Source organism: Pseudophryne corroboree, chromosome 6 (genome assembly GCF_028390025.1).
Source record: "Pseudophryne corroboree isolate aPseCor3 chromosome 6, aPseCor3.hap2, whole genome shotgun sequence".
Taxonomy (NCBI): domain Eukaryota; kingdom Metazoa; phylum Chordata; class Amphibia; order Anura; family Myobatrachidae; genus Pseudophryne; species Pseudophryne corroboree.
The window spans coordinates 405,781,430-406,069,787 of NC_086449.1; the positions used below are offsets into that span (position 1 = coordinate 405,781,430).

The window sequence follows — 288,358 nt, forward strand, 5'->3', positions numbered from 1 at the left end:
CCTCCAGACCTGATATCAGTGCCCTTAGAGACTCCATTTTGAACTTGAACTCCCTCAGAAAGGGATTTAGTGATTTTAAGTTCAGAATGGGCCTGACCGAACCATCCGGTTTCGGTACCACGAAAAGGTTCGAATAATAACCTTTGTTTTGCATATGAGGTGGTACTGGCACAATGACCTGTGCCTCCACCAACTTCTGGATGGCTTCTTACAGGACAGTACTGTCTGCCAGCAGAGCTGGCAAGCCTGATCTGAAAAATCGGTGAGGAGATTTTGAAATTCCAGCCTGTACCCCCTGGGACACAATATCTTTGCCCAGGGGTCCAGGCCGGAAGACACCCAGACATGACTGAAATGTCCGAGTCTCGCTCCCACCGGCCCCACCTCCGGGAGCGTGCAGTCCACAGTCATGCGGAGGACTTTGGTGTACCTGAAGCAGGTTTCTGTTCCTGGGAACCTGAAGCCGCAGGTTTCTTGAACTTGGGCCAACCTCCCAGAAAGAAGGTGTTGGACGGCTTGGCCTTTCTGGGCTTGTTAGACGGAAAGGGCTGTGATGTAACTGAAGAAAAGGGTTTCTTTGGAGCAGGTGTAGCTGAGGGAAGAAAGGGTGACTTACCAGCCGTAGCCGTGGAGATCCATGCATCTAACGCTTTCCCAAAAAGAGCCTGACCTGTGTAGGGTAGGGTCTGCACACTTCTCCTGGATTCCGCGTCGGAAGACCACTGGCGCAACCACAGTCCTTGACTAGCCGATACCAACATGGAGGAAATCCCCGCATCCATGGAACCCAGGTCTTTCATGGATTCTACCAGAAATCCTGCCGAATCCCGAATGTTACGTAAAAACAATTCAACATCACATTTCTCCATAGTATCCAAGTCCTCAAGTAACGTGACTGACCACTTTATTATAGCTTTGGCAATCCAAGCACTGGCAATAGTGGGGCGTAGGACTGCCCCAGAAGCCGTTTACATGGATTTGAGCGTATTATCAATTTTATGATCAGCCGGCTCTTTCAAGGCGGTAGATCCTGGAACAGGTAAAACCACCTTTTTTAAGAGTCTGGATACTGACGCATCAACAATAGGTGGGTGTTCCCATTTTTTCCTATCCTCTACCGGGAAAGGAAACACTTTATGTATCTGGAATTTTTAAATGTGGGGTTTTCCCAAGCCTTTTCAAATATAGCATTTAATTCCTTTGATGCAGGGAAGGTTAGCGAGGCATTCTTAGTGAAGGTAAGCCTCCTCAACCTGCTCGGGTGTTGTATCAGCAATATTCAACACCTCCCTAATAGCCTCTATCATCAACTGCACTCCTTTTGCAAGAGATGCAGCCCCCCGCAACACATCCCCGTCACAGTCTGCAGTATCAGAATCGGTATCATCCTGCATGATCTGAGAAAGAGCACGTTTATGCGAATATACAGCGGGGAGCCCTGATGTACCAGAACTGGGCCAGACTGCCATAGAGTTCTGTAAAGCCTGCGTTGCAGATTCATTTTGTGCAACCCTATTTGAAATCTAAGAAATCATAGATTTGATAGAGGATAACCACTCGGCTCCCTTGCTGGAATCTGTGCTAAACCAGTGCAATCCTGATTACATGGAATGGAATCATCCTGAGAGGACCTATCCTCTGCAGCATATGACACAGAGTCCCTGGACATTGCTTAATGGAGACCACAGACACTCCACACACACACAGGGGAGGGCAGAGTTTCACCCCCAAGAATGCGAGAGAGACACAGATATTGGAGATAACCCACACACAGCGCTTTTAATATAAAGGGAGACCCCCTATCAGCGCTGACTGTGCACCTTAATAGGTTACACAGTCGTTTTGCAGCCCCTCCCCCTTCTACAACCCCCTGGTACCGTGATTGATAGCTGAAGTTGCTGTGGAGGGACTTGCTCTTCACTGACAGCGTTGTGCAGGCAGGAAAATGGCGTTGAATGCTACTGGGCCCGCTCCGAGAAGCTTCGCCCCCAAAATGGCGCTGTCTTCCCACTCTTCATAGGATTATACTGGCCTGAGGATTTGTGTTGGCTGAGATGCAGGGACCCCGACAGGCTGTTTGACCAGTGTAGGGTGTAGGCGCTGGTTCAGGGCGCCCCACTATGTACTGCTGAGCCTTCGGAGCGCAGTTAATACTGCGCTCCTACCCGTATGATGCCATCTTCACACCGGCCCCCGCTTGCTAAAGGGGTTGGTGACTCACTCGCCACAAATCTACAGCTCTGTAAAGGGGTGGCGGCATGCTGCCGGGGTGAGCGATCCCCTGTGGCGGGAAACGATCTATCCCCTCAGGAGCTCAGTGTCCTGTCAGCAGAGATAGTGGCTCAGATCCCGCAGGGCGGACACTACTCCCCCTCTTTGTCCCACGAAGCAGGGAGGCTGTTGCCAGCAGTCTCCCTGTAAAATAATAAACTCTAAGATAAACTTTACTAGAGAAACTCTGTAGAGCTCCCCTAGTTGTGACCGGCTCCTCCGGGCACATTTTCTAAACGGAGTCTGGTAGGAGGGGCATAGAGGGAGGAGCCAGCCCACACTCTCAAACTCTTGAAGTGCCAATGGCTCCTGGTGGACCCATCTATACCCCATGGTACTAATGTGGACCCCAGCATCCTCTAGAACGTAAGAGAAATCGGATCAATATCAATATCTCACCGTCTGTATGCACCTTTACACACACACGCCAAACTCATATATACACACACATACATGTCACACACCAGCCCTCACCACAACAGGCCGCCTTAATATATATGCGTCAGATCGTAATCCTTATTGATAATGGGAACTGTGATCTATAGTGCTAAATTGCATTCTGCAAGAGATTTCTGTTAAAACTCCTGCATTATGCGATTAGCACATAGCCACAAACCATGACATTATGCAGAAACTTCAGTGTCTATATAATTTTATGCAAAAAAAAGCTGGACACATAGGCCCCTTAATTTGAAGAGCAGGATTTATTTATATTTTTAAAGATTTACATTAACAAGTATTTTCGCAAGTGTTTTTATTGACCATTGAATCGTACACTTTCCCACAGATCTCTTTGCACGGACACAACACTCTTAAAGTACGTGCGCAGAAGAGACTTTATGAACTTTATGAATTTTGTGTATGTCCATCCTATTTCTGTTGGGCAAAACTTGGTCAGCTCTGGCTTTCCCAACACGGCCATTCAGGGAGGGAACTGGACGGTGGCAAAACACTTGTAAGGGACCAAACACATCAGAGGACCCCATAAACTAATTGGCCTCCTTGATTCACAGATTCTCCTCATGGTGCGGGTAGTACTGTTCACAGTGAGCTGTGTGCACCCATTACCTGGGTCTCTGAAAATGAGAGACAACAATAACTGCAGTCAGGTGACCCCAATAAACTGATTTGTCATCTGTGCTATGTAGGAGGGCCATTCTCATAGTACAGTCCTGCTGTTAAGAGAGAGCTGTGCCTGAACACTATGCAGAGAACAGAAACTGCAAAATGGGTACACAGATGCTGCACTGGTCAGGAAAACATTTGTTTTAGTGGCTGAGCAGTGCCGTAACTAGGCATTTTAGCGCTGTGTGCAACAAACGACAGTGGCGCCCCCCCATGTAAGATAGGGGCAGTGCGCGCTGTAGGCGCATGAAAAAATGTATAGGGGCGTGGCTTCACGGGGAAGGGGCGTGGCCACAAAATAATAGCAATTCATACTACGGTGCACAGTAGTCTACATTATTCAAATTACGCTGCACAGTAGCGCCACTACACCAGGTAGAGCCCCTATTATACATTACAGCAGACAGCGTCCCCCTTTTTACACATTACAGCAGCCAGTCCCCCTTTTTACACATTGCGGCAGCCAGGCCCCCTTTTTAAACATTGCGGCAGCCAGTCCCCCTTTTTACACATTGCGGCAGCCAGTCCCCCTTTTTACACATTGCGGCAGCCAGTCCCCCTTTTTACACATTGCGGCAGTCAGCCCCCTTTTGACACATTGCGGCAGCCAGGCCCCCTTTTTACACATTGCGGCAGCCAGGACCCATTTTTACACATTGCAGCAGCCAGGGCCCCTTTTTTACACATTGCGGCAGCCAGTCCCCCTTTTTACACATTGCGGCAGCCAGGACCCCTTTTTACACATTGCGGCAGCCAGGACCCCTTTTTACACATTGCGGCAGCCAGGACCCCTTTTTACACATTGCGGCAGCCAGGCCCCCTTTTTACACATTGCGGCAGCCGTATTGGCTGCCCGGCGCTGCTGTGGATGCTGGGATGGAGGAACCGCATCCCAGCATCCACAGCAGCCAATACAGAAGGAGAGGGGGATGCTGCAGCGGCGCTTACTACCAATGACATAGCGCTGCTGCGGCTCCCTGCTCCCCCCTCCTTCTCCGCTGCCCGGCGCCGGTCCTCTTCTCCCTCCACAGCGCGGCGCACACAGCAGAGGCGGCATGTAATGAGTCAATTTGACTCATTACATGCCGCTGGCCGTGCGCCCTCAGGGCAACTGCGCTGTGTGCCAAGCCCACTTGGCACACACGTAGTTACGGCCCTGTGGCTGAGGTCCAAGCCAAAATTCATCAATGTCCAGACAGGACAGATGTACTCTGGAGTGCTCTCCACTGTACTTCATTCTGCTGCTGTACTTCATTCTGCTGAGCCATTCCTTCCTACCTGGCTCGTAAGAACCCAGTGCCACAATAGCTGAGATAATGCTGTATCTGATTGGACACTGTATAGTGGAGATTGCGGTTTATATACAGTACAACAGAAAAGGCTGGGAATTGTCCTACTGCAATGTACAGGGATAAATATCAGTATCACAATTTCTAGAAGCAGAACTGGTAACTGGAGTAGATAACCAGGGAATTGATTTTAGTATGTGCCCACTATAACACCCAGGAAGCAGAGTGAAAATTCTGAACAAACATGAACAGGCTCAGAGCCCGGTGACCTAGCAGCAACAGCGGTGGAGGGTGTGGTTCATAGGGTCGACCACTAATGGTCGACAGTGGCTAGGTCAACACCTGAAATAGGTCAACATGGAAAAGGTCGACATGAAGGTTTTTTTGGTGTAGTTTTCTTTGTAAAGTGACCGGGAACTCCAATTAATGCACGGTGTCCCTTTGCATGGCTCGCTTCGCTCACCATGCTTTGGGTATATTCCCAATCGTAGTCCACATGGATCTAAAAGTTAAAAAAAAAAATGAAAAAAAACCCCCAAAAAACAAATGTGAAAACTCATGTCGACCTTTTCATGTGTCGCCCCTTTAACACGTCGACCAATAATTGTCGACCTACTGACTGTTGACCTAAGTATGGTCGATCTAAAGACTGGATACCAGTGGTGGAGTGCGCAGTCGGGAGGGCCACACATACTGACCGTTGTATGGTGGATTAACTGAATAAGGCAGGTGAAACTCCCTATTTCTCCATGCCCACTTTGTCAAAACTCAGTATGGGGGGCGCGTAGCATAGACATGCTCTGGGTGGGAGGAGGCTATGGTCATGGTGTGTGAACACTGGAGAACAGTTAAATGGTGGCCCCTTACTCTTTTCTTGGCCTCCAAAAATTGCCATTTTATTCACAGGGCATAAAGAACAGTCTTTATTAAAATCTAAATTTTTTTGCTTTGGGAGGAATTTGCGCTTTTCCTGCAGTGGATTTTATAGTTATTTACAACTCAGACATGCCTTGTGTGCAGTTTGAGAAAGTCCCCCTGCAGTGAAGACTCTGCTTCATATAAGTGAAACTCAGAATATTGTGCAAAAGTTCATTTATTTCAGTAATTCAACTTAAAAAGGTGAAATGAATATGTTATATAGACTCATTACATGCAAAGTGAGATATTTCAAGCCTTTATTTGCTATCAATTTGAGGATTGTGTCTTACAGCTAAAGATAACCACAAATCCAAAACCTCAGAAAATTAGAATATTACATAAAATCAATAAAAAAAGGATTTTAAATACAGAAATGTCGGTCCTCTGAAAAGTATAATCATGCATATGTACTCAGTACTTGGTTTGGGCCCTTTTCGCATGAATTACTACCTCAATGCGGTGTGGCATGGATTCTATCAGCCTGTGGCACTGCTGAGGTGTTATGGAAAACCAGGATGCTTCAATAGCGTCCTTCAGCTCTTCTGCATTGCTCAGTCTTATCTTTTTATAGGCAATGCCCCATAGATTTTCTATGGGGTTCAGGTCAGGCGAGTTTGCTGGCCAATCCAGCACAGTAATCCCACTGTCATTGAACCAGGTTTTGGTACTATTGGCAGTGTGGACAGGTGCCAAGTCCTGCTGGAAAATGAAGTCAGCATCTCCATAAAGCTTGTCTGCTGAAGGAAGCATGAAGTGCTCTAAAGTGTCCTGGTATACGGCTACATTTACTCTGGACTTAATAAAGCACAGTGGACCAACACTAGCAGATGACATGGCTTCCCAAATCAACACTGACTGTGGAAACTTCACACTGGACTTCAAGCATCTTGTATTGTGTGCCTCTCCATTCTTCCTCCATACTCTGGGACCTTGGTGTCCAAATGAGATGTAATATTTGCTCCTATCAGAAAAGAGGACTTTAGACCACTGAGCAACAGATCAGTTCCTTTTTTCCTTGTCAGGAAAAGGCCATTCAAAAGTGTGGGGGAGCTTCAGAAGGAGATGACTGAGGCTGGAGTTAGTGCATCAAGAGCCACCACACACAGACGGATCCTGGACATGGGCTTCAAATGTCGTATTCCTCGTCAAGCCACTCCTGAACAAACAACGTCGGAAGCGTTTTATCTGGGCTAAAGAAAAAAAGAGAATCTATGGGGCATTGCCAAGAGAAAGATGAGAGACGTGAGACAGAACAATGCAGAAGAACTGATGATCACTATTGAAGCATTGTGGTCTTTCATAACACCTCAGTAGTGCCACAGGCTGATAGAATCCATGCCACGCCGCATTGAGGCAGTAATTCATGCAAATGGGGCCCAAACCAAGTACTGGGTACATATGCATGATTATTCTTTTCAGAGGGATTACATTTCTGTATTTAAAATCCTTTTTTTTTCTTCTTTTTAATTGATTTTATGTAATATTCTAATTTTCTGAGATTTTGGATTTGGGGTTATCTTAAAATGTGAGCCACAATCATCAAAATTATAACAAATAAAGGCTTGAAATATCTCACTTTGCATGTAATGAGTCTATATAATATATTAGTTTCACCTTTTAAGTTGAATTACTGAAATAAATGAACGTTTGCACGATATTCAAATTTTCTGAGTTTCACCTGTAGATTGGGTTGCCATTTGATATCCTCCCTTTACCTCATATCCTACTACCTCCCAGAGGTCCTTTTACCTTTATGGACAAAATGGAAGACTGATCTTGATCCTCTCAATGATGGGATGTTACTTCCCATCAACAAATCCATTTTTATGTGAGTATATATATTACACAGATTTTAATCACTTTAAACTGGGCTTACAGATGTAGCCAGCTGCACCTCTGCCGTGATTCGCAGCGACTTGGTGTGCCTGGGTGCAACTAATCGCACCCGTAATTAGACAATGCTATATCTATGGGCCATAGGTGCGCTACCTGTGGCAAACTAAATCGCAGGTGCGAGTAGTCGCAGCCTGGATGATACTGGCTACATCTGTACATGAGACCACCACAAGCCCGATATGTTTTAGTTTATGCTGGGGGCCAGTCCTGGGGTCTATGGATTTCGGATGGGGATCTGGGATTTTATTGTAACTACTACCTCTGTGGTCACTGCTCTCAACCCTAAAACTTGCCTTTTTGTGAACTTGCTGGAGGAAACGGTTAGTATAGTACATTATAAAAAGAAGTTTGGCAAAAGTTATAATTGCTAGAGCGTGGCCATTATCTTAATGCATATTTGATGATTAATTGCACGTTTATCACTCGCTCATACTGATATGAAAATAAAAATTGTATTGTAGGTCTTTGACTGCCATTTACTGTTCTCATGGTTTTCTCTCAAGGTTGTGTACACGTCGTCACGACTTGATGACGGTCCCAACAACAGAGCGGCAGTTCCAGGTAAGCATATACACTTACCAATCTGTCGCTCGATGTGTCCGTCTTGCATCACAGCTGGGCGGGCATTTGAATTTGCCCATACAGCTGTGACGTCTGTTCCTGCAGCAAGGCTGCAGGCGGTCGTGATATACATTTGCTGCACAAAACAAATAAAAAAAAAATTGGATTTTAATTACCTACTGGTAAATCCTTTTCTCGCAGTCCATAAGGGATATTGGGGAGACTTAGTATGATGGGGTATAGACGGAGTCCAAAGGAGCCGTTGCACTTTAAATTTCTTCACTGGGTGTGCTGGCACCTCCCCCTATGCCCCCTCCCACAGGCAGTTATAAGTAAAACAGTGCCCGAAGAAGAAAGGACATATATGAGAGAAGGAACATAACAACATGGAGTGGTGAGATTTATATACTAGCACACCACTAACATACAACAACCAGCAACTGCTGGTAACAACAGCAGTAGCTGAACAGGTAACCACATAAAAGAGAACCTGCAGAAAAGTCAACGTACTGAGGCGGACGCCCAATATCCCTTATGGACTACGAGAAAAGGATTTACCGGTAGGTAATTAAAATCCTATTTTCTCTAGCACCCATAAGGGACATTGGGGAGAATTAGTTCAATGGGGACGCCCCAAAGCTTCCAGAATGGGTGGGAACGTGCAGAGACTGCTGCACCACCTGCTCAAACTGGGAATCTTCTTTGGCCAGGGTATCAAACTTGTAGAACTTCACAAAAGTGCTCTTTCCCAACCAGGTAGCAGCTCGGCATAGTTGCAAGGCAGCCGCCCAGAAAGAGCCCACCGATCTTGTAGAGTCTCTGAAGGCCCACTTCAGAGACTTAGGAACAGGTAAGGCTGCCGACACATAGGCCTGTTGGATAGTAAGCCTAAGCCAACGAGCAATGGATTGCTTTGTAGCAGGACAACCCTATTTCTGCATATCATAGAGCACGAACAAGGAATCAGTCTTTCTGATCCGAGTCGTTTGCCTGACATAGACCTTCAAGGCTCGCACACCATCCAATGTATCCGGAGGAGCAGAAGTGCCAGAACTTGATGGAACCACAATAGGTTGATTCAAGTGGAACGCAGAGATGACTTTCAGCAGGAACTGCTGCCTAGTCCGGGACTTCGCTCTGTCCTCGTAAAAGACCAAGTATGGACTTTTACATAAGGCCCCCAGGTCGGAGCACCATGCGGACCATCTCCAGAAGTGTTCACGCTTTGTCTTCTGGGAGGAACACCTTCTGGGCCACCGTATCCAGTAACATCCCCAGGAACAGGAGACACCGAGTCTAGGTGGGACTTCTGTAGATTGAGAATCCACCCAGAAGTTGGTCGATATGGAGCAATAAAAGCTCCCTGGATCTTGCTTTTATCAGAAGATCATCCAGGTAAGGAACAACATTGCCCCCCCGTGGACCCGGAGTTGGAACATCATCTCCACCATCACATTTGTGAATACCCTCGGAGCCGTGTACAGGCCAAAGGGTAGTGCCAGGAACTGGTAGTGATCTTCCAGGAAGGCAAAACTCAGATAACCCTGATGAGGTGGCCAAATTGGAATATGAAGGTAGTCGTCCTTGATATGCAAGGAAACCAGGAATTCCTGTTCTTCCAGGCCCGCAATCACTGCCCTCAGAGATTCCATTTTGAACTTGAAAACCTTTAGGTAAGGGTTCAAGGACTTTAGATTCAAAATGGGCCTTACTGAGCCGTCCGGCTTCGGTACCACATACAGGTTGGAGTAATAACCCCTGCCTCATTATGGTATTGGTACTGGAACAATGACGTGGGACTTGACGAACTTTCGGATGGCCTGTTGCAACGTAACTTGCGTATCCGCCAAAGTTGGCAAGATTGATTTGAAAAATCGTTTGGGAGGAGCACCGTCGAACTCCAGCTTGTAGCCCTGAGAAATGAGGTCCCTTACCCAGGTATCCTGCAGGAGCTTTCCCAGATGCAGCTGAAGTGACGCAGTCGAGCTTCCACCTCGAGATGGATGGGCACTGTCATGCTGAGGACTTAGTGGAAGCAGAACTGGTGCTCTGTTCCTGAGAACCGGTGGTTGCAGGTCTTTTTGACTTACCTCTGGGGCCTCTATCTAGGCACCCCTGGCCCTAGATCGAAATCTGTTAGACCGAAAGGACTGAACAGACGGCCCCGGGTAGGAACGCCTCGCCGGCGGGGCCCCAGAGGGAAGAAACATGGATTTCCTTGCAGTGACTTTGGAAATCCACGTATCCAACTCAACCCCAAAGAACCATTCCCCAATAAAGGGGAGGGACTCCACACTGCGCTTGTATTTTGCGTCCGCTATCCACTGACGCAACCACAAAGCCCTGCGCACCGACACTGCTATGCAGAAGTCCTACCATTAATATTGCTTCAGGAGAGTCACCGTAGTAACCAGAGGCATATCTCCGGAGAGGCCCTCCTGAATTTGAGAAGCCCACGTGTGAATGGTATGGGTCATCCAGAAACCCGCTGTGACCGGCCTCTGCGATACACCAGCTGCCGTGTAGATAGACTTTAGTGTAGTCTCTATTTTTCTGTCCCCAGGGTCCTTTATGGTAAAGGAGCCCAAAGCAGGCAGCACCGCCTTTGTAGACAGCCGAGAGACTGATACGTCAACCCCCGGGGATTCTTCCCAGAATTTCTTACCTTCAGGAGCAAATGGGAAAGGGTTCAAAAATCTTTTTGACACTTGGTATTTTTTGTCTGGATTTTTCCTGCCTAATTTAAATAGGTCATCTAACTGCAGAATCAGGGAAAGTGACATTAGGCTTGTTTTGTGTAAAAAAAAACGACTGCTGTGACGCAGCGTCCTCTAGAGTCAGCTTTAACACGTCCCGTATAGCCAGAATGTGGGATTCAATAACCTAAGCAAAAGTGGAATCCCCACTAACAGGATAAAAGTCCTCGTCATCCTGCTGTATTTCCTCATCTGAATCAGAGAGTAGAGCAGGTAAACCACGCTTTTGTGGTCTTGAGCAAGAGAGGGGGGCTGTGTAACATCTGCCCTAGCAGCTAAATCCGCTACAGCCTGTTGTAGTAGCGGAGTTTTCTGAACATCAGCAGTGAGTTGTGATGACATATCACACATCATAGTCTTAAGAGCCTCTAACCAGGAGGGCTCTGGATCCTCTCCACCAGCCTCTCCCCCTGAGTTGTGAAGATTGGCTGCATTGTTCACATGAAACAGAGTCATATGATAAGGGAGAGAATCTGGTGTGGCAGACACTGCATAGCTTGTGTTTACCCATGTTTACAGTAATCACAGTTACATACACACAGACCGTAATACTGATCAAGCCTGCCCTTACTGTATGTGAGAGGAGACACACAGAGACACACCAGCACACCCCTGCTGTACAGCTCCAGTGAGGCTGTCGGCTAACTATGGGGGTAATTCCAAGTTGGTCGCAGCAGGAATTTTGTTAGCAGTTAGGCAAAACCATGTGCACTGCAGGGGAGGCAGATATAACATGTGCAGAAAGATTTGGGTGGGTTATTTTGTTTCTGTGCAAGGTAAATACTGGCTGCTTTATTTTTACACTGCAAATTAGATTGCAGATTGAACACACCACACCCAAATCTAACTCTCTCTGCACATGTTAAATCTGCCTCCCCTGCAGTGCACATGGTTTTGCCCAACTGCTAACAAAATTCCTGCTGCGATCAACTTGGAATTACCCCCTATAACACAATTAATTTCTGTCCTGTATAGGACACAGATTGTGTACAATAGCGGCTCTCCTTCTTTGCTACACCCTGTATCAGTTTTCCAGCGTGTCTTGTGAGTCAGGAAGAGCTGCTGCATTAAGCAGAGGAAGGCGCCAAAAAGCCTCTGGTCCCGCTCTGAGAAAGCGCCCCCCCTCCCCCCATCCCCCAATGGCGCTGGAGCTACAGTGATTTTTATACTTGCAAAGTCTCATATTCTGCTTAAAAACATCACACACGTGCTAGTTCAAGCTATTCCAAGCCAGTTTACACGAGGGGCTCTAGTGGGTCCCCCCGAGGAGGATCCCGTATGCTGCGCCCACGTTCAGCAGCACTGTGAACCGGGGGACCCCCCTAGCGGGGCCCCCGGTTTGTAATCACCACAGACGTCACCTTCATGCATATGTTAGGGGTGTGCGGTGTGCTGCGATTGCGACAGCTAAGGCGCAGTGCCCCGCTGAACAAACAACCTCTCAGGACGGTGGACCTGCACTGGGGAAGAGGCACTGATACCTCGCAAGGCCGATGAGGCCGGTGACCCCCCCCCCCCTCCTAACTCACATGGCGCAGGTATGCTGTTGCCCAACAGCATACCGAAAATAATAAAAGTTTAAAAGAAATTCAAGAAAACTCTCTGGAGCTGCAGAGATGTGCATCCTCTCCTGAGGGCACTTTTTTTCTAAACTGCCGTGGAGTCTCGGCCTTGCAACTATGCCAAGCTGCTACCTGGTCGGGGAAGAGCACTTTTGTGAAGTTCTACAAGTTTGATACCCTAGCCAAAGAAGATTCCCAGTTTGGGCAGGTGGTGCTGCAGCAGTCTCCGCACATTCCCAGCCGTTCTGGAAGCTTTGGGGCGTCCCCATCGAACTAAGTCTCCCTAATATCCCTTATGGGTGCTAGAGAAAATAGGATTTTAATTACCTACAGGTAAATCCTTTTCTCGTAGTCCATAAGGGATATTGGGTGCCTGCCTCAGTGCGTTGACTTTCTGCAGGTTCTCTTTTATGTGGTTACCTGTTCAGCTGCTGTTGTTGTTATTGTTACCAGCCGTTGCTGGTTGTTGTATGTTAGTGGTGTGCTAGTATATAAATCTCACCACTCCATGTTGTTATGTTCCTTCTCTCATATATGTCCTCTCTTCTTCGGGCACTGTTTTACCTATAACTGCCTGTGGGAGGGGGCATAGGAGGGAGTAGCCAGCACACCCAGTGAAGAAATTTAAAGTGCAACGGCTCCTTTGGATCCCGTCTATACCCCATCGTACTAAGTCTCCCCAATATCCCTTATGGATGCTAGAGAAATAAAAAAAGTTTTTCAGTTCTATAAGTCCTCATTACACACATGGCACTGGAGACTGCCCACGCTGGTCATAACATCTTGTCCGTTAACAGAGTAAAATGTATTCAAAATAAAATATTTCCTACTTCCTTGTGATCACACACAGTATGCAGCAATCATTCCAAAAACTTAGTCATAGGGTCATATTCAAATAGCTGTGGGGGTATACCCAGCAACTAATTGTCAGTGCTGCTCAATTCAATTAGCTACAGGAACCCCACGCGCTAATTGCCAGAGGAAGGATTTTTCCTTACAGCGCCTGCATTTTAATGTGTGGGGAAACCCATTCATTCTGCATTTTATGCAGAGTCAATGGATTAGCACGTGTTAACCCAGTGGTTACTGCGCGGGTAAAGGCTAATTAATAGCTTTTCTCCATGCAGCGTGATCTATTAATGGTGTGGTAAATACCACGGCTAACTGAATATGCCCCTTAAAAAGTGGAAATAGTGCAAACATTTATCATGCAGAAGTTGTAATATGGTGACAGTTTTGTGGTCCATTCCCTTGGATGACACTTGGGAAATAATTAAAAATGTTATAAAATGCCATTCTTTCTTCACAAGTCCACTCCTGGCCCAGATTTGATGCAAACATTTAGTGCTCTGCAATATAAAACCACGTATGTACAGTATACCTAGGGCATTCATCCATTAACCAAAAAAGTTGCATTGTTAGAACAAAAACATGACAAAAACATTAAAAACCTATACCTGCAATAAAAGTGAACAGCACTGCAGCTTCGCTGCTGGAAAATCCAAATGATTCTTTTTTTTTTTCTACTTACTGTATTTCTCGAGAGATATCAATAGATGCAAGGAAAGAAAACAAGTACAGGTTGTACAAGAGCAATAAAAAAAATTAAATATTTATTTGAATAACAAGTTTGGAGTTTAAGCTGCAATGTTGGCAATGTCAATTTTCTTATTTATTAGATCACAAACTCATGCACCAAAATTAGAAAGAAAGAGCTATCAACTACTTAACAGCTGCTGCATTATAAAGAAAAAATATATATAAAGGCATGTAATCACTATACAAAATATAAAAATGTATGAAACACTATCAACCACAGAACAGAAAGGTTATTGATTATACTTAAAAAGTTTTGTATTTACGTGTGCGAACATTTATATTGTAATTATTGAATTGAAGTGATTTAGGCAATTTTGTACATTTCTTTGCATGTGGTTTGTACTTTGAACACCCCTAACCACCCTGCAATTTTCATGTGCTATTAATAAGAACATTTGTTAATAATATGCTAAATATCAGAATTAGAGAAAAAAAATCTTCTTATACAGAAGTGCTTTAAGCATAGTGCTGCTCCCAAGACCCCTCAATTTAGTAGTAAAGAATTGACATGGTCAAGGAAGGCACTAAACAATGTAAAGAAGTGGAGGGTACAAGGCTATGAGTCCAAGCCTAAATAAGACTAATCTAAAAAAAAAAAAAGAAAGCAGTCATGCACCCTCCAGCCAGGATCTGCAGCCAATTTATTGCCTTGCCATAATACCTTCCAAAGGCATCCAACATTGTTAGACCAATAATGATAAATACACATATATAAATGAAGACACTAACTGCTTGTTTGACACTACTAATGGCAATGTCTGTGCTGAATGAAAGCACCTTTAAAAAAAAAGAGCCTATGCGGCAAGAGATAAGTGTCTATAGATTCAAAATGAATCAACAGTATCAGATAACAATTCTTCAACTTAGAAGCTGCCTCATTAATAGGTGCATCTTCAGTTAATGTAACAGGAAGAAGGGAAAAGAAAGATAAAAAAAAAAAAAAGGCAATGTCTTTTTACTTCTTAAATCGTACCCATTCGTATAACGGACACAAGGCCACGAAATGGGCAGACACAAGGATATATATTTATATATATATATTTATATATATTTTTTCTTTACAATTATTTAAATTGTATGATGGTAAAGTATAAGGTCTATTTAAAAACAAAACAAAAAATAAAATAAAAAGCTAGATAAACCTAGATTAAGATGTGGTACCAGGTGTTGGATTTACATTTTGAGTAGCCACCTGGGGAGCAACTTCTATGATTCGTGGTTTATCTATAATTCTAGCGGTGCGGTTGCCTTTTTCTACAATGCCAATAATCCATGCTTGATGACCTTCTCCATATTTGGGGGACTTAATCTCTGCACAGAATCGTGCAGCCTGTTCCCGTGGCAGACAGATTAAGAGGCCTCCTGTAAAGACAAGACATTGTGAAATTTATAGCAGACTCCTTAACATTAATCAAGTTACACATCCCAAATAAGGAGATTTATGGTAGACTTACCATGGTTAAATCTTTTTCTGGGAGGTACATTGGTTCCACAGGGGTGTAGAGATGGATCTTGATCCAGGAACCAACAGGCTAAAGCTTTAGACTGTCCCAGGATGCATTGGGGCCTCCTCTATAACCCCGCCTCCAGGCACTGTGAGCTCAGTTTCGTTAACCAGTCCAATGCAGGAGCAGGTAAAAGAGAAGGTAGGTGTTAGTCACATAGAACCACATTCTCACAACAGGAGAAGGGACTAACGGCTAATGCCATACAAACCCATAGAAGCTAGGTGCGTCAGGGTGGGCGCCCTGTGGAACCAATGTACCTCGCAGAAAGAGATTTAACCATGGTAAGTCTACCATAAATCTCCTTTTCTGCAGTGGGGTACATTGGTTTCCACAAGGAAACATCAGGGATTTCCTAAGTCCTAAAGCAGTTCCTCTTAGGAGGGGACGCACCGTAGCGGGCATGAGAACCCGGTGTCCAAAGGAAGAATACTGGGAGGCGGAAGTATCAAAGGCATAGAACCTAATGAACATGTTCACTGAGGACCATGGAGCCGCCTTGCACAATTGTTCAGTGGACGCACCTCGGCGGGCCGCCCAAGAAGGTCCAACAGACCGAGTAAAATAGGCTTTGATAGCAGCAGGACTTGGAAGTCCAGCCTGCGCATGGGCTTGTGCAATCACCATTCTAATCCATCTGGCCAAAGTTTGCTTATTCGCAGGCAAGCCACGTTTGTTAAAACCAAAAAGTACAAAAAGGGCATCTGACCTCCTGATAGAGGCAGACCTCTCCACATAAATACGCAGAGCCCTTATCACATACAAAGACCGCACTTTATAGTACAAATCATAAGAGATAAAGGCTGGAACCACAATCTCTTGATTAAGGTAGAAAGATGACACCACCTTAGGAAAATAACCAGGGCGAGTTCTAAGAACCGCTCAGTCACGGTGAAAAATCAGAAAGGGTGGACGACAGGACACAGTGCATAGGTCTGACACCCTCCTAGCAGAGGCAATAGCCAGTAGGAACAGGACCTTGACTGTGAGCCATTTAAGGTCCACTGACTCAAGAGGTTCAAATGGAGACTCTTCCAGGGCATTCAAGACAACAGCCAGATCCCATGGAGCCACAGGAGGGACATAGGGAGGCTGAATCCGTAAAACACGGAGTGAAAGTATAAACATCAGGAATAGATGCAATTTTTCTCTGAAACCACACCGACAAGGCAAAGATATGAACCTTGAGGGAGGCCAGATGAAGGCCTAAGTCCAGGACTTGTTGCAGAAAAGCCAGAAGTCTGGAAGTACTGAATTTGTATGCGTCGTAATTATTAGCAGCACACTAGGTGAAGTAAGAATTCCAGACCTTGTAATAAATCCGCGCAGAAGCCGGTTTGCGGGCCTTCAGCATAGTTTGGATAACCGACTCGGAGAATCCTTTGACCTTCAGAAGTGATGTTTCAAGAGCCACGCCGTCAAAGTCAATCTGGCCAGGTCCGGGTAGACATAAGGGCCATGAACGAGGAGGTCTGGGTATTGAGGAAGTAGAAGAGGATGCTCTATCGAGAGACCCTGCAGGTCTGAGAACCAATGCCGTCTGGGCCACGCTGGAGCGACTAGTAGTAGTATTCCTCCTTCTTGTTTGAACTTCCGGAGCACCCTGGGCAGGAGAGACACTGGAGGTAACACGTAGGGCAGCCAAAAGTTCCATGGAATTGCCAGTGCGTCCAAGAACGCTGCTTGAGGATCCTTTGTCCTTGATCCGAAGACCGGAACTTTGTGATTGTGTCAAGATGCCATCAGGTCTACATCTGGTAGGCCCCACTTGATCACTAGGAGCTGAAAGACTTCTTGATGAAGACTCCACTCTCCGTCGGTTCCACCCAACAAAGTATTTCTGACACTTCCATCATTGCCATGTGGCTTTGAGTGCCGCCTTGATGGTTTATGTATGCCACCGTGGTGGCGTTGTCTGACTGTACTTTAACAGGCCTGTTCTGTAGCAAAGGCAGGGCGAGAGACAAAGCATTGAACACTGTCCGCAATTCCAGACTGTTTATCGGGAGGAGTGATTCCTCCTTGATCCACCGACCCTGGAAAGAGTGTTGGCTCCAACACCGCGCCCCAACCCCTCAGACTGGCATCCGTAGTCAGTTGGACCCAGTCGGGGATCCAGAAGGGACGGCCCCTGCTCAACTACTGGTTCTGTAGCCACCAGGTCAGCGACAGACGAACCTACGGAGTCAAGGAGATCACGTGAGACCTGATCCGATGAGGTATGCCGTCCCACTTGGAAAGGATTAACCTCTGCAGAGGGCGGGAATGAAATGGAGCATACTCTACCATGTCGAAAGCCGACACCATTAGGCCAAGTACTTGCATCGCCGAGCGTATCGACACTCTTGGGCGAGAGAGGAAGTATCTGATCCTGTCCTGAAGCTTCAGGACCTTCTCTGGAGACAGAAACAGCCGTAGACTGAATGTGTCCAGCAGTGCCCCCAGGTGCACCATGCTTTGAGCTGGGACCAGCGAGGACTTCTTCCAGTTAATGAGCCACCCGTGGGCTTGTAGGAAGTTTACCGTCAGTTGCAGATGACTGAGGAGTACATTGTGGGAGTTTGCCAGAATCAGCAAGTCATCCAGATATGGCAGGATCCTGACTCCCTGGCGACGGAGATGAGCTGTCATCTCTGCCATAACCTTGGTGAAGATCTGAAGAGACGTGGCCAGTCCAAATGGCAGAGCCTGGAACGGATAGTGGAGGTTGCCAAGAGCAAACCGCAGATATTGCTGATGCGATATGGCAATAGGTATATGCAGGTAAGCATCATGTATATCCAGGGATACCATATAGTCTCCGGATTCCATGGCCAGTACAATTGAGCGCAGTGTTTCCATACGGAACTTGGACACTCTCACAAACTTGTTCACTGATTTGAGGTTGAGTATGGGCCGAAAAGACCCATTGGGTTTCAGTACTAGAAACAGGGTCGAGTAGTATCTTCTGCCTCTCTGGGACAGAGGTACCGGCACCACCACTCCTGTATCCAGGAGGGAACGCACAACCAAATGAAGAGCTTGCGCTTTTAACAGATCCGAAGGGATAACCATGGTGCAAAACTGGCGAGGGGGACATCTCTTGAAAGAGACTGCGTACCTGTGAGAGACAACTTCTCGCACACCCACGCGTCTGAAGTGGTCTTTAACCAAACCTGGGTGATCGCAGAAGTCAGCCTCCTATCCTGGGGTCCCCCAGGGGAAGGCCCGCCCCGTCATGCAGCAGGCTTGTCATGTTTAGAAGCAGGCTGACGGGCTGCCCAGGATTGTTTAGCCTTAGGCTTTGTGGTTTTGGAACCACGAGATTGTCTCGGGTATGTCTGACCTTTTGCTTTCCCTTGAGGTTGAAAGGAGCGAAAAAGTGGTACATTTTGCCTTCTGTATATTAGGAGTAGTATTAAGGAGAAAGGCGGTCTTAGCAGCTGCCAAGTCAGCCACAATTTTATTGAAGTCTTCCCCAAATAAGATGTCTCCATTAAAAGGTCTTTTTGGAGTTCATGTCCACCTTCCATGACCTCAACCACAGAATACGGCGAGCAAGGATGGACGTAGTCGACGCCTTGGCTGCCAATACACCTGCCTCAGAGGACACCACCTGTATATAATAGGCGGCGGTGGTAATATGAGACAGGAATTGTCGGTCAGTGTCAGAAATATCTGGGGGCAACTCATCCTCTAATGCCTGAACCCATGCTTCTATACCTTTTGCAGGCCAGGAGGCTGCTATAGTGGGTCTATGTACAGCACCTGTAAGGGAGTAAATAGACTTCAGGCATCCCTCCACATGCTTATCTGTCGGTTCCTTCAATGAGGTGACAGCGGTGACAGGCAGAGTGGATGACACCACCAGGGTGACATGGGAATCCACTGGCTGTGAATTTTCACACTTGTTACACAACTCTGCAGGGAGAGGATAGCGAGCTACCATCCGTTTCGACAGTGAGAATTTCTTCCCTGGAGTAATCCAGGGTTCTCGTCGTATGTCCACTAAATGGTCAGAATGCGGTAATAATGTTTTAGTTACCTTCTGACGTTTAAACTTATTAGGTTTCTTAGGCACCGTAGTGGAATCCTCATCATCATCTGACATTTGCAGGATCTGCTTAATAGCAACCACTAGGTCAGGGACATCAACCTGTACTGTGGATTCCTCATCAGAAGCAGCTGTGTTAGTGTCTGACGGATCAGTGTGCTCCCCATCGTCATCAGAAGAATCTTCTAAGAGATTTGTGGATTGTGAAGAGGTAGTACCCAGCTTAGATGACCCCGTGACACAAGAATGACTTGGGCCAGTCTTATGTCTAACCAAGGATTTATTCAATTGCTGCAACTGGGTAGATAAATTACCCACCCAAGGCGGATTTACCATAGGGACAATATGTGACTGTAATGGCACTGGAGGTCTCATAGGGGGAGCAAGGCGTGTCACAAGCGTATTGAGCATAGATCAGAACGCCGCCAAAGGTGGCTCCTGATTGGTTACAGGAGCTTCGTACTGATTGGGAGATGTATGGCAAGTAGTACACAGACCGTCATACAAAACTTCCCCCTCAGGCAAATCCTAGGTGCATGCGCTGCATGATGCAGGAGCGTCCCCGGATTTCCCGCCCTTTTTAGACATTTTCAGAGATGCAACCGCAGAGCGTACTAGTACGATACAGACAGACAGAGTACAATACCTGCGAATAAATCCCCTAGTATGTGACAGCGTACACAGTACACAACACCAGCGAATAAATCCGGTACTATGTGACTGCGTACACAGTAGAGTACACTTAACGGTAAATACTGTGAAGCACTATATATGTGACCCAGACGCACCTTTTCCCTTAGGGTACAGAATACAGTGATAGATAAAGCTGGGACACACTGAAAGTGAAATCCACACAGCAGATACAGGCACACACAGTCACAGTGACAATGTAGATAATTATTTTAGTAAGACAATAAAACTGCACTGGACATATATCAAAAACAGAATCTTTCGATATATTTGAAGGTCTAAACATCATTGCCATTACGATTTGGCTGTTTTCAGGGTGGTAGAACACACAGGTTGTTTTTAATGTTTTAGCTATTACATGTTGTATTGTAGTTTTGCACAAGAGTCATGATTAGTTTATTAGGCGCACTCTAGCTCAGTTGAGCGCTATATTTATTTGTGTGCATGTTCAGCAGATTTTATGGTGTCACTAATGTATGTTGTTGTTTATTCCAGGGCTCCCAGCGCGTTGCCATAGGAACCGGCTGACCTGATTGCGTCACTTCCGGCCGGGCCGTGTTGCCGAAACCGGAAGTGCGGGATGTGAGACGCCGGGGCACTCCGTGGTCCACGCAGCTGAGAGTCATGATTGTGGGGGTAAGTGGGATTCATCATGCTATATATTCACTGTGTATGCACTGTTTTGTTGTCTGAGGAAGGGGATGTGTCCCCGAAACGTCACCTGTTGTTTCCAATAAACACTTCACGGCGTGGAGTTTGTTCAACATTGTTTGCAAGCCTGTGAGTGCCACATGTTTCTTCTTACCGTATGTGGGTGGACTAGCATGTCCACAAGGAAGTGCACCTCAGCCAGTTATCAGGAGGAGTGCCGGGGGAAATTCTGGATGTATATGGTTACACGCTCTGCTGCGGTGGGTAAGGTCGTTGAACCAGCCCAGGGCACCTTCCCATTGGACCACCTCCCTCTGTTTTAACTGTTTTTAAAGCACAGCACTTTGTTTGCACGCACTTGGCACTTTAGTGACATTTATATTCCACGAACTTTGTGTGTCTCTGCACCCTGAGGGCAGCTACATGTTAGAGGATGGCAACCTCTGAGGGTGAAGGTGATTTTACGTAATTTTTATTGGAATGTGACAATTATGAGACGCTTAGTTTCTCGGATGTGGATGCTGAGAAAATTCTGCACAAGGATGTAGCATTGTCTGATGCATATGTTGATTCCAGCGACTATGTTTACCGTGAATTGTTCAAATTAAAAAAGCGTGAGTTGGACTTTTTATACCACAGCCGCACCTTGTCTAATTACCATCGGGCGAAACAAATACCCCGTGGGTTCAGGGTACATAATATACCCACGATAGGCAGGTACAATACCGCCTTTTGCAAGCGCTGGATCTCAATACTCAACAAATGCTCCATGGACCTCATCTTATTAGTCATCGAGGAGTCCACAAGGGAGCTGAAGTTAACATCACAAAAGATCAGCGAGTTTGAAAAGGAACATTCGACGACGATGACATCTGATAAATCCACAGATTGGCTATCCAAACTGCAAAGCCAACTGGAGGAGTATAAAAATAACCTCTTGAAGTATAAAAAAGAGAAACACAGGAAGGTGGTCACAGATTACGCCCAGCAGCGGGTTTATATATGGCTAAGTCAAGCAAGCCAGTCCCGAGGACGCGGCCAGGGTGCGGGAAATGTGAGAAGACCACAACGGGTCCGCTTCTCAAGTACGTCAGCAAGCGATAATGATGAAGCCGGTGGAGCTGGCGTCGAGGCTAGACATACGGTGACCCCTTTTGTGGTAAACACCCGGGCAGGGGCCTCCACCCGGGGAAGAGCAAAACGAGAAGGGGAGGCCAAGCGAGGAGGCAGAACAGTTGGAAGGCCGCCCAAGCACAGAGCCACTTAATTTTCAACTTATCCTCGTATACTCTTCAGGAGTCCGAGCAACGACTCCTCAGCAAGGGACTCTCCTTCATACCTACCAACTTTGCGGATCCATTCAAATGGAAGGTAGAGTCATTTAAACTAGCCCGTTCATTAAAAATCAAAGAGCATTTTTCAAAGCATCCCACGGTGAACATGGAATCTACTTTACCTGGTCGAATTTCCAAGTTGGGTAACCGCTCTAGATTTGACCCACAGTCAAATAACGCCACTCTCAAGACTTTCCATAGATTAATGGACAATGCCATTGTGCATAGAGCTCCAGGGGTTAAACACAATCTGTCCAGTGATGAACGACAAGCGTTAAGGAATTTACAACAGAGGACTGACATTGTCTTGAGAGCCGCGGATAAGGGCGGCTCTATCGTTATCCAGGACACGTCCTCATATGCTGCGGAATGTGACAGGTTACTTGGTGACGGCAAGACATATTGCCGACTTGATAAAGACCCTACTCCGGGGTTTAAACAGGAGCTTGATCTATTGTTGAAAAATGCAGTCAGAGAGGGGTTATTATCTCAGGTAATTAGCGATAAATTGTCCACAAAATGGCCTGTAGTTCCATTATTTACACCCTCCCTAAGATTCACAAGGACGCACAGAGACCTCCGGGGAGACCAATCATTTCTGCCCGGGGGTCTCTGTGCGAGACAATTGCACTATTCTTGGATGCTTATCTGCAGCCATGTATCCAGGATACTTTTTCTTACTTAAAAGACACCAAGATGTTGTTAGATAGATTGGCTAAACTGGGATCAGTCCCTAATGATACGACCATGGTAACAATAGACGTCACCAGCCTCTACACGTGTATCCCTCACGAGGCTGGGTTGGAGGCTGTCAGACGGCTAATCACGGCTAATCGGTTGTACACAGGCCCAGATGTGGATTTGTTTATTGAGCTTTTAACTTTCACATTGACACATAACTTTTTCCTATTTAATGGGAGGTTCTACAAGCAACTGACGGGGTGCTCGATGGGGTCCCCAGTGGCCCCGTCGTTTGCCAACTGTTTTATGTGGGAAGCAGAGAGGGGTTTGTTTTTTGAGGATGCGAATATTTCAAGGCACATTCTGCTGTACTTTCGCTACATTGATGATCTCCTCATTCTCTGGAGTGGCGACATCCAGATTTTGACTGAGATCATCAACAGACATAACAGCTCAGACAGTCCCATTAAACTGACCTGGAACCATAGCATGTCTGAGATTTGCTATTTGGACGTATGCATACAACTGAAAGAGGGACAGCTGGGGACGACTCTATATAAAAAACCCACGGACAGGAACACCCTGCTCCGAGCTGAGAGCTCACATCCTAAAACAATGATTCGTAGCTTGCCCTATTCTCAGCTACTCAGGGTATGTAGGAATAATACTGATTCAGATACACGGACGTTGCAACTAGAAGAGATGATACAGAAATTCTCAGAGAGAGGATATTCTCTATCGGAACTGAAAAAAGCACGAGAAAGAGCTCTGTGCAATTTTCAGAAGCAACCAAAACGCCATTCCAAAGCTTTATCTAAAGAGACCATACCCTGGGTGACTGAATACAACTCTAACAGTCCAACTTTGGTGAAGCAGGTCAAAGGGACGTGGCAGATGGTCACTTCTGATCCTGACTTGAAGTGTTTCCAAAATAGCAAATTGATGCCCAGCTTCTCTAGGGGCAGAAATTTGAAAGACCTGGTTGTTCCTTTTTCATCGTAGGTGAGACATTCCCTCATCCACACACGGGCCAACGGCTAAAAATTAGGTGGCCATTAACCTGCACATCCCGGTTCGTAGTCTATGTGATAGTTTGCCCATGCGGGCTCTATTACGTAGGCAAAACTGAATGCCAATTGAAAGTACGGTTAACTCAACACAGATCAGCCATTCGTGCAGCCCTGATTACGGGGGCCAGCGAGCAGCCGGTGGCAAGACACTTTGCCGCACATAAACACAGCTTGGCCAGTTTGAGATATAGAGCCATTGACCATGTGCCAGCATCTGCACGGGGGGGGCGATAGAGGGAGAAAGTTACTCCAACTTGAATCCAAGTGGATTTTTTGCCTTGATTGCCTGGCCCCTAGGGGGTTAAATGAGTCCCTGGGCCTCATTAACTTTTTATAAATTAGTCTCTGCTATTGTCACCACCGCCCATAAACGCCTTATCATTAGCCAGATGTTCACAAACCACATATGTAATGGTTTGTATTATGCATATTTTGCTCTTTCACCCCTGATAGACATCGTAGGCTAGGGTTCAGTTGTGGGGTCACACCAGGTAAGGGATGGTGCCCTCATCATTCAGTTACCCTCTGGTTGATCCGTCTCTCAGATTTAATGGCCTTCAGAGATAATGATATTTGTATATATAAAACAGAATCTTTCGATATATTTGAAGGTCTAAACATCATTGCTATTACGATTTGGCTGTTTTCAGGGTGGTAGAACACACAGGTTGTTTTTAATGTTTTAGCTATTACATGTTGTATTGTAGTTTTGCACAAGAGTCATGATTAGTTTATTAGGCGCACTCTAGCTCAGTTGAGCGCTATATTTATTTGTGTGCCTGTTCAGCAGATTTTATGGTGTCACTAATGTATGTTGTTGTTTATTCCAGGGCTCCCAGCGCGTTGCCATAGGAACCGGCTGACCTGATTGCGTCACTTCCGGCTGGGCCGTGTTGCCGAAACCGGAAGTGCGGGATGTGAGACGCCGGGGCACTCCGTGGTCCACGCAGCTGAGAGTCATGATTGTGGGGGTAAGTGGGATTCATCATGCTATATATTCACTGTGTATGCACTGTTTTGTTGTCTGAGGAAGGGGATGTGTCCCCGAAACGTCACCTGTTGTTTCCAATAAACACTTCACGGCGTGGAGTTTGTTCAACATTGTTTGCAAGCCTGTGAGTGCCACCTGTTTCTTCTTACCGTATATATATATATATATATATATATATATATATATATATACTGCTCAAAAAAATATAAGATTTACTCACCGGTAATTCTATTTCTCGTAGTCCGTAGTGGATGCTGGGTACTCCGTAAGGACCATGGGGAATAGACGGGCTCCGCAGGAGACTGGGCACTCTAAAAGAAAGATTAGGTACTATCTGGTGTGCACTGGTTCCTCCCTCTATGCCCCTCCTCCAGACCTCAGTTAGGGAAACTGTGCCCGGAAGAGCTGACACTACAAGGAAAGGATTTGGAATCCAGGGTAAGACTCATACCAGCCACACCAATCACACCGTACAACTCGTGATAACTATACCCAGTTAACAGTATGAATAACAACTGAGCCTCACTGAACAGATGGCTCATAACAATAACCCTTTAGTTAAGCAATAACTATATACAAGTATTGCAGACAATCCGCACTTGGGACGGACTCCCAGCATCCACTACGGACTACGAGAAATAGAATTACCGGTGAGTAAATTCTTATTTTCTCTGACGTCCTAGTGGATGCTGGGTACTCCATAAGGACCATGGGGATTATACCAAAGCTCCCAAACGGGCGGGAGAGTGCGGATGACTCTACAGCACCGAATGAGCAAACTCAAGGTCCTCCTCAGCCAGGGTATCAAACTTGTAGAATTTAGCAAACGTGTTTGATCCCGACCAAGTAGCAGCTCGGCAAAGTTGTAAAGCCGAGACCCCTCGGGCAGCCGCCCAAGAAGAGCCCACCTTCCTCGTGGAATGGGCTTTGACTGATTTAGGATGCGGCAGTCCAGCCGCAGAATGTGCAAGTTGAATCGTGCTACAGATCCAGCGAGCAATAGTCTGCTTAGAAGCAGGAGCACCCAGCTTGTTGGGTGCATGCAGGATAAACAGCGAGTCAGTCTTTCTGACTCTAGCCGTCCTGGAAACATAGATTTTCAGGGCCCGGACTACGTCCAGCAACTTGGAAGCCTCCAAGTCCCGAGTAGCCGCAGGCACCACAATAGGTTGGTTCAAATGAAACGTTGATACCACCTTAAGGAGAAATTGGGGACGAGTCCTCAATTCTGCCCTGTCCATATGGAAGATCAGATAGGGGCTTTTACATGACAAAGCCGCCAATTCTGACACACGCCTAGCCGAAGCCAATGCCAAAAGCATGACCACTTTCCACGTGAGATATTTCAACTCCACGGTCTGAAGTGGCTCAAACCAATGTGATTTTAGGAAATCCAACACAACGTTGAGATCCCAAGGTGCCACTGGGGGCACAAAAGGGGCTGAATATGCAGCACTCCCTTAACAAACGTCTGAACTTCAGGCAGTGAAGCCAGTTCTTTTTGAAAGAAAATAGACAGGGCCGAAATCTGGACTTTAATGGATCCCAATTTTAGGCCCATAGTCACTCCTGACTGTAGGAAGTGCAGAAATCGACCCAGCTGAAATTCTTCTGTTGGGGCCTTCATAGCCTCACACCAAGCAACATATTTTTCGCCATATGCGGTGATAATGTTTTGCTGTCACATCCTTCCTAGCTTTTATCAGTGTAGGAATGACTTCAACCGGAATGCCCTTTTCCATCAGGATCCGGCGTTCAACCGCCATGCCGTCAAACGCAGCCGCGGTAAGTCTTGGAACAGACAGGGCCCCTGCTGTAGCAGGTCCTGTCTGAGAGGCAGAGGCCAAGGGTCCTCTGAGATCATTTCTTGTAGTTCCGGGTACCAAGTCCTTCTTGGCCAATCCGGAACGATGAGTATAGTTCTTACTCCTCTCTTTCTTATTATCCTCAGTACCTTTGGTATGAGAGGAAGAGGAGGGAACACAAACAGACTGGTACACCCACGGTGTCACTAGAGCGTCCACAGCTATCGCCTGAGGGTCCCTTGACCTGGTGCAATATCTTTTTAGCTTTTTGTTGAGGCGGGACGCAGTCATGTCCACCTGTGGCCTTTCCCAACGATTTACAATCAGCTGGAAGACTTCTGGATGAAGTCCCCACTCTCCCGGGCGGAGGTCGTGCCTGCTGAGGAAGTCTGCTTCCCAGTAGTCCACTCCCGGAATGAACACTGCTGACAGTGCTTTCACGTGATTTTCCGCCCATCGGAGAATCCTTGTGGCTTCTGCCATCGCCATCATGCTTCTTGTGCCGCCCTGTCGGTTTACATGGGCGACCGCCGTGATGTTGTCTGACTGAATCAGCACCGGCTGGTTTTGAAGCAGGGGTCTTGCCTGACTTAGGGCATTGTAAATGGCCCTTAGTTCTAGAATATTTATGTGTAGGGAAGCTTCCTGACTCGACCATTGTCCTTGGAAGTTTCTTCCCTGAGTGACTGCCCCCCAACCTCGGAGGCTTGCATCCGTGGTCACCAGGACCCAGTCCTGTATGCCGAATCTGCGGCCCTCGAGTAGATGAGCACTCTGCAGCCACCACAGCAGAGACACCCTGGCCCTCGGGGACAGTGTGATCAGCCGATGCATCTGAAGATGCGATCCGGACCACTTGTCTAACAGATCCCACTGAAAGATCCGTGCATGGAATCTGCCGAATGGAATTGTCTCGTAAGAAGCTACCATCTTTCCCAGGACTCGCGTGCAGTGATGCACCGACACCTGTTTTGGTTTTAGGAGGTCTCTGACCAGAGATGACAACTCTTTGGCCTTCTCCTCCGGGAGAAACACCTTCTTCTATTCTGTGTCCAGAATCATACCCAGGAACAGTAGACGCGTCGTAGGAACCAGCTGCGACTTCGGGATATTCAGAATCCAGCCGTGCTGTTGTAGCACTTCCTGAGATAGTGCTACTCCGACCAACAACTGCTCCATGGACCTCGCCTTTATAAGGAGATCGTCCAAGTACGGGATAATTATAACTCCCTTCTTTCGAAGGAGTATCATCATTTCGGCCATTACTTTGGTAAATACCCTCGGTGCCGTGGACAGACCAAACGGCAACGTCTGGAATTGGTAATGGCAGTCCTGTACCACAAAACGGAGGTACACCTGGTGAGGTGGGTAAATGGGGACATGTAGGTAAGCATCCTTGATGTCCAGTGATACCATGTAATCCCCCTCTTCCAGGCTTGCAATAACCGCCCTGAGCGATTCCATTTTGAACTTGAACTTCCTTATATAAGTGTTCAAGGATTTCAAATTTAGAATGGGTCTCACCGAACCGTCTGGTTTCGGTACCACAAACATTGTGGAATAGTAACCCCGTCCCTGTTGAAGGAGGGGAACTTTTATTATCACCTGCTGGAGGTACAGCTTGTGAATTGCCGCCAGTACTACCTCCCTGTCCTGGGGAGTAGCTGGCAAGGCTGATTTGAGGTAACGGCGAGGGGGAGACGTCTCGAATTCCAGCTTGTATCCCTGCGATACCACTTGTAGAACCCAGAGATCCACCTGTGAGCGAACCCACCGGTTGCTGAAGTTCCGGAGACGGGCCCCCACCGCACCTGGCTCCACCAGTGGAGCCCCAGCGTCATGCGGTGGACTTAGTGGAAGCAGGGGAGGATTTTTGTTCTTGGGAACTGGCTGTATGGTGCAGCTTTTTCCCTCTACCCCTGCCTCTGGGCAGAAAGGACGCGCCTTTAACCCGCTTGCCTTTCTGGGGCCGAAAGGACTGTACCTGATAATACGGTGCTTTCTTAGGCTGTGAGGGAACCTGAGGTAAAAATGTCGACTTCCCAGCTGTTGCTGTGGAAACGAGGTCCGAGAGACCATCCCCAAACAATTCCTCACCCTTGTAAGGCAAAACCTCCATGTGCCTTTTAGAATCCGCATCACATGTCCACTGCCGAGTCCATAATACTCTCCTGGCAGAAATGGACATTGCATTAACTCTAGATGCCAGCCGGCAAATATCCCTCTGTGCATCTCTCATATATAAGACGACGTCTTTAATATGCTCTATGGTTAGCAAAATCGTATCCCTGTCGAGGGTATCAATATTTTCTGACAGGGTATCGGACCAAGCTGCTGCAGCACTACACATCCAAGCTGAAGCAATTGCAGGTCTCAGTATAGTACCTGAGTGTGTATATAAAGACTTCAGGATAGCCTCCTGCTTTCTATCCGCAGGCTCCTTTAAGGCGGCCGTATCCTGAGACGGCAGTGCCACCTTTTTTGACAAGCGTGTGAGCGCCTTATCCACCCTCAGGGATGTCTCCCAACGTAACCTGTCCTCTGGCGGGAAAGGGTACGCCATCAGTAACTTTTTAGAAATCACTAGTTTCTTATCGGGGGAAGCCCACGCTTCTTCACACACTTCATTTAACTCATCTGATGGGGGAAAAACCACTGGTTGCTTTTTTCCCCCAAACATAATACCCTTTTTAGTGGTACCTGGGTTAATGTCAGAAATGTGCAACACATTTTTCATTGCCGTAATCATGCAACGGATGGCCCTAGTGGAATGTACATTAGTCTCGTCCTCGTCGACACTGAAGTCAGACTCTGTCGACATCTGTGTCTGCCATCTGAGGTAGCGGGCGTTTTTGAGCCCCTGATGGCCTTTGAGACGCCTGGGCAGGCACTGGCTGAGAAGCCGGCTGTCCCACAGCTGTTATGTCATCGAACCTTTTATGCAAGGAGTTGACACTGTCGTGTAAAACCTTCCACATATCCATCCACTCTGGTGTCGACCCCGCAGGGGGTGACATCACACTTATCGGCACCTGCTCCGCCTCCACATAAGCCTCCTCATCAAACATGTCGACACAGCCGTACCGACACACCGCACACACACAGGGAATTCTCTGACTGAGGACAGGACCCCACAAAGTCCTTTGGGGAGACAGAGAGAGAGTATGCCAGCACACACCACAGCGCTATATAATCAGGGATTTACACTAACACAAAGTGATTTTTCCCTATAGCTGCTTTACATATACAGTTTGCGCCTAAATTTAGTGCCCCCCCTCTCGTTTTTACCCTTTGAGCCTGGAAACTGCAGGGGAGAGCCTGGGGAGCGGTCTTCCAGCGGAGCTATGAAGAGGAAATGGCGCCAGTGTGCTGAGGGAGATAGCCCCGCCCCCTTCTCGGCGGACTTCTCCCGCTCTTATATTTATATTATGGCGGGGGATTTTTGCACATATATAGTTTTTTAGACTATATTATGTGCTGTTTGCCAATGTAAGGTACTCTAATTGCAGCCCAGGGCGCCCCCCCCCCCCAGCGCCCTGCACCCATCAGTGACCGGAGTATGTGGTGTGCATAGGGAGCAATGGCGCACAGCTGCAGTGCTGTGCGCTACCTTAATGAAGACCGGAGTCTTCAGCCGCCGATTTCCAGGATGTTCTTCTTGCTTCTGGCTCTGCAAGGGGGACGGCGGCGCGGCTCCGGGACCGGACGACCGAGGCTGGGCCTGTGTTCGATCCCTTTGGAGCTAATGGTGTCCAGTAGCCTAGAAGCCCAAGCTAGCTGCAAGCAGGTAGGTTCGCTTCTCTCCCCTAAGTCCCTCGTAGCAGTGAGTCTGTTGCCAGCAGATCTCACTGAAAATAAAAAACCTAACAAATACTTTCTTTACTAGAAGCTCAGGAGAGCCCCTAGTGTGCAACCAGCTCGAGCCGGGCACAGATTCTAACTGAGGTCTGGAGGAGGGGCATAGAGGGAGGAGCCAGTGCACACCAGATAGTACCTAATCTTTCTTTTAGAGTGCCCAGTCTCCTGCGGAGCCCGTCTATTCCCCATGGTCCTTACGGAGTACCCAGCATCCACTAGGACGTCAGAGAAATAAAGGGAACACTTAAACAACACAATGTAACTCCAAGTCAATCACACTTCTGTGAAATCAAACTGTCCACTTAGGAAGCAACACCGATTGACAATCAATTTCACATGCTGTTGTGCAAATGGAATAGACAACAGGTGGGAATTACAGGCAATTAGCAAGACACCCCCAATAAAGGAGTTGTTCTGCAGGTGGTGACCACAGACCACTTCTCAGCTCCTATGCTTTCTGGCTGATGTTTTGGTCACTTTTGAAAGCTGGCGGTGCTTTCACTCTAGTGGTAGCATGAGATGGAGTCTACAACCCACACAAGTGGCTCAGATAGTGCAGCTCATCGAGGATGGCACATCAATGCGAGCTGTGGCAAGAAGGTTTGCTGTGTCTGTCAGCGTAGTGTCCAGAGCATGGGGGCGCTACCAGGAGACAGGCCAGTACATCAGGAGACGTGGAGGAGGCCATAGGAGAGCAACAACCCAGCAGCAAGACCGCTACCTCCGCCTTTGTGCAAGGAGGAACAGGAGGAGCACTGCCAGAGCCCTGCAAAATGACCTCCAGCAAGCCACAAATGCGCATGTGTCTACTCAAACGATCAGAAACAGACTCCATGAGGGTGGTATGAGGGCCCGACGCCCACAGGTGGGGGTTGTGCTTACAGCCCAACACCGTGCAGGACGTTTGGCATTTGCCAGAGAACACCAAGATTGGCAAATTCGCCACTGGCGCCCTGTGCTCTTCACAGATGAAAGCAGGTTCTCACTGAGCACATGTGACAGACGTGACAGTGTCTGGAGACGCCAAGGAGAACGTTCTGCTGCCTGCAACATCCTCCAGCATGACCGGTTTGGCAGTGGGTCAGTAATGGTGTGGGGTGGCATTTCTTTGGGGGGGTCGCACAGCCCTCCATGTGCTCGCTAGAGGTAGCCTGACTGCCATTAGGTACCGAGATGAGATCCTCAGACCCCTTGCGAGACCATATGCAGGTGCGGTTGGCCCTGGGTTCCTCCTAATGCAAGACTATGCTAGACCTCATGTGGCTGGAGAGTGTCAGCAGTTCCTGCAAGACGAAGGCATTGATGCTATGGACTGGCCCGCCCGTTCCCCAGACCTGAATCCAATTGAGCATATCTGGGACATCATGTCTCGCTTCATCCACCAACGCCACGTTGCACTACAGACTGTCCAGGAGTTGGCGGATGCTTTAGCCCAGGTCTGGGAGGAGATCCCTCAGGAGACCATCCGCCACCTCATCAGGAGCATGCCCCGGCGTTGTAGGGAGTTCATACAGGCACGTGGAGGCCACACACACTACTGAGCCTCATTTTGACTTGTTTTAAGGACATTACATCAAAGTTGGATCAGCCTGTAGTGTTTTTCCACTTTAATTTTGAGTGTGACTCCAAATCCAGACCTCCATGGGTTAATACATTTGATTTCCATTGATAATTTTTGTGTGATTTTGTTGTCAGCACATTCAACTATGTAAAGAAGAAAATAAGAATTTACTTACCGATAATTCTATTTCTCGGAGTCCGTAGTGGATGCTGGGGTTCCTGAAAGGACCATGGGGAATAGCGGCTCCGCAGGAGACAGGGCACAAAAAGTAAAGCTTTAGGATCAGGTGGTGTGCACTGGCTCCTCCCCCTATGACCCTCCTCCAAGCCTCAGTTAGGATACTGTGCCCGGACGAGCGTACACAATAAGGAAGGATTTATGAATCCCGGGTAAGACTCATACCAGCCACACCAATCACACTGTACAACCTGTGATCTGAACCCAGTTAACAGTATGATAACAGCGGAGCCTCTGAAAAGATGGCTCACAACAATAATAACCCGATTTTTGTAACTATGTACAAGTAATGCAGATAATCCGCACTTGGGATGGGCGCCCAGCATCCACTACGGACTCCGAGAAATAGAATTATCGGTAAGTAAATTCTTATTTTCTCTATCGTCCTAGTGGATGCTGGGGTTCCTGAAAGGACCATGGGGATTATACCAAAGCTCCCAAACGGGCGGGAGAGTGCGGATGACTCTGCAGCACCGAATGAGAGAACTCCAGGTCCTCCTTAGCCAGGTTATCAAATTTGTAGGATTTTACAAACGTGTTTGCCCCTGACTAAATAGCCGCTCGGCAAAGTTGTAAAGCCGAGACCCCTCGGGCAGCCGCCCAAGATGAGCCCACCTTCCTTGTGGAATGGGCATTTACATATTTTGGCTGTGGCAGGTCTGCCACAGAATGTGCAAGCTGAATTGTATTACACATCCAACTAGCAAAAGTCTGCTTAGAAGCAAGAGCACCCAGTTTGTTGGGTGCATACAGGATAACAGCAAGTCAGTTTTCCTGACTCCAGCCGTCCTGGAACCTATATTTTCAGGGCCCTGACCACATCTAGCAACTTGGCCTCCAAGTCCCTAGTAGGCGCAAGACACCACAATAAGCTGGTTCAGGTGAAACACTGACACCACCTTAGGGAGAGAACTGGGGACGAGTCCGCAGCTCTGCCCTGTCCGAATGGACAAACAGATATGGGCTTTTTTGAGAAAAAAACCACCAATTTGACACTCGCCTGGTCCAGGCCAGGTCCAAGAGCATGTTCACTTTTCATGTGAGATGCTTCAAATCCACAGATTTGACTGGTTTTAAACCAATGTGTTTTGAGGAATCCCAGAACTACGTTGAGATCCCACAGTGCCACTGGAGGCACAAAAGGGGGTTGTATATGCAATACTCCCTTGACAAACTTCTGGACTTCAGGAACTGAAGCCAATTCTTTCTGGAAGAAAAATCGACAGGGCCGAAATTTGAACCTTAATGGACCCCAATTTGAGGCCCATAGACACTCCTGTTTGCAGGAAATGCAGGAATCGACCGAGTTGAAATTTCTTCGTGGGGCCTTCCTGGCCTCACACCACGCAACATATTTTCGCCACATGTGGTGATAATGTTGTGCGGTCACCTCCTTTCTGGCTTTGACCAGGGTAGGAATGACCTCTTCCTGAATGCCTTTTCCCTTAGGATCCGGCGTTCCACCGCCATGCCGTCAAACGCAGCTGCGGTAAGTCTTGGAACAGACATGGTACTTGCTGAAACAAGTCCCTTCTTAGCGGCAGAGGCCATAAGTCCTCTGTGAGCATCTCTTGAAGTTCCGGGTACCAAGTCCTTCTTGGCCAATCCGGAGCCATGAGTATAGTTCTTACTCCTCTACGTCTTATAATTCTCAGTACCTTAGGTATGAAAAGCAGAGGATGGAACACATACACCGACTGGTACACCCACGGTGTTACCAGAACGTCCACAGCTATTGCCTGAGGGTCTCTTAACCTGGCGCAATACCTGTCCCGTTTTTTGTTCAGACGGGACGCCATCATGTCCACCTTTGGTAATTCCCAACGGTTTACAATCATGTGGAAAACTTCCCCATGAAGTTCCCACTCTGCCGGGTGGAGGTCGTGCCTACTGAGGAAGTCTGCTTCCCAGTTTCCATTCCCGGAATGAAACACTGCTGACAGTGCCATCACATGATTTTCCGCCCAGCGAAAAGTCCTTGCAGTTTTTGCCACTGCCCTCCTGCTTCTTGTGCCGCCCTGTCTATTTACGTGGGCGACTGCCGTGATGTTTTATCCCACTGGATCAATACCGGCTGACCTTGAAGCAGAGGTCTTGCTAAGCTTAGAGCATTATAAATTTACCCTTAGCTATATTTATGTGGAGAAAAGTCTCCAGACTTGATCACACTCCCTGGAAATTTTTTCCTTGTGTGACTGCTCCCCCAGCCTCTCGGGCTGGCCTCCGTGGTCACCAACATCCAAAACTGAATGCCGAATCTGCGGCCCTCTAGAAGATGAGCACTCTGTAACCACCACAGGAGAGACACCCTTGTCCTTGGATATAGGGTTATCCGCTGATGCATCTGAAGATGCGATCCGGACCATTTGTCCAGCAGATCCCACTGAAAAGTTCTTGCATGAAATCTGCCGACTGGAATTGCTTCGAAGGAAGTCACCATTTTTTTACCATGGCCCTTGTGCAATGATGCACTGATTTTAGGAGGTTCCTGACTAGCTCGGATAACTCCCTGGCTTTCTCTTCCGGGAGAAACACCTTTTTCTGGACTGTGTCCAGAATCATCCCTAAGCACAGGAGACTTGTTGTCGGGATCAGCTGCGATTTTGGAATATTTAGAATCCACCCCTGCTGTTGTAACAGTATCCGAGATAGTGCTACTCCGACCTCCAACTGTTCCCTGGACTTTGCCCTTATCAGGAGATCGTCCAAGTAAGGGATAATTAAGACGCCTTTTCTTCGAAGAAGAACCATCATTTCGGCCATTACCTTGGTAAAGACCCGGGGTGCCGTGGACAATCCAAACGGCAGCGTCTGAAACGGATAGTGACAGTTCTGTACCACGAACCTGAGGTACCCTTAGTGATAAGGGCAAATTTGGGACATGGAGGTAAGCATCCCTGATGTCTCGGGACACCATATAGTCCCCTTCTTCCCGGTTCGTTATCACTGCTCTGAGTGACTCCATCTTGACTTGAACCTTTGTAAGTGTTCAAATTTTTTTAGATTTAGAATAGGTCTCACCTAGCCTTCTGGCTTCAGTACCACAATATAGTGTGGAATAATACCCCTTTTCTTGTTGTAGGAGGGGTAATTTTATTATCACCTGCTGGGAATACAGCTCGTGAATTGTTTCCCATACTGCCTCCTTGTCGGAGGGAGACCTTGGTAAAGCAGACTTCAGGAGCCTGCGCAGGGGAAACGTCTCGACATTCCAATCTGTACCCCTGGGATACTACTTGTAGGATCCAGGGGTCCTGTACGGTCTCAGCGTCATGCTGAGAGCTTGTCAGAAGCGGTGGAACGCTTCTGTTCCTGGGAATGGGCTGCCTGCTGCAGTCTTCTTCCCTTTCCTCTATCCCTGGGCAGATATGACTCTTATAGGGACGAAAGGACTGAAGCTGAAAAGACGGTGTCTTTTTCTGCAGAGATGTGACTTAGGGTAAAAAACGGTGGATTTTCCAGCAGTTGCCGTGGCCACCAGGTCCGATGGACCGACCCCAAATAACTCCTCTTCCTTTATACGGCAATACACCTTTGTGCCGTTTGGAATCTGCATCACCTGACCACTGTCGTGTCCATAAACATCTTCTGGCAGATATGGACATCGCACTTACTCTTGATGCCAGAGTGCAAATATCCCTCTGTGCATCTCGCATATATAGAAATGCATCCTTTAAATGCTCTATAGTCAATAAAATACTGTCCCTGTCAAGGGTATCAATATTTTTAGTCAGGGAATCCGACCAAGCCACCCCAGCTCTGCACATCCAGGCTGAGGCGATCGCTGGTCGCAGTATAACACCAGTATGTGTGTATATACTTTTTATGATATTTTCCAGCCTCCTGTCAGCTGGCTCCTTGAGGACGGCCCTATCTATAGACGGTACCGCCACTTGTTCTGATAAGCGTGTGAGCGCCTTATCCACCCTAAGGGGTGTTTCCCAACGCGCCCTAACTTCTGGCGGGAAAGGGTATACCGCCCATATTTTCTATCGGGGGGAACCCACGCATCATCACACACTTCATTTAATTTATCTGATTCAGGAAAAACTACGGTAGTTTTTTCACATCCCACATAATACCCTCTTTTGTGGTACTTGTAGTATCAGAAATATGTAACACCTCCTTCATTGCCCTTAACGTGTGGCCCTAATAAGGAATACGTTTGTTTATTCACCGTCGACACTGGATTCAGTGTCCCTGTCTGTGTCTGTGTCGACCGACTAAAGTAAACGGGCGTTTTAAAACCCCTGACGGTGTTTTTGAGACGTCTGGACCGGTACTAATTGTTTGTCGGCCGTCTCATGTCGTCAACCGACCTTGCCGGGTGTTGACATTATCACGTAATTCCCTAAATAAGCCATCCATTCCGGTGTCGACTCCCTAGAGAGTGGCATCACCATTACAGGCAATTGCTCCGCCTCCTCACCAACATCGTCCTCATACATGTCGACACACACGTACCGACACACAGCACACACACAGGGAATGCTCTGATAGAGGACAGGACCTACTAGCCCTTTGGAGAGACAGAGGGAGAGTTTGCCAGCACACACCAAAAACGCTATAATTATATAGGGACAACCTTATATAAGTGTTTTCCCTTATAGCATCTTTTTTATATATTTCTAACGCCAAATTAGTGCCCCCCCTCTCTGTTTTAACCCTGTTTCTGTAGTGCAGTGCAGGGGAGAGCCTGGGAGCCTTCCCTCCAGCCTTTCTGTGAGGGAAAATGGCGCTGTGTGCTGAGGAGATAGGCCCCGCCCCTTTTTCGGCGGCCTCGTCTCCCGCTCTTAACGGATTCTGGCAGGGGTTAAATATCTCCATATAGCCCCCGGAGGCTATATGTGAGGTATTTTTAGCCAAAAATAGGTTTTCATTGCCTCCCAGGGCGCCCCCCTTCCAGCGCCCTGCACCCTCAGTGACTGCCGTGTGAAGTGTGCTGAGAGGAAATGGCGCACAGCTGCAGTGCTGTGCGCTACCTTAAGAAGACTGAGGAGTCTTCATGCCGCCGATTCCGGACCTTCTTCTTGTTTCAGCATCTGCAAGGGGGCCGGCGGCGAGGCTCCGGTGACCATCCAGGCTGTACCTGTGATCGTCCCTCTGGAGCTAATGTCCAGTAGCCAAAGAAGCCAATCCATCCTGCACGCAGGTGAGTTCACTTCTTCTCCCCTAAGTCCCTCGTTGCAGTGATCCTGTTGCCAGCAGGACTCACTGTAAAATAAAAAACCTAAGCTAAACTTTTCTAAGCAGCTCTTTAGGAGAGCCACCTAGATTGCACCCTTCTCGGCCGGGCACAAAAATCTAACTGAGGCTTGGAGGAGGGTCATAGGGGGAGGAGCCAGTGCACACCACCTGATCCTAAAGCTTTACTTTTTGTGCCCTGTCTCCTGCGGAGCCGCTATTCCCCATGGTCCTTTCAGGAACCCCAGCATCCACTAGGACGATAGAGAAAGTATGTAATATTTAATAAGAATATTTCATTCATTCAGATCTAGGATGGGTTATTTTAGTGTTCCCTTTATTTGAGCAGGGTGCATTATCAGAATACTCGTACAATATATTTTGGCATAGATACACTTGTTCTTAACTAACGCTGTCTTAATATTGACATGTAGAATACTTAAGTGTCTGTAAAATCACAGCGCTGATGTACAGGCGAATTTACAGGGGAGACCTTGCCCTGCAGTCCCGGAGACCAGTCGCAGCTATGCTTAGAAGATGGCGTCCAGCGGCTTAGTCAGGGAAAGTGTGAGGCAGCTCCAGGGCGGGAACACCAGCAGTAGATGGCGCCCTGGGCCGGGGGAGGGGCTACAGGTTAAGCGCCGTCTCCCCTATGTTGGTCCACCACACCTGGTACTATGGAGCCTTATTAAAGTGGGCATTAGTACACCCGACCTATACTCCTATGCCCTGGTGGATATAGTGGGGTCCCTGCTCGGTGACCGTGTCCATGCCAGCGTTGCAGTCTGTCTCCATAGACTGCGATCGGAACGAGATTTAATGGCGGGTCCCACCTGGGGGATCTTCTTACCTCCTCCCTTCGTAGCAGCCACGCAAACCAGGAGAGCGATGCGACCGTGTGTCCAATGCCAGAGCGCCCCCGCCGCAAGTACCCGGGAACTGAGCCAGCGGGAGTATGCAACGCCGCTGGGGAGGTGACGGAGCCGCAGCACAGAATGTCACCCTGACATAAAAGTGCCGCGGCCCTTGAAGTCTTCTAATAAAGCTTTTTCAGGGCTGCCCAGTGCAGCCCCCCTGTTAAGTGACCTGCTCTGCAGGGTACCAACTCGAAACGGAGTTCACAGTGCCTGGAGGCAGGGTTATAGAGGAGGCCCCATGCATCCTGGGACAGTCTAAAGCTTTTTAGCCTGTTGGTGCCTGAATCAAGATCCATCTCTACACCCCGATGTTACCCTGTGGAAACCAATGTACCCCGCTGCAGAAACATGGTTTTGATATTTTCCAAACAGTAAATTGTATACTTAAAAAATTAACCATTGGTTCAAACAGTGGAATCAGGTTGTCCTACCTATTATTTAATTGTTATTATAACTACATGCTAAATATTTGGATTACTAGAAATCCTACTTTAGTAAACTCACCTGATGTCTCTGGACAAGATCCATGCATAAGGCCAAACATGTTCCCACAAGCTTTGCTGACTGCAGCCATCTTGGCCAGCACAGGCAGGTTATGGATGACAAAAGAAACCTCATTCCGTTGCTGTTTGGCCAAGTTCTGTGCATGTCCTAAAATTCCGAACCCAGTTATGTCAGTAGCAGCATGTGCATTAAACGTGTGCATGAGACCGGCAGCTAGGAAAAAAAGTGAAAATAAGCTATAATTAAGCCAAAGATCTATATTAAATGTATACTGGTCAATATTACTAATTTGATACACACACACACACACACACACACACACACACACACACACACACACACACACACACACGAATATATCCACATTGTTATGGCATCAATATCTGATCTGTGTGCACTCACTTGCAGCAAGAAAGTGCATGGAAGAAAGGAACATAAGATATCACATGACATGCAGTCTTTGACATAGAAGTGGCAGAAAATTCCGGATGCACCATTATTCTCTCCTTACTCTACCACTGGGAACAGCAGGGGTTGCGGTCACACTCTCAAAATAAATTTCTGAGCAGCAGTTATTACATAACCCTCCACTTAACTAATAATCACGTTATATTTTACAAAGCTACACACATCCTCACATACACATTACAGTCAACATGACGGATTGTAAAAAAAGAAGTCACAAATATGCTGTGTATATATGAATGATGACTATGTATGGCATTATTTAAATGCATCTTAAAGATGCATTATGACTTAAACTGGTGAACTTTTATGTTTGCTACTGTAAACGGCTGAATAGAAATGTGAGGACCAATGCGAAGCCAAAAAGGCAATGGACTGCAGCTTCTCTCTGGTCCTCCATTCACAAGCTCTTAGAAAAACATCATAGATTAACAACAAAGAATGGAAAAAACTGCCAACAATGGCACAAGTCATCATGAATTGTGTCATGTAGCCCACAGATCCCAGTGAAATGTGCAGGATCCAGGAGGTTTGTCTACTCTCCCGTGATGAGGGAGAACATCCCAATATTTGTAACCGTCCTGAAAATTCTGGGACAGTAAGCAAGCAAGCAAGCAAGCAAGCAAGTGCGGAATCTTGATGTACCCACAGGATCTACCCTCATGAACACAAATGTGTCCAAAAAATGTCCATCTTATCCATATGTAGGCAGTGTGTACACTCTTCAAAAGTTCGTATGTACACAGCCATCACTCTCACGCCAGATGTTTTTTTTTATCGATATGTATGAATACAATTATTAGGACATAGCAGCTCAATTTTTTTTTTTTATATAAATAAAACAAACAAAATAATAAAGGTCATGAAAATACAGAACATCAGTAATTACCCCAATCTAGTGCATTGATAAGATTAAGAATCTATTTTATTATACCAAGTAACAAGACTAAAGGTTAACTTTCATACAGATATCAATAGTAGTAGAAAAACAAAGACATGATTTAATGTTAACCCATTAAATAAAAAAAGACAAAGTCAGAGGGGTCTGGATGCTGGCGGTCCCATAACAGACACCCCCACAATTAGAACGCCGACAGGGGACAGGGTAATTTTTTTACCCCTAACCTGCCTGGGGTGGCGGCTAGTGCTAAGATAGTGGGGGTGGCAGCCAGGGCTAAGACTTGGGGGGGGAAGGAGGGGCGCCGGGATGCTGACCGCATCCCAGTCATAGAATATGTGCATTATAATCACACTAAATACCTGGAAGGCGTCATTTTTGTGGGGTTTTAAAAGTACAAACAATGCAGAATCCCGATTATTTGTAATTATTTTACATTTATCATTAACTATTGCCTAAAATCTACACACACACACACACACACACACACACACACACACACACACACACTATAAAGCTCAGATACATACACATACCAGTAGAGAAAGGAATCTTAAATTAGTTTGTCCTACTGAAAAGGTGTCCTATTTTTTATTATTATTATTATTATTTTTATAGTTTCTTATATAGTGCAGCAAATTTCATTGTGCTTTAAGAGAAATAGAAAAATAATTATTTGAATTTCCTAACAGTAATTCTTGTAAAAGAAGTGAAAAAGAATTCAAAGCAAGCAATAGCATGGACAGAAAAAACAAATCTCTACAGAAGAAAAAAATAAGATTTTACTCACCGGTAAATCTATTTCTCGTAGTCCGTAGTGGATGCTGGGACTCCGTAAGGACCATGGGGAATAGCGGCTCCGCAGGAGACTGGGCACAACTAAAGAAAGCTTTAGGACTACCTGGTGTGCACTGGCTCCTCCCACCATGACCCTCCTCCAGACCTCAGTTAGGATACTGTGCCCGGAAGAGCTGACACAATAAGGAAGGATTTTGAATCCCGGGTAAGACTCATACCAGCCACACCAATCACACCGTATAACTCGTGATACTATAACCAGTTAACAGTATGAAATATAACTGAGCCTCTCAACAGATGGCTCAACAATAACCCTTTAGTTAAACAATAACTATATACAAGTATTGCAGACAATCCGCACTTGGGATGGGCGCCCAGCATCCACTACGGACTACGAGAAATAGATTTACCGGTGAGTAAAATCTTATTTTCTCTGACGTCCTAAGTGGATGCTGGGACTCCGTAAGGACCATGGGGATTATACCAAAGCTCCCAAACGGGCGGGAGAGTGCGGATGACTCTGCAGCACCGAATGAGCAAACTCTAGATCCTCCTCAGCCAGGGTATCAAACTTGTAGAATTTTGCAAATGTGTTTGACCCCGACCAAGTAGCTGCTCGGCAAAGTTGTAAAGCCGAGACCCCTCGGGCAGCCGCCCAAGAAGAGCCCACCTTCCTCGTGGAATGGGCTTTCACTGATCTAGGATGCGGCAGTCCAGCCGCAGAATGTAACAACAAGAGAGGCTGCGCTGTGTGTCAGTAGTTAAGTACAAAAAGAGCAAACGTGTACTATAAAGGTATTAAATTTATTAAAAATGACATGTGGTTAATAAAACAAACTTAAAATAAAAGCACACCTGTATCTGTCTCAAAGGTATATGGAGTAGTGATAACTGGTATATGGTATATGGCAATAAAGGTCCAATATAAAGTTCAGAAAAAAGAAACTCAATGCGGTGCAGTCCCAGAGAAATGGTTACCTCGTATATGTCACCCGGCAGATGGTGATGTGTGTGTATAGTACCTCTCCGATTGGGCTGGTATAAATTTCGGCCGAGCGTCCCCGGCCAAAACAATCCTGCTTTGCCCAAATTGTTGCACAGCGGAGGGACGATATCTAGTAGACAGCCTGTCAGTAGTCACTCGTCGCGGTGAGGAGATGGTATAAGCTTGCGGCTGGATGGAAGCAAAGTCCGGTAATGCTCACCAGTTGCAGTGGTGAGATGGACGGCAGCCTGTACGGTGACGAGCCGGTAATAGGCTGAAATTGGAAACCAAGGAGGGTTTGCACGGCAGTGTAACACCTTGGACCAGGTGTGCTAGTTTGGAGGCGGAGTCCTGACGCGTTTCGTCACGATCACGTGACTTTTTCAAAGGTATGATCCTGCCTCCACATTTACCAGTATTTAAAGCCTGAGCTACTGATGACATGCAGATGTCAGTGATTAACAATTAAGGCAACTGCCCTATGAAACACATTACATACACGTTCGCTCTCAAAATAACACAGTTTAAAAAACACATTGTTATAGAAAACAATCGAAGCATATGGCAGAATTGACCCGTGAACAGAAACAATATAAATCCACAGATTAAACCTCTGCATAGGGATTGCAATGTTGTGCAGAAGGTTTTCTAATGGACAATTACTACAATGAGAAGCAGGAGCTAATTAGCCGTCACCTGTGATGACATTTAAACATAGTTTACTTATTTGATGTTGACAATCTACTATAGTTCTGAGCAGAGGACATATATTATCTAATAGAATAGGATAGAATAAAATAAAGCAGACGATGAAACATAGTTTCAAAAATAATAATAATAAATCAAGAGTAAAAATAAATAAAATAAAAAATAAAGAATAAATGAATAAATGATTAAACTGTATCTATCTGACCATCATGGATTCGAACTGGGGTCTGTGGAGGGATGCTATTCAGTGATCTAACTCAGTGTGCCACTGGCCCTGCTGTGTGTGGAAGAGATTCAGACCTGTATTTGTAAGCTGACAGACACTCGGAAGTACATGTAGAACTTGATATTTAATATTATCTCCATAGCTAAAATAAAATAAATATAGGAAAAAAGAAGAAAGAGAGACACAAAAAGTGGTCAAAGTAAAACAAACGTCAGGATGAAGGTCATGAGTAACCTATATTCTTGTTAGCTCATAACGTCATGAGTCCTTATGTCGCTCGTGTATAAACGTGAGGAATAAAATAAATTTATTCTCTATTGACTGCGCACTGGTGACTGCCATGAGTTCGTATCCCACGTCCAACTGAGGCACCAAATAGTGTCTCAACCCGACGTGCCACTGACCTCACTACAACACACCATAGCTGCAAGAAGACTATTCATTATGGGTAATCTTAAAATTTCACAAAAAAACTTAGAGAAAATATCAAAATATAGTACCCATCTATGACCTTCATTAATAGAGATTGTGTAAAGGGTTTAAAGCAGAAAGAAACTGGGTACCCGAAACATCTATAGCATGATTTTTTTGATTAATAAATATTGACTTTTCTCATCCTAGGTCGAATTCAATGCATTCATTAAGGCCCTCCGGCATTAGGGTCCTCAACTTGTGGATCCAGTAGTTCTCCCTCAGGCATAACTTTCTATATCTATCTCCTTCGCGTGCTGTCGGTGGTATTGTCTCAATACCAATTAATTTTATATCTTCTGGATTTTTTTGGTGTTTGTCTGAAAAATGTCTAGAGACGCTATGGAACACAAAACCTTTTTGAATATTGCGTCTGTGTTCAAGAAACCTAGTTCTTAATTTTCGTGTCGTCCTACCCACATAGATAAGACCACAATTGCAGCTCAATAGATATATCACAAAAGAACTGTTACAATTGATATGTGAGCGGATCTCTACCTTAAGGGAGTTAGGAGTATTGAAAACTTTAACATTGTTTAAAATATATGAGCAGGTGATACATTGCTTGGCTCCACATCTGAAACATCCTACAATTTTGGGGAGCCATTGAGCCATATTAGAGGAGTTGATATTCGCCTCTGTTTTTCTTTTGTCTATAAAAAGACTAGGTGCAAGAAGATGTTGTAGATTGTTAGACTTTTTGAAAATAACAGACGGTTTATCTTTCAACTCTGTTTTTAAAATCTGATCTGTCAAAAGTATAGTATAATTATTATTAATGATATTCTTGACCTTGTATGAAGAGCTATTAAATTGTGTTAAAAAGTGTGGTTGATCTGAATCAAACTTGCAGTGATGTGCTTTATGTACCAATAAATCCTTCCTGTCTATAGAGTCTGCCCTATCTCTGGCTGATTTAATCAGGGATTCAGGATATCCTCGGTTCTTAAATGCAGTTGATAACTCATCTGCTTGTGAATGATAATCTGTTAAACTGCTGCAATTACGTTTAATACGTCTTAATTGTCCAAATGGAATATTGTTTAACCATGGTTTGTGGTGGGAACTTTTGTAATGTAAAAAATTCAGAGTGTCAACCTCTTTACGAAAAGTTTTGGTAATAATTCTACCATCCACTATATTGAGTGAGATATCAAGGAAAGAGATGGATGTATTACTAGACTCACCAGTAAAACATAAATTAAAATCATTCGAATTTAATTGTGTGATCAACTCAGAAGAAAGAGAGATATCACCATCAAAAACAAAAAACATGTCATCTATGTAACGGCCATAGTAGACGAGGTCCGCGCCAAAGCTCCGCCCCCACACATGGCAGTCCTCAAAGGCACCCATGTATAAGTTAGCGAAGCTCGGCGCGAACCTCGTCCCCATGGCCGTCCCAAGTGTTTGTAAATAATACTTCCTGTCAAACACAAAAAAATTGTGTGACAAGATGAAAAAAATGGAGTCCACTAGAAATTTTTGTAACTCAGGTTCTACATAATTGCTCTTTGAAAGGTGATCTGCTATAACGGATAAACCCTTCTGATGTGGAATATTGGAGTATAGTGCCTGTACATCACAGGTCACAAAGAAAAAAGAGCTTTGCCATTTGATCTTAGAAATGGCATTGAGAAACATAGTTGTGTCCTTTATATGTGAACGTAATGACGATGCAAGTGGCTGTAAAAAGAAATCAACAAATTGTGACAAATTAGAAGTGAGGGACCCAACACCAGAAATAATGGGACGACCAGGGGGTGCAGTGAGAGATTTGTGGATTTTAGGTAAATGATAATATGTGGGGGTGATGGGATGTGATGGAATGAGGAACCTATATTCCTCTTTAGTGATAATATCTTTATCCAGTGCTTCCTTGACTAAAATGGTCAAAGATCTGTGAAAATTCTGAGAGGGGTTATTGAGTAATTTGGTGTATGTATTACTGTCATTAAGTTGTCTGGAAGCCTCCAATAGATAATCATCTGTGTTTTGTATGACAATGGCCCCTCCCTTGTCAGCCGGCTTGATAACAAGGGAGGGGTCATTGACCAGTTTTTGTAAAGCAAGTCTCTCTTGGACCGTGAGATTTTGTCTAAATTTAAATCTCCTATGTTCCCTCTGACAGAGAGTATTCAGATCATCCAAAGTTTTCTTATAAAAAATTTCTATGGGTGGGCTTCTATAATGCAAAGGAAAAAATTGTGATTTGTTCTTGAATTTAGAGAGACGTTCATTCTTATGGTCTAAACTATAAATGGGAACAGTGGAATCAGAAGGAGGATTTTCCCAGAGGAGGGATTCTAATGTCTCTATACTGGTCCTATCATGATCATCCAGTACAATAGGGAATCCATCTATTTTACGTTGTGCTAATCTTTTGGTAGCAAAATATCTCTTTCGTGTTAATGTGCGAATGTAAGTGTTTAGTTCAATGAACAGGGTGAAAAAAGAGGGGGGTTTGGAAGGCGCAAATTTTAGACCTTTGGCTAAAAGACGTATTTCTGAGTCTCCAATAGTAGCAGAGGATAAATTATAAATGTTGTCAGTGCTTATGTTCTCAAATCTCTCTTTTTTTCTTTGTAACCTACGGCCTCCTCTGCATCCTCTGTGTTTTCTTCTCTGGCCCTCTTTGGTGATTCGTGTCTTAGGACTTCGTATCGATTGGACATGTGGTCTATTGGTCTGTATTTGTGGACCCTCTGATCCTTCTCTAAAAAATTGTTAGCATAAGTGCCTGTAAACCCAGGTTTGGTGGGGGAGTTGTGATATGATGCCCCTTTAGGTCTCACTGCTGCATCGGTAGACGAATGTGCAAGCTGAATCGTACTACAGATCCAGCGAGCAATAGTCTGCTTTGAAGCAGGAGCACCCAGCTTGTTGGGTGCATACAGGATAAATAGCGAGTCAGTTTTCCTGACATTAGCTGTCCTGGAAACATACATTTTCAGGGCCCTGACTACGTCCAACAACTTGGAATCCTCCAAGTCTTTAGTAGCCGCAGGCACTACAATAGGTTGGTTCAAATGAAAAGCTGATACCACCTTAGGGAGAAACTGGGGACGAGTCCTCAATTCTGCCCTATCCATATGGAAAATCAGATAAGGGCTTTTACATGACAAAGCCGCCAATTCTGACACACGCCTGGCTGAAGCCAAGGCCAACAGCATGACCACTTTCCACGTGAGATATTTCAAATCCACGGTTTTAAGTGGCTCAAACCAATGCGACTTTAGGAAATCCAACACCACGTTGGCATCCCAAGGTGCCACTGGAGGCACAAAAGGGGGCTGAATATGCAGCACTCCCTTAACAAATGTCTGAACTTCAGGCAGTGAAGCCAGTTCTTTCTGGAAGAAAATCGACAGAGCCGAAATATGGACCTTAACGGAACCCAATTTTAGGCCCATAGTCACCCCTGACTGTAGGAAGTGTAGAAAACGGCCCAGCTGAAATTCCTCCGTTGGGGCCTTCCTGGCCTCACACCACGCAACATATTTTCGCCATATGCGGTGATAATGGTTTGCGGTCACTTCTTTCCTAGCTTTAATCAGCGTAGGGATGACTTCCTCCGGAATGCCCTTTTCCTTCAGGATCCGGCGTTCAACCGCCATGCCGTCAAACGCAGCCGCGGTAAGTCTTGGAACAGACAGGGCCCCTGCTGCAGCAGGTCCTGTCTGAGCGGCAGAGGCCATGGGTCCTCTGAGATCAGTTCTTGAAGTTCCGGGTACCAAGCTCTTCTTGGCCAATCCGGAACAATGAGTATAGTTCTTACTCCTCTTTTTCTTATTATCCTCAGTACCTTGGGTATGAGAGGAAGAGGAGGGAACACATAAACCGACTGGTACACCCACGGTGTCACTAGTGCGTCCACAGCTATTGCCTGAGGGTCTCTCGACCTGGCGCAATATCTTTCTAGCTTTTTGTTTAGGCGGGACGCCATCATGTCCACCTGTGGCCGTTCCCAACGGTTTACAATCAGCTGGAAGACTTCTGGATGAAGTCCCCACTCTCCCGGGTGGAGGTTGTGCCTGCTGAGGAAGTCTGCTTCCCAGTTGTCCACTCCCGGAATGAACACTGCTGACAGTGCTAACACGTGATTTTCCGCCCATCGGAGAATCCTTGTGGCTTCTGCCATCGCCATCCTGCTTCTTGTGCCGCCCTGTCGGTTTACATGGGCGACTGCCGTGATGTTGTCTGACTGAATCAGTACCGGCTGGTTTTGAAGCAGGGGTCTTGCCTGACTTAGGGCATTGTAAATGGCCCTCAGTTCCAGAATATTTATGTGTAGGGAAGTCTCCTGACTTGACCATAGTCCCTGGAAGTTTCTTCCCTGTGTGACTGCCCCCCAGCCTCGAAGGCTGGCATCCGTGGTCACCAGGACCCAGTCCTGTATGCCGAATCTGCGGCCCTCTTGAAGATGAGCACTCTGCAGCCACCACAGCAGAGACACCCTGGTCCTTGGAGACAGGGTTATCAGCCGATGCAGCTGAAGATGCAATCCGGACCACTTGTGCAACAGGTCCCACTGAAAGGTCCTTGCATGGAACCTGCCGAATGGAATTGCTTCGTAGGAAGCTACTATTTTTCCCAGGACTCGCGTGCAGTGATGCACCGACACCTGTTTTGGTTTCAGGAGGCCTCTGACTAGAGATGACAGCTCCTTGGCTTTCTCCTCCGGGAGAAACACTTTTTTCTGTTCTGTGTCCAGAACCATACTCAGGAACAGTAGACGTGTCGTAGGGACCAGTTGTGACTTTGGAATATTTAGAATCCAACCGTGCTGTTGTAGCACCTCCCGAGATAGTGCTACCCCGACCAACAACTGCTCCCTGGACCTCGCCTTTATCAGGAGATCGTCCAAGTACGGGATAATTAAAACTCCCTTTTTTCGAAGGAGTATCATCATTTCGGCCATTACCTTGGTAAATACCCTCGGTGCCGTGGACAGACCAAACGGCAACGTCTGGAATTGGTAATGACAATCCTGTACCACGAATCTGAGGTACTCCTGGTGGGGATGGTAAATGGGGACATGCAGGTAAGCATCCTTGATGTCCAGTGATACCATGTAATCCCCCTCGTCCAGGCTTGAAATAACCGCCCTGAGCGATTCCATCTTGAACTTGAATTTTTTTATATAAGTGTTCAAGGATTTCAAATTTAAAATGGGTCTCACCGAACCGTCCGGTTTCGGTACCACAAACATTGTGGAATAGTAATCCCGTCCTTGTTGAAGGAGGGGCACCTTGACTATCACCTGCTGGGAATACAGCTTGTGAATTGCCTCTAGCACAGCCTCCCTGTCTGAGGGAGTTGTTGGCAAGGCAGATTTGAGGAAACGGCGAGGGGGAGACCTCTCGAATTCCAGCTTGTACCCCTGAGATACCACTTGAAGAATCCAGGGATCTACCCGTGAGCGAGCCCACTGATTGCTGAAGTTCTTGAGACGGGCCCCCACCGTACCTGGCTCCGCCTGTGGAGCCCTAGCGTCATGCGGTGGACTTAGAGGAAACGGGGGAGGACTTTTGTTCCTGGGAACTGGATGTATGCTGCAGCTTTTTCCCTCTACCTATGGGCAGAAAGGACGCGCCTTTAACCCGCTTGCCTTTTTGGGGCCGAAAGGACTGTACCTGATAATACGGTGCTTTCTTTGGCTGTGAGGGAACATGGGGTAGAAAAGCTGACTTCCCAGCTGTCGCTGTGGAAACGAGGTCCGAGAGACCATCCCCAAACAACTCCTCACCTTTATAAGGCAAAACTTCCATATGCCTTTTAGAATCTGCATCCCCTGTCCACTGCCGAGTCCATAACCCTCTCCTGGCAGAAATGGACATTGCACTTATTTTAGATGCCAGCCGGCAAATATCCCTCTGTGCATCTCTCGTGTATAAGACTGCGTCTTTTATATGCTCTATGGTTAGCAATACAGTGTCTCTGTCAAGGGTATCAATATTTTCCGACAGGGAATCTGACCACGCAGCTGCAGCACTGCACATCCATGCTGAAGCAATAGCCGGTCTTAAAATAATCCCTGAGTGTGTATATACAGACTTCAGGATAGCCACCTGCTTCCTATCAGCAGGCTCCTTCAGGGCGGCCGTATCCGGAGACGGTAGTGCCACCTTCTTTGACAGGCGTGTGAGCGCTTTATCCACCCTAGGGGGTGTTTCCCAACGTGACCTATCCTCTGGCGGGAAAGGGTACGCCATTAGTAACTTTTTAGAAATTACCAGTTTCTTATCGGGGGAAGCCCACGCTTCTTCACACACCTCATTTAATTAATCAGATGGGGGAAAAACCACTGGTAGTTTTTTCTCCCCAAACATAATACCCTTTTTTGTGGTACCTGGGGTAACATCAGAAATGTGCAACACATTTTTCATTGCCTCAATCATGTAACGTGTGGCCCTATTGGAAGTTACATTAGTCTCATCGTCGTCGACACTGGATTCAGTATCCGTGTCGACATCTGTGTCTGCCATCTGAGGTAGCGGGCGTTTTAGAGCCCCTGATGGCTTTTGAGACAGTTGGGCAGGCACGAGCTGAGAAGCCGGCTGTCCCACATCTGCTATGTCGTCAAACCTTTTATGTAAGGAGTGGACACTTTCACGTAATTCCTTCCACAAGTCCATCCACTCAGGTGTCGGCCCCGCAGGGGGTGACATCACATTTATCGGCATCTGCTCCGCCTCCACATAAGCCTCCTCATCAAACATGTCGACACAGCCGTACCGACACACCGCACACACACAGGGAATGCTCTGACTGAGGACAGGACCCCACAAAGCCCTTTGGGGAGACAGAGAGAGAGTATGCCAGCACACACCAGAGCGCTATATAACACAGGGATTAACACTATAACTGAGTGATTTTCCCTTATAGCTGCTTATATGTATACTACTGCGCCTAAATTCAGTGCCCCCCCTCTCTTTTTTACCCTTTGTAGTCTTGAAACTGCAGGGGAGAGCCTGGGAGCGATCCTTCCGGCGGAGCTGTGAGGGAAAAATGGCGCCAGTGTGCTGAGGGAGATAGCTCCGCCCCTTTTTCGGCGGACTTCTCCCGCTTTTTTATGGATATCTGGCAGGGGTATTTTTCACATATATAGCCTCTAAGACTATATTATGTGAGTTTTATGCCAGCAAGGTGTTTAATATTGCTGCTCAGGGCGCCCCCCCCCAGCGCCCTGCACCCATCAGTGACCGGAGTGTGAGGTGTGCATGAGGAGCAATGGCGCACAGCTGCAGTGCTGTGCGCTACCTTGTTGAAGACCGAAGTCTTCTGCCGCCGATTTCCAGGACCATCTTCTTGCTTCTGGCTCTGTAAGGGGGACGGCGGCGCGGCTCCGGGACCGGACGACCGAGGCTGGGCCTGTGTTCGATCCCTCTGGAGCTAATGGTGTCCAGTAGCCTAAGAAGCCCAAGCTAGGTGCAAGCAGGTAGGTTCGCTTCTTCTCCCCTTAGTCCCTCGTAGCAGTGAGTCTGTTGCCAGCAGATCTCACTGAAAATAAAAAACCTAAAAGTATACTTTCTTTTCTAGGAGCTCAGGAGAGCCCCTAGTGTGCATCCAGCTCAGCCGGGCACAAGATTCTAACGGAGGTCTGGAGGAGGATCATGGTGGGAGGAGCCAGTGCACACCAGGTAGTCCTAAAGCTTTCTTTAGTTGTGCCCAGTCTCCTGCGGAGCCGCTATTCCCCATGGTCCTTACGGAGTCCCAGCATCCACTTAGGACGTCAGAGAAAATAAGACAACCCCCAGATCTAAAGCCCAAGAAACATACACGTCTTGAAGGAATGCAAAGAGAGCAGCCAGCACTGGTGGCTGGCAGAGGGTGAAAGTATATATGAGAAGCTCATGTCTAGCACTAAATGTGTGCAGAGAATAGGATACCCCTTTCACATTGACCCGGGTAACCCATTCACACCTGAAACGCTAATAAACCGAGCTGAAATGCAGAGTTGCTCAACCTGGCCCTTTCATATCGCACCTCCACCCAGGTCGACCCGGCAATATACCAGGTTATTTGTGCGATGTGAAAGGGGTATAAGTAAATGAAAATGGTAATTTGCATTAGTAACTTGACATGGAATGATCCTACAAGGTTGCAGCTGGGTTCAAAGTTTACACGCATTTATAATTGTCTTAACAAAGATAATCAGCATACACCTGTCAGCAATGAACTCTAAATAAAGATCAGCTGTTTCTGTAACATTTCCTTGCAGTTTTCTTGGCTGTATTCCACTGAGATTGCCATGGCACGCAAGCAACTTTCAACAAATTTACAGGACTCTGCAGTGTTCAAACCAGGATAGGTATTAATTACAAAACTGAAGACCATCCTAATGGGAATTCTCTGGGTTCTGGTATGATGACTGGGTGAAAATGAAAGATATCTTTTGAGGAAAGCATCTCACTAAGTTGAGGTGAGTCGAAGGTACCCATAGAATCATGATAGATGAAAAGGAGGTTGTTATCCAGTGGCTGTTTCCCTGTTATTTTCTGATTCAGTGGAGAATACAGGAAATTCTTTACAGAGGAATCAAGAAAACTTCCACCAGAGGCTAAACCTAACAGTGCTTGTGGACAACCCTCAAATGTTCTTGTTTATGGAATAGAGCCCTAGTCAGGGTAAGGGCACAATGAATAGATCAAAATCTATGTTCGCATGAAACCTGCTAACTTCACTCAGATAACTGAAAATGAGGAAAAATGTAATCTTCCAATGCAATGAGATGCAAAGCACACATGTAAGTCAACCAAGGAATGGCTTCATAAAAGGAATTATAACCCATTACTCAGTCATATTGAAAACCTGTGGTATGACCTAAACATACCTCCCAACATGACCCTCTCCAGAAGGGACAAAATGATCTGCTTCTAGACCTCTCTCTCAATTTATGATTGCAGCCACCTGTTTTGAACAGGTTAATGGATAAGAAAGGTGTTTCAGCACAGGTGATGGCAAACAAATTAAGAGAGAAGTCCCTCCTGGAGAGGGTCATGTTGGGAGGTATGCATACAGTGGGCTTGTGCATAGGTGAATCCCTTTAGAGTTTGATGGATCTTGAATGCTTCTGCAGAATAGAGTGGGAAATAATAAAGTCCAAGTATACAAAAATTATACACACGTTTTAAAAAATACTTCTACTATTAAAGCAAAAAGGTACAGATGTGTCCTCATACAACTAGCCTTGATACGCCATGTGGAGCAAATGAGCTGCCAGATCCCGTGCAACTGTTAGCGCCGGCCATCTTTTTTTTTTTTTTTTTTGCATGTTTACATCCAAAAATCAGTATAAAACTATGACGCCCTGGGAGACTAGGCAGATTAATTTTGATATGCGACACTTGTATATACCTGTGTGCAACTGAGTCTATATACGAAGCACAATGGAACCGCTGCCTCGTACATACAGATTCAGACGCCGTCTTACACAGATACAGGAGTGTAGCATATCAAATTAATCAGCACCGTCTGCTGGTGCTTCCTTTACATTTTGGTAAAAAGACGCAAAAAGAGACAGCCAGTGCTAGCAGAGTCATAGGGGACCTGAGCCAAGATGTGCCGTTTGGCAGGACTGCAGCAATAATGTATGAGGACACATCTGTACTTCCACGAAGTATAACTTTAGGGGTGTGTATACTTATGCAACCAGAGTATTTGTGTTTTTTCCCACTTCTGTATCCTAAAACGTATCTGTGATTCCCCAGCATTTTGTTTGCTTCAATGTCGCATTAAAAATCAAAAATCTCTGACACAATTTATTTAAAAAATTGGACTGTTAGAGCCTTGAGGACCAAGTTCGGGAATTAGTGATCTATGCAAAGAGCTGAAACATGCAGTCCAGAGAAGGCACCCATCAAACCTGGGACAGCTGGAGCAGTTTGCTAAGGAAGAGTGGGCAAACTACCTGTTGACATTGACAGCTGCAGAAAGTACTTGAATGCAGTAATGCATTGATTGCGTGCAAAATATGGGGTCTTTTACCATGTTTTCATGGAAGGATACCAACAAAATTGTCCACATCTATATCTATCTATCTATCTACACACACACACACACACACACACACACACACACACACACACACACACACACACACACTAGGTGATTCATCGTGCCCTACGGGCGCTCTTCACACCATAGAATGGGGCTACACCCCCTTAACCCCTGCACGCCTTTCTGGTGTTCAATATTTGTATTATATGGAGTATTACCAGCATTCCTAGTTTTGTTAGTGATTAAATATTGCACAACAAAAGGGCGTCCGATGGTGAAGGGGGCGTAGCCCCTTGCGACGGCGTGAACAGCGCCTGCAGGGCACAGTGTACAGAATTTAGGTGTAAGTTCAGCGTGGGAATGGGGGGGGGGCTTGAAAAGAGGGTGGGTGCAGGGAGGTGGAGGTGCCTCTCCGTGCCTCTGATCACCCCTGATTCAGGGACTCGCTGGTAGCGGCTGTGGATGGTGTCCAAGGTGCTGCGTGTGGTGGACAGGTGGGCTGTGGATGTTGGAGGGGGTCCAGAGGTACTGCGGGTGGGGGAGAAGTGGGGGTGCGGATGGTGGAGGGGGTCCAGAGGTGCTGCGGATGGTGGAGGGGGTCCAGAGAGACTGCAGGTGGGGTGTGGGGAGGGGACGGATGGGTGAGGGGGTCTGTAGATGTTTCTGGTGCGTGAGGGACAGGTGTGGGGGACCGTGGATGAAGGAGGGCGTCTGGAGGTGCCGTGCATGGGGGAAGGGCAGGTGAAGGGGGGGCGGGTGCAAGGGGGTGCGGTTGGGTGAGGGGTTCTAGAGGTGCTGCGGGTGGGGAAGGGGTGGTTGTAGGGTGCCGCGGAAGGGGTCTGTAGATGCTGTGGATGGGGGATGAGTGGCTGTGGGAGGAGCGCGGATAGAGGCGGGGGTCCGGAGGTGCTGTGTGTGGGGGAGGGGCGGGTACTGCGGATTGGGGGAGGGGGGTCTGGAAGTGTTGCGGCTGGGGGAGGGGTGGGGGCCGTCGATGAGTTCTGGAGGCGCTGCGGGTGGGGCGGGGGTGTCGCGGGTGGGGGAGGTGCAATGGGGGAGGGGTTCCGGTGGCGCTGTGGGTGGGGAAGGTTCAGATGCTGGGGTGCCGCGAGTGGAATAGGGGGTCAGGAGGTGCTGTGGGTGGGGGAGTGCCAGGTTCGGGGGAGTCGCTGATGGTGGATGGGGACCATAGGCGCTACGGGTGGTGGAGGAGCGGGTGCGGTGGTGCCGCGGGTGGAGTAGAGGGTCTAGATGCACCACGGGTGGGGGGCGCTGCGGGTGAAAGGAGTGCTGCGGATGGTGGAGGGGGTCGGGTGGTGTTGCTACTGGGGGAGGGGCGGGGGAGTGGAGGCCGTGGATGGAGGAGTAGTTCCAGAAGCGTTGCGGGTGGGGTGTCGTGGGTGGGTGAGGTGCTGTGGTGGATAGAGGAGGGGTTCCGGTGGCCCTGCGGATGGGGAAGGTGAGGGGGTGTTGGGAGTGGGATAGGGGGTCAGGAGGAGCCGCGGATGGGGGAGGGGTGGGGTTGACGCGGGTGGGGGAGTGGCAGGTGCGGGGTTGTCGGCAATGGGGGATGGGGTCCATAGGCGCTGCGGGTGGTGGTGAAGCGGGTGCGGTGATGCCGCGGGTTGGGCTGGGGGTCTGGAGGCGCTGCAGGTGGGGGAGGGGTGGGTGCGGGGGTGCCGTGGATGGGGGAGGGGGTCCATAGGTGCGGGGGTGCTGTGGATGGGGGAGGGGGTCCGGGAGAGCTGCGGGTGGGGGAGTGGCAGGTGCGGGGTTGTCAGCAATGGGGGATGGGGTCCATAGGCGCTGCGGGTGGTGGAGGAGCAGGTGCGGTGATGTCGCGGGTTGGGTAGGGGGTCTGGGTGCGGTGGGGGAGGGGAGGGTGACGTTGATGGGGGAGGGGGTCCATAGGTGCTGCGGGTGGTGGAGAGGTGGGTGCAGTGATGCCGGGGGTGGGGTAGGGGGTCTGGAGGCGCCACCGGTGGGGGAGGGGCGGGTGCGGGGGTGCCTTGGATCGGGGAGGGGGTCCATAGGTGCTGCGGGTGGTGGAGGAGCGGGTGCGGGGATGCTGTCGATGGGGGAGGGGGTCCGGGAGAGCTGCAGGTGGGGTAGGGGCGGGTGTGTGACGGGACTGTTTTGGCCAGCAATAAATTTAGCCACGTAGAAGTGAGCTCCATAGTCTGGCCTATCTATACTGCACCTTTACTGTTTTTATTTTTTTGGATGCGTTTGGGGGAGGGGCGGGTGCAGGTAAGGGTGCGGTTGGGTGAGGGGTTCCAGTGGTGTTGCAGGTGGGGGAGGGGTAGTTGCAGGGTGCTGCGGAAGGGGTCTGTAGATGCAGTGGGTGGGGGATGAGTGGCTGCGGGTGGAGGCGGGAGTCCAAAGGTGCTGTGGGTGGGGGAGGGGCAGGGGGAGGAGTGGGTACTGCGGATGGGGGAGGGGTTGGGGAGGTGTTGCGGCTGGTGGTGGGGCGGGGGAGTGGTGGTTGTGGATTGAGTTCCGGAGGTGCTGCGGGTGGGGGAGGGGCGGGGGTGTCACGGGTGGGTGAGGTGGAGGTGCTGTGGTGGATGTGGGAGGGGTCCCGGTGGGGCTGCGGGTGGGGAAGGTGCGGGTGCTGGGGTGCCGCGAGTGGAATAGAGGGTCGGGAGGTGTGGCGGGTGAGGGAGGGGCAGGGTTGATGGGGATGGGAGAGGGTGCCGTGGATGGGGTCCATAGTCGCTGCGGGTAGTGGAGGAGCGGGTGCGGTGATGCCGTGGGTGGGGTAGGGGGTCTGGAGGTGCCACGGCTGGGGGAGGGGTGGGTGGGGGGGTGCTGTGGATGGGGGTCTGGGGGAGCTGGAGGAGGGGCGGGTGTGTGATGGGACTGGTGTGGCCAGCAATAAATTTAGCCACGTGGGAGTGAGCTCCATAGGCTGGCCTGTCTATACTGCACCTGTATATTTTTTATTTTTTTTGGGTGCGTTTGGGGGAGTGGCGGGTGCAGGGGGGGGGGGGGGTGCGGTTGGGTGAGGGGTTCCAGAGGTGCTGCGGGTGGGGGAGGGGTAGTTGATGAGTGCCGCAGAAGGGATCTGTAGATGCAGTGGGTGGGGGAGGGATGAGTGGCTGCAAATGGGGCGCGGATAGAGGTGGGGGTCCGGAGGTGCTGTGGGTGAGGGAGAGGCGGGTACTGCGGATGGGGGAGGGGTTGGGGAGGTGTTGCGGCTGGTGGAGAGGCGGGGAGTGGGGGCTGTGGATGAGCTCCAGAGGCGCTGCGGGTGGGGGAGGGGCGGCGGTGTGGCGGGTCGGTGAGGTGCTGTGGGAGGGGTTCTGGTGGCGCTGCGGGTGGGGAAGGTGTGGGTGCTGGGGTGCAGTGAGTGGAATAGGGGGTCGGGAGCTGCTGCGAGTGGGGGAGGGGTGGGGTTGACGCAGGTGGGGGAGTGGCAGGTGCGGGGGTGTCGCCGATAGGGGACGGGGTCCATGGGTGGTGGAGAGGTGGGTGCGGTGATGCCGCGGGTGGGGTAGGGGTCTTGAGGTGCCACGGCTGGGGGAGGGGCGCTGTGGATGGGGTAGGGGGTCCGGGAGAGCTGCAGGTGGGGGAGGGGCGGGTGTGTGATGGGACTGGTGTGCCCAGCAATACATTTAGCCACGTGGAAGCGAGCTCCATAGGCTAGCCTGTCTATACTGCACCTGTACATTGTTTGTCTGGTTTTGGTTTGACTTTGGCATTGTGGTAACCTCTTAAGAGCAGTTATGTCACCAGCTCCCATCTCAATATAGGACGTGGGAGCCTGTTAGTAACATGTGGCTGGGTGTATAGGGTCTGCGCTGCAGCCCCCTCCTCTCTGTTCTTCTCCCCCCTGATGTGCTGTGCAGGCGCAATGGTGGCAGGTGGGTGTGCGGGCCAGATGTCGCGCATTTATCATGGAGACAAATAGGTAGACAGAGACCCCAGCATCGGCCGCACGGGGACCCCGCCTCCTCACCCTCACCAACCGGCACTGACAGTTGTGCGCCCCACTGGCTCCCTGAGCAGAGCCGCCCGCCTGGGGGAGGGGCAGGTGACGGGGTGCAGCAGCAGCTCTGGCCAGTAAACCGCTATCTGCTGGCTCCTGCTGCTCTCATCATGCCAGTATCCACGTGAGGGAGGGGCCCTGGCGGTAGAGAGTGACACCCCTCACCCCAGTACCCGCCGTGTGCAGGAGCCAGGATTAGCGTGCCGGGATGGGGAATCGCAGGCAGGACGTGTATGGCTATATGTAATAATTATTACCTGCACAGCATCCAGCCTCCTCTCCTTGATCTGTGACTCCGCCCAGATCAGTGACTCCGCCCAGCGTTACAGCCAGGCACAGAGTCACAGATCTGGGCTATTATATAGGAAATCTATATATACACACACATACACACATATATACAAGTCTTTTTTTTGCTATATATATATATATATATATATATATATATATATACACACACACACACACACACACACACACACACACACACACATATATATATATATATATATATATATACATACATACATATAATATTTTTTTGTTTATTTATTTTACACACACACACACACACACACACACAGTATATTATACACATATGCATTTTATTTTGGTGTGTGTCCTTGCCATATATTTTACTACACAGTAGTTGGAGATTGCGAAAACAATAGCAAAAAATAAATAAAAAATAAGTAGTGCCCGCATAGATGTGCCTGTATTGTGAAACAGTATAAAAATATATATACTTTCCAGTACCAGTTCTGTTTAGCCGAGCCATGTTCATCATTGCCTCCTGGTATGCCAACTCCACATCTTCTTGGGTGACCACCAGTTTAATTTTATTCCATTTTTCTGGCTGATGGTGTTAAAATGACAATTAGAAAAAAAAAGTTTTTAGAGAAGCCACAAGATATTGTGCATGTTATTAGATTATGGATATTTTCATTTGGCCATAAGTAAAACAAAATATTTACATTTTACCCAAACAGTATTTATTACAACACAAGGAAATGGCAGTCAAAATTGACTTTCCTGCACAGACTATCTAGTCTCGCGATGCAGACTGCGCATCGGCATCGAATCGGGATCGCAAGGTGACTTTCACCTTGCGATCTGCACTAACTTTTCTTACGATTTTGACTATATAGTCAAAATCGTAAGAAAATATCTCACCGTGTGTACACACCATAAGGGGTATACTCAATTGAAGTCGAAAGCTGCCGTCTGTCGAAAAGACGCAGGTTTTCGACTTTTTTAGGTCGGAAGGGGTTCTGACCTATTCAATCTAACCCCAGATTAGGAATTCGACTTATTGAAAAGCACGTGGATCGTCGGAATAGCTGCCAATCCACGTGCTTGTGTCGAAAATGGGGTTTGGCCCCCTTTTCGACCATCTCAATTCGACTTTAAAAAAAGCTGGAGTGAGATGCGGGAGCAGAGACCGGGAGAGCCGCGGGCAGCCAGATGGGGAGAACAGCGCCGGAGGATGTCACAGCCGCCGCTCACAGTAGCGTCCACCCGGCTCCAGCAAGCTATAGCGCTGCTCTCCTCCGTCTGCCCGCGGCTCTCCCCTGTCTCAGCTCCCGCATCTCAAATCGACTTTTTAAAAGTCGAATTGAGAGGACATTGAATAGAACAGGTCGGATCCACTCCGACAAATGAATGTCGGAATGGATCAGACTTCAATTGAATATACCCCTAAATAACTTTTGATAGGAGATTTGAATGCCTTACATTGGGTTTTAGCTAGTAATGTACCAAATCCACTATGTTAGTATTCTGAGCTGAATGGGAACCCTGGTAAAAATAAGAATTTACTTACCGATAATTCTATTTCTCGGAGTCCGTAGTGGATGCTGGGGTTCCTGAAAGGACCATGGGGAATAGCGGATCCGCAGGAGACAGGGCACAAAAGTAAAGCTTTCCGATCAGGTGGTGTGCACTGGCTCCTCCCCCTATGACCCTCCTCCAAGCCAGTTAGGTACTGTGCCCGGACGAGCGTACACAATAAGGGAGGAATTTTGAATCCCGGGTAAGACTCATACCAGCCACACCAATCACACCGTACAACTTGTGATCTAAACCCAGTTAACAGTATGATAACAGCGGAGCCTCTGAAAAGATGGCTCACAACAATAATAACCCGATTTTTGTAACTATGTACAAGTATTGCAGATAATCCGCACTTGGGATGGGCGCCCAGCATCCACTACGGACTCCGAGAAATAGAATTATCGGTAAGTAAATTCTTATTTTCTCTATCGTCCTAGTGGATGCTGGGGTTCCTGAAAGGACCATGGGGATTATACCAAAGCTCCCAAACGGGCGGGAGAGTGCGGATGACTCTGCAGCACCGAATGAGAGAACTCCAGGTCCTCCTTAGCCAGGGTATCAAATTTGTAGAATTTAGCAAACGTGTTTGCCCCTGACCAAGTAGCTGCTCGGCAAAGTTGTAAAGCCGAGACCCCTCGGGCAGCCGCCCAAGATGAGCCCACCTTCCTTGTGGAATGGGCATTTACAGATTTTGGCTGTGGCAGGCCTGCCACAGAATGTGCAAGCTGAATTGTATTACACATCCAACTAGTAATAGTCTGCTTAGAAGCAAGAGCACCCAGTTTGTTGGGTGCATACAGGATAACAGCAAGTCAGTTTTCCTGACTCCAGCCGTCCTGGAACATATTTTCAGGGCCCTGACAACATCTAGCAACTTGGAGTCCTCCAAGTCCCTAGTAGGTGCAAGGCACCACAATAAGCTGGTTCAGGTGAAACACTGACACCACCTTAGGGAGAGAACTGGGGACGAGTCCGCAGCTCTGCCCTGTCCGAATGGACAAACAGATATGGACTTTTTTGAGAAAAAACCACCAATTTGACACTCGCCTGGTCCAGGCCAGGGCCAAGAGCATGGTCACTTTTCATGTGAGATGCTTCAAATCTACAGATTTGACTGGTTTTAAACCAATGTGATTTGAGGAATCCCAGAACTACGTTGAGATCCCACAGTGCCACTGGAGGCACAAAAGGGGGTTGTATATGCAATACTCCCTTGACAAACTTCTGGACTTCAGGAACTGAAGCCAATTCTTTCTGGAAGAAAATCGACAGGGCCGAAATTTGAACCTTAATGGACCCCAATTTGAGGCCCATAGACACTCCTGTTTGCAGGAAATGCAGGAAACGACCGAGTTGAAATTTCTTTGTGGGGCCTTCCTGGCCTCACACCACGTAACATATTTTCGCCACATGTGGTGATAATGTTGTGCGGTCACCTCCTTACTGGCTTTGACCAGGGTAGGAATGACCTCTTCCGGAATGCCTTTTTCCCTTAGGATCCGGCTTTCCACCGCCATGCCGACAAACGCAGCTGCGGTAAGTCTTGGAACAGACATGGTACTTGCTGAAGCAAGTCCCTTCTTAGCGGCAGAGGCCATAAGACCTCTGTAAGCATCTCTTGAAGTTCCGGGTACCAAGTCCTTCTTGGCCAATCCGGAGCCATGAGTATAGTTCTTACTCCTCTACGTCTTATAATTCTCAGCACCTTAGGTATGAGAAGCAGAGGAGGGAACACATACACCGACTGGTACACCCACGGTGTTACCAGAACGTCCACAGCTATTGCCTGAGGGTCTCTTGACCTGGCGCAATACCTGTCCCGTTTTTTGTTCAGACGGGACGCCATCATGTCTACCTTTGGTATTTCCCAACGGTTTACAATCATGTGGAAAAAACTTCCCGATGAAGTTTCCACTCTCCCGGGTGGAGGTCGTGCCTGCTGAGGAAGTCTGCTTCCCAGTTTCCATTCCCGGGATGAAACACTGCTGACAGTGCTATCACATGATTTTCCGCCCAGCGAAAAGTCCTTGCAGTTTTTGCCATTGCCCTCCTGCTTCTTGTGTCGCCCTGTCTGTTTACGTGGGCGACTGCCGTGATGTTTTTCCCACTGGATCAATACCGGCTGACCTTGAAGCAGAGGTCTTGCTAAGCTTAGAGCATTATAAATTTACCCTTAGCTCCAGTATATTTATGTGGAGAAAAGTCTCCAGACTTGATCACACTCCCTGGAAATTTTTATTCCTTGTGTGACTGCTCCCCAGCCTCTCGGGCTGGGCTCCGTGGTCACCAGCATCCAATCCTGAATGCCGAATCTGCGGCCCTCTAGAAGATGAGCACTCTATAACCACCACAGGAGAGACACCCTTGTCCTTGGACATAGGGTTATCCGCTGATGCATCTGAAGATGCGATCCGGGCCATTTGTCCAGCAGATCCCACTGAAAAGTTCTTGCGTGAAATCTGCCGAATGGAATTGCTTCGTAGGAAGCCACCATTTTTACCAGGACCCTTGTGCAATGATGCACTGTTTTTAGGAGGTTCCTGACTAGCTCGGATAACTCCCTGGCTTTCTCTTCCGGGAGAAACACCTTTTTCTGGACTGTGTCCAGAATCATCCCTAGGCACAGCAGACGTGTCGTCGGATCAGCTGCGATTTTGGAATATTTAGAATCCACCCGTGCTGTTTTAGCAGTATCCGAGATAGTGCTACTCCGACCTCCAACTGTTCCCTGGACTATGCCCTTATCAGGAGATCGTCCAAGTAAGGGATACTTAAGACGCCTTTTCTTCGAAGAAGAATCATCATTTCGGCCATTACCTTGGTAAAGACCCGGGGTGCCGTGGACAATCCAAACGGCAGCGTCTGAAACTGATAGTGACAGTTCTGCACCACGAACCTGAGGTACCCTTAGTGAGAAGGGCAAATTTGGGACATAGAGGTAAGCATCCCTGATGTCCCGGGACACTATATAGTCCTCTTCTTCCTGGTTCGTTATCACTGCTCTGAGTGACTCCATCTTGATTTGAACCTTTGTAAGTGTTCAAAAAAATTTTTTTAGAATAAGTCTCACCTAGCCTTCTGGCTTCAGTACCACAATATAGTGTGGAATAATACCCCTTTTCTTGTAGTGGGAGGGGTAATTTAGTTATCACCTGCTGGGAATACAGCTTGTGAATTTTTTCCCATACTGCCTCCTTGTCGGAGGGAGACCTTGGTAAAGCAGACTTCAGGAGCCTGCGAAGGGGAAACGTCTCGACCTTCCAATCTGTACCCCTGGGATACTACTTGTAGGATCCAGGGGTCCTGTACGGTCTCAGCGCCATGCTGAGAACTTGTCAGAAGCGGTGGAACGCTTCTGTTCCTGGGAATGGGCTGCCTGCTGCAGTCTTCTTCCCTTTCCTCTATCCCTGGGCAGATATGATCTTATAGGGACGAGAGGACTGAGGCTGAAAAGACGGTGTCTTTTTCTGCAGAGATGTGACTTAGGGTAAAAAACGGTGGATTTTCCAGCAGTTGCCGTGGCCACCAGGTCCGATGGACCGACCCCAAATAACTCCTCTTCCTTTATACGGCAATACACCTTTGTGCCGTTTGGAATCTGCATCACCTGACCACTGTCGTGTCCATAACATCTTTTGGCAGTTATGGACATCGCATTTACTCCTGATGCCAGAGTGCAAATATCCCTCTGTGCATCTCGCATATATAGAAATGCATCCTTTAAATGCTCTATAGTCAATAAAATACTGTCCCTGTCAAGGGTATCAATATTTTTAGTCAGGGAATCCGACCAAGCCACCCCAGCTCTGCACATCCAGGCTGAGGCGATCGCTGGTCGCAGTATAACACCAGTATGTGTGTATATACTTTTTATGATATTTTTCCAGCCTCCTGTCAGCTGGTCCTTGAGGACGGCCCTATCTATAGACGGTACCGCCACTTGTTTTGATAAGCGTGTGAGCGCCTTATCCACCTTAAGGGGTGTTTCCCAACGCGCCCTAACTTCTGGCGGGAAAGGGTATACCGCCCATAATTTTCTATCGGGGGGAACCCACGCATCATCACACACTTTATTTAATTTATCTGATTCAGGAAAAACTATGGTAGTTTTTTCACATCCCACATAATACCCTCTTTTGTGGTACTTGTAGTATCAGAAATATGTAACACCTCCTTCATTGCCTTTAACGTGTGGCCCTAATAAGGAATACGTTTGTTTATTCACCGTCGACACTGGATTCAGTGTCCCTGTCTGTGTCTGTGTCGACCGACTAAAGTAAACGGGCGTTTTAAAAACCCCTGACTGTGTTTTTGAGACGTCTGGACCGGTACTAATTGTTTGTCGGCCGTCTCATGTCGTCAACCGACCTTGCAGCGTGTTGACATTATCACGTAATTTCCTAAATAAGCCATCCATTCCGGTGTCGACTCCCTAGAGAGTGACATCACCATTACAGGCAATTGCTCCGCCTCCTCACCAACATCGTCCTCCTACATGTCGACACACACGTACCGACACACAGCACACACACAGGGAATGCTCTGATAGAGGACAGGACCCACTAGCCCTTTGGAGAGACAGAGGGAGAGTTTGCCAGCACACACCAAAAACGCTATAATTATATAGGGACAACCTTATATAAGTGTTTTCCCATATAGCATCTTAATATATATAAGCATATCGCCAAATTAGTGCCCCCCCTCTCTGTTTTAACCCTGTTTCTGTAGTGCAGTGCAGGGGAGAGCCTGGGAGCCTTCCCTCCAGCCTTTCTGTGAGGGAAAATGGCGCTGTGTGCTGAGGAGATAGGCCCCGCCCCTTTTTCGGCGGCCTCGTCTCCCGCTCTTAACGGATTCTGGCAGGGGTTAAATATCTCCATATAGCCTCCGGAGGCTATATGTGAGGTATTTTTAGCCAAAATAGGTATTCATTTGCCTCCCAGGGCGCCCCCCTCCCAGCGCCCTGCACCCTCAGTGACTGCCGTGTGAAGTGTGCTGAGAGGAAAATGGCGCACAGCTGCAGTGCTGTGCGCTACCTTTAGAAGACTGAGGAGTCTTCTGCCGCCGATTCTGGACCTCTTCTTACTTCAGCATCTGCAAGGGGGCCGGCGGCGCGGCTCCGGTGACCATCCAGGCTGTACCTGTGATCGTCCCTCTGGAGCTGATGTCCAGTAGCCAAGAAGCCAATCCATCCTGCACGCAGGTGAGTTCACTTCTTCTCCCCTCTGTCCCTCGCTGCAGTGATCCTGTTGCCAGCAGGACTCACTGTAAAGTAAAAAACCTAAGCTAAACTTTCTCTAAGCAGCTCTTTAGGAGAGCCACCTAGAATTGCACCCTTCTCGGCCGGGCACAAAAATCTAACTGGCTTGGAGGAGGGTCATAGGGGGAGGAGCCAGTGCACACCACCTGATCGGAAAGCTTTACTTTTGTGCCCTGTCTCCTGCGGAGCCGCTATTCCCCATGGTCCTTTCAGGAACCCCAGCATCCACTAGGACGATAGAGAAAACTTGTTTACCTGCTTCTTATTTGAAGATCCTAGAAATTAAACGGCTGATATATTGCCGATACGGCCGATATCTTGATATATTGCAGGTTCCGTCGGCCAGTGTGTACCAGTGATATGTCTGTGAACACCGTCTTTTAAAGACGCATCGCGGCGGCCCTGCAGCACAGCTGATGACCAATATATCTACAGATATATTGGTGCATCAGATTGTGTGTACAGACGGTCAGCCGGCAGTGATTTGACGGCTCAGATTAACAACTCAAATGCTGCATCAATTAAAAAGAGATTAAAAACAGTATAAAAGATAATATATAAAAGAAAGCACGATAGAGCTAAGAATCATATAATAAGTCTGCTATTTAGGACAATATCCACATTTAAGGATCCCGGACTTTGAGGAAGAGTAGGCTTTTTCTCCATTAAGCATAAGTATATATACACACAGTCAGCTGGTATTACCCAATTGGTGGTATCCTTACACAGTCCCACAAGATAAATGCTATTGGCTCGTCTGTGTTAGCTTTACTGTGTATCTATAAATCGCTGAAGGTGCCAGGTGTAGCAGAGGAGTGGTGGAAAATTCCAAGTCCTTGTAGCAGAACGGCTTAACAAGTTTCCCTGAGCTAGGTGGCTCAGCTTCATCAGAAGTGTATGCACAACACACTGCCTGATCCGCCTATAAATATATCTGCAGATATATCTATCAGTGTGTACCCACCTTTGCACAGAGACTCATCCCCTACTTATTAACTAATAACCATCTGATGTACAGGATGAATACGAAGAAGATATGAAATTGAGTAAACAGTGTCTATATGTCATCCTTGGGTTCAGTTATGGGGTGAGGTACAGGGTTTATTTCTGTTTGTATACCTATTTTATGATTGGAAGCCACCAGCACTGGCTTTACCTATTACATTGACCATAAATAATTTGAAGTGATCCTGGACCACCAACCCCGGGCACCCCTGCAAGTGTCCCAAGGCACCTCAGAGTTCCATGGCACCCAGTTTGGGAACCACTGCACTAATCAATTACCAGTCACCTGATGCAACCTACTCAATCAACCGATAGCCACTAACCCTCCCTACCCAAATGACAGCCGCCTTCCCTTCTATGTTTCTATCTGGATCACACAGGAATTTGAGTGCTAAACCATAGGTCCTGATGACCACGCTGTTGTGCGGTGTTCAGCAGATCGGCACCCCCTGCAGCAACGGTGATAAGTAGTGCCCTACAACAAGGTACACCAAGGGGCACCCATACAGACAATGCAAAACCTGGCTGCATATTTATATATGACAAAGGAATACACCAAAGTCCTTTTAAACTTGTGGACCTATAAAGTATTTCTAGTGGCTTCAACGGAGTCCAGGGGTCCCAGACTAACACTGTTGGTATTTTGCTCTACAAAATGCCTCAACAGTTTATCAGTAATAATATGGTTTTCACGTTTGCTTGCACCATTAAAATCGGGAAAATAAAAATAAATAAATGCCAGGTAAATAGCTATGGGCCTAAGCCAAACCTTGACAACACTATACACTACAGTAAACAAAAAAGGGATGTGAGATATATAAAACTAGGAACTACACAAAATTCTGGACCCACTGTCTTGGTATACATGGAATGTAGAGTGGCTAATTAATGCACTTTATGCAGGGACACACTGCATCAATGCTATGTAATTTCATAAAGTTTAAACTAAGCATTATATTTTCTGATCATGAAAAAAAATGTACATTTTTCAGATGCAATTCAACAACTAAATGACTCCTATGTGAGAAAACAACATGTGCATGAATACTATATGCAGCTTTACTTACAATATCTAGCCACTGATGAACTGCTACTGCAACTTGGGTCCCTAAAGGCTTTGTCAGCACAAGGACATCCCCAGGTACAGCATTGTCGGGCCTGTGTGAACACAAAGATTTAGTATAGCACACAAGCATTAATCACATTAATATGAATATATATATATATATATATATATAAAAAAATGTATAATTTTTTTTTTTACATAATACATTTTCTCAGAAGGTTCTGTAACTACTATTGTGGCGGCTGTATAACTTTTGGCATATTTCTTGTGATCCATTCAACCATTTCCTGTTGTATTTATTATTCATTAGTTTAAACTTACGGTATTAATATTCATTGTTCCAATTATACGGTATCCTTATGTAACATTTTTACATTTCTATATATTGTTGTATTTATGCAATTTAATTACTGTTTTGCCCCTTCAATCTTGGCATGATGTTTTGAGTATTTACATACATATTTTCTAAATGTAACAATTCATTAGAATCATTATGTGAAATTTTCAAAATGGCAGAATAGAATTCTATAATTTTTTTGGTTTGACTTCCACGGCATATCTGAGGAAGCATGCTTTGACCTGTAAACACAAATCTTTGATATGCTTTTTTGTGTAGTCATAAATCCCACACATTGAATACCAGATAACGTCTGTGATTCCATTGTGTGTTTATTGCATCAATAAACGAAAATTTGGAAAACTGCCCAATTTTTTAATTTATCGAAAAATTGGCTTGACCAGACAATAAAGCACTACCAGTAGACTACTGAAGACTGCAAGAAAAGTTTTATTGACCAATGATTAAAATTTAAAATCTTTGGTTCATCACAAAGTTTTTCTGCACCATCAAATGAATACCCAATGTTTTGCTATTTAAGAGTTGTCCTTTCAAATTTGGGGCTTTTATAATCTGCCATTTAGTAAATACACCCATGACACCAACTGTCCAACATGGAGGACGACGTGTGATGGTCTCGGGCTCTTTTGCTGGATCAAGAGTCAGCAAATTGCACAGTTACTTGTACCCTGAACCAAAAGAACTGCCACAGCATTTTACTTTGCCATTAAATACCCTCTCATCTACGCCTAGGATTCATCCTAGAGCAAGATAATGACTCAAAACATACCACCAAGCTGTGTCAGATCTACCTTTGGAGGATACAAACAAGACAGTAGGCTTCAAATAATGGCAGCTATATCTGCAAAAAGTGTCTATTTTGAGATATCTAAAATTGTGTTAAACAAAATAGATTATATGATCTATATATCTCCTTCATTTTATGCTTTAATTACAAAGGACATTAAGCCATTAAAAAGCATAAATTTCAATAAACCCTGGAAAAATTAGGGTGTTCTAAAACTTTTGCCCGTGAGTGTATTCTCTCTCTCTCTATTCTACCCCCGCACAGTACTTAAGTTATAAAAAGTGCTCCAGCAAACAAATTACTCTGTGCAGGGGTTGGGTATGGAATTCCCGCCAGAAGGGTGAGCGATAGAAAGCCCCTTGCGAGCTCAGCGAGTGGGAATAGCCCTGGCGCAGCTGTTGGCATTCTCAGCGGTCGGGATCCTGATGTCTGTATTCTGACCGCCAAGATATTACCTATATCACCTGTGCAGTCTTTACTGATCAAGTGGTGCCTCAGTGCACATCTCACTAGAGTCTTTTTTCCCTTCTCAGCCAAAATTACTCTGTCAGGGGTTGACCTTGCTCACAACAATTTGGGAGGAACAAGAGATGATGAATTGACTCTTAGTATGGCGGGTAAAAAAAAAAAAAAAAAAAAGGCTCTTAAAAATAACAGTGATACTCAAATCCTGTATAGCAATGCTCAAGGGCTGCTCTAGAACACTATTTCCCGAAAAAGCAGTGAACTTTGGCTCAGTCAAATATTCTAGGTGGAATCTATCCTTGTATGTCAACTTCGGTCCAAATAATGTCACAACAGATTCCACTAACTGCCAACGTGCACCAAGACCGCCGGGTCTTTCCCAGCCCCTCCCAACAGTCTGTCTACTCGATATGCGATGTGGGAGACCCGAGCACCCAGAAGACAACATACTGTACAAGGATCGCGATCTCTGTAGCAGCTTGCCCTATCTGCCTTTCTAATAATTGAGTCCCCTACCACCACAATCCGACTAGGTACCTTGCTATCCATTTTCCCATCAGTGCCGGAGTGACCGCTCCTCTAGTTGCTAGGGGAAAAAAGTCTCTGCCAGCTCCACCAAATCTGTACTGCCATTCATAGTAGCGGTTTGCAGCTCACCGTGGATTCATTGGTGGACCAGTATGGGTCTAGCGAAAATGAGGAGGAACAGGTAGGTAGCTGGGTTACAGTTAGAAGGGGTAGAGGTGGGAGAAAGAGGCAGACCAGCTCTGAGCTGCCAAATCCCAGCAAATTCGCCCGATTAGACGAAGATACTATGAATGGCAGAACAGATTTAAACCACCACCCTAAAGATCTAGAGTTTAGAATTAAGGAATATTTAGGAGACTGCCATCTGTCCTCCTTCTAAGCATCTCAATTAGGCTAACTTAATGCGGAGATCTCTGCTCAAGAACTCCCCCAGTTAAATTCCTCAAGAACAACGCTGCCCAAGACCATGATGCTTTGAAGACTCCTATTATAAAAAAGCTACTGAAGACTCTCCCAGCCTTAACTCTATAGTTACTATGCCTATTTAATCTAACAGGGCAAGACGTTTGACTGTGAAACCACCAGAGCGAACATAGTGGTCAATGAAAAGGAAGGCAGAGATCCCAATGGGCCGCTAGTTACAGGTCAATTTCACTCCTTAACAAAGGCCTTAAAAAGGGTGTTAAAACTTTAACCAAAAGTGATCACCACTCTTGTCCACCCGGATTAAGTTGGCTTCATACGCGGTCAACAAGCCGTGGATAAAACCAGAAAAGCCATAAATGTCATACATGCCAAAAACAGACAGCCAAACCTACTCTGGTCATGGCAATTGACATGGAAAAGCCCTTTTGCTAGGTCTCATGGCCTGTCATATGCCAGGCTCTGGATAAAGGGGATCGGGTCTGAAGATCGACACTGTCTAGGTCGACAATTTTTAGGTCGCCCACTATAGGTAGACAGTCACTAGGTTGACAGGGTTTCTAAATCGACATGTGCTAGGTCGTCAGATCAAAAGGTCGACGTGAGTTTTAAAAAAAATCCTTTTTTTTAACTTTTTCATACTTAACGATCCACGTGGACTACGATTGGAACGGTAATCTGTGCCGAGCGAAGCGAGGCACCTTGCCCGAAGCATGGCAAGCAAAACGAGGGGACACGGTGCACTAATTGGGCTTCCCAGTCACTGTACGGAGAAAACAACACCAAAAAAACATGAAAAACTCATGTCGACCTTTTAACATGTCGACCTAGAAACCCTGTCGGCCTTCAGACCCTGTCGACCTATAGTGGTCGACCTAAACATTGTCGACCTAGACACTGTCGATTTGACGATCCACACCCGGATAAAGCTGGTATCAAAGACCATTTACTTAACCACTTGCCTGTAATAGTTGCATTGTGTGCAACCATACCAGACTGTGCGTTATCTGATCTGGTCACAAACAATGCTACCAGTCTTCATGCAATTGCAACCACAGAGGGATCTTTGGGTCCATTTGCATCCCTGCACCCTTCCTGAGCGTCTGCCGTGCTGCCGATCACTGTTGATAGGTCAGCACAGCAGGACCCCCCAACCAGCGGCCGCCTGGGAAATTCTAATTAACCCCCAGTGTGTACCTGACGGGGAAATCAAAGTCGCAATGGTTTCTGATGTTGATGATCCGATATTCCAATGTTTGAAAACACGATATTTTGAAAAAAATTATTAATTTTTTTATAATTTCGGGATTTTTTTTTTTTTTTTACTAAGAATAAGTTTGGATAAGTTTAAAAAAAGACATGTTCTTCACCTCATTAAAAGAAAAGCCACAAATTTCTGAGCGGTTTTTCGCAAAAAAATAAAAATTAACAGGTGTTCCTCCTCCCCACTCATCAGGGATTATACTTGTCACCACTTCTCTTTGCACTCACCAGTAAACCTCTTGCCACTAATGGTGTGTACACACGGTGAGATTTTTCTCTTACGATTTTGACTATATAGTCAAAATTGTAAGCAAAGTTAGTGCAGATCGCAAGGTGAAAGTCACCTTGCGATCGCGATGCCGATGCGCAGTCGGCATCGCAAGCCCAGATAGACTGTACAGGCAAGTCAATTTTGACTATCTCGTAGAAAAGATAGTCAAAATTGACACTTAGCCAAAAATCGAACAAAGCCAGTATCACAAGCACAGTCATTATATGCTTGCGATATCGACCTTGTCCCTGTCACACAGTGAGAATCGGGGTTAGCCCGAATCTCACTGTGTGTATGCACCTTAAGCTCTGTAACAGACCAAATGCTTTTACTCTCCATAAATGATGTACTTTTCATAATAACAAAACCATAGATCCCTTCGTGCTCTCTGGACTAAAATATATAGTCACCCATTATTCAAATAAACCCTGAGAAAAACAAAACTCTAGTGCTATATAGCTATCATAAATACCAGGGGTGGGCAATTTGGGGTGATCATTAAGTGGTCCTCAAGATGCTGATGAACTACACATCCCAACAACTCCTGCAACAGTTTTAGCATAGCCAAATAGCAAAACTGTAGCAAGACATGCTGGTATGTATAGTTCTACAGCAGCTGGATGGCCGATAAAGATACCACCGAGTCCGGCTGATTCTTCCTAAATGTAATGATTTTAGGATCAAACTTGCTCTAGGGGTGCATGAAGGGGAAAAAAAAAAAGGGACGTGGTGACTGCAATTTTCAGTCCCCGAATTGAACACCAAAAACCCACAGCTGCTTGAAGAACCCAGCGCTGAGGGGGAGGGGGGGGGGTTAAATTTCCCACCTGCAACTGAATCTGCCCCTAAGATGTGTGTATCTGATGAGGACACTAAACAATACAGTGGACAGCAACACAGACTAATACCCCTTTCACACCGCAGCTTGTACCCGGTAATTTGCCGTTTTTACTGGCTTCCTAAACGGTTCGAGCTGTGATGTGAAATGGTCACCTTCAATTTACCGTTTACAAAATACCGGTATTTTGAAACGGTAAAAAAGCAGGGTCCTACCCGTTTCAGACCCGTTTAATTGTGCAGTGTGAAAGGGTCTGAAACGGTATTTGCAAGCCCCAGAAGGTGATAAGCTGTCTCCATGTGTGATCTCACCAGGCAGAAGCAGAAAATAAACATTTAAAATGACAACCACTGTTTTATATGGGTGAAACGGGTTCAGTGTGAAAGGTACCAAAACGGTAATGAAATGGTAATATACTGGTTACAACATGCGATGTGAAGGGGGTTTAACTGCTCAGACCCGTTGTAATGAACCGTTTCAAAAGCAGGTTTTGCGATGTGAAAGCAGCATAAGATAGTAGTAACACGCTACAGAAGGAAATTGATAAAAAAGGCAAATTAAATAGAATATAGATAACTCTCTGGAATTCTTCATATAGGTAATAACTATACAACTTACACATAAATGAAATGTACCGAGCAAAAGGGGAAGAATTTTAGACAACTAGTTTATAGAAAACAGTGCAGCAGCATCTTCAAAAGGCAAATAAAATCTTAGGATCCATAAAAATCGATACATGCACGTGATCCTAAAAGAGTTGGACAGAGTTTATGAAAGGGTTGTGTGTATGTTATCGGTATGGGATCTTATGCAGAAAAAAATGTTTAAAAAATCTTAAACGCTATAAAGGGCCTTCCTCCCACAGCAACAGTAATTAGCTTTTCCACATTTTAGTTAAGAGAGGAATTCCAGGGGCTGTGTAGAGAAATATTAAGATGTATGTAAAGCACATGGCTCAAATTTACAGGCTATATACATTACACGGGTCTGGGACTGAGGGTCGACAGCACAAAGGTCGACACACCTTAGGTCGACGTCAATTGGTCGACACACCTTAGGTCGACATGGGCAAAAGGTCGACAGGAACAAGGTCGACATGGAAAAAGGTCGACATGAGTTTATGTTTTTTTTGGTGTCGTTTCATTCGTAGAGTGACGGGAACCCCAATTAGTGCACCGCTTCGCTCGCCATGCTTCGGGCATGGTGCCTTCGCTCCGCTACCACTTCGCTCGGCACACTTTACCGTTCCAATCGTAGTCCACGTGGATCGTTAAGTATGAAAAGGTTCAAAAAAAAGGGAAAAAATCCTGAAAAACTCATGTCGACCTTGTTCCTGTCAACCTTTTGTCCATGTCGACCTAAGGTGTGTCGACCAATTGGCGTCGACCTTTGTGCTGTCGACCTGGAGTCCGGATACCCATTACACCTAGATGTATGCACATAAAAATAAGAATTTACTTACCGATAATTCTATTTCTCATAGTCCGTAGTGGATGCTGGGGACTCCGAAAGGACCATGGGGAATAGCGGCTCCGCAGGAGACTGGGCACAAAGTAAAAAGCTTTAGGACTACCTGGTGTGCACTGGCTCCTCCCCCTATGACCCTCCTCCAAGCCTCAGTTAGGATACTGTGCCCGGACGAGCGTACACAATAAGGAAGGATTTTGAATCCCGGGTAAGACTCATACCAGCCACACCAATCACACCGTACAACTTGTGATCTGAACCCAGTTAACAGCATGATAACAGAAGGAGCCTCTGAAAAGATGGCTCACAACAACAATAACCCGATTTTTGTAACAATAACTATGTACAAGTAATGCAGACAATCCGCACTTGGGATGGGCGCCCAGCATCCACTACGGACTATGAGAAATAGAATTATCGGTAAGTAAATTCTTATTTTCTCTAACGTCCTAGTGGATGCTGGGGACTCCGAAAGGACCATGGGGATTATACCAAAGCTCCCAAACGGGCGGGAGAGTGCGGATGACTCTGCAGCACCGAATGAGAGAACTCCAGGTCCTCCTCAGCCAGGGTATCAAATTTGTAGAATTTAGCAAACGTGTTTGCCCCTGACCAAGTAGCTGCTCGGCAAAGTTGTAAAGCCGAGACCCCTCGGGCAGCCGCCCAAGATGAGCCCACTTTCCGTGTGGAATGGGCTTTTACAGATTTTGGCTGTGGCAGGCCTGCCACAGAATGTACAAGCTGAATTGTACTACAAATCCAACGAGCAATCGTCTGCTTTGAAGCAGGAGCACCCAGCTTGTTGGGTGCATACAGGATAAACAGCGAATCAGATTTTCTGACTCCAGCCGTCCTGGAAACATATATTTTCAGGGCCCTGACTACGGCCAGCAACTTGGAATCCTCCAAGTCCCTAGTAGCCGCAGGCACCACAATAGGCTGGTTTAAGTGAAAAGCTGAAACCACCTTAGGGAGAAATTGAGGACGAGTCCTCAATTCTGCCCTGTCCGTATGAAAAATTAGGTAAGGGCTTTTATAGGATAAAGCCGCCAATTCTGAGACACGCCTGGCTGAAGCCAGGGCTAACAGCATTACCACTTTCCATGTGAGATATTTTAAGTCCACAGTGGTGAGTGGTTCAAACCAATGTGATTTTAGGAATCCCAAAACTACATTGAGATCCCAAGGTGCCACTGGAGGCACAAAAGGAGGTTGTATATGCAGTACTCCCTTGACAAACGTCTGAACTTCAGGAACAGAAGCCAGTTCTTTTTGGAAGAATATTGACAGGGCCGAAATTTGAACCTTAATGGACCCCAATTTGAGGCCCATAGACAGTCCTGTTTGCAGGAAATGCAGGAAACGACCCAGTTGAAATTCCTCTGTAGGGGCCTTCCTGGCCTCGCACCACGCAACATATTTACGCCAAATACGGTGATAATGTTGTACGGTTACATCCTTCCTGGCTTTGATCAGGGTAGGGATGACTTCATCCGGAATGCCTTTTTCCTTCAGGATCCGGCGTTCAACCGCCATGCCGTCAAACGCAGCCGCGGTAAGTCTTGGAACAGACATGGTCCCTGCTGGAGCAGGTCCTTTCTTAGAGGTAGAGGCCACGGGTCTTCCGTGAGCATCTCTTGAATTTCCGGGTACCAAGTCCTTCTTGGCCAATCCGGAGCCACGAGTATAGTCTTTACTCCTCTCCTTCTTATGATTCTCAGTACTTTTGGTATGAGAGGAAGAGGAGGGAACACATACACTGACTGGTACACCCACGGTGTTACCAGAGCATCCACAGCTATTGCCTGAGGGTCCCTTGACCTGGCGCAATATCTGTCCAGTTTTTTGTTGAGGCGGGACGCCATCATGTCCACCTTTGGTTTTTCCCAACGGTTCACAATCATGTGGAAGACTTCTGGGTGAAGTCCCCACTCCCCCGGGTGAAGATCGTGTCTGCTGAGGAAGTCTGCTTCCCAGTTGTCCACTCCCGGAATGAACACTGCTGACAGTGCTATCACATGATTCTCCGCCCAGCGAAGAATCCTTGCCACTTCCATCATTGCCCTCCTGCTTCTTGTGCCGCCCTGTCTGTTTACGTGGGCGACTGCCGTGATATTGTCCGACTGGATCAACACCGGCTGACCCTGAAGCAGAGGTCTTGCCTGACTTAGGGCATTGTAAATGGCCCTTAGTTCCAGGATATTTATGTGAAGTGACGTTTCCATGCTTGACCACAAGCCCTGGAAATTTCTTCCCTGTGTGACTGCTCCCCAGCCTCTCAGGCTGGCATCCGTGGTCACCAGGACCCAATCCTGAATGCCGAATCTGCGGCCCTCTAGGAGATGAGCTGTCACAACTGAGGGCCTGAGCTGACGGGAGGCAGCCTCAGTTGTAGGGGCTGAGATGTACCGGAACCTGGGAGGTTGTATCAGACCCCTGGACATGTAAGTAACATGAATAATAACTGCCCGAAGGCGTGACCACGACAACTTAGATAAAAGTCAATGATGTTTATTATGACAACTCCGCATCACAGCAGCAATAAAAGAAAACGTAAAAGTCAGCAAAGAATAAATACAGTTCCTGAGTACTACAGCATGGCAGGAGCCACAGGGCACTGGTAGTGTGAGATAGTTCTTATGATCTTCTAGATGGAAAGTCCTTACCAGGCCCGGCTGTAGCAATGGAGATAACCCAGGATTATACCAGCTGGTGTTCCAGGAAGAGCTGGGTTGCTGAAGGTAAAACAGCTGCTGTGGATACTGGCTGGAACCAGACTGATGTTAGCACGGAGTGGATACTGGCTGGAACCAGTTAAATAATAAATGAACTTTGGGAGCGATGAAATGTGAACTGAAATGTAGAACTTGAGAGCGGAGAAATAATAATTCCGGTGGAGAGTGGTAAAGTGTAGAAAGGACACCGGCCCTTTAAGGGAAGCTGTACTCTGCTGGAAGCTGAGGCTGGAAGCAGGTAGTGTTGTAGCTGGAAACAGATGAATCCACAATGGATTGGAGAGTCAGGCTACACCGCAGGTGGAATGCTGGTGCGGGTCTCTATGGTGGAAGTCTTGAGACAGGAGCTGGAACCTGGAAGACAATCATAGAAGAGAGACAAACAGGAACTAGGTTTGACAACCAAAGCACTGACGTCTTCCTTGCTCAGGTACAGCTTACTTATACCTGCAGCAAGGAAGGGGTTGGCTAGGCAATTATGCAAATCAACAACACAAACAGCAGATTGGTGGAAATGATCAGATGACAGAATCCAAGATGGCTGCGCCCATGCAGACACTTGGAGGGAAGTTTGGTTTGTAATCCATGTGGTCTGGGAAACAGTAATGGCGGCGCCGGCCACCGGAGACAGGAGACGCCAGGCTGATAGATGCACATTTAACCACGCGGGCACAGCGGAGGCCGCGGCTGATGAAAAGACCACTCTGTATGTGGAAACTCAGGAACAGCGGAATCCGGTCCTGGAACGCTGAGCCCGCCTTAGGAGGCATCTGAAGGGTAAGTAATGGCGTCCAGATACCCGGATCGTGACAGCACCCCCCCCTTTAGGAGTGGCCCCAGGACACTTCTTAGGCTTTAAAGGAAACTTTGCGTGGAAATTTCGGACCAAGGCAGGAGCATGGACGTCAGAGGCATTGGTCCAAGAGCGTTCTTCAGGACCATAGCCCTTCCAGTCAATGAGATACTGAAGTTGACCGTAACGGTGACGTGAGTCCAGGATCTTGGCCACTTCATACTCAACGCCTCGTTGAGTTTGGACTTTCGGAGTTGGTGGAAGTGAGGAATGAAACCGATTCAAGATTAGCGGTTTCAACAGGGAAACATGGAATGTCCTGGGTATTTTTAAGAAGGGAGGTAACTGGAGTCTGTAAGCAACAGGATTGATGACTTGATCAATTTTGAAAGGACCGATGTAGCGAGGTGCAAACTTCATACTGGGAACTCTTAACCTCAAATTCTTCGTGGATAACCATACCCGATCACCCACCTTGAGAGCAGGAACTGCTCGACGCTTCTTATCCGCAAACTTCTTGTACCTGAACGATGCCTTGAGCAGAGCTGATCGTACGCTCTTCCAGATATTGGCAAACTGATGCAAGGTGATATCCACTGCGGGAACAGAAGTTGCTGGAAGCGGTTGGAACTCAGGGACTTTAGGGTGGAATCCAAAGTTGGTGAAGAATGGTGTTGAAGAAGATGAAGAATGATACTGGTTGTTATGACAGAACTCGGCCCAGGGAAGTAATTGAACCCAGTCATCTTGAGAGGAGGACACATAGATGCGGAGGAAGGCCTCCAAGTCCTGATTCACCCTCTCAGTTTGACCATTGGTCTGAGGATGGTAAGCCGTGGAAAACTTTAACTTGACTTGGAGGACTTGACATAAACTTCGCCAGAATTTGGCTGTGAATTGAACTCCTCGATCTGAGATAATTTCTTCTGGAAGACCGTGGAGTCGGAAGATCTCTTGTATGAATACTTGAGCCAACTTGGAAGCTGACGGAAGACCGGTGAGAGGAATGAAGTGTGCCATCTTGGTGAACCGGTCAACTACCACCCAGATGGTATTGAACTTGTTGCACATGGGCAAATCTGTAATAAAATCCATCGACAAATGGGTCCATGGTCGACGGGGAACAGATAGTGGAACCAGTTGCCCCGCAGGCGACTGGCGGGATACTTTATGTTGAGCACACTTTGGGCAAGATGCAATAAACTCCAAAACGTCCTTTTTCAGAGTTGGCCACCAATAGGACCTAGAGATAAACTCCAGGGTTTTTTGGATACCTGTATGTCCGGCAAAACGGGAAGCATGGGCCCAATGCATGAGCTTCTTCCTTAGTGTCGGCTTCACAAAACTTTTCCCTGATGGGGGCGTAGAGTCCATCCCTACCGTGGAGAATGCCAACGGATTTATAATAGGATGCTTGTCTGAAGACTCTGACTCATTTTCTTGCTCCCATGAGCGGGAAAGGGCATCGGCCTTGCGATTCTGAGAGCCCGGACAGAACTGGAGTTTAAAGTCGAACCTGGAAAAGAAAAGTGCCCATCTGGCCTGACGAGGGTTGAGACATTGTGCGCCTTTTAGATATAGAAGGTTCTTGTGGTCTGTAAGGATGGTGATTGAATGAGAAGCTCCCTCCAACAGATATCTCCACTCCTCTAGAGCGAGCTTGATGGCTAGCAACTCCTGGTCGCCAATGGCATAGTTGCGCTCCGCTGGGGAGAACTTCCGTGAGAAGAAACTGCAAGGATGTAAATGACCATCTTTAGCCCTCTGAGATAACACCGCTCCTACTCCAACGGAGGAGGCATCCACCTCTAAGATGAAAGGAGAGTCGATGTCAGGCTGTTTCAGGACAGGTGCAGAGATGAACCTCTGTTTTAAAAGATGAAAAGCTTGCATGGCTTCTTCAGACCACTTGGACGGGTTAGCACCCTTCTTGGTGAAAGCAGTAATAGGCGCCACAATGGTGGAAAAGTCTCGTATAAACTTTCGGTAATAATTGGCGAACCCTAAGAACCTCTGGACCCCTTTGAGGGTTAAGGGTACCGGCCAATTCTGGATTGCTTGTAGTTTCTCAGGATCCATCTCTAGTCCGGAACCGGACACAATGTACCCTAGAAACGGAATGGACTTGACTTCAAAGACGCATTTCTCTAATTTGCAGTAGAGATGATTGACACGGAGACGGGACAGAACCTCCTTTACCCAGAAACGATGTTCCTCTAAATCGTTGGCAAAAATGAGGATATCATCTAGATAGACCACGACATGACGGTATAGAATGTCTCTGAAGATCTCATTGACGAAATGCTGGAAGACAGCTGGAGCATTGCTCAATCCGAAGGGCATGACGAGGTACTCATAATGTCCGTCACGGGTGTTAAATGCGGTCTTCCACTCGTCACCCTCACGGATCCGGATGAGATTGTATGCACCTCTCAGGTCCAGCTTTGTAAAGATGGTAGCTCCGCTAACTCTGTCAAAGAGCTCAGTAATCAGGGGTAAAGGATAGCGGTTCTTGATGGTAATGTCGTTCAAACCTCTGTAGTCGATGCACGGCCGCAGACCACCATCTTTCTTCTTTACAAAAAAGAAGCCTGCGCCGGCTGGAGAAGAAGAAGGTCGAATGAACCCCTTTGCTAGGTTCTCTTTAATGTATTCCTCCATAGAATGTGTCTCGGGGAGAGACAACGGATAAGTTCGGCCTCGAGGTGGAACCTTCCCTGGAACGAGATCAATCGGGCAGTCCCATTCTCTATGAGGAGGAAGGATATCAGCAGAAGCTTTACTGAACACATCCGTGAAATCTTGATATGGAGGAGGTGGAACATCAGACGACCTGGGGGAGGAAGAACAGACAGGCAACACTTTAAACAAACATGTCTTAGTACAGGAGGAACCCCATGCCAGGATTTGCGTAGTCGTCCAATCAATTGTAGGATTGTGAAGACGGAGCCATGGAAGGCCCAGGACCACAGGATGTGTGGCTCTTGGAATCACTAAAAATGAAATAAGTTCGGAATGAAGAACTCCCACTCTCAGACGAACTGGTAGAGTCCTTAGAGAAATAACTGTATCAAAAATTTTACTGCCATCCACAGCAGTTAAGGAAAAGGACGAAGGAAGTCTCTCGGTGGGTAGGGACCACCGTTTAACATAGGTTTCAGTAATAAAGTTCCCAGCTGCTCCGGAATCCAGGAGGGCAATGACGTTCTGATAACGTTGAGCAACTTGAAGCGAGACTGGGAGGTTACAATCTTGAGGAGATGGAGAGGAGATCATTACTCCTAGCCGGCCCTCTCCTTGGCGAGCTAGGATTTGGAGTTTCCCGGACGTTTGGGACAGGCATTAATGGTGTGAGACGGAGCTGCACAATACAGACAGAGAAACTCGGAGAGACGTCTTCGGCGCTCAGCAGGAGTTAAACGGGAACGGCCAATTTGCATGGGTTCATCTGTAGTTGGTGACAGTTGGCGAGGAGGAGGAGTAGAAGATTTTGGAGCAGATGATCTTCCACGCTCAGTTGCTCTCTCTCTGAAACGCAAGTCAACTTTCGTACAAAGTGAGATTAGCTCATCTAACTTGGAGGGTAAGTCTCTGGTAGCTAACTCATCTTTAATACGCTCGGATAAACCATGCCAGAATGCAGCATACAGGGCCTCGTCGTTCCATGCCAGTTCGGATGCCAGGATCTGGAACTGTATAAGATATTGTCCTACAGTACGTGATTCCTGGCGTAAACGGAGAATCTCAGACGAAGCTGAAGTTACCCGGCCTGGCTCGTCGAAGATGCGCCTGAATGTTGACACAAATGCAGTGTAAGAAGATAGCAGGGTGTCGGACCTCTCCCATAACGGTGATGCCCAATCAAGGGCTGAGCCACTGAGAAGAGAAATAATGTAGGCAATTTTTGTACGGTCACTGGGAAAATTGCCAGGTTGTAGCTCAAACTGAATCTCACACTGGTTGAGAAATCCCCTGCAGAATCTTGGAGATCCGTCAAATTTTGCTGGCGTTGGAAGATGAAGATGTGGAGCAGAAATGGGTAAGGTGGGTGGGGTTATAGCTGGAGTCACTGTGGTTGACGCACCAGACGCGCCTGATCCACGGAGAGTTGTCTGAATCCCATCCAGCCGAGTAGAGAGATCCTGGAGACAGCGGATGATGTGGCCCTGTGCAGCCTCCTGATGTTCTAGTCGGGCTGCCAGTTCTTGCATCGGCCTGGCCGCTTGATCCTGGTCTCCGGCTGGATTCATTAGGTCAGTGCTTACTGTCACAACTGAGGGCCTGAGCTGACGGGAGGCAGCCTCAGTTGTAGGGGCTGAGATGTACCGGAACCTGGGAGGTTGTATCAGACCCCTGGACATGTAAGTAACATGAATAATAACTGCCCGAAGGCGTGACCACGACAACTTAGATAAAAGTCAATGATGTTTATTATGACAACTCCGCATCACAGCAGCAATAAAAGAAAACGTAAAAGTCAGCAAAGAATAAATACAGTTCCTGAGTACTACAGCATGGCAGGAGCCACAGGGCACTGGTAGTGTGAGATAGTTCTTATGATCTTCTAGATGGAAAGTCCTTACCAGGCCCGGCTGTAGCAATGGAGATAACCCAGGATTATACCAGCTGGTGTTCCAGGAAGAGCTGGGTTGCTGAAGGTAAAACAGCTGCTGTGGATACTGGCTGGAACCAGACTGATGTTAGCACGGAGTGGATACTGGCTGGAACCAGTTAAATAATAAATGAACTTTGGGAGCGATGAAATGTGAACTGAAATGTAGAACTTGAGAGCGGAGAAATAATAATTCCGGTGGAGAGTGGTAAAGTGTAGAAAGGACACCGGCCCTTTAAGGGAAGCTGTACTCTGCTGGAAGCTGAGGCTGGAAGCAGGTAGTGTTGTAGCTGGAAACAGATGAATCCACAATGGATTGGAGAGTCAGGCTACACCGCAGGTGGAATGCTGGTGCGGGTCTCTATGGTGGAAGTCTTGAGACAGGAGCTGGAACCTGGAAGACAATCATAGAAGAGAGACAAACAGGAACTAGGTTTGACAACCAAAGCACTGACGTCTTCCTTGCTCAGGTACAGCTTACTTATACCTGCAGCAAGGAAGGGGTTGGCTAGGCAATTATGCAAATCAACAACACAAACAGCAGATTGGTGGAAATGATCAGATGACAGAATCCAAGATGGCTGCGCCCATGCAGACACTTGGAGGGAAGTTTGGTTTGTAATCCATGTGGTCTGGGAAACAGTAATGGCGGCGCCGGCCACCGGAGACAGGAGACGCCAGGCTGATAGATGCACATTTAACCACGCGGGCACAGCGGAGGCCGCGGCTGATGAAAAGACCACTCTGTATGTGGAAACTCAGGAACAGCGGAATCCGGTCCTGGAACGCTGAGCCCGCCTTAGGAGGCATCTGAAGGGTAAGTAATGGCGTCCAGATACCCGGATCGTGACATGAGCACTCTGTAACCACCACAGGAGAGACACCCTTGTCCTTGGAGACAGGGTTATCCGCTGATGCATTTGAAGATGCGATCCGGACCATTTGTCCAGCAGATCCCACTGAAAAGTTCTTGCGTGGAATCTGCCGAATGGAATCGCTTCGTAAGAAGCCACCATCTTTCCCAGGACCCTTGTGCATTGATGTACTGACACTTGGCCCGGTCTTAGGAGGTTCCTGACTAGGTCGGATAACTCCTTGGCCTTCTCCTCCGGGAGAAACACCTTTTTCTGTACTGTGTCCAGAATCATCCCTAGGAACAGCAGACGTGTCGTCGGAATCAGCTGCGATTTTGGAATATTTAGAATCCATCCGTGCTGTCGTAGTACTACTTGAGATAGTGCTACTCCGACCTCTAACTGTTCTCTGGACCTTGCCCTTATCAGGAGATCGTCCAAGTAAGGGATAATTAAGACGCCTTTTCTTCGAAGAAGAATCATCATTTCGGCCATTACCTTGGTAAAGACCCGGGGTGCCGTGGACAATCCAAACGGCAGCGTCTGAAACTGATAGTGACAGTTCTGTACCACAAACCTGAGGTACCCTTGGTGAGAAGGGCAAATTGGGACATGGAGGTAAGCATCCTTGATGTCCAGAGACACCATATAGTCCCCTTCTTCCAGGTTCGCTATCACTGCTCTGAGTGACTCCATCTTGAACTTGAACCTTTTTATGTAAGTGTTCAAGGATTTCAGATTTAAAATGGGTCTCACCGAGCCGTCCGGCTTCGGTACCACAAACAGCGTGGAATAATACCCCTTTCCCTGTTGTAGGAGGGGTACCTTGATTATCACCTGCTGGGAATACAGCTTGTGAATGGCTTCCAATACCGCCTCCCTGTCGGGGGGAGACGTTGGTAAAGCAGACTTCAGGAACCGGCGAGGGGGAGACGTCTCGAATTCCAATTTGTACCCCTGAGATACTACCTGCAGGATCCAGGGGTCCACTTGCGAGTGAGCCCACTGCGCGCTGAAATTCTTGAGACGGGCCCCCACCGTGCCTGAGTCCGCTTGTAAGGCCCCAGCGTCATGCTGAGGACTTGGCAGAAGCGGGGGAGGGCTTCTGTTCGTGGGAAGAGGCTGTCTGCTGCAGTCTTTTTCCCCTTCCTCTGCCCCGGGGCAGATATGAGTGGCCTTTTGCCCGCTTGCCCTTATGGGGACGAAAGGACTGAGCCTGAAAAGACGGTATCTTTTTCTGCTGCGAGGTGACTTGGGGTAAAAAGGTGGATTTTCCAGCCGTTGCCGTGGCCACCAGGTCCGATAGACCGACCCCAAATAACTCCTCCCCTTTATACGGCAATACTTCCATATGCCGTTTGGAATCCGCATCCCCTGACCACTGTCGCGTCCATAATCCTCTTCTGGCAGAAATGGACATCGCACTTACTCTTGATGCCAGAGTGCAAATATCCCTCTGTGCATCTCGCATATATAGAAATGCATCCTTTAAATGCTCTATAGTCAATAATATATTGTCCCTGTCCAGGGTATCAATATTTTCAGTCAGGGAATCCGACCAAGCCACCCCAGCACTGCACATCCAGGCTGAGGCGATTGCTGGTCGCAGTATAATACCAGTATGTGTGTATATACTTTTTAGGATATTTTCCAGCTTCCTATCAGCTGGTACCTTGAGGGCGGCCGTATCAGGAGACGGTAACGCCACTTGTTTTGATAAGCGTGTGAGCGCCTTATCCACTCTAGGGGGTGTTTCCCAACGCGTCCTAACCTCTGGCGGGAAAGGGTATAATGCCAATAATTTTTTTAGAAATTAGCAGTTTTTTATCGGGGGAAACCCACGCTTCGTCACACACCTCATTTAATTCATCTGATTCAGGAAAAACTACAGGTAGTTTTTTCACACCCCACATAATACCCTTTTTTGTGGTACTTGTAGTATCAGAAATGTTCAAAACCTCCTTCATTGCCGTGATCATATAACGTGTGGCCCTACTGGAAAATACGTTTGTTTCCTCACCGTCGACACTGGAGTCAGTGTCCGTGTCAGTATCGACCTGAGGTAACGGGCGTTTTATAGCCCCTGACGGTGTTTGAGACGCCAGTACAGGTATTAACTGATTTGCCGGCTGTCTCATGTCGTCAACAGTCTTTTGTAAAGTGCCGACACTATCACGTAATTCTTTCCATAAGACCATCCAGTCAGGTGTAGACTCCCTAGGGGGTGACATCACTAACACAGGCAATTGCTCCGCCTCCACACCATTTTCCTCCTCATACATGTCGACACAGCGTACCGACACACAGCACACACACAGGGAATGCTCTGATAGAGGACAGGACCCCACTAGCCCTTTGGGAAGACAGAGGGAGAGTTTGCCAGCACACACCAGAGCGCTATATATATATATACAGGGATAACCTTATATAAGTGTTTTTCCCTAATATAGCTGCTGTATATATTTATATGCCAATTTAGTGCCCCCCCTCTCTTGTTTTACCCTGTTTCTGTAGTGCAGGACTGCAGGGGAGAGTCAGGGAGCCTTCCTCCAACGGAGCTGTGAGGAAAAAATGGCGCCAGTGTGCTGAGGAGATAGGCTCCGACCCTTTTTCGGCGGCCTTTCTCCCGCTTTTTTATGTAAAAATAGGCAGGGGTTAAATACATCCATATAGCCCAGGAGCTATATGTGATGTATTTTTTGCCAAAAAAGGTGTTTTTATTGCGTCTCAGGGCGCCCCCCCCCCAGCGCCCTGCACCCTCAGTGACCGGAGTGTGAAGTGTGCTGAGAGCAATGGCGCACAGCTGCGGTGCTGTGCGCTACCTTAGTGAAGACAGGACGTCTTCTGCCGCCGATTTTCCGGACCTCTTCAGTCTTCTGGCTCTGTAAGGGGGACGGCGGCGCGGCTCCGGGACCCATCCATGGCTGGGCCTGTGATCGTCCCTCTGGAGCTAATGTCCAGTAGCCTAAGAAGCCCAATCCACTCTGCACGCAGGTGAGTTCGCTTCTTCTCCCCTTAGTCCCTCTATGCAGTGAGCCTGTTGCCAGCAGGTCTCACTGAAAATAAAAAAACCTATTTAAACTTTTACTCTAAGCAGCTCAGGAGAGCCACCTAGATTGCACCCTTCTCGTTCGGGCACAAAATCTTAACTGAGGCTTGGAGGAGGGTCATAGGGGGAGGAGCCAGTGCACACCAGGTAGTCCTAAAGCTTTTTACTTTGTGCCCAGTCTCCTGCGGAGCCGCTATTCCCCATGGTCCTTTCGGAGTCCCCAGCATCCACTAGGACGTTAGAGAAATAAAAGTAGCAATAAGAACTGTGTGAATCCTTTGGAATTGTGATGTGATCTTCATCTAAGTCACAAGAATAGACAAAGAATCTGCTTACGCAGTACTTTTCTTGTCTGTACTGAATACATATTTGTAACATTTAAGCATAGGTAATGACCCTGAGGAAGTCTGAAGGATGGTACATAACTCCCTCCTGGACGAAATGCGTTGGGTTTGCCGTATGCTCATGCTGACATTCAGATAAGCTGTTCATTTGTTTTTCTGATGAACGGGCACTCACTTGATTGTTTATACCACTGTTTTAAACTAGATTACACTATGTGTTTTTATTTTTTTTTAGATTGTAATATATATTGGCTTCCCATTAAAACTTGTGGAATAAAAAAATCTCTAAGCTGTCGGTGATCCTGTGTGGACCAGCTAAAGACATGAGATAAGCCTTTTAAAATTTTACTCTATGGTACAGGTTCACTCATAAGCTTTATGTAGCAAAAACGTGGTGTTGTTCCAATTATTATTGCACTAGGAGGAACTCTTTGTTCTTAATATATATATATATATATATATATATATATATATATATATATATATGTATGTATGTATGTATATTGCAGCACTCACATCCAATCAGTCATTACTGGGGTGTCCTGTAGCGGTAATGCCAATGGCGGCTCATATATATAGGTATGCACCTACAATGTAGGAGAAAGGCACTCTCCAGATTATTGCTTTCAAAAATGTCTAATTTTAGTATAATTGCATGCTGGGTAGAAAATAACAGCCAACATTTCAATTCCATTTGGAATACGAAGCATGCCTTGCACATAACTACATTGTATTGTAATGAATTTACCTTGAGAAAGATTCACAAATGGAATCGAAACGTTGCCTGTTAGTCTCTACCCAGCATGCAATTATAATAAAATGAGACTTTTTGAAAGTAACCATCTGGAGAGTGCCAAGATATCACTGGACCGGGGCCCCAAGATTTCTGTAGCCGGCCCTGCCAATAACTCCTTCTTCAGAACTAGAACATGCAGTACCAATATTATATACTGTATAGACCCACTTGTTTGCTTAACATGTTGAATGCTTGAATCTAAAAATGTATGGGCAGATTACTTCTACATTCCCACAACAGTTTAACAAATAAAGGTCTAACACAGATTTATTAGACACGGAAAACTTGAATTCAAACCGCCTCAAATTATCGTTTCATTCACACCTGCCTGGAACACAGAGTATTACATTACTTTAAATAGTTTCCAACAACGTTCTTCAGTCATGTCTGTCTTGTTTTTAGTCATTATATCACAAAAACCTGCTCTGTATAAATTTCTATCAAATGTAGAGAAAGAAGACCTACAATGTATGCAAAGACAATAAACAAAAACAACCCCACCTAGCAATAAAAATACATACGTAGCAAAACTAAATAGAAAAGAGTTTTGGGGAGCCAAAGAAAAGTACATTTAACTAATCTACAGACTCTTTATAACCGTTTTTCTCACTCTTCTCCACAGGACAGTTTAAAATGGTAAATGTACAGGTGTTACGCTGCCCTCTGCTGGATTATTTTGTAATATAAAGGAGACTTTGCATACAGCAATTCTATACATTTTTTGTACATAAAGCTTTCATAATTTATTTGTCACATTAGCTGCATGTATAAAGACATACTGGTCTATACTGAACGTACTGGCGCCTGAACAGATGTGCACTCTTCAACCACCTAATTTACTGTAAGATCTTTGTTTAAAAATCTATTCACTATTATACAGAAGTAGAATGTCACTTTATAGGACTGACAAATATCAACAACAAAAAGGAAAGAAAGGTTGAGCATGGTGTTGGATTATTTTATTATGAAATTGCATTTAACATAGATAATTTAAATTTACTCTTTATAAGAATAGGTTACTGTGCAACCATGTACCTACATATACCTTTTTGGAAAAAAATAAGATTTTACTCACCGGTAAATCTATTTCTCGTAGTCCGTAGTGGATGCTGGGAACTCCGTAAGGACCATGGGGAATAGCGGCTCCGCAGGAGACTGGGCACAACTAAGAAAGATTTAGGACTACCTGGTGTGCACTGGCTCCTCCCTCTATGCCCCTCCTCCAGACCTCAGTTCGGAAACTGTGCCCGGAAGAGCTGACACAATAAGGAAAGGATTTTGGAATCCCGGTTAAGACTCATACCAGCCACACCAATCACACCGTACAACTCGTGATACTATACCCAGTTAACAGTATGAATAACAACTGAGCCTCACGAACAGATGGCTCATAACAATAACCCTTTAGTTAGGCAATAACTATATACAAGTATTGCAGACAATCCGCACTTGGGATGGGCGCCCAGCATCCACTACGGACTACGAGAAAATAAGAATTTACTTACCGATAATTCTATTTCTCGTAGTCCGTAGTGGATGCTGGGGACTCCGTAAGGACCATGGGGAATAGCGGCTCCGCAGGAGACTGGGCACAAAAGTAAAGCTTTAGAACTACCTGGTGTGCACTGGCTCCTCCCCCCATGACCCTCCTCCAAGCCTCAGTTAGGATACTGTGCCCGGACGAGCGTACACAATAAGGAAGGATTTTGAATCCCGGGTAAGACTCATACCAGCCACACCAATCACACCGTATAACTTGTGATCTAAACCCAGTTAACAGCATGATAACAGAGGAGCCTCTAGAAAAGATGGCTCACTACAGCAATAACCCGATTTTTGGTAACAATAACTATGTACCAGTATTGCAGACAATCCGCACTTGGGATGGGCGCCCAGCATCCACTACGGACTACGAGAAATAGAATTATCGGTAAGCTAATTCTTATTTTCTCTGACGTCCTAGTGGATGCTGGGGACTCCGTAAGGACCATGGGGATTATACCAAAGCTCCCAAAGGGGCGGGAGAGTGCGGATGACTCTGCAGCACCAAATGAGAGAACTCCAGGTCCTCCTCAGCCAGGGTATCAAATTTGTAGAATTTTTACAAACGTATTTGCTCCTGACCAAGTAGCTGCTCGGCAAAGTTGTAAAGACGAGACCCCTCGGGCAGCCGCCCAAGATGAGCCCACCTTCCTTGTGGAGTGGGCATTTACAGATTTTTGGCTGTGGCAGGCCTGCCACAGAATGTGCAAGCTGAATTGTACTACAAATCCAACGAGCAATAGTCTGCTTAGAAGCAGGAGCACCCAGCTTGTTGGGTGCATACAGGATAAACAGCGAGTCAGATTTTCTGACTCCAGCCGTCCTGGAAACATATTTTCAGGGCCCTGACAACGTCTAGCAACTTGGAGTCCTCCAAGTCCCTAGTAGCCGCAGGCACCACCATAGGTTGGTTCAGGTGAAACGCTGAAACCACCTTAGGGAGAAACGGAGGACGAGTCCTCAATTCCGCCCTGTCCGAATGGAAAATCAGATAAGGGCTTTTACAGGATAAAGCCGCCAATTCTGACGCGCGCCTGGCCCAGGCCAGGGCCAAGAGCATGACCACTTTCCATGTGAGATATTTTAACTCCACAGATTTAAGTGGTTCAAACCAATGTGACTTTTGGAACCCAAAAAACTACATTGAGATCCCAAGGTGCCACTGGAGGCACAAAAGGAGGCTGTATATGCAGTACCCCTTTTACAAACGTCTGAACTTCAGGGACTGAAGCTAGTTCTTTTTGGAAGAAAATTGACAGGGCCGAAATTTGAACCTTAATGGACCCCAATTTCAGGCCCATAGACACTCCTGTTTGCAGGAAATGTAGTAATCGACCCAGTTGAATTTCCTCCGTCGGGCCTTACTGGCCTCGCACCACGCAACATATTTTCGCCAAATGCGGTGATAATGTTTTGCGGTTACATCCTTCCTGGCTTTGATCAGGATAGGGATGACTTCATCCGGAATGCCTTTTTCCTTCAGGATCCGGCGTTCAACCGCCATGCCGTCAAACGCAGCCGCGGTAAGTCTTGGAACAGACAGGGTCCTTGCTGGAGCAGGTCCCTTCTTAGAGGTAGAGGCCACGGATCCTCCGTGAGCATCTCTTGAAGTTCCGGTTACCAAGTCCTTCTTGGCCAATCCGGAGCCACTAATATAGTGCTTACTCCTCTCCATCTTATAATTCTCAGTACCTTGGGTATGAGAGGCAGAGGAGGGAACACATACACTGACTGGTACACCCATGGTGTTACCAGAGCGTCTACAGCTATTGCCTGAGGGTCCCTTGACCTGGCGCAATACCTGTCGAGTTTTTCCCAACGGTTTATAATAATGTGGAAGACTTCTGGGTGAAGTCCCCACTCTCCCGGGTGGAGGTCGTATCTGCTGAGGAAGTCTGCTTCCCAGTTGTCCACTCCCGGAATGAATACTGCTGACAGTGCTATCACATGATTTTCCGCCCAGCGAAGAATCCTTGCAGCTTCTGCCATTGCCCTCCTGCTTCTTGTGCCACCCTGTCTGTTTACGTGGGTGACTGCCGTGATGTTGTCCGACTGGATCAACCCCGGCTGACCTTGAATCAGAGGTCTTGCTAAGCTTAGAGCATTGTAAATGGCCCTTAGCTTCAGGATATTTATGTGAAGTGATGTCTCCAGGCTTGACCATAAGCCCTGGAAATTCCTTCCCTGTGTGACTGCCCCCCAGCCTCGCAGGCTGGCATCCGTGGTCACCAGGACCCAGTCCTGAATGCCGAATCTGCGGCCCTCTAGAAGATGAGCACTCTGCAACCACCACAGGAGAGACACCCTTGTCCTTGGTGACAGGGTTATCCGCTGATGCATCTGAAGATGCGACCCGGACCATTTGTCCAGCAGGTCCCACTGGAAAGTTCTTGCGTGGAATCTGCCGAATGGGATTGCTTCGTAGGAAGCCACCATTTTTCCCAGAACCCTTTCATTGATGTACTGAGACTTGGCTCGGTTATAGGAGGTTCCCGACTAGCTCGGATAACTCCCTGACTTTCTCCTCCGGGAGAAACACCTTTTTCTGGACTGTGTCCAGGATCATCCCCTAGGAACAGAAGACGAGTCGTCGGAATCAGCTGCGATTTTGGAATATTGAGAATCCAATCGTGCTGCCGCAACACTACCTGAGATAGTGCTACACCGACCTCCAACTGTTCCCTGGATCTTACCCTTATCAGGGACTCGTCCAAGTAAGGGATAACTAAAATTCCCTTCCTTCGAAGGAGTATCATCATTTCGGCCATTACCTTGGTAAAGACCCGGGGTGCCGTGGACCATCCATACGGCAGCGTCTGAACTGATAGTGACAGTTCTGTACCACAAACCTGAGGTACCCTTGGTGAGAAAGGTAAATTGGGACATGAAGGTAAGCATCCTTGATGTCCCGAGACATCATGTAGTCCCCTTCTTCCAGGTTTGCAATCACTGCTCTGAGTGACTCAATCTTGAATTTGAACCTCCGTATGTAAGTGTTCAAGATTTTAGATTTAGAATCGGTCTCACCGAGCCGTCCGGCTTCGGTACCACAACAGTGTGGAATAATACCCCGTTCCCTGTTGCAGGAGGGGTACCTTGATTATCACCTGCTGGGAATACAGCTTGTGAATGGCTTCCAAAACTGCCTCCCTGTCAGAGGGAGACATCGGTAAAGCCGACTTTAGGAAACGGCGAGGGGGAGACGTCTCGAATTCCAATTTGTACCCCTGAGATATCCCTTGAAGGATCCAGGGGTCTACTTGCGAGTGAGCCCACTGCGCGCTGAAATTCATTGAGACGGGCCCCCACCGTGCCTGATTCTGCTTGTAAAGCCCCAGCGTCATACTGAGGGCTTGGCAGAGGCGGGAGAGGGCTTCTGTTCCTGGGAACTGGCTGATTTCTGCAGCCTTTTTCCTCTCCCTCTGTCACGGGGCAGAAATGAGGAACCTTTTGCCCGCTTGCCCACGTAAAGACTGCGCCTGATAATACGGCGTCTTCTTATGTTGAGAGGCGACCTGGGGTACAAACGTGGATTTCCCAGCTGTTGCCGTGGCCACCAGGTCTGAAAGACCGACCCCAAATAACTCCTCCCTTTAATAAGGCAATACTTCCAAATGCCGTTTGGAATCCGCATCACCTGACCACTGTCGTGTCCATAACCCTCTACTGGCAGAAATGAACAACGCACTTAGACTTGATGCCAGTCGGCAAATATTCTGCTGTGCATCACGCATATATAGAAATGCATCTTTTAAATGTTCTATAGGCAATAATATACTGTCCCTATCTAGGGTATCAATATTTTCAGTCAGGGAATCCGACCACACCAACCCAGCACTGCACATCCAGGCTGAGGCGATTGCTGGTCGCAGTATAACACCAGTATGTGTGTAAATACATTTTAGGATACCCTCCTGCTTTCTATCAGCAGGATCCTTAAGGGCGGCCATCTCAGGAGAGGGTAGAGCCCTTGTTCTTACAAGCGTGTGAGCGCTTTATCCACCCTAGGGGATGTTTCCCAACGCACCCTAACCTCTGGCGGGAAAGGATATAATGCCAATAACATTTTAGAAATTATCAGTTGTTATCGGGGGAAACCCACGCATCATCACACACCTCATTTAATTTCTCAGATTCAGGAAAACTACAGGTAGTTTTTCCTCACCGAACATAATACCCCTTTTTGGTGGTACTCGTATTATCAGAAATGTGTAAAACATTTTTCATTGCCTCAATCATGTAACGTGTGGCCCTACTGGAAGTCACATTTGTCTCTTCACCGTCGACACTGGAGTCAGTATCCGTGTCGGCGTCTATATCTGCCATCTGAGGTAACGGGCGCTTTAGAGCCCCTGACGGCCTATGAGACGTCTGGACAGGCACAAGCTGAGTAGCCGGCTGTCTCATGTCAACCACTGTCTTTTATACAGAGCTGACACTGTCACGTAATTCCTTCCAACAGTTCATCCACTCAGGTGTCGACCCCCTAGGGGGTGACATCACTATTACAGGCAATCTGCTCCGTCTCCACATCATTTTTCTCCTCATAAATGTCGACACAAACGTACCGCCACACACAGGGAATGCTCTGATAGAGGACAGGACCCCACTAGCCCTTTGGGGAGACAGAGGGAGAGTTTGCCAGCACACACCAGAGCGCTATATATGTACAGGGATAACCTTATATAAGTGTTTTTCCCCTTATAGCTGCTGTATCTTTAATACTGCGCCTAATTAGTGCCCCCCTCTCTTTTTTAACCCTTTCTGTAGTGTAGTGACTGCAGGGGAGAGCCAGGGAGCTTCCCTCCAACGGAGCTGTGAGGGAAAATGGCGCCAGTGTGCTGAGGAGATAGGCTCCGCCCCCTTCTCGGCGGCCTTATCTCCCGTTTTTCTGTGAATTCTGGCAGGGGTTAAATTCATCCATATAGCCCAGGAGCTATATGTGATGCATTTTTTGCATTCCAAGGTGTTTTTATTGCGTCTCAGGGCGCCCCCCCCCCCCCCAGCGCCCTGCACCCTCAGTGACCGGAGTGTGAAGTGTGCTGAGAGCAATGGCGCACAGCTGCAGTGCTGTGCGCTACCTTGTTGAAGACAGGACGCCTTCTGCCGCCGATTTTCCGGACCTCTTCTGTCTTCTGGCTCTGTAAGGGGGCCGGCGGCGCGGCTCTGGGACCTATCCATGGCTGGGCCTGTGATCGGTCCCTCTGGAGCTAATGTCCAGTAGCCTAAGAAGCCCAATCCACTCTGCATGCAGGTGAGTTCGCTTCTTCTCCCCTTAGTCCCTCGATGCAGTGAGCCTGTTGCCAGCAGGTCTCACTGAACATAAAAAACCTAAAACTAAACTTTTCACTAAGCAGCTCAGGAGAGCCACCTAGTCTGCACCCTTCTCGTTCGGGCACAAAAATCTAACTGAGGCTTGGAGGAGGGTCATGGGGGGAGGAGCCAGTGCACACCAGGTAGTTCTAAAGCTTTACTTTTGTGCCCAGTCTCCTGCGGAGCCGCTATTCCCCATGGTCCTTACGGAGTCCCCAGCATCCACTAGGACGTCAGAGAAATAGATTTACCGGTGAGTAAAATCTTATTTTCTCTGACGTCCTAGTGGATGCTGGGAACTCCGTAAGGACCATGGGGATTATACCAAAGCTCCCAAACGGGCGGGAGAGTGCGGATGACTCTGCAGCACCGAATGAGCAAACTCAAGGTCCTCCTCAGCCAGGGTATCAAACTTGTAGAATTTAGCAAACGTGTTTGAACCCGACCAAGTAGCAGCTCGGCAAAGTTGTAAAGCCGAGACCCCTCGGGCAGCCGCCCAAGAAGAGCCAACTTTCCTCGTGGAATGGGCTTTTACAGATTTAGGATGCGGCAGTCCTTACGGAGTTCCCAGCATCCACTAGGTCTAGGACGTCAGAGAAATAGGATTTTAATTACCTACCGGTAAATCCTTTTCTCGTAGTCCGTAGAGCATAGGTCTGCAAACTCGGTCCTCATTACCCCACACAGTGCATGTTTTGCAGATCTCCTCACAGAGGGGCAGATGTATTAAGCCTGGAGAAGTGATAAACCAGTGATTAGTGCAAGGTGATAACGCGCCAGCCAATCAGCTCCAATATGTAAATTAATAGTTAGGAGCTGATTGGCTGGTGTGTTATCACCTTGCACTTATCACTGGTTTATCACTTCTCCAGGCTTAATACATCTGCCCCAGAATCACAAGTGAAATAATTAACTCCATCTGCGGACCTTTTAAAATGTGTCTGTGAGTAATTAATACACCTGTGCACCTGCTGGGTTACATGCAAAACATGCACTGTGTGGGGTAATGAGGACCGAGTTTGCAGACATATGCCGTAGAGGATACCGAGGTCCATTTAGTACCATGGGGTATAGACAGGTCCACTAGGAGCCATGGGCACTTTAAGAATTTGATATGGGCTGGCTCCCCCCTCTATGCCCCTCCTCCCAGACTCAGTCTAGGAAACTGTGCCCGAGGAGACGGACATACTTTGAGATAAGGATAGTGGTGAGATTCCGAACCAACACACACACACACACACACACACACACACACACACACACACACACACACCAAGAGGAAAGTCAAGCTAACCAAACTTGAAACAGGAACAGCAACGGCTGAACCAACATTACTTAACCAAGTAACAGTGCAGGAAGAACGAATGGGCGGGTGCCCAGTATCCTCTATGGGCTACGAGAAAAGGATTTATTTACCGGTAGGTAATTAAAATCCTATTTTCTCTTATGTCCTAGAGGATACTGGGGTCCATTTAGTACCATGGGTATGTACCAAAGCTCCCAAACCGGGAGGGAGAGTGCTGAGGTTCCTGCAGAACTGAATGACCAAACTGAAGGTCTATAGAGGCCAAAGTATTGTACTTGTAGAACCAAACATGTTCGAACCTGACCAAGTTGCTGCTCGGCAGAGCTGTAAAGCTGACACACCCCGGGCAGCCGCCCAAGAAGAACCCACCGACCTAGTAGAGTAGGCCTGTACAGATATTGCCGTGGAATAAGCATGCTGGATAGTAAGTCTGATCCAGCGTGCAATTATCTGCTTTGAAGCAGGACACCCAATCTTATTGGGATCATAAAGAACAAACAGCGAGTCTGTCTTTCTGTGACGAGCTGTTCTTTTCACATACACCTTCAAAGCCCTCACAACATCCAAACACTTTGAAGTAGCAGAGGTGTCGGTGACAACCGGAACCACTATAGGTTGGTTGATGTGAAATGCGGACACCACTTTAGGAAGAAATTGTTCTGAGTTCAGCTCTGTCCTCATGGAAAATTAAATAGGGACTTTGTGAGACAAAGCCCCCAGCTCCGACACACGTCTGGCTGAAGCCAAGGCCAACAGTGTGACGGTCTTCCACGTAAGATATTTTACGTCCACCTCCTGTAACGGTTCAAACCAGTCCAACTGTAGGAACTGTAGCACCACATTGAGATCCCAAGGTGCCGTGGGAGGCACAAAGGGGGGTTGGATGTGCAGAACACCTTTCAAGAACGTCTGAACCTCAGGGAGAGAAGTCAATTGTTTCTGAAAGAAAATGGACAAGGCGAAATCTGGACTTTTATGGAGCCCAGACGCAGGTCCACATCCATGCCTGCCTGCAGATAAAGCAGGAAACGTCCCAGACGAAACTCTACCACAGAATAATTTCTGCTCTCACACCAAGAGACATATTTCTTCCAAATACGATGGTAATACTTAGACCAGGCATGTCCAAACTGCGGCCCTCCAGCTGTTGAGAAACTACACATCCCAGCATGCCCTGACAGAGCTTTAGCATTCTCTGACAGCAAAACTGTGCAGAGTATGCTGGGATATGTAGTTTCACAACAGCTGGAGGGCCGCAGTTTGGACATGCCTGACTTAGACGTTACCCCCTTCCTGGCCTGCAAAAGGGCGTTGTATATGGCCCTGAGTTCCAGAATGTTGATTGGAAGGATGACTTCCTGACTTGACCATCTTCCCTGAAACTGCAACCTCTGAGGCTTGCGTCTGTGGTTAACAGAATCCAGTTCTGAATTCCAAACATCCATCCTGCGACGAGGTGAGAAGACTGTAGCCACCACAGAAGAGAGATCCTAGCCTTTGGCGACAGACTGATCCTCTGGTGCATGTGAAGATGCGAACCGGACCATTTGTCCAACAGATCGAGCTGGAAGGATCTTGAGTGAAACAATCCATATTGAAGTGCCTCATAAGAGGCCACCATTTTCCCCACAAGGCGAATGCACAGATGCACCGCCACCCGGGTTGGCTTCAGGACATCCCGAACCATCGACTGGATTACCAATGCCTTTTCCAATGGAAGGAACACCTTTTGTGACTCCGTGTCCAGTATCATTCCTAGGAATGGGAGCCTCCGTGTTGGTTCTAGGTGAGATTTCAGAATGTTCAGATTCCACCCGTGATCATGGAGGAGTTTGGTTGAGAGAGCAATGCTGTCCAGCAACCTTTCCCTGGACGGCGCTTTTATCAGGAGATCGTCCAGGTACGGAATTATGTTCACTCCCTGCTTGCGGAGTAGAAACATCATCTCTGCCATCACCTTGGTGAACACCCTCGGTGCCGTGGAGAGACCAAATGGCAGGGCCTGGAACTGGTAGTGACAGTCTTGCAGTGCAAACTGGAGATAAGCCTGATGAGGCGGCCAGATCGAAATATGAAGGTACGCATCCTTGATATCCAGAGACACTAGGAATTCCCCCTCCTTCAGACCTGAGAATCACCGCTCTCAGAGACTCCATCTTGAATTTGAACACTCGTAAGTACGGGTTCAAAGAGTTGAGGTTCAGAATTGCTCTTACTGAACCGTCCGGCTTCAGTACTACGAACAAGTTGGAACAGTACCCTTTGTACTGAGGTGGAACTGAAACAATGCGAAAAAAATGGAATGACACAGCGCCACTTGTGAGGTGGGTTCTCAGTAAAATATATAAAATATATAAAACAAAATTGCTGATAAAACACACGTAACCTCGCTAGAAGGTGTCTGCCAACCCTTAAGAATGCAGTCCTGGTACAGTACTGCTGGGAAATGTATAGAAATGGGGGGAATAAGGGTACCGGCGACTTGTGTTGTTTAAAATGCAATAGTTAAACATAGATTTTATGACCTGAGTCTGTACCAGTTTTTGGATGGCATGCTGTAACCTTATACTTGCCTCTTGTAAAACTGGCAAGCCTGATTTGAAGAATCTGTGAGGTGGGAGCTTTTGGAACTCCAGTCTGTAGCCCTGGGAAATAAGATCTATGACCCATGGATCCTGGCACGAATTTGACCAGAGTTGACTTTAGAATTGTAGTCGGGCTCCCACCTGACAGCCTTCCAGGCATTGCAGTCCACCGTCATGCTGAAGTCTTTGAGGAAGCAGAGCCTGAGCTCTGTTCCTGAGCACCTGCTGTGGCTGGTTTGCATGGTTTACCTCTTGCGCCGCTTGAGGACGTAGAAGCACCTCTGGATTTTCCCTTGAACTTGCCCGTCCGAAAGGACTGTAACTTAGAAGCTGAATAAGTCTTCTTGGTAGGGGGGGCTGCGGAAGGAAGATACATAAACGTAGCCGCAGTAGCTGTGGAGATCCATTTGTCTAATTCATCTCAAAACAAGGCCTCTCTTGAGAATTGTAGGCTTTCCACGCCTTTTCTGGAGTCTGCGTCAGCAGTCCACTGGTGAAGCCACAAGTCCCTGTGTGCCGAAAATACCATAGTGGTGGTGTGTGCGTTAAGCACGCCTATTTCCTTTATGGCTTCAACCAGTCCTGTATATGCTGCAGGAATAAGACAACATCCCCACTAGATAAGGAATCTAACCCCTCAATTAGGTTACTTGACCATTTAGCAATGGCTTTAGTGATCCACGCACATGCAATATTGGGTCTTTGGGCCACCCCAGCAGCTGTGTACAATGATTTCAGTGTAGTCTCAATTTTACGATCAGCCATGTCTTTCAGGGAGGCTGCCCCAGGGACAGGCAATACAATTTTATGTGACAGTCTAGAGACTGATGCGTCCATTATCGGTGGATTTTCCCATTTTTTCCTATCCTCCAGAGGAAAAGGAAAAGATGAGAGCAAACTTTTAGGGATCTGAAACGTCTTATCAGGATTAACCCATGGTTCTTCAAACAGGGTATTCAATTTCTTTAACACAGGAAAAGTAACCGAGGACTTCTTTTTTACATTAAAATAAGAGTCCTCACACTCCTCTGACACCTTATCAGGAATATGCAGAACATCTCTGATAGCCTCTATTCCCTGTGACAGAGTTGCATCCTCCCCCTCCTCCATGTCTGACCTGTCAGCGTCAGAGTCAGACTGCAGGATATGGGCCAGAGATCGCTTTTGTGGACAAATGGGAGGGGATTGAGACGCTGTTTTGGGGACTGAGTCTCTGTTCATAATCTCATCCACAGTCTGTTTAAGAATTGCATCTTTCTTATTGTGGGACAATTTTGTAGAAAAAGTGGAGATCATCCCTCTAAGAGAATTAACCCACTCTGGTTCAGCCCTGCTATTCTGTGAACCCTGAGTACCCAGTAGTAAGCCCCCTGGTGAAGAGGAACACTCTGCTGTACAAGAAACACACTCTTTGCCTGACAATGTAAATGTGACAGCACACCCACACAGGAAAAGGTTAAGCACAAATAACCCACAAACAGCTCTTCAGGGAGACACAGAGTTGTTTGGTGCCAGACCCCACAGCGCCCTTACAGCTAATGCCAAACTTAGCCGGGTCGCAGACTAAGTACCCTGATAGGGGACTTAGTACACTAATAGTCGCTCCCCCCCCCCTGCTATGACCCCCTGGTACCGCTGAGGTAATTTGGAGTCACACCGGAGGAGCTGCTCGTCCCTGTCAGTCAGCATCTGTGTCCACTGCAGAGGGAAAATGGCGCTGGTGAGCTGCTGGATCCTCTCATAGTGAAGCCCCGCCCCTTCAATGGTGCACGGTCTTCTCGCTTTTTTTATACTGGCTGAAGTAATTTTTTTGCTTAAAATGGAGCAGAACCGTTTTAAGGCTGTGTTTACCAGTTTGGGTACTGTGTACAGTGTACTGAGATGCAGTTGTGTACGGTGTCTGAAGCAGTGCGTCTCCATACCCTCGTGTAGCCACAATGGCCAGCGCCCCGATAACCGGGACGCCGGCTCAGAACTCACCACTCTAAATTCTTCTGGCTCTGATAGGGGTGGCGGCGTGCTGCGGGAATGCACGCTCGCCGTGGTGGGGCTTGCGAATAGTTCCCTCAGGAACTCAGTATCCTGTCAGCGGGGAACGGGGCCATTAACCCTTCAAGAGGTTGGGCCGTCCCCCCCTAAGTCCTACGAAGCAGGCAGGCTGGTGCCAACCAGCCCTGCCTGAAAATAACAAACAGAAAATAAATGCAGAAAACTCTTCAGGAGCTTCCTTCAGCGTGACCGGCTCCTCCGGGCACATTTTCTAAACTGAGTCTGGTAGGAGGGGCATAGAGGGAAGAGCCAGCCCACACTATAAAATTCTTAAAGTGCTCATGGCTCCTAGTGGACCCGTCTATACCCCATGGTACTAAATGGACCACAGTATCCTCTAGAATGTAAGAGAAAGAAAGATTTATGGTAAAAAAAATAAAAAATTACCTTCATTAACTCTTTTTCTTCGAGGTCCATGGGATCCACAGGGTGAACCTTGGGTATGATCTGATGGAGACCAGGACTGGCACCGAACAATAAAACTTTGTGATCCTCCCACGATGCACAGGGCTCCTCTCCCTTCATACACAGCCCCCATGCTCAGGCACTTCAGTTTTAGTTTACAAGCCTAAAGCATAAGCTGGAGAAAGGAGAGAAGAAAGTATGGAACACACAGAAATCACACACTCATAGAGAAGAAAAGGGAACTGGTGACCGCAAAGGCAACCCATTGAAGCGTGGTGCATCATGGTGGGCGCCCTATGGATCCCATGGACCTCAGAGAAATACAGTTAACGAAGGTAAGTTTTACCATAACTCTTTCTTTTCTTCTTCGGGTCCATGGTCTCCACAGGGTTAGCCTTGGGATGTCCCTAAGCAGTTGTAATAGGGAGAGAACGCTCCTAAATTGAAAGGAGGACTTGACGGCTAGAAGTTGCATCCAATTAGAATCTAGGTCACCTCTTGCATCGCTGTCACACTGCGAGTGCCACCCTGACGATTTATATAGGCCACTGCAGTGGTGTTGCCCGATTGTTTTTATACTGGTGCACCCCTGGGCCATTTGAAGGGCGCAGTAAACAGCTCGAAGTTCCAGGACATTGATTGGGAGATCCCTTTCAGTCAGATACCAGCTTCCCTGAAAGGAGTGACTGCCCGTAACAGCTCCCGACCCCTGAGTCTGGTGTCTGTGGTGAGGAGTGTCCAGTGCGGAATCCAGAACGGCCGGCCCTTGTCGTAGCCATCATGAAAGAGACGCCCGAAGAGATCGGTGCAGAATCAAGGTCTGGTACTTGATCTGCGTTGGTAACCCCATCCATTCCATGATTATCAGGAATTGAAGAGGCCTGGAATGAAATTGGGCGTATTCTACCATGTCAAACACTGAGACCATGGAGCCTAGGGTCTGCTTTGCTGCATGAACCGAGACCCTTGGACTGTGAAGTAGTTTGTGTATGCGCAACTGCAACATTACAAGCTTGTCCTGAGGAAGGAAGATACATTGTACACTGGCATGCAGCATCCTCTAAGATGGGATGAGCGAGGACTTGGGTCAGTTGATTTTTCGTCTATGATTTTGTAGGAAGGACACAGTCTGTTGTAGGTGACGTTCCAACACCGTTGGAGACTGCGCCAAAAGAAGTCTGAGTAAGGTAGTACCCGAATTCCCTGTATCCGAAGATGGGCCGCCATCACTGCCATGAGCTTAGTGAACCCCCTGGTGGCTGTGGACAGTCGGAAGGGAGGGCCTGGAATTGGAAATGCTGTGCAGGACAGCAAAGCGAAGATGTTGTTGATGACAGGGTGCTATAGGTACATGAAGGTACGCATCCTGTATATCCAGGGAGATCATATAGTCTCCAGGTCGCATAGCAGGACAATGTAACGTAGTGTTTCCATAGGGAACTTGGGGACCTTGATGTTCTTGTTCAGTAACTCCAGGTTCAGAATGGAACGGTATGACCCATTTGGCTTCTGAACTAAAAAGTGTGTAGACTAGAACACCTGACCCTGCTGAAGTCGCGGCACAGGGATGACACCTGACTGCAGTAGGGATCACAAGACTCCCGTCAGTGCTTGGGCTTTGCCGGGGCCTGGCGACGGAGTAGTAGGGAAGAATTGTCCGGGAGGACACTTCATGAAGGAAAGAGCGTACCCGTTCTACCCATGTGTTAGATAGCTCATTAACCCAAGAAGCCGTTGAGGTTACAAAATAGATTTAACTGACCCCAAACACCTCTCATCCAAACTGTCATTAAAGGATACTGAATCAGGAATGGTGGAGGCCTTGGGTGTCTACCTGGGGAGAAATATTCTACCTACTCAGTCACATGCAAAGTAGTACATCTTTATGGTACCTGGTACTACCTATCTAGCCTCTGCCATGCCGTCAAAAGAGTCAAGTGTCAAATGGATGGCAAGAACACAGCCTGTTTTTATGTCCTCTTTAGCAGAGAGACCAAGGGAACTTCTTGTTCACCTAGGTTCTTAAAGATTAAGGTCTGATGGATGAGTAACACCAAATTCTCCACTTCATACCTACTGGGAGAAATATCCTCCCAACTCTCAGGGTCCTCCAAGTCAGATCCCCCAGAACCTCCACCCCCTTCACCAGGGGGACCCAAAATGGACTCGCTCTTGAAAAGCAACCACCTACAGGGGAGGGCACAGCAGAGTGATCCTACCTGCTCCTCTCCAGCAGAATACCATAAAGAAGTCCAAAGTACATTAAAACAAACTGAAGCTGGATTCAAGATAGTAAACTGCTACTAGGGTAAAAAAAAAAAAAAAAAAACACAGAACAGAAAATTATTTTGGCCTCTGTGGGCTATAACGGGAAGAGTTATGCTTTAAACAAGTTTTGTTTTTATTTGTGCCTGATCTTGGTTTGGCACCTTCTACTTGCCACTGTCCCTTGGAATGGATGAAAAAATAAGATTTTAAACCTACCGGTAAATCTTTTTCTCCTAGTCCGTAGAGGATGCTGGGGACTCCGTAAGGACCATGGGTATAGACGGGCTCCGCAGGAGACATGGGCACTCAGACTTTAGATGGGTGTGAACTGGCCCCTCCCTCTATGCCCCTCCTTCAGACCTCAGTTAAAGAATTGTGCCCAGAGGAGACGGACAGTACGAGGAAAGGATTTTTGTTAATCTAAGGGCGAGATACATACCAGCCCACACCATACACACCGTACAACATGGAATATACCAAACCAGTTAACAGTATGAATAAAACAGCATCAGCCAGAGACTGATCACAACTGTAACATAACCCTTATGTAAGCAACAACTATATACAACTATATACAAGCCTTGCAGAAATTGTCCGCACTGGGACGGGCGCCCAGCATCCTCTACGGACTAGGAGAAAAAGATTTACCGGTAGGTTTAAAATCTTATTTTCTCTTACGTCCTAGAGGATGCTGGGGACTCCGTAAGGACCATGGGGATTATACCAAAGCTCCAGACCGGGCGGGAGAGAGCGGATGACTCTGCAGCACCGATTGAGCAAACATGAGGTCCTCATCAGCCAGGGTATCAAACTTGTAGAATTTTGCAAAAGTGTTTGAACCCGACCAAGTAACTGCTCGGCACAGCTGTAATGCCGAGACGCCTCGGGCAGCCGCCCAAGAAGAGCCCACCTTCCTAGTGGAATGGGCCTTTACCGAATTTGGTAACGGCAATCCTGCCATAGAATGAGCCTGCTGAATCGTGTTACAGATCCAGCGAGCAATAGTCTGCTTAGAAGCAGGAGCGCCAACCTTGTTGGCCGCATACAGGACAAACAGTGCCTCTGTTTTCCTAACTCGAGCCGTCCTGGCTACATAAATTTTTAAGACCCTGACTACATCAAGGGACTTGGAATCCTCCACCCGTAGCCACAGGCACCACAATAGGTTGGTTCATATGGAACGACGAAACCACCTTAGGTAGAAATTGAGGACGAGTTCTCAACTCCGCTCGATCCACATGGAAAATCAGATAGGGGCTCTTGTGAGACAAAGCCGCCAATTCGGACACCCGCCTCGCAGATGCCAAGGCCAACAACATGACCACTTTCCAAGTGAGAAATTTTAACTCCACCGTTTGAAGAGGTTCAAACCACTGTGATTTAAGGAACCGTAACACCACGTTAAGGTCCCACGGTGCCACTGGGGGCTGAAAAGGAGGTTGGATGTGTAGCACTCCCTTTACAAAAGTCTGGACTTCTGGGAGAGAAGCCAATTCCTTCTGAAAGAATATAGATAAGGCCGAAATCTGCACCTTAATGGAGCCTAACTTAAGGCCCATATCCACTCCTGTCTGTAGAAAGTGGAGAAAACGCCCCAGCTGAAAATCTTCCGTAGGAGCATGCTTGGCCTCACACCAAGAAATATATTTCCTCCAGATACGGTGATAGTGCTTCGCCGTTACCTCCTTCCTAGTTTTGATTAGCGTAGGGATGACTTCCCCCGGAATACCTTTCCTAGCTAGGATTTGGTGTTCAACCGCCATGCCGTCAAACGTAACCACGGTAAGTCTTGAAACACACAGGGCCCCTGTTGCAACAGGTCCTCCCTGGGAGGAAGAGGCCACGGATCTTCCGCGCTCATTTCCTGAAGATCTGAATACCAGGCCCTTCGAGGCCAATCTGGAACAATGAGTATTGTCTGCACTCTTATTCGTCTTATGATTCTCAATATTTTTGAGATGAGTGGAAGTGGAGGGAACACATAGACCGACTGAAACACCCACGGTGTCACTAGTGCGTCCACCGCCACTGCCTGAGGGTCCGTTGACCTGGAACAATACGTCCAAAGCTTTTTGTTGAGGCGTGACGCCATCATGTCTATTTGAGGAAGTCCCCAACGACTTGTTATCTCTGCAAAGACCTCTTGATGAAGTCCCCACTCTGCTGGATGGAGATCGTGTCTGCTGAGGAAGTCTGCTTCCCAGTTGTCCACTCCCGGAATGAAGACAGCTGACAGAGCGCTTACATGATTTTCCGCCCAGCGAAGAATCCTGGTGGCTTCTGCCATTGCTGCTCTGCTCCTTGTCCCGCCCTGGCGGTTTACATGCGCCACGGCTGTGACGTTGTCTGATTGGATCAGAACGGGTAGGTTGCGAAGAAAAACTCTCGGCCTGTTGCAGGCTGTTGTATATGGCCCTTAATTCCAGCACACTGATGTGTAGACAAGCCTCCTGGCTTGACCATATTCCATGAAAATGTCTTCCTTGTGCGACAGCTCCCCATCCTCGGAGGCTCATGTCCGTGGTCACAAGAACCCAATCTTGAATGCCGAACCTGCGACCCTCTAGAAGGTGAGCACTCTGGAGCCACCACAGGAGAGAGACCCTGGCCTTGAGGGACAGGCTTAACCTCTGATGTATCTGTAGATGGGACCCTGACCACTTGTCCAGAAGGTCCCACTGAAAAAAGTTCTTGCATGGAACCTGCCGAACGGAATGGCCTCATAGGCCGCCATCATTTTTCCCAATACTCGAGCGCATTGATGAACTGACACTCTTTTTGGTTTCAGCAGGTCCTTGACCATGCTCTGGAGTTCCTGGGCTTTTTCCATTGGGAGAAAAACCCTCTTTTTTTCCGTGTCCAGAACCATGCCCAAAAATGACAGCCAAGTTGTCGGAACCAACTGCGACGTCGGTAGATTTAGAATCCAGCCGTGTTGTTGTAGTACTCTCAGGGAGAGAGACACGCTATTTAGTAACTGATCTCTCGATCTTGCCTTTATCAGGAGATCGTCCAAGTATGGGATAATTGTGACCCCCTGCTTGCGCAGGAGCACCATCATTTCCGCCATCACCTTGGTGAAAATTCTCGGGGTCGTGGAAAGCCCAAACGGCAACGTCTGAAACTGGTAATGACAATCCTGTACAGCGAATCTCAGGTACGCCTGATGAGGAGGATATATGGGGACATGAAGGTAAGCATCCTTTATGTCTAGTGACACCATAAAATCCCCCCCTTCGAGGTTGGAGATCACTGCCCGTAGAGATTCCATCTTGAATTTGAACCTTTTCAAATATAGGTTTAGGGATTTTAGATTCAGAATTGGTCTGACCGAGCCATCCGGCTTCGGGACCACAAACAGAGTTGAATAAAACCCTTTCCCCTGTTGCCCTTGGGGAACCTTGATAATCACCTGCTGTTGACACAGTTTTGGTATGGCAGCTGAAACGGTTTCCCTCTCTGGGGGAGAAGCTGGCAAGGCCGATCTGAAAAATCGGTGTGGAGGCACATCTTCGAACTCCAGTTTGTAGCCTTGGGATACAATTTCAATCACCCAAGGATCCAAATCCGACTGAACCCAGACCTGGTTGAAGAGACGAAGACGTGCCCCCACCGGTGCGGACTCCCGCAGCGGAGCCCCAGCGTCATGCGGTGGATTTTGTAGAGGCCAGGGAGGATTTACTACCCGTAGCTGGTGTTCTTTTCCCTCTACCTCTACAGAGGAAGGAAGAGCCCCGACCCTTTCTGAACTTATGCGACCGAAAGGACTGCATCTGGTATTGAGGTATTATCTTTTGCTGTGGGGGAACATAAGGCAAAAAAGAAGACTTACCCGCGGTAGCTGTGGAAACCAGGTCCGCGAGGCCCTCCCCAAATAAAACTTCACCCTTGTTAGGCAAAGCCTCCATATATCTCTTTGAATCAGCATCACCTGTCCATTGACGGGTCCACAGGGACCTTCTAGCAGAAACTGCCATGGCATTGGCTCTTGAACCCAACAGCCCAATATCTCTCGCAGCCTCTCTCATATATAACGCTGCGTCCTTAATGTGACCCAAGGTCAACAAAATACTATCCTTATCCAAGGTGTTAATGTCCGATGACAAGTTATCTACCCACGCTGCAATTGCGCTACCAACCCATGCCGACACTACTGCAGGCCTGAGTAGGGCTCCCGTATGCGCGTAAATTGATTTTAAGGTAGTTTCCTGCCTGCGATCCGCAGGATCCTTTAGGGCTGCCGTGTCCGGGGACGGTAGCACCACCCTTTTGGATAAGCGCGTCAAGGCCTTGTCCACCGTGGGCGAGGATTCCCACCATAACCTGTCCTTTGAGGGGAAAGGATACGCCATAATAATTCTCTTGGGAACCTGCAGTCTCTTGTCTGGAGTTTCCCAAGCCTTTTCAAATAAAGCGTTCAACTCATGAGATGGGGGAAACGTTACCTCAGGTTTCTTTCCCTTAAACATGCAGACCCTCGTGTCAGGGACAGAAGGGTCCTCTGAGATATGTAATACATCTTTTATTGCAATAATCATATTGAATACTCTTGGCCACTCTTGGGTGCAACCTCACATCATCATAGTCGACACTGGAGTCAGAATCCGTGTCGGTATAAGTGTCTGCTACCTGGGAAAAGGGACGTTTATAGGATCCTGAAGGGTCTTGTGACACAGTCAAAGCCATGGATTGACTCCCTGCTTTGTCCTTGGACTCTGCTTTGTCCAATCTCTTATGTAATAAAGTCACATTAGCATTTAACACATTCCACATGTCCAACCAATCAGGTGTCGGCTGTGCCGATGGAGACACCCCCACCATCTGCTCTGCATCCTCCCTAGACGAGCCTTCCGCTTCAGACATGTCGACACACACGTACTGACACCCCCACACACACTGGGATATATGAATATGGGGACAGCCCCCCAATAAGGCCCTTTGGAGAGACAGAGAGAGAGTATGCCAGCACACACCCAGCGCCACTAGACACTGAAAACACAGTCCCAGCCTATACAGCGCTTTTTTATATATATGATTTGCGCCAAATAAATGTGCCCCCTCGTTTTTTGTCCCGTTACTTGGTTCAGCAGGGGAGAGTCCGGGAGCAGCTTCTCTGCAGCATGCTGTGGAGAAAATGGCGCTGGTTAGTGCTGGAGGATCAAGCCCCGCCCCCTCGACGGCGGGCTTCGGTCCCGTTCATTTTTTTTTTTTTAACTGGCGGGGGTTTAATAATATACTGCCTCCGCAGTATCTAACAATGGTGCCAGTGTTATGTGAGGTAATTATTGCTGCCCAGGGCGCCCCTCCTGCGCCCTGCACCCTTGCTGTGCCTGTGTGTGTGTGGGAGCAATGGCGCGCAGCGCAACCGCTGCGCGGTACCTCTCTGAAGAACTGAAGTCTTCTTCCGCCTTTGTTGTCTTCTTACTTCATATACTTACCCGGCTTCTATCTTCCGGCTCTGTGAGGAGGACGGCAGCGCGGCTGCGGGACGAACAGCGAGGACGACACCTGTGTTCCGACCCTCTGGAGCTAATGGTGTCCAGTAGCCTAAGAAGCAGAGCCTATCAGTAAAGTAGGTCTGCTTCTCTCCCCTCAGTCCCACGAAGCAGGGAGCCTGTTGCCAGCAGTGCTCCCTGAAAATAAAAAACCTAACAAAAGTCTTTTCAGAGAAACTCAGTAGAGCTCCCCTGCAGTGCATCCAGTCTCCTCTGGTCACAGGATCTAACTGAGGTCTGGAGGAGGGGCATAGTTGGAGGGGCCAGTTCACACCCATCTAAAGTCTTAGAGTGCCCATGTCTCCTGCGGAGCCCGTCTATACCCATGGTCCTTACGGAGTCCCCAGCATCCTCTAGGACGTAAGAGAAATGTGAAATAAAGCTAATATAATAAAACATAGCCTTAATAAAAATAATAAACCTAGGACAGTTGATAAATGTAGTATGATGCACTCCCCATGGCTCGAGACTCATTTCAGGCTGACAGCGAGTGTCTAGTCCAGTCCCGTAGCAGTAATATGCAGCAGGGTGAGCAGTGGAGAGCAAGCAGAAGATGTCAGAGGTGACCATCATAGTATGTACAGAGCATCCCAGGTAAGTAACCTTATAGGACTCGGATTTGCATCATAAAACGGCACTTTAATATTTGTGTGTGGAGCTATTACATATAAAAGTTACGGTACATAACAAACATCGAGTTTTATTCCTCTGTAGTATTGCAACTCATTCAGTAACTCACATGATAAATTCATTAGGCTGACAGACCGTTGTGGCTACTCCTCCTAGAACTACCCAAGGGTTTAATACGGTCTGGCCTCCTGTAACTGAAGTCCCTGCTTCTTCTGCAGCATCCTTGAAGCCCTGAATGATAAGAGGCATCACCTTGTCTCTTTCCTAGGATGCAAAATTAAAATATATGCAAATAATTAGAACAAATACCACTCTAAGTGACATGACACGCATTGTGATATTCATTGTGTATGCTGGATAAACGCTTTTATTATTGTAAGTTTTAGTTAATGGCAACTGAATAAAGATTGGTGTGATCACAAATTAACACACACACACACAAGCAATACTTGCAGTTTCTGCACAAGAAAGTTGATAGATTACAATAGCTGTATGTATCAACATGTAGCTGATAACTTTGTCCCATCATTTATTATTATTTATGGCTGGTTCTCTCTATTCCCATTTGGGATCAGTGCCAATTCAGGTAAGGTCATGGTAGATTTAATAGTTACTGAAAGAGCTGATGTTATGGATATCTACAAATGTGGATCATACAAAAGTTTCAGAAATACAGTAGGCAAATTAAACATTTCAATAAATGAAGTCCTGCACAGCAGTATGCAAACTCTAGGGGTTTGGGCGCTGCAAGTCTCATTTCAATCAAGTTGCTATGCCTTAATCAGTGTGGTAGCAAACCAAAAAATTTAGTAATCGGGAAAAACCATGTTGCACTGCAGATGGGGCAGATGTAAAATGTGCAGAGAGTAAAGGCCCATACACACTAGACGAGAGAGTCAGAGATATTGGTCAGTAGGGCCAATCTGAGCGAGATCTTGTACAATCTCGTCTACTGTGTACACTCAATGTCGATAAAGATGCATGCTCCCACGTATCGTTAACGACCCCCTCCCTCGTCTGAACATGTACAGACGAGGAAGGTCAACGTTAATGACAGCGGCGTCATTCCCCCCGCCACTCCCTTCCCCGCTGGCATCAGCAAATGTGTATGCACTTGCCGATGCTGGCACCCCGCCGCTGCCAAAATCGGTGTCGGTGGGGGTCGTTTAGTGTGTATGGGCCTTTAGGTGAGGTGTGTTCAAACAAATATCTAAATTGCAGTGTAGAAATTAAGCAGTCAGTATTTACCCTGCACAGAAACAACACACCACACCCAAATTTAACTCTCTCTGACTCACCTGCAGTGCAACATGGTTTTGCCCAATTGCTAACAAACCTCAGTAACTCCCATAGTCCTCTAAAGCAGGCCTGGACAAATTCCTTAATGCTAATAGAGCCAAGAACTGGGAAGCCAAATTTTAGCAAAAGGTATTGATGCTTGGCATATGCTAACAGAGTAAGGGAATTATATATATATTATACACAGCTCAAATGAACTGCAAATTATATAGCCAGGGTATTTAGCTATAGTCCCAACATTAGTTTCATACTATGCCCCACACAGAACCCTAAATAACAATGCCAACCCTCCACAACCACTACAGAAGTGATTACTGGAGCTTTTGGCAATGCCTAGTTTGGTCATACATCTATAGATTAATGAATGTCTGTTAAGGTAAATAAAAATGAATGTGAGCTGTTTCATTTATACAAGTAGCCTATTTATTTCAAAAGCCACTTCATTTCAATTGGGTTCTACAATTAACATAATTCATCCTGTTGGGTGTAAATAGGAAAAATACAGCACAATGTTGATACAACTTGCGCTCAACAATCTCGTGGATATGTACATAATGTGAAGATAATGGACTTCTTTAAAGAGTAAAGACATGCTAAGAATACACAAACAGAATTAAAAACAAAAGAAAACAAACACATCTGGAACATGTGTATGCAAAGTATGAACATGTAATAGAAAAGGTCTTTTATTAACATTTAGGTAGCACTTGCAGTGTAAGTTAAGGTTAGTGTTTAAACAAGCGTGTTTAAGAGGCCTAAGGTAGTCAAGCTGGCTAGCTCTTCTTAGTTACATATCATTGCCAGTGTCACTTTGACTCTTGCCACAAGTTTTCAGTTACCATGGAGAAGAATATTTGTCCAGTCCTACCCTAAAATAGTAGTGCCAGCTTGCAAAGCCATTAATACTTAAATAAAACCATGAAACATGCCATTTTATTGCTTTCGAACAGTGTTGGAAGTACATATTGGGGCCAATGTAGTGTTAGGAGCAAATATAGCTACTGGAATTTGCAGATGGAAAAAACAAATGTGCCACAGGGTGGAAAATTTAAATTGCACAACCAGATTTAGAGCTGACACAGTGTATGTAACGAATAGCGATGGCCAGTAAGTATGTGTAGTACGTAAGAGCATGCAGTATTTGCCCAATGTACTCTTTGTAGATAGTGTGCATTGAAATATAAATACATTAGTTTAAATTTTACGGAAGTGGTAAGAAAGGAAACACTAGGACAAAGCAAGTGTAAAAATGTGCAAGTTTAATAAGCAAGCAAGAAAACGTCAATACATTTAGGGTCATATATAATACCGGACAGATATTATCATAAGAGTATAATTAACACATATACACAGAGACAGAGACAGAGACAGAGAGAGAGAGAGAGAGACAGAGACAGAGAGAGAGAGAGAGAGAGACAGGATCCCATGCCGGGAGTATCCACGGAAGGCACTATATATAATCTATCTAGCGGAGGTCTGTACCTTACTGTAGCTGCCTAGCTTTCAATAGTCTATTATTTTAAGCAAGCAACAGTATCGAATGTCTTGACTGTAACAACTAGAATTGTTTGCTTACTTCCACAGAAACCTATAATGCAGGTAAAAATTGCATTCATCTGAAATGAAAGTTCCACGAGACCATGTTCTGAAAAATCAATTGCTTTTCGCAAAGAATACTTGACACATGATACATTAGAGGTGTGGGCCTCCTCTATTCACAATCGTTAACTTTATGGTATTTATAATTTATTATAAAGATTATTTTTGTTTCGGTGTTAAAATAATAAAACCATATATCAAGTGGATATCTACTGTGAACTGTGTTTAATCAGCTTAGTACTGATTGCATCTGTTTGTCTATGTGACAAATGTAATAAGAGTACCTACCCGATCAGTCAGTTTATTACTGACACCAAGGAGCATCAGCATGTTGTCACATTCTGTTACACCCATTGCATACAGGTCACTTAATACATTTGCACAGGCTATCCTTCCCTAAAAAAGAAAAAAATATTACGCATAGTGGCTCAATTACAATATTCACTTGTGAAGAATGCCGCAGTTAAGAGAATAAAATCTAAAAAGTAATCTTAATAGTTTTAGAAAAGCACTCAAGTAGTTCTTGATTAACAAATCATCATTATATATGGGTTACAAGCTTAAATAATTTAATCAAAACTTAAATACCTATACAAATGTATGAATTTATACATAAACACAAAACACGCATACATACTGTACATACAGATGCGTCCTCAAACATCATTGCTGCAGTAGCGCCAAACAGCACCTCTTAAAGCACTAGGTTCCGTGAGACTCTGCTAGTGCTGGGCGTCTTTTTTGCAGAAAATGCGTCTTAGTCGCAACGCGTTGCAGCTAGGACACACCAGGGGACTGTGCTAATTCATTGATGTGCAACACTTGTAAATTTGACGGCGTCCCTGAATCTGTATACGAAGTGTTACAATGTAGCAGCTACAGCTTTGTTCCTATACAAGTTCCATGGTGTTCCGTGTATAAACTCACATCAAATTAATCAGCACAGTCTGCTGGTGCATCCTAATCACATCGAGTTGCGACAAAGATGCATTTACGGCAAAAATTAAATAAAAGAAATGCCGGACACTAGCAAGAGTTGCACGGGACCTGGCAGCTCACGCTATGACACACATTGAGGCAAGGGTTGGAGGGAGGGGGGTCGTCAATTAACCGCTAACTTAAAATACACCTTACTCTGTACATTTTACTGCACAACTACAGTATAACTTCTCCAGTTCAAAATAAAAAGAACAAAGTGAATCTGGTATCTAGGCATCCTTAATACTTTTTTATATTTGAAAAGTCTTGGGGAAAAAAATTAATAATAACTTGATGGACTTGTCATACCATAAACGTAACCTTTCTAAGCCCACATGATGATGTGCCTACTCATCAACTAATATGGATATTTGATTTTAACTGTTAAAAGAAAAAATCATTATGACATGGAAGTAAAAACCCCACAAAAATGTCTACTAGATCTCCCCATGAACTGGTCAGATTTGCAGGGATAAGCGGATTTTGAATTGCATGAGATCTACAGAAAACTTTATCTCACACCCAAGTAAAATGTCCGCAGCAAGTGCAACTGCATGGGACTGTTGTCATAAGAAAACCCTCATCATAAAAGACCATGCCTTAAGGTACATACACAAGTGCGATATATCCTTGCGATTTTGACTATATAGTCAAAATCGCAAGGATATTGCACGTGTGTACACAGCTTGCGGGACCGATTCGCGGTCCCACGGGTCAGTATCGCAAGGTTAGAAAGTCAAAATTGACTTACCTGCACAGTCTATCTAGTACTAAAGTATAGTCAAAATCGGCCATAGCCAAAATCACACATAGCCAATATCACAAGCACACAATCAATATCGCATAGTCAAAATCGAAGATAGCCAAAATCTCACCGTGTGTATGCACCTTTACACTGAACAGACATATTTATAAACAAAAGGCATATGGACTGATGAAATTATTATTTTATTATAAATTATTTTTATACAGCTGTACCTGTCTTTGCTTCAACTAAATGTCTAAAGGGTAAATTTACTAAAAAGTGGGAGCTTTTTTTTTTTAGAACTGGTAATGTTGCCAATAGCAACCAATTAGATTCTACTTAACATTTATCTAGCTGCTTCTAGAAGGTAATACATAGAATCTGATCGATTGCTATAGGCAACATCACCAGTTCTAAACAAACAAAAACACCCAATGTAGATAGAAGGGTGGCGCAGCATACAATCCATTAAACCACAACCAATCAGTTTTCACATACAGAAGTTATAGCAAGCAAATACTGAAGGGAAACCTAGCTTAAATTGAATTAGCTTCTATGAGGAATTAAGTGCAAACCTGGACCAGGGAAATGCAGTGGATGTGGTATTTTTAGATTTTGCTAAAGCCTTTGACACAGTACCGCAAATGAGGTTGATACATAAACTAAGAGAGATTGGTCTAGGAAATACAATTTGTACTTGGGTCAAAAATGTGTTGGAAAATAGAAAACAGAGAGTTGTGGTCAATGGTAAGTATTCCAACTGGGCTAAAGTATTAAGTGGTGTACCTCAAGGGTCTGTACTAGGGCCTCTTCTATTTAACATATTCATAAAATGACCTGGGAAACGGTCTTGAGAGCAAAGTGTCCATTTTCGCAGATGATAGTGTGATAACTACATAAAACAATCAAAACAGTTAGAGTAGTTGGCTGTCTACAGAATAACTTAATCAAATTGGAAGTATGGGCCGAAAAGTGGGGTATGAGGTTTCATATAGAGAAATGTAAAGTTATGCATTTTGGGGCAAAGAACAAACATGCAATTTACAAATTAAATGGGGAAATGGTAGGCGTATCAGTAATGGAGAAAGATTTGGGGGTACTCATCGACAATAGACTTAGTAATAGAGCCCAGAGTGAGTATGCAGTAGCAGTAGCAAAGGCTAATTAGGAATTAGCATGCATAAAACAGGGGTTGGAGACAAGGGAAGAAAGTGTAATCCTGCCACTATATAAATCATTGGTACGGCCACATTTGGAGTACTGTGTGCAGTTCTGGGCACCTCACTATAATAAAAAATAGACATATTAGAACTCTAAAAAGTTCAAAGCAGAGCTACCAAATTGGTTAAGAGCATAGAGTCGTTGGACTATAATGAAAGGTTAACCAGGTTACATATGTTTACATTACAAAAGAGGCGACTAAGAGGAGATTTGATTAATATTCATACATACATTGAGGGGCAATATAGGGAATTATCAGGCGATCTGTTTATCAAGAGATCTGTTCACAGAACATGTGGTCACCCCCTAAGGTTAGAGGAAAATTCTCTGCCGGAGAAGGTCGTCTTGGCTGACTCAATTGATAAGTTTAAAAAAGGGTTGGACACATTTTTAGCTGAAAAAGAAATCCAGGGATACAACCTCTATAATTAAATATAGGTTGAACTCTATGGACAAACTGTCTTTTTTCAACCTTAACAACTATGTTACAATGTAGCTGATAGCTATCGTGATCTTCAGTAAATAAACCATAAATTCCCACAATAGGTATATTATTAGACTGACATGTAGTCACCTAAACAAGCATTGTGCATGAAGCATTGTTCTGAGTACTCTTAACCACTAAGGGATGTTATGAATTATCACACAACATGAAGGAACTTTGAAAATAGTTCCTGCATGTTACCCACCTTAGCAAATATGAATATAAATCGCTCATTTTATAAACTGCCACGTAATTACATTGTTGTTGAATACAGCAGCTTTTTTTATACTTACCATCATATAAGGGTCATCTACAATGGGATAAATATAGTCTGTAGTTTGAACAAGAGAAAGGCCACCGTGTCTTAAGGGAATAACGCATGTGTCCATACCAATACCTATGGATAAATAAAAGAGCAACTGTAACCATATGGCACAAAGTTAATCAGCAAAAAGACAACATGTCCATAATAACAATAAATAGATGTTCTTGATTAAAAATAAATTTAATACCACTATGGGGGTTATTCAATTAGTGAAATTTTTTCAACCAGTTGAAAAAAAAACCTGCAGTTTTCGCCCGTATTTACATTTAACCTATTCAAGGCCTGTGCGGTTTTTTTCGACTGGTCGAAAAATCCGGCACTGTCGAAAACCACGTGTATCGGCGAATTTGCCGCCAATACACATGTTTTGGCAAATTCGTGGGCGTTTTCACCCATTTTTGGTGCAATTTTCACCCATGGCGAATCGACCAAAAAACGACAACTTTGAAACGGCATGGGCGAAAATGGATTCAAAATCGAAAACGCCCGCAATTGAATACCCTGTGTCGAATTACTGCAGTTTTTTTGACTGGTCAAAAAACAGCACTTAATTGCTGACCATGCCTTTAACTGGCATGGTCAGCCCACATGCAACTGGCACTGCTTTTGACGAGGAGATACGTTCTGCAGATGTGCATATTATAAAATATTTAAAAGAATACTTTTTAAACTATATTAAATTCAAAAAATAAATAAATTATGAACGATTTGGAAGGGAAAAATAATCACCTTAGTGGTTAAATATTAGCAAGTTAAGTGGTTATACATTTCTCTGAGCAATTTCAACATTCCCAATGATAAAACACCTTCTTGCGCTTCAAAACTACTCTTTCTAAACTCCTCTCACAGCCCCTTACAATGGATTGACACATTGGGATGGCCAATGCCTTGAACATCACACATAACACATTTTCAAAAACGCTCTGTACAGTATGTGTATGTTTATGTCAATGGCAAAAACAGACACTTCCATGGAAAGGTTCTAGCCGCTACCAAAATCTCTCAGGCGTATCAAAATGACTGAACCACCTACTAAAGGGGGTATTCAATTAGTTCCGTTATTTCGACCAGTCAAAAAAACTGCACTTTTCGCCAGTTTTTAGGTCGAATTTACATTCAACCTATTCAATGCCCGTGCTGTTTTTTCGACTGGTTTCAAAATCTGCACGGGCAAAAGCCACATGGATCAGCGAATTCGCTGCCGATCCACGTGTTCTGTCGAATGTGCGGGCGTTTGACAGTTTTTGGGGCCGTTTTCATCCATGCCGATTCAACAAAAAACGAGAAGGTATGGGTGAAAATGGATTAAAAAAACGGGCAAATAAATAATACACCAAGGTCGAATTAGTGACGATTTTCCGACTGTCGGAAAATTTGGCACTAATTGATTATACCCCATAGCCTCCATAAACTATTCTACCTCTACACAGTTCACCAAAAAAAACACCACACTTACATGTGTTCTCTTTCTAAACTCGCACAACCCTCTGACCCAAGGCCAACACTGTTGTGTTAATGGATCACACAGGCCACAAAGAACCTTTGCAATCTGGCTGGGCCAATTTTGAATGCGTAGCCCTTAATCCTCATGTATCAAATTCCTATTTCCCTACATATTGTAAACTGGCCCACTTGCATCTTTTTCCTGTCTATTAATGCCCAGTCTCGTTTTACTATTGTTAAGTCCCAATTGTAAAACACAATGGAATATGCTGCCACTATATAGGCTACAAATAAAGGTTAATACACACTGCCTGGTCTAATCCATGTTTTCAACATTATGAATAATATGTCATACAAAAAGAAATATTATTGTACTGTATGACACATTACAATCTCTGTAATGAATGTGCACATAAAATGTATATACAGGTTGAGTATCCCATATCCAAATATTCCGAAATACGGAATATTCCGAAATACGGACATTTTTGAATGAGAGTGAGATAGTGAAACCTTTGTTTTTTGATGACTCAATGTACACAAACTTTGTTTAATACACAGTTATTAAAAATATTGTATTAAATGACCTTCAGGCTGTGTGTATAAGGTGTATATGAAATAATAAGAATTTACTTACCGATAATTCTATTTCTCGGAGTCCGTAGTGGATGCTGGGGTTCCTGAAAGGACCATGGGGAATAGCGGCTCCGCAGGAGACAGGGCACAAAAAAGTAAAGCTTTACTAGGTCAGGTGGTGTGCACTGGCTCCTCCCCCTATGACCCTCCTCCAGACTCCAGTTAGGTACTGTGCCCGGACGAGCATACACAATAAGGGAGGCATTTTGAATCCCGGGTAAGACTCATACCAGCCACACCAATCACACCGTACAACTTGTGATCTAAACCCAGTTAACAGTATGACAACAGAAAGGGCCTCTTAAGGATGGCTCCTTAACAATAACCCGAATTAGTTAACAATAACTATGTACAAGTATTGCAGATAATCCGCACTTGGGATGGGCGCCCAGCATCCACTACGGACTCCGAGAAATAGAATTATCGGTAAGTAAATTCTTATTTTCTCTATCGTCCTAAGTGGATGCTGGGGTTCCTGAAAGGACCATGGGGATTATACCAAAGCTCCCAAACGGGCGGGAGAGTGCGGATGACTCTGCAGCACCGAATGAGAGAACTCCAGGTCCTCCTTTGCCAGGGTATCAAATTTGTAAAATTTTACAAACGTGTTCTCCCCCGACCACGTAGCTGCTCGGCAGAGTTGTAATGCCGAGACCCCTCGGGCAGCCGCCCAAGATGAGCCCACCTTCCTTGTGGAGTGGGCTTTTACAGTTTTAGGCTGTGGCAGGCCTGCCACAGAATGTGCAAGTTGAATTGTGTTACAAATCCAACGAGCAATCGACTGCTTAGAAGCAGGTGCGCCCAACTTGTTGGGTGCATACAATATAAACAGCGAGTCAGATTTTCTGACTCCAGCCGTCCTTGCAATGTATATTTTTAAGGCTCTGACAACGTCCAACAACTTGGAGTCCTCCAAGTCGCTAGTGGCCGCAGGCACCACAATAGGTTGGTTCAGATGAAATGCTGATACCACTTTAGGGAGAAAATGCGGACGAGTCCGCAGTTCTGCCCTATCCGAATGGAAGATTAGATAAGGACTTTTATAAGATAAAGCCGCCAATTCAGATACTCTCCTGGCAGAGGCCAGGGCTAGTAACATAGTCACTTTCAATGTGAGATATTTCAAATCCACCTTTTTCAATGGTTCAAACCAATGGGATTTGAGGAAATCTAAAACTACATTTAGATCCCACGGTGCCACCGGAGGCACCACAGGAGGCTGTATATGCAGTACTCCCTTGACAAAAGTCTGGACCTCAGGGACAGAGGCCAATTCTTTTTGGAAGAATATTGACAGGGCCGAAATTTGAACCTTAATGGATCCCAATTTGAGACCCATAGATAATCCTGATTGCAGGAAATGTAGGAAACGACCCAGTTGGAATTCCTCCGTCGGAACCCTCCGATCCTCGCACCACGCTACATATTTTCGCCAAATGCGGTGATAATGTTTCACGGTGACTTCCTTCCGTGCCTTAATCAAGGTAGGAATGACTTCTTCTGGAATGCCTTTCCCTTTTAGGATCTGGCGTTCAACCGCCATGCCGTCAAACGCAGCCGCGGTAAGTCTTGAAAAAGACAGGGACCCTGCTGTAGCAGGTCCCTTCTCAGAGGTAGAGGCCACGGTTCGTCCGTGAGCATCTCTTGAAGTTCCGGATACCAAGTCCTTCTCGGCCAATCCGGAACCACTAGTATTGTTCTTACTCTTCTTTGCCGTATGATCTTCAATACCTTTGGTATGAGCGGCAGAGGAGGAAACACATACACTGACTGGTACACCCAAGGAGTTACCAGTGCGTCCACAGCTATTGCCTGTGGATCTCTTGACCTGGCGCAATATTTGTCCAGTTTCTTGTTGAGGCGAGACGCCATCATGTCTACAATTGGTCTTTCCCAACGGTCTATTAACATGTTGAAGACTTCTGGATGTAGACCCCACTCTCCCGGATGAAGATCGTGTCTGCTGAGGAAGTCTGCTTCCCAGTTGTCCACGCCCGGGATGAACACTGCTGACAGTGCTATCACGTGATTCTCCGCCCAGCGAAGAATCTTGGCAGCTTCTGCCATTGCACTCCTGCTTCTTGTGCCGCCCTGCCTGTTTACATGGGCGACCGCCGTGATGTTGTCCGACTGAATCAACACCGGCTTTCCTTGCAGGAGAAGTTCCGCCTGGCTTAGAGCATTGTAGATTGCTCTTAGTTCCAGAATGTTTATGTGAAGAGACTTTTCCAGACTCGTCCATACTCCCTGGAAGTTTCTTCCTTGTGTGACTGCTCCCCAGCCTCTCAGGCTGGCGTCCGTGGTCACCAGGATCCAATCCTGAATGCCGAATCTGCGGCCTTCTAATAGGTGAGCCTTCTGCAACCACCACAGAAGTGACACCCTTGTCTTTGGTGACAGGGTTATTCGCAGGTGCATCTGCAGATGCGACCCTGACCATTTGTCCAACAGATCCCTTTGGAATATTCTTGCATGGAATCTGCCGAATGGAATTGCTTCGTAAGAAGCCACCATTTTTCCCAGGACTCTTGTGCATTGATGTACTGACACTTTTCCTGGTTTTAGGAGGTTCCTGACCAGATCGGATAACTCCTTGGCTTTTTCCTCTGGAAGGAAAACCTTTTTCTGAACCGTGTCCAGAATCATTCCTAGGAACAGCAGACGAGTTGTCGGGATTAAATGGGATTTTGGAATATTCAGAATCCACCCGTGTTGTCTTAGCACCTCTTGAGATAGTGCTAAAGCTGTCTCCAGCTGTTCTCTGGACCTTGCCCTTATTAGGAGATCGTCCAAGTATGGGATAACTAATACGCCTTTTCTTCGAAGAAGAATCATCATCTCGGCCATTACCTTGGTAAAGACCCGAGGCGCCGTGGACAATCCGAACGGCAGCGTCTGAAACTGATAGTGACAGTTTTGAACAATGAACCTGAGGTACCCCTGGTGTGCGGGGTAAATCGGAACGTGTAGATACGCATCCTTGATGTCCAAGGATACCATAAAGTCCCCTTCTTCCAGGTTCGCTATCACTGCTCTGAGTGACTCCATCTTGAACTTGAACTTTTTTATGTAGAGGTTCAAGGACTTCAGATTTAGAATAGGCCTTACCGAGCCATCCGGCTTCGGTACCACAAATAGAGTGGAATAATACCCCTTTCCTTGTTGTAATAGGGGTACTTTGACTATCACCTGCTGAGCGTACAGCTTGTGAATGGCTTCCAACACCCTCTCCCTTTCGGAAGAGACGGTTGGTAAGGCAGACTTCAGGAAACGATGAGGAGGATCCGTCTCTAATTCCAACCTGTACCCCTGAGATATTATCTGCAGGATCCAGGGGTCTACCTGCGAGTGAGCCCACTGCGCGCTGTAATTTTTGAGACGGCCCCCCACTGTCCCCGAGTCCGCTTGAGAGGCCCCAGCGTCATGCTGAGGTTTTTGCAGGAGCCGGGGAGGGCTTCTGTTCCTGGGAAGGAGCTGCCTGTTGGTGTCTCTTCCCTCTTCCTCTGCCTCGTGGCAGGTACGACAAGCCCTTTGCTCTCTTATTTTTGTAGGAGCGAAAAGGCTGCGGTTGAAAGGTCGGTGCCTTTCTCTGTTGGGGAGTGACTTGAGGTAAAAAAGTGGATTTCCCGGCAGTAGCCGTGGCCACCAAGTCTGATAGACCAACTCCAAATAACTCCTCCCCTTTATACGGCAAAACCTCCATGTGACGTTTTGAATCCGCATCGCCTGTCCACTGTCGTGTCCATAAGGCTCTTCTGGCTGAAATGGACATAGCACTCACCCGAGATGCCAGTGTGCAAATATCCCTCTGTGCATCACGCATATAGATAAATGCATCCTTTATTTGTTCTAACGACAGTAAAACATTGTCCCTATCTAGGGTATCAATATTTTCAATCAGGGATTCTGACCAAACTACTCCAGCACTGCACATCCAGGCAGTTGCTATAGCTGGTCGTAGTATAACACCTGCATGTGTGTATATATTCTTTTGAATAACTTCCATCTTTCTATCTGATGGATCCTTAAGTGCGGCCGTCTCAGGAGAGGGTAACGCCACTTGTTTGGATAAGCGTGTGAGCGCCTTGTCCACCTTAGGGGGTGTTTCCCAGCGCGCCCTAACCTCTGGCGGGAAAGGGTATAATGCCAATAACTTTTTTGAAATTATCAACTTTTTATCAGGAGCAACCCACGCTTCATCACACACGTCATTTAATTCTTCTGATTCAGGAAAAACTGTTTGTAGTTTTTTCACACCATACATAATACCCTGTTTTACGGTATCTGTAGTATCAGCTAAATGTAACGTCTCCTTCATTGCCAAAATCATATAACGTGTGGCCCTACTGGAAAATACGTTTGAATTTCTACCGTCGTCACTGGAATCAGTGCCCGTGTCTGGGTCTGTGTCGACCGACTGAGGCAAAGGGCGTTTTACAGCCCCTGACGGTGTTTGAGGCGCCTGGACAGGCATTAATTGATTGTCCGGCCGCCTCATGTCCTCAACTGACTGTTTAAGGGAAGATAAACCATCACGTAATTCCACAAATAAAGGCATCCATTCTGGTGTCGACCCCCTGGGGGGTGACATCTGCATATTTGGCAATTGCTCCGCCTCCACACCAATATCGTCCTCATACATGTCGACACCACGTACCGACACACACCGCAAACTCACAGGGAATGCTCTAATGAAGACAGGACCCACTAGCCCTTTTGGGGAGACAGAGGGAGAGTCTGCCAGCACACACCACAAAGCGCTATATATACAAGGGATATCCTTATATTAAGTGCTCCCTTATAGCTGCTTTAATATATATATATATAGCCATTAATGTGCCCCCCCTCTCTGTTTTACCCTGTTTCTGTAGTGCAGTGCAGGGGAGAGACCTGGGAGCCGTTCTGACCAGCGGAGCTGTGACAGAAAATGGCGCCGTGTGCTGAGGAGATAGGCCCCGCCCCTTTTTCGGCGGGTTCTTCTCCCGCTATTTTTCCAGTCAGGCAGGGGTTAAATATCTCCATATAGCCCCTATGGGCTATATGTGAGGTATTTTTAGCCTTGTATAAGGTTTATATTTGCCTCTCAGAGCGCCCCCCCCCAGCGCTCTGCACCCTCAGTGACTGCCCAGTGAAGTGTGCTGAGAGGAAAATGGCGCACAGCTGCAGTGCTGTGCGCTACCTTATGAAGACTGAGGAGTCTTCAGCCGCCGGTTTCCGGACCTCTTCACGCTTCAGCATCTGCAAGGGGGTCGGCGGCGCGGCTCCGGGACCGGACTCCACGGCTGGGCCTGTGTTCGATCCCTCTGGAGCTAATGGTGTCCAGTAGCCAAGCAGCAAATCCACTCTGCATGCAGGTGAGTTTACTACTTTCCCCCTAAGTCCCACGTTGCAGTGATCCTGTTGCCAGCAGGACTCACTGTAAAGAAAAAAACCTAAACTAAACTTTCTCTAAGCAGCTCTTTAGGAGAGCCACCTAGATTGCACCCTTCTCGTTCGGGCACAAAATCTAACTGGAGTCTGGAGGAGGGTCATAGGGGGAGGAGCCAGTGCACACCACCTGACCTAGTAAAGCTTTACTTTTTTGTGCCCTGTCTCCTGCGGAGCCGCTATTCCCCATGGTCCTTTCAGGAACCCCAGCATCCACTTAGGACGATAGAGAAATAAATGAATGGTGTGAATGTACACACACTTTGTTTAATGTACAAAGTTATAAAAAATATTGGCTAAAATTGCCTTCAGGCTGTGTGTATAAGGTGTATATGAAACATAGATGCATTCTGGGCTTAGATTTAGGTCCCATCACCATGATATCTCATTATGGTATGCAATTATTCCAAAATACGGAAAAATCCGATATCCAAAAGTCTTCCGGTCCCAAGCATTTTGGATAAGGGATACTCAACCTGTATTATAAACCACTGAAAAAGAAACCATCCCTCTCCATCCATATCATTTTGCCTCTTACTTATACCTCTCTCTCTAATGCAGCACCTAATATTCAAAATTGCACATAGGAGGGTTATTCATGTTTGTTAGAAAACCAAAAAAGTACACTAATGGGCAAAACCATGTTGGAGTAGATGTAACATGTGCAGAGAGATTTAGATTTGGGTGGGTTATATTGTTTCTGTGCATTTTAAATACTGGCTGCTTAAGTTTTACACTGCAATTTAGATTTCAGTTTGAACAACTCCCACGTAACTCTCTCTGCACATGTTACATCTGCCTCGCCTGCAGTGCAGCATGGCTTTGCCCAGTTGCTTGCTTTTTTGGTTTGCTAACAAACCTGAGTAAGGACCATAACCAGGAAAGTACAGATCGTATACAATAAATATCATCAGTTATTTGGGGCTGTCAGTAGTGGTGTACCTCCTAAATATCCAAATTGTTCGAGTTACAAATTTATATACAACCCCAAATAAAATGTAAGCAAATACAATGGTGGTAAAACAAAGAACCATTTAGAGCATGGAAATAAATGAACTTCAAAAATCATATTGACTTTTTTTTATTTCCCTTTACCTCTCTTTTTCCTTCTCTGTTTTCCACCACTTATCCCTCCAAAAGGATTGTTCCCACTACAGTCAGTCCTAAGGAGGGTGGCAAGAAGCAGGTAGACTCTGCAGAGAGTCAACTGCATGGCCATGGGGCCACCTAAAAGTATGTGGAGACACCCTGCAGAAGGTCCAAGTGTGGCTCCTGGAAGGACAAGTATTAAGACATTCTGGTGTCTCTGTTACTGTGGTGAGCCCTGCAGTATTCCAAGATCGCACTACTAAAGTGACCATGGCATATAGAGCGAAAGATAACATTGGCGAAGGGGCATACTTGGACTAGGGAGCTAGTCAAGAGATGCAGCCATCGAACGCCCGGCAGCCCTGGGGAGAGAAGACACACCATGGGGAGCAGCACCAGGACGTCTTGCAGCAGGGAGGGTATAGGCTGTGGAAGGAGTCAAGAAGTTAGGAGTCTGCAATCGTCGCCGCTTAGATCATGCTCCCCTCCCCCCCCTCCCCCCCCCCCCCCCCCTCCGACAACACGTATTTTACTGGCATGGAAAAGCAGTTGGACGATCATTACACACGATGACCTCATTTTTAATCAGCAGTTTTGTAATATACAGGTAATCCAGACAATATCTATCCTACAACATCAAACTATGGGGCAGATGTATTAACCTGAAGAAGGCATAAGGAAGTGATAAACCAGTAATAAGTGCAAGGTGATAAACGCAGCAGCCAATCAGCTCCAATATGTAAAGTAACAGTTAGGAGCTGATTGGCATGTGCGTTTATCACCTTGCACTTATCACTTCCTTATGCCTTCTCCTGGTTAATACATCTGCCCATTATCTACCTATAGACGGACCATAGTAAACAAACAGCAAAACAGCTCACACTGAGGGGGGAATTCAATTGTTCCTGAAAATTTTTCAGTCAAAAAACTAAACAAAAAAAAAAAAAAAACACACAACAGGCTTTACCACATTTTTTTTGCCGATTTTTATTTTGGCCAACTCAACTGCAGACATATTTTTTTTTTTCTGGCAATAACAAATGGGTTAAATTTACTAAGGTGTGAGTTTTTTTTTTTTAGAACTGGTGATGTTGATTCTACTTATTTATCTAGCTGCTTCTAGAAGATAATAGAATGTGATTGGTTGCTATGGGCAACATCACCAGTTCTAAAAAAAAAAAAAAAAAAAAACATCCACTTTGGTAAATTTACCCCATAGATCTTGAATAAGTTTCCAGAACCATGTGTTTTCGCACCCACGATCGTGAAAACGAGGGATTTTTTTGGCCTGCCTCCCAGCAGATGAAAAATAATCTCGGATAGTGTTGGCTTTTGGAGCTAATTGGATAACCCTGGGGAATCACTTTGCCTCTTTAAATTGCCATTGTAAATTAAAATCCCCCTTTTATACATTAAATTACTCATAGATACAATTAAAAATACACCAGCAAAATGGTGAGAATGTGTAAATAGTGAACAAAGTGTAAGTGAATTAAAAACAGGATTTTAGTATTCACCGCTAAATCCATTTCTACGATTCCGAAAGGACACTGGCGTTAACTGTGGGTTATAGAAGGGTGAGTGGAAGCAGGCTGTGACTGGCTCCTCCCACTCTAAAGTAATAATGCCACTGTATAGGTCATTGGTACGGACTCATCTAGAATACTGTGTTCAATTCTGGAGGCCATATATTCAAAAGGATATTATTACATTAGAGACTGTGCAAAGAAGGGCAACTAAAATGGTGCATGGCCTACATCACAAAACACAAACCCAGAGGAACTAAAAAATCTCAAATATGTATAGTTTGGAGCAGAGAAGGGAAAGGGGGGACATGATAGAAACCTTCAAATACATCAAGGGTTTTAACAAAGTCCAGGAGGGAAACATTCTCCAAATGAAGAGAAGCAATAGTACACGAGGACATGCACTGAGACTGGAGGGGGGAGGTTCAGGGGAAATATGAGGAAAAATTACTTCACAGAAAGGGTAGTAGACAAGTGGAATAGCCACCCATCAGAGGTGGTAGAGGCTAAGACAGTAGAGCAATTTAAAAATGCATGGGATATGCATAAGGATCTCCTTACAAAGAAATAAGGATCAAATAAGGTTTGAGATAAAAATATCGTAAAAAAAAAAAAAAAAAAGGGCAGACTAGATGGGCCAAGTGGTTAAAGGCAGAGAGCAGCGAAGGGCGGGCATCCAGTGTCCCTTTCAGAATCGTAGAAATTGATTTAACGATGAGTACCAAAATCCTGTTTTCTCCTAATTCCTTCAGGGGACACTGGAGTCTTACTCTGGGGAGGTCCCAAAGCTACCCCCATGGGAGAGAATGTGCTGCATCACCTGTAAGACAGAACGGCCAAATTGAGTTTCAGAGGCTGCAAAAGGAGTCAAATCTGTAAAACCTCAAAAAAGTGTGAGACCCAATCAAAGTGGCTGCACGACACAGCTGTGATACAGAAAACCTCCTGGACGCTGCCCAGGAAGGTCCAACTGAACGTGTAGAATAGGCAGAGATGGAAGTTGGTGGATTCTTGGACGCTACTAGATAAATCTGATGAATAGTCAAACGTATCCAACACACTAGAGTATACTTAGAAGCAAGCCAGCCACGTTTTACAGCATCGTGAAGAATGAACAAGGAATCCGATTTTCTTAAGGAAAAAGTCCTATCTACATAAATCTGCAAAGCATGGACTATGTCTAGGAAGCAGGCAGAAAGCGAGCCCTCAGACAGACCCAGCATCACAATGGGCTGGTAGATTTGGAATGCGGAAACCCCTTTTGGGAGGAACTCAGAGCAAGTACGCAGCTGTGCCCGATTGTCGTGAAAAATTAAGTATGGTGATCTGCAAGAGAGATGGTGATCTGCAAGAGAGAGCTCCCAGCTCAGACACCCTCCTGGCTGATGCAAAGGCCAGCAGTAACACTGTCTTCCGAGACAGAAATTTTATTTCCACCGCTTCTATTGGCTCAAACACCAAAGACTGAAAGTACGAAAGGACCAAATTCAGATTCCAAGGTGTTGTGCGAGGAATAAAGAGGCTGAACCCGAAGGGCCCCTTGCAAAAAAAAGGCTGTACTTCCAGAAGCAAGGCTAACCAGCGCTGGAAAAATATAGACAAAGCGGAAACCTGTACCTTTAGGGATCCCAAATGCAGGCCTGCATCACGTCCTGCCTGTAAAAATAACAGGAGGCGATCGAGACGAAAATATGTTGTAGGCCTTCTCTCACACATCAGGACAAATCTTACGATAGCGGGCTGAGGTAACAGGCTTCGGAGCCTGAAGCATAGTCGGAAAACCCAATCGTGGAATGCCACGCTGTAAAACGCAGCTGCCTTAAGGTGGGGTGTCAGAAAGGATCCCGCTGAAGAAGGTCTGACCGCAGTGGAAGTGTCTAAGGTTCGTCCACAAGGAGCATCCGTAGATCTGAGTACCAGCTTCTGCTGGGCCAGTCCGGGGCTATTAGGATGACCTTGACTCTTTCCCTCTTAATGCGTTTGGGCACCCGAGGAAGGAGAGGAAATGGAACAGATACGTAAACTGGAACGGCTATGGAGTTGCCAATGCGTTGACCACCACTGCTGACGGGTTTCGAGTGCAGGAGCAATATCAAGTTCATCCTGGACGCCATAAGATCTGTTTGGGGAACTCCCCAACATCGAACCACCTACTGAAATACCTGTAGGCACAAGGCTCATTCTCCAGGATGCAGATCCTGACGACTGAGGTAGTCCCCTTCCCAGTTGTCTACCCTAGGAATGAACACTGCAGACAGTGTCGCGGCGTGCCTTTCCGCCCAGAGAAATATGCGAGTGACCTCTCACATGGCTGCTCGACCTCTGGTTCCTCCTTGGCGGAGCAGAGCAGAGCACTGTAGACTGTTCTCAACTCCAGGATATTTAATCAGGAGGATCACTTCCTGACATGACCAAAGGCCCTGGAATTGATGATCCAGCACAACAGCTCCCTAGCGTCGTCAGAAGGACTTAATCCCAGATACCGAACAAACCGCCCCCTAGCAGGTGGCCGGGTTGTAAACACCAAAAAAAGCAATATGAGCTTCCTGGGAGAAGCGTGCACTGGGCAATGCATCTGTAGATGAGACCCGGTCCATTGAGAGAAGAGATCCAGTTATAAGGTCCTTTAATGGAACCGCCCGAACTCCAGGGTTTTGAAAGAATACACCATCTTCCCTAAAAGTCACAGCACTTTAGGAGATGGCCCAGTTAGTCCTTCATCTTCGGAAAGGTGTTCGTGCGCATAGAAGCACCAACACCTTCCGAAGATGAAGGACTAACTGGACCATCTCCTGAAGTGCTGTGACCTTGTCTACTGGAAGGAACACCCGCTGTGGGACCAGCTAAAACTTGGGGAAGTTGATGATCCAACCATGCTGCAGAAAGTGATGATAAGTACCACATCCTGCAGGAGTCTTTCTGGCAATGGTGCCTTGAATGAGAAGATCATCCATATATGGGATTATGGTCACCCCCCCAGTTGACGTAGCAGGGCTACCATGGTCACCATCACCTTCGGGAAGACTCTGGGTGCTGAAGAAAGCCCAAAAAGGAAGTACCCAAAATGGCTAATGGGAATAAAGAATGGCAAACAAAAGGAAGGCTTGATGAGGTACCCAAATCGGAATGTGCAGATAAGCTTCCTTGATATCCAAGGACATCAAATTTTCCGCTGTTTCCAGGCCCGCAATATCCGAGCGGAGAGACTCCATCCTCAATCTGTAAACAGACAGGTAGAGGTTCAACTCCTTCAGGTTCAGTATGGGCCAGACAGAACCGCCTGGTTTTGGAACCACGAATAAGTTTGAGTAAAACCCCTCTTTTTGTTGTTGAGGTGGTACCGGCACCATGACCTCTGAGTCCAGAAACTTGGGGATAACTTGCAGTAACACTGCCCTCTTGTTTTCTGAGGCTGGAAGGCGTGTTGTGAAAAACCGAAGAAGGGGGTGAAATGTGAAGTCTAGCCGGTATTTCTTGGATATTAGGTTTTGGACCCAAGCATCGGAACAGGTCTGCACCCAAACATTCTTAAAATGAAATAGGCGGGCTCAAACCGTGGGCGAGCCCAGGTGGGATGGCCTCCCGTCATGCCACGGTCTTGTCAGCTGATTTGTTGTGCGGGAGGTGGCAGAAGCCCCACCTCGTCCTCTGTCCTCGGGATGCATTTGAGGAACCTTGTGTACAGTGCCTGAATTTTGTGGATACACGAAAGGAGTGAAAAGAAGTTCCCGTGCAGGATCTCCGAGGCGCTCAAGAAGATGAAGGCACAGAAAGAAAATAGGTAGATTTACTCCCAGTGGCCTGGAAAATCCATTTGTTCAATTCTGGACCAAATCGGATCTTACCTGAGCAAGGAAGGGCCTCCACTATCTTCTTGGATTCCGCATCTGCCTGCCATGAACAAAGCCACAAGTCCCGAAAAGCTGCAATGACTGAGGCATAAATGTGAGTATGGAGTATACCGACATCCTTTGGTGTGTCGCCAAGGTAGATGACCGATTCTTTGATGTGCTCTGCCAATAGGAAAAGAGCTGCCCGAGGAATACGGTCACGCAAACCCTTTGTTCTTCTGCCCATCTCTCGGTCACCTTGGAAACCCAGGAGCGAACATGAGCAGATCTGAGAAGCACTACCCTACAGTATAAATGGACTGCACCACAATCGGCTGATTTATGTGAAAAGCGGACACCTTTGGAAGGAAAGCAGCCTATGTACGAAGTTCCGCTCGGTCGTCGTGGAACACAAGGTATAGGGGTTTGCACGATAGTGCACCCTGTTCAGATACTCGGAGAGCAGAGGCCAGTGCTAACAAAAGCACCGTCTTCCAGGTGAGAAACCGAAGGTCCACCTTCTCTAACGGTTCAAACGTGGAGGACTGAAGGAAGGAAAGCACCAAAGTCAGATCCCATGGTGCCGTAGGCAGAACAAAAAGGGGGCTGAATTTAAAGTACTCCCTAAAGAAACATCTGCACTTCCTGTAGCAGTGCCAGGCGGCGCTGGAAGAAAATGGAGAGTGCAAAAAAATGGACCTTTAGGGAACCTAAGCGGAGACCAGCATCTAATCCGTGTTGGAGAAACAGCAACAATCTGGAAAGATGTAAAGTTCTGGAAGGAATTTGCTTTCCGACGCCAGGAAACATAAGATCGCCAAATACGGTGATAATGAGTTGCCGTGACCGGTTTTCTGGCACGTAGCATGGTAGAAATAACGAATTCCGGAATACCTTTACATCTTAAAATAGCGGTTTCAACAGCCACCCTCTCAAACTCAGCTGCGGTAAATTGGGGTGTACAAACGGACCTCGACGAAGAAGATCTGTCCGGAGCGGCAGAACCCACGGTTCGTCCGCCAAAAGGAGTTGAAGAGCCATAAAAACAGCTTCTCCGCGGCCAGTTTGGTGTTACGTCAATGGCCCAGGCCGACTCGCGTTTTATGCGTTTGAGAACCCGAGGGAGAAGCGGTATGGGAGGAAATATGTACCCCAGATTGAAATCCCAAGGGGCTGTGAGTGCATTCACTGCCTCTGCTGCTGGATCCTTTGTCCTGGACACATACCTGAGTAGTTGATGATTCAACAGAGATGCCATGAGGTCGATCTGAGGGCGTCCCCATCGTTGAACTAGAGCCTTGAACAGATCCAGGTGTAGAGCCCACTCTCCGGGATGAATGTCCTGACGACAGAGATAATCCGCCTACCAATGGTCGACTCCTGGAATAAAGACAGTGGACAAAATCACCCAATTCTTCTCTGACCATTGTAAAATCCGAGAAACCTCCTGCATCGCCTGGCGACTGTGGATTCTGCCTCGTCTGTTGATGTACGCAACTGCAGTTGCATTATCTAAATGTACATGAACCGGATGTGGCCGAAGAAGATGAGACACTTATATCAGCGCGTTGTAAACTGCCCTGAGTTCCAGTACATTGATGGGTAAATGACTCCCTTGAATCGACCACTTGCCCTGAAACCACTGCACCCCAACCTGAGACTCGCATCCGTCGTCAGGATAGTCCAATCCCAGATTCCGAACCAACATCCCACCAGTAGGTTGCTGACAATCGTGTCCGAGGAGATAGACGGACTTGTCGACGAAGGTTTTTGATGAGAACCCGATCACTGAGACAGAAGGTCTAACTGAAAAGGTCGAGAGTGGAACCTTCCTAATTGCAATGCTTTGAAGGTTGCCACCATCTTGCCTAGCAGGCGAATGCAAAGATACCCATTTCGGCCTTAACACCTCTTGGACCCTCTGACAAATGTCTTGTGCTTTGTCCATAGGCAGAAAAACCTTCTGGATTTCTGTATCAAGAATCAGACCTAGGAACAGAAGACGGCGAGTCGAAATGAATTGAGATTTGTCAAAATTGATTATCCATACATGGTGAATCAGTGTGTGGTATGTTAAGAACGCATGTTCCAAAACAGTTGATTCCCGTGGCGCCTTGATCAACAGGTCGTCCAAGTACGGAACAATGTTGACACCCAAGGATCGATGGTGAGAGATCATCACAGACATGACCTTGGTGAAGACACGGGGTGCCGATGATAACCCGAACGGCAGGGCCCGAAACGGATAGTGATCCTGTAAAATGGCAAACCATAGATAGGTCTGGTGCGGTTCCCAAATCGGGATGTGTAGGTACGCATCCTTTATGTCCATAGAAATTAAGAACTCCTTTGGTCCCAGATTCGCTATTACTGATTGAATGGATTCCATCTTGAACCGGTAAAACGTCAGATATTCGTTTAACGATTTCAGATTGAGGATCGGCCTGACGGAGCCATCCGGCTTTGGGACAACAAACAGGTTGGAGTAGAAACCCCGACCTCTCTGGGACTGCGGAACTGGAATCAGGACTTCTGATAAGAGAAGCGACTCAATGGCCTCCTGCTGCACCACTGCCTTGGCTGGAGACGATGGCAGTCCTGTCGTGAAAAACCGATGGAGGTGGAGAAACTAAAAAATCTATTTTGTACCCGGACGACACTAAAACGGTGAATCCAAGTGTCCGAGGATGTTTGTACCCAAAACGTGATGGTAGGACAGGAGACTAGCACCCACCTGTGAATCCCCCCCCTGTGAAGACCGTCATGCCACTTATTTTTCAGTTGATTTGACTTTGGGACGACGTACTGTTGTGCTCGGACGGCCTCTGGTTTTTCCTCCTCTGCCCTGGGAAAAAGTACTTCTGCTTCTCCCACAAAAGGAGTGTTGAGGACGAAAGGACTGGAAAGAAGGTCATGTATATGTTCCAATAATGGATTCATTTATAAGTGGAACACAGTGTGCTGGACATTGAAATGTCAAATAAAAACGAACTGTGAACCAGAGTCCATTCCACTAAGGACCTTGATCCGGATCCATGCATTGGAACACCTGATGGGTAACTAATTAAAACTGGTCCTGTTGAAAATTAGACCTGTTGTCCAAACATTAATATATGGACTTGCCTAGATAAGGTCATTGCTGAGGAGTCTATTATATGTCCATAAATTGGTTTAAGAGCAATTTTTAGATTTTTATGTATACTGAACATCAGTCTGTTTTAATGAATAAATTTGTATATCATTAGCATCAGTTGTATTAGCGCTGTAATTCACTTCCTTTTGTTTTCCTTGTTCTGGAGATTGACTTTCTCCAATCACAGCAGCTAGGAGAAAACCACTCATTTATTGCGCCTGTATATATATATTTGATATATATTACATTTTTGCATGTATATGTTCGCCTGGCAGGCGGAGGTGCAGATGGTAAAAATGTGGGTTTAACTCCAGTAGCCTGAGAAATCCACTTGTCTAATTCCGGCCCAAACAATATATCGCCTGTAAATGGAAGAGCCTCCACCACCTTCTTGGATTCCATATTTGCATGCCACGAGCGAAGCCAGAGTTCGACGAGTAGTGACTGCAGAAGCAGAAACTCTAGAACTAATCAAACTAATATGCTTAGCGGCCGCAGCCAAAAAAACTTGGCGATTCATAGATCTGTTCAGCGATGACCCTAAGATCAGACCTTGGTGTACCTGAATCTAAACCGTTACCCAACTCCTCTGCCCATTTCACAATGGCAGTATTAACCCATGCACTCACCAGAGTCGGTCTGAGTTGAGCTCCTGCTGCTGTGTATATAGACTTCAGGGTAGCCTCGAGTCTACAATCCAAGGCGTCTTTGAGCGTCCGGCACCGGAAAAGTTGTCTTTTTGGAAAGTCTAGACACCAAAGCATCCACAGGTGGAGGAGTTTCCCATTTACCTGTCATTAAGGCCTGAAAAGGATAATGAGAAAATCATTTCTTTGGTACCTGAAAACGCTTGTCTGGCTGTTTCCATGCCATCGCTAGGTGGTCATGTAGCGGTTGAGAAAAAGGAAACACGGTCGAAGAAATATGTTGTTCACTGAACAACTGAAATTCCTTGGGTTCGGGAACATGCTCTTCCGGAAAATTAAGGACCTTCTTTACCGCGATAATCAATTGTTCTACTCCGTGTGCACTGGAGTCGGACTCCGTTAATGTTTCTTCCTGAAGTTCTTTCCATTCTCCTTCTTCCACGTCTTCGTGATTAAGCTGTTCCTCATCTGACTCATCAGATTGGAGTACCGCTGGTAGTGGACGTTTTTGTTTAAGGGAAGATTTAGGAGAAATTCTACTAGAAGAACCAATGACATTAGCGAGACCCTCCATAGACCTTGCGAAATCTTTAGCCCAGGCTGGCTCTGTCTTACGTGACTCGGCCAATTCGGCCGACAAAGTAGCCACAGACCCAACCAAAGCGGATGCCCAAGCTGGCGTGTCAGACATATCAGTCGGTTGATCTGACCCCGATGCAGAGCATGTGTCACACAAGGTAGAATTACCCTGAGAGTTAGAGAGTGTAAATTTTTAATTACACTGAGTACATGAAAAGAGCTTCTGAGAAGCTTGTGTGTTTGACCTGGCCGGCATGTCCCCGCGGTGGAGACGGTACACACACAAAAAAGACACTCACAGTATATGTAATGGCAATGAATGAGATCAGACAATGATGTGGCAGTAGAGGAGGGGAGCATACACCCCCCCCCCCCCTGAATTCCCTGTGTCCCTAAATCAGCCTCACACCCCAGTGTACTCCCAACCTTTTCGTAAAAGCTGGGATGTGTAGACTTCTGGTAGGAGACTTCAACTGCACCGTAGATCACCAGTCTGTATTCATGCAGTTAAATCGCCTGTGCTCAAGCCTGCCTGAGAGGTACAGGTGTAAACAGGCTGTGTGTGGAAGCTGCAAACAGCCTCCTTCTGTGACTGTCTGTACTAAATGGCGCCACTGTGAAGCTCAGCCCCCTTCCTCCTTCGTATTACACTGGATAATGGGGGTCATTCCCAGTTGTTCGCTCGCTAGCAGTTTTTAGCAGCCGTGCAAACGCTATGCCGCCGCCCACTGGGAGTGTATTTTAGCTTAGCAGAAGTATGAACGAATGTATCGCAGAGCGCATGCAAAAAAATTGTGTGTAGTTTCAGAGTAGCTCAAAACCTACTCACTTGAGACTCTTCAGTTCCGGATTTGACGTCACACACCCGCCCAGCGTTAGCCCAGCCACGCCTGCGTTTTCCCAAACACTCCCTTAAAACGGTCAGTTGCCACCCAGAAACGCCCACTTCCTGTCAATCACTCTGCGGCAACCAGTGCGACTGAGATGCATCGCTAAACCCTGTGCAAAACTACATCATTCGTTGTGCCCGTACGTCGCACGGGCGCACTGCGCCGAACTGCCATTTTTTTGCCTGATCGCATCGCTGCGAACAAATGCAGCTAGCGATCAACTCGGAATGACCCCCAATGGCCGCCCTTCCCGCTCATTAATGTGATTTCTGGCACCATTGTCTTTAAGCGCCTGGGTCCCCAGAGCCGTGTAAAACAGCGTTGTTACTCCCGCTAACCGCCGGGACCCACCGACAGTAAGAGCGCTGAGCTCAGTGTGACCGCGCGGCCGCCTGTAATGCAGAGCAGTGGGAGCGTCCTGTGTAAGAGACGCTTCCACTGCTCTGAAGACTAACAAATGAGCGGAAAGGTTAGCAGGGAGGAGCAGATACTCACACAGTTAGGCTGGAGATGCAGAGAAGTTGTTAGCACCTTTACAGAGGTGCTGTAAGCTAAGGAAAGGTTATAGCAGATGCTTTGACTGAGCCCTGGTAACCCGCTGACAGTGTCAGACAATGCAGTAAAACCATATCCATGGTTTCACAAACAGCAAGGGCAGGATTCAGAATATAGAAATGAAGAAAAATAAATATAAATAAATAAACAAACAAACAAACAAACCTCGAGTCCTCTCCAGAGTGACCAGCTCCCTAGGCACATTTTTCTAACTGAGGGATGATGTTTATTAGAGGAGGAGGAGCTTCACATTTTTCTAAATTACTATTATGCCAGCTCCTGGTAACTAAGCCTCTATACCCCAGCAGAAGCTTCCAGTGTCCCCTAGTGGATGAAAGAGAAAGTAAAATACGCCTTCTGTTTCTTACCGAACAGGGATGCCTGTGTCGCAATTTCCGTGTCCGTTACCTTGAGAACCTGTTGGACAGCGAAAATGAAGGCTTCCAAGCCTTGAGAACCCGCCTCCGCTTCCTGAAGATCCTCTTCAGGGGGAAGGTCATCTTCTAAAGGAAGGGAAGTTTCTACTAGATTCAAAGGAGATGAGCGGTCCTAAACTGACTCGTCCGATTGCAGCACCACCATGAGAAATCTCTTCTTAGGTGGACCCTGAGTTGGCAGTAGCTGTGTTTGTAAGAACCAAACACCTGAACCAGACTTTCCATAGATCTGGCTAAGGCTTGAGCCCAAGCAGTCTCAGACATCTGCCAAGTCGGTAAGGGACCAGAGATGGAGGCTTGTGCACTCGCTTTCTCCCTCTCTCTCCTGGACTCTGCAAATTCCACAGAGAGGCCAGACATAACGCCAGCTAAGGTAGAAACCCAAGTGGGCCTGGGATCTTGACTAGGAGAGGGCCCATCTGAAGCGGGATGCCCCACATCGCACGAGTCATATAATAGGTACCCTTCTGAACAAGGGTAAGTGAACTTGACGTTACACTTCTTGCAGAAACTTTTTGTGAAGCCTTTAGAGGCTGCCCCTCTACCTGCCATACTGAGAGCAGAAAGGAAAGCAGCAGTAACTCAACACACACAGCGTGACAGTGAGCAGAAGTGAGAATGAGAAGGAATAGGAGACACAGCAATAGAGATGTCAACCAGCCTCCCCCTCCACCAGTAACTCAATGTCCCTTGAGCCAGGCTAAACAGGGTGCTGAATTGGTGATGCTGCCAGCCAGAATAGATGCTGTGTCTGTTACAGATTCAGCCCTGCTGCATGCAGAGCATTGACCCAACAGATGTAGAACGCTGAAAAATGGTGCTGCGGACTAAAAGGAGCTGTCTTTATCTCTCCCACGCTTAGTTACTTAGCAGCACCACCACCAAGTGAATAGTGGGAATAATAAGAATTTACTTACCGATAATTCTATTTCTCGTAGTCCGTAGTGGATGCTGGGGACTCCGTCAGGACCATGGGGAATAGCGGCTCCGCAGGAGACAGGGCACAAAAGTAAAAGCTTTAGGATCAGGTGGTGTGCACTGGCTCCTCCCCCTATGACCCTCCTCCAAGCCTCAGTTAGGATACTGTGCCCGGACGAGCGTACACAATAAGGAAGGATTTTGAATCCCGGGTAAGACTCATACCAGCCACACCAATCACACTGTACAACCTGTGATCTGAACCCAGTTAACAGCATGATAACAGCGGAGCCTCTGAAAAGATGGCTCACAACAATAATAACCCGATTTTTGTAACAATAACTATGTACAAGTATTGCAGACAATCCGCACTTGGGATGGGCGCCCAGCATCCACTACGGACTACGAGAAATAGAATTATCGGTAAGTAAATTCTTATTTTCTCTGACGTCCTAAGTGGATGCTGGGGACTCTGTCAGGACCATGGGGATTATACCAAAGCTCCCAAACGGGCGGGAGAGTGCGGATGACTCTGCAGCACCGAATGAGAGAACTCCAGGTCCTCCTCAGCCAGGGTGTGCCCCTGACCAAGTAGCAGCTCGGCAAAGTTGTAAAGCCGAGACCCCTCGGGCAGCCGCCCAAGATGAGCCCACCTTCCTTGTGGAATGGGCATTTACATATTTTGGCTGTGGCAGGCCTGCCACAGAATGTGCAAGCTGAATTGTACTACACATCCAACTAGCAATCGTCTGCTTAGAAGCAAGAGCACCCAGTTTTTTGGGTGCCTACAGGATAACAGCAAGTCAGTTTTCCTGACTCCAGCCGTCCTGGAACCTATATTTTCAGGGCCCTGACAACATCCAGCAACTTGGAGTCCTCCAAGTCCCTAGTAGCCGCAGGTACCACAATAAGCTGGTGCAGGTGAAACGCTGACACCACCTTAGGGAGAAACTGGGGACGAGTCCGCAGCTCTGCCCTGTCCGAATGGACAATCAGATATGGGCTTTATGAGACAAAGCCGCCAATTCTGACACTCGCCTGGCCGAGGCCAGGGCCAACAGCATGGTCACTTTCCATGTGAGATATTTCAAATCCACAGATTTGAGCGGTTTAAACCAATGTGATTTGAGGAATCCCAGAACTACGTTGAGATCCCACAGTGCCACTGGAGGCACAAAAGGGGGTTGTATATGCAGTACTCCCTTGACAAACTTCTGGACTTCAGGAACTGAAGCCAATCTTTTCTGGAAGAAAATTGACAGGGCAGAAATTTGAACCCTAATGGACCCCAATTTGAGGCCCATAGACACTCCTGTTTGCAGGAAATGCAGGAATCGACCGAGTTGAAATTTCTTCGTGGGGCCTTCCTGGCCTCACACCACGCAACATATTTTCGCCACATGTGGTGATAATCTTGTGCGGTCACCTCCTTCCTGGCTTTGACCAGGGTAGGAATGACCTCTTCCGGAATGCATTTTTCCCTTAGGATCCGGCGTTCCACCGCCATGCCGTCAAACGCAGCCGCGGTAAGTCTTGGAACAGACATGGTACTTGCTGAAGCAAGTCCCTTCTTAGCGGCAGAGGCCATGAGTCCTCTGTGAGCATTTCTTGAAGTTCCGGGTACCAAGTCCTTCTTGGCCAATCCGGAGCCACGAGTATAGTTCTTACTCCTCTACGTCTTATAATTCTCAGTACCTTGGGTATGAGAAGCAGAGGAGGTAACACATACACCGACTGGTACACCCACGGTGTTACCAGAACGTCCACAGCTATTGCCTGAGGGTCTCTTGACCTGGCGCAATACCTGTCCAGTTTTTTGTTCAGGCGGGACGCCATCATGTCCACCTTTGGTCTTTCCCAACGGTTCACAATCATGTGGAAGACTTCCCGATGAAGTCCCCACTCTCCCGGGTGGAGGTCGTGCCTGCTGAGGAAGTCTGCTTCCCAGTTGTCCACTCCCGGAATGAACACTGCTGACAGTGTTATCACATGATTTTCCGCCCAGCGAAGAATCCTTGCAGTTTCTGCCATTGCCCTCCTGCTTCTTGTGCCGCCCTGTTTGTTTACGTGGGCGACTGCCGTGATGTTGTCCCACTGGATCAATACCGGCTGACCTTGAAGCAGAGGTCTTGCTAAGCTTAGAGCATTGTAAATTGCCCTTAGCTCCAGTATATTTATGTGGAGAGAAGTCTCCAGACTACATCACACTCCCTGGAAATTTTTTCCCTGTGTGACTGCTCCCCAGCCTCTCAGGCTGGCATCCGTGGTCACCAGGACCCAGTCCTGAATGCCGAATCTGCGGCCCTTTAATAGATGAGCACTCTGCAGCCACCGCAGAAGAAACACCCTTGTCCTTGGAGACAGGGTTATCCGCTGATGCATCTGAAGATGCGATCCGGACTATTTTTCCAGCAGATCCCACTGAAAAGTTCTTGCGTGAAATCTGCCGAATGGAATCGCTTCGTAAGAAGCCACCATTTTTCCCAGGACCCTTGTGCAATGATGCACTGACACTTTTCCTGGTTTTAGGAGGTTCCTGACTAGCTCGGATAACTCCCTGGCTTTCTTCTCCGGGAGAAACACTTTTTTCTGGACTGTGTCCAGAATCATCCCTAGGAACAGCAGACGTGTCGTCGGAAACAGCTGCGATTTTGGAATATTTAGAATCCACCCGTGCTGTCGTAGAACTACTTGAGATAGTGCTACTCCGACCTCCAACTGTTCTCTGGACCTTGCCCTTATCAGGAGATCGTCCATTTTCTTTGAAGAAGAATCATCATTTCGGTCATTACCTTGGTAAAGACCCGGGGTGCCGTGGACAATCCAAACGGCAGCGTCTGAAACTGATAGTGACAGTTCTGTACCACGAACCTGAGGTACCCTTGGTGAGAAGGGCAAATTGGGACATGGAGGTAAGCATCCCTGATGTCCAGGGACACCATATAGTCCCCTTCTTCCTGGTTCGCTATCACTGCTCTGAGTGACTCCATCTTGATTTGAACCTTTGTATGTAAGTGTTCAAATATTTCAGATTTAGAATAGGTCTCACCGAGCCGTCTGGCTTCAGTACCACAATATAGTGTGGAATAATACCCCTTTCCTTGTTGTAGGAGGGGTACTTTGATTATCACCTGCTGGGAATACAGCTTGTGAATTGTTTCCAATACTGCCTCCCTGTCGGAGGGAGACGTTGGTAAAGCAGACTTCAGGAACCTGCGAGGGGGAGACGTCTCGAATTTCCAATCTGTACCCCTGGGATACTACTTGTAGGCTCCAGGGGTCCACTTGCGAGTGAGCCCACTGCGTGCTGAAACTCTTGAGACGACCCCCCACCACACCTGAGTCCGCTTGTACGGCCCCAGCGTCATGCTGAGGACTTGGTAGAAGCGGTGGAGGGCTTCTGTTCCTGGGAATGGGCTGCCTGCTGCAGTCTTCTTCCCTTTCCTCTATCCCTGGGCAGATATGACTGGCCTTTTGCCCGCTTGCCCTTATGGGGACGAAAGGACTGAGGCTGAAAAGACGGTGTCTTTTTCTGCTGAGATGCGACTTGGGGTAAAAAAGGTGGATTTTCCAGCTGTTGCCGTGGCCACCAGGTCCGATGGACCGACCCCAAATAACTCCTCCCCTTTATACGGCAATACTTCCATGTGCCGTTTGGAATCTGCATCACCTGACCACTGTCGTGTCCATAAACATCTTCTGGCAGATATGGACATCGCACTTACTCTTGATGCCAGAGTGCAAATATCCCTCTGTGCATCTCGCATATATAGAAATGCATCCTTTAAATGCTCTATAGTCAATAAAATACTGCCCCTGTCAAGGGTATCAATATTTTTAGTCAGGGAATCCGACCAAGCCACCCCAGCGCTGCACATCCAGGCTGAGGCGATCGCTGGTCGCAGTATAACACCAATATGTGTGTATATACTTTTTAGGATATTTTCCAGCCTCCTATCAGCTGGCTCCTTGAGGGCGGCCGTATCTGGAGACGGTAACGCCACTTGTGATAAGCGTGTGAGCGCCTTCATTTAATTTATCTGATTCAGGAAAAACTACAGGTAGTTTTTTCACACCCCACATAATACCCTTTTTTGTGGTACTTGTAGTATCAGAAATATGTAACACCTCCTTCATTGCCCTTAACATGTAACGTGTGGCCCTAAAGGAAAATACGTTTGTTTCTTCACCGTCGACACTGGAGTCAGTGTCCGTGTCTGTGTCGACCGACTGAGGTAAATGGGCGTTTTAAAGCCCCTGACGGTGTTTGAGACGCCTGGACAGGTACTAATTTGTTTGCCGGCCGTCTCATGTCGTCAACCGACCTTGCAGCGTGTTGACATTATCACGTAATTCCCTAAATAAGCCATCCATTCCGGTGTCGACTCCCTAGAGAGTGACATCACCATTACAGGCAATTGCTCCGCCTCCTCACCAACATCGTCCTCATACATGTCGACACACACGTACCGACACACAGCACACACACAGGGAATGCTCTGATAGAGGACAGGACCCCACTAGCCCTTTGGGGAGACAGAGGGAGAGTTTGCCAGCACACACCAAAACGCTATAATTATACAGGGACAACTTTTATATAAGTGTTTTCCCTTATAGCATCTTAATATATAATCATATCGCCAAATAAGTGCCCCCCCTCTCTGTTTTAACCCTGTTTCTGTAGTGCAGTGCAGGGGAGAGCCTGGGAGCCTTCCCTCCAGCAGTTCTGTGAGGGAAAATGGCGCTGTGTGCTGAGGAGAATAGGCCCCGCCCCCTTTTCGGCGGGCTTCTTCTCCCGTTTTTCTGACAACCTGGCAGGGGTTAAATACATCCATATAGCCCCAGAGGCTATATGTGATGTATTTTTAGCCAGTATAGGTACTTTCATTGCTGCCCAGGGCGCCCCCCCCCAGCGCCCTGCACCCTCAGTGACCGTTGGTGTGAAGTGTGCTGAGAGCAATGGCGCACAGCTGCAGTGCTGTGCGCTACCTCATGAAGACTGAGAAGTCTTCAGCCGCCGATTTCTGGACCTCTTCTCTCTTCAGCATCTGCAAGGGGGTCGGCGGCGCGGCTCCGGTGACCCATCCAGGCTGTACCTGTGATCGTCCCTCTGGAGCTAGTGTCCAGTAGCCTAAGAAGCCAATCCATCCTGCACGCAGGTGAGTTCACTTCTTCTCCCCTAAGTCCCTCGTTGCAGTGAGCCTGTTGCCAGCAGGACTCACTGAAAATAAAAAACCTAATAAAACTTTTACTCTAAGCAGCTCTTTAGGAGAGCCACCTAGATTGCACCCTTCTCGGCCGGGCACAAAAACCTAACTGAGGCTTGGAGGAGGGTCATAGGGGGAGGAGCCAGTGCACACCACCTGATCCTAAAGCTTTTACTTTTGTGCCCTGTCTCCTGCGGAGCCGCTATTCCCCATGGTCCTGACAGAGTCCCCAGCATCCACTTAGGACGTCAGAGAAATAATGGTTGAGACCAGGAAGGCGCACTTTCCCAGCAGCCCCCCCCCCCCACACACACACACACACACACGCACACCACCACCACACACGTCTTGAAGAGAAGTAGCTTTGCTCCTCCCCAGCTGAATGTCACATGGCTAGCCCTAAAAAAGCACTGCCTTGGCGACCAATTCCTGCCCCTGATAACCGCTCAGCAGTCTGTCTCCTGCCAGGGAAGACTGCTTATACTTAGTTTGCCGTGCCGCTGAGGTTGCAGTGGACCAAGGCTCTTCAGACTCACCAGTCTATACCCCACAGTAAGACTCAAGTGTCCTCTGATGGAATTAGGAGAAATACTGCATCCACCATATACATTGGAGCAACAACTGAATTGCTCTGTTGGCGCCAATTAGTTTAAATGCCCAACAGGGGGTGCTGCAAACTATTGAATCACCCCAAGAGTGTATTGGAGCTGACTGTGTTGTTATGTTGGACCAAATGCACCTCCACGTAATAAAAAAAATATTATTATTATTATTATTATTATTATACTACAATACTAGTTACCGGCCCATCAAAATGACAGCACATACTAGAAATGTCAGCGCTGGCAGCTGTGCGCGTCTAAATACTTGAATTGCTCAGTTGGGAGCCATCTAGTGGCCGCCGGTACGCAAAACACTTGATTCTCCCCATAGAGGTGAGGAGTAGCGTTAGCCTTTTATTATACAGGATAACATCGGGGGAAGCATGAAATATTAACAAATACAGTCTAAGCGGAAATTTTCTTCTTTACTTTTTTGTTCCACATTGTGACATTATAAACAATAATCTTTCAATGATAACGACACAGATCCAGTCATATATGTATTCTAATGTACAGGTTGAGTATCCCATATCCAAATAGTCCGAAATACGGAATATTCCGAAATACAGAATTTTTTGAGTGAGATAGTGAAACCTTTGTTTTCTGATGGCTCAATGTACACAAACTTTGTTTAAAACACAAAGTTATCGAAAATATTGTATTAAAAGACCTTCAGGCTGTGTGTATAAGGTGTATATGAAACAGAAATGAATTGTGTGAATGTACACACAAAGTTATTAAAATTATTGACTAAAATGACCTTCAGGCTGTGTGTATAAAGTGTATATGAAACAATGTATTATGTGCTTAAACTTGGGTCCCATCGCCAAGATATCTCATTATGGTATGCAATTATTCCAAAATACGGAAAAATCTGATATCCAAAATACTTCTGGTCCCAAGCATTTTGGATAAGGGATACTCAACCTGTACAACTATGACAAATTTTTAGAGGGGGGGAATCAATCACCTTTCTTATTCTTTAAAAGTTAAACATTTAGACTCCACTTCCTTATATAGGCCAATCACCTTACTCAATCAGGATTACAAAATTATATAAAGCGCCAACGGTCTTCTACTATATTGTTTGTTAATGGCCTTCTCTGTAACCCCATCCAAATGTTCTGAGGGACGAGTCAGGGATGCCCGCTTTCACATTTGTTTTTTGAATTGCGTAATTTTTATTGTAAGTTTTTAGAACACCCCAAAAATAACAAAACAAACAGTAATGGCAGTTACAGCAAAGCATGTAGTATACGAACAGAAGTATGATCAAACAATGCATACCAAGTAAAATGGCATTATCTAACCAATGAAATCAGGATATACAAAGCACCCCACAATATAACAATAAGCAATAAGAGCCCACAGGTGCCATGCGAGCTCGCACATCAAGGATCAAGTGAGAATACCTGTAACCAACACATGAGGCCTATACAGGTACAGAAATAACAACATACAGTAGCAGACCATGAATAGAATGGTCATAGAATGAAGGAAAAAAAAAAAAAAAAAACCTGAAGACATCTGCCATATAACTAAACAAAACAAAAACCCTACAGTCAAACTAAGTCAAAATAAAAACCCCCAAAACAAACCACCCCAGAGCCCCCCACCCTGTATAACCTAACCCCAACCTAGGTATACCTGGATCCCCAGAATCCCCCCCCCCCCCCCTAAACTACCTAACTTGGATAAATAAAATAGATATGACCGGGGCGACTAAAAAAAAACCAATTATACAAAGGGGACAGAATCTAAATTTAGTAGATCTCCCTCGTATAAGCGTACACATAGAATATGAATATAAGGAAATAACATAAATGACAATAAAATATGAGGGATAATGTTCACTATACCCAATAGATATTCCAATACACATCTGGATATATAAACTCTTAGAGGAATATGTTAAAGGAAATCACTGATAAAATAAAACATAGCAAGGGTCCTGGTAACCAGTGAAGCAACACACAGACATAGGGATCTATTCATGTAGCAGCGAAAAGCCCTGTTTTGCGTTAAACAGGGCTTTTCTCCACCTACTGCAATTCACAGAGCGGGTTACCGTGGAGAAGTCTCTGACTTCTCCAGCGGTACCCCTGCTCTGTGTCTGAATCGCATCACCATACCTTTGTATGGTGAGTGCGATTCATGAAGGTGCAGAAAGCTCTGCTTTCCGCTTCTCCATGGAGTTCAGGTTCACCATCTCAGGACGGCGTAACCTGAACTGTGTTGCGGAGATGGCAGGGAAGCTCAATGCTTCCCTGCTCTCTGCTCGGCACCTCGCGCTCGTTACGCACCCCGACCTCCCAGCAACCACTGCGGCCTGCCGGGAGGTCAACAAGCTGCACATGCGCAAAGGGACCCGCCGCTGGACTCAACGCATCGCAGGGAGGGACCGCTGGAGATCACCTCACCGCAGGAGCCCCAGACACCGCAGCGCATCGTCGGAAAGGTGAGTATACATGACTTGCTACTTATTACAGCTATACATCGCATCGAAGCGATGCGATGTATAGTGATAAGTAGCAATTCTGTTTTCATTTTCTTAGTGAATAGACCCCTTGGGAAGAAATAAAATCAGTCAGGGGATGGGCCCATTCCGGAACAAAGTAGTCCAGCAGTTCATGAGCAGTAACCAGTAAATAAATGGAGTCGTCAGCCATCTTGCACAGGATTATCCAAGAAGTGAAGAGCATAGGCCACAGATCCACAAAAAGTATAGAATGAAAATCCATCCCTCTCCCTAGCACCTCAGCGGACTGCGATGTGATACAATACAGTTCCCAATTATCAAAAAAGTCACACTGCGGAGCCTCAAATGAGATTGCCGTGGGGGTCCACACAGCCACTAATGTGGAGATGGAGGCCGTCGCCGACATCCCACGCGCCATCACCAACTGTGAAAAACGGTTAATATGCATGGGATTAATCTGCAACTCCCCGAACTTATTTATATTGCGCTGTGCAGATGAACTCACAGTACTAAGCATCGGCTGCAGCAGAGCAGCAGGCATTACAGATACAGGCTCACCCAAGGGCTCCGAGGGTATAAACACAGGCAGGTGGGCAGACTCCTCTCCAAACAGCTACCGCTACAGACTCCTCTCCAAACACACGAAGAACCATTTGCTCAGATTCCGCAATAGCCTTCAGGATAGAGGAGAGTAGGTGTCCAGAGGTATTAACAGGGTGAAACATGGCTGCAGGTAGTGGCTCACCAATATCCGTAGCATGCAGAGAAACACTGGATACTTGTGATATATAGCAACTGTAATGTAGGACCCAAACTGAACAAACCACAGACAGGAGGTAGTTGTGCACAGGAACAGGATGATCAAAGCTTCCACGTTGCTGATAGCAAAATGGAATATACCCCCCAAACAGGAGCGGTAGGTATACTGGAGCAATACAGCCCCAACCTGGTGAGGAGTGTATTAATAAGTGTCGTGCTACACCATCGGCTCACACTGCACCCCGGCAACACGTGTCCAAGATGGCGTCTGCAGCAGGGAGGATACAGCCCAGCGGGACCTCACCAGGGCAGGAGAACACAGTCAGCGGTCTCCACTCAGCGATGTAAGGCACAGGCAGGAATCCGGGCACCGCCGCAGCCGGGAACGGAAAGGAGAGAACACACCGCGATGGTTCACCCACGGAGCAGGGGGCGGAAGTCCGGAGCGACAGCAGGCCGCACCGGCCACAGTGCGAAACTCTGGCAGCGGGGCAGTTAGAAGGACCCCAGCACACTTTAGGAGAACCACAGGGGGTATATATAGCCCTAATTACCAGGCAAACAGGATAGTTTAAATGGATAGTAGATGGGAGCAACAGCGGCGTGCTGCCTACTCCATTCCTAGCCAAGCCACGCCCCCCACATATTTTATTTAATCGTGTGCTTGACCCTCTAATTCGTTCCCTTTACAATTGGTCACTTCTGCGCAGGCACTCATAAGAGATCACAATTTAAAGCTTTTGGTCATTGCAGGCGACCTTCTGCTCCTTACATCAAACCCGAAGGCGAGTTTGACTCCTGTGTTTGACAAACAGACACTTTGGGCACATTTCTGGGTTAACAATAAACCTCATCTAATCTAAGGCATTAGCCTTGGGTAGCAGGTCTTTCAGTCCTAGGAGTAATCTTGAAGGACTGCAATGGGTGACATCTAGTATACCTTACTTGGGTGTTCAATTACCTTAAAATATACACAATTTATACTCTTTAAATGGCACCTCAATAATAAAAATTCTTATGGAAATGGAGAGTTGCCAATACTTTCAACTATTTAGGAAGAGCCAATTAATAAAAAGGATTGATTTTCCCTAAACGGTTATATCTGTTCCAAGTCCTCCCGATGCTTCTTACCCTAACACTTGCTAAAAAGACAGATGTTGCATTCTGAAAATGTATTTGGAATAATAATAATAATAATAATAATAATAATAAAACAAAATTGAGTTTGCAAATCCTCCAACGTACTAAGAAAGAATGGAGAATTAATTTCCCCCCTGTTCTCCTTTACAGTCATGATGCAATCTGTAGGTATATTAAGGATTGGATTGTACGTAGAGACCTTTATGCTAACTATACTTTAGAAAATAAGAATTTACTCACCGGTAATTCTATTTCTCGTAGTCCGTAGTGGATGCTGGGTACTCCGTAAGGACCATGGGGAATAGACGGGCTCCGCAGGAGACTGGGCACTCTAAAAGAAAGATTAGGTACTATCTGGTGTGCACTGGCTCCTCCCTCTATGCCCCTCCTCCAGACCTCAGTTAGGGAAACTGTGCCCGGAAGAGCTGACACTACAAGGAAAGGTTTGGAATCCAGGGTAAGACTCATACCAGCCACACCAATCACACCGTACAACTCGTGATAACTATACCCAGTTAACAGTATGAATAACAACTGAGCCTCACTGAACAGATGGCTCATAATCCTTTAGTTAAGCAATAACTATATACAAGTATTGCAGACAATCCGCACTTGGGACGGGCACCCAGCATCCACTACGGACTACGAGAAATAGAATTACCGGTGAGTAAATTCTTATTTTCTCTGACGTCCTAGTGGATGCTGGGTACTCCGTAAGGACCATGGGGATTATACCAAAGCTCCCAAACGGGCGGGAGAGTGCGGATGACTCTGCAGCACCGAATGAGCAACTCAAGGTCCTTCTCAGCCAGGGTATCAAACTTGTAGAATTTTGCAAACGTGTTTGACCCCGACCAGGTAGCAGCTCGGCAAAGTTGTAATGCCGAGACCCCTTGGGCAGCCGCCCAAGAAGAGCCCCCTTCCTCGTGGAATGGGCTTTTACTGATTTAGGATGCAGCAGTCCAGCCGCAGAATGTGCAAGGTGAATCATGCTACAGATCCAGCGAGCAATAGTCTTCTTAGAAGCAGGAGCACCCAGCTTGTTGGGTGCATGCAGGATAAACATCGAGTCAGTATTTCTGACTCTAGCCGTCCTGGAAACATAGATTTTCAGGGCCCGGACTACATCCAGCAACTTGGAGGCCTCCAAGTCCCGAGTAGCCGCAGGCACCACAATAGGTTGGTTCAATGAAACGCTGATACCACCTTAGGGATAAATTGGGGACGAATCCTCAATTCTGCCCTGTCCCTATGGAAGATCAGATAAGGGCTTTCACACGACAAAGCCGCCAATTCTGACACACGCCTAGCCGAAGCCAAGGCCAAATATATATGACCACTTTCCACGTGAGATACTTCAACTCCACGTTCTGAAGTGGCTCAAAACAATGTGATTTTAGGAAATCCAACACTACGTTGAGATCCCAAGGTGCCACTGGAGGCACAAAAAGGGGCTGAATATACAGCACTCCCTTAACAACGTCTGAACTTCAGGCAGCGTCTGTCCTAGCCTTTAACACCGTAGGAATCACTTCATCTGGAACGCCCTTTTCAGTTAGGATCCGGCGTTCAACCACCCAGCCTTCAAACGCAGCCGTGGTAAGTCTTGGAACAGACAGGGCCCCTGCAGTAACAGGTCCTGTCTGAGAGACAGAGGCCATGGGTCCTCCGAGATCATGTCTTGTAGTTCTGGGTACCAAGTTCTTCTTGGCCATCCGGAACTACGAGTATAGTTCTTACTCCTCTATTACTTACTATCCTCAGTACCGTGGGTATGAGAGGAAGAGGAGGGAACACATAAACCGACTGGTACACCCACGGTGTCACTAGTGCGTCCACAGCTATCGCCTGAGGGTCTCTTGACCTGGCGCAATAGTTTTTTAACTTTTTGTTGAGGCGGGACGCCTTCATGTCCACCTGTGGCCGTTCCCAACGGTTCACAATCTGCGTGAAGACTTCCGGATGAAGTCCCCACTCTCCCGGGTGGAGGTGGTGCCTGCTGAGGAAGTCTGCTTCCTAGTTTTCCACACCCGGAATGAACACTGCTGACAGTGTTAGCACGTGATACTCCGCCCATCGGAGAATCCTTGTGGCTTCTGCCAACGCCATCCTGCTTCTTGTGTCGCCTTGTCGGTTTACATGGGCGACAGCCGTGATGTTGTCTGACTGAATCAGCACCGGCTGGTTTTGAAGCAGGGGTTCTGCTTGCCTTAGGGCATTGTAAATGGCCCTTAGGTCCAGAATATTTATGTGTAGGGAAGTCTCCTGACTCGACCATTGTCCTTGGAAGTTTCTTCCCTGAGCGACTGCTCCCCAACCTCGGAGGCTTGCATCCGTGGTCACCAGGACCCAGTCCTGAATGCCGAATCTGCGGCCCTCGAGAAGATGAGCACTCTGCAGCCACCACAGCAGAGACACCCTGGCCCTCGGGGACAGGGTGATCAGCCGATGCATCTGAAGATGCGATCCTCACTTGTCTAACAGGTCCCACTGAAAGTTCCTTGCATGGAACCTGCCGAAGGGAATTGCTTCGAAAGAAGCTACCATCTTTTCCAGAATTCGCGTGCAATGATGCACCGACACCTGTTTTGGTTGCAGGAGGTCTCTGACCAGAGATGACAACTCCTTGGCCTTCTCCTCCGGGAGAAACACCTTCTACTGTTCTGTGTCCAGAAACATGCCCAATATCAGCAGACGCGTCGTATGAACCAGCTGCGACTTTGGGATATTCAGAATCCAGCCGTGCTGTTGTAGCACTTCCTGAGATAGTGCTACTCCGATCAACGACTGCTCCTTGGACTTCGCCTTTATAAGGAGATCGTCCAAGTATGGGATAATTATAACTCCCTTCTGTCGAAGGAGTATCATCATTTTGGCCATTACCTTGGAACACACCCTCGGTGCCGTGGACAGACCAAACGGCAACGTCTGGAATTGGTAATGGCAGTTCTGTACCACAACCTTGAGGTACTCCTGGTGAGGTGGGTAAATGGGGACATGTAGGTAAGCATCCATGATGTCCAGTGACACACCATAATATCCCCCTCTTCCAGGCTTGCAATAACCGCCCTGAGCGATTCCATTTTGAACTTGAACTTCCTTATATAAGTGTTCAAGGATTTCAATTTTAGAATGGGTCTCACCGAACCGTCTGGTTTCGGTATCACAAACATTGTGGAATAGTAACCTCGTCCCTGTTGAAGGAGAGGAACTTTGATTATCACCTGCTGGAGGTACAGCTTGTGAATTGCCGCCAGTACTACCTCCCTTTCCTTGGGAGTAGCAGGCAAGGCTGATTTGAGGTAACGGCGAGGGGGAGACGTCTCGAACTCCAGCTTGTATCTCTGAGATACCTGTAGAACCCAGAGATCCACCTGTGAGCGAACCCACTGGTCGCTAAAGTTCCGGAGACGGGCCCCCACCGCACCTGGCTCCACGTCATGTGGTGGACTTAGTGGAAGCAGGGGAGGATATTTGTTCCTGGGAACTGGCTGTCTGGTGCAGCTTTTTCCCTCTACCCCTGCCTCTGGGCAGAAAGGACGCGCCTCTGACCCGCTTGCCTTTCTGAGGCCGAAAGGACTGTACTTGATAATACGGTGCTTTCTTAGGCTGTGAGGGGACCCGAGGTAAAAAAGTCGACTTCCCAGCTGTTGCTGTGGACACGAGGTCCGAGAGACAGTCCCCAAACAATTCCTCACCCTTATAAGGCAAAACTTCCATGTGCCTTTTAGAATCAGCATCACCTGTCCACTGCCGAGTCCATAATACTCTCCTGGCAGAAATGGACATTGCATTAATTCTAGATGCCAGCCGGCAAATGTCCCTCTGTGCATCTCTCATATATAAGACTACGTCTTTAATATGCTCTATAGTTAGCAAAATAGTGTCCCTGTCAAGGGAATCAATGTTATCTGACAGGGAATCAGACCATGCTGCTGCAGCACTACACATCCATGCTGAAGCAATAGCAGGTCTCAGTATAGTACCTGAGTGTGTATACACAGACTTCAGGAGAGCCTCCTGCTTTCTATCTGCAGGCTCCTTTAAGGCGGCCGTATCCTGAGACGGCAGTGCCACCTTTTTTGATAAGCGTGTGAGCGCTTTGTCCACCTTAGGGGATGTCTCCCAGCGTAACCTATTCGTTGGCGGGAAAGGGTACGCCATTAGTAACCGCTTAGAAATTACTAGTTTCTTATCTGGGGAACCCCACGCTTCTTCACACAATTCGTTTAACTCATCAGATGGGGGAAAAGTCACTGGCTGCTTTTTCTCCCCAAACATAATACCCTTTTTTGTGGTAACCGGGTTAATGTCAGAAATGTGCAACACATTTTTCATTGCCGTAATCATACATCGGATGGCCCTAGTGGATTGTATATTTGTCTCATCCTCGTCGACACTGGAGTCAGACTCCGTGTCGACATCTGTGTCAGCCATCTGAGGTAGCGGGCGTTTTTGAGCCCCTGACGGCCTCCGAGATGCCTGGGCAGGCGCGGGCTGAGATGCCGGCTGTCCCAAAGCTGCGTCATCGAACCTTTTATGTAAGGAGTTGACACTGTCGGTTAATACCTTCCACATATCCATCCACTCAGGTGTCGACCCCGCAGGGGGTGACATCACACTTATCGGCACCTGCTCCGCCTCCACATAAGCCTCCTCATCAAACATGTCGACACAGCCGTACCGACACACCGCACACACACAGGGAATGCTCTGACTGAGGACAGGACCCCACAAAGTCCTTTGGGGAGACAGAGAGAGAGTATGCCAGCACACATCACAGCGCTATATAATCAGGGATTTACACTAACACAAAGTGATTTTTCCCTATAGCTGCTTTACATATACAGTTTGCGCCTAAATTTAGTGCCCCCCCTCTCTTTTTTACCCTTTGAGCCTGGAAACTGCAGGGGAGAGCCTGGGGAGCTGTCTTCCAGCGGAGCTGTGAAGAGGAAATGGCGCCAGTGTGCTGAGGGAGATAGCCCCGCCCCCTTCTCGGCGGACTTCTCCCGCTCTTATATTTCTATTATGGCGGGGGATTTTTGCACATATATAGTTTATTAGACTATATTATGTGCTGTTCGCCAAGTAAGGTACTCTAATTGCTGCCCAGGGCGCCCCCCCAGCGCCCTGCACCCATCAGTGACCGGAGTATGTGGTGTGCATAGGGAGCAATGGCGCACAGCTGCAGTGCTGTGCACTACCTTAATGAAGACCGGAGTCTTCAGCCGCCGATTTCCAGGATGTTCTTCTTGCTTCTGGCTCTGCAAGGGGGACGGCGGCGCGGCTCCGGGACCGGATGACCGAGGCTGGGCCTGTGTTCGATCCCTCTGGAGCTAATGGTGTCCAGTAGCCTAGAAGCCCAAGCTAGCTGCAAGCAGGTAGGTTCGCTTCTCTCCCCTAAGTCCCTCGTAGCAGTGAGTCTGTTGCCAGCAGATCTCACCGAAAATAAAAAACCTAACAAATACTTTCTTTACTAGAAGCTCAGGAGAGCCCCTAGTGTGCAACCAGCTCGAGCCGGGCACAGATTCTAACTGAGGTCTGGAGGAGGGGCATAGAGGGAGGAGCCAGTGCACACCAGATAGTACCTAATCTTTCTTTTAGAGTGCCCAGTCTCCTGCAGAGCCCGTCTATTCCCCATGGTCCTTACGGAGTACCCAGCATCCACTAGGACGTCAGAGAAAAAAACAATTCCTTTTTGGTTTGGATTTAGTTTTTTTTTTTTTTGCATAAGCTTAAACACGATATCCCACCGCCCTTCTCTTGATGTCAGCATGGTCAGCGTGGCACTCTATGCGCAACAAATGTAATAATCATTCTTCATCTTCACTACATCACCCTCTGCTGGGTAATAACATTCAGAATGGGTTATATGACTTTTTACAATCCTGGGATTTTGCCTTTCTACAGGCACAACACTATACTAGTAAGGTCCTGTCTTTTCTGTCTACCAGGGATTGGGAGAATCAGTTGGACATCGCTCTCTTGTCAGAGGGCTACGAGTATAGGGCTAAAGCGCTTTACCGGCTCACTCACCAAATGGCATTACTAAATGGCAGACATACTTTCCAGTTCTAATGGAGGCTACTATTCTGCACACTCTCCAATATTCTTTGCAAACACTTACTGCCTCCACCTACCGAGAAATGTTCAACATGCTATATAAAAGGCTCCCTCTCCCAACCGTTGCCATCTTGTGGGCTTAGCAAATACCTCAGCATGTCCAAAATGTGCCCAGCAGAAGCATCTTTCTATCACTGTCTGTGGGACTGTAATGTCACCAAGAAATTCCAGATTGGGGTTATACGTTTTGCGTTAGTTATCTAGTTAATTACCTTTCACTGACCCCTGAATGGGCGGTATTGGGATATCACCCGGTGACTACTAGTGTTTCTAAATGATGTAAAAAAACTATTACTGATCCTTTTGGCTGTAGCTTAAAAAATTAATCTTCAACAGTGGATTCATCCTACCCCCTACCCTCTCTTTAGCTATGTTCAAAGAATAATTATTTTAGGTTTTCAAAATGGACTGGATAGAATCTTCCGTTTATAAAGACGACGAGTGGACAGTTTTTAAGAATTTGGGAAAGTTCTATTGATATCATGAATATTGATATTAAAAAAGACAAATACAACATTGTTTCAAATCCACACATGGTATGATGCTGGAATGATTTTACAAGACTCTCCAATTGTTTACTCTTGAGAAAGTGCTAGACCTGGGCAATGGCTCTCCTTTTTCCCACTCTTCAACTCCTCCCCTTTTTTCTTTCCCTCCACATCTTATCCTTTCATTCTTAATCTTTCTTTTGCGCTTATTAATGAAGGCAGTACATTTTACTTGCCATACTGGTTGGAAAATGTGAAAACAAGTTATGAAGTCTTTGTTTTAATGCCTCACGTTAGACATACATGCCTACTATATGTCAGTGTTGATGGAACACGAAGACAGATAACCCTGTGCACTCACAGATTATTATTTCTCAAAATACAACTGTGGGGTATATTCAACTGCTGTCGGATCCATTACGACCTGCATTTGTCAGAATGGATCCGACAAGCCCTATTCAATGAGCGGCCAATTCCGTTTGTCAGATTTGTCCGTTCCCGGTGTCCCGCCCGTGCTGCTGCGGTCAGCAGTCAGCCCTCCCCGTGTGTGAGATCACAGGGAGGGGCTGGAGGGAGCCTCAGATACCCACGTAGCCACACAGCCCAGTGCCGGCTGGGGAGTGCTGCAGGGAGAGAGAGCAGCCTGGCCAGGGGGACGCCCGTCAAGTACCTGCCTATATGCCTTGCTGCCCCTATAGCCCGCCGCCCAGTTTCCCCGTCTCATCTCCTCAATCCGTCTTTTTTTTTTTTTTTTTAAAGTCGGATTGAGATTGTCGGATACGAGGCCAAAGCCGGTCAGATTTGGCCCCATTTCCGACAGAAGCATGCGGATCGGTGGCTATTTCGCCGATCCACGTGCTTTCCGACAAATCGGAATTCCTGGCTTTACGGAAAAGTTAGGGGTCTATTGGATAGGTCGGAACCCCTTCCGACCTTAAATAGTCGGAAACTGATGTCTTTCCGACAAGACGGCAGTTTCGACTTCAATTGAATATACCCCTGTATTGGTTTGTCTTCTACGTTGCTCTTACTGAATATTACATGTCTGTAACATTTGTATTGTACATTTTTGTTTCTCTTGACTTCAATAAAAAATATTTTTGAAAAAAAAAGTTAAATCATTTACAACTGGATTACAAATTTCCTAAATTCTAAGTAGAATAATAATGTCATATGAATGGGCTAACCATATTTTAGCTTTTGCATGATGAAATAGAACATCAACAAATTGCCAGACATCCATTTGTGTGGCCAGCAACAATAGTAAAACCATGCACAACTCTTTAAATGTCACATTTTCTAATGTCCATTTAAACAGAATGATCTTAAGGAACAACGAAGAAATCAGAGTACATTATTTTTTGCTTAGAGCAAAGAACAGAATTTACATAAACCGACCAAGTATGTCCACGTAAACACCAGGGTCTTAATACGTCAGCCAAATGAAGGTTCTTGCAGTGTACCTTTGTCTCTGAGCAAATGTACATGTTGTATACGGATGAACAGGTTCTGTAATCCGCATCTGATTGCTTTAACCTCTTGGCATGAAGCCACACATATCCTGTTTCTTTGTCAGATTGCTTCTACAGGTAATCTTTACTTGTTTGCACCACTGTGCAAATACCTCAGAGAAAAGGTCTGGCCAGCATAAAGTCCCTGCATAGGCAGATGGTTCATCCATGTGATCTCTGCAAAGAAAGCCAAACATGGCAAAACTGAAAGAAATAAAAAAGGAAGCCCTCTAACTCAGAACAAAGAAACATAGGCATCAGACATAACCAATGGGAGTAACAAAAAAACACATCCCTTCTGCGATACCTTGGATCAATGCTCTCAGTTTATGTGAAATGGCATATCCATGGCCACATACATAGAGAACTGCCACTATGGACCTAGGATAAATAACAAACCGTACAATTGCCAAGATGGTGTTTACAGTGTAGTAATTTCAGTATTCTTTAAAAAACATATGGCGATTTAAATTACTTTTACATTCGATAATCTTAAACAACACTTCTCTGATCACAATTGGCAGAGATGGGGTGTCCTTCTCTCTAGAAGTTTGCATACTCAAGACTTGAACTAGAATGGTTATCAAGGATGTCATTAATGAAATTCCTTTTAAGAAAATCGTTCCAAACTTTGTGCCATGGTACACTGGTGTGCATCGGTATCCTAGGTTAGTGGTCTAGGACCAATTTAAATTAAATTTGTGGTCAATGTAATAGGCAAAACTAGTGCTTGTGGCTGCCAATCATAAAATGTGAATGGGTAAGCCAGGTCGATGTGACCTTCGTACCCGTTCAGTGTATAGGAACAGGTGGTGCTTTATGATCATCGGATCTCTCAACTATATAGTGCCTCCAGCAGCTTCCTCCTCCTACATTCAGCCTGATCTGCTGGTGTAGCCCCAACCCCCTGGTCAAGTCAGAGAACTATGTGTGCTGGGCTCCTCCAATCGCATTGTCATGTGACTCCTGGGTGTCTCTCACCATAAAGGAATCTCTTAGCACAAGTATTTCCCAGAAATTCTTAGGGCTGTCAATGATGAGCATTGTGAGGGCTTCCATCAGCAGATAACTACGATGGAAAAGAGGTAACAAGGCAAATGGAGGTCTAGTATGATGGATCATGAAGAGAGACATCTCAAAGGCAAAATATGCCCGAAGATCATGATCTACAACTTTTTAGATCAGCCAGAATGGGGTGTATATTTATAATTTAAACTTACACGAGTACTAATTTAAAAAAAACTTTAAATGTAGGTCACAAAAAAACCCCTGCCTGATGGAACAAATCTGAATGCATACTCGAATTCAGCACAAAAAAAAATAGGATTTTAATACCTACCGGTAAATCCTTTTCTCCTAATCCGTAGAGGATGCTGGGGACTCCAAAAGGACCATGGGGTACAGACGGGATCCGCAGGAGACATGGGCACACTAAAAGACTTTGACTGGGTGTAAACTGGCTCCTCCCTCTATGCCCCTCCTCCAGACCTCAGTTATAGGAACTGTGCCCAGGGAGACGGACATTTCGAGGAAAAGGATTTTTGTTACACCAAGGGTGAGACACATACCAGCTCACACCACAACACACCGTACAACTGGATTACCAAGAAAACCAGATAACAGTATGACCGGAAAAAAAACAGCAACAAGCTGAACATGACCGATACACAACCTTCGTGTAACCGAAACCAACAAGTAACAATACAACTGCAAGTAACAGTACGCACCGGGATGGGCACCCAGCATCCTCTACGGACTAGGAGAAAAGGATTTACCGGTAGGTATTAAAATCCTATTTTCTCTTACGTCCTAGAAGATGCTGGGGACTCCAAAAGGACCATGGGGTCTATACCAAAGCTCCAGACCGGGCGGGAGAGTGCGGATGACTCTGCAGCACCGATTGAGCAAACATGAGGTCCTCCTCAGCCAGGGTATCAAACTTGTAGAATTTAGTAAAAGTGTTTGAACCCGACCACGTAGCTGCTCAGCAAAGCTGAAGTGCCAAGACCCCTCAAGCAGCCGCCCAAGATGAGCCCACCTTCCTGGTAGAATGGGCCTTCACCGACTTCGGCAATCCGTAGAATGAGCGTGCTGAATCGTATTACAAATCCAGCGCGCAATAGTCTGCTTGGAAGCAGGATTTCCAATCTTGTTGGAAGCATACAGGACAAACAGAGCCTCTGTTTTCCTCACAAGAGCCGTTCTGGCGACATAAATCTTCAACGCTCTTACCACATCGAGAGATTTTGGCACCGCCACGGCATCCGTAGCCACTGGCACCACAATAGGTTGGTTCATGTGAAACGAAGAAACCACCTTCGGCAGAAATTGTTGACGAGTCCTCAATTCCGCTCTATCCACATGGAAAATCAAATATGGGCTCTTGTGAGACAAAGCCGCCAATTCAGACACCAGTCTGGCGGACGCCAAGGCCAAAAGCATGACCACTTTCCAAGTGAGAAATATCAACTCAACCTTTCGCAAAGGTTCAAACCAGTGAGACATAAGAAATTGTAACACCACGTCAAGATCCCACGATGACACGGGTGGCACAAATGGAGGATGGATATTAAGAATGACAAATTGATTTCTCACAAATATTTAAAATGCCCGCTCTAATATATATTGTAAACGCCTGCACCTCTTATTACCATATCCCATGAATGTGCGCTATACATTGCAAAACACTGCATCCTATAAGAGAAAACAATACACCCACACATTATCTGAGTTCCAAAGCTCATTGATGTATATATTTGTTATTAAAAGGATATGGATTCAATATATATTACTAAGTACAGTATACCTATAGTTACATGATTACAACTCACACAGTAAGCAGTTAAAACATACAATTACATACAGTTACATACAGTTTCAGTTACAGGCCAGCGATACAATTACCATTCCCTCCAATGCATCTTATGTCTCTCTCTCTTTGTAAATAAATACAGGAACTGATCTGCCAGGAAGTCCATCATCGTCTCAGATCTTACAGCCACTTCTGAGACCAAAACAGGAACTACCTTCCTGTGTGATCAGCCATGTGTTATCTAGTTTGGGGGAGGGGACTCTCTCTCATTCATGATGAGTCACTAGTTTCTTTGTGTATGCTGAACAGGTTCAGCCTTGGGGACGTCCAAAGGGGCTGGCCTGTTTCCTGTCCACCACCTGTTTGGAATATCTATTGTTCTAATAAAAGTGATTTTAGCTTTTATACATTTAATCATAATTATCCGCTGCAATGTCCCACAACTTCACAGCAAGCATCAAATGAATCTACACATCAATCTGGTTGCTTCAACAGTAAACATGACAGGTCTATCTTGTTTCGTTCAAATAATACACATACATGACATTACTTCAATATATATAATTTTAAATCATCATGATGTCTGGCGCTTGATATTATTATAATTATGTACTGTAATCCATCTCTGTGGCATGTCCGTGTTACCATATATGGCTGTGCTCGCTGCGCGTATTTGCAAGTATAGCGACTCATAATGTGTGTAGTTTGTATGTTCTCTTTAAGTAATTTTTTTTTTTTTTTTTTACTTCAACAATATGCAGCACTCCCTTCACGAAAGGCGGCCAATTCTTTTTGAAAGAAAATAGATAAAGCCGAAATCTGCACTTTGTTGGAACCTAATTTTAGGCCTGCATCCACACCCGCCTGCAAAAAATGGAGGAAACGACCCAGCTGAAACTCCTCCGCAGGAGCTTTCCTGGCTTCACACCACGACACATATTTTCTCCAAATACGGTGATAATGCTTTGCCGTGACCTCCTTTCTAGCCTTAAGGAGAGTGGGGATGACTTCCCCGGGAATACCCTTTCGAGCTAGAATTTGGCGTTCAACCTCCACGCCATCAAACGCAGCAGCGGCAAGTCCTGAAATACGCATGGACCTTGCAGTAACAGGTCCTCTCTGAGAGGAAGCGGCCAAGGATCTTCTATGAGCAATTCCTGAAGATCCGGATACCAGGCCCTCCGTGGCCAATCTGGAACGACGAGTACAGCCAGAACTCTTGTTCGTCTTATGATCCTCAACACTTTCGGAATAAGAGGAAGAGGAGGGAATACATATACCGACTGAAACACCCACGGAGTTACCAGGGCGTCCACTGCACTGGCTTGGGGGTCCCTTGACCTGGAACAATATCTCGGAAGCTTCTTGTTGAGGCGAGACGCCATCATGTCTATTTGAGGAATTCCCCAACGCCTTGTCACTTCTGCAAATACCTCTTGATGAAGAGCCCACTATCCCGGATGGAGATCGTGTCTGCTGAGGAAGTCTGCTTCCCAGTTGTCCACGCACGGAAGGAAAACGTGCTTTTCCGCCCAGCAAAGAACTCTTGTGGCCTCCACCTTTGCCGCTCTGCTCCTTGTTCCGCCCTGACAGTTTACGTACGCTACCGCTGTTACGTTGTCCGACTGAATCAGGACAGGTAGACCTCGAAGAAGGTGTTCCGCTTGCAGAAGGCCGTTGTAAATGGCTCTTAACCTCATAATGTTTATGTGGAGACAAGTTTCCTGGCTTGACCATTTTCCCTGGAAACTTCTTCCTAGCGTGACTGCTCCCCAGCCTCGGAGACTTGCATCCGTGGTCAGCAGGACCCAATCCTGGATTCCGAACCTGCGTCCATCTAGAAGGTGAGAACTTTGCAGCCATTACAGGAGAGAAATCCTGGTCCTGGAAGATAGACTTATTTTCCGGTGCAAGTGCAGGTGAGACCCGGACCATTTGTCCAGCACGTCCCACTGAAACACCCTTGCATGAAACCTGCCAAACGGAATGGCTTAGTAAGCCGCAACCATCTTCCCTAGCACTCGAGTGCATTGATGAATCGACACTCTTGCCGGTTTCAGAATCTCCTTGACCATGCATTGGATTTCCAGAGCCTTTTCCGCTGGAAGAAACACTCTTTGCAGTTCCGTGTCCAGGATCATGCCCAAGAAAGGCAGCTGAGTTGTCGGAATCAACTGAGATTTTGGCAAAGTTAGAATCCAACCATGATGTTGCAGTACCGTCAGGGAGAGTGCCACATTTCTTAGCAACGGCTCCTTCGATCTCGCCTTTATCAGGAGATCGTCCAAGTACGGGATAATTGTGACACCTTGCTTGCGTAGGAGCACCATCATTTCCGCCATCACTTTGGTGAAGACCCTCGGGGCCGTGGAAAGCCCAAACTGCAACAGATGAAATTGGTAATGACAATCCTGCACCGCAAATCTCAGGAACGCCTGATGTGGAGGATATATCGGGACATGCAAGTAGGCAACTTTTATGTCTACTGACGCCATAAAATCCCCCCCCCCCTTCTAGACTGGAGATCACTGCCCGAAGAGATTCCATTTTGAACCTGAAAGTTTTCAAATACAGATTGAGGGATTTTAGGTTCAGGATCGGTCTGACCGAGCCATCCGGCTTTGGTACGACAAAGGCTTGAATAAAACCCTTCTCCCCGTTGGGACGGAGGTACCGGGACAATGACACACTGTTGACACAGCTTTTGTATTGCCGCACTCACTACTTCCCTTTCTGGGACAGAAACTGGCAAGACTGATTTCAAAAATCGGTGGGGGGGCAGGTCCTGAAACTCCAGTTTGTATCCTTGGGACACTATGTCTAACACCCAAGGATCTAGGCCCGAGTGGACCCAGACCTGACTGAAGAGTCTGAGACGCGCCCCCACAGGCACGGACTCCCGTAAGGGAGCCCCAGCGTCATGCGGTGGACTTGGCAGAGGCCGGGGAGGACTTTTGGTCCTGGGAGCCTGACGCAGCAGGCGCCCTTTTTCCCCTTCCTCTACCTTTTGAAGCAAGGAAGGACGAGCCTCTTCCTTTTTTGTATCTATTAGGCCGAAAGGAATGCATCTGATAATGGGGTGCCTTTTTCTGTTGTGCTGGAACATAAGGAAGAAAAGATGACTTACCCGCTGTAGCGGTAGACACCAGGTCAGCGAGGCCGCCCCCAAACAAGACACTACCTTTATAAGGGAGAGCTTCCATAGCTTTCTTGGAGTCGACATCAGCATTCCATTGATGAATCCACAGCGCTCTCCTGGCCGAGACAGCCATGTCATTGGCCCTTGATCCCAAGAGGCCAATATCCCTCACCGCATCCATTAGGTAAGCTGCAGCATCCCTGATATAACCGAGAGTCAAAAGAATGTTATCCCTATCCAGGGTATCCATATCAGATGCCAAATTATCAGCCCACTTAGCAATAGCACTACTCACCCAAGCCGACGCCACGGCAGGTCTGAGGAGTGCACCCGTAGTGACATAAATAGCTTTTAATGTCGTTTCCTGCTTACGATCCGCAGGATCCTTGAGGGCAGCAGTGTCGGGAGACGGAAGTGCCACCTTCTTGGACAGCCGGGAGAGGGCCTTGTCCACATTGGGAGATGACTCCCACTTTTCCCTGTCGACAGAGGGGAAAGGATATGCCATAAAAATTCTCTTGGGAACGTGCCACCTTTTGTCAGGCGATTCCCAAGCTTTTTCGCTAAGAGCATTCAGTTCATGAGAGGGGGGGAAACGTAACCTCAGGCTTTTTCCCTTTATATAAACAAACCCTTGTATCTGGAACAGCAGGCACCTCAGAAATATGTAAAACATCTTTAATTGCCACAATCATGTACTGAATACTCTTCACCACTCTTGGATGTAAACTGGCCTCACTAAAGTCGACACTGGAATCAGAGTCCGTGTCGGTATCAGAATCCGCCATCTGGGTAAATGAACGCTTTTGTGACCCCGAGGGTGCCTGTACCTGGGAGAAGGCTTCCGTTTGAGTCTGAGAATCAGATTTATCCAGCCTCTTAGACAATAATGCCACATTTGCATTCAATGTACTTAACATGGACACCCAATCAGCAGTCGGCGGTGCCGACAGACACTCCCAACTCTTTCTCTGCGCCCCCAGTAACCTCCTCCGGGGAGGAGCACTCAGCCTCAGACATGTCGACACACCGTGCCAACATACACACACTCACACTGGTAAAAGGGGACAGACCCACAGAGAAGCCTGTTAGATAAAACACAGAGGGAGTAAACCAGCTCACACCCCAGCGCCCATATACTACAAAAAAAAAAAAAAAATAAGAATTTACTTACCGATAATTCTATTTCTCATAGTCCGTAGTGGATGCTGGGACTCCGTCAGGACCATGGGGAATAGCGGGCTCCGCAGGAGACAGGGCACATCTAAAAAAGCTTTTAGGTCACATGGTGCGTACTGGCTCCTCCCCCTATGACCCTCCTCCAAGCCTCAGTTAGGTACTGTGCCCGGACGAGCGTACACAATAAGGAAGGATCTTGAATCCCGGGTAAGACTCATACCAGCCACACCAATCACACCGTACAACTTGTGATCTGAACCCAGTTAACAGTATGATAACACAAACGAAGTAGCCTCTGAACAGATGGCTCACAACAACAGTAATAACCCGATTTTTGTAACAATAACTATGTACAAGCATTGCAGACAATCCGCACTTGGGATGGGCGCCCAGCATCCACTACGGACTATGAGAAATAGAATTATCGGTAAGTAAATTCTTATTTTCTCTAACGTCCTAGTGGATGCTGGGACTCCGTCAGGACCATGGGGATTATACCAAAGCTCCCAAACGGGCGGGAGAGTGCGGATGACTCTGCAGCACCGAATGAGAGAACTCCAGGTCCTCTTTAGCCAGAGTATCAAATTTGTAAAATTTTACAAACGTGTTCTCCCCTGACCACGTAGCTGCTCGGCAAAGTTGTAATGCCGAGACTCCTCGGGCAGCCGCCCAGGATGAGCCCACTTTCCTTGTGGAATGGGCCTTTACAGATTTAGGCTGTGGCAGGCCTGCCACAGAATGTGCAAGTTGGATTGTACTACATATCCAACGTGCAGGAGCACCCAACTTGTTGGGTGCATACAATGTAAACAACGAGTCAGATTTTCTGACTCCAGCTGTCCTTGAAATATATATTTTTAATGCTCTGACAACGTCCAGTAACTTGGAGTCCTCCAAGTCGCTAGTAGCCGCAGGCACCACAATAGGCTGGTTCAAGTGAAATGCCGAAACCACCTTAGGGAGAAATTGAGGACGTGTCCTCAATTCTGCCCTGTCCGAATGGAATATCAGATATGGGCTTTTGTATGACAAAGCTGCCAACTCCGAAACTCTCCTGGCTGAAGCCAGGGCCAACAGCATGGTTACCTTCCATGTAAGGTATTTTAAATCTACCGATTTTAAAGGCTCAAACCAATGAGATTTGAGAAAATTTAGAACCACGTTCAAATCCCACGGTGCCACTGGAGGCACTATTGGGGGTTGTATATGTAGTACACCTTTGACAAAAGTTTGTACTTCAGGCACTGACGCCAATTCCTTCTGGAAGAAAATTGATAAGGCCGAAATTTGAACTTTAATGGACCCCAATTTGAGGCCCATAGACAATCTTGCTTGCAGGAAATGTAAGAATCGACCCAATTGAAATTCTTCCGTTGGAGCCTTCTTGGCCTCACACCACGCAACATATTTTCTCCAAATGCGGTGATAATGTTGTGCGGTCACTTCTTTCCTGGCTTTAATTAAAGTAGGAATAACTTCCTCACGAATGCCCTTCTCTTTTAGAATCCGGCGTTCAACCGCCATGCCGTCAAACGCAGCCGCGGTAAGTCTTGGAACATACAAGGTCCCTGCTGAAGCAGATCCCTTCTTAGAGGTAGAGGCCACGGATCCTCCGTGAGCATCTCTTGAAGTTCCGGATACCAAGTTCTTCTTGGCCAGTCCGGAGCTACCAGTATTGTTCTTACTCCTCTTTTCCGTATAATTCTCAGTACCTTTGGTATGAGAGGCAGAGGAGGGAACACATACACTGACTGGTACACCCACGGTGTTACCAGAGCGTCCACAGCTATTGCCTGAGGGTCTCTTGACCTGGCGCAATACCTGTCCAATTTTTTGTTGAGGCGAGACGCCATCATGTCCACCTTTGGTTTTTCCCAACGGTTCACAATCATGTGGAAAACTTCTGGATGAAGTCCCCACTCTCCCGGGTGAAGGTCGTGTCTGCTGAGGAAATCTGCTTCCCAGTTGTCCACTCCCGGGATGAACACTGCTGACAGTGCTACGACATGATTCTCCGCCCAGCGCAGAATCCTTGCAGCTTCTGCCATTGCACTCCTGCTTCTCGTGCCGCCTTGTCGGTTTACGTGGGCGACTGCCGTGATGTTGTCGGACTGGATCAACACCGGCTGACCCTGAAGCAGCGATTTTGCCAGGCTTAGAGCATTGTAGATCGCTCTTAGCTCCAGTATATTTATGTGAAGAGACGTCTCCAGGTTTGACCACACGCCCTGGAAGTTTCTTCCCTTTGTGACTGCTCCCCAACCTCGTAGGCTGGCATCCGTAGTCACCAGGACCCAGTCCTGTATGCCGAATCTGCGGCCCACTAACAGATGGGCAGTCTGCAACCACCACAGGAGAGACAACCTTGTTCTCGGTGACAGTGTTATCCGCTGATGCATGTGCAGATGCGATCCGGACCATTTGTCCAGCAGATCCCACTGAAATGTTCGTGCATGGAATCTGCCGAATGGAATCGCTTCGTACGAAGCCACCATCTTTCCCAGGACTCTTGTGCATTGATGTACTGACACAGTTCCTGGTTTTAGGAGGTTCTTGACAAGTTCGGATAACTCCCTTGCTTTCTCTTCCGGGAGAAATACCTTTTTCTGAACCGTGTCCAGAATCATGCCCAGGAACAGCAGATGTGTTGTCGGGGTCAATTGAGATTTTGGAAGATTTAGAATCCACCCGTGTTGCTGAAGCACTACACCGACTTCCAGCTGTTCTCTGGACTTTGCCCTTATCAGGAGATCGTCCAAGTAAGGGATAATTAATACGCCTTTTCTTCGTAGAAGAACCATCATTTCGGTCATTACCTTGGTAAAGACCCGAGGGGCCGTGGACAACCCAAACGGCAGCGTTTGAAACTGATAATGACAGTCTTGTATCACGAACCTGAGATACCCTTGGTGTGAGGGGTAAATCGGGACATGTAGATAAGCATCTTTTATGTCCAAGGACACCATGAAGTCTCCTTCTTCCAGATTCGCTATCACTGCTCTGAGTGACTCCATCTTGAACTTGAATTTCTTTATGTACAGGTTCAAGGATTTCAGATTTAGAATAGGCCTTACCGAACCGTCCGGTTTCGGTACCACAAATAGTGTGGAATAATACCCCTTTCCCTGTTGTAGGAGGGGTACCTTGACTATCACCTGCTGAGAATACAGCTTGTGAATGGCTTCCAAAACCGACGTCCTTTCTGAGGGAGACGTTGGTAAAGCAGACTTTAGGAACCGGCGAGGGGGAGACCTTTCGAACTCCAGCATGTAACCCTGAGATACTATCTGCAGGACCCACGGGTCCACTTGTGAGTGAACCCATTGATTGCTGAAAATCTTGAGTCGACCCCCCACCGTTCCTGAGTCCGCTTGTAAAGCCCCAGCGTCATGCTGATGGCTTTGTAGAAGCCGGGGCGGGCTTCTGTTCCTGGGCAGGGGCTGCTTGCTGCCCTTTCTTACCCTTTCCTCTGCCTCGCGGCAGATAAGACTGTCCTTTTGGTCGCTTTTTATAGGAGCGAAAGGACTGCGGCTGAAAAGACGGTGTCTTTTTCTGTTGGGAGGGGGTCTGAGGTAAAAAAGTGGATTTGCCGGCAGTTGCCGTGGCCACCAGGTCCGAAAGACCGACCCCAAACAATTCCTCTCCTTTATATGGCAATACTTCCATATGCCTCTTGGAATCCGCATCACCTGACCACTGTCGCGTCCATAAACTTCTTCTGGCAGATATGGACATCGCGCTTACTCTTGATGCTAGAGTACAAACATCCCTCTGAGCATCTCGCATATAAAGGAAAGCATCCTTTAATTGCTCTAGAGTCAATAAAATACTGTCCCTATCCAGGGTATCAATATTTTCAGTCAGAGAATCCAACCACACTACCCCAGCACTGCACATCCAGGCTGAGGCTATTGCCGGTCGCAGTATAACACCAGTATGTGTGTATATACTCTTCAGTGTAGTTTCCAGCCTCCTATCTGCTGGATCCTTGAGGGCGGCCGTATCAGGAGACGGCAACGCCACTTGCTTTGATAAACGTGTGAGCGCCTTATCCACCCTAGGGGGTGTTTCCCAGCGCGCCCTAACCTCTGGTGGGAAAGGGTATAATGCCAATAACTTCTTGGAAATTAGCAGTTTTCTATCGGGGTTAACCCACGCTTCATCACACACGTCATTCAATTCCTCTGATTCTGGAAAAAATACAGGTAGTTTTTTCACCCCCCACATAATACCCCTTTTTGAGGTACCAGCAGTATCAGAGATCTGCAAAGCCTCCTTCATTGCCGTGATCATATAACGTGTGGCCCTATTGGAAAATACGTTTGTTTCTTCACCGTCGACACTAGATTCATCTGTGTCGGTACCCGTGTCGACTGACTGAGGTAAAGGACGTTTTACAGCCCCTGACGGTGTCTGAGACGCCTGAACCGGTACTAACTGGTTTGCCGGGCGTCTTATTTCGTCAACTGACTTTTGTAATGTGCTGACATTATCACGTAATTCCATAACTAAAGCCATCCATTCCGGTGTCGACTCCCTAGGGGGTGACATTACCATCATCGGCAATTGCTCTGCCTCCACACCAACATCGTCCTCATACATGTCGACACACACGTACCGACACACAGCAGCCACACAGGGAATGCTCTAATCGAAGACAGGACCCCCTAGCCCTTTGGGGAGACAGAGGGAGAGTTTGCCAGCACACACCAAAAGCGCTATAAATGTATATAAACAACCCTAGAAGGTGTTGTTTATTATATATGCGCTCTTAATATATAAATATCGCCAATTTATGCCCCCCTTCTCTTTGTTACCCTGTTTCTGTAGTGCAGTGCAGGGGAGAGACCTGGGAGCCTTCCTCACCAGCGGAGCTGAGCAGGAAAATGGCGCTGAGTGCTGAGGAGAATAAGCTCCGCCCCTTTTTCGGCGGGCTTTTCCCCGGTTTTTAAGAAACTGGCCTGGGTTAAAATACATACATATAGCCTTAATGGCTATATGTGATGTATTTATTTTGCCACTAAAGGTAATTATATTGCTGCCCAGGGCGCCCCCAGCAGCGCCCTGCACCCTCCGTGACTGAGTCAGTGAGCCGTGTGACAACAATGGCGCACAGCTGCCGTGCTGTGCGCTACCTTCAAGAAGACTGAGGAGTCTTCTGCCGCCTGCTTTCCGGACCTCCGTTCTGCCGTCTCTTCAGCGTCTGTAAGGGGGATCGGCGGCGCGGCTCCAGGACGAACCCCAGGCTGACCTGTGTTCCGACTCCCTCTGGAGCTAAGTGTCCAGTAGCCTAAGACTCCAATCCATCCTGCACGCAGGTGAGTTGGAAATCTCTCCCCTAAGTCCCTCGATACAGTGATCCTGTTGCCAGCAGGAATCACTGAGATTGAAACCTAAAAAAAAACTTTTCTAAACAGCTCTTTAGGAGAGCCACCTAGATTGCACCCTCTCGGACGGGCACAAAAACCTAACTGAGGCTTGGAGGAGGGTCATAGGGGGAGGAGCCAGTACGCACCATGTGACCTAAAAGCTTTTTTAGATGTGCCCTGTCTCCTGCGGAGCCCGCTATTCCCCATGGTCCTGACGGAGTCCCAGCATCCACTAGGACGTTAGAGAAATATGATCACTGCGCTGCTTTGATAGCACCAAATAACTGTGCCCAAAATATTAACTTTTTTTTTCTAAAATATATTTTAAGGGAACATAAAGGGAGGTTTACATTACACCAGAGGTTCCCAAACTGTGTGCCGTGGCTCCCTGGGTTGCCTCGGGACACTTGCAGGGGTGCCCTGGGTTGGTGGTCCAGGACCAATTCAAATTATTCATGGTCAATATAAATAGGCAAAACTAGTGCTATTGGCTGCCAGTCATAAAATGTGGCCAAACAGAAGCAAATCTTGTCCCTCACCACACAACTGACCCTAAGGATGACATATAAACGCGATTTACTTAATGTAATATTTCTTTCTAAATTTCTCAATGAGAAATTTTTGGCCTAGGGATGCCGTGAAAAAATTTCTGATATTCTAGGGCGCCGTGATTCAAAAAAGTTTGGAAACCACTGCATTACACTCTAAACGGACTGTTATTAATCATATATTAATTTCTCACTAGCAACCTAGAAACATATTCTGGGCCACATGACCTGCCTAGCATTACAAATTAAGGGAATAAGTAATATGGAGTAAAAAGCCACTCCTGAGTCATAATGCTCAGCACCGTGCGTCACTTAATACCTCTGTGTTTTCAGGCACACTGTAAACTCTGGTAACTGTATAAAATGGTCTTCCAATACAAGTTGAGTATCCCATATCCAAATATTCCGAAATACGGAATATTCCGAAATACAGAATTTTTTGAGTGAGATAGTGAAACCTTTGTTTCCTGATGGCTCAATGTACACAAACTTTGTTTAATATACGAAGTTATTAAAAATATTATATTATAAGACCTTCAGGCTGTGTGTATAAGGTGTATATGAAACATAAATTAATTGTGTGTATGTACACAAACTTTGTTTAATGCACAAAATAAGATTTTAAGCCTACCGGTAAATCTTTTTCTCGTAGTCCGTAGAGGATGCTGGGACTCCGTAAGGACCATGGGGATAGACGGACTCCGCAGGAGACATGGGCACTGTAAGAAAGACTTTGACTCTGGGTGTGCACTGGCTCCTCCCTCTATGTCCCTCCTCCAGACCTCAGTTAGAGAAACTGTGCCCAGAGGAGACGGACAGTACAAGGAAAGGATTTTTGTAATCCAAGGGCAAGATTCATACCAGCCACACCAATCACACCGTATAACTTGTGATATACTATCTAGTTAACAGTATGAAGAACAACATATCATCGGCCCAAAACCGATGAAACTATAATATAACCCTTATGTAAATAATAATACAAGTCTTGCAGAAGTAGTCCGCACTTGGGACGGGCGCCCAGCATCCTCTACGGACTACGAGAAAAAGATTTACCGTTAGGTTTAAAATCTTATTTTCTCTAACGTCCTAGAGGATGCTGGGACTCCGTAAGGACCATGGGGATTATACCAAACCTCCCAAACGGGCGGGAGAGTGCAGCACCGATTGAGCAAACAGGAGGTCCTCCTCAGCCAGGGTATCAAACTTATAGAACTTTGCAAAGGTGTTTGACCCCTACCAAGTAGCAGCTCGGCACAGCTGTAGTGCCGAGACCCCTCGGGCAGCCGCCCAAGACGAGCCCACCTTCCTAGTGGAATGGGCCTTAACCGATTTCGGTAAAACGGCAATCCTGCCGTAGAATGCGCCTGCTGAATCGTGTTACAGATCCAGCGAGCAATAGTCTGCTTTGAAGCAGGGCCGCCAACCTTGTTGGCTGCATACAGGACAAACAGTGTTTCTGTTTTTCTGATCCTAGCCGTTCTGGCCACGTACATTTTCAAAGCCCTGACCACATCAAGGGACTCGGAATCCTCCAAGTCACGTGTAGCCACAGGCACAACAATAGGTTGGTTCATATGAAAGGATGAGACCACCTTAGGTAGGAATTGAGGACGGGTCCGCAACTCCGCTGTATATATGGAAAACCAGATAGGGGCTTTTATGTGATAAAGCAGCCAATTCCGAAACTCGCCTAGCCGAAGCCAAGGCTAACAACATGACCACCTTCCAAGTGAGATATTTCAACTCCACTGTTTCAAGTGGTTCAAACCAATGTGACTTAAGGAAACTTAACACCACGTTAAGGTCCCAAGGCGCCACCGGAGGTACAAAAGGAGGCTGAATATGCAGTACTCCCTTCACAAAAGTCTGTACTTCAGGTAAAGAGGCCAATTCCTTTTGAAAGAAAATGGATAAGGCCGAAATCTGGACTTTAATGGAGCCTAATTTTAGGCCCAAATTCACTCCAGTTTGTAGGAAGTGAAGAAAACGGCCTAGATGGAATTCTTCCGTAGGAGCATTCCTGGCCTCACACCAAGAAACATATTTTCGCCACATTCGGTGATAATGTTTAGACGTCACGTCCTTCCTAGCCTTTATTAGCGTAGGAATGACCTAATCCGGAATACCTTTTTCCGCTAGGATCCGGCATTCAACCGCCATGCCATCAAACGCAGCTGCGGTAAGTCTTGGAACAGACAGGGACCTTGTTGTAACAGGTCCTGCCTTAGAGGAAGAGGCCACTGATCTTCTGTGAGCATTTCTTGCAGATCCGGATACCAGGTCCTTCGTGGCCAATCTGGAACAATGAGAATTGCTCTCACTCCTCTTTTTCTTATCCTCAACACCTTGGGTATGAGAGGAAGAGGAGGAAACACATATACCGACTGGAACACCCACGGTGTCACTAGGGCGTCCACAGCTACCCCCTGAGGGTCTCCTGACCTGGCGCAATACCTTTGTAGCTTTTTGTTGAGACGGGATGCCATCATGTCAATTTGGGGTAGTCCCCACCGACTTGCAATCTGCGCGAAGACTTCCTGATGAAGTCCCCACTCTCCCGGATGCAGATCGTGTCTGCTGAGGAAGTCTGCTTCCCAGTTGTCCACTCCCTGAATGAACACTGCTGACAGAGCGCTTACATGATTCTCCGCCCGGCGAAGAATTCTGGTGGCTTCCGCCATTTCCACTCTGCTCCTTGTGCCGCCCTGGCGGTTTACATGTGCTACTGTGGTGATGTTGTCCGACTGGATCAGAACTGGTCGATTGCGAAGTAAGATCTCCGCTTGACGTAGGGCATTGTATATGGCCCTTAGTTCCAGGATGTTGATGTGAAGACGTCTCTTGACTTGACCAAAGTCCTTGGAAATTTCTTCCCTGTGTGACTGCTCCCCAACCTCGGAGGCTCGCGTCCGTGGTCACCAGGATCCAGTCCTGAATGCCGAACCTGCGGCCCTCTAGAAGGCGAGCACTGTTTAGCCACCACAGGAGAGATACTCTGGCCCTGGGGGACAGGGTGATCCGCTGATGCAATTGCAGATGCGACCCGGACAATTTGTCCAATAGGTCCCATTGGAAAGTCCTTGCATGGAATCTGCCGTATGGAATGGCTTCGTATGTTGCCACCATCTTTCCCAGAACTTGAGTGCAATGATGTACTGACACTTGTTTTGGTTTCAACAGGTTCATGACTAGAGTCATGAGTTCCTGCGCTTTTTCCGTCGGAAGAAAAATTGAATCGCTCAGGGCGGTCATCGCCAGCCTAGAAGGGGAAATTTTTTGCTATCTCTGGACATAAAGGATGCATACCTGCATGTCCCCATATATCCTCCTCATCAGGCGTACCTGAGATTTGCGGTACAGGATTGTCATTACCAATTTCAGACGTTGGCTTTCCACGGCACCGAGAATTTTCACCAAGGTAATGGCGGAAATGATGGCGCTCCTGCGCAAGCAGGGTGTCACAATTATCCCGTACTTGGACGATCTCCTCATAAAAGCGAGATCACGGGAGAAGTTGCTGAACAGCGTATCACTTTCACTGAATGTGTTACAGCGACACGGCTGGATTCTCAATATTCCAAAGTCGCAGCTGAATCCTACAACTCGTCTGCCCTTCTTGGGCATGATTCTGGACACAGACCAGAAAAGGGTTTTGAACTTGAACCGTTTTAAGTAAAGGTTCAGGGATTTTAAATTTAAAATGGGTATGACCGAACCGTCCGGTTTCGGAACCACAAACAGAGTTGAGTAGTACCCCCTGCCCTCTTTGAAGCAGGGGAACCTCTACCACCACTTGTTGAAGACACAATTTGTGAATCGCATGTAACACTATTTCCCTTTCCAGGGGTTGTTTCGGTAGGGCCGATTTGAAAAACCGGCGAGGAGGCACTTCTTCGAATTCCAGCTTGTAACCCTGGGAAACTATTTCTATTCCCCACAGGAGCCGACTCCCTCAGGGGAGCCCCAGCGTCATGCGGTGGATTTTGCAGAGGCTGGGGAGGACTTCTGTTCCTGGGAACTAGCTGTGTTATGCAGATTTTTCCCTCTGCCCTTACCTCTGGCAAGAAAAGACGATCCACGTGCTCTCTTGCTTTTATTGGAACGAAAGGACTGCATTTGATAATGAGGCGCTTTCTTGGATTGTGAGGGAATATATGGCAAAAAATTTGATTTACCTGCCGTAGCCGTGGAGACGAGGTCCGGGAGTCCCTCTCCAAACAATTCCTTACTTTTGTAAGGCAACAACTCCATATGTCTCTTGGAGTCAGCATCACCAGTCCACTGTCGGTTCCATAAGACACGCCTAGCAGAAATAGACATAGCGTTTATCCTGGAACCCAGTAAACTAATGTCTCTTTGAGCATCCCTCATATACAAGACCGCATCTTTTATATGCCCTAGGATCAATAAAATGGTATCCTTATCAAGAGTCTCAATATCCGTTGATAAGGAATCTGTCCATGCTGCTACAGCACTAAAAACCCAGGCCGACGCAATAGCCGGTCTGAGTAACGTACCAGAATGTGTGTAAATGGACTTCAGGGTAACCTCCTGCTTCCGGTCAGCAGGATCCTTGAGGGTAGCCGTATCTTGGGATGGTAGCGCTATCTTTTTTGATAAGCGCGTCAAGGCCTTGTCCACCCTAGGGGAGGATTCCCACGGTATCCTGTCCTGCGACGGGAAAGGATACGCTGTTAGGATCCTTTTGGGAATCTGCAGATTTTTGTCTGGAGTTTCCAACGCTTTTTCACATACTTCGTTCAGCTCATGTGAGGAGGGAAAGGAGACCTCAGGTTTCTTTCCTTTATACATGTGTACCCTCGTGTCAGGGACAGGGGGTTCCTCAGTGATATGCAACACATCTTTTATTGCGATAATCATATATCGAATACCTTTAGCCACCTTTGGCTGTAATTTTGTATCATCGAAATAGACACTGGAGTCTGAATCCGTGTCGGTATCTGTGTCAACTATTTGGGATAGTGGGCGCTTCTGAGACCCCGAAGGAGTCCGGGGAGCTTCCTCTCAGCGGAGCTGTGGAGAAAAAATGGCGCTGGTGAGTGCTGAGGGAGAAGCCCCGCCCCCTCGGCGGCAGGCTTCTGTCCCGCTCAATGTTTTCAATACATGGCGGGGGCTCTTTTTATACATGTACAGTGCCCAGCTGTACATGTATATATACACATCTGTGCCATAAGAGAGGTTTATATTGCAGCCCAGGCCCCCCCCCCCCCTGCGCCCTGCACCCTTACAGTGACCGGAGTGTGTGAGGTGAAGGGGAGCAATGGCGCACAGCTGCAGTGCTGTGCGTTACCTCAGTGAAGATCCAAGTGTCTTCTGCCGCCTCAAATGGGTCTTTTCCTCACATACTCACCCGGCTTCTTTCTTCCGGCTCTGCGAGGAGGGCGTTGAGGGCGAGACCTGCGTACCGATCCCTCTGGAGCTAATGGTGTCCAGTAGCCTAAGAAACAGAGCCCTGAACTCAGAGAAGTGGGTCTGTTTCTCTCTCCTCAGTCCCTCGATGTAGGGAGTCTGTTGCCAGCAGGCTCCCTGAAAATAAAAAAACCTAACAAAAATGCTTTCTTACAGGAAACTCAGGAGAGCTCCTGAAATGCACCCAGTCTCCACTGGGCACATTATCAAACTGAGGTCTGGAGGAGGGGCATAGAGGGAGGAGCCAGTGCACACCCAGAGTCAAAGTCTTTCTTAAAGTGCCCATGTCTCCTGCGGAGCCCGTCTATTCCCATGGTCCTTACGGAGTCCCAGCATCCTCTAGGACGTTAGAGAAAGTATATTATAACATTGGCTAAAATTACCTTCAGGCTGTGTGTATAAGGTGTATATGAAACATAAATGCATTATGTGCTTAGACTTAGGTCCCATCGCCATGATATCTTATTACGGTATGCAATTATTACAAAATACGGAAAAATCTGATATCCAAAATACTTCTGGTCCCAAGCATTTTGGATAAGGGATACTCAACCTGTACCAGAAAGTACTATCCTGTGGCACCACAGATGCAAGTACATGCATTCTCTAGGACAGGGGTGAGGAACCTTTGGCCCTCCAGCTGTTTAACTACACATACCAGCATGCCTTGCTACAGCTTTGCTATTTGGCCATGCTAAAACTGTTGCAGGGCATGCTGGGATGTGTAGTTCAACAACAGCTGGAGGGCCGAAGATTCCCCATCCCTGCTCTAGGAGTACAGACAGGACAAATTATTTTGTTGGTGCACAGATTTAAAGGTTGCCATTTTCCCAGTTGGTAAGATAACAAATCCTCGACACTATACTAATGTGCCATTTAGATTAGGAAAAGGAAGAATCACAACTATTTCCTGATAGACTTACACACAAGAAAAATAAAAAAGGTATAGGGCCTAATTCAGAGTTGATCGCAGCAGCAAATTTGTTAGCAGTTGGCCAAAACCATGTGCACTGCAGGGGGGACAGAAATAACATGTGCAGAGAGAGTTAGATTTGGGTGGGGTGTGTTCAAATTGAAATCTAAATTGCAGCCAGTATTTACCCTGCACAGAAACAAAATAACCCACCCAAATCTAACTCTCTCTGCAAAGGTTATATCTGACACACCTGCAGTGCACATGGTTTTGTCCAACTTCTGCAATCAACTCTGAATAACCCCCATAGTCAATTGATCAAGGTATCTGGCAAAGTGTTGTCTGGAATAATCTCACAATATGGGAAGGTATAGGTTTCACAAAAAATAAGATTTTACTTACCGGTAAATCTATTTCTCGTAGTCCGTAGAGGATGCTGGGGACTCCGTAAGGACCATGGGGAATAGACGGGCTCCGCAGGAGATAGGGCACTTTAAGAAAGCTTTGGATTCTGGGTGTGCACTGGCTCCTCCCTCTATGTCCCTCCTCCAGACCTCAGTTAGAGAAACTGTGCCCAGAGGAGATGAACAGTACGAGGAAAGGATTTTTGTAAATCTAAAGGCAAGATTCATACCAGCCACACCAATCACACCGTATAACTTGTGATAAACTACCCAGTTAACAGTATGAACAATAACATAGCCTCGGTTCAAACCCGATTAACTATAACAAAACCCTTATGTAAGCAATAACTATATACAAGTCTTGCAGAAGAAGTCCGCACTTGGGACGGGCGCCCAGCATCCTCTACGGACTACGAGAAATAGATTTACCGGTAAGTAAAATCTTATTTTCTCTAACGTCCTAGAGGATGCTGGGGACTCCGTAAGGACCATGGGGATTATACCAAACCTCCCAAACGGGCGGGAGAGTGCGGATGACTCTGCAGCACCGATTGAGCAAACAGGAGGTCCTACTCAGCCAGGGTATCAAACTTATAGAACTTTGCAAAGGTGTTTGACCCCGACCAAGTAGCAGCTCGGCACAGTTGTAGTGCCGAGACCCCTCGGGCAGCCGCCCAAGAAGAGCCCACCTTCCTAGTGGAATGGGCCTTAACCGATTTAGGCAATGGCAATCCTGCCGAAGAATGCGCCTGCTGAATCGTGTTACAGATCCAGCGAGCAATAGTCTGCTTTGAAGCAGGAGCACCAACCTTGTTGGCCGCATACAGAACAAACAGAGCTTCGGTCTTCCTGATCCTAGCCATTCTGGTCACATAAATCTTCAAAGCCCTGACCACATCCAGGGACTCGGAATCCTCCAAGTCCTGTGTAGCCACAGGCACGACAATAGGTTGGTTCATATGAAAAGATGAGACCACCTTGGGCAGAAACTGAGGACGAGTCCTCAACTCTGCCCTATCCACGTTAAAAATCAGGTATGGGCTTTTATATGATAAAGCCGCCAATTCCAAAACCCGCCTTGCAGAAGTTAAGGCCAACAACATGACCACTTTCCAAGTGAGGTATTTCAACTCTACTGTTTTGAGTGGTTCAAACCAAGGTGACTTGAGGAAACTTAATACCACGTTAAAGGTCCCAAGGCGCCACCGGAGGTACAAAGGGAGGCTGAATATGCAGCACGCCCTTCACAAAAGTCTGTACTTCAGCAAGAGAAGCCAATTCTCTTTGAAAGAAAATGGATAAGGCCGAATTTTGAACCTTTATGGACCCTAATTTTAGGCCCAAATTCACTTCCGTTTGAAGGAAGTGAAGCAGACGGCCCAACTGGAACTCATCCGTAGGAGCAGTTCTGGCCTCACACCAAGAAACATATTTTCGCCATATACAGTGATAATGTTTAGACGTCACGTCCTTCCTAGCCTTGATCAGGGTAGGAATAAAAATAAAGTATGTGTGGATTCTGGCGCAATAAAGTTGGCAGCCCAATCCTAACCCTCCTATGATCTGCCCAAATCCAGATCACACAAAGAACAAATGGAAAACGGTAAATGGAGGGAAGATCAAAGGTGCTACTTTACAAAAAACTTGTATATAAAGAAAGAGATAAATATAATATACATCACATGGATTCTTCGTAGTCCTTTGTTAGTCTCTTTCTATTGTTCCAGTAATTGCCGGGTATTTACATGCAAAAAAACAAAATTGGACACAGAATGTGTAGTAATGTTTGTAATATAATCAATTTCTGTGAATTCTCCGGCGGAAAGGAGCCCTATATTGTGTGGGTTTCTTGATAGTAGATAAGGATAGTTCCTCACCACCACTTCATAAGCACAAGTAAACGTAACAAAACTCACTTAGAATTATATATCACCATGCATATAAAGGTTTCTTTTACACTTCTGATCATAACACATGAGACAAGCTCTGTTCAATAGGACGTACCACACTCACTTTTCAGCAGATGGTATTCCACACATAGCGGTTTCTTTAGACAGATTTAGCACTCTTCTCTCCAAAAGAATGATTTATTTTCACATGATAAAAATTATAAACAATCAGATAAAATCTCCACATTCAATTCCAAAAATTGGTTCAAATAGAAAAAATGTGTGTCAGATGGAATAAGACAATCACAAGTAAATTCCGGACTTATACTTGTGAACACAAATGCTATTTTACCTTGGAATGATGCGAGTGGAGAACAATAAAAAAACAGTCTGGTAGCACCAACGCCGTTTCGACCCAAGGTCTTTTTCAAGGTGAAAAAGACCTTGGGTCGAAACGGCGTTGGTGCTACCAGACAGTGTTTTTTATTGTTCTCCACTCGCATCATTCCAAGGTAAAATAGCATTTGTGTTCACAAGTATAAGTCCGGAATTTACTTGCGATTGTCTTATTCCATCTGACACACATTTTTTCTATTTGAACCAATTTTTGGAATTGAATGTGGAGATTTTATCTGATTGTTTATAATTTTTATCATGTGAAAATAAATCATTCTTTTGGAGAGAAGAGTGCTTCATCTGTCTAAAGAAACCGCTATGTGTGGAATACCATCTGCTGAAAAGTGAGTGTGGTACGTCCTATTGAACAGAGCTTGTCTCATGTGTTATGATCAGAAGTGTAAAATAAACCTTTATATGCATGGTGATATATAATTCTAAGTGAGTTTTGGTACGTTTACTTGTGCTTATGAAGTGGTGGTGAGGAACTATCCTTATCTACTATCAAGAAACCCACACAATATAGGGCTCCTTTCCGCCGGAGAATTCACAGAAATTGATTATATTACAAAACATTACTACACATTCTGTGTCCAATTTTGTTTTTTTGCATGTAAATACCCAGCAATTACTGGAACAATAGAAAGAGACTAACAAAGGACTACGAAGAATCCATGTGATGTATATTATATTTATCTCTTTCTTTATATACAAGTTTTTTGTAAAGTAGCGCCTTTGATCTTCCCTCCATTTAATCAGGGTAGGAATGACCTCCTCCGGAATCCCTTTTTCCGCTAGGATCCGGCGTTCAACCGCCATGCCGTCAAACACAGCCGCGGTAAGTCTTGGAACAGACAGGGCCCCTGCTGCAGCAGGTCCTGCCTTAGAGGAAGAGGCCACGGATCTTCTGTGACCAACTCTTGCAGATCCGGATACCAAGTCCTCCTTGGCCAATCTGTAACAATGAGGATTGTTCTGACCCTTCTTATTCTTATTATCCTCAACACCTTGGGTATGAGAGGTAGAGGAGGAAACACATAGACCGATCTGAACACCCAAGGTGTCACCAGAGCGTCTACCGCAACCGCCTGAGGGTCTCTTGACCTGGCACAATACCTCTTTAGCTTTTTGTTGAGGCGGGACGCCATCATGTCTATCTGAGGCAGTCCCCACCGATCTGTGTGAAGACTTCTCGATGAAGTCCCCACTCTCCCGGATGCAGGTCGTGCCTGCTGAGAAAGTCCACCTCCCAGTTGTCCACCCCCGGGATGAACACTGCTGATAGTGCGCTTACATTGCTTTCCGCCCAGCGTAGAATCCTGGTCGCCTCTGCCATGGCCACTCTGCTCCTTGTGCCGCCTTGGCGGTTTATATGAGCCACTGCCGTGACATTGTCTGACTGAATCAGAACCGGTTTGTTCCGAAGCCATTCCTCCGCTTGGCGTAGGGCGTTGTATATGGCCCTCAACTCCAGGACATTGATGTGGAGACCAGTCTCTAGGCTTGACCAGAGACCCTGGAAATTTCTTCCTAGTGCGACAGCTCCCCAACCTCAGAGGCTCGCGTCCGTGGTCACCAGGACCCAGTCCTGAATGATGAACCTGCGACCCTCCAGGAGGTGAGCACTGCGCAGCAACCACAGGAGAGAAACCCTGGCCCTGGGAGACAGGGTGATCCGTTTTTGCATGTGTAGATGGGACCCGGACCATTTGTCCAATAGGTCCCATTGAAAGGTCCTTGCATGGAACCTGCCGAAGGGGATGGCCTCGTATGAAGCCACCAAATTCCCCAGAACCCTCGTGCAATGATGCACTGAAACCTTTTTTGGCTTCAATAGGTTCCTGACCAGAGCTACGAGCTCCTGAGCTTTCTCCACTGGAAGAAAAACTCTTTTTTGGTCTGTGTCTAGAATCAGGCCCAAAAAGGTCAGACGCGTTGCAGGGACTAGCTGGGATTTCGGTAAATTGAGAATCCAGCCGTGCCTCTGCAACGTCTTCACGGACAGAGACACGCTGTCCAGCAACTTCTCCCGAGATCCCGCCTTTATGAGGAGATCGTCCAAGTACGGGATAATTGTGACGCCCTGCCTGCGCAGGAGCACCATCATTTCCGCCATTACCTTGGTGAAAATTCTCGGGGGCCGTGGAAAGACCAAACGGCAACGTCTGAAATTGGTAGTGACAGTCCTGTACTGCAAATCTCAGGAACGCCTGGTGAGGAGGGAAAATCGGAACATGAAGGTACGCATCCTTTATGTCAAGGGACACCATCCAATCCCCTCCCTCCAGGGTGGCGATGACCGCTCTGAGCGATTCCATTTTGAACCTCTTCAAGTACAGGTTCAGGGATTTCAGAATTAAAATGGGTCTGACCGAACCGTCCGGTTTCGGTACCACAAACAGGGATGAATAATAACCCTCTCCTTGCTGGAGATGAGGAACTTTGACTATCACCTGTTGAATGTACAATTTGTGAATTGCAGCTAACACCAACTCCCTCTCTGACGGGGAAGCCGGCAGAGCAGATTTGAAAAAACGGCGAGGAGGCAGGTCTTCGAATTCCAGTCTGTATCCCTGGGAAACAATCTCTATTGCCCAGGGATCCACCTGTGAGAGAACCCAGACGTGGCTGAACAGACGAAGACGTGCCCCCACTTGATGTGACCCCCCCCCCCCGGAAAGCCCCAGCGTCATGCGGTGGACTTTGCGGAAGTAGGGGAGGACTTCTGCTCTTGGGAACTAGCCGAGTGCAGCTTTTTTCCCTTGCCTTTACCTCTGGCAACAAAGGACGATCCTCGTACCTTCTTGCTTTTATTGGAACGAAAGGACTGCATTTGATAATGCGGTACCTTCTTAGCATGCTGCGGGGGAACATAAGGTAAAAAATTCGATTTACCGGCCGTAGCAGTAGAGACAAGGTCCGAGAGGCCTTCTCCAAACAACTCCTCCCCCTTGTAAGGCAATGACTCCATATGCCGCTTTGAGTCGGCGTCTCCCGTCCACTGTCGGGTCCACAAGAGTCGCCTAGCAGAAATAGACATAGCGTTTATTCTGGAGCTTAGTAAACAAATGTCTCTGAGCATCCCTCATATACAAGGCAGCATCTCTGATATGCTCAATGGTCATTAGAATGGTATCCCTATCTAAGGTGTCAATCTCCGTAGATAAGGAGTCTGCCCATGCCACGACAGCACTACAAACCCAGGCCGACGCCATGGCCGGCCTAACGATAGTTCCTGAATGTGTGTAAATGTGCTTCATGGTAATTTCCTGCTTGCAATCAGCAGGATCCTTGAGGGAAGCAGTATCCGGAGAAGGCAGTGCCACCTTCTTGGATAAGCGTGTCAGTGCCTTTCTACTTTAGGCGAAGATTCCCATCGTATCCTATCCTTCTGTGGAAAAGGATACGCCATAAGAATCCTTTTGGGAACATGTAGTCTCCTATTCGGAGACTCCCAAGCCTTTTCGCACAATTCGCTTAGCTCAAATGAGGACGGAAACGTGACCTCAGGCTTTTTCCCTTTATACATGTGAACCCTCGTGTCAGGGACAGGGGGTTCCTCAGTGATATGCAAAACCTCTTTTATGGCAATAATCATGTATCGAATACCCTTTGCCACCTTCGGCTGTAATTTTGCATCCTCATAGTCGACACAGTCAGTATCTGTGTCAGCGACCTGGGATATGGGGCGCTTTTGAGACCCTGAAGGTCCTGGCGCCACAGGGACAGGCACGGTCTGGCTACCTGACTGATCCCTAGCCTCAGCCTTGTCTAACCTTTTATGCAGGAGATTCACATTTGCATTTAAGACATTCAGCATATCCACCCAGTCCGGTGTCTGCGTTGCCGACGGCGACCTGACATTCAAACACTCCCCCTCCACATTAAGCGAGCTTCCCTCGTCAAACATGTGGACACACACGTACCGACACACTTCATACACACAGGGAAACTCTTTTCTGAAGACAGTATCCCCTTTAAGGCCCTTTGGAGAGACAGAGAGAGAGTATGCCAGCACAAACCCCAGCGCAATGACCCTGGAGACCAACACAAAATGTTTTTCCCCAGCAGCGCTGTATAATATCTTATCCGCCAATGATGTGCCCCCCTCTCTTTTAAACACCCCTTCACCGTGTGTAAGCAGGGGAGAGTCCGGGGAGCTTCCTCTCAGCGTTCTGTGGAGAGAAAAATGGCGCTGGTGAGTGCTGAGGAAGAAGCACCGCCCCCTCGGCGGCAGGCTTCGGTCCCGCTCAAATTTGTGTAAAAATGGCGGGGGCTCTTTTATATACATGTACAGTGCCCAGCTGTACATGTATATATCTTTTTGCCATGTTTTGAGGTGTTATTATTGCTGCCCAGGGCGCCTCCCCTGCGCCCTTCACCCATACAGTGACCGGAGTGTGTGAGGTGTGTGGAGCAATGACGCACAGCTGCGGTGCTGTACGTTACCTCAGTGAAGCCGCTGAAGGCTTCTGCCGCCTGAGACGTCTTCTTGCTTCTGTTCTTCTGGCTCTGTGAGGAGAACGGCGGCGTGGCTCCGGGGGGTGGATGCCCAGGACAAACCTGTGTTCACCCCCTCTGGAGCTAATGGTGTCCAGTAGCCGAAGAAGCAGATCCTATCATTTAAGTAGGTATGCTCCTCTCTCCCCAGTCCCTCGATGCAGGGAGCCTGTTGCCAGCAGTGCTCCCTGTAAAAATAGAAAAGTCCAAACAAAAATGCTTTCTATAGCAAAGAACTCAAGAGAGCTCCCTGCAGTGCGCCCATCTTCCTCTGGGCACAGTGTAAAACTGAGGTCTGGAGGAGGGACATAGAGGGAGGAGCCAGTGTACACCCAGAATCCAAAGCTTTCTTAAAGTGCCCTATCTCCTGCGGAGTCCGTCTATTCCCCATGGTCCTTACGGAGTCCCCAGCATCCTCTAGGACGTGAGGAGAAATATAGTCACATACAAATGCATAAAAATGGGTGTTTTAACATACACCTTTCACACAGCGCCTTGGGACAAGTCATTAAAATAATCATGATAGAATAGTAACATCAGCTTTAACAAATTCTGAAAGGACTGCACATGCAAAAAGGGTGCTCAGGATCCAGCTGTTCCTTATAGCTTTCACTAAAAGTAGTGTTCAATCAGGCATTGATATTTATCTACATTCCAAAATTAACTCAGGTGCAATGGGCCTGGACACACCCCTTCTGACAAATGTCCCCTTTGTATCCATTATGATACGGAATTCAGCATTCAGAAGCATCAGATTTCAGCTTTAAAAAACAAAACCTTCTGTAAAGTACAAACGAACACGCTGGCACTAAATAAATGTCAATGTTAATAACACAGCATCAGCCCCTTCATGAGCTTGTCAGATGTTTGCGCTATAATCTGATCTCACTGAAGTTCACTACTTCTTCAGCACATATACTAAGACAGTGCTTAAATTTTATGTAAACATTTTTTCACAGCTAGGTCAAAAGTTTCTTGTTAAGAAACTCAAAAAAAAAAAAAAAAAAAAATCCAGATGTGTCCTCTTACATCTTTGCTCCATGCACTCACTACATGTCAGAATCAGAGTCAGCTTTATTGGCCAGGTATACTTGTGTATACTAGGAATTTGTCTTCGGTTTGCTATACAACAGCCAAGTAGGTAACAGATAAGCAGGTGGGGGGGGGGGGGGGGGGGGGGGGGAAGTAAAGTCACACAGATAGGTATACCGTAGGGACACAAGTTAGTTTAGTTTATTATCATTAGATATTCACATGTGAACAAACAATGTTTGGTATGGAAATTGTAATGTAGCAGAGCATAAATCGCTCGATAGAATTGTTAAAACTGCCGAAAGAATAGTCGGTTTACCATTGCCAAATATCCAGACCATTTATGAAAAGAGGCTCCTTAATAAGGCCAGGAGTATACTGAGCGATTAAACTCATCCTAATTACAGGGTATTTACCCTGCTTCCTTCTAAGTAACGTTATAGGTCTTTGTTGTGTAAGACTAGTAGACTGAAATGTAGTTTTTTTCCTAAAGCAATTAGTATGTTAAACGGTTCTTGTCACGATCCGGGTATCTGGATGCCATTTCTTGCCTATCAGATGCCTCCTAAGGCTGGCTCAGCGCTCCAGGACCGGATCCCATCTGTTATCCTGATGTGCACATTCCCGCATCCTCTCCTGTCTCTCTGGACGCAGTCACAGTAACGCCTTATACATCTGGCATGGCGTCTCCGCCGCCGTCCCTGAGCTTCTGCATTCAGAGTGGCGATTACGTCAGCCGCGGCCTCCGCTGTGTCCGCGTGGTCGGTTGTGCATCTGTCAGCCTGGCGTCTCCTGTCTCCGGCGCCGCCATTACTGTTTTCCAGACCACATGGATTACAATCCAAACTTCCCTCCAAGTGTCTGCATGGGCGCAGCCATCTTGGATTCAGTCAGCTGATCATTCCTACCAATCCGTTGTCAGTATTATTAATTTGCATAATTGCCTAGCCAATGCCTTCCTTGCTGCAGGTATAAATAGGTTGTGCCTGAGCAAGGAAGGCGTCAGTGCTTTGGTTGTCAAACCTAGTTCCAGTTTGTCTCTCTCCTGTGATTGTCTTCCAGGTTCCAGCTCCTGTCTCCAGACTTCTGCTATAGAGACCCGCACCAGCATTCCATCTGCGGTGTAGCCTGACTCTCCGATCCATTCTGGACTCACCTGTTTCCAGCTACAACAATCACCTGCTTCCAGCCCAGCTTCCAGCAGTGTACAGCTTCTCTTAAAGGGCCGGTGTACCAGCATTCCATCTGCGGTGTAGCCTGACTCTCCGATCCATTCTGGACTCACCTGTTTCCAGCTACCACAATCACCTGCTTCCAGCCCAGCTTCCAGCAGTGTACAGCTTCTCTTAAAGGGCCGGTGTCCTTTCTGCAGTTTACCTCTCTCCACCGGTATTATTATTTCTCCGTTCTCAAATTCTACATTTCATCCATATTGCATCGCTCTCAAGCCTCATTTATTATTTAACTGGTTCCAGCCAGTATCCACTCCGTGCCAACACCTGTCTGGTTCTAACCAGTACCCACAGCAGCATTTTATCTTCAGCAGTCCAGCTTTCCCTGGAACACCAGCTGGTACGACCCTGGGCTTTCTGCATTGCTACAGTTGAGCCTGGTAAGGACTTTCCAACTTGCAGATAATAAGAACTGTCTCATACCACCAGAGCTCTGTGGCCCCTGCCACCCTGTAGTTCCCAGGAACTGTATTATTATTTCTCTGCTGATTTTTATGTTTCTTTCACTGCTACTGTGATGCATGGAGTTTGTCATAATAAACATCATTGACTTTTATTCCTGGTTGTCGTGGTCACGCCTTCGGGCAATTCTTCTATATGTCTAGGGGTCTGATACAACCTGCCAGGTTCCATTACACCTCAGCCCCTACAACTGAGGCTGCCTCCCGTCAGCTCAGGCCCTCAGTTGTGACAGTTCTGAGGGTAGATAGGAGTTGTACCTGCTTACGTGTCCACTTGTGTTCTTATGGGTTTTAAAGTATTTTATGGTGTTTTATTGGCATTTGTATTCTTGTGATATCTGTTTTTTTTTCCATTCGGAAATCTCATTGTTTGTTCACATGTGAATATCTAATGATAATAAACTAAACTAACTAACTAAGTTAGTTACATGTACGTCTAGTCAGTCAATGTTCAGGAGTTCAGCAGGTGGACCGCTTGGGGAAAGAACTTTTGAGGCTTCTGGTGGACCTGGCGGGGACGGCCCTGTAACGCCTGCCTGAAGGAAGCAAGTTAAACATGCTGTGGCCGGGGTGTAGCTGGTCTTTTACTATCTTCATTGCCCGCTTTTTAGCTCTGGACAGGCACAAGTCCTGGACTGAGGGAAGGTCGACCCCGATGATCTTCTCTGCGGTTCTGACCACCTTTTGGAGCCTGCATCTGTCCCTCGCGCTGGCGGAGCTGTACCATACAAGTATCGAGGAGCACAGTACCGACTCCACAATCGCGGAGTAGAAGAGGAGCAGAAGCTTCTGTGGGATGTTGAACTTCCTTAGTTGCCTGAGGAAGAACAACCTCTGCTGTGCTTTCCCAACAGTGGCGTCAGCGTTGGACCCCCATTTAAGGTCCCTAGAAACTTGAAGGAGTCCACTAGTGATGCCACACTGTCAGCAATCGTTAGCGGAGGTGCACTAGATGACTTCTTCCTGAAGTCCACTATCATCTCGACAGTTTTGAGGGGGTTGAGCTCAAGGTTGTTGTGGATGCACCACAGGGCCAGCCGGTCTACTTCTAGTCTATAGGCCGATTCGTCCCAGTCCTTGATGAGGCCGATGACGGCGGTGTCATCGGCGAATTTGATGATCTTTACTGATTGCGCCTCTGAGGTACAGTCATTTGTGTACAGGGAGAAGAGCAGGGGTGAGAGGACACAGCCCTGAGGGGCCCCTGTACTAATGGACCGCGCTTGAAAGGTGAATTCCCCCGCTTTCACCACCTGTGTCCTATCGGTCAGGAAGTCTACTATCCAGGAACAGGTAGCTTCTGGGACCCCTAGGCAAAGTAATTTGGGGTGGAGGATGCTGGGGACGATTGTATTGAGGGCCGAGCTGAAATCGACAAACAGGACCCTTGCGTAGGTACCGGGAATGTGTAGGTGCTGTAGAATGTAGTGCAGGCCCAGGTTGACTGCATCCTCGACACGCCGATTCGATCTGTAGGCGAACTGCAGGGGGTCCAGTTACAGTTTTCAGGTGATTCAAAACCAGACGCTATACATAACGAGCGAGTGCCTTGTGACTTGGTAGCGCAGACAGTCTTTTTTGCGTTAAGCTGCAAAATGCGTCTTCGGTTCAGAGTAATGCAATAGGAAGCACAAGCAGCTGATTAACATGATGATTCGCTTCCATTTGTCCATATATTTTATGAATGCAAGACTGGTTTTGCCTATTACAATAACAATAAATAATTTGAATTGCTCCTAGACTGTCGAGTTCTTTTTTATGGGGCAATCAGGTACAAGGTCTGGTTTAGCCCTGTACATTGTTTAGACTTGCCGGCATCCCACACAGCTGCCGAACTCTGTGGCATCCCACAAAGCCGCCGAACTTCATTACATTCTGACCTTGGAGCCTGCATGCTCCATTTAAAAGCAAAGTCGTAGATTTTGCCATCTCCTTACAAACATTTCAGTCTTTACAATCAGGTGCTGTATTTTACTATACAGAGGCTGACGCAGAGGGGTATCAGGCAAAATGTTTGCCCTGAGTGACAGAAAGCCTAGCTTCACCCATATATACAGTAAGTCAAGGAAGTAACACAAGGAATGTGATGTATTTGAGATGCTTTTTAATTGAACACACACCAAGATGTAATAAGCTACAGGTTTTTGGCATCTGTATACCAACATTTACAGACCAAGTCTTGCCTTAACCTCAAACCTTCCATCCTCATGGCATCAGAATCAACTGTATGCCGGGAGGACTGGGATAAAATTCTGCTGCTAGAAGCAGGTTGTCACTGCGCCTATAAACCTTTTTGTGGATTTGGCTCAGGGCACTGGAAGGTTAAAGCACCCATGTCAATCGTAAATGCTATGCTGCACTATGCAGAAGGAAGGCTTCCACCTTTGCAACTATGTTAAAGAACAACACAATGGGGGATATTCAATTTGGCCCGAAGAGACATCGGGAGTAAAAACCCCAAATGTTTTTTTCGGGTGCCGCGGTCGGGCTATTTAATTTGCTCGGCCGGTAAAACCTGCTTTTTCATCCGTAAACACACAGGTTCAGTGAAACCTGTGTGTTTTCGGGTGAAATAGCCCCGTTTTTGGATGAAAACGGGGCTGTTATCGGGCATTTTGCTTCGCCTGCCGGAGGCAGGCGAAGCAAAACCTTCGATGTGCAGCTGCACGTGCCGGCTTATCGGGGCCAATTAAATAGCCCCCGACACCGATACTCATCACCCGGCACCCTCGGAACAAATTGAATACCCCAGAATGACTTCATTTGGGCATAAACTGCTGGCCCTACTAGGAAGAGAATAGTATTTCTTTGCGCCCTCGTCAATGCTAGATCACAGTAATTGTGCCTAATGCTAGTTAGCATGCCTAATTAATATTTGTCCAATACTACATTTCTCATACATTCCATCCTGCACTTCACTGCCATAAAGAGTGAGGGCCTGATTCAGAGGTGGATGCTAATGAGGCTACCGCAAATTTATGCTAATGCCACAGCCGATAGGCTATGTACGGAGACACCCAACAGCTGCAGCTCTAATATGCTGCAGTGCGCAAATAGCAGCACCATCGTACAGACATCAGACGTTACACCAACCCTATGGTTGCTCAGATTGTAAGACAGTATATGGCAGCTGGTGCCAGTGGAACAGTGTTTTCTGATGCAGTCCCTGACCCCGGCATGCCCACAACACACCCGCTGATGTAAGTCACTCCCATGTCAGCACCCAGGAACGCCTAACAAAACTGCATGGATATCAATGCAATCTCAGATGCATGAGCAGAATTTAAAAACATTGAGTGCTGTGAAATACAAATATTTTGTATTTAACGCTTTCATGCAGGAATGAGTAAAGGTGCATACACACTGGGCCCAGTGTGTATGCAGAGAGATGATGTGAAAATCGCTGGCTGGAAAATCGCATAAGGCATACACACAGCGATTTTCACGGGGGTAAACCACTTTCAACAGTAGGAGACTGTAAAAAGTGATTCACTTGGCCGGTAAAACATGCCGACGGACGGCGGCAGCCGGCGATCATGAGGAAGCATGCATCAGCGCTCACCCATACACACTAGACGATTTTCAGCTCAAAGTAGCTCAAAACGCTAAAATTAAGCTACTTTGAGCTCAAAATCGCCTAGTGTATATGGGCCTTTAACCTCATACAAAATACCAAAGAACAAAAAAAAAAATAAGATTTTAAACCTACCAGTAAATATTTTTCTCGTAGTCCGTAGAGAATGCTGGGTACTCCGTAATGACCATGGGGAATAGACGGGCTCCACAGGAGACATGGGCACTAAAAAGAACTTTAGGTATGGGTGTGCACTGGCTCCTCCCTCTATGCCCCTCCTCCAGACCTCAGTTAGAGAAACTGTGCCCAGAGGAGACGGACAGTACGAGGAAAGGATTTTGTAAATCCAAGGGCAAGATTCATACCAGCCACACCATTCACACCGCATAACATGGGATATACGAACCAGTCAACAGTATGAAACCAAACCCAGTATCAGTCCAAAACTGATCCAACTGAAACATAACCCTTATGCAAGCAACAACTATATACAAGTCCTGCAGGATGCTGTCCGCACAGGTACGGGCGCCCAGCATCCTCTACGGACTACGAGAAAAAGATTTACCGGTAGGTTTAAAATCTTATTTTCTCTTACGTCCTAGAGGATGCTGGGGACTCCGTAAGGACCATGGGGATTATACAAAAGCTCGAAAACGGGCGGGAGAGTGCAGACGACTCTGCAGCACCGAATGAGCAAACATTAGGTCCTCATCGGCCAGGGTATCAAACTTGTAGAATTTTGCAAAAGTATTTGAACCCGACCAAGTCGCGGCTCAGCAAAGTTGTAATGCCAAGACGCCCCGGGCAGCCGCCCAAGAAGAGCCCACCTTCCTAGTGGAATGGGCCTTAACCGAATTCGGTAACGGCAATCCAGCCGCAGAATGAGCCTGCTGAATCGTGTTACAGATCCAGCGAGCAATAGTCTGTTTAGACGCAGGAGCACCAACCTTGTTGGCTGCATATAGGATAAACAGAGCCTCTGTTTTCCTAACCCGAGCCGTTCTGGCCACATAAATTTTCAATGCCCTGACCACATCTAGGGACTCGGCACCACAATAGGTTTGTTTATATGAAAAGAAACCACCCTAGGTAAAAATTGGGGACGAGTCCGCAACTCAGCCCTATCCACATGGAGAAATCAGATAAGGGCTTTTGTGAGACGAAGCCGCCAATTCCGACACTCGCCGTGCCGAAGCCAAGGCCAATAACATGACCACCTTCCAAGTAAGATATTTCAATTCAACTGTTTGAAGCGGTTCAAACCAGTGAGACTTAAGGAACCGTAACACCACGTTAAGGTCCCATGGTGCCACTGGAGGTACAAAAGGAGGCTGGATATGCAGCACCCCTTTTACGAACGTCTGGACTTCTGGAAGAGAAGCCAATTCCTTTTGAAAGAAAATGGATAAGGCCGAAATCTGAACCTTAATGGAGCCTAACTTTAGGCCCAAATTCACTCCTGTTTGCAGAAAGTGGAGAAAACGGCCCAGATGGAACTCTTCCGGAGGAGCAGTCTTGGCTTCGCACCAAGACACATACTTCCTCCAGATACGGTGATAATGTTTTGATGTCACCTCCTTCCTAGCCTTTATCAGGGTAGGAATGACCTCCTCCGGAATGCCCTTCTCCGCTAGGATCCTGCGTTCAACAGCCATGCCGTCAAACGAAGTTGCGGTAAGTCCTGGAACAGACAGAGCCCTTGTTGTAACAGGTCTTCCCTGAGAGGAAGAGGCCACGGATCTTCTGAGAGCATTTCCTGTAGCTCCGGATACCAGGCCCTTCGAGGCCAATCTGGAACGATGAGAATCGCCTGAACCCCTCTTCGTCTTATGATTCTCAGTATCTTTGAGATAAGAGGAAGAGGAGGGAACACATAGACCGACTGAAACACCCACGGTGTCACCAGCGCGTCCACTGCAATCGCCTGAGGGTCCCTTGACCTGGCGCAATATCTTGGAAGTTTCTTGTTGAGGCGTGAAGCCATCATGTCTATTTGAGGCAGACCCCACTGACTTGCAATCTCTGCGAAGACTCCCTGATGAAGTCCCCACTCTCCTGGATGCAGATCGTGTCTGCTGAGGAAGTCTGCTTCCCAGTTGTCTACCCCCGGAATGAAGACTGCTGTCAGAGCGCTTGATGAGGTTGATAAATGGGGACATGAATGTATGCATCCTTTATGTCTAGAGACACCATATAATCTCCCTCTTCCAGACTTGCAATGACCGCCCTGAGCGACTCCATCTTGAACTTGAACCTTTTTAAGTATAGGCTTAAGGGTTTTAAATTTAGAATGGGTCTGACCAAACCGTCCGGTTTCGGGACCACAAACAGGGTTGAGTAATAGCCCATCCCCTGCTGCAGCAGGGGAACCTTGACCACCACTTGTTGGAGACACAATTTTTGAACAGCTGCCAAAACTACCTCCCTCTCTCGGGAAGAAGTCGGCAGTGCCGATTTGAAAAACCGGCGAGGAGGCAGCTCTTCGAATTCCAGCTTGTACCCCTGGGAAACAATGTCTATTGCCCAGGGATCTACCTGAGAGTGAACCCAGACTTGGCTGAAAAGACGAAGACGTGCCCCCACTGGAGCGGACTCCCCCAGCGGAGCCCCAGCGTCATGCAGTGGATTTAGTAGAAGCCGGGGAGGACTTCTGTTCCTGGGAACTGGCTGTAGCTGGCAGCTTTTTCCCCTTGCCCTTACATCTGGCAAGAAAGGAAGATCCCCGAGCCCTCTTGGATTTATGCGGCCGAAAGGACTGCATCTGATAATGTGGCGCTTTCTTAGGCTGTGAGGAAACATAAGGTAATAAAGTTGATTTACCAGCAGTAGCTGTGGAAACTAGGTCCGCGAGACCTTCCCCAAACAACTCCTCACCCTTGTACGGCAAAACCTCCATATGCCGCTTTGAGTCGGCATCACCCGTCCACTGTCGGGTCCACAGTGCTCGCCTTGCTGAAATCGCCATAGCGTTTGCTCTGGACCCCAGTACACCTATATCCCTCTGAGCCTCTCTCATATAAAGGACTGCATCCTTAATGTGGCCCAGGGTCAATAAAATAGACTCCTTATCCATATCAGCAGATAAGATATCTGTCCACGCCAGTATCGCGCTACAAACACAGGCCGACGCTATTGCCGGTCTGAGTAATGTACCTGTATGTGTGTAAATTGACTTCAAGGTAATTTCCTGCTTGCGGTCAGCAGGATCCCTGAGGGTAGCGGTATCTTGAGACGGTAGCGCCACCTTCTTGGAAAGGCGCGTCAACGCTTTATCCACCCTTGGGGAGGATTCCCACGGTATTCTGTCCATGATTGGGAAAGGATACGCCATAAGAATCCTCTTGGGAATCTGCAGTTTCTTATCTGGAGTTTCCCAAGCACTTTAAAATAATTCATTTAATTCAAAGGAGGGTGGAAAAGTAACCTCAGGTTTCTTTTCTTTAAACATGTGGATCTTAGGATTAGGCACCGCGGGGTCATCAATAATATGCAGTACATCCTTTATAGCAATAATCATATAATGGATACTTTTTGCCAATTTTGGCTGTAACCTCGCATCATCATAATCGACACTAGTCAGAATCTGTGTCGGTATCTGTGTCAACCACCTGAGACAGCGGGCGCTTTTGAGACCCAGAAGGCCCCTGTGCCACAGGGAAAGGCAGGGACTGACTCCCTGAACTGTTCCTGGACTCTGCCTTGTCCAAACGTTTGTGTAATAAATTCACATTTGCATTTAGAATAATCCACATATCCATCCAATCATGTGTCGGCGCTGCCGACGGCGACACCACACTCATGCGCTCCACCTCATCCCTAGGAGAGCCTTCCGCTTCAGACATGCCAACACGCACGTACTGACACACCACACACTTAGGGAAAGCTCTATCTGGAGACAGTTTCCCCACAAGGACCTTTGGAGAGACAGAGAGAGAGTATGCCAGCACACACCCAGCGCCAATAATCATGGAGAAAAAATTTACCCAGATATAGCGCTTGCAATATGTATTCACTGCGCCAAATTATGTGCCCCCCCCTTCTTTAAAACCCTCTGTCACCGGTGATCAGCAGGGGAGAGTCCGGGGAGCCAGCTTCTCAGCGTGTGCTGTGGAAAAAAATGGCGCTGGCGAGTGCTGAGGAAGAAGCCCCGCCCACTCAGTGGTGGGCTTCGGTCCCGCTCTTTTTTTTTTTAAAACCTGGCTGGGGATACTCATAAGTAAATTCAATACAGTGTAAATACCCATATAGCCAGTCCAAAAGGTATAACATTGCTGCCCAGGGCGCCCGCCCGCCCCCCCCCCCCCCCCACGTCCTGCACCCAACAGTGTGCGCTGTGTGTGTCTCTGTGTGGGAGCAATGGCGCGCAGTGTTACCGCAGTGCGTTACCTCACTGAAGATCTGAAGTCTTCTGCCGCCTCTGAAGTCTTCTGCCTTCCTATACTCACCCGGCTTCTATCTTCCGGCTCTGCGAGGAGGACGGCGGCGCGGCTCTGGGACGAACCGCTAGGGGAGACCTGCGTTCTGACTCCCTCTGGAGCTAATGGTGTCCAGTAGCCTAAGAAGCAGCGCCTTGAAACTCACAGAAGTAGGTCTGCTTCTCTCTCCTCAGTCCCACGATGCAGGGAGCCTGTTGCCAACCGGTCTCCCTTAAAATAAAAAACCTAACAAAATACTTTATTTCAGGAAGCTCAGGAGAGCTCCCTGTAGTGCACCCAGTCTCCTCTGGGCACCGTATTAAACTGAGGTCTGGAGGAGGGGTATAGAGGGAGGAGCCAGTGCACACACATACCTAAAGTTCTTTTTAGTGCCCATGTCTCCTGTGGAGCCCGTCTATTCCCCATGGTCCTTACGGAGTCCCCAGCATCCTCTAGGACGTAAGAGGGGGGGGGGACAACACTTTATGCTCCCACCACAGGTTTATTTCACTGTACTCCATCCAAGCACTGGTGTGACTATCTATAAAGAGATATTTACAACTTAAGTAAGTACTATGGTTCTTCGGCCTCGTGACTACATCAGACCTAATGTATAATCTCACATCACTCCGCCTGCACAAATTGTACTGAAATAACAATGTGAACAACCATGGAAAAAAAATTATTTTGGCGACTTCACCCTAAAAAATGCATATAAAATAAAGTGTAATCTGTTACAATTTCCTAGCACCAAAAAAATTAAATAAAACATAATAAAGAAATCTAGAAAGAAAAAAAAAAAAAAAGGAATAAGAAAAAAATAAAAGGTATTCCCATTTAAACAGACACATCACAATTTTTTTTTAAATTCTACAGACATGAGGGAAATACAATTCAGTGCAAGTTTGTTAAGCTCCGGGGGGTGAGGGGTTGGAGCTATTAAATAGACCGCGCTGTGTAAGCCCACTTAATGCTTAGAGCTTAGTCATGCTAACTGCATTCTACAACTTAAGTGCCGCATGTGGAAACACGGCGAGTATCCCTTAGGCTAGGGGTGGGCAACAGGCGGCCCGCGGGCCGGATGCGGCCCGCGGACAGATCCTGCCTGGCCCGCTGTGCCCCACCAGAGTGCAATGACAAGCGGCCCGACATGCCGTTTGTCATTGCACTGCTCTCAGACGCGGCACCGCTGAGGAAATCCCGGTCACGTCACAGGGTCAGCTGACCGGAATTTCCTCTGTTATGCGCTGGGCGGCACGGGGGCGGGCACTGCAGTGAGCAGGAGCGGCGGCCAGTGAGGAGAAGCGGCGGGCAGCGAGCGGGAGCAGGAGAGGCCACATCAGCAGTGACTCCGGCCAGCAGGAGCGCGGATCATCGGACAGCGGGGATCGTCTGCCACTGTGGCAAACAGGTAAACCCCCTGTCCAGCCAGCCCCTGGATCACTGCTTAAGCTGCCATATAGGTTTAGGGGTGGGGAGGGAGGGGAGTTAAACACTGCAATATGGGTTTAGGGGAGGGCGGGGGAAAGGGGGGTAGGGACTGTCTGCCGTAATGTGTAAAAACGGGGGCGCTGTCTGCCGTAATGTGTAAAAACGGGGGCGCTGTCTGCCGTAATATGTAAAAACGGGGGCGCTGTCTGCCGTAATGTGTAAAAAGGGGGCGCTGTCTGCCGTGATGTGTAAAAACGAGGGCGCTGTCTGCCGTAATGTGTAAAAAATAAGAATTTACTTACCGATAATTCTATTTCTCGTAGTCCGTAGTGGATGCTGGGGACTCCGTCAGGACCATGGGGATTAGCGGCTCCGCAGGAGACAGGGCACAAAAGTAAAAGCTTTAGGATCAGGTGGTGTGCACTGGCTCCTCCCCCTATGACCCTCCTCCAAGCCTCAGTTAGGATACTGTGCCCGGACGAGCGTACGCAATAAGGAAGGATTTTGAATCCCGGGTAAGACTCATACCAGCCACACCAATCACACTGTACAACCTGTGATCTGAACCCAGTTAACAGCATGATAACAGCGGAGCCTCTGAAAAGATGGCTCACAACAATAATAACCCGATTTTTGTAACAATAACTATGTACAAGTATTGCAGACAATCCGCACTTGGGATGGGCGCCCAGCATCCACTACGGACTACGAGAAATAGAATTATCGGTAAGTAAATTCTTATTTTCTCTGACGTCCTAAGTGGATGCTGGGGACTCCGTCAGGACCATGGGGATTATACCAAAGCTCCCAAACGGGCGGGAGAGTGCGGATGACTCTGCAGCACCGAGTGAGAGAACTCCAGGTCCTCCTCAGCCAGGGTGTGCCCCTGACCAAGTAGCAGCTCGGCAAAGTTGTAAAGCCGAGACCCCTCGGGCAGCCGCCCAAGATGAGCCCACCTTCCTTGTGGAATGGGCATTTACATATTTTTGGCTGTGGCAGGCCTGCCACAGAATGTGCAAGCTGAATTGTACTTCACATCCAACTAGCAATCGTCTGCTTAGAAGCAAGAGCACCCAGTTTGTTGGGTGCATACAGGATAACAGCAAGTCAGTTTTCCTGACTTCAGCCGTCCTGGAAACCTATATTTTCAGGGCCCTGACAACATCTAGCAACTTGGAGTCCTCCAAGTCCCTAGTAGCCGCAGGTACCACAATAAGCTGGGTCAGGTGAAACGCTGACACCACCTTAGGGAGAAACTGGGGACGAGTCTGCAGCTCTGCCCTGTCCGAATGGACAATCAGATATGGGCTTTTGTGAGACAAAAGCCGCCAATTCTGACACTCGCCTGGCCGAGGCCAGGGCCAACATCATGGTCACTTTCCATGTGAAATATTTCAAATCCACAGATTTGAGCGGTTTAAACCAATGTGATTTGAGGAATCCCAGAACTACGTTGAGATCCCACAGTGCCACTGGAGGCACAAAAGGGGGTTGTATATGCAGTACTCCCTTGACAAACTTCTGGACTTCAGGAACTGAAGCCAATTCTTTCTGGAAGAAAATCGACAGGGCCGAAATTTGAACCTTAATGGACCCCAATTTGAGGCCCATAGACACTCCTGTTTGCAGGAAATGCAGGAATCGACCGAGTTGAAATTTCTTCGTGGGGCCTTCCTGGCCTCACACCACGCAACATATTTTCGCCACATGTGGTGATAATGTTGTGCGGTCACCTCCTTCCTGGCTTTGACCAGGGTAGGAATGACCTCTTCCGGAATGCCTTTTTCCCTTAGGATCCTGCGTTCAACCGCCATGCCGTCAAACGCAGCCGCGGTAAGTCTTGGAACAGACATGGTACTTGCTGAAGCAAGTCCCTTCTTAGCGGCAGAGGCCATGAGTCCTCTGTGAGTATCTCTTGAAGTTCCGGGTACCAAGTCCTTCTTGGCCAATCCGGAGCCACGAGTATAGTTCTTACTCCTCTACGTCTTATAATTCTCAGTACCTTAGGTATGAGAAGCAGAGGAGGGAACACATACACCGACTGGTACACCCACGGTGTTACCAGAACGTCCACAGCTATTGCCTGAGGGTCTCTTGACCTGGCGCAATACCTGTCCAGTTTTTTGTTCAGGCGGGACGCCATCATGTCCACCTTTGGTCTTTCCCAACGGTTCACAATCATGTGGAAGACTTCCCGATGAAGTCCCCACTCTCCCGGGTGGAGGTCGTGCTGAGGAAGTCTGCTTCCCAGTTGTCCACTCCCGGAATGAACACTGCTGACAGTGCTAACACATGATTTTCCGCCCCCTGCTTCTTGTGCCGCCCAGTCTGTTTACGTGGGCGACTGCCGTGATGTTGTCCCACTGGATCAATACCGGCTGACCTTGAAGCAGAGGTCTTGCTAAGCTTAGAGCCTTGTAAATTGCTCTTAGCTCCAGTATATTTATGTGGAGAGAAGTCTCCAGACTTGATCACACTCCCTGGAAATTTTTTCCTTGTGTGACTGCTCCCCAGCCTTTCAGGCTGGCATCCGTGGTCACCAGGACCCAGTCTTGAATGCCGTATCTGTGGCCCTTTAGTAGATGAGCACTCTGCAGCCACCACAGAAGAGACACCCTTGTCCTTGGAGACAGGGTTATCCGCTGATGCATTTGAAGATGCGATCCGGACCATTTTTCCAGCAGATCCCACTGAAAAGTTCTTGCGTGAAATCTGCCGAATGGAATCGCTTCGTAAGAAGCCACCATTTTTCCCAGGACCCTTGTGCAATGATGCACTGACACTTTTCCTGGTTTTAGGAGGTTCCTGACTAGCTCGGATAACTCCCTGGCTTTCTCCTCCGGGAGAAACACCTTTTTCTGGACTGTGTCCAGAATCATCCCTAGGAACAGCAGACGTGTCGTCGGAGACAGCTGCGATTTTGGAATATTTAGAATCCACCCGTGCTGTTGTAGAACTACTTGAGATAGTGCTACTCCGACCTCCAACTGTTCTCTGGACCTTGCCCTTATCAGGAGATCGTCCAAGTAAGGGATAATTAAGACGCCTTTTCTTTGAAGAAGAATCATCATTTCGGCCATTACCTTGGTAAAGACCCGGGGTGCCGTGGACAATCCAAACGGCAGCGTCTGAAACTGATAGTGACAGTTTTGTACCACGAACCTGAGGTACCCTTGGTGAGAAGGGCAAATTGGGACATGGAGGTAAGCATCCTTGATGTCCAGGGACACCATATAGTCCCCTTCTTCCTGGTTCGCTATCACTGCTCTGAGTGACTCCATCTTGATTTGAACCTTTGTATGTAAGTGTTCAATTATTTCAGATTTAGAATAGGTCTCACCGAGCCTTCTGGCTTCAGTACCACAATATAGTGTGGAATAATACCCCTTTCCTTGTTGTAGGAGGGGTACTTTGATTATCACCTGCTGGGAATACAGCTTGTGAATTGTTTCCAATACTGCCTCCCTGTCGGAGGGAGACGTTGGTAAAGCAGACTTCAGGAACCTGCGAGGGAGAGACGTCTCGAATCTCCAATCTGTACCCCTGGGATACTACTTGTAGGATCCAGGGGTCCACTTGCGAGTGAGCCCACTGCGCGCTGAAACTCTTGAGACGACCCCCCACCGCAGCTGAGTCCGCTTGTACGGCCCCAGCGTCATGCTGAGGACTTGGCAAAAGCGGTGGAGGGCTTCTGTTCCTGGGAATGGGCTGCCTGCTGCAGTCTTCTTCCCTTTCCTCTATCCCTGGGCAGATATGACTGGCCTTTTGCCTGCTTGCCCTTATGGGGACGAAAGGACTAAGGCTTAAAAGACGGTGTCTTTTTCTGCTGAGATGTGACTTGGGGTAAAAAAGGTGGATTTTCCAGCTGTTGCCGTGGCCACCAGGTCCGATGGACCGACCCCAAATAACTCCTCCCCTTTATACGGCAATACTTCCATGTGCCGTTTGGAATCTGCATCACCTGACCACTGTCGTGTCCATAAACATCTTCTGGCAGATATGGACATCGCACTTACTCTTGATGCCAGAGTGTCTATAGTCAATAAAATACTGTCCCTGTCAAGGGTATCAATATTTTCAGTCAGGGAATCCGACCAAGCCACCCCAGCGCTGCACATCCAGGCTGAGGCGATCGCTGGTCGCAGTATAACACCAGTATGTGTGTATATACTTCTTAGGATATTTTTCAGCCTCCTATCAGCTGGCTCCTTGAGGGCGGCCGTATCTGGAGACGGTAACGCCACTTGTTTTGATAAGCGTGTGAGCGCCTTATCCACCCTAAGGGGTGTTTCCCAACGCGCCCTAACTTCTGGCGGGAAAGGGTATAACGCCAATAATTTTCTATCGGGGAAAACCCACGCATCATCACACACTTCATTTAATTTATCTGATTCAGGAAAAACTACAGGTAGTTTTTTCACACCCCACATAATACCCTCTTTGGTGGTACTTGTAGTATCAGAAATATGTAACACCTCCTTCATTGCCCTTAACATGTAACGTGTGGCCCAAATGGAAAATACGTTTGTTTCTTCACCGTCGACACTGGAGTCAGTGTCCGTGTCTGTGTCGACCGACTGAGGTAAATGGGCGTTTTAAAGCCCCTGACGGTGTTTGAGACGCCTGGACAGGTACTAATTGGTTTGCCGGCCATCTCATGTCGTCAACCGACCTTGCAGCGTGTTGACATTATCACGTAATTCCCTAAATAAGCCATCCATTCCGGTGTCGACTCCCTAGAGAGTGACATCACCATTACAGGCAATTGCTCCGCCTCCTCACCAACATCGTCCTCATACATGTCGACACACACGTACCGACACACAGCACACACACAGGGAATGCTCTGATAGAAGACAGGACCCCACTAGCCCTTTGGGGAGACAGAGGGAGAGTTTGCCAGCACACACCAAAAACGCTATAATTATACAGGGACAACCTTTATATAAGTGTTTTTCCCTTATAGCATTTTAATATATATAGTCATATCGCCAAATAAGTGCCCCCCCTCTCTGTTTTAACCCTGTTTCTGTAGTGCAGTGCAGGGGAGAGCCTGGGAGCCTTCCCACCAGCATTTCTGTGAGGGAAAATGGCGCTGTGTGCTGAGGAGAATAGGCCCCGCCCCCTTTTCGGCGGGCTTCTTCTCCCGTTTTTCTGAGACCTGGCAGGGGTTAAATACATCCATATAGCCCCCAGGGGCTATATGTGATGTATTTTTAGCCAGAATAAGGTACTATCATTGCTGCCCAGGGCGCCCCCCCCAGCGCCCTGCACCCTCAGTGACCGCTGCTATGAAGTGTGCTGACAACAATGGCGCACAGCTACAGTGCTGTGCGCTACCTTATGAAGACTGAAAAGTCTTCTGCCGCCGGTTTCTGGACCTCTTCACTTTTCGGCATCTGCAAGGGGGTCGGCGGCGCGGCTCCGGGACGAACCCCAGGGTGAGACCTGTGTTCCGACTCCCTCTGGAGCTAATGGTGTCCAGTAGCCTAAGAAGCCAATCCATCCTGCACGCAGGTGAGTTCACTTCTCTCCCCTAAGTCCCTCGATGCAGTGAGCCTGTTGCCAGCAGGACTCACTGAAAATAAAAAAACCTAACAAAACTTTTACTCTAAGCAGCTCTTTAGGAGAGCCACCTAGATTGCACCCTTCTCGGCCGGGCACAAAAATCTAACTGAGGCTTGGAGGAGGGTCATAGGGGGAGGAGCCAGTGCACACCACCTGATCCTAAAGCTTTTACTTTTGTGCCCTGTCTCCTGCGGAGCCGCTAATCCCCATGGTCCTGACGGAGTCCCCAGCATCCACTTAGGACGTCAGAGAAACGGGGGCGCTGTCTGCCGTAATGTGTAAAAACGGGGGCGCTGTCTGCCGTAGTGTGTAAAAACGGGGGCGCGGTCTGCTGTAATGTGTAAAAAGGGGGACGCTGTCTGCCGTAATGTGTAAAAAGGGCACGCTGTCTGCCGTAATGTGTAAAAAGGGATCTCTTTTGAGCATTTTGTGTGTGGCCCTCGAATATTCGCTGGAAGTGTTAAGTGGCCCCCCAGCTGAAATAATTGCCCATCCCTGCCTTAGGCACTGGTTAGCTAGTCACAGCTTTACAGCGGGCAATTGAAAAGCTCCTGGCACTTATCCCCCAGAGCTTTACAAACTCGCTATGAATTGAATGCCCTATACTAAATATTTAAGCCAATGTGAAAACCCTTTTCTAGTACAGATATGCATTACCAGAAACATACCAAAACAGGTCAATGTCACCAGGTCAATCAGTCTCAATGCAAATATGTGCATTGATAGAGCTCCTAGGGGGTAGATTTATTAAGAAGTGGATTATCAAAGCAGTCGATGATTGGCGGCTATGATTGATGGATTTAAAACCACCAAGTGTAATAAATGCTAAAACCAGGCTTGTTTAAATCATCGGCTACTTTGATAAACCCTTTGGAACTAATAAGCATGGATGATACCCCTGCACTTGTTGGACATTTTGGTGTGTGGCATAATCAGATAAATCATGGATTCTCAACTCCAACTCTCAAGTAACCCCAACAGTTCATATTTTGATGATTTCTTTCTGTGGAAGCAGGTGGGATCATTACTAACCCAGCAATATACAGATGTGTCCTCTTACATCCTTGCTGCAGTCACACTACACAGCCCTTGAACTCGCACCAGCTGGACTCTGTAGCGCAGAGCATATTTTTTCTGGGAAAATGCATCTTAGAAACAAAGTATTGTACGTAATAGGATGCACACACAGCTTCTGCTGATTAGAATGATATGCAGCATGCCTTTATTCTGTGTGTAGTTGCGGATCTGCATCCGAAATGCCACGTTATGTTTTCATGGAAAACACTATAGTATAGCATTTTGTAAGCAAATACAGTCTCAATCACACACAGAATATAGGCATGGTGCATGTCATTTTTTTAATCAGCAGAAGCTGTTTGTGCGTCCTATTACATTACTTTACGTCAAAGACGCATTTTCGCTGAAAAAAAAGATGGGGAAAAAAAAAGCCGCTCGTCACTACAGAGTCACACGGCACTCGCGTTCTGTGTGACGTGACTTTTAGCGCACGGAACAAAGATGTAAGTGGACACATCTGTAGATTAACTCACCTGTCCTTGATTAAAGACATTCACAAAAAAAAAAAACTGTTTGTTTGTGGTACTTGAGGACTGGAGCCGAGATAGATGGTCAACTACAGTATATGCAAATTACAAGGGTTCTTGCTAATTTTGTATACAAATTTCAATTTAGAGATCACAGCATTTCTGCAAAACTTAAATATAAAAACGTAGAACAGATATTGCTGGCAGTGTCAGAAAAATCCTGAGGCAGCTCATTCTCAATTGCCTGAACCCATGCTTCAAATCCTTTCACAGCCCAGGTGGCTGCCATAGTGGTTCTATGTACAGCACCTGTAAGGGAGTAAATAGACTTCAGGCAACCCTCCACGCGCTTATCTGTCGGTTCCTTTAGGGAGGTGAAAGTAGTGACAGGCAGAGTAGATGACCCCACAAGACTGGCGACATGAGAGTCCACCGGTGGTGGAGTTTCCCACTTGTTACTCAACTCCGCAGGGATAGGATAACGAGCTAGCATCTTTTAAGACAGGGAAAATTTATTTCCTGGAGACGCCCAGGATTCTTGACGTATGTCAATTAAATGGTCAGAATGTGGTAAGACTACTTTAGTAACCTTCTGATGTTTGAACTTATCAGGTTTCTTAGACGCAGTAGTGGGCTTGATCTCATCATATATTTGGAGAATCAGCTTAATAGCCTCCACTAGGTCAGGAACATCAACCTGGGTTGTAGATTCCTCATCAGGAGCAGCTGTATCAGTGTCTGATGGATCAGTATATTCCCCATCTTTATCAGAAGAATCATCCGAAATATTAGTGGATTGTGAGGAAGAAATGGCCCGCTTAGATGACCCCATGGCTCCAGAGGGGCGTGGGGTAGACTTTTGTCTAACCAAAAGATTGATTTACTACAGGGACAATATGTGGCTGTAATGGCACAGGAGGTCCCACAGGAGGTAAGATGTGCCACAAGCATATTCAGCATACTTGAGAACGCTGCCCAAGGTGGGTTCTGATTGGCCACGGGTGCTGCACGTTGACTGGGAGGTGTATGGCAACCAGTGCCTGAACCATCAGTTAAAACTTCCCCCTCAGATAAATCCGTGGTATATACGAGAACCTGACGCATCTAGTCCCCTAGGGTATAGAATATAGTGATAGCAAGTAGTGTGATACACGAGAATGGAATCCACACCGCATCTACAGGCACACTCAGCCACAGGTACAATGCAGAAGTTATTACAGATAAACAATAAAACTGCACTGGACTAGTAAAACTACATATAGATATGTATGAATATAGATATAGTGTTATGGTAAGAACTTACCGTTGATAACGTGATTTCTCTTATGTCCACAGGTATCAACAGGATAACATTGGGATATGGTTGAGCGACAGCGGAAATGGCACCAACACGGTCACGAGCTTTCTGGCCTCCCAGGATGCATCGGGGCTTCCCCATACAGTCCCGCCCACTGACTCAGTCAGATCAGTTCTTTCCACAGCGATTTAGGAGGGAGCATCAGGTAGAAACCTATTTAGGCGATAAGAACACCCATGCACACCCTTTCATACAAGAGGGAAGATGTTTAGTGATTGTCAAGATCCTCAAATCAGGTGCGTCAGGGTGGGATCCCTGTGGATACCTGTGGACATAAGAGAAATCACGTTATCAACGGTAAGTTCTTACCATAACGTTTATTTCTCTGGCTGGGTCCACAGGATTATCCACAGGATAACATTGGGATTCCCAAAGCCAATTTTAGGGGTGGGGACGCTCCTGATTACACAGGAGGACCTTTCGCCCGAAGTCTGCGTCATGAGAGGCAAAAGTATCCAAGGCATAAGGTCTAATGAATGTGTTTATGGAAGACCATGTAGCTGCCTTACAAATCTGTTCTGCTGAAGCACCCTGTTGTGCTGCCCATGAAGGACCTACCTTACGTGTAGAGTGTGCAGAGACATTAGCCGGAGTAGGGAGATCTGCATGAGAATAAGCTTCTGATATTACCATTCGGAGCCATCTCGCCAGCGTCTGTTTACTAGCAGGCCATCCTCTTCTATGAAATCCGTAGAGGATGAAAAGAGAATCTGTTTTCCTGATGGCACTAGTACAATCTATGTAGATTTTTAAAGCTTGGACTACGTCCAGCGACGCTTCTCCCGCAGATAGTCCCGATACCTGAAAAGCTGGGACTACAATCTCTTCATTCAGGTTAAACTTTGAAACCACCTTCAGAAGATAACCAGATCTCGTCCTGAGAACTGCTCTGTGTGTGAAAAAAAAAAACACTTAGGAAAGGAGACTTACACGATAACGCTTCTAAATCGGACACTCTTCTGGCTGACGCTATTGCCAGTAGAAAAAGTACTTTAACCGTTAACCATTTAAGATCTGCTCTCTTAAGCGGTTCAAACAGAGGACCCTGGAGAAATTTAAGAACTAAATTCAAATCCCAGGGAGCTGCAGGAGGAACAAACGGAGGTTGAATATGTACCACTCCCTGAAAGAAAGTACGTACATCCTGTAAATCAGCAATCTTTCGCTGAAACCATACAGGTAATGCTGATGCTTGAACTCTCAAGGAAGCCACTTTCAAACCTTTATCCAATCCTGCTTGAAGAAAATCCAAAATCCTGGATACTTTAAAGATCTTGGATTCAAACTTTTTCCAGTACACCAATGAATATAGGCTTGCCATATTCTATGATACACACGAGCTGAAGAAGGCTTTCTTGCTCTAAGCATAGTTTGGATTACTTGTTTTGAAAATCCTCTAGCTTCTAAGATAGAGGTTTCAATAGCCACGCCGTCAAAGACAGACGATCCAGATGACTGTGCCAACAAGGACCCTGCATTAGCAGATCTGGGCGTTGAGGGAGCAGTATCGGTGCTTCCACCGACATTCTCAGTAGATCTGTGTACCAATGTCTTCTTGGCCAAGCTGGAGCTATTAGAATTATGGCTCCCTTTGCTTGCTTTATTTTTCTCAATACTCTGGGTAACAGAGATATTGGAGGGAACAGATATGCCAGACATAATTTCCATTCTACTGACAGTGCGTCTACAAGGAACGCTCCGGGATCCTTTGTTCTCGATCCATACTTTTTTGTTTAGACGAGACGCCATGAGATCTATCTCTGGTAGACCCCATCTGTTCACTAGTGTCTGAAACACTTCTGGGTGTAATGCCCATTCGGTTTCCTGAATGGTGTGTCGACTGAGAAAATCCGCTTCCCAGTTCAGTACACCTGGGACAAACACTGCTGACAATGCTAGAAGATGGAGTTCTGCCCATCTTAGAATGGGAGTTACTTCCTCCATCAGTCTCTTGCTGTGAGTTCCTCCTTGATGATTGAGGTACGCTACTGCTGTCGCATTATCTGAGCGAATCTGGACCGGTCTTCCTTGCAGACTGTCCTTTGCCTGAACTAGAGCCATATAAATGGCCCTTATTTCCAACAGATTTATTGGCAGGCGACTTTCCCTTGCGGTCCATTTTCCCTGGAACCAAAGGCTTCAGAGTACCGCGCCCCAGCCCTGCAGGCTGGCATCTGTTGTCAGGACTTGCCATTCTTTTATCCAAAAGGGTCTCCCCTTGTTTAAATGGTCTGTCTGTAGCCACCACGCTAGATGTCTGATGATTTCCGTTCCATTTGGTCAGAATAAGGTGCTGCAATGGTCAGGAATTGCGCATATTCCACCATGTCGAAGGTTGATACCATCAGACCCAACAGTCGCAGTGCTGCATGGACTGACATTGTCTGAGCCATGACCTGCAGCTTGACTATCTTTTTCTCTGGTAAGAGAACTTTCTGTAGGTCTGAATCCAATATGGCCCCCAAATGAACCATCCGTTGTGACGGATTCAGAGATGACTTTTCCCAATTTATGAGCCACCCGTGTCTCTGTAAACAAACTATTGTCTGTTGAAGATGGCTCAAAAGTAAATCCTGCGAATGTGCTAGGATTAACAGGTCGTCGAGGTATTGGAATATTCTTATCTCCTGTTTGCGCAGACAAGCTGCCATAACCACCATAATCTTGGTAAACACCCTGGGTGCTGTTGCTAGCCCGAAGGGCAAAGCTTGGAACTGAAAATGTTCCTGGAGGATGGCAAACCTGAGGTAACACCGATGAGACCGTGCTATAGGCACATGTAGGTAAGCATCCCGTACATCCAGAGATACCATGTAATCTCCTGGTTCCATAGCCAACATTATGGAGCGTAATGTCTCCATGTGGAACCTTGGGATCCAAATGTATATGTTTAACATTTTCAGGTTGAGAATTGGTCGAAATGACCCATTTGGCTTCTGTATCAGAAATAGATTGGAGTAAAACCCCTGTCCCCTCTGTGATGGCGGTACTGGGACAATCACACCTGACTGTAGTAATTTTTGGACTGCTTCTTGCAGGGCATTGGCCTTCGACTCTATACGAGACGGGCTGGGCCAAAAAAATCTTTGAGGAGGCTGCCTCCTGAATGGGAACCCATACCCCTGAGATACCACCTTCTGCAGCCAAGCATCTGTTGTTGACTGTTGCCATATGTGTGCAAAATGAAGGAGTCGGCCCCCAACCCTGGAATCCTCCAGGCGGAGGCCCGTCTCTTCAGGCTGATGGTTTCTGTTCAGGCTTGGAAGCTGGCGTTTTGCTAGCCCACTGCTTCCTACCCCTGGTTTTGAACTGGTGTTGCTTAGACTCCTCTTTAGCTTTAGCTTTGCTTTGCCAACGAAAATAAGATTTTACTTACCGATAAATCTATTTCTCGTAGTCCGTAGTGGATGCTGGGACTCCGTCAGGACCATGGGGAATAGCGGCTCCGCAGGAGACAGGGCACAAAATTTAAAAGTTTGACCACTAGGTGGTGTGTACTGGCTCCTCCCCCTATGACCCTCCTCCAAGCCTCAGTTAGGATACTGTGCCCGGACAAGCGTACACAATAAGGAAGGATTTTGAATCCCGGGTAAGACTCATACCAGCCACACCAATCACACCGTACAACTTGTGATCTGAACCCAGTTAACAGTATGACAAACGTAGGAGCCTCTGAACAGACGGCTCACAACAATAACAACCCGATTTTTTTGTAACAATAACTATGTACAAGTATTGCAGACAATCCGCACTTGGGATGGGCGCCCAGCATCCACTACGGACAACGAGAAATAAATTTATCGGTAAGTAAAATCTTATTTTCTCTGACGTCCTAGTGGATGCTGGGACTCCGTCAGGACCATGGGGATTATACCAAAGCACCCAAACGGGCGGGAGAGTGCGGATGACTCTGCAGCACCGAATGAGAGAACTCCAGGTCCTCCTTAGCCAGGGTATCAAATTTGTAGAATTTTACAAACGTGTTCTCCCCTGACCACGTAGCTGCTCGGCAGAGTTGTAATGCCGAGACCCCTCGGGCAGCCGCCCAAGATGAGCCCACCTTCCTTGTGGAATGGGCCTTGACAGATTTAGGCTGTGGCAGGCCTGCCACAGAATGTGCAAGTTGAATTGTGCTACAAATCCAACGAGCAATCGTCTGCTTAGAAGCAGGAGCACCCAGCTTGTTGGGTGCATACAGTATAAACAGCGAGTCAGATTTTCTGACTCCAGCCGTCCTTGAAATATATATTTTCAATGCTCTGACAACGTCCAGCAACTTGGAATCCTCCAAATCGCTAGTAGCCGCAGGCACCACAATAGGCTGGTTCAGGTGAAACGCTGAAACCACCTTAGGCAGAAAGTGAGGACGCGTCCGCAGTTCTGCCCTGTCCGAATGGAAAATCAGATATGGGCTTTTATACGATAAAGCCGCCAATTCTGACACTCTCCTGGCTGAAGCCAGGGCCAGTAGCATGGTTACTTTCCATGTAAGATATTTCAAATCCACCGATTTGAGTGGCTCAAACCAATGGGATTTGAGAAAATCCAAAACTACATTAAGATCCCACGGTGCCACTGGGGGCACAACCGGGGGCTGTATATGTAGTACTCCTTTTACAAAAGTCTGGACTTCAGGAACTGAAGCCAATTCTTTCTGGAAGAAAATCGACAGGGCCGAAATTTGAACCTTAATGGACCCTAATTTGAGGCCCATAGACAATCCTGTTTGCAGGAAATGTAGGAATCGACCCAGTTGAAATTCCTCCGTCGGGGCCTTCCTGGCCTCACACCACGCAACATATTTTCTCCAAATGCGGTGATAATGTTGTGCAGTCACCTCCTTCCTGGCTTTTACCAGGGTAGGGATGACCTCTTCCGGAATGCCTTTTTCCCTTAAGATTCGGCGTTCAACCGCCATGCCGTCAAACGCAGCCGCGGTAAGTCTTGGAATAGACACGGTCCCTGCTGAAGCAGGTCCCGTCTTAGAGGTAGAGGCCACGGATCTTCCGTGAGCATCTCCTGAAGTTCCGGGTACCAAGTTCTTCTTGGCCAATCCGGAGCCACGAGTATCGTTCTTACTCCCCTTTGCCGTATAATTCTCAGTACTTTTGGTATGAGAGGCAGAGGAGGAAACACATACACTGACTGGTACACCCATGGTGTTACCAGAGCGTCTACAGCTATTGCCTGAGGGTCTCTTGACCTGGCGCAATACCTGTCCAGTTTTTTGTTGAGGCGGGACGCCATCATGTCCACCATTGGTCTTTCCCAATGGACCACAATCATGTGGAAGACTTCTGGATGAAGTCCCCACTCTCCCGGGTGCAGATCGTGTCTGCTGAGGAAGTCTGCTTCCCAGTTGTCCACTCCCGGGATGAACACAGCTGACAGTGCTAACACATGATTTTCTGCCCAGCGGAGAATCCTTGCAGCTTCTGCCATTGCCCTCCTGCTTCTTGTGCCGCCCTGTCTGTTTACGTGGGCGACTGCCGTGATGTTGTCCGACTGAATCAACACCGGCTGACCCTGAAGCAGAGGTTTTGCCAGGCTTAGAGCATTGTAGATTGCTCTTAGCTCCAGTATATTTATGTGAAGAGACGTCTCCAGGCTTGACCACACGCCCTGGAAGTTTCTTCCCTGTGTGACCGCTCCCCAGCCTCTCAGGCTGGCATCCGTGGTCACTAGGACCCAGTTCTGTATGCCGAATCTGCGGCCCTCTAACAGATGAGCACTCTGCAACCACCATAGCAGAGACACTCTTGTCCTTGTGGACAATTTTATCCGCTGATGCATCTGCAGATGCGATCCGGACCATTTGTCCAGCAGATCCCACTGAAAAGTTCGTCCGGAAGAAATACCTTTTTCTGAACAGTGTCCAGAATCATCCCTAGGAACAACAGACGTGTCGTCGGGATCAGTTGGGATTTTGGAAAATTCAGAATCCACCCGTGTTGTTGGAGCACTACTTGGGTTAGTGCTACTCCGACCTCCAGCTGTTCTCTGGATCTTGCCCTTATCAGGAGATCGTCCAAGTAAGGGATAATAAAGACGCCTTCTCTTCGAAGAAGGATCATCATTTCGGCCATTACCTTGGTAAAGACCCGGTGTGCCGTGGACAATCCAAACGGCAGCGTCTGAAACTGATAATGACAGTTTTGGACCACGAACCTGAGGTACTCTTGGTGTGAAGGACAAATTGGAACATGAAGGTAAGCATCCTTGATGTCCAAGGACACCATAAAATCCCCTTCTTCCAGATTCGCTATCACTGCTCTGAGTGACTCCCTCTTGAACTTGAATTTTTGTATGTACAGGTTCAGAGATTTTAGATTTAGAATCGGTCTTACCGAGCCGTCCGGCTTCGGTACCACAAATAGCGTGGAGTAATACCCCTGTCCCTGTTGTAGGAGGGGTACCTTGACTATCACCTGCTGAGAATACAGCTTGTGAATGGCCTCCAATACCGTCGCCCTGTCGGAGGGAGACGTTGGCAAAGCAGACTTTAGGAAACGGCGAGGAGGGGACTTCTCGAATTCCAACCTGTAACCCTGAGATACTACCTGCAGGATCCAGGGTCCACCTGCGAGTGAGCCCACTGTGCGCTGAAATGTTTGAGGCGACCCCCCACCGCCCCTGAGTCTGCTTGTAAGGTCCCAGCGTCATGCTGACGCCTTTGTAGAAGCCGGGGAGGGCTTCTGCTCCTGGGAAGGAGCTGCTTGTTGCAGTCTCTTACCCTTTCCTTTGCCTCGGGGCAAATAGGAATGTCCTTTTGCTCGTTTGTTCTTATAGGAACGAAAGGACTGCGGCTGAAAAGCCTGCGGCTTTTTCTGCTGGGAGGTGACCTTGGGTAAAAAGGTGGATTTTCCGGCCGTTGCCGTGGCCACCAGATCCGATAGACCGACCCCAAATAATTCCTCCCCCTTATACGGCAATACTTCCATATGTCGTTTGGAATCCGCATCACCTGACCACTGGCGCGTCCATAAACTTCTTCTGGCAGATATGGACATCGCACTTACTCTTGATGCCAGAGTGCAAATATCTCTCTGTGCATCTCGCATATAAAGAAATGCATCCTTTAACTGCTCTATAGTCAGTAAAATACTGTCCCTATCCAGGGTATCAATATTTTCAGACAGTGACTCGGACCAAGCCACGCCAGCACTGCACATCCAGGCTGAGGCGATTGCTGGTCTCAGTATAACAACCGTATGTGTGTATATACTTTTTAATGTATTCTCCAGCCTCCTATCAGCTGGATCCTTGAGGGCGGCCGTATCAGGAGACGGTAACGCCACTTGCTTTGATAAGCGTGTGAGCGCCTTATCCACCCTAGGAGGTGTTTCCCAGCGCGCCCTAACCTCTGGCGGGAAAGGGTATAATGCCAATAACTTCTTTGAAATTAGCAGTTTTCTATCTGGGGTAACCCACGCTTCATCACACACTTCATTCAGTTCCTCTGATTCAGGAAAAACTATCGGTAGTTTTTTCACACCCCACATAATACCCCTTTTTGTGGTACTTGCAGTATCAGAGATATGCAAAGCCTCCTTCATTGCCGTGATCATAGAACGTGTGGCCCTACTGGAAAATACGTTTGTTTCTTCACCGTCGACACTGGATTCAGTGTCAGTGTCTGGGTCTGTGTCGACCGACTGAGGTAAAGGGCGTTTTACAGCCCCTGACGGTGTCTGAGACGCCTGGACAGGTACTAACTGGTTTGCCGGCTGTCTCATGTCGTCAACCGACTTTTGTAGCGTGCTGACACTATCCCGTAATTCCATAAACAAAGCCATCCATTCTGGTGTCGACTCCCTAGGGGGTGACATCACCATTACAGGCAATTGCTCCGCCTCCACGCCAACATCGTCCTCTTACATGTCGACACACACGTACCGACACACAGCAGACACACAGGGAATGCTCTGATAGAAGACAGGACTCCACTAGCCCTTTGGGGAGACAGAGGGAGAGTTTGCCAGCACACACCCAAGCGCTATAAATATATATAGGGACAACCTTAATAAGTGTTCCCTTTATAGCAGCTCAAATATTATAAATATCGCCAATAAGTGCCCCCCCCTCTCTGTTTTTACCCTGTTTCTGTAGTGCAGTGCAGGGGAGAGTCCTGGGAGCCTTCCTCGCAGCGGAGCTGGGCAGGAAAATGGCGCTGTGTGCTGAGAATAGGCCCCACCCCCTTTTCGGCGGGCTTCTTCTCCCGGTTTTTTTGGAACCTGGCAGGGGTTAAATACATCCATATAGCCCCAGGGGCTATATGTGATATATTTTAGCCAGAATAGGTATATTACATTGCTGCCCAGGGCGCCCCCCCCAGCGCCCTGCACCCTCAGTGACCGCTGGTGTGAAGTGTGCGGAGAGCAATGGCGCACAGCTGCAGTGCTGTGCGCTACCTCATGAAGACTGAGACGTCTTCTGCCGCCGGTTTCTGGACCTCTTCTCTATTCGGCATCTGCAAGGGGGTCGGCGGCGCGGCTCCGGTGACCCATCCAGGCTGTACCTGTGATCGTCCCTCTGGAGCTAGTGTCCAGTAGCCTAAGAAGCAAATCCATCCTGCACGCAGGTGAGTTCACTTCTTCTCCCCTAAGTCCCTCGATGCAGTGAGCCTGTTGCCAGCAGGACTCACTGAAAATAAAAAACCTAACAAACTTTTTCTAAGCAGCTCTTTAGGAGAGCCACCTAGATTGCACCCTGCTCGGACGGGCACAAAAACCTAACTGAGGCTTGGAGGAGGGTCATAGGGGGAGGAGCCAGTACACACCACCTAGTGGTCAAACTTTTAAATTTTGTGCCCTGTCTCCTGCGGAGCCGCTATTCCCCATGGTCCTGACGGAGTCCCAGCATCCACTAGGACGTCAGAGAAATGAGCGAAACTTTGAACCCTCAGAATGCTTCCAATTCTTTCTTGGATTCCGCATCTGCCTTCCAGGTACGTAGCCAAACTGCTCTGCGAGCGGCTACTGTCAAGGCTGAAGCTTTAGAAGCAACTGTACCCATATCAATTGCTGCTTCTTCCAAGTATTGGGCAGATTGTCTTAAACGGCTTAAATGATACTCTTGCTCCCTATTAGGAGAAGAGATGTCATTCTCCAGTTCCTCTATCCATTCGCCCATTGCTTTTGCTACCCAGGCCGAAGCCATAGCATGTCTTACCACTGCTCCTACTAGAGAAAATACATTTTTCAGGAAGCTATCTACCCTTCTGTCTGTGACATCATTTAGTGAGGTAGATGACAGTGGTAAAGCAGATTTATGCACAAGTCGCAGTACATGTGCAACTACTTTTGGAGGAACTTCTCTTTTCGAACAATCCGCAGCTGGAAAATAAGATTTTAAACCTACCGGTAAATCTATTTCTTCTAGTCCGTAGAGGATGCTGGGGACTCCGTAAGGACCATGGGGGGTATAGACGGGCTCCGCAGGAGATAGGGCACCTAAAAAGAACTTTGACTATGGGTGTGCACTGGCTCCTCCCTCTATGCCCCTCCTCCAGACCTCAGTTAGAGAACTGTGCCCAGAGGAGATGGACAATACAAGGCAGGATTTAGCAATCCAAGGGCAAGATTCATACCAGCCCACACCAATCATACCATGTAACCTGGAACATACATAACCAGTTAACAGTATGAACAAACAACAGTAATGGTCCAAGACCTATTTCAACTGTAACATAACCCTTATGTAAGCAACAACTATATACAAGTCTTGCAGAGTTTCCGCACTGGGACGGGCGCCCAGCATCCTCTACGGACTAGGAGAAATAGATTTACCGGTAGGTTTAAAATCTTATTTTCTCTTACGTCCTAGAGGATGCTGGGGACTCTGTAAGGACCCTGGGGTTTATACCAAAGCATCCAATCGGGCGGGAGAGTGCGTATGACTCTGCAGCACCGACTGAGCAAACGCTAGGTCCTCATCGGCCAGGGTATCAAACTTGTAGAATTTAGCAAAAGTGTTTGACCCCGACCAAGTCGCCGCTCGGCAAAGCTGTAATGCCGAGACGCCTCGGGCAGCCGCCCAAGAAGAGCCCACCTTCCTAGTGGAATGGGCCTTAACCGAATTTGGTACCGGCAATCCAGCCGTAGAATGAGCCTGCTGAATCGTATCACAGATCCAGCGAGCAATAGTCTGCTTCGAAGCAGGTGCGCCAATCTTATTAGCAGCATACAAGACAAACAGAGCCGTCCTGGCTACATAAATCTTTAAGGCCCTGACTACGTCCAGGGATCTGGAATCCTCCAGGTCACTTGTAGCCACAGGCACCACAATAGGTTGATTCATATGGAATGAAGAAACCACCTTAGGCAAAAATTGTGGACGTGTCCTCAATTCAGCTCTATCCACATGAAAAAAAAGAACTTTGACTATGGGTGTGCACTGGCTCCTCCCTCTATGCCCCTCCTCCAGACCTCAGTTAGAGAACTGTGCCCAGAGGAGATGGACAATACAAGGCAGGATTTAGCAATCCAAGGGCAAGATTCATACCAGCCCACACCAATCATACCATGTAACCTGGAACATACATAACCAGTTAACAGTATGAACAAACAACAGTAATGGTCCAAGACCTATTTCAACTGTAACATAACCCTTATGTAAGCAACAACTATATACAAGTCTTGCAGAGTTTCCGCACTGGGACGGGCGCCCAGCATCCTCTACGGACTAGGAGAAATAGATTTACCGGTAGGTTTAAAATCTTATTTTCTCTTACGTCCTAGAGGATGCTGGGGACTCTGTAAGGACCCTGGGGTTTATACCAAAGCATCCAATCGGGCGGGAGAGTGCGTATGACTCTGCAGCACCGACTGAGCAAACGCTAGGTCCTCATCGGCCAGGGTATCAAACTTGTAGAATTTAGCAAAAGTGTTTGACCCCGACCAAGTCGCCGCTCGGCAAAGCTGTAATGCCGAGACGCCTCGGGCAGCCGCCCAAGAAGAGCCCACCTTCCTAGTGGAATGGGCCTTAACCGAATTTGGTACCGGCAATCCAGCCGTAGAATGAGCCTGCTGAATCGTATCACAGATCCAGCGAGCAATAGTCTGCTTCGAAGCAGGTGCGCCAATCTTATTAGCAGCATACAAGACAAACAGAGCCGTCCTGGCTACATAAATCTTTAAGGCCCTGACTACGTCCAGGGATCTGGAATCCTCCAGGTCACTTGTAGCCACAGGCACCACAATAGGTTGATTCATATGGAATGAAGAAACCACCTTAGGCAAAAATTGTGGACGTGTCCTCAATTCAGCTCTATCCACATGAAAAATCAAGTAAGGGCTCTTGTGTGACAAAGCCGCCAATTACGACACTCGCCTTGCTGATGCTAAGGCCAACAAACATGACCACCTTCCAGGTAAGAAATTAAAACTCAACCTTGTTAAGCGGTTCACACCAGTGTGATTTTAGAAACTGCAACACCACGTTCAGGTCCCATGGTGCCACCGGAGGCACAAAAGGGGGCTGGATGTGCAGCACTCCCTTTACAAACGTCTGGACTTCTGAAAGAGAAGCCAATTCCTTCTGAAAGAAAATCGAGAGGGCCGAAATCTGTACCTTAACAGAGCCTAATTTCAGGCCCATATCCACTCCTGTCTGTAGGAAGTGGAGAAGACGACCCAGATGAAAATCTTCCGTAGGTGCATTCTTGGTCTCACACCAAGACACATACTTTCGCCAGATACGGTGATAATGTTTTACCGTCACCTCCTCCCTAGCCTTTATTAAAGTAGGGATGACCTCTTCCGGAATCCCCTTTTTTGCTAGGATTCGGCGTTCAACCTCCATGCCATCAAACGTAACCGCAGTAAGTCTTGAAATACACAGGGCCCCTGTTGCAACAGGTCTTCCCTCAGAGGAAGAGGCCAGGGATCCCCTGTGAGCATCTCTTGTAGATCCGAGTACCAGGCCCTTCGAGGCCAGTCTGGGACAACGAGTATCGTCTGTACTCTTCTTCGTCTTATGATCCTCAACACTTTTGTGATGAGAGGAAGAGGAGGAAACACGTAGACCGATTTGAACACCCACGGTGTTATCAGAGCGTCTACTGCTACTGCCTGAGGGTCCCGAGACCTGGCACAATACCTCAGAAGCTTTTTGTTGAGGCGTGACGCCATCATGTCTATTTGAGGAGTTCCCCAAAGACGCGTTACGTCTGCAAAGACTTCTTGATGAAGTCCCCACTCTCCTGGATGGAGATCGTGTCTGCTGAGGAAGTCTGCTTCCCCGTTGTCCACTCCCGGAATGAAGACAGCCGACAGAGCGCTTACATGATTTTCCGCCCAGCGAAGGATCCTTGTGGCTTCCGCCATCGCGACTCTGCTTCTTGTCCCGCCTTGGCGGTTCACATGAGCCACTGCTGTGACATTGTCTGATTGAATCAGAACCGGTAGGTTTCGAAGAAGACTCTCCGCTTGTCGAAGGCCGTTGTAAATGGCCCTGAGTTCCAACACATTGATGTGTAGACAGGACTCCTGGTCTGACCAAAGACCCTGACATTTTTTTTCCCTGTGTGACCGCTCCCCATCCTCGGAGGCTCGCGTCCGTGGTAACCAGGATCCAATCCTGAATTCCGAACCTGCGACCCTCCAGGAGGTGAGCACTTTGCAACCACCACAGGAGGGACACTCTGGAACCTGGGGACAGAGTTATTTTCCGATGTAAGTGCAGATGGGACCCGGACCACTTGTCCAGAAGGTCCCATTGAAAAGTCCTTGCATGGAACCTTCCGAAGGGAATGGCCTCGTAGGCCGCCACCATTTTTCCCAGAACTCGAGTGCATTGGTGAACTGACACCCTTTTTGGTTTTAGCAGGTCTCTGACCATGTTCTGGATGTCTTGGGCTTTCTCTATTGGGAGGAAGACCTTCATTTGTTCCGTATCCAGTATCATACCTAGGAACGGTAGTCGAGTTGTCGGAATCAACTGTGACTTCGGTAGATTAGAATCCAACCGTGTTGCTGGAGCACTCTCAGAGAGAGCGCCACACTACTCAGCAATTTCTCCCTTGATCTCGCTTTTATCAGGAGATCGTCCAAGTATGGGATAATTGTGACTCCATGCTTGCGCAGGACCACCATCATTTCCGCCATTATCTTGGTGAAAATCCTCGGGGCCGTGGAGAGTCCAAACGGCAACGTCTGAAATTGGTAATGACAATCCTGCACAGCGAATCTCAGGTATTCCTGATGGGGGGCATATATGGGGACATGAAGGTACGCATCCTTTATGTCCAGAGACACCATAAACTTCCCCTCCATGTTGGCTATTATCGCTCGGAGAGATTCCATTTTGAATTTGAATCTTTTTATGTACAGGTTTAGGGATTTCAGATTCAAAATAGGTCTGACCGAGCCGTCCGGTTTCGGGACAACAAATAGGGTTGAGTAGTAACCTCTTCCCTGCTGGTGCAGAGGAACCTTGATTATCACTTGCTGTATACACAGAGTTTGAATTGCAGCTAACACTATATCCCTTTCCGATGTGGAAGCTGGTAGGGCCGATTTGAAAAATCGGCGCGGGGGCACCTCCTCGAATTCCAATTTGTAACCCTAGGAAACTATTTCCAACACCCAGGGATTCAGGTCCGAACTGACCCAGGCCTGACTGAAAAGTCGAAGACGTGCCCCCACCATACTGTAGGTTTTGGAGCAGCCGGGGAGGACTTTTATTCCTGGGCACCTGCCGAAGCAGGTGCTCTTTTGCCTCTGCCCTTTCCTCTAGCGAGGAAAGAGGATCCCCGACCTCTTCTGGACTTGTGCGACCGAAAGGACTGCATATGATAGGGTGTTACTTTCTTTTGCTGTTGGGGAATATATGGTAAAAAATTTGATTTACCTGCTGTAGCTGTGGAAACCAGGTCCGTCAGCCCATCCCCAAACAATACATCACCCTTATAGGGTAGTACTTCCATATGTTTCTTGGAATCCGGATCACCCGTCCATTGGCGAGTCCATAAGGATCTTCTCGCTGAGAAAGACATGGCATTGGCCCTAGAAGCTAGCAATCCAATGTCCCTTTGAGCATCCCTCATAAATAAGACTGCGTCCTTTATGTGGGCTAGAGTTAAGAATATAGTATCCTTATCCATATTATCAAATTGATCTGTCAGCTCATCTGTCCAAGCTGCAATTGCGCTACACACCCATGCTGATGCAATTGTCGGTCTTAGCACAGCCCCTGTATGAGAATAAATACACTTTAAGGTAGTTTCTTGCCTGCGATCTGCAGGGTCCTTAAGGGCCGCTGTGTCAGGAGACGGTAGTGCCACTTTCTTGGACAAGCGCGTCAGGGCCTTGTCCACAGTGGGGGATGATTCCCAAATCTCCCTGTCCTGCTTAGGGAAGGGGTATGCCATATAAATTCTTTTGGGGATCTGCGGTCTCTTGTCCGGAGTCTCCCAAGCTTTTCCAAAGAAATCATTTAATTCATGAGATGTGGGAAAATTAATAATCTGTTTCTTTTCCTTAAACATGTGTACCCTTGTGTCGGGGACCGAGGGTTCATCCTCAATATGTAACACATCCCTTATTGCCACAATCATACACTGAATGGTTTTAGTCACCCTAGGGTGCAATTTTACTTCGCCGTAGTCGACACTGGAGTCAGAATCCGTGTCGGTAGTAGTGTCTTGTGTTAAGGGACACTTTTGAGACCCCGACGGGCCCTGTGAGTCTGTCCAATCCGAGGATTGACCATCTGATGTCCCCCCTAATTCAGCCTTATCAAGCCTTTTATGTAAAGATGCCACACTTGCATTCAACATATGCCACATGTCCATCCAATCCGGAGTCGGCACAACCGACGGGGACACACCACTCATTTGCTCCACCGCCTCCTTGGAGAAGCCTTCCGCCTCAGACATGTCGACACACAGGTACCGACACCCCACACACACACAGGGATTAACCTATAAGGGGACAAAACCCCAACCAGGCCCTTAGGAGAGACAGAGAGTATGCCAGCACACACCCAGCGCTTAATAACACTGGAAAGATATGACCAGATAGCGCTTTTATATATAAAATGACCAGATTCCCACTCACTGCGCTCAAAATGCCCCCCCTCCTCTTTTTTCCAGCCTGAATGTTCAGCAGGGGAGAGACCAGGGAGCCAGCGTTTTCCTCATGCAGCTTCTGTGGAGAAAATGGCGCTGGTTAGTGCTGGGGATCAAGCTCCGCCCACCCGACAGCGGGCTTCGGTCCCGGTGATTTTTCTATAGAAAATGGCGGGGGATCGTAGAATTACTGCCCAGCAGCCTAATCTACCTTGTCAGTGCCCAAATGTGAGGTTTATTGCTGCCCAGGACGCCCCCCCCCTGCGCCCTGCACCCTTCAGTGCTGCTGTGTGTGTGACTGGGAGCAATGGCGCGCAGCGGCCTTACCTCATGAAGATCTGATGTCTTCTGCCGCCTAAGATGTCTTCTGCCTTCTCATCCGCTTCTATCTTCGGCACCTGTGAGGAGGACGGCGGCGCGGCTCCGGGACGAACCCCAGGTGAAACCTGTGTTCCGACTCCCTCTGGAGCTAATGGTGTCCAGTAGCCTTAGAAGCAGTGCCCAACTTGACAAGCCAGCTCTGCTTCTCTCTCCTCGGTCCCACGATGCAGGGAGCCTGTTGCCACCAGGACTCCCTGAAAATAAAAAAAACTAACAAAATTCTTATCAACAGAAAACTCTGGAGAGCTCTCTGCAGTGCACCCATTCTCCTCTGGGCACAAGATCTAACTGAGGTCTGGAGGAGGAGCATAGAGGGAGGAGCCAGTGCACACCCATAGTCAAAGTTCTTTTTAGGTGCCCTATCTCCTGCGGAGCCCGTCTATACCCCCCATGGTCCTTACGGAGTCCCCAGCATCCTCTAGGACGTAAGAGAAATGGATAATAAGAGTTCCATCTTTTCGGAATCTTATATTTCTTACTGGGCGTCGCCCAAGACTCATCCATCATTTCCGTCAGCTCATCTGACGCTGGGAATTCAGTTTTAACCGATTTTGTTCGTTTAAACACAGGTGCTTTAGATTTTAACACTGTCTTAGCTGGCTCTTTCAAAGAGAGAACAGCCTTCACAGCATTAATAAGTTCAACTACATCCTCTGAACTAAAACTCTGCAACTGATCATCATACGGAGTATTTGAATATACTGTATCATCATCTGTTGTATCATCTTGTGTAGTCTGCCACATAGACACATCTGTCTTAGCCTTACCTGTCCCTTGGTTGCTTGTAGAGACTACTGGAACCAAGCCGTAGGAAGGGAGCTGCATGTATGGGTTAATAGTGTAACCTAACCCTTGAGGTGGTGCTACCGGAGTTAACCTGTCCGCTATTGAAGATAGAGCCTTTGCGAACATATTCCATGGTGGCTCTGTTGGTGGTTGAACCAACTCCTGTTTTTTTACTTTGCTGAAAAGCAAAACAGTTCGCACACAACCCCTCATAAGTGACCAATTGGTCCATACCAATTAACCGTGTCTTACAAGATAAGCATGTTAGGGATGTAGGAGTGCTTGATAAATTCTCCTCGTCACTTTTGCCGCTCACAGACATGGTAATAATCTGTTAATGACTACACAATTTGTGACTGAAAATCATATATATATATATATATATATATATATATATATATATATATATATATATATATATATATATAGAAGTATATAGAAGTGAGATCAATCTGACCACAGCCATGCACCTGAAATGAGGGTCAGAACAGGACTGACAACGTAGAAAAAAGTCAGCACACATACTAGCAGTCAGTCACATGTTAAGGCATTAGACATTGTTATATGAGAATACAACCCCCATAACAACTTACAAGTAAGTAGGAAAATTGTACTTCTGATTCAACTGGTTCTTTTTCAACATAACATGCAGAAAACACAGTAATATTCAGATCTCATATGCAATATGTACTAAAAATTAACAATTCATACTAACAAGTAGAGAGAATTTTTAGTATTGCAGACCCTTCCTCTGTAGAGCGGGATACAGGGAGACTCACCACACTTCAATATCCAAGCAAATGCGCTCATAAAACGCTGAGTGGCTTCAGACGCTACTGATGTACACTACTGCTCCTGATAACTGATAACGGACACAGTCGTTCACTGACGGACATGGACGCTTAGCGACTTCCACGTGTATGCAGACGCTAAGGCTTGCGACTCTGTCTACGCGGGATCGCTAGTGTACACAACCGCAGCGTCTAAGCTGCGACCGAGTACCCTCGTGGTAGTGTCTGAGAAGGAAGTGAGGTCATTCAGTTCATGGACGGGAGTCGCACGGAAACTGGTCATGAACTCGGAGGAGGGGCGGCCAGGAGAGCGTCTGAATCCCCCTGTTGACTTAAACTCTACGGATCGCGGCCTCTACCCAGTCCTGGCGCCTATGATCCCTAGAGCGTAGCGCTGTCGCACTCGAGATGTTCGGCGCATCAACACACTGTTTGTAGTCTCCACCAATACAGTGTAGCTGTGTCCGGACCCCTCTAGTAAGAGGAAATCCATACACTTACCATCCCCCCATGCTCCGGCCACAGCCTGGTTACGTCTGCTGGACCTGCTAGAACATCCGACACAGACGCCTGTCGAGACAGCACTGTACCGCGAAGGTAAGCGTTGTTGCGACCCAGTGGGGAGTTGTTTGAACGACTCTTTCCAGTATGGGTTTAAGACGCCGTTAAGAAAAGTCGCTCAAAAAAAAATAGTAAGTCTATAAAAATAACATAATAAAAGCTTCAGGCTGCTTTTATCTACAGCTGCCCTGTGACCATGGTCCGGCTTCCTGCCGCACCAAGCAAAAAACTGATCTGACTGAGTCAATGGCCGGGACTATATGGGGAAGCCCCGATGCATCCTGGGAGGCCAGAAAGCTCGTGACCGTGTTGGTGCCATTTCCGCTGTCGCTCAACCATATCCCAATGTTATCCTGTGGACCCAGCCAGAGAAATAACAATGCACAGTAACTACTGGATGTATATAACAGAATACTTGTACTAAAATATTCAGGTAGCAGTACACTTGTTCTTAACGAACACTGTCTAAAATGACATGTAGAATACTTAAGTGTCTGTAAATGCACAGCGCTGATGAGACAGGTGGCTTTACAGAGGAGACAGTGCCTGCAGTCCTGGAGATCAGTCCACCTAGCAGTGTAAAGATGGCGCCAAAATCACTGTCGGAGTGAGGGAGAGAGAAATACAGCTCCAGGGCGGGAACACCAGCAGTAGATGGCGCCCATAGCTGGGGGAAGGGCTGCAGGTCAGCACCTTATCCCATATGCTGGTCCTCACCACAGGTACTGTGGAGCCTTTGTAAAATAAGAATTTACTTACCGATAATTCTATTTCTCGTAGTCCGTAGTGGATGCTGGGGACTCCGTCAGGACCATGGGGAATAGCGGGCTCCGCAGGAGACAGGGCACATCTAAAAAAGCTTTTAGGTCACATGGTGTGTACTGGCTCCTCCCCCTATGACCCTCCTCCAAGCCTCAGTTAGGTACTGTGCCCGGACGAGCGTACACAATAAGGAAGGATCTTGAATCCCGGGTAAGACTCATACCAGCCACACCAATCACACCGTACAACTTGTGATCTGAACCCAGTTAACAGTATGATAACAAAACGAAGTAGCCTCCGAAAAGATGGCTCACAACAATAGTAATAACCCGATTTTTGTAACAATAACTATGTACAAGCATTGCAGACAATCCGCACTTGGGATGGGCGCCCAGCATCCACTACGGACTACGAGAAATAGAATTATCGGTAAGTAAATTCTTATTTTCTCTAACGTCCTAGTGGATGCTGGGGACTCCGTCAGGACCATGGGGATTATACCAAAGCTCCCAAACGGGCGGGAGAGTGCGGATGACTCTGCAGCACCGAATGAGAGAACTCCAGGTCCTCCTTAGCCAGAGTATCAAAATTTGTAAAATTTTACAAACGTGTTCTCCCCTGACCACGTAGCTGCTCGGCAAAGTTGTAATGCCGAGACTCCTCGGGCAGCCGCCCAGGATGAGCCCACCTTCCTTGTGGAATGGGCATCTACATATTTCGTCTGTGGCAGGCCTGCCACAGAATGTGCAAGCTGAATTGTACTACAAATCCAGCGTGCAATAGACTGCTTAGAAGCATGAGCACCCAGCTTGTTGGGTGTATACAGTATAAACAGCAAGTCAGACTTTCTGACTCCAGCCGTCCTAACTATATATATATATATATATATATATATATATATATATATATATATATATATATATATATATATATATATATATATATATATATATATATATATATATATATATATATATATTTTAGGGCCCTGACCACGTCTAGTAACTTGGAGTCCTCCAAGTCCCTAGTAGCCGCAGGCACCGCAAGAGGTTGTTTCAGGTGAAAACGCTGACACCCCTTTATGAAGAAACTGGAGACGAGTCCCAGTTCTGTCCTGTTCAAATGGAAAATTTTAATATGGGCTTTTGTAAGACAAAGCCGCCCATTCTGACAATCGCCTGGCCGAGGCCAGGGCTAACAACATGGTCACTTCCCATGTGAGATATTTGTCAACAGCATGGTCACTTTCCATGTGAGATATTTCAAATCCACAGATTTGAGCGGTTCAAACCAATATGATTTTAAGAAATCCCAACACTATGTTGAGATCTCACGGTGCCCCTAGGGGCACAAAAAAGCTGTATATGCAATACATCCTTTACAATCTGGACTTCAGGAACTGAAGTCAATTCTTTCTGGAAGAAAATCTACAGGGCCGAAATTTAAATGTTAATGAACCCCAATTTGAGGTCCAAAACACTCCTGTTTTCAGGAAGTGTAGAAATCGACCTAGTTGAATTTCCGTCGTGGAGCCTTCCTGGCCTCACCCACGCAACATATTTTCACCACATGTGGTGATGACGTTGTGCGGTCACCTCCTTCCTGGCTTTGACCAGGGTAGGTATGACCTCTTATGGAATGCCTTTTCCCCTCAGGATCCGGCATTCAACCGCCATGCCGTCAAACGCAGCCGCGGTAAGTCTTGGAATAGACATGGTACTTGCTGAATCAAGTCCCTTCTTAGCTCCCCAGGCCCTTAGTCCTCTGTGAGCATTTCTTGAAGTTCCGGGTACCAAGTCCCTCTTGGCCAATCCGGAGCCACTAGTATAGTTCATACTCCTCTATGTCTTATAATTCTCAATACCCTGGTTATGAGAAACAGAGGAGGGAACACATACACAGACTGGTACACCCACGGTGTTACCAGAACATCCACAGCTATCGCCTGAAGGTCTCATGACCTGGCGGAATACCTGTCCCGTTTTTTGTTCGGGCGGGACGCCATCATGTCCACCTTTGGTCTTTGCCAACGGTCCACAATCATGTTGAAAAACTTCCCTATGAAGTTTCCACTCTCCCGGGTGGAGGTCATGCCTGCTGAGGAAGTCTGCTTCCCAGTCGTCCACTCCCGGAAAGAACACTGCTGACAGTGCTATCACATGATTTTCCGCCTAGCGAAAAATCCTTGCAGTTTTCACTGCCCTCCTGCTTCTTGTGCCGCCCTTCTGTTTACGTGGGCGACTGCCGTGATGTTATCCCACTGGATCAATACCGGCTGACCTTGAAGCAGAGGTCTAGCTAAGTTTAGAGCATTATAAAATTGCTCTAAGCTTATTTATGCGGAGAGAATTCTCCAGACTTAATCACACTTCCCTGGAAATTTTTTCCCTGTGTGACTGTTCCCCAGCCTCTCAGGCTGGCCTCCGTGGTCACCGGCATCCAATCCTGAATGCCGAATCTGCGGCCCTCTAGAAGATGAGCACTCTGTAATCACCACAGGAGAGACACCCTTTTCCTTGGATATAGGGTTATCCGCTGATGCATCTGAGGATGCGATCCGGACCATTTGTCCAGCAGATCCCACTGAAGAGTTCTTGCGGGAAATCTGCCGAATGGAATTGCTTCGTAATAAGCCACCATTTTTACCAGGACTCTTGTGCAATGATGCACTGACACTTTTCCTGGTTTTAGGAGGATCCCGATTAGCTCGGATAACTCCCTGGTTTTCTCCACTGGGAGAAACACGTTTTTCTGGACTGTGTCCAGAATCTTCCCTAGGAACAGTAGACGTGTCGTCGGAAAAAGCTGCGATTTTGGAATATTTAGAATCCACTCGTGCTGTCGTAGAACTACTTAAGATAGTGCTACTCCGACCTCCAACTGTTCTCTGGACCTTGCCCTTATCAGGAAAGCGTCCATGTTTCTTTTAAGAAAAATCATCATTCCGGCCATTACCTTGGTAAAGACCCGGGGCGCCGTGGACAATCCAAACGGCAGCGTCTGAACTGATAGTGACAGTTCTGTACCAGGAACCTGAAGTACCCTTGGTGAGAAGGGCAAATTTGGACCTGTAGGTAAACGTCCCTGATATCCAGTGACATCATATCGTCCCCTTCTTCCTGGTTCGCTATCACTGCTCCGAGTGACTCCATCTTGATTTGAACGCTTGTATGTAAGTGTTCAAATATTTCAGATCTCACCGAGCCGGTTGGCTTCAGTACCACAATATAGTGTGGAATACTACCCCCTTCCTTGTTGTAAGAAGGGTACTTTGATTATCACCTGCTGGGATTACAGCCTGTGAATTGTGTGAGGGGGAGACGTCTCGAATTTCCAATGTACACCTGGGATATTACATGTAGGATCCCGGAGTTCCCTTGCGAGTGTTGCTGAAACTCTTGAGATGACCCCCTACCGCACCTGAGTCCGCTTGTACGGCCCCAGCGTTATGCTGCGGACTTGGCAGAAGCCGTGAGGAGCTTCTGTTCCTGGGAATGAGCTGCTTGCTGCAGTCTTCTTCCCTTTCCTCTCCCCCTGGGCAGATATGACTGGCCTTCGCCCGCCTGCCCGTATGGGGACGAAAGGACTGAGACTGAAAAGACTGTGTCCTTTTCTGCCAATATGTGACTCGGGGTAACAAAAGGTGGATTTTTCAGCTGTTGCCATGGCCACCAGGTCCAATGGACCGCCCCTTTATACGGCAATACTTCCATATGCCGTCTGGAATCTGCCTCACCTGACCACTGTCGTGTCTTCGTCTGGCAGATATGTACATCACATTTACTCTTGATGCCAGAATGCAAATATGCCTCTGCGCATCACACATATATAGAAATGCATCCTTAAAATGCTCTATAGACAATAAAATCCTGTCCCTGTCAAGGGTATCAAAATTTTCAGTCAGGAAATCCGACCAAGCCCCCTCAGCGCTGCACATCCAGGCTGAGGCGATTGCTGGTCGTAGTATAACACCAGTATGTGTGTATATACTGTTATGATATTTTCCAGCTTCCTATCAGCTGGCTCCTTGAGGGCGGCCGTATCTGGAAACGGTAACGCCATGTTTTTTATAAGCGTGTGAGCGCCTTGTCCACCCTAAGGTGTGTTTTCCAACTCGCCCTTACTACTGGCGGGAAAAAGGGTATACCGCCCATAACTTTTTGTCGGAGGAACCCCACGTATCATCACACACTTCATTTAATTTATCTGATTCAGGCAAAACTACAAGTAGTTTATTCCCACCCTACAAAATACCCTTATTTGTGGTACTTGTGGTATCAGAAATACGTAACACCTCCTTCATTGCCCTTAACATGTAACTTGTGGCCCTAAAGGAAAAATACGTTTGTTTCTTCACCGTCGACACTGGGGTCAGTGTCCGTGTCAGTGTCTGTCGACCGACTGAGGTAAATGGGCGTTTTTACAAGCCCCTGACGGTGTCTGAGACGCCTGGACCGATACTAATTTGTCCGCCGGCTGTCTCATGTCGTCAACCGGCTTGCAGCGTGTTGACATTATCACGTAATTCCATAAGTAAGCCATCCATTCTGGTGTCGACTCCCTAGAGAGTGACATCACCATTACAGGCAATTTTCTCCGTCTCCTCACCAACATTTTCCTCATACATGTCGACACACACGTACCGACCTACAGCACACACATACAGGGAATGCTCTGATAGAGGACAGGACCCACTAGCCCTTTGGGGAGACAGAGGGAGAGTTTGCCAGCACACACCAAAAGCGCCATAATGTATATAACAACCCTAGAAGGTGTTGTTTCTATATATGGGCTCTTAATATATAATTATATCGCCAATTTATGCCCCCCTTCTCTTTAACCCTGTTTCTGTAGTGCAGGGGAGAGTGGGAGCCTTCCTCACCAGCGGAGCTGGTCAGGAAAATGGCGCTGAGTGCTGAGGAGAATAAGCTCCGCCCCTTTCACGGCGGGCTTTTCTCCCGGTTATTAGGAAAACTGGCCTGGGTTAAATACATACATATAGCCTTAATGACTATATGTGATGTATTTATTTGCCTCTAAGGTAATCTATATTGCTGCCCAGGGCGCCCCCAGCAGCGCCCTGCACCCTCCGTGACCGAGATCAGTGAGCCGTGTAGCAACAATGGCGCACAGCTGCAGTGCTGTGCGCTACCTTCATGAAGACTGAGGAGTCTTCTGCCGCCTGTTTCCGGACCTCCGTTCTGCCGTTCTTCAGCGTCTGTAAGGGGGATCGGCGGCGCGGCTCCGGGACGAACCCCAGGCTGACCTGTGTTCCGACTCCCTCTGGAGCTCAGTGTCCAGTAGCCTAAGACTTCAATCCTCCTGCACGCAGGTGAGTTGCAAGTCTCTCCCCTAAGTCCCTCGTTGCAGTGATCCTGTCGCCAGCAGGAATCACTGATTAGAAACCTAAAAAAAAAAACTTTTCTAAACAGCTCTTTAAGAGAGCCACCTAGATTGCACCCTCTCGGACGGGCACAAAAACCTAACTGAGGCTTGGAGGAGGGTCATAGGGGGAGGAGCCAGTACACACCATGTGACCTAAAAGCTTTTTTAGATGTGCCCTGTCTCCTGCGGAGCCCGCTATTCCCCATGGTCCTGACGGAGTCCCCAGCATCCACTAGGACGTTAGAGAAAACGGATTTTAGTAAATCCGACCTGTGCTCCCTGACCTGGTGGATATAGTGGGGTCCCTGTACAGTACAGAGTCCATGACAACGGCACGGTCCGTCTCCTGGGACCGCGATTTATCGGTGGGTCCCACCTGGGGGACCCATTTACCTCCTCACTGACGTGCAGCCACGCGATCCTGGAGAGCGTCAGAGATGGTGTATCTGATGACCGGTGCGCCTCCGCTGCAAGTGCCCGGGAACCCGGCCGCGGGAGTATGCGGCCGCAGCACAGTATGTCACAATGACATATAAAGTGCTGCGGCCCTTGAAGTCTTCTTAAAAAGCTCTTTTCAGGGCTGCCTAGCGCAGCCCTACCTGTTAGTGACCTGCACTGCAGGCACCAACTTAAAACGGAGCTCCAGTGCCTGGAGGCGGGGTTATAGAGGCGGCGGTACAGTGCATCCTGGGAACAGTCAAAGCTTTAGCCTGTTGGTGCCTCGCATCAAGATCCAACTCTACACCCCGATGTATTCCCTGTGGAATCCCAGTGTACCCCGCTGCAGAAAGTACTATATGTAAGCCTCTTTTTGTTAAGGTGTAATACCCCTGGGATGTCTTTATAGAGGGTCCTTAGTGGGGTATCACATAAGGGGCACTACTACTGTGAGGCATAACGTGTATTAATGAACACTATGGTGTGGTGTAACGTGTATAAGAAGCACAGTTCAGGTTCAGAACATGGGACCCCCTGCATCAGCATAGCTAAACTGCTTCAGAAAGTGTGCTTTGGGCACGGTGGCTCACTTCGTTCACCACAGGTTACTATTCCCATCAGGTGTCCACGTGGATAGTGAAACTGATAGCCCAGGGGTCCCATGTTCTGAAATTGTGGAAAGGAGCACTACTGTGTGGCGTAACGTGTATAATGAGCACTACTGTGTAGCACAACGTGTACAACTATGTGACGTAACATGTATAAGGAGCACTACTATGCGGTGTAATGTGAATAAAATTTAACTACTGTGGTGCGTAATATAAAATTGGGGCTACTACTCTGTGGCCACAACCATTTTCAATGATACCACACCCCATTATCACCCCCTTCTGCACAAACTATCCCTATTTGGAATATGTGGTGGGGCCCAATGCATATTGTTGCACCTGGGCCCAGCGCTCGTTACTTCCACCACCGATAAGCTGTCTAGCTCATCCATTACCCACAACAATCATCTGCAATAAACACTTAGGTCTTAAGTTATCGTTAAATATACACAAAGTGTCCAAATTATTATGACCACCAGGAGATTTTATGCAGAGTAGAAACTGTGCAGATCATGCTCATGTTGAATTGTACAGAGTAGACCAGCAGACAAAAATTGAGCCTGAGTGCAAGGCCTGTCGTCGTTAACGACTAATGCTCTCACTGTTGCTGCGAGCAACAACAACAACAACAATTCAACATTCAAAGTCTGCCAGATTGCGTGCATTACCCACTTCATTAGGCTCTGCATACCGCTGCCTTTTCTTTTTTTAATACAGATTCAGACATTCCACATCAGCATCTACCATGCATAAAATCACCTGGTGGTCATAACAATTTGACCACTCAGTGTAAAATTGCTTTATTTGTGTGTAAGCCAAAATTGCATCAGTAAATTTCCAAATCTTAGGCTATAGGCAATTACAATCAAACATACAGGTAAAAACAAGCATAACAGTCATTATCATCATAATCCTGTCTAAATGACATGTAAAGATGTGTCCTAAAAGGCATGTTACAGATGATCACAAACCATAATTGGGACTCAATTGGGAGTGTAGTTTACTTGGGTCTTCATCCTCATATGGTACTACACGTGCACAACCCCCCCCCCCCCCCCCCCCTTCCCTCGGGATCCGGTCTCTAGGTCGGCAGTAACTAAGTTGTCACTATCTAGGTTGACCACTACCGGTCGACAGTAACTAGGTTGACAGGTCAAAAAGTCGACATGAGTTTTTCACGATTTTTTTATCTTTTTGAACCTTTTCATACTGAACGATCCACGTGGACTACAACTGGGAACGGTAAGCATGGCGAGCCATGCGAGGGAACACGGTGCACTAATTGGGGTTCCGTCACTCTACGAAGAAAACGACCCAAAAAAACATAAAAAAACTCATGTCGACCTTTTGACAGGTCGACCAATAGTGGTCGACCTAGACACCATCGCACACTTCCCTCTCCTCCAGGCACAAGTATAACAAACTCTCAACTCAATATACAGTAGAGTGCAAGTTGTGCACATGTGTAGCGGGACAAACTTTGTGCATGCGACACGTTTGCATGGTGCAAATGGATTTGTATAGAACTCGGGAGATGTAGCAAACCCTCTAAAGAGATAAAAGAGGAGAAGTTGCCCATAACAACCATTCATTTAGATTCTGTCATTCTCTAGACTGTGCCAGATAAATGTTAGCTGTCTGCCTTCATAGAGATATCATGGTTCAAATGCCAGGAAGGGTCGTTTCTGTAGTGTGAGAAGTCACTAATCTGCCCCCCTTAGTTGAGTACCAAATTTAGATTTTAAGCTTTGCTACAAAGGGAAAGTGCCTGAATAAAATAAACTGTATACAACTCTGTAAATATGAAAGTTATTCAAATGTTACAAGAACTTTGCATTACAAATGTGAGAGAAAGAACATAAGCACTCACCCAGTCTTGGCATAACTGCCCCCAGAAACTGCTCATCTTCCTGAAAGTGGTTTTCCTGCAGGGACTCCAGCAGTTTTTGCAAAACATCTTGAGGAACTTTGCAACCGGTGCCTTTGAGCTCTGCAAAGCGCGTCAGCCGGAAGCTTTTATCAAGCTCATAACTCTCTGGATTGAAGGACTCCCGGACAGACATGTTTTGCAGTTAGATTATTTTCCCAGTTTGTGCTGTTTAATGAACAAGTCCTTTTTGGGTGAACCTAGTCAGTGAAAGCAAGAAAATCAATGATTATGATTATGGTAATGTTATAATAATGTCAATTGCTATAGCTTTAAAAGAGGCCCCCAGGTAGTAACTGTAAACGAGAATTATGTTGAAAAAAAGGCAGAATTCTTTACAAAATAAGAATATGCATTTAAAAGGGGCATGTCCACTTCCTAATCCCATAATAAACCCTTCTGCGTTGTCAGCAGAAATCCACCTAAAGTAGGGCTTTTGGGCACCTTGACTGTCTTTAGACAGGAGTAGTTGCTTTACGTGGCTAATCCCCTGCATTTTGGCTGTGACCTCTGCGATGAGCACATACGTAACTTTATACGAGAGCTGTGGCCATGATAAATTAGTTTAATTCACCCCAAAGAAAGAAATATAATAGGGTATGAGTTTGTAAAAGTGCCAATTTTGGGGCGATTATGCTTTAAGATTTACAGCAGCAATTTACTCATTTTTACATGCAAAAGCAATAAAATATATCCACTTTACACCCAGTGAATGAAGATTTCTGTTTGCACACTCAGGAAAATGCAAGCAGAAATCGGAATTACTCAGAGCTACAGTACATTCCCGCGATATTCAGCCACTACACACATATCAGCCAGTTACGGTAGTGCTGAATTTGCATGTTTTCACTCACATCTCTATGGGGTGCAAGGGAAAACATGCGCTGCCAGCGGACATACCGTATATACTCGAGCATAAGCCGACTTTTTCAGCACTTTTTTTTGTGCTGAAAAAGCCACCTCGGCTTATACTCGAGTCAGTGGCAGTGCAGTGTGACAGGCAGAGCAGTGTGAAGGAGGGACACGGAGCGCACAGCGCACGCCTCTCCTGTGTCCCTCCTGCATCTCCAGCGGCAGCGGCGGGTCTATTAAAGGAAGTACCCGTTCGTGACCTCTGATCACGTACCGGCACTTCCTTTAATAGACCCGCCGCGGCCGCCGGAGATGCAGGAGGGACACAGGAGAGGCGCGCGCTGTGCACTCCGTGTCCCTCCTTCAGATGACAGAGCGGGATCGACGGAGGGGTAAGTAACAGGCACTGGGGGAGGGGGCATATGTGGCAGCATGAGGGGCATATCTGGCAGCATGAGGGGCATATCTGGCACTGTGGGGCATATGTGGCAGCATGAGGGGGGATATCTGGCAGCATGAGGGGCATATGTGGCAGCATGAGGGGCATATGTGGCAGCATGAGGGGCATATGTGGCACATCTGGCACTGTGGGGCATATGTGGCAGCATGAGGGCATATCTGGCAGCATGAGGGCATATCTGGCACATCTGGCACTGTGGGGCATATTTGGCAGCATGAGGGCATATCTGGCACATCAGGCACTGTGGGGCATATCTGGCAGTATGAGGGCATATCTGGCACTGAGGGCTGTGTACGGCTAGAGCTGCATTTCCCACCCTAGGCTTATACTCGAGTCAATAAGTTTTCCCAGGTTTTTGTGGTAGAATTAGGTGCCTCGGCTTATATTCGGGTCGACTTATACTCGAGTATATACGGTATCTATCCATGCCGTACGACTGATTCCCCCCTTTTTACCCTATTACATTCCCAAAACATGTTTAATATGTAATGCGGACCATTCTGTAAATATACATTTCCATATGAAGTTATAGAATCCCCTTCACCGGAAGTGTTTTCATGAATGCAATAAAACAGCAAATCTCTCTGCCCAAGTTCATCGGAATATATGGTAAAGGGGGGTACACATGGAGAGATCTGTGCTTAAATTCTAAGCACTCTGACTAGATTGCTTACAAATTAAGCATGGATCTCTCCGTGTGTAGGGTGCCACAGACATGCACGCCAAATCTAGTGAGATCGCTCATTTCACCGCTAGGTGAAATGAGCGGGCCCTCCCCCCCTTGCAATCAATCAACTACTTGTCCCATGGTTCCTTGCTGAGAGCGGTTATGTATAGGGTTCAGCTGGGAACGGAGACACAGGATTGGACAATTTTATTTAGATATTTCTGAAAGCAGACCCGGTTCATTTGTTAATTACACCTTGAATAAGTCCCCGCTAGGGGTAGAAACGCATCATTGTGCAGGCGTTCCAGTCCAGCTCAGCAGCGTTGGTTACCTGAAAAAGCGGATTGGCTCATAGGGAAGACCCAGGTTCCCCTTCACAGATCCATATGCTTTTTAGAACTGTTTGACTGCAGTTTCAACATCCTTGGTAATTACCCTCTGCACAGTGACTTGGGAGCCTCTTTTTAGGGTTACTGCTTTGCTATTGTATATACATTGTGACTGGTACGGATTCATTTTGTATTATTCTATTCAAGTGTATCAAACTGTACTTCATTATATACATTTATACTTTTATATCCCTGAATTGGTTCTTCTGCAATGGAGAAAATATTGCTCGGCACTGATTGAAAACTGAAACTATTGAGGAGCGCTGGTTAAGTTATCTCTCCAATATTTTTTAATTATTTGGAATAGTAACCTGTGGCGAGCGGAGCAAGACACTGATCCCAAAGCGCGGCGAGTGAATCGGACGCGAGGGTCCAATGGTGCATAGGTAAAACGAAAACCTCAAAACGAACGGAGAATGGATAAAACATTTAGGTGCTGTAAGGGCGGAAGTTATTTACTGCCCTCTCGTGTGGTCACTTCCTGGTCCTGATCACAAAGGAAACATAGACACAACCCTAGTAATAACTTGCTATCATATAAACTGTGGATTCTGATTGGTCCACCTGATCAATACCCCTCCACAGCAATTTAAAGTGGTAACCGTAAATCATATGCAGGTTCTAGATTACAAAAACAGAGAGGCCCCTGGGTATCTGGGGTAAGAAACAGTAATTTGGTAGTAAGGCATAGGGGTGGGTCTTCTGTATGCCGACTGACGGGATCCCGGCGCACAGTATACCGGCGCCGGGATCCCGACAGCCGGCATACCGACACTTATTCTCCCTCGTGGGGGTCCACGACCCCCCTGGAGGGAGAATAAAATAGCGCCACCGTGCCCGTAGCGTGGCGAGCGCAGCGAGCCCGCAAGGGGCTCATTTGCGCTCGCCACACTGTCGGTAAGCCGGCGGTCGGGCTCCCGGCGCCGGTATGCTGGTCGCCGGGAGCCCGACCGCCGGCATATCGTAGTGAACCCAGGCATAGAAATAACTGGCACTTCAGCTTTTCTACAACTTGGCTGGCCCATTACAGTGTAGACTTTTCAGTACAACTTTACTGTTGACATTCAGATTATAATGTATTGGGTTATGCTCCCAAATTGTACATGAATTTTCTTTAGCTTTCTGTAGTTTTATTTATGAAGATATTTGTATTCTCAAGCAGATTTGTTTGTTTTAATTTCCTTACGCTATGACGCAGCCCTGCAACAGCTAGAATTGTATCCAGAGAGCAGCTTTGTACTGTTTATTTTGTTATCCTCCTCAGACATAGAAGGTATGGCTAAAAGAAAGAAAACTAGAAAGATTCAGTATACTAGTAAAAGTTGCAAGACTGCATCCCCAGCTCAAATAAATTAATTGGAGGTTTGGAGTGCCTTTAAACCTGAACCACCTATTGAAATTAATGTATAGCACCTGTATCAATAAAATGCTATTGGATTTGTGATATTACTGGCACAGTACTACGCCAGTAATGAACACAAAGTTACCACATCCCATGTATACTGTAACTCATTAAACATGACTACGAGTAGGGCCCTCTTCCCTCATGTGCTTATTCTTTTCTTACTTTAATAATCCTCAACTGCCCAAATCATGCAGTTTTTTGGCCACCTGGAACTTCTCTGTCATTAATGCTGCATTCACACCGCAAATGCCGGGTCCTACCCGGTAAGACAAACGTGTACTTACCGGGTGGGATCCGGCATTTGCGCTCCGTTGCAGGCTTCCCGACCCGGCAATATACCGGGTCGGTTGCCATGACAACGGAGGTCGCAGCAGCAGCAGCAGGGGCGGGGGTGGAGGCGGCGTCGGGAGATGAGCTCATCTCCAGCGCCGCCTCTCCCTATCTTGTGAATGGGAACCGTGTCGCATCGACACGGCTCCCATTCACACCGCACCTGACCCGGTAATCAACCCGGGTAAAACCCTTCTTTTTTACCGGGTTGATTTACCGGGTCAGGCGACCCGCTAAATCACCCAGTGTGCTTTCACATCGCACACTGACCCGGTTCGACACGGCAATATGCCGTGTCGGTACCGGGTTATTTGTGCGATGTGAAAGGGGTTTTACTGGTGTAGTTATGCTTAGTTACCCTGTACTTGTCCTAAATTGTCTTCAACTGTAAGTCACTGTTTTCCTGTTTTGATTATGTGAATATGTACTCTGTAACTGGGCGCTGCGGAACCCTTGTGGCGCCATATAAATAAAGGATAATAATAATAATAAGTGAATAAGCCACTATTGCTACACTTTGTTGTTTTTTTTGTTTTGTTGTGGGAAAGAATGGCTAATTTAACTATATTTATTTTTATTATTTATTAATAATACTACATATTAAGAATATTAATAAAACTATGCTGTAGCACAGGGGTGGCCAAACAGTCGATCGCGATCGACTGGTCGATCGCGGACATGCGACCAGTCGATCGCGATCCGCCACCCAGCCACCCGAAGCCGCGCCTCTCCTGCCTGCTGCTCTGCCTCCTCAGTGACGGCAGAGTGTATAGCTCAAATCAGGTGTCGGTTCGTTAGCCAATGAGAGCTCGTGGACCGGCGCCTGATTTGAGCCATACACGCTGCCGTCACCGCCGGAGATTAGACTGAAGCAGGGCGGGCGGAAGACAGGAGAAGCGCGCGCTGCGCTCTCCACTCCGGTGAGCTCTACTATGGGGGCATATCTGGCATTGTGGGCACATGGCTCAGTGGGGGCATATCTGGCAATGTGGGGCATATCTGGCACTGTGGGGTCATATGTGGCACTGGGGGCATATCTGGCTCTGCGGGCACATGGCACTGTGGGGGCATATCTGGCACTGTGGGTACATGGCACTGTGGGGCATATCTGTAATCTGGCGCTGTGGAGGCATATCTGGCACTGTGGGCACATGGCACTGTGGGGGCATATGTGTTTGAGGTTTTTACCTGTGGGGTCCAATGTGTTATTTCGTGTGAGGCAGTCATTACACTCTGTGCAGCAAGACTACGTCCCTTTTTTTTGTTATACCACGCCCACTTTTTGTTATGCCACACCCACTTTTGCGCTCGCTATTATTCCTCTTGGGTAGATCACAAAAGCTTTTTAGCTTTCAAAGTAGATCGCCAACACCAAAAGTCTGGCCGCCCCTGCTGTAGCATATATCATCCCTGACTAGGTAAAAGCCAAGTCAATGAATCGGAATAGGAGATCTAAAGTAATGACAACATTTCCAATAAACAGAAAGATAAATGGAATATGTTATATGGATTTGCAGAAATGTCATATGTCCTCATATACGTATACGGGGGAAGGCATTTTCAAATAATGCTTTCAATGTTTGCAACATTAGGAAAATACATAATTATTATCTGGTGACAAAATGCATCCAACCACTTAATAAGGTATCATGTTATAAATGATGCAAGTAAGCTTTTGAAACATTTTATATTTAATTTATTTATACACTGCTCAAAAAAATAAAGGGAACACTAAAATAACACATCCTAGATCTGAATGAATGAAATATTCTTATTAAATACTTTGTTCTTTACATAGCTGAATGTGCGGACAACAAAATCACACAAAAATTATCAATGGAAATCAAATTTATTAACCCATGGAGGTCTGGATTTGGAGTCACCCTCAAAATTAAAGTGGAAAAACACACTACAGGCTGATCCAACTTTGATGTAATGTCCTTAAAACAAGTCAAAATGAGGCTCAGTAGTGTGTGGCCTCCACATGCCTGTATGACCTCCCTACAATGCCTGGGCATGCTCCTGATAAGGTGGTGGATGGTCTCCTGAGGGATCTCCTCCCAGACCTGGACTAAAGCATCCGCCAACTCCTGGACAGTCTGTGTTGCAACGTGGCGTTGGTGGATGGAGCGAGACATGATGTCCCAGATGTGCTCAATTGGATTCAGGTCTGGGGAACGGGCGGGCCAGTCCATAGCATCAATGCCTTCTTCTTGCAGGAACTGCTGACACACTCCAGCCACATGAGGTCTAGCATGGTCTTGCATTAGGAGGAACCCAGGGCCAACTGCACCAGCATATGGTCTCACAAGGGGTCTGAGGATCTCATCTCGGTACCTAATGGCAGTCAGGCTACCTCTGGCGAGCACATGGAGGGCTGTGCGGCCCCCCAAAGAAATGCCACCCCACACCATTACTGACCCACTGCCAAACCGGTCATGCTGGAGGATGTTGCAGGCAGCAGAACGTTCTCCTTGGCGTCTCCAGACTCTGTCACATGTGCTCAGTGAGAACCTGCTTTTATCTGTAAAGAGCACAGGGCCCCAGTGACGAATTTGCCAATCTTGGTGTTCTCTGGCAAATGCCAAACGTCCTGCACGGTGTTGGGCTGTAAGCTCAACCCCCACCTGTGGACGTCGGGCCCTCATACCACCCTCATGGAGTCTGTTTCTGATCGTTTGAGTTGACACATGCACATTTGTGGCTTGCTGGAGGTCATTTTGCAGGGCTCTGGCAGTGCTCCTCCTGTTCCTCCTTGCACAAAGGTGGAGGTAGCGGTCCTGCTGATGGGTTGTTGCCATCCTACGGCCTCCTCCATGCCTCCTGATGTACTGGTCTGTCTCCTGATAGCGCCTCCATGCTCTGGACACTATGCTGACAGACACAGCAAACCTTCTTGCCACAGCTCGCATTGATGTGCCATCCTGGATGAGCTGCACTACCTGATCCACTTGTGTGGGTTGTAGGGAGGTCATACAGGCTCGTGGAGGCCACACACACTACCGAGCCTCATTTTGACTTGTTTTAAGGACATTACATCAAAGTTGGATCAGCCTGTAGTGTGTTTTTCCACTTTAATTTTGGGGGTGACTCCAAATCCAGACCTCCATGGATTAATAAATTTGATTTCCATTGATAATTTTTGTGTGATTTTGTTGTCAGCACATTCAACTATGTAAAGAACAAAGTATTTAATAAGAATATTTAATTCATTCAGATCTAGGATGTTATTTTAGTGTTCCCTTTATTTTTTTGAGCAGTGTATAATGCACCCATATCATGCAGAACTTTGCAAAATATTTCAGTCATTCACATCATTCCCTGCCCAGTGAAGCTTACAATCTAAATTCCCTTCCACATTGACACAAACACACCAAGGTTATTTTTTTTTTGTTAGAAGTCAATTAATATGAGAAACCCACGCAAACACATGGAGAACATATAAACTCCTCACAGACAGCCCCTTGGTTAGTAATTGAACTCATGGCAGTGAAGGCAGTGTAATGATTAGCATTACTACCTCACAGCACTGAGGTCATAGGTTTGATTCCCACCATGACCCTGTGTGGAGTTTGTATGTTCTCTCATGCTTGCGTGGGTTTCCTCCCACAATACAAAAATATACTGCTAGGTTAATTGGTTCCCAACAAAAATAAACTGTGTGTGTCAAGGAATATAGATTATAAACTTCCATGGGGCAGGGACTGAGGTGATTGGCGAAATAGTCTCTGTAAAGTGCTGCGGAATGTGTGTGTGCTATATAAATAACTGATAATAATAATAATAATAATAATAATAATAATAACAACCTCAGGGCTGAGACCATAACACTAACTAGCACTCCATTCATGCAGTAAAGCTTTTAGGCCAACTATACCTGATCAATATATGCACATTATCTTGCCTATATGTGGGGGATCAAGAAAGCCCTGCAATATTGTACCATTATCAATTCGATCACATTGAACTTTTGCAGCATGTTAATTTAACAAAATATCTCTTTGTGCAGTCATATGGGTTTCCTTTAAATTCATTGTCAATGCACTGCACACAAATAAAATAAATAAATCTGATTGGACTGCCATGCCAGCTTAGACCCTCCCAATGTCTACTACAACCGATTGAGGAGAGGGTAGAATAAGGAATACAAACATCTGTTAAAAAATGCATTTCTATAGAAAGTGGGTGGAAAGGTGTCATTTAATGCAGCTATGAGAGGACTACTGCTCCAATCGCCAGGATTTGGGCCATAATCAGGGACACCTTAAATTTCGGATGCTGCCTTTAATGCAGCAAAACACAGACAGGTCATAACTGTGTGTGGGAGCAAGGCTTTGTGTGCAACAGCAGTTACCTGCAATACTTCTGAAAACCATGCACGCTGCCAGGTCTACGGAAACCAACAAAACTACTCAATGACAAAGCAGATGCCCCAAACCCGTACTAAACTATTTTTTAAGAGATACAGTGCCATGCTAATATGAGCATTTACAGATAAAATGGCAGCAAAGATCTAGCTTTATGAACCACAGCAAGCGATACAGTTGTAGATGGCTGTCCACATAATGAACTAAAAGACAGGCAACATGTGGGCACCTGAATTAAGCTATTCTAAGTGCTAGTTTGCTAAAAATCGTTGTGGCATTCAATGTCCAACAATTTCCCTGCCATAGCTCAATTTATATTAAGCTAATCATATGAAAACAAAATGCAGATACTGTACTTAAACCAGGACTAATTATACATTTGTTTTACAACATTTGTTGCCCACAAAGTAAACAGTAGAAGGAAATTTCCTCAGTACTGGTGACCTTACGGTAACCCTAAACAAGGTTACCCCAGGTCACAAGACCCATAAAAATAGAATATCCATGATACAGCCACAAATCATCTATAGGCTGCTAGGGTATAAACTATCCAGGAGACATTAAGAAATGTTACAATAAAAGAAGCACATTTGTAAATGCAACATACCATAACAATTATAAATAAGGTCAAAGATCACTGGAAGAAATGCAAGAACAAAGAAATACATATTCAAGCAAGGAAGCATGCAATTCATTATAGTAATAGGAAATATTGCTATCAATAAATGGGGCTCTAGAACGGGTTAAATGCAGTCATTAAATGGAGAGCAGACTTTTAATAAGAGTGAAAATGCAGACGTAGAAGTATACGGTCCTGCTGGAGCGATAAAGGGTGTAATATGGAAGTGTGTACACTGTGGGTATAGGGGATGCCACTAATGAGGAGCACTTGTATCTGTCTGGGTGCCACTGTTATACAGAGATGCTGGCTGAGCACTGGGAGATCATGTCAGGAACATACAAGGTGTGCAGGGAACACGCCTGAGAGCTATGGATGCTGCATGCACTGTGTACAATAGACTTTACAGCCTGTGTGCTCTAGCCATTTGTTGTGGCTCTGGGCCCCAGGCCCCGGGCTGCTCCCTCCTCCCAACCCGTCTTAAAGGCGCAGGGAGACAGCAGGTCGGCCGGACATGCATGCCCTGTCTCCCAGGCCTTCGGTGCAGGCAGGCGGGAGCGAAGATGTCGACAGCTGGCTTACATTAACCCCGCCGCTGCCAGTACTCCCGACCCTTAAGGCGGCCCGGCCTGCTCCCCACCCTCGGTGGCTCACCAGCCGGACAGACGGATCACGCGAGGCGGTGACGCGGCTCTACTCACCGGATCTATATTTCTTATTTAACGGTTCCCCTTTAAGCGGCGGTGGCGGGCGCCCTCCCCTGTGATTCCTCCGCTCCTCCTCCCTCCCCCTCACTTACCGGCTCTCCATCCGCCTCCCTCCGCAGCCTCCGTCCCGCACACCCACAATGCACCGCGCGGCCCGAGCCCTGTACACACACGCACACACTCACTCATGCTTTATTATTATAGCACCCAGCCAGCAGCAGCAGCAACATGTGCATAGGGTGGGATGTCGCGCTCGCGTATTCCCATCGCAGCTAGCACCCCTCATACTGTACATGCCATAATACCAGTGGTCACCCACCATGTGGACGGCTTGTAAAAGTACCTTAATTTACTAGGATATTTCCATATTATTATACATGAAACCTTTTTTTTTATTATTGGCTGATTGTAAAGTACCACTGGTTCTGTGCGTTATTTTCTATTTTGTCTTTGTTATTTTTTTTCAAGAAAAGTATTTACATAAAATAGAATGCCCAGTATCATTTCAAATCAGAACTGTAATGTCCAAATGTCAGCTATGAATATGTCTACTTAACTACATAAAATCCTGGTAAGGAATTATCTTACTAGCCTTCATTTATCCTTAATAGGCGGAGCTCTTGTATGGTACTATTAAAAGCTAAACCATAGAACATTGTGCAGGTCCATGTTAAGGGCCCTACACACTTGAAGAGCTATATGAACGTTCGAGAACTCGTTCATATCGTTCAGTGTGTAGGCACCAACGTTGCGCGGCCCCGCGCTCGTTCATCGTTGGTGCCGTGTTGCTTATGCATGCAGGCCAATATGGAAAATCTTATCCATATTAGCATGCACTTCACTCCTCCCACTGCCGGGTCGGTCATATCTGCCGTCGGGCAGCTTGCGGCGGATCGCCGAGTGTGTAGGGGGCATTAGTCACTTCACTTGGATCAAAAAAGCATAACCATCATGTAACATGCTGAGTATTGCCATCATGTTAAGAATAAAATTGTTTCAAGGATCTACTAGACTAACATTTCTGTGCCAGAGCTATGGATCACTTGTTGGTATATGTTTAATTTGCTTGCTGACAGGATCCCAGCAGTCAGGATACCGACGTAGGAATCCCAACAGCCAGCAATGCCGCCAGCTGGAATACCAGCGCTACAGGACTATTCCCACTCGTGGGTGTCCACGACACTCATAGGGGTATATTTACTAAGCTCCCGATTTTGACCGATTTGGTTTTTTTTTGTCAAAGTGTTATCTCGGGAATTTACTAAACTCAAATCTCGGCAGTGATGAGGGCATTCGTATTTTTTTTGAAGTCAAAGAAAAAAAATACGAATGAATACACCATCGGTCAAATACGCCTGTTATTTGATAGAACTCGTCATTTACTAAAATTTGTATTTCTCTGACGTCCTAGTGGATGCTGGGTACTCCGTAAGGACCATGGGGTATAGACGGGCTCCGCAGGAGACTGGGCACTCTTAAAAGAAAGATTAGGTACTATATCTGGTGTGCACTGGCTCCTCCCTCTATGCCCCTCCTCCAGACCTCAGTTAGTATCTGTGCCCGGCCAGAGCTGGATGCACCCTAGGGGCTCTCCTGAGCTTCCTAGAAAAGAAAGTATTTGTTAGGTTTTTTATTTTCAGTGAGATCTGCTGGCAACAGACTCACTGCTACGTGGGACTGAGGGGAGAGAAGCGAACCTACCTGCTTGCAGCTAGCTTGGGCTTCTAAGGCTACTGGACACCATTAGCTCCAGAGGGATCGAACACAGGCCCAGTCCTCGGTCGTCCGGTCCCGGAGCCGCGCCGCCGTCCCCCTTGCAGAGCCAGAAGAACGAAGAGAAGTTGAAAATCGGCGGCTGAAGACTCCGGTCTTCATTAAGGTAGCGCACAGCACTGCAGCTGTGCGCCATTGCTCCCTTAGCACACCACACACTCCGGTCACTGATGGGTGCAGGGCGCTGGGGGGGGGGGGGGGGCGCCCTGGGCAGCAATTAGATTACCTTACTTGGCGAAAAGCACATAATACAGTCTGATAAACTGTATTTCTCTATCGTCCTAGTGGATGCTGGGGTTCCTGAAAGGACCATGGGGAATAGCGGCTCCGCAGGAGACAGGGCACAAAAAGTAAAGCTTTCCGATCAGGTGGTGTGCACTGGCTCCTCCCCCTATGACCCTCCTCCAAGCCTCAGTTAGATTTTTGTGCCCGGCCGAGAAGGGTGCAATCTAGGTGGCTCTCCTAAAGAGCTGCTTAGAAAAGTTTAGCTTAGGTTTTTTATTTTACAGTGAGTCCTGCTGGCAACAGGATCACTGCAACGAGGGACTTAGGGGAGAAGAAGTGAACTCACCTGCGTGCAGGATGGATTGGCTTCTTGGCTACTGGACATCAGCTCCAGAGGGACGATCACAGGTACAGCCTGGATGGTCACCGGAGCCTCGCCGCCGGCCCCCTTGCAGATGCTGAAACAAGAAGAGGTCCAGAATCGGCGGCAGATGACTCCTCAGTCTTCTAAAGGTAGCGCACAGCACTGCAGCTGTGCGCCATTTTCCTCTCAGCACACTTCACACGGCAGTCACTGAGGGTGCAGGGCGCTGGGAGGGGAGCGCCCTGGGAGGCAAATGAAAACCTATTTGGCTAAAAAATACCTCACATATAGCCTCCGGGGGCTATATGGAGATATTTAACCCCTGCCAGAATACACTAAAGAGCGGGAGACGAGCCCGCCGGAAAAGGGGCGGGGCCTATCTCCTCAGCACACAGCGACATTTTCCTTACACAGCTCCGCTGGTCAGGACGGCTCCCAGGTCTCTCCCCTGCACTGCACTACAGAAACAGGGTAAAACAAGAGAGGGGGGGCAAAATAGTGGCAAAAATTATATTATAAAAGCAGCTATACAGGGAGCACTTATTATAAGGCTATCCCTGTCATATATATAGCGCTTTGGTGTGTGCTGGCAGACTCTCCCTCTGTCTCCCCAAAGGGCTAGTCGGGTCCTGTCTTCGTTAAGAGCATTCCCTGTGTGTCTGCTGTGTGTCGGTACGTGTGTGTCGACATGTATGAGGACGATATTGGTATGGAGGCGGAGCAATTGCCAAATATGGGGATGTCACCTCCTAGGGGGTCGACACCAGAATGGATGCCTTTATTTATGGAATTACGGGATAGTGTCAACACGCTAAAGCAGTCGTTTGACGACATGAGACGGCCGGACAATCAATTAGTGCCTGTCCAGGCGCCTCAAACACCGTCAGGGGCTGTAAAACGCCCTTTGCCTCAGTCGGTCGACACAGACCCAGACACAGGCACTGATTCCAGTGGCGACGGTGACGAATCAACCGTATTTTCCAGTAGGGCCACACGTTATATGATTTTGGCAATGAAGGAGGCGTTACATTTAGCTGATACTACAGGTACCACTAAACAGGGTATTATGTGGGGTGTGAAAAAACTACCTATAGTTTTTCCTGAATCAGAAGAACTAAATGAGGTGTGTGATGAAGCGTGGGTTGCCCCCGATAAAAAGATGCTAATTTCAAAGAAGTTATTGGCTTTATACCCTTTCCCGCCAGAGGTTAGGGCGCGCTGGGAAACACCTCCTAGGGTGGACAAGGCGCTCACACGCTTATCTAAACAAGTGGCGTTACCCTCTCCTGAGACGGCCGCACTTAAAGATCCAGTAGATAGGAGGATGGAAAATATCCAAAAAAGTATATACACACATACAGGTGTTATACTACGACCAGCTATAGCGACAGCCTGGATGTGCAGTGCTGGAGTAGCTTGGTCAGAGTCCCTGATTGAAAATATTGATACCCTGGATAGGGACAATGTTTTACTGTCTTTAGAGCAAATAAAGGATGCATTTCTTTATATGCGTGATGCACAGAGGGATATCTGCACACTGGCATCACGGGTAAGTGCTATGTCCATTTCGGCCAGAAGAAGTTTATGGACGCGACAGTGGTCAGGCGATGCGGACTCAAAACGGCATATGGAAGTTTTGCCGTATAAAGGGGAGGAGTTATTTGGAGTCGGTCTATCAGATTTGGTGGCCACGGCTACAGCCGGGAAATCCACCTTTTTACCTCAAGTTACTCCCCAACAGAAAAAGACACCGACTTTTCAACCGCAGCCCTTTCGTTCCTTTAAAAACAAGAGAGCAAAGGGATATTCATATCTGCCACGAGGCAGAGGAAGGGGGAAGAGACAGCAACAGGCAGCTCCTTCCCAGGAACAGAAGCCCTCCCCCGCTTCTACAAAAGCCTCAGCATGACGCTGGGGCTTCTCAAGCGGACTCGGGGGCGGTGGGCGGTCGTCTCAAGAATTTCAGCGCGCAGTGGGCTCACTCGCAGGTAGATCCCTGGATCCTGCAGATAATATCTCAGGGATACAGGTTGGAACTAGAGACAGATCCACCTCGCCGTTTCCTGAAGTCTGCTTTACCAACGTCCCCCTCCGAAAGGGAGACGGTCTTGGAAGCCATTCACAAGCTGTACTCTCAGCAGGTGATAGTCAAGGTACCTCTTCTACAACAAGGAAAGGGGTATTATTCCACTCTATTTGTGGTACCGAAGCCGGATGGCTCGGTAAGACCTATTCTAAATCTGAAGTCATTGAACCTGTACATAAAGATGTTCAAGTTCAAGATGGAGTCACTCAGAGCAGTGATAGCGAACCTGGAAGAAGGGGACTTTATGGTATCCTTGGACATCAAGGATGCGTACCTCCACGTTCCAATTTACCCCTCACACCAGGGGTACCTCAGGTTCGTCGTACAAAACTGTCACTATCAGTTTCAGACGCTGCCGTTCGGATTGTCCACGGCACCTCTGGTCTTTACAAAGGTAATGGCCGAGATGATGATTCTTCTTCGAAGAAAAGGCGTATTAATTATCCCATACTTGGACGATCTCCTGATAAGGGCAAGGTCCAGAGAACAGCTAGAGATGGGATTAGCACTGTCTCAAGAAGTGCTAAAACAGCACGGGTGGATTCTGAATATTCCAAAATCCCAGTTAATGCCAACAACTCGTCTGCTGTTCCTAGGGATGATTCTGGACACGGTTCAGAAAAAGGTTTTTCTCCCGGAGGAAAAAGCCAAGGAGTTATCCGAGCTTGTCAGGAACCTCCTAAAACCAGGAAAGGTGTCTGTACATCAATGCACAAGAGTCCTGGGAAAAATGGTGGCTTCTTACGAAGCAATTCCATTCGGCAGATTCCACGCAAGAATTTTCCAGAGGGATCTGTTGGACAAATGGTCAGGGTCGCATCTTCAGATGCACCAGCGGATAACCCTGTCTCCAAGGACAAGGGTATCTCTTCTGTGGTGGTTGCAGAGTGCTCATCTATTGGAGGGCCGCAGATTCGGCATACAGGATTGGATCCTGGTGACCACGGACGCCAGCCTGAGAGGCTGGGGAGCAGTCACACAAGGAAGAAACTTCCAGGGAGTGTGGACGAGCCTGGAAACATCTCTTCACATAAACATTCTGGAACTAAGAGCAATCTACAATGCTCTAAGCCAGGCAGAACCTCTGCTTCAGGGAAAACCGGTGTTGATCCAGTCGGACAACATCACGGCAGTCGCCCATGTGAACAGACAGGGCGGCACAAGAAGCAGGAGTGCAATGGCAGAAGCTGCAAGGATTCTTCGCTGGGCAGAGAATCATGTGATAGCACTGTCAGCAGTGTTCATCCCGGGAGTGGACAACTGGGAAGCAGACTTCCTCAGCAGACACGACCTTCACCCGGGAGAGTGGGGACTTCATCCAGAAGTCTTCCACATGCTGGTAACCCATTGGGAAAGACCAATGGTGGACATGATGGCGTCTCGCCTCAACAAAAAACTGGACAGGTATTGCACCAGGTCAAGAGATCCGCAGGCAATAGCTGTGGACGCGCTGGTAACGCCTTGGGTGTACCAGTCGGTGTATGTGTTTCCTCCTCTGCCTCTCATACCAAAAGTATTGAGAATTATACGGCAAAGAGGCGTAAGAACGATACTAGTGGTTCCGGATTGGCCAAGAAGGACTTGGTACCCGGAACTTCAAGAGATGATCACGGAAGATCCGTGGCCTCTACCTCTAAGGAGGGACTTGCTTCAGCAGGGTCCCTGTCTGTTTCAAGACTTACCGCGGCTGCGTTTGACGGCATGGCGGTTGAACGCCGGATCCTAAAGGAAAAAGGCATGCCGGAAGAAGTCATTCCTACTTTGATTAAAGCAAGGAAGGAAGTAACCGTGCAACATTATCACCGCATTTGGCGAAAATATGTTGCGTGGTGCGAGGATCGGAGTGCTCCGACGGAGGAATTTCATCTGGGTCGATTCCTACATTTCCTGCAATCAGGATTGTCTATGGGTCTCAAATTGGGATCTATTAAGGTTCAAATTTCGGCCCTGTCGATTTTCTTCCAGAAAGAATTGGCTTCAGTCCCTGAAGTCCAGACTTTTGTTAAGGGAGTGCTGCATATACAGCCTCCTGTGGTGCCTCCAGTGGCACCGTGGGATCTCAATGTGGTTTTGGATTTTCTAAAATCTCATTGGTTTGAACCACTAAAAAATGTGGATTTGAAATATCTCACATGGAAAGTGACCATGCTACTAGCCCTGGCTTCGGCCAGGAGAGTGTCAGAACTGGCAGCTTTATCTTACAAAAGCCCATATCTGATTTTCCATTCGGACAGGGCGGAACTGCGGACTCGTCCGCATTTTCTCCCTAAGGTGGTGTCAGCATTTCATCTGAACCAGCCTATTGTAGTGCCTGCGGCTACAAGTGACTTGGAGGACTCCAAGTTACTGGACGTTGTCAGAGCATTGAAAATATATATTGCAAGGACAGCTGGAGTCAGAAAATCTGACTCGTTGTTTATATTGTATGCACCCAACAAGATGGGTGCTCCTGCGTCTAAGCAGACGATTGCTCGTTGGATCTGTAGCACAATCCAACTTGCACATTCTGTGGCAGGCCTGCCACAGCCTAAATCTGTAAAGGCCCACTCCACAAGGAAGGTGGGCTCATCTTGGGCGGCTGCCCGAGGGGTCTCGGCATTACAACTTTGCCGAGCAGCTACGTGGTCAGGGGAGAACACGTTTGTAAAATTTTACAAATTTGATACTCTGGCTAAGGAGGACCTGGAGTTCTCTCATTCGGTGCTGCAGAGTCATCCGCACTCTCCCGCCCGTTTGGGAGCTTTGGTATAATCCCCATGGTCCTTTCAGGAACCCCAGCATCCACTAGGACGATAGAGAAAATAAGAATTTACTTACCGATAATTCTATTTCTCGGAGTCCGTAGTGGATGCTGGGCGCCCATCCCAAGTGCGGATTATCTGCAATAATTGTACATAGTTATTGTTAACTAATTCGGGTTATTGTTGTAGGGAGCCATCTTTCAGAGGCTCCTCTGTTATCATACTGTTAACTGGGTTTAGATCACAAGTTGTACGGTGTGATTGGTGTGGCTGGTATGAGTCTTACCCGGGATTCAAAATTCCTCCCTTATTGTGTACGCTCGTCCGGGCACAGTACCTAACTGAGGCTTGGAGGAGGGTCATAGGGGGAGGAGCCAGTGCACACCACCTGATCGGAAAGCTTTACTTTTTGTGCCCTGTCTCCTGCGGAGCCGCTATTCCCCATGGTCCTTTCAGGAACCCCAGCATCCACTACGGACTCCGAGAAATAGAATTATCGGTAAGTAAATTCTTATTATGTGCATTAACCCCCGCCATTAAAGTACATAAAAGGACAGAAGCCCGCTGCTGAGGGGGCCGGGCCTTCTTCCTCAGCACACCGGCGCCATTTTCTCTTCACAGCTCAGCTGGAAGGAAGCTCCCCAGGCTCTCCCCTGCAGTATCCTGGTACACAAAGGGTAAAAAAGAGAGGGGGGCACATAAATTTAGGCGCAAAACTGTGTATATAAGCTGCTATAGGGGAAAAATCACTCAGTATAGTGTACATCCCTGTATTATATAGCGCTGTGGTGTGTGCTGGCATACTCTCTCTCTGTCTCTCCAAAGGGCCTGGTGGGGGAACTGTCTTCAAATAAAGCATCCCCTGTGTGTGTGGTGTGTCGGTACGCGTGTGTCGACATGTCTGAGGTAAAAGGCTCCTCTAAGGAGGTGATAGAGCGGATATGTGTGTGGGAGGGTGTCTCCGTCGACAACGCCGACACCTGTTTGGATATGTGTAAGTGCTGAGGTAAAATTATTGCACAAAAGGTTAGGGAACAGAAAGGAAATCTACCCTGGTCTGTCCCTATGTCACAGAGTCCTTCAGAGTCTCTCTATGTTCACTATCCAAAATAACAAAGTATCGACACAGAGTTTAACTCCACTGTCGACTACGATAATGCAAAGTTACAGCCAAGAGGGCTAAAAGATATTCAATATATGATTATTGGAATAAAATATGATTTGTATATCACTGATGACTCATCTGTCCCTGACACGAGAGTACACATGTTAAGGGGAAGAATGCTGAGGTAAATTTCCCTCCTCTCATGAGGAAAAAGAGCGGGAATCTCCAGACAAGAGACGGCAGCTTCCCACAGGAGAATTCTCAGGCTGTATCCTTTCGCCACTAGGGCCAGGATGTGTTGAGAATCTTCCCCTTGGGTGTCCTGTTTGCACTAGCTATTCTCAGGGATCCTGCAGATAGTGTGCACATTCTAGTATACTACCCAAACCGGCGATTGTGTCGGCATGGGTTTATAGCGCTGTGGCAGCGTGGACAGGTACCTTATCAGCAGAGATTGAGACCCTAGTATGTATATAAATATTTTAAGATGCTGTCTTAAGTGATAGATATATAATTATAAAGCATGCCCAAAGGGACATGAGTATACTGGGTCCTAGAGACAAAAGCTATGTCGATTTCTGCTTGACGTGTCCTGTAGAATATACATTGGACAGATGATGCCGACTTAAGAGGCATATGGAAGGCTGAGGATTGTGTGGAGAAAGGTTCTCGGGCCTGGTCTCCACAGCTATAGCTGGTAATTCTGATATTTTGCCTTATATTCCTACACAGCCTAGGAAAGCACGACATTATTAAATGCAGCTTTTCGAATAAAGAAACAAGAAAGTCTGAGGTGCGTCTTTTCTTGTCAGAGCCGGGGGCAGAGGAAAGAAGCTGTACAACACAGCTAGTCCCCAGGAACAGAAGTCCTCCCCGGCCTCTACAAAAATCCACCGCATGTCGCTGGGGCTCCACAGGCGGAGCTAGGCCCGGTGGGGACACGCCTTCGTAAGTTCAGCCACAAGTGGGTTCACTCCCTGTTAGATCCCTGGGCAATAGAAATTGTATCGCAGGGATACAGGCTGGACTGTGAGAAGATGCCCCCTCACGAGGACCCGGCGGGCTTCCCCCCAAGAGAGGGAGCCAGTGTTAACTGCAATTCGTAAATTGTATCTTCAACAGGTGGTGGTCAAGGGTCCCCTCCTTCAACAAGAGGGTGTTATTATTCGACCATGTTATAATCCCGAAACCAGACGGTTCGGTTAGACCCATATTGTATTAAAATCCCTGAACATATACCTGAAAAGGTTCAGGTTCAAGATGGAATCGCTAAGAGCGGTCATTGCAAGCCTGAAATGAATCGGGACATAAGGGATGCATACCTTCGTGTCCCCATTTATCCACCTCATCAGGCGTACCTAAGAATTGCGGTACGGGATTGTCATTACCAATTTCACCAAGGTAATGGCGGATATGATGGTGCTCCTGCGGAAGCAAGGTGTCACTATTATCACATACTTGGATGATCTCCTCATAAAAGCGAGATCAAGAGAGCAGTTGCTGGACAGCGTATCACCTTCTCTGGAAGTGAAACGGCAACACGACTGGATTCTATATATTCCGAAGTCGCAGTTGGTTCCTACAGCTCATCTGCCTCGCCTAGGCATGATCCTAGACACAGACCAGAAGAGGGTTTATCTCCCGATAGAGAGAGCTCAGGAGCTCATGACACTGGTCAGGAATCCATTGAAAACCAAAACAGGTGTCAGTGCATCACTGCACTCGAGTCCTGGGAAGGATGATGGCATCATACGAGGCCATCCCCTTCGGCTGGTTCCATGCAGGGACAATGGAACTTACTGGACAAGTGGTCCGGATCACATCTTCAGATGCATCGGTTAATCACCCTATCCCCCAGGGCCAGGGTGTCTCTCCTGTGGTGGCTGCAGAGTGCTCACCTTCTCGAGGGCCGCAGATTCGGCATTCAGGACTGGGTCCTGGTGACCACGGATGCAAGCCTCCGAGGGTGGGGGGCAGTTACACAGGGAAGAAAATTCCAAGGTTTGTGGTCAAGCCAACAGACTTGCCTTCACATCAATATCCTGGAACTAAGGGCCATATACAACGCCCTAAGTCAAGCGGAGTTCCTGCTTCGCGACCAACCGGTTCTGATCCAGTCAGACCGCAGGGGCTCATGTAAACCGCCAGGACGGCACAAGGAGCAGGGTGGCGAGGGTAGAAGCCACCAGAATTCTTCGCTGGGCGGAGAATCAAGTAAGCGCACTGTCAGCAGTGTTCATTCCGGGAGTGGACACGACCTCCACCCGGGAAAGTGGTGACTTCATCAGGAAGTCTTCACGCAGTTTTGCAAATTGATAGAAACTGCCTCAGGTGGACTACATGGCGTCCCACCTCAATAAAAAGATAAAAAAAGGTTTTACGCTGGGTCAAGGGACTCTCAGGCGATAGCTGTGGTCGCACTAGTAACACCGTGGGTGTTCCAGTCGGTCTATATATTCCCTCCTCTTCCTCTCAGACCCAAGGGCTGAGAATTGTAATAAACGGAGGAGTGTGAACAATATTCTTTGCTCCGGATTGGCCAAGAAGGACTCGGTACCCGGAACTGCAAGAAATGCTCTCAGAGGACCCATGGCCTCTGCCTCTCAGTCAGGACATGTTGCAACAGGGACCCTGTCTGATCCAAGACTTACCGCGGCTGCGTTGGACGGCATGGCGGTTGAACGCCGGATCCTAGCGGAAAAGGGCATTCCGGATGCAGTTATTCCTACGCTGATAAAGGCTAGGAAAGACGTGACGGCAAGACTTTTTCACTGTATATGGCGAAAATAGGTTGCTTGGTGTGTGGCCGGGAAGGCCCTACAGAGGAATTCCAGGGGGGTCGATTCCTGCACTTCCTACAGTCAGGAGTGACTATGGGCCTAAAATTAGGATCCATAAAGGCCAAGATTTCGGCCCTATCCCTTTTTCTCTCAAAAAGAACTGACTTCACTGCCTGAAGTTCGGACGTTGTTACAGGGGTGCTGCATATTCAGCCCCTTTTGTGCCTCCAGTGGCACCTTGGTATCTTAACGTGTGTTGGATTCCTAAAATCCCACTGGTTTGAGCCACTTAAGACCGTGGAGCTAAAATATCTCACGTGGAAAGTGGTCATGCTTTTGGCCTTAGCTTGGACTAGGCGTGTGTCAGAATTGGCGGCTTTGTCATGTAAAAGCCCATATCTGATCTTCCATATGGAAAGGGCAGAATGGAGGACTCGTCCCCAATTTCTCCCTAAGGTGGTATCATCGTTTCATTTGAACCAACCTATTGTGGTGCCTGCGGCTACTAGGGACTTGGAGGATTCCAAGTTGCTGGACGTAGTCCGGGCCCTGAAACTTTATGTTTCCAGGACGGCTAGAGTCAGAAAAACTGACTCGCTATTTATCCTGCATGCACCCAACAAGCTGGGTGCTCCTGTTTCAAAGCAGACTATTGCTCGCTGGATCTGTAGCACGATTCAGCTTGCACATTCTGCGGCTGGACTGCCGCATCCTAAACTAGTAAAAGCCCATTCCACGAGGAAGGTGGGCTCTTCTTGGGCGGCTGCCCGAGGGGTCTCGGCTTTACAACTTTGCCGAGCTGCTACTTGGTCGGGTTCAAACACTTTTGCAAAATTCTACAAGTTTGATACCCTGGCTGAGGAGGACCTTGAGTTTGCTCATTCGGTGCTGCAGAGTCATCCGCACTCTCCCGCCCGTTTGGGAGCTTTGGTATAATCCCCATGGTCCTTACGGAGTACCCAGCATCCACTAGGACGTCAGAGAAAATAAGAATTTACTCACCGGTAATTCTATTTCTCGTAGTCCGTAGTGGATGCTGGGAGCCCGTCCCAAATGCGGACTCTCTGCAATACATGTATATAGTTATTACTTAACTAAAGGGTTATTGTATGAGCCATATGTTGAGAGAGGCTCAGTTATTGTTCATACTGCTAACTGGGTATAGTTATCACGAGTTGTACGGTGTGATCGCTGTGGCTGGTATGAGTCTTACCCTGGATTCCAAATCCTTTCCTAGTAATGTCAGCTCTTCCGGGCACAGTTTCCCTAACTGAGGTCTGGAGGAGGGGCATAGAGGGAGGAGCCAATGCACACCAGATATAGTACCTAATCTTTCTTTTAAGAGTGCCCAGTCTCCTGCGGAGCCCATCTATACCCCATGGTCCTTACGGAGTACCCAGCATCCACTACGGACTACGAGAAATAGAATTACCGGTGAGTAAATTCTTATTTTCACAAACACTGCCGGCAATAGCCAAACACTGCCGTGAATAAATACAAATCGTAAAAAAAAGCAGTTTTAAAATAGACCTGCTTTTTTTTACCGTGTTCTGATAGGCATGCACGGATCCGTGAGATCCGTGCATGTTTATCAGTGGTAAGGGGTGAGAAAGTGTTAATTTAAAAAAAAAATGCGTGGGGTCCCCCCTCCTAAGCAAAACCAGCCTTGGCCAATTTGAGCCGGTCCTGGTTGACAAAATATTGGGGGGAAATGACAGGGGTTCCCCCATATTTCATCAACCAGCATCGGGCTCTGCGCCTGGTCCTGGTTCCAAAAATACGGGGGACAAAAAGCGTAGGGGTCCCCCGTATTTTTAAAACCAGCACCGGGCTCCACTAGCCAGGTACATAATGCCACAGCCGGGGGACACTTTTATTGTGGTCCCGGCGGCCCTGGCATTACATACCCAACTAGTCACCCCTGGCCGGGGTACCCTGGAGGAGTGGGAACCCCTTAAATCAAGGGGTCCCCCCCTCCAGCCACCCAAGGGCCAGGGGTGAAGCCAGAGGCTGTCCCCCCCCCCATCCAAGGGCGGCGGATGGGGGGCTAATAGCCTTTTGAAACAAATGTGAATATTGTTTTTAGTAGCAGTACTACAAGTCCCAGCAAGCCTCCCCCGCATGCTGGTACTTGGAGAACCACAAGTACCAGCATGCGGTGGAAAACCGGGCCCGCTGGTACCTGTAGTACTGCTACTAAAAGAATACCCCCAAAAAAACAGCACACACACACCGTGACAGTATAAGTTTATTACATACATGCACACCTCCAAACATACATACTTACCTATGTTCACACGAGGCTCGGTCCTCTTCTCCATGTAGAATCTTCGGGGTACCTGTGAAAAAATTGTACTCACATAATCCAGTGTTGCTTGTGTTCTTTGAATAATCCACGTACTTGGCAAAAAAAAAAACGGAAACCCGACCACGCACTGAAAGGGGTCCCATGTTTACACATGGGACCCCTTTCCCGACTGCCAGGACTCCCCCTGACTCCTGTCAAATAGGGTCCCTTCAGCCAATCAGGGAGCGCCACGTTGTGGCACTCTCCTGATTGGCTGTGTGCTCCTGTAGTGTCTGTGAGGCTGCAGACGGCAGAGATACAATGTTGCGCCTATGCGCTCCATTGTATCCAATGGTGGGAACTTTGCGGTCAGCGGTGAGGTTACTTTCGGTCAACCGCTGACCGCAAAGTTCCCACCATTGGATACAATGGAGCGCATAGGCGCAACATTGTATCTCTGCCGTCTGCAGCCTCACAGACACTACAGGAGCACACAGCCAATCAGGAGAGTGCCACGACGTGGCGCTCCCTGATTGGCTGAAGGGACCCTCTTTGACAGGAGTCAGGGGGGGTCCTGGCAGTCAGGGAAAGGGGTCCCATGTGTAAACATGGGACCCCTTTTAGTGCGTGGTCGGGTTTCCGTTTTTTAGTTTTGCCAAGTACGTGGATTATTCAAAGAACACAAGCAACACTGGATTATGTGAGTACAATTTTTTCACAGGTACCCCGAGGATTCTACATGGAGAAGAGGACCGAGCCTCGTGTGAACATAGGTAAGTATGTATGTTTGGAGGTGTGCATGTATGTAATAAACTTATACTGTCACGGTATGTGTCCTGTTTTTTGGGGGTATTTTTTTAGTAGTAGTACTACAGGTACCAGCGGGCCCGGTTTTCCACCGCATGCTGGTACTTGTGGTTCTATAAGTACCAGCATGCGGGGGAGGCTTGCTGGGACTTGTAGTACTGCTACTAAAAACAATATTCACATTTGTTTCAAAAGGCTATCAGCCCCCCTTCCGCCGCCCTTGGATGGGGGGGACAGCCTCGGGCTTCACCCCTGGCCCTTGGGTGGCTGGAGGGGGGGACCCCTTGATTTAAGGGGTTCCCACTCCTCCAGGGTACCCCGGCCAGGGGTGACTAGTTGGGTATGTAATGCCAGGGCCACCGGGACCACAATAAAAGTGTCCCCCGGCTGTGGCATTATGTACCTGATTAGTGGAGCCCGGTGCTGGTTTTAAAAATATGGGGGACCCCTACGCTTTTTGTCCCCCGTATTTTTGGAACCAGGACCAGGCGCAGAGCCCGGTGCTGGTTGATGAAATATGGGGGAACCCCTGTCATTTTTTTCCCCATATTTTGTCAACCAGGACCGGCTCAAAGAGCCTGAGGCTGGTTTTGCTTAGGGGGGGGACCCCATGCATTTTTTTTTAGGCTTTTTCACATTTTTTCATTTTTTACGAAAGGTGCACAATGAAGCCCTGCACGGATCTCACAGATCCGGCCAAGATTCATTGTGTTAATGTCGGCAGTGTTTTACTATTCACTCCTGTAAAACACTGCCAAAAAATACGAATGACATCGACATCAGAAAACACGAAAATGCAGAATACGACAGCTTAGTAAATTAGTCGTAATAAATTCAAAAAGTTGCAAATTTACACATTCGATGTCATTCGTGTTTGAACTTTGACCTCATTCAGAAAAATACGAATTTTAGTAAATATACCCCATAGAGTGGAATAGATCCTGTGACGAGCGCAGCAAACCACCAACCCTGCAGCGTGGTGAGCGCTATGAGCCCGTAAGTTTTAGTGCCTCAAATGAATGATGGGCTAGGGGTGGGTTCAATCAATCAATGTGCTTACAAACACATGTTTATTGGTCAATATTAATGTGTAGTCTGGCTGAATCAGTCTGGGATGAAAGTTATCAAAGGATGAATGTTTCTAAGGATGTCGTCTGTGACTTATCCTGGACTTAAACTGGACGGAAACTGAAATGAAACAACAAACAAATGTGGAAAATCCTTCAAAGACAAACAATAGTTGGTCTGCATCCCAATTACAAATGTATGTTCACTACTAATATTCTCCAATCCTCACTGACTCGGGACACTATACAATCACTTTCTGCAAAAAACACCTGTAATGCAATTTTACTCGGACCCTGCAAATACCTGGAAAACATATTTTGCACTGAGAGACATAGTTAATGAAGGAACACCGACTTGCTGTTTGCAAACACTGTGTAATATTCCATCTTACACCAGCAAAACATTTGCCTTACTGTTAACCTGTAGACGTTAACCACATTTTAAATACTTGCAAATCGTCTTTATTTCTGCAATTCTACTGCTTTCTCATTCAGCCACCATTCCTCCTCCTATTTTACTACCACTATTTACCTCATCCACGCTATGGCCAGGCTGGCAACATCCCCCATTAATCCTTGTCTTTCTAATCCTTTATTCTGTCCCCTGGTACCACCTCTATCCTTCTCTCCCAGTCTCCTACATCTCATCCTCTCTCCTCTCCTCTGTTTCCCTTCCCCTTCTCTTCTGTTTCACCATTGCAATTTACTTCTGCCCCTTCACAGGCTCTCTACCCCACCACTCAACCCTGCTCTCTCCCTCCTCTGCCTGTCACCTCACCTCTCCTCCACCACTATCATACTGCACTCCCTCCATGCCTCACTCCTGCAGTCTCCCTTCCTAGCCAAGAACCCAGCACCATCATTACACCCTCTATAGCCCTTCCTTCCAAATTAATCTAACCTCAACGCTACAGCAACCCCGATAATCTTATTCACATCTCTCCCACAAATTCCTACCCCCTATCCTGTGCCCTCTGGAATGCCAGATCTGTTTGCAACAAACAGGGCCCTACTCGTGACCTTTTCAGTTCCAACTCCCTGTATCACCTGGCCATTACAGAAACCTGGATAACTCCCTATAACACCACTTCTCCTGCTGCTCTCTCTGCTGGTGGCCTTTCATTCTCACACACACCCCGACCCAGGAGGTCGCCATGGTGGTGGTGTTGGGGTCCTTTTACCCTCTAGCTACACATACCAACTTATACCTGTATACCTTAGACACTGCTAAAACCCTAATCCATGCTCTCATTATTTCCCACATTGATTATTGCAATAGTCTTCTTACTGGTCTTACTAAGAAGAGACTCTCACCATTACAATCCATTCTGAATGCAGCTGCGAGGCTAATATTCCTCACTAGACGTTCATCGTCTGCAGACCCACTTTGTCAGTCCCTCCATTGGCTACCTGTATTCTACCGTATTCAATATAAAATACTGTTACTTATACACAAGGCTATTAACCATACTACACCAACATACATTTCTTCCCTTAAAAATATCTCCCAACCCAGCCCCTTCGCTCTTCACAAGATCTACGTCTCTCATCCACACTCATTACTTGCTCCCATGTGCGATTATAGGATTTTCTTCAGGTTGCACCCACTCTGTGGAATGCCTTACCACGTACAATATGACTCTCCTCTAGTCTTCAAACCTTCAAGCGTTCCCTGAAAACTCACCTATTCAGACAAGCTTATCAAATTCCAAACTGCTCACATTTCCTTCATAGCTTTCCTATCCAATTATATCCCCACAGTACAGTCCACACATATCCCCCACATATTTTCTTTCTTCATTCTCTCTTCCTCCTGACCCTGGTTCATCACTTCTGTGATGTGATATCATGCAGCCCACCAAGAACCTTTACAATCTGGTGGACAACTATGCACCTATCCTTTTGTATTAATGCCTATTTCTCTGACGTCCTAAGTGGATGCTGGGGACTCCGTCAGGACCATGGGGATTAGCGGCTCCGCAGGAGACAGGGCACAAAAGTAAAAGCTTTAGGATCAGGTGGTGTGCACTGGCTCCTCCCCCTATGACCCTCCTCCAAGCCTCAGTTAGATTTTTGTGCCCGGCCGAGAAGGGTGCAATCTAGGTGGCTCTCCTAAAGAGCTGCTTAGAGTAAAAGTTTGTTAGGTTTTTTATTTTCAGTGAGTCCTGCTGGCAACAGGCTCACTGCTACGAGGGACTTAGGGGAGAGAAGTGAACTCACCTGCGTGCAGGATGGATTGGCTTCTTAGGCTACTGGACACCATTAGCTCCAGAGGGAGTCGGAACACAGGTCTCACCCTGGGGTTCGTCCCGGAGCCGCGCCGCCGACCCCCCTTGCAGATGCCGAAAAGTGAAGGTCCAGAAACGGCGGCAGAAGACTCTTCAGTCTTCATAAGGTAGCGCACAGCACTGCAGCTGTGCGCCATTGTTGTCAGCACACTTCATAGCAGCGGTCACTGAGGGTGCAGGGCGCTGGGGGGGGCGCCCTGGGCAGCAATGATAGTACCTTATTCTGGCTAAAAATACATCACATATAGCCCCTGGGGGCTATATGGATGTATTTAACCCCTGCCAGGTCTCAGAAAAACGGGAGAAGAAGCCCGCCGAAAAGGGGGCGGGGCCTATTCTCCTCAGCACACAGCGCCATTTTCCCTCACAGAAATGCTGGTGGGAAGGCTCCCAGGCTCTCCCCTGCACTGCACTACAGAAACAGGGTTTAAACAGAGAGGGGGGGCACTTATTTGGCGATATGTATATATATATTAAAATGCTATAAGGGAAAAACACTTATATAAAGGTTGTCCCTGTATAATTATAGCGTTTTTGGTGTGTGCTGGCAAACTCTCCCTCTGTCTCCCCAAAGGGCTAGTGGGGTCCTGTCCTCTATCAGAGCATTCCCTGTGTGTGTGCTGTGTGTCGGTACGTGTGTGTCGACATGTATGAGGACGATGTTGGTGAGGAGGCGGAGCAATTGCCTGAAATGGTGATGTCACTCTCTAGGGCAGGGGTGTCAAACTCAAATTCATCGGGGGCCGCATCAGCAGTTTGGTCCCCATCAAAGGGCCGGTTGTATCTGTAGGTCTATCCAAAATTTACCGCTCCACCTGCCTTATATGTGCCCAGCCATCTGCCCCCTTTTAAAGTGCCCAGCCATGTGCCCCCTTTTATAGTGCCCAGCCATGTGCCCCCTTTTATAGTGCACAGGTCCCCATTTTACACATTGCGGCAGGCACAGGTCCCCATTTTACACATTGCGGCAGGCACAGGTCCCCATTTTACACATAGCGGCAGGTACAGGTCCCCATTTTACACATTGTGGCAGGCACAGGTCCCCATTTTACACATAGCGGCAGGTACAGGTCCCCATTTTACACATTGTGGCAGGCACAGGTCCCCATTTTACACATTGTGGCAGGCACAGGTCCCCATTTTACACATAGCGGCAGGTACAGGTCCCCATTTTACACATTGTGGCAGGCACAGGTCCCCATTTTACACATTGTGGCAGGCACAGGTCCCCATTTTACACATAGCGGCAGGTACAGGTCCCCATTTTACACATTGTGGCAGGCACAGGTCCCCATTTTACACATTGTGGCAGGCACAGGTCCCCATTTTACACATAGCGGCAGGTACAGGTCCCCATTTTACACATTGTGGCAGGCACAGGTCCCCATTTTACACATTGTGGCAGGCACAGGTCCCCATTTTACACATAGCGGCAGGTACAGGTCCCCATTTTACACATTGTGGCAGGCACAGGTCCCCATTTTACACATTGTGGCAGGCACAGGTCCCCATTTTACACATTGCGGCAGGTACAGGTCCCCATTTTACACATTGTGGCAGGTGGTGGAAGGAGGGAGAGAGAGAGAAAGAGAGGAAGGGAGAGGGGCTGACTTACATTTGAAGCGGTTCTCGCCGCTCTTCAGCCGCCTCTCCCTCCTCGTCTGCGCGGCTCCCTTCTCCCTCCTCCGACGGGGTTTCGTTGAATGACGCGTTTGCGCCGTGACATCACGACGCAATCGCGTCATTCCGTGAAACCCCGCCCCCCCCGAGCTGGGCACTCGGGAGAAGGGGGTTTCATGGCGGCGGCACCGCGGGCCATCAGACGAGGTCTGGCGGGCCGGATTTGGCCCGCGGGCCTTGTCTTTGACACCCCTGCTCTAGGGAGTCGACACCGGAATGGATGGCTTATTTAAGGAATTACGTGATAATGTCAACACGCTGCAAGGTCGGTTGACGACATGAGACGGCCGGCAAACAAATTAGTACCTGTCCAGGCGTCTCAAACACCGTCAGGGGCTGTAAACGCTCATTTACCTCAGTCGGTCGACACAGACACAGACACGGACACTGACTCCAGTGTCGACGGTGAAGAAACAAACGTATTTTCCTTTAGGGCCACACGTTACATGTTAAGGGCAATGAAGGAGGTGTTACATATTTCTGATACTACAAGTACCACAAGAAGGGTATTATGTGGGGTGTGAAAAAACTACCTGTAGTTTTTCCTGAATCAGATAAATTAAATGAAGTGTGTGATGATGCGTGGGTTTCCCCCGATAGAAAATTATTGGCGGTATACCCTTTCCCGCCAGAAGTTAGGGTGCGTTGGGAAACACCCTTTAGGGTGGATAAGGCGCTCACACGCTTATCAAAACAAGTGGCGGTACCGTCTCCAGATAGGGCCACCCTCAAGGAGCCAGCTGAGAGGCTGGAAAATATCCTAAAAAGGTATATACACACATACTGGTGTTATACTGCGACCAGCGATCGCCTCAGCCTGGATGTGCAGCGCTGGGGTGGCTTGGTCGGATTCCCTGACTGAAAATATTGATACCCTTGACAGGGACAGTATTTTATTGACTATAGAGCATTTAAAGGATGCATTTCTATATATGCGAGATGCACAGAGGGATATTTGCACTCTGGCATCAAGAGTAAGTGCGATGTCCATATCTGCCAGAAGATGTTTATGGACACGACAGTGGTCAGGTGATGCAGATTCCAAACGGCAGAGGAGTTATTTGGGGTCGGTCCATCGGACCTGGTGGCCTCGGCAACAGCTGGAAAATCCACCTTTTTTACCCCAAATCACATCTCAGCAGAAAAAGACACCGTCTTTTCAGCCTCAGTCCTTTCGTCCCCATAAGGGCAAGCGGGCAAAAGGCCAGTCATATCTGCCCAGGGATAGAGGAAAGGGAAGAAGACTGCAGCAGGCAGCCCATTCCCAGGAACAGAAGCCCTCCACAGCTTCTGCCAAGTCCTCAGCATGACGCTGGGGCCGTACAAGCGGACTCAAGTGCGGTGGGGGGTCGTCTCAAGAGTTTCAGCGCGTAGTGGGCTCACTCGCAAGTGGACCCCTGGATCCTACAAGTAGTATCCCAGGGGTACAGACTGGAGATTCGAGACGTCTCCCCCTCGCAGGCTCCTGATGTCTGCTTTACCAACGTCTTCCTCCGACAGGGAGGCAGTATTGGAAACAATTCACAAGCTGTATTCCCAGCAGGTGATAATCAAAGTACCCCTCCTACAACAAGGAAAGGGGTATTATTCCACACTATATTGTGGTACTGAAGCCAGACGGCTCGGTGAGACCTATTCTAAATGGGAAATCTTTGAACACTTACATACAAAGGTTCAAATCAAGATGGAGTCACTCAGAGCAGTGATAGCGAACCAGGAAGAAGGGGACTATATGGTGTCCCTGGACATCAAGGATGCTTACCTCCATGTCCAAAATTGCCCTTCTCACCAAGGGTACCTCAGGTTCGTGGTACGGAACTGTCACTATCAGTTTCAGACGCTGCCGTTTGGATTGTCCACGGCACCCCGGGTCTTTACCAAAGTAATGGCCGAAATGATGATTCTTCTTCAAAGAAAAGGCGTCTTAATTATCCCTTACTTGGACGATCTCCTGATAAGGGCAAGGTCCAGAGAACAGTTGGAAGTCGGAGTAGCACTATCTCAAGTAGTTCTACGACAGCACGGGTGGATTCTAAATATCCAAAATCGCAGTCGTTTCCGACGACACGTCTGCTGTTCCTAGGGATGGTTCTGGACACAGTCCAGAAAAAGGTGTTTCTCCCGGAGGAGAAAGCCAGGGAGTTATCCGAGCTAGTCAGGAACCTCCTAAAACCAGGAAAAGTGTCAGTGCATCATTGCACAAGAGTCCTGGGAAAAATGGTGGCTTATTACGAAGCGATTCCATTCGGCAGATTCCACGCAAGAACTTTTCAGTGGGATCTGCTGGACAAATGGTCCGGATCGCATTTTCAGATGCATCAGCGGATAACCCTATCTCCAAGGACAAGGGTGTCTCTCCTGTGGTGGTTACAGAGTGCTCATCTTCTAGAGGGCCGCAGATTCGGCATTCAGGATTGGATGCTGGTGACCACGGAGGCCAGCCTGAGAGGCTGGGGAGCAGTCACACAGGGAAAAAATTTCCAGGGAGTGTGATCAAGTCTGGAGATTTTTCTCCACATAAATATACTGGAGCTAAGGGCAATTTACAATGCTCTAAGCTTAGCAAGACCTCTGCTTCAAGGTCAGCCGGTATTGATCCAGTGGGACAACATCACGGCAGTCGCCCACGTAAACGGACAGGGCGGCACAAGAAGCAGGAGGGCAATGGCAGAAACTGCAAGGATTTTTCGCTGGGCGGAAAATCATGTGATAGCACTGTCAGCAGTGTTCATTCCGGGAGTGGACAACTGGGAAGCAGACTTCCTCAGCAGGCACAACCTCCACCCGGGAGAGTGGGGACTTCATCGGGAAGTCTTCCACATGATTGTGAACCGTTGGAAAAGACCAAAGGTGGACATGATGGCGTCCCACCTGAACAAAAAACTGGACAAGTATTGCGCCAGGTCAAAAGACCCTCAGGCAATAGCTGTGGACGTTCTGGTAACACCGTGGGTGTACCAGTCGGTGTATGTCTTCCCTCCTCTGCTTCTCATACCCAAGGTATTGAGAATTATAAGACGTAGAGGAGTAAGAACTATACTCGTGGCTCCGGATTGGCCAAGAAGGACTTGGTACCCGGAACTTCAAGAGATGCTCACAGAGGACTCATGGCCTCTGCCGCTAAGAAGGGACTTGCTTCAGCAAGTACCATGTCTGTTCCAAGACTTACCGCGGCTGCGTTTGACGGCATGGCGGTTGAACGCCGGATCCTAAGGGAAAAAGGCATTCCGGAAGAGGTCATTCCTACCCTGGTCAAAGCCAGGAAGGAGGTGACCGCACAACATTATCACCACATGTGGCGAAAATATGTTGCGTGGTGTGAGGCCAGGAAGGCCCCATGAAGAAATTTCAACTCGGTCGTTTCCTGCATTTCCTGAAAACAGGAGTGTCTATGGGCCTCAAATTGGGGTCCATTAAGGTTCAAATTTCGGCCCTGTCGATTTTCTTCCAGAAAGAATTGGCTTCAGTTCCTGAAGTCCAGAAGTTTGTCAAGGGAGTACTGCATATACAACCCCCTTTTGTGCCTCCAGTGGCACTGTGGGATCTCAACGTAGTTCTGGGATTCCTAAAATCACATTGGTTTAAACCGCTCAAATCTGTGGATTTGAAATATCTCACAGGGAAAGTGACCATGCTGTTGGCCCTGGCCTCGGCCAGGCGAGTGTCAGAATTGGCGGCGTTTGTCTCAAAAAAGCCCATATCTGATTGTCCATTCGGACAGGGCAGAGCTGCGGACTCATCCCCAGTTTCTCCCTAAGGTGGTGTCAGTGTTTCACCCGAACCAGCTTATTGTGGTACCTGCGGCTACTAGGGACTTGGAGGACTCCAAGTTGCTAGATGTTGTCAGGGCCCTGAAAATATAGTTTCCAGGACGGCTGGAGTCAGGAAAACTGACTTGCTGTTATCCTGTATGCACCCAAAAAAACTGGGTGCTCTTGCTTCTAAGCAGACGATTGCTAGTTGGATGTGTAGTACAATTCAGCTTGCACATTCTGTGGCAGGCCTGCCACAGCCAAAATATGTAAATGCCCATTCCACAAGGAAGGTGGGCTCATCTTGGGCGGCTGCCCGAGGGGTCTCGGCTTTACAACTTTTCCGAGCTGATACTTGGTCAGGGGCACACCCTGACTGAGGAGGACCTGGAGTTCTCTCATTCGGTGCTGCAGAGTCATCCGCACTCTCCCGCCCGTTTGGGAGCTTTGGTATAATCCCCATGGTCCTGACGGAGTCCCCAGCATCCACTTAGGACGTCAGAGAAAATAAGAATTTACTTACCGATAATTCTATTTCTCGTAGTCCGTAGTGGATGCTGGGCGCCCATCCCAAGTGCGGATTGTCTGCAATACTTGTACATAGTTATTGTTACAAAAATCGGGTTATTATTGTTGTGAGCCATCTTTTCAGATGCTCCGCTGTTATCATGCTGTTAACTGGGTTCAGATCACAGGTTGTACAGTGTGATTGGTGTGGCTGGTATGAGTCTTACCCGGGATTCAAAATCCTTCCTTATTGTGTACGCTCGTCCGGGCACAGTATCCTAACTGAGGCTTGGAGGAGGGTCATAGGGGGAGGAGCCAGTGCACACCACCTGATCCTAAAGCTTTTACTTTTGTGCCCTGTCTCCTGCGGAGCCGCTAATCCCCATGGTCCTGACGGAGTCCCCAGCATCCACTACGGACTACGAGAAATAGAATTATCGGTAAGTAAATTCTTATTTTCCCATAGATTGTAAGCTTGCGAGCAGGGTCCTCCTACCTCTATGACTGTTTTTACCCAGTTTTGTCTTCTAATTGTGTCCAGTTGTAAAGCGCGAAACTGTTAATAATAATAATAATACCTCCAGAACCATCCCTTACATTCTCTACATTTGAGGTCCATTCGATACGCCTCTACCAACCTACTAATCTTCGAGTTGCTGTCATTTACTGTCCACCTGGCACTTCCTCCAAATTCCTCGACAACTTTGCTTCCTGGCTACCTCACTTTCTCTCTTCTGACATTCCCTCCATTATCGTAGGTGATTTCAACATCCCTATTGATAACCCCACAAAATCACCTGCCTCTAAACTCGTTATCCTCACCTCTTCACTTGGTCTCTCCCAGTGGACCACCTCACCCTCCCATGTGAACTCACTGGATCTGGTTTTCACTCACCGCTGCGATATTTCAGATTTCTCCATTTCCCCTTTTCCCCTCTCTAACCACCAACCTGCTCTCTTTCAGCTTATCTATCTCTGCTTTCCTATCTCTCCCTCCTAAGACTACCATCACTAAGCGTAACATTGAGGCTATTGACACCTTATCCCTATCCTCCCTGTTCGACTCACTTCTCTCTCCTATTCTCTCTCTCTCTCATGCCCTGAACATGCCACATCCCTATACAATACATCTCTTACTTCTGCTTTTTACTCTGTCGCTCCACCAACCACTATTCACCCTCGCAGATCAACACCTCAACCCTGGCACACCAAATGCACCAGATATCTTCAAAAATGCTTATGTACTGCCGAGCGAAAGAGGAAGAAATCACACTCTAAGGCAGGCTTCCTCCATTTCAAATTTATGCTATCATCCTTCAGTGCTTCCCTTTCCCTCGCTAAACAATCATACTTCAAAATTCTCATCTCTACTTAGTCTTCCAACCCCTGGCGCCTCTTTGCCACTGTGAACTCCCTCCTCTGCCCACTACTACCTCCTCTCCCATCCTCATTGTCTGCTCTTGACTTTGCCACTTATTTTAAATCCAAGATTGACTCCATATGTCAGGACATCACATCCCACCAGACCAGCAACCAGCCACCACCCATCCCTTGCCACCCCTCCCCTTCTCTCTCACCAACTTTTACATCTTTCTACCATGTATCTGGTGAGGAAGTCATGGCCCTCATCCATTCCTCCCTCCTACCGCCACCTCCCCACTCGACCCTATCCCCTCCAACCGCTTTCTGACACTGTGTACCACCCTCTCCTTCTGCAAATCCTTCACTCTCTTGGTCTGCATGATACTGCCCTCTCCTGACTGTCCTCCTACCTCTCTAATCGTTTCTTCTCTGTCTCCTCTCATGACCTACCTCCCCCCCACTTCCACTAACTGTTGGTGTCCCCCAAGGTTCTGTTCTTGGTCCTCTCCATTTCTCTCTTTCTCTCTATACGTCCTCTTTAGGTTAACTCATTAGTTCTTTTAACTTCCAATATCACCTCTATGCTGATGACACTCAAATCTACCTTTCCTCCCCTGATCTCTCCCCGGCTCTCCTCACTCGTACCTCCAACTGTCTCCCTGCTATCTCTTCCTGGATGTCCCAGCGCTTTCTTAAACTCAACATGTCCAAGACTGACCTGATCATTTTTCCACCCTCCCGCACAACCTCACCTCCCACAATCTCATTATCCATTGATGGCACAACTATCTCCTCTAACCCCCAAGTATGGAGTAATCCTTGACTCCTCCCTCTCCTTCAAACCACACATTCAGCACCTCTCACAAACCTGTCATTTTCATCTCAAAACATTTCCAGGATCAGACCCTTTCTCAACCAGGATGCCACCAAGATCATTATCCACTCACTGATTATTTCCAGACTGGATTACTGTAATCTCCTCCTAACTGGCCTTCCTGACAATTACTTTTCTCCACTCCAATCTATCCTCAGTGCTGCAGCCCAGCTCATCTTCCTCACCAAACGCACTACGTCCACCTCCCCACTCCTACAAGCCCTTCATTGGCTTCCCTTCCCTTTCAGAATCCAATTCAAACGTCTCACACTCACTTACAAAGCACTCACCCACTCCTCCTACTTACATCTCTGACTTTATCTCCCTTTACTCTCCCACCCGTCCTCTTCGCTCTGCTAATGCACGCCGACTCTCCTGTCTTCTGATTACTTCGTCCCACTCCTATCTCCAAAATTTTTCACGCGCCGCTCCCTTACTTCTCTACTTCTCCCCCTCAGACACTCCAACCTCTCTACAGAACTTCAAACGGGCTCTTAAGACGCACTTTTTTACCAGACTCAGCCAAATGTCATCCTAACCCTTTGTCCCACGCTCGGTCTACCCCATCTGTGTCACCCCTGTCTGTCTGACCCTCCCCTTTAGAATGTAAGCTCTCATGAGTAGGGCCCTCTTCCCTCATGTGCTTATCCTTTTCTTACTTTAATAATCCTCAACTGCCCAAATCCTACAGTTTTCGGCCACCTTGATACATATCTCAGTGTCGTCTACTGATGTAGTTATGCTTAGTTACCCTGTACTTGTCCTATATTTCTCTAACGTCCTAGTGGATGCTGGGGACTCCGTCAGGACCATGGGGAATAGCGGCTCCGCAGGAGACAGGGCACAAAAAGTAAGCTTTTAGGATCACATGGTGTGTACTGGCTCCTCCCCCTATGACCCTCCTCCAAGCCTCAGTTAGGTTTTTGTGCCCGTCCGAGCAGGGTGCAATCTAGGTGGCTCTCATAAAGAGCTGCTTAGAAAAAGTTTTTTAGGTTTCTTATTTTCAGTGAGTCCTGCTGGCAACAGGCTCACTGCTACGAGGGACTTAGGGGAGAGAAGTGAACTCACCTGCGTGTAGGATGGATTTGCTTCTTAGGCTACTGGACACCATTAGCTCCAGAGGGATCGAACACAGGCCCAGCCATGGAGTCCGGTCCCGGAGCCGTGCCGCCGACCCCCCTTGCAGATGCCGAAGTTGAAGAGGTCCAGAGGTCCGGAAACAGGCGGCAGAAGACTTTCAGTCTTCATAAGGTAGCGCACAGCACTGCAGCTGTGCGCCATTGTTGTCGGCACACTTCACACCAGCGGTCACTGAGGGTGCAGGGCGCTGGGGGGGGCGCCCTGGGCAGCAATGTATAATACCTTTTCCTATGGCTAAAATACATAACATATAGCCCTTGAGGCTATATGGATGTATTTAACCCCTGCCATATATCGCAAACTCCGGGAGAAGAGCCCGCCGTTTTAGGGGGCGGGGCCTATTCTCCTCAGCACACAGCGCCATTTTCCTGCTCAGCTCCGCTGTGAGGAAGGCTCCCAGGACTCTCCCCTGCACTGCACTACAGAAACAGGGTAAAACAGAGAAGGGGGGCATATTTTGGCGATATTTTTATATATTAAGCGCATATAACAGAAATAACACCTTTTAGGGTTGTTTATATACATTTTTATAGCGCTTTGGTGTGTGCTGGCAAACTCTCCCTCTGTCTCCCCAAAGGGCTAGTGGGGTCCTGTCTTCGATAAGAGCATTCCCTGTGTGTCTGCTGTGTGTCGGTACGTGTGTGTCGACATGTATGAGGACGATGTTGGTGTGGAGGCGGAGCAATTGCCGGTAATGGTGATGTCACCCCCTAGGGAGTCGACACCGGAATGGATGGCTTTAATTATGGAATTACGTGATAATGTTAGCACGCTGCAAAAGTCAGTTGACGACATGAGACGGCCGGAAAACCAGTTAGTACCTGTCCAGGCGTCTCAGGCACCGTCAGGGGCTGTAAAACGTCCCTTACCTCAGTCAGTCGACACAGGTACCGACACAGATGAATCTAGTGTCGACGGTGAAGAAAGAAACGTATTTTCCAATAGGGCCACACGTTATATGATCACGGCAATGAAGGAGGCTTTGCATATCTCTGATACTGCAGGTACCTCAAAGGGGGGTATTATGTGGGGTGTGAAAAAACTACCTGTAGCTTTTCCAGAATCAGAGGAATTGAATGACGTGTGTGATGAAGCGTGGGTTAACCCCGATAGAAAACTGCTAATTTCAAAGAAGTTATTGGCATTATACCCTTTCGCACCAGAGGTTAGGGCGCGCTGGGAAACACCCCCTAGGGTGGATAAGGCGCTCACACGCTTATCAAAACAAGTGGCGTTACCGTCTCCTGATACGGCCGCCCTCAAGGATCCAGCTGATAGGAGGCTGGAAACTACCCTGAAGAGTATATACACACATACTGGTGTTATACTGCGACCAGCAATAGCCTCAGCCTGGATGTGCAGTGCTGGGGTGGTGTGGTCGGATTCCCTGACTGAAAATATTGATACCCTGGATAGGGACAGTATTTTATTGACTATAGAGCAATTAAAGGATGCTTTTCTTTATATGCGAGATGCTCAGAGGGATATTTGCACTCTGGCATCGAGAGTAAGTGCGATGTCCATATCTGCCAGAAGAAGTTTATGGACGCGACAGTGGTCAGGTGATGCGGATTCCAAACGGCATATGGAAGTATTGCCGTATAAAGGAGAGGAATTATTTGGGGTCGGTCTATCGGATCTGGTGGCCACGGCAACAGCCGGAAAATCCACTTTTTTACCTCAGGTCACCTCCCAACAGAAAAAGACACCGTCTTTTCAGCCGCAGTCCTTTCGTTCCTATAAGAACAAGCGGGCAAAAGGACAGTCATATTTGCCCAGAGGCAAAGGAAGGGGTAAGAGGGTGCAGCAAGCAACTACTTCCCACGAACAGAAGCCCTCCCCGGCTTCTACAAAGCCCTCAGCATGACGCTGGGGCTGTGCAAGCGGACTCAGGGGCGGTGGGGGGTCGACTAAAGATTTTCAGCACACAGTGGGCGCGCTCACAGGTGGACCCTTGGATCCTGCAGGTAGTATCTCAGGGTTACAAGTTGGAATTCGAAAAGTCTCCCCCTCGCCGGTTCCTAAAGTCTGCTTTACCAACGTCTCCCTCAGAAAGGGCGACGGTATTGGAAGCCATTCACAAGCTGTATTCTCAGCAGGTGATAGTCAAGGTACCCCTCCTACAACAGGGAAAGGGGTATTATTCCACACTATTTGTGGTACCGAAGCCGGACGGTTCGGTAAGACCTATTCTAAATCTGAAATCTTTGAACCTGTACATACAGAAATTCAAGTTCAAGATGGAGTCACTCAGAGCAGTGATAGCGAATCTGGAAGAAGGGGACTTCATGGTGTCCCTGGACATAAAAGATGCTTATCTGCATGTCCCAATTTACCCTTCACACCAAGGGTATCTCAGGTTCGTGATACAAAACTGTCATTATCAGTTTCAAACGCTGCCGTTTGGTTTGTCCACGGCACCTCGGGTCTTTACCAAGGTAATGGCCGAAATGATGGTTCTTCTACGAAGAAAAGGCGTATTAATTATCCCTTACTTGGACGATCTCCTGATAAGGGCAAGGTCCAGAGAACAGCTGGAAGTCGGAGTAGCACTAACCCAAGTAGTGCTTCAACAACACGGGTGGATTCTGAATCTTCCAAAATCTCAATTGACCCCGACGACACGTCTGCTGTTCCTGGGAATGATTCTGGACACTGTTCAGAAAAAGGTGTTTCTCCCGGAGGAGAAAGCAAGGGAGTTATCCGAACTGGTCAGGAACCTCCTAAAACCAGGAAATGTGTCAGTACATCAATGCACAAGAGTCCTGGGAAAGATGGTGGCTTCTTACGAAGCAATTCCATTCGGCAGATTCCACGCACGAATATTTCAGTGGGATCTGCTGGACAAATGGTCCGGATCGCATCTGCACATGCATCAGCGGATAACACTGTCACCAAGAACAAGGGTGTCTCTTCTGTGGTGGTTGCAGAGTGCCCATCTGTTAGAGGGCCGCAGATTCGGCATACAGGACTGGGTCCTGGTGACTACGGATGCCAGCCTACGAGGCTGGGGAGCAGTCACACAGGGAAGAAACTTCCAGGGCGTGTGGTCAAACCTGGAGACGTCTCTTCACATAAATATACTGGAGCTAAGAGCGATTTACAATGCTCTAAGCCTGGCAAAACCGCTGCTTCAGGGTCAGCCGGTGTTGATCCAGTCGGACAACATCACGGCAGTCGCCCACGTAAACAGACAGGGCGGCACGAGAAGCAGAAGAGCAATGACAGAAGCTGCAAGGATTCTTCGCTGGGCGGAAAATCATATCATAGCACTGTCAGCAGTGTTCATTCCGGGAGTGGACAACTGGGAAGCAGACTTCCTCAGCAGACACGACCTCCACCCGGGAGAGTGGGGACTTCATCCAGAAGTCTTCCACATGATTGTGAACCGTTGGGAAAAACCAAAGGTGGACATGATGGCGTCCCGCCTCAACAAGAAACTGGACAGATATTGCGCCAGGTCAAGAGACCCTCAGGCAATAGCTGTGGACGCTCTGGTAACACCGTGGGTGTACCAGTCCGTGTATGTGTTTCCTCCTCTGCCTCTCATACCAAAGGTACTGAGAATTATACGGCTACGGGGAGTAAGAACAATACTCGTGGCTCCGGATTGGCCGAGAAGGACTTGGTACCCGGAACTTCAAGAGATGCTCACGGAAGAGCCGTGGCCTCTACCGTTAAGAAGGGATCTGCTTCAGCAGGGACCTTGTATGTTCCAAGACTTACCGCGACTGCGTTTGACGGCATGGCGGTTGAACGCCGGATTCTAAAAGAAAAGGGCATTCCAGAGGAAGTTATTCCTACCTTGATTAAAGCCAGGAAGGAAGTGACCGCACAACATTATCACCGCATTTGGAGAAAATATGTTGCGTGGTGTGAGGCCAAGAAGGCCCCAACGGAGGAATTTCAATTGGGTCGATTCCTACATTTCCTGCAGGCAGGATTGTCTATGGGCCTCAAATTGGGGTCTATTAAGGTTCAAATTTCGGCCTTATCGATTTTCTTCCAGAAAGAATTGGCTTCAGTGCCTGAAGTACAAACCTTTGTCAAAGGTGTACTACATATACAGCCCCCGATTGTGCCTCCAGTGGCACCGTGGGATCTCAACGTAGTTTTGGATTTTCTCAAATCCCATTGGTTTGAGCCGCTCAAATCGGTAGATTTGAAGTATCTTACATGGAAAGTAACCATGCTACTGGCCCTGGCTTCAGCCAGGAGAGTATCAGAGTTGGCGGCTTTATCGTACAAAAGCCCATATCTGATTTTCCATTCGGACAGGGCAGAACTGCGGACGCGTCCTCAGTTTCTGCCTAAGGTGGTTTCGGCTTTTCACTTGAACCAGCCTATTGTGGTGCCTGCGGCTACTAGCGACTTGGAGGACTCCAAGTTGCTGGACGTTGTCAGAGCATTGAAAATATATATTTCAAGGACGGCTGGAGTCAGAAAATCTGACTCGCTGTTTATCCTGTATGCACCCAACAAGATGGGTGCTCCTGCGTCTAAGCAGACGATTGCTCGTTGGATCTGTAGCACAATCCAACTTGCACATTCTGTGGCAGGCCTGCCACAGCCTAAATCTGTAAATGCCCACTCCACAAGGAAGGTGGGCTCATCTTGGGCGGCTGCCCGAGGGGTCTCGGCATTACAACTTTGCCGAGCAGCTACGTGGTCAGGGGAGAACACGTTTGTAAAATTTTACAAATTTGATACTCTGGCTAAGGAGGACCTGGAGTTCTCTCATTCGGTGCTGCAGAGTCATCCGCACTCTCCCGCCCGTTTGGGAGCTTTGGTATAATCCCCATGGTCCTGACGGAGTCCCCAGCATCCACTAGGACGTTAGAGAAAATAAGAATTTACTTACCGATAATTCTATTTCTCATAGTCCGTAGTGGATGCTGGGCGCCCATCCCAAGTGCGGATTGTCTGCAATACTTGTACATAGTTATTGTTACAAAAATCGGGTTATTATTGTTGTGAGCCATCTTTTCAGAGGCTTCTTCGTTGTTATCATACTGTTAACTGGGTTCAAATCACAAGTTGTACGGTGTGATTGGTGTGGCTGGTATGAGTCTTACCCGGGATTCAAGATCCTTCCTTATTGTGTACGCTCGTCCGGGCACAGTACCTAACTGAGGCTTGGAGGAGGGTCATAGGGGGAGGAGCCAGTACACACCATGTGATCCTAAAAGCTTACTTTTTGTGCCCTGTCTCCTGCGGAGCCGCTATTCTCCATGGTCCTGACGGAGTCCCCAGCATCCACTACGGACTATGAGAAATAGAATTATCGGTAAGTAAATTCTTATTTTTCTTCAACTGTAAGTCACTGTTTTCCTGTTTTGATTATGTGCATATGCACTCCGTAATTGAGTGCTGCGGAACCCTTGTGGAGCCATATAAATAAAGGATAATAATAATAAAAAGGGGACTTTTTTTGCTCACCCCGGTGCCAGCATACTGGTGGCCGGGATGCTGCTGTCAGTATATTGACAGCCGGCATCCCAGCCGCCAGTAAATCATACTGATCCCACTTGTCCAAGGGATGAAAACTGTACACTTCTTTAGCAAGTGACAGCAATGAAGCCTCCACATATCTCACTGCCTTACCTGGATCACTTGTTCCTCCCCACTCTCTTAATAACTAAATCTACATTAATCCACATCTCTTACATCATTCCACCTATTTCTACTTCAACTTTCACCGCACTTTAAACCCTTCTCTCTCCAGCAGCCAAGTATTCCCTCCATTACTATTTCCTTGTCAGTAGTCTGTACTCTCTTCACTCACTGACCTTCAATCCATATATCGTTTCCCTTTGTCCTCTATCTCGCTTTGCACCTACTCATGGCTGTTGGCAACATTTTCTGGCTGTTGGCAATCACCACTAACTGCTCATGTTCTTTACTCCACCTAAGAATTGTTTTTTGTCCACCTTGTACTGTACTTCCAGTCACTACAGTCCTATTCATATGTCTCCATTACTCTCCCATCTGCTTTTGCTGAACCCGGAACAGAAGCTTTTACATTAATTCATGTTCTACAGAATCCTCCTCCTCTTTGTCTGCCTGTAAGGTCTGTACCATCCATGTATTCTTTGTATTCTTCTTGTTGCTGGAATTTATCCCCAACCAGGACCAGTCTCCCAACTCCATGACAACTTTGCTGCCTGTACCACTATTTCCTATCCTTTGACCTACAACCTCACTGTCTCTGCCGTCACAAAACTGAATGCACTTAGTTAATCCTTTGGTAACTACCAGTGGACTTTATCAACCGCATTTTCATTGAATTAATCTATGGGGCAGATGTATTACTCCTGGAGAAGTGATAAAGCAGTGATAAGTGCAAGGTGATAACGCACCAGCCAATCAGCTCCTAACTGTCAATTTGCATATTGGAGCTGATTAGCTGGTGCGTGATCACCTTGCACTTATCACTGCTTTATCACTTCTCCATGCTTAATACATCTGCCCCCATGTTACAATGCTACCCATCACTTGTCAAGGAAACCTACTTCTCTAATATCATCCAGACTTTTAACCCATCACACTTCTTTAACTCACTTCTCTGTTGACCTGCATTACCTCCTCCATAAGTTTGACACCTAGCTCAAGTACAACAGTATAACTTCTTTTGCCAGACTCCATACACTAGCCAGCCTGCTGCTTTGCCTCTATTTCCTCCCACCTTCTCCACTTCCTCTGCCTCACTGCATACTTGTAGCTAAACTCTTCAGTCTGACCTGGGCCTGATCTGAGTGGAATTGACTTGTTCTCCGCATGTGTGTGTGGATTTCCTCTAAAGCTGGGTACACAGCAGCGTGAGATGTCAGTGGACCTGCCATTGCACCAACATAGGGGCCGATCCAGAGAAGCAAATACATTTACCAATCATCTGCTCCCCATATGTCAGTTCTGTCATACACCTGGACGGGCATTTGAATTTGCCTGTCCACCTGTGACGTCAGTCTCTGCAGAAAGTGTACGGGCAGTCGGTGGATCGCATGTACACACAGCCAGATGTGCCAAAGATATATCGTCTATCGGCTGCGCTGCACAGCCGACACAATATGTCTGTGAACGACATTTTTCATAGGCATATCAGGTGTACACACCCGCAGACCCACTAGAGCAGTGTTTTTCAACCACTGTGTTGTGGCACACTAGTGTGCCCTGAGCAGTCTCTAGGTGTGCCGTCATAGAAGCAGAGCCAGGCCCGTCAGTGTTTTGCCGCTACTGAGGCCCTGGAACGATCCATACTGATGGGATTAGTGGTTGCTGAGCCAGTTCTAATTTTGGGCCCGGCGATGTTGGGCTCTTCTGGCTTTCTCAGATGTGGCTCAGGCATTACCTATGGAGAAGCTGCGACATGACATCCTAGGACACGCAACTGCACCATGCATCACCATTACCATTATATTTGATTGTGCCTTGGCAATATTTAAATCTTGTTCAGTGTGCCGCGAGTTGTAAAAGGTTGAAAATCTCTGCACTAGAGATATATCGGCAGTTCGCTGAAATGGCTGACATATATACAAGTTATCACTGACCTGGGTTGAGGGTGTTGTGAACTCGGGGGTTCTTCCGGTGACCGGGAAGGGGAACCACAGCTGGGCCGAAGTAGAGATGACCGGATGTAGGTTTTCTTCATGCAGGATTTTGCGGCAGGAAAGATTCGTGACGGATACTGGAATCCACCTGAAAGACAAGGACTTGAAATCAGTGCTGGTGAATACTGTGAGTGATGCTGAGGGATCGCTGTGAGTGATGCTGAGGAACACTGAGGTTGCGGCTGATAAACCCAGAGACAGGAATTTAAGGGCGATGCTGACAGCACAGTGATTTAGAGAATTCGTGAGTGATGCTGGAGCACACGGTGACTGATGATTGAGAGCGTTGCAGAAGCACACGGTGACTGATGCTTGTGAGCGTTGCAGAAGCACACGGTGCTAGGAGCACAGAAGTCCGTGCAGCAGAGGTAGGAGACACTTTAGAATACTGGAGCACTGGAGTTTACTCTTCTAAGAAAGAGATGATACTCAGGCGCCGGAGCTCTGCCCGGCGTCTGAATTTGAACTTCCCGCCTCTATCTGATTGGCGGGGAGCGCCGACGACATCACCCGCCCACACATCCCCTGTGGACGTCGGACGTACCCGCGGCTCCCGCCCCCCGAACGTCCGCCGGGACCAGCGCCATCGGAGCTCCGAGACCCGGAGACCACCAGCGGGGACGGCCGCCAGGAGACCCAGCGCACCCGGAGGGGTAAGCGCGGCGGCTGCGGCGGTAATACACAAATGTTTATGTAATACCCTAATGTATTAAATTATATGGTGCACTGTATAACATGTTTATGACTTGTGAACCCTCACAGAGGGAAAACTAATTGCAGATGGGGATGCTCTCATAGAGAGGAGGTGTCAGTACATGTGTATCCCCCTCATACAGGAGAGTTGGAATGCCCCAAACAACTGGGACTGTAGGTAAAACGGGCAAGAAGGACGAGCCCATACTCTCTATAAGGAGGGTTCTCAATGGGAGTATGTTTAAAAAAAATCTGACTCATGCAGGAGACAGTTGGCGGGACTAATCTGGGCTCCCAAAAGGAAAGTATAAATAAGAGGGACAAAAAAAAAATATCGGTTGGTCGTCGTCGGAGAAAGAGGAGAGTAGGGAGGTACGCTGAACCAGTGTGACCTGTCAACGGTACATTAATTCCCCACATACAGTCCTACATACCAGCCCTTCTGACAGCTCCGGGGTCCGGTGTCTGAACGGAGCCCCGACAGTGAGACGATCCGTGAGTGACGTCGGCAGGCGGAGCTCATATACCCGTCCCTCCCTCCAGCTCCAGTGAGAGGCGGCCCGGGAGCGTGACGCAGATAGCTGAATCCCGACGCGCCAAGGAAAGGAGGCGCTAGAGATGCAGGCAGCCTGTGAAAGGGACACCTGCAGTGAGTAACAGGGATAGCGGGACCCTTTCCTTTGCACCTCCCACGGTGACCTGGTAAAAGAAGGAGGTCCGGGGAGGCCAGATAGGAAGAGACTAAGCCCCGGCTACGCCTTCTGGGCGGCGGCATCAATCAGTCAGCCAACCAAACCGGAGCAGCAGGGAGGCAGGAATATTAGGTGGTGAAGCAGAGAGAGAGAGGGGCAGCCATAGCCACTCCATATAAGGTCGGAGGTGGGCCAGCATAGATTGTGATAGAAGCGACCCCTTACTGAAGGGGATATACCACAGTATCTCACCATCCTGCATACAATCTATCCTCTAGTGGTATGTCAGGCATTGGCTTGATTAAGTCAGCAGACAGCATTTAAGGAGACGGTGTCATCTTTTTTATAATATAAAGTGAAATTTAGTCAGTTAAAGAGTGCGTCTCGATTTCATCCAGAGATAGACTCACCTCAGACATAGTGTCGACATAGCGGGTGCTGATGCGGTACCATTCTGTTCTCTTGTGTTCAATATAGCAAGCCTCCTCTACAGCTGCAGTAAATTCAAACATATAGAAATTATTGACATCAGCTTTCTTCAACCTCTATAAGGAACATTGAGTGCAGTACAGCCTAGCATTAATATTGTAGGATACAAAAGTTAGATACCCCCGTATTGAGACGGAATATACTCCAGCTTCTAGATCAGTGATTTTTAACCTTTTTCAACTCGCGGCACACCGACAAGACTTTAAAATTGCCAAGGCACACCATCAGTGCCCCACGGGGGAAAAAACATACAAAAAAACACACATATATTGGCCCCACAGTAATTAAACAAACAACTGGCCCCCACAGTAATACAAACACATTGACCTCCAGTACTTTCACCTCCAACTTAACCTGGTCAGTATTTACTCCTTATATACAGTTTCACTCACTGCCCCCCCATAGTAATTATAGTAATTCTACACACCCAATAGTAATGCCACACACCTGCCCCCCATAGTGATTCCACACGCCTGCCCCCATAGTGATTCCACACTCCTGCCCCCCCCCATAGTTATTACATACACATGCCTCCATAGTAATTCCACATACCTGCCCCTACCCACTGTAATTACACTTCTTAATAATGGGTGTTCTTTTTTTGTATACCTGAAAATAATCTTTCCCTCTCAGGCTCTCAGTGAGGAGAAGTGAGCACTGAGACGTGATCAGGCAGCACGGAGCAGCAGTGGGCGGGTACTGCAGGCGGGAATGGGACGTGCGGTCCGTGACCTATGAGTCATCATAGGTCACTGGAGGGCTCTCGCAGAAGTACAGGGCTGCCCGAGCTGGTCACCGCTGGCGGCGCCAGCTGGGCAGGCATCCCTGGCTGATGGCGGCGGGTCTCTTTGGTGGGTGGCAGCGCATCTCTGGCTGGCGACGGCGGCACACCTGGCAGCTGCTTGCGGCACACTAGTGTGCCGCGGCACACAGGTTGAAAAACGCTGTTCTAGATGCTACAACATCTTTAAATTCTTCCAACCTCGCGTAGCATTGGGCGCTACCGAACTCGATGATAAGGCATTTAACACAGGAATTGTACCGAACACTCATACCCCTTTCAGACATGCTCCAAATTCCCGGGATTTTGCACATGAACGCGCATCAACCCGGGAATTTGGTATGTCTGAAAGGCACCGACCCGGGAATGTGATCCGGGTCGCCAACCCTGCAATTGACCTGGGTTTTTCCCGGGACTCAAGTCCCGGGAAGACAACCCGGCTTAGGTCTGAAAGGTGCAACCCGGGAATTTACTCCCAGGTCGCACCTGATTGGCGGGGCTGGCTGGAGGGGGCTGGAGTTCAGAGGGGGCGTGCGCCGGCTGCTGCAGTCCGTGCTGCTGTGAGCAGCTGAAGCAGCCAGCGCAGCCACTAAACAGAGAGGCGGCCTGTTGGAGTGAGTGAGAGTGAGTGAGTGAGTATATATATATATATATATATATATATAAATTTGGCATGTGTGTGTATATTACATGTATGTGTGTGTTTGAGTGTGACATATGTATGTGTGAGACGTGTGTGTAAATGTACGAGTGTGACGTCTGTGTGTGTGTGTTTAAAACATGTGACAATAGAGTAGCCTGGTCTGACCTGGCTGCCAGGGCAGACCAGGCTTATGTCTGAAAGGGGTCGCGACGGGAATTTCCCAGGTCTCAGGTTTAGTGTGAAAGGGGCCCCAGCAAAAACCCGGGATTTTTCAGAGGTGAAAATCCCGGGTCTGAAGCAGGGAAATTCCCAGGTCCTATGTCTGAAAGGGGTATCAATTAGGATTTATCTTACCCGATACAAAAAGATTGTGGGACTATTAAATAACAGGGACTTCATGTGCACCAACGACATGGCCATTAGACGTTGCGCAGCGTAGACTTTGGGGAAAGATAATCTTATTTGATATAGGAACTAAAATCGAAACAAGAGTATTCCCTTTCGTGGTCTGTCTTCTTTGTAATTACTTTTGTCCAGTTGTTACATGTGATTATACTCAATTGAGTGTGTTGATTTTAGTAAATTTTTTGCATATAATTCAAGAAAACGTTTAAACCCTGCAGGACGAAGAACTACGGAGATCCTCAGTTGCGGATAAATAAAACACATATATATTTCTTGTCGTATAACTACCTGTAGAAATATATTGCTACATTTTAGAGTTACTTGATTTGAGTGTGGGGTAATATTCCTAAGGGCTTCTTAGAAACTGTCACAACTGAGGGCCTGAGCTGACGGGAGGCAGCCTCAGTTGTAGGGGCTGAGATGTACCGGAACCTGGGAGGTTGTATCAGACCCCTGGACATGTAAGTAACATGAATAATAACTGCCCGAAGGCGTGACCACGACAACTTGGATAAAAGTCAATGATGTTTATTATGACAACTCCGCAACACAGCAGCAGTAAAAGAAAACGTAAAAGTCAGCAAAGAATAAATACAGTTCCTGGGTACTACAGGATGGCAGGAGCCACAGGGCACTGGTAGTGTGAGATAGTTCTTATGATCTTCTAGATGGAAAGTCCTTACCAGGCCCGACTGTAGCAATGGAGATAACCCAGGATTGTGCCAGCTGGTGTTCCAGGAAAAGCTGGGTTGCTGAAGATAAAACAGCTGCTGTGGATACTGGCTGGAACCAGACTGTTGTTAGCACGGAGTGGATACTGGCTGGAACCAGTTAAATAATAAATGAACTTGGGAGCGATGAAATATGAACTGAAATGTAGAACTTGAGAGCGGAGAAATAATAATACCGGTGGAGAGTGGTAAAGTGTAGAAAGGACACCGGCCCTTTAAGGGAAGCTGTACTCTGCTGGAAGCTGAGCTGGAAGCAGGTAATGTATGTTGTAGCTGGAAACAGATGAATCCACAATGGATTGGAGAGTCAGGCTACACCGCAGGTGGAATGCTGGTGCGGGTCTCTAAGGTAGAAGTCTTGAGACAGGAGCTGGAACCTGGAAGACAATCACAGGAGAGAGACAAACAGGAACTAGGTTTGACAACCAAAGCACTGACGCCTTCCTTGCTCAGGCACAGTGTATTTATACCTGCAGCAAGGAAGGGATTGGCTAGGCAATTATGCAGATTATCAATACTGAGAACAGACTGGTGGAAATGATCAGCTGACAGAATCCAAGATGGCTGCGCCCATGCAGACACTTGGAGGGAAGTTTGGTTTGTAATCCATGTGGTAATGAAAACAGTAATGGCGGCGCCGGCCACCGGAGACAGGAGGCGCCAGGCTGACAGATGCACATCCAACCACGCGGACACAGCGGAGGCCGCGGCTGACGTAATCGCCACTCAGACACTCTGCATGCAGAAGAGCAGGGACGGCGGCGGAGGCCGCGGGAGACGCCATGCCAGGTGTAATATGGCGTTTACTGTGACAGGAGAGGATACAGGAATGTACACATCAGGATAACAGATGGGATCCGGTCCTGGAGCGCTGAGCCAACCTTAGGAGGCATCTGATGGGTAAGAAATGGCGTCCAGATACCCGGATCGTGACAGCACCCCCCCCTTTAGGAGTGGCCCCAGGACACTTCTTTGGCTTTTGAGGAAACTTGGAATGGAATCTCCGGACCAAGGCAGGAGCATGGACATCAGAAGCATTGGTCCATGAACGTTCCTCAGGACCATAACCCTTCCAGTCAATAAGATATTGTAGTTGACCGTAACGGTGACGTGAGTCCAGGATCTTGGCCACTTCATACTCAACGCCTCGTTGAGTTTGGACTTTCGGAGTTGGAGGAAGTGAGGAATGAAACCGATTCAAGATCAGCGGTTTCAACAGGGAAACATGGAATGTCCTGGGTATTTTTAAGAAGGGAGGCAACTGGAGTCTGTAAGCAACAGGATTGATGACTTGTTCAATCTTGAAAGGACCGATATAGCGAGGTGCAAACTTCATACTGGGAACTCTTAACCTCAAATTCTTCGTGGATAACCATACCCGATCACCCACCTTGAGAGCAGGAACTGCTCGACGCTTCTTATCCGCAAACTTCTTGTACCTGAACGATGCCTTGAGCAGAGCTGATCGTACGCTCTTCCAGATATTGGCAAACTGATGCAAGGTGATATCCACTGCGGGAACAGAAGTTGCTGGAAGCGGTTGGAACTCAGGGACTTTAGGGTGGAATCCAAAGTTAGTGAAGAATGGTGTTGAAGCAGATGAAGAATGATACTGGTTGTTATGACAGAACTCGGCCCAGGGAAGTAATTGAACCCAGTCATCTTGAGAGGAGGACACATAGATGCGGAGGAAGGCCTCCAAGTCCTGATTCACCCTCTCGGTTTGACCATTGGTCTGAGGATGGTAAGCCGTGGAAAACTTTAGCTTGACTTGGAGGACTTGACATAAACTTCGCCAGAATTTGGCTGTGAATTGGACTCCTCGATCTGAGATAATTTCTTCAGGAAGACCGTGGAGTCGGAAGATCTCTTGTATGAATACTTGAGCCAACTTGGAAGCTGACGGAAGACCGGTGAGAGGAATGAAGTGTGCCATCTTGGTGAACCGGTCAACTACCACCCAGATGGTATTGAACTTGTTGCACATGGGTAAGTCTGTAATGAAATCCATCGACAAGTGGGTCCATGGTCGACGGGGAACGGATAGTGGAACCAGTTGCCCCGCAGGCGACTGGCGGGATACTTTATGTTGGGCACACTTTGGGCAAGATGCAATAAACTCCAAGACGTCCTTTTTCAGAGTTGGCCACCAATAGGACCTAGAGATAAACTCCAGGGTTTTTTGGATACCTGTATGTCCGGCAAAACGGGAAGCATGGGCCCAATGCATGAGCTTCTTCCTTAGCATCGGCTTCACAAAACTTTTCCCTGATGGGGGCGTAGAGTCCATCCCTACCGTGGAGAATGCCAACGGATTTATAATAGGATGCTTGTCTGAAGACTCTGACTCATTTTCTTGCTCCCATGAGCGGGAAAGGGCATCGGCCTTGCGATTCTGAGAGCCCGGACAGAACTGGAGTTTAAAGTCGAACCTGGAAAAGAAAAGTGCCCATCTGGCCTGACGAGGGTTGAGACATTGTGCGCCCTTCAGGTATAAAAGGTTCTTGTGGTCTGTAAGTATGGTGATTGAATGAGAGGCTCCCTCCAACAGATACCTCCACTCTTCTAGAGCGAGCTTGATGGCTAGCAACTCCTGGTCGCCAATGGCATAGTTGCGCTCAGCTGGGGAGAACTTCCGGGAGAAGAAACTGCAAGGGTGTAAATGGCCATCTTTAGCCCTCTGAGATAACACCGCTCCTACTCCAACGGAGGAGGCATCCACCTCTAAGATGAAAGGAGAGTCGATGTCAGGCTGTTTCAGAACAGGCGCAGAGATGAACCTTTGTTTTAAAAGATGAAATGCTTGCATGGCTTCTTCAGACCACTTGGACGGGTTAGCACCCTTCTTAGTGAAAGCAGTAATAGGCGCCACAATGGTGGAAAAGTCTCGTATAAACTTTCGGTAATAGTTGGCGAACCCTAAGAACCTCTGGACCCCTTTGAGGGTTAAGGGTACCGGACAATTTTGGATTGCTTGTAGTTTCTCAGGATCCATCTCTAGTCCGGAACCGGACACAATGTACCCTAGAAACGGAATGGACTTGACTTCAAAGACGCATTTTTCTAATTTGCAATAGAGATGATTGACACGGAGACGGGACAGAACCTCTTTAACCCAAAAACGATGTTCCTCTAAATCGTTGGCAAAAATGAGGATATCGTCTAGATAGACCACGACATGACGGTATAGAATGTCTCTGAAGATCTCATTGACAAAATGCTGGAAGACAGCTGGAGCATTGCTCAATCCGAAGGGCATGACGAGGTACTCATAATGTCCGTCACGGGTGTTAAAGGCGGTCTTCCACTCGTCACCCTCACGGATCCGGATGAGATTGTATGCACCTCGCAAGTCCAGCTTTGTAAAGATGGTAGCTCCGCTAACTCTGTCAAAGAGCTCAGTAATCAGGGGTAGAGGATAACGGTTCTTGATGGTAATGTCGTTCAAACCTCTGTAGTCGATGCACGGCCGCAGACCACCATCTTTCTTTTTTACAAAAAAGAAGCCTGCGCCGGCTGGAGAAGAAGAAGGTCGAATGAACCCCTTTGCTAGGTTCTCTTTAATATATTCCTCCATAGAATGCGTCTCAGGCAGAGACAACGGATAAGTTCGGCCTCGAGGTGGAACCTTTCCTGGAACGAGATCAATCGGACAGTCCCATTCTCTATGAGGAGGAAGGATATCAGCAGAAGCTTTACTGAACACATCCGTGAAATCTTGATATGGAGGAGGTGGAACATCAGACGACCTGGGGGAGGAAGAACAGACAGGCAATACTTTAAACAAACATGTCTCAGCACAGGAGGAACCCCATGCCAGAATTTGCGTAGTCGTCCAATCAATTGTAGGATTGTGAAGACGGAGCCATGGAAGGCCCAGGACCACAGGATGTGTGGCTCTTGGAATCACTAAAAAAGAAATAAGTTCGGAATGAAGAACTCCCACTCTCAGACGAACTGGTAGAGTCCTTAAAGAAATAACTGCATCAAAAATTTTGCTGCCATCCACGGCAGTTAAAGAAATGGACGAAGGAAGTCTCTCGGTGGGTAGGGACCACCGTTTAACATAGGCTTCGGTAATAAAGTTCCCAGCTGCTCCGGAATCAAGGAGGGCAATGACGTTCCGATAACGTTGAGCAACTTGAAGCGAGACTGGGAGATTACAATCTTGAGGAGATGGAGAGGAGATCATTACTCCTAGCCGGCCCTCTCCTTGGCGAGCTAGGATTTGGAGTTTCCCGGATGTTTGGGACAGGCATTAATGGTGTGAGACGGAGCTGCACAATAGAGACAGAGAGACTCGGAGAGACGTCTTCGGCGCTCAGCAGGAGTTAAACGGGAACGGCCAAGTTGCATGGGCTCATCTTTAGATGGTGACAGTTGACGAGGAGGAGGAGCAGAAGATTTTGGAGCAGATGATCTTCCACGCTCAGTTGCTCTCTCTCTAAAACGTAAATCAACTTTCGTGCAGAGTGAGATTAGCTCATCTAACTTAGAAGGTAAGTCTCTGGTAGCTAACTCATCTTTAATACGCTCAGATAAGCCATGCCAGAATGCAGCATACAGGGCCTCGTCGTTCCATGCCAGTTCGGATGCCAGGATCTGGAACTGTATTAGATATTGTCCTACAGTACGTGACCCCTGGCGTAAACGGAGAATCTCGGATGAAGCTGAGGTTACCCGGCCTGGCTCGTCGAAGATGCGCCTGAATGTTGACACGAAGGCAGTGTAGGAAGATAGCAGGGTGTCGGACCTCTCCCATAACAGTGATGCCCAATCAAGGGCTGAGCCACTGAGAAGAGAAATAATGTAGGCAATTTTTGTACGGTCACTGGGAAAATTGCCAGGTTGTAGCTCAAACTGAATCTCACACTGGTTGAGAAATCCCCTGCAGAATCTTGGAGATCCGTCAAATTTTGCTGGCGTTGGAAGATGAAGACGTGGAGCAGAAATGGGTAAGGTGGGTGGGGTTATAGCTGGAGTCACTGTGGTTGACGCACCAGACGCGCCTGATCCACGGAGAGTTGTCTGAATCCCATCCAGCCGAGTAGAGAGATCCTGGAGACAGCGGATGATGTGGCCCTGTGCAGCCTCCTGATGTTCTAGTCGGGCTGCCAGTTCTTGCATCGGCCTGGCCGCTTGATCCTGGTCTCCGGCTGGATTCATTAGGTCAGTGCTTACTGTCACAACTGAGGGCCTGAGCTGACGGGAGGCAGCCTCAGTTGTAGGGGCTGAGATGTACCAGAACCTGGGAGGTTGTATCAGACCCCTGGACATGTAAGTAACATGAATAATAACTGCCCGAAGGCGTGACCACGACAACTTGGATAAAAGTCAATGATGTTTATTATGACAACTCCGCAACACAGCAGCAGTAAAAGAAAACGTAAAAGTCAGCAAAGAATAAATACAGTTCCTGGGTACTACAGGATGGCAGGAGCCACAGGGCACTGGTAGTGTGAGATAGTTCTTATGATCTTCTAGATGGAAAGTCCTTACCAGGCCCGACTGTAGCAATGGAGATAACCCAGGATTGTGCCAGCTGGTGTTCCAGGAAAAGCTGGGTTGCTGAAGATAAAACAGCTGCTGTGGATACTGGCTGGAACCAGACTGTTGTTAGCACGGAGTGGATACTGGCTGGAACCAGTTAAATAATAAATGAACTTGGGAGCGATGAAATATGAACTGAAATGTAGAACTTGAGAGCGGAGAAATAATAATACCGGTGGAGAGTGGTAAAGTGTAGAAAGGACACCGGCCCTTTAAGGGAAGCTGTACTCTGCTGGAAGCTGAGCTGGAAGCAGGTAATATATGTTGTAGCTGGAAACAGATGAATCCACAATGGATTGGAGAGTCAGGCTACACCGCAGGTGGAATGCTGGTGCGGGTCTCTAAGGTAGAAGTCTTGAGACAGGAGCTGGAACCTGGAAGACAATCACAGGAGAGAGACAAACAGGAACTAGGTTTGACAACCAAAGCACTGACGCCTTCCTTGCTCAGGCACAGTGTATTTATACCTGCAGCAAGGAAGGGATTGGCTAGGCAATTATGCAGATTATCAATACTGAGAACAGATTGGTGGAAATGATCAGCTGACAGAATCCAAGATGGCTGCGCCCATGCAGACACTTGGAGGGAAGTTTGGTTTGTAATCCATGTGGTAATGAAAACAGTAATGGCGGCGCCGGCCACCGGAGACAGGAGGCGCCAGGCTGACAGATGCACATCCAACCACGCGGACACAGCGGAGGCCGCGGCTGACGTAATCGCCACTCAGACACTCTGCATGCAGAAGAGCAGGGACGGCGGCGGAGGCCGCGGGAGACGCCATGCCAGGTGTAATATGGCGTTTACTGTGACAGGAGAGGATACAGGAATGTACACATCAGGATAACAGATGGGATCCGGTCCTGGAGCGCTGAGCCAACCTTAGGAGGCATCTGATGGGTAAGAAATGGCGTCCAGATACCCGGATCGTGACAGAAACCCTGTGACGATAGAGAATAAAGTGAAGTGTTCATTTTAAAAGAAAACTTACTCTTGTCTGGAGTGCTTTAAGAATACTTACCTATCGGCGAAGACTCGGACAGCTGTGAGTAAAAGGTACGACTGACAAGCTATACTTATCAAGAGGTCTTTAGGAATAACACTTGGAGGTTACATTTACCCAGCTGAAGTCCCCTGTTTTACATCTATAGTGTGTGTATGTTAGGGAATATATTTATGATACCGCTTATCTTTGCCCCTTGATTGGATCTGACACAGCTTTTATTTTGCTTCATTCACAGGTATGTATCCACAATTACAAATAGTATTAACTTCTATCGTATCTGACTAGGGTGGCCAATCCGGGGATCGGCGGGATCCCGGGATGTAGGTCTAAAATTGGCCGGGATTCAATCCCAGGATTGGAGCTTCCAATCCCGGAGATTTCGGGACTAGAAAGATCCTTGTTTTTTCAGTGTCGGGCAACGTTGAGCATCCTCAGGAGGCTCAAACACTGCTCGGCTCCCCGCGCGCAGTGTGACGTGAAGTCAGAGGTCACGATGCGCAGCCAGCCGCCTCTCACCCACCGCACGGACGTCGCCGAACCCGAAGGAAGAGTGCGCAGCCAGCCACCTGTCACCCGCCACACCCAGAGGAAGTTATGTGTGCAGGGCGGTCTTAGCGGCAGTCATCTAGTCAAAGCTGCTGCTAGAGAACAATGACATGCCGTGCATTACTAACTCAAATACTCAAAATAAATGCCCTGTAGTTGATCTTACTGCCACTGCTGGTGGAAGCTGTGAGCAGATTGAAATTAGCCGCCTTGGTAGTTCCATGGGGGAACTGTGATATGCCGCCTCTTTCAGCTGCTGAAGCCATCTTGTCAGCTCGCTGAGCTAGAATCTCGGTGTTAGACAGCACTTCCTGTAGGCATCACTGAAAGGGGAGGTGGTTTTCAGCCTAAGTGAGGAGGGCTGTTTTATAACGACTCAGGACCCGGCTTCAGGTGGGCGAAGAGGATGCTCAGCTTAGTAACCTGAAGTTGGGTCCTGAGCCCCGTTTTTTTGTGTACCTAATTCTCGAGGCCCCTCTGAACCATGCGGCCCGGGATGAATGTCTCCTTTGACCACTCCCTGTCGCCGGGCCTGATGTATATTGTCACGATCCGGGTACTGAGACATCGTTTTCTACCTGTCAGATGTCTCCTGAGGCTGGCTCAGCGAGCCAGGGCCGGGCTTTCACTATGGTTATGGTTACTGCCTATAGCGCTGGTATCAGCGGCCTCCTCAGTAAATGTACTCACGGTGGTGCGGCGCTCTCAGCCCCGTCGCGGCCGTCATTGCCGCGCCTGTGGCTCTCTGCTGGATGCGCGTCCTCGGTGTGCCCTGGCCGCCACTTCCATCCCTGTGGCCGCTGTGTGCGTCTGGGCGCATGGAGTCCGGCTGCTGTGGCCTCCGCCGCCATTGTTGTTTGTATTCATGCTTCACAGTACTTAGTTCCCCTTCTGGTTCTGTTAATGGGCACAGCCATCTTGGACTTTGACACATGATACCCATTCACCTATCCTCAGTGCTGCTGGAGCCATGTCATAATTGCCAGACCAATCCCAGTTATGCAGCAGGTATAAATATCCTGTCCCAGCTCCCAGAAGATTGTCAGTGCTTCCATTGTCTATCCTGTGAGTACAGTGCGCAGTTCACTGTGGACTTCTCCTGCAGTTCAGCCTGACTCCTTGGTGGTTTCCTCCTGCTGTGTTGTTCCAGCTCTCCAGTGTGTAAGCCCTGTGGTGCAGCCTGTCATCTTTGCTCCTGCACCCAGTGCTAACAAAAGGGTTATTCTCCGGCTTACCAGTAGCCACTCTGCAGTTACCCTCTGTGTTCCTGCGAACCCCAGCTTTTTCTACAGCTCTCCTGCGAACCCCAGCTTCTTCTACAGCTCTCCTGCGAACCACAGCTTCTTCTACAGCTCTCCTGCGAACCCCAGCTTCTTCTATAGTTCTCCTGCGAACCCCAGCTTCTTCTACAGCTCTCCTGCGAACCCCAGCTTTGCCTACAGTTTATCTACGAACCCCAGCTTCATTTATAATTTACCCGAGCACCCCCACTACTATTTACAGTTCACCTGCTAATCTCAGCTTCACGTTATACCTCACCTGGGTTCCCAAGTATTGTACTGAACTTTCACGCTCATTCCGGATTACTGGTCCTAACCAGCTGTATTATATTCACCTGTGACTTTTATTTGTTTCATTGCACCGTATTTGACTTTTCATTTAATAAACACCCTCAAAGATATCTCCAGTTGTTGTGGTCACGCCTTCGGGCACTTACTGCTACTGTCTAACGCATGTCTAGGAGTCCACTCACTCCTCCTAAATTCCGGTACCCGTCAGCCCCTATAACTGAGGCTTCCAGCTACCTTCACCAGCCCTCAGTGGTGACATATGTACAATTGCAACTTGTATTAGTTTCTACAGTCTCTCCCTAAACCTCTCCTCACTGCAATTCATCAGTAACTATTACTACCTGTGTTAAATATTTGATCAGTTATGCGAATTGTATGATTGTGTACTAGCCGTATTTTTATCAAACCTATTTTTCAGTGTTTGTTTGTATCCCCGTGTCATCTGCCCAATTGGTTCACATTGATCACATGTGGCTTCATTTGCGCCTGAACTTTACGACATCATAGGGTCCTTCTATACACTGTACAGGGAGACAGATGCATTTGTGATTTTCTTGCAAAGTGGTAAACCACAAATAAGCAACCAAGTCAGCAACATACGCCAACCAACCTCCAGAATCTGCAGTTGTCAACACATTACTCTGGACAATGGAGCTAATTCAGACCTGATCGCTCACTGTTTTTTTTTTGCAGTCCTGCGTTTGCATAGTTGCCAGTCTAAACTGCGCATGCGTATGCACCGCATTGCGCAGGCACATCGCACGGGTACAAGGTGGATTGCTGCTCAGCGATGGGTTTGTGCGAAGGATCCATTCGCACGGGCGTTCGCAAGGAGATTGACAGGAAGAAGGCGTTTGTGGGTGTCAACTGACCGTTTTATGGGAGTGGTTGGAAAAACACAGGCATGTCCATGCGTTTGCAGGGAGGTTTCCTGACGTCCGTTCCGGTCCCGGACAGGCTGAAGTGTTCACAGCGGCTGAGTAAGTCCTGGGTTACTCAGAGACTGCACAAAATCTGTTTGTACAGCTCTGCTACACATGGGATTGCACACTTGCAAAGTGAAAATACACTCCCCTATGGGTGGCGACTATGCAAACGCAGGACTGCAAAAAAACCCTAGCGAGCGAACAGGTCTGAATTAGGCCCAATGTAACTTGTTGATTTATTATCTCTCTACATGTAATTTGTTTATTTCCCTTGGTCATTTGACACTAAGGGCATATTTATTAGTTATTGGGAATCGGTCCAGATAAATATAATTTATCACAGCTTATCTCAGCAATAAAAAATTAAGGATCACTGGGATTTATCATCGAATAGTTCCAGGGAAGGGGGCTTTGTGAGGAGCCAAAACTACAATGTTTCAAAAGTTACTGTAAGTCATAACTAAAGCGATCACTTCTGGGTTTAGGACCCAGCCGCACTATTGCGCAAGCACGGTCGTCTGATTCTACGTATCCCTCTCCTGGAAGCTTTTGCAGTGTGCAGCCCATAGGCTATCTGAAGATGATGTCAGTTACCAGGGCCAATCGTGTTAAATTTACCACTTTTGTGTTTTGTTAATACCGCGGCCGTTGGTCAAATTATTTAGACGGACACTGGCAGCTGCATGAATCTGCTGATGTGCGTACAATGGTGCACTATTGGCGAACCATCGTCCGCACGTGGCACGTGATGAAGGGGCGAGTGACTGCAGCTGCAGGTGTCAGTGGTGTTGTGTCTATATACACATCTGCTGAGACACACCCTCAACAAGTCCTTGTCTAATAGCCACCCCGCTAGTTACCACCCACAAACTCACATGAAAATTGCATGAATCTCCAAATCTGCATTCCCTTGAAATAAACATCAGGCTGCTTGTGCAGGCGCATGCACAGAGGGAAAATATTGGACACTTACACCTGATGCTTTCCCTGTGTCTTACTCCCCCCATAATCTGCTGGGCCCAGAAAAAGTACTTTTGGGGCTGTTTTGGGATGGTTATGGATTAATGGGTCAACCGGCAGAAGATTGACAATATCTAAGTCAACACCAAATGGTCGACATGCACAAGGTCAACATGAGCAAAAGGGCGACATGGAAATGGTCTACACATGAAAAGGTCAACATGAGATTTTGGGGGGTTTTTATGTCAAAATGTCCCTTCCAGCACATGGACCCCCAATTTGTGCACCTTGGGGATCATTCAGACATGATCGCACGTTAGGTTTTTTTGCTTCGCTGCGATCAGGTCAGAACTGCGCATGCGTATGCACCGCAATGCGCAGGTGCGTCGCACGGGTACAAAGTGGAAGAAGGTATTTGTGGGTGTCAACTGACCGTTTTATGGGAGTGGTTGGACAAATGCAGGTGGGTCCATGCGTTTGCAGGGTGGGTGTCTGACGTCAATTCCGGGCCCGGACAGGCTGAAGTGATTGCAGCAGCTGAGTAAGTTCTGGGCAACTCAGAAACTGCACAAAAGTTTTTTGTACAGCTCGGCTGCACATGCTTTCGCACACTTGCACAGCTAAAATACACTCCCTAGTTGGCGGCGACTATCTGATCATAGGACTGCCAAAAAAACTGCCAGCGAGCGATCAGGTCTGAATGACCCCCAGTGTCACCTCGCACAAGTTACTATTCCCAATCATAGCCCACTTTGATGGTAAAGTATAAAAAAATGCAAAAAAAGAAACAAATTCATAAAAATGTTGAGCTTTTCATGTGTCGACCATTTGAACCCGTCGACCTTTGACCATGTCCACCATATGCATGTCGACCATTTGGTGTATTGTGTTTAAAGTTGTTTTTTTTACTACCATACTAAATGCAGCAGATAAGGAATGAGACTGGTAAAAGATGAAGAGATGAAGAGAACCATGGGATGTAAGGTGTGTCCAATGAGACAATTCAGTTACCATCTCATGATCAATGGAGTTCAATTACCTACATACGGATTATTTATTTTATTTATATCCCACTCCCTGTATCATTAAAACTTATGGTCAGGTTAACTTTTTCCATCAATTTATTACGAATAAGAAATTTTAACAGTCCAAACTAAAAACTCACTATCTCAGAACCAAATTAAGGCCGTGCGCACGAGGGGAAACTATTGGCCGCATCAGGTGATGCTGATGCTGTCACTGAGCTCTCCCCACTCACTCAGATCACCCCATA

At 47.4% G+C, this 288,358-nt stretch overlaps 1 protein-coding gene across 4 annotated transcripts; it reads right to left on the bottom strand.

Moving 5' to 3' along the window:
* Window positions 1-13,960: 13,960 nt before the first annotated feature.
* On the bottom strand, window positions 13,961-237,842 carry SEPHS1 (selenophosphate synthetase 1). Of its 4 annotated transcripts, none has more exons than XM_063926893.1 (9): window positions 237,743-237,842; window positions 227,798-228,054; window positions 114,499-114,602; window positions 111,066-111,173; window positions 107,989-108,143; window positions 66,705-66,795; window positions 58,299-58,398; window positions 38,999-39,211; window positions 13,961-15,339 (listed from the first exon to the last, which is right to left on the bottom strand). In XM_063926893.1, exons 2-9 carry the CDS (start codon window positions 227,988-227,990, stop codon window positions 15,125-15,127), a joined length of 1,179 nt encoding a protein of 392 aa, XP_063782963.1. In that variant the 5' UTR covers window positions 227,991-228,054; window positions 237,743-237,842; the 3' UTR covers window positions 13,961-15,124. The 4 variants fall into 4 exon arrangements, with proteins under 4 accessions (XP_063782963.1, XP_063782964.1, XP_063782966.1 ...); XM_063926894.1 differs by lacking the exon at window positions 237,743-237,842 and adding an exon at window positions 237,645-237,736; XM_063926896.1 differs by lacking the exon at window positions 237,743-237,842 and adding an exon at window positions 237,598-237,645.
* Between the last annotated feature and the right edge of the window lie 50,516 nt (window positions 237,843-288,358).

What these genes read in the sequence shown, in the direction of transcription:
- SEPHS1 (XM_063926893.1), bottom strand. Translation starts at nt 227,990, where the DNA reads ATGTCTGTCCGGGAGTCCTTCAATCCAGAGAGTTATGAGCTTGATAAA. An exon ending in CAGCCTAATGAATTTATCAT is followed by an intron (nt 66,796 to 107,988) that starts GTGAGTTACTGA and finishes GTGTTCACACAG; the next exon opens with GCCCGACAATGCTGTACCTG. An exon ending in ATCTTGTCCAGAGACATCAG is followed by an intron (nt 15,340 to 38,998) that starts GTGAGTTTACTA and finishes TTGTCTTTACAG; the next exon opens with GAGGCCTCTTAATCTGTCTG.